Genomic DNA, 262,143 nt, shown 5'->3' with positions numbered 1-262,143 from the left:
CCACCCACACATTTCTTCTGCAGATTCTGAGTGACACCACTCTCACCCAGTGAAACAGTAGATAAAAACCTATCCAGAACAATTTTCATTGGCTGCTTAGTGCTCTTGATGGCAGGACCCTCTTACATAGCAAATACTGAAAGCTGACTAAACCACTCATGGGCATCATTCTCCTTCCCAATTCTCTGCATTGGCAAGTCTCAGTAAACAAATTCAAATCAGACAGTATAGCTTTTCTTCCCCTGCTTAAGAGAATACTGCCCACTGCTCTATAGGTGAGGGGAAAAATGTAGGGAGCCCTCATCTCCCTATGCAACCAACAAAATATCATCCCTAGGGTACAAAGAAATGGCCTCAGCTAATACGCCAAATAATTTGTCCCTAAGGCACTCTCTGCAGGGTAAAGGGGTTGTCTAGGCTGGCTGTCAGTCAGCTGCTGAATATGTTGACAGCATCTGCACAATGTGCTAGCAGGCAACAGCAGGAAAAGGCATACTCCTTCTCATCTGGGGAACTTAAATAGCACATAAAAGTGCATTGCAACCTTTCACTTTCAGCCATCATGCCCTGTAGTGATGGGGTTATAGGACCTCTTCCGCTGTCCTCACACCATGTGAGGTTGCTTGAAGTAAGGGCAGGATTTTGGCCTTAGTCTATTTAACAAACAAAACTAGATGATTCCACTGTTTCTTCCTGTTGTGATGCTTTGCATGCTATGGCCACAAACCAACTTCACTGTGTCTGATCTGTGCCAGTTCAGGACACTTTAAATCTTTTCATGTTCCAAGCAGTCTTTTCAAAGCCATTCTTCCTCTTATCTATCTATATCTAGCTATGTGTGTGCTTGTCTGTCTTGCTGGTAATTCCATCACAGTAATATCTAAACTCTTCTACAATGTCCATAGTTCCTGCATAAAAGACAAATTTTCCCCAGAGGCTGAATTTATTGTTGTTATCAACTCATCCTGATCAGTCATTTATTCTCCTGTCATAACCTCAAACTCACATGCAAAAGACAAGTCCTTTAGATTTGCAATAGATTTGGACAGCTTTTCACACAGGTTCAAGGAACTGTACCTTTCATCTAGGAGTTTTTACTTAGGTGGGAAAAAAATGGAGAATTGAGAACATGAAGTTACTTTGTTACTTTGTTCTTTCTGTTGCTGCAGCATCCTTTAGCAAGCAAAGACAACTTGCATAAGTAATTCATGCTTCAGTTTCCTCACTTGAAAAATGGAAATAATAATGGTTTTCACCTTTGTGATCTTCAAATGAAAAGTTCCATGTGCTATTATTATACTTTACACTAGGATTTAATAATAGAAACCCCAGAACATGTGCAAAGGGAAGGTGATCAGAACTAGGGTGCTACCATGCATGTGTGTTTTGGAGTTCCCTCAAGTTTCTTTTAGTTCGCTGAAATAGCTCTTGCCAAAGATTCAAGAGGAGCAGGCTGAGTCTCAATTTTGCACAGCGTCAAACCAGAACCAGAAAACATACCAGATCTGATTCTAAACTTCTCTGTATTTTGAAGTTTTTCAGATCTGAGGTTTGGTTTGACCCATTATAAAGACCAGGCCTAGACGCTGCATTTGAATCTGGAACTGAACTATTTTAACATTCAGGGATGTTCAGACCTTAGGTTTTGGTTCAGGCTCAACTCTAGTTTTCCACCTCTGGTACAGAAGTAAAGACAGCTTGGAATAGATTGAGTTGCTGTTCCTATATCTGTTGCCTATTCTGTTTCTGATGGCAGAAGCACTCTCTTTAGTGCAAAATATTTCTCAATACAGGTTCACACAACGTTGGGATCACACAACACTAAGCAATGTGACACATTAGTCAGGAAATAAAGCAATATAATAGAAGGTGCTGCCATTTTTTCCTATAACTCTAGTTGCTCATACATAACCTTCTGTATTGGTCCACACACTCTGAAGCAGAATTGTAACATGGGGCACAGCTCAGGCTACCACTCCCTCTCTCACCCCTCCTTCCCAACTCAGAGCTGTGGTGCATCCTCCCTTCCCCTAGCCATGTGTACTTGGGGAAAGAATCTGCAGGGAGAACCTGCCAGAGACTGAAGCTGGCATGGCAGAGCAGTTGCAGGAGCTTCCTATGGCACAGAAACTGTGGAACCTGACCAGCAGGCACAGAACGCCTGGCATTGCTGCTTGTCCCTTCCCCCTCAGTGCCCTAGGGGGGCATGGAGGAATGTTGGGGGGGCAGCCAGGTGTTCTCTGCTAGCAGGTCAGTTTCCTCCTCATGGTTTGTGTAAGGGGAGGGCAGGAAAGCAGCAAACCAGGAGAGCCAGGCAGCTGAGCTGCTTCTTAAGCATCTGTGCAGTGTACAGCCCAGGTGAGTGACAGAGTGAATTACTCCTAGGGGAATTAGAATCCTGCACCTGGCTCAACTGCTGGGGGTGGGGAGAATGGGATTTTCTCTTCCCCTGGAGCAGTTGGAGCCCCATCAGACCCACCCCCAGGAACCTTCCTGGCTGCAGGAAGCTCCTCACCCACATAGGCGCCTACTCCATGGGCATTCCAAGGATGGAGCACCCAGGGAAAAAAATAGTGGGTGCTCAGCACCCACCGGCAGCCCTGCCAATCAGCTCCTCCCCCTCCCTCTCAGTGCCTCCTGCTCGCCACGATCAGCTGTTCAGTGGTGGCGCTGGGGAGGAGGGGGCAGAGCGAGGGCAGGGCATACTCAGGAGAGGGGGTGGAATGGGGCAGGAATAGGCGAGATGGGGGCAGAGCAGGGGCGGGAAGAGATGGGGTGGAGGTGGGGCCTTGGGGAAAAGGGTGGATTGGGAGCAGGGTTGAGAAGCCCCAGGGAAATGAGGAAGCCAGCACCTATGTTTGCTCCTCTCTCCTGCTTCCTGCCACCATCATTGCTCAGCCACAGGGAGGAAGCGTCACTGTATGGGGAGCTCCACCCCGTCCATCCAACCCTCTTGCATTTGGACCCCTCCACACACCCCAAGAACCTCCCACACTGAGTCACCCCCCCCGTCAACCCCTCCCTGCACTTGAATCCCTACCCTGCAGACTCTTACTCTGCATTCAGAACCCTCACAACGAGCCCCACCCCTCCACCCCCGGATCCCCTGCTGAGCCTCATCTCCCCAACCCCTTGATCCCGTCCCCAGAATATAGAAGTCAAACTATGCCTATTAGTGTCATGGACTTGAACTATAGCTGGACAGCATAAAGGCACCCAATATTACAGGACAGGTGGTGACAATACCTGTTACTGGTCCAGGTGAGCCCCAAAACATCACAAACATCCCTGCCCACAGGAGTATGGCTGTAGGCTAATGCTTTTATTTTTGTAACAATGAATTCCTAGGGAATATGATAACACAAGGAGGGATCAAACCCAAACTTCCTGCATAACAATGCAGAGTATTCCCACAAGGCTACCAGGCAAGACATCAAACATGACATGTAAGGCCTTTCAAAATAAAATCTCATTAAAAGTATATCTAAACGTTAACATTAGCCATTGCGCTAAGACAAAAGAAACAAGCTCAGAACAAGGAGTATTTTAAGGTGGCCACCCAGCCAAGTTCTGACCAGACAAACAGCTGACTTGTTAAAGCCAATACCTCCCGCTTCCAACCATTCAGCCACTCCCCTTTCAGTTGCAACTGCCATTATTTATCCATCTCAGAGTGCACTTATAAATCTTGGCTTGGTTTGTTTTCTTTTCAACATTTTGTCAAAATTTGATTGTAGCAATAAAACACATTAGTGCAATGATGAAAGAAGGGAGCAATGAAGTTTGCGGTCATTGAAAACTTCAACCCACTAAGAATACTCTTGCTGACACTTTTATAGGGCAGCAACTTGGAAGTTGAGAGACCTAGATTCTAGTCTGACTCTGCCACTGCGTCACTGTAACTTGGGTAAGTCATGCAGCTTCTCTATTCTCTGACACTTACCTCCTTGGTGAGTTGCTTGTGATCTGCAGCTGAAAAGAGCAATATTAGTGCTAATGTTCGAGCTGCTCACAGAAATTTGAAGTATTGATGATTTTATGATGTTGATATTTTGAATTATGACCAAAAAAAAAAAAGGAGTCACTTTCATGAAAATGCCATCCCACTTTTCAACCAGCTTTAGAGCAGTGACATTTTTCTTTTAAGCTTTTAATTCCCAAGAAAAATAGGGGTGGAATGTTCATGCCCATTGCATCTTCTATTTTCAAACAACTCTTTTAAGTATTCATATATATTCAATATATGAATCGTATACCTTTGATTAGAGAGATTTTTCACAATATTTTCTTAGTTTCTTACATTAGCTTCAATTTTTTAATTTACATTTTAATACTCCTAGACCAATATAAGTCTATGTCTGATTCACATTGAGAGGATCTCTGACTTTCTCTAGAAGGCTAATAAAAAAGAGAAACAGGAAAAGAGATGCTAGTCTATACATTAAAGATTATAGTTACAAATAACTGGAGAGTGATAAAAAATTTATAATAAAATATACCCTAAATATTATTGCATACTCATAAATTGCATTACTTCCAATTTAAATAGAGACAGCAGCACAACTGGTGCATTTTTAGGACAGCCTGCTTCCAGACAGAATGATAAAGAAAAAAGAAAGCAAGCTGTATGTAATAATTGTTACTTTAATTCTGAGCATCATCATCTAGGGCTTGACCCTGAACCACTGATGTAAATGGAATTTTTGCCGGTGATTTCAATGGGCACATTTTAGAAAAATTCAATATTAGAGAAAAAAAGTTTGCACCCAAAATCTTGTTCATAAAAATATTGTTCATGCAGAGCTACATTTTTCACAGTTTCAGATAAAAACCCAAACCAAATCACCCTGTGGGTGAAGGTCACGCCTGGCAAAGAGCTTGATCCCAAGCTCATTGAAGTCAATGGAAAACTCTGAATCAGGCCCCGAAGCTCTATTTTGAGGCTTTAAAATAGAGTTCAGTGGTGCATCGATCTTGTATTGGCCCTCTTCACAGGGGTAAATTTTACCCATTAAAAAGAACCAGAAACAGTTCTGAATTTGGGGGAAGTTTGGATCTCAACCAAGATCCAAACTTTCCAGCTTGGACCTATCTTTTGTAAACATTAAAGATTTGATTCCACATGTGTACAGACATTTCCTTGAATTTACTTTTAGAGAGAATCTAGGCTTTGCCCAGCAATGCTAAGCACTTTTGCTTTTCTTTCCCCTTTTGCCTGGCTGTTTTGCTACTGGGAGAATCTGCTGAGCTGCAGTCCTAGAGTCAAACCACATCCTGCTCTTTTCTGCCTAAAAATGTTTTGGGGCTATTTGCCTACCTTTACAACAAGCTCTGGTGAGTGTGTTAGTGAGCAGAGATTGGCACTCAATGGCTTGACATTGGCACTCAATGGCTTGACCTTTTTAGCACTGTGGTGGTGGACTGGAGACTTAGATGGCTAAGATAGCTAAGTCAAACAGCATTAGGACTGAGCAGCTGGAGGGACTGGCTTATGAGGGAAGAGTCAAAGAACTAAATAGCTTAGCCAGAAAACAGCGGATGATGGAAGAGGAATAAGAGCCATTTAAAAGTATTTGAAGGATATGAACACCAAATAAGGAGAGGAATTATTTTGGATGTGCCAAGGGCGAAAAACCCTAGCTGGCTTCAAGACTGAGCTTCACGAGTTTGTGAAGAGGATGGTATGTTGGGACTGTCTACAATGGCATGTGGCCCATCCACAACTGCCAGTAGCAAAAATCCCCAGTTGCTGGAGACAAGGACACTAGATGAGGAGGGTGTGACGTTCCCCTCTGGTGTTATTTGGACGGGTGATCTTCTAGGTCATTCCAACCCTTGACTCTGGGAGCCAGGCTTACTCTGCTATGCTGGGAGAACCCCCACTCCTGGGCTGTTCACACACAGCCTCTGGCATGTAAGCTGTTCCTTGGTTTGTGCAACCAGATGACACTAGCCAATATCTCTGGTCCCAGACACGACCCTAGGAACCTCCATCTTGCAGTGTCCAGTTATGCCCACTGGAAGCTGCAAGCTTATATGAGTTCATCAATTTAACAAAGAAATTGATATGCACCAGGCTTGTTATATCAAGGGGAGTCTCTGTTACACTTCAAACCAAACACACTGCTTCAGGCAGAACAAACAAATAGATTTATTAACTATAAAGATAGATTTTAAGTGATTATAAGTCAAAACATAAGTCATATTTGGTCAAATAAAATTAAAGCAAAATGCATTCTAAGCTGATCTTAATCCTTTCAGTGCCCTTACAAGCTTAGATGCTTCTCACCACAGGCTGGCTGGTTGCTTTTCAGCCAGGCTCTCCCCTTTGATCAGTGCTTCAGTAGCTTGGTGTGGTGTCTGTATATATAGGCGGAAGAGAGACAAAGAACATGGCAAATGTCTCTCCCTTTCTTCCCTCTTGGCTCCCCCCCCTTCAAAGTCAGGTGAGCATTACCTCATCATAGTCCCAATCTGACCAAGGGAAGGGGGGTGACTCCCTTGAGAGTCTTACAGATTCTTTTGTTGCTGCCTAGGCCAGTTTCCTTTGTTCCTGTGAGGCTGGGCTGGGTTTGTTCCATACCTGCCCTTATGAGGTGTGAACTGCCCCTCTGCTCTTGAACAGTTTTGCCTGAGCTTGCTTTAAGCCATGAGGATACATTTTCAGCCTCATAACTATATACATGAAATTATAACCTATAACACTACTATAACAACCATGCTCAGTGAATCGTGAGCCTTCCATAGACACCCAACATGACAAACTTTGCATTAGATACCACACAACCATTTTATAAAGATGAACAGGAGAGTGTAGGGTGTTCCCCCAAGGTACAGAGCATCATAGAGGGCTCTGAGTTACTACAAATAATTCCTTATAAGAACATAAGAACGGCTGTACCGGGTCAGACCAAAGGTCCATCTAGCCCAGTATCTGTCTACCGACAGTGGCCAATGCCAGGTGCACCAGAGGGAGTGAAGCTAACAGGCAATGATCAAGTGATCTCTCTCCTGCCATCCATCTCCATCCTCTGATGAACAGAGGCTAGGGACACCATTCCTTACCCATCCTGGCTAATAGCCATTTATGGACTTAACCACCATGAATTTATCCAGTTCCCTTTTAAACACTGTTATAGTCCTAGCCTTCACAACCTCCTCAGGTAAGGAGTTCCACAAGTTGACTGTGCGCTGCGTGAAGAACTTCCTTTTATTTGTTTTAAACCTGCTGCCTGTTAATGTCATTTGGTGACCCCTAGTTCTTGTATTATGGGAATAAGTAAATAACTTTTCCTTATCCACTTTCTCTACATCACTCATGATTTTATACACCTCTATCATATCCCCCCTGAGTCTCCTCTTTTCCAAGCTGAAGAGGCCTAGCCTCTTTAATCTTTCCTCATATGGGACCCTCTCCAAACCCCTAATCATTTTAGTTGCCCTTTTCTGAATCTTTTCTAGTGCTAGAATATCTTTTTTAAGGTGAGGAGATCACATCTGTACACAGTATTCAAGATGCGGGCGTACCATGGATTTATATAAGGGCAATAATATATTCTCAGTCTTATTCTCTATCCCCTTTTTAATGATTTCTAACATCTTGTTTGCTTTTTTGACCGCCTCTGCACACTGCATGGACATCTTCAGAGAACTGTCCACGATGACTCCAAGATCTTTTTCCTGACTCGTTGTAGCTAAATTAGCCCCCATCATATTGTATGTATAGTTGGGGTTATTTTTTCCAGTGTGCATCATTTTACATTTATCCACATTAAATTTCATTTGCCATTTTGTTGCCCAATCACTTAGTTTTGTGAGATCTTTTTGAAGTTCTTCACAATCTGCTTTGGTCTTAACTATCTTGAGTAGTTCAGTATCATCTGCAAACTTTGCCACCTCACTGTTTACCCCTTTCTCCAGATCATTTAGAATAAGTTGAATAGGATTGGTCCTAGGACTGACACCTGGGGAACACCTCTCCATTCTGAGAATTTACCATTAATTTCTACCCTTTGTTCCCTGTCTTTTAGCCAGTTCTCAATCCATGAAAGGACCTTCCCTTTTATCCCATGACAGCTTAATTTACATAAGAGCCTTTGGTGAGGGACCTTGTCAAAGGCTTTCTGGAAATCTAAGTACACTATGTCTACTGGATCCCCCTTGTCCACATGTTTGTTGACCCCTTCAAAGAACTCTAATAGATTAGTAAGACACGATTTCCCTTTACAGAAACCATGTTGACTATTGCTCAACAGTTTATATTTCTCTATGTGTCTGACAATTTTATTCTTAACTATTGTTTCAACTAATTTGCCCAGTACCGACGTTAGACTTACTGGTCTGTAATTGCCGGGATCACCTCTACAGCCCTTTTTAAATATTGGCGTTACATTAGCTAACTTCCAGTCACTGGGTACCGAAGCCGATTTAAAGGACAGGTTACAAACCTTAGTTAATAGATCTGCAATTTCATATTTGAGTTCTTTCAGAACTCTTGGGTGAATGCCATCTGGTCCTGGTGACTTGTTAATGTTGAGTTTATCAATTAATTCCAAAACCTCCTCTAGTGACACTTCAATCTGTGACAGTTCCTCAGATTTGTCACCTACAAAAGCCAGTTCAGGTTTGGGAATCTCCCTAACATCCTCAGCCGTGAAGACGGAAGCAAAGAATCCATTTAGTTTCTCCACAATGACTTTATTGTTTTTAAGAGCACCTTTTGTATTTTGATCGTCAAGGGGCCCCACTGGTTGTTTAGCAGGCTTCCTGCTTCTGATGTACTTAAAAAACATTTTGTTATTACCTTTGGAGTTTTTGGCTAGCCGTTCTTCAAACTCCTCTTTGGCTTTTCTTATTACACTCTTGCACTTAAGCTGGCAGTGTTTGTGCTTCTTTCTATTTGCCTCACTGGGATTTGACTTCCACTTTTTAAAGGAAGTCTTTTTATCTCTCACTGCTTCTTTTACATGGTTGTTAAGCCACGGTGCCTCTTTTTTAGTTCTTTTACCGTGTTTCTTAATTTGGGGTATACATTGAAGTTGGGCCTCTATTATGGCGTCTTTAAAAAGCCCCCATGCAACTTGCAGGGATTTCACTTTCGTCACTGTACCTTTTAACTTTTGTTTAACTAACCCCTTCATTTTTGTATAGTTCCCCCTTTTTGAAATTAAATGCCACAGTGTTGGGCTGTTGAGGTGTTCTTCCCACCACAGGGATGTTGAATGTTATTGTATTATGGTCACTATTTCCAAGCAGTCCTGCTATAGTTATCTCTTGGACCAGCTCCTGCACTCCACTCAGGATTAAATCTAGAGTTGCCTCTCCCCTTGTGGGTTCCTGTACCAGCTGCTCCATAAAGCAGTCATTTAAAGTGTCGAGAAATTTCATCTCTGCATTTCATCCTAAAGTGAAATGTTCCCAGTCAATGTGGGGATAATTGAAATCCCCCACTATTATTGGGTTCTTAATTTTGATAGCCTCTCTAATTTCCCTTAGCATTTCATCATCACTGTCATAAACAGATAAGTAAGAGTTAATAAAACAAAAGTGCTTCATATCTCTTTTGCCTGGAAAGGGTTAACAAGAACAGTGAGCCTGGCTGTCACCTGACCAGAGGACCAATCAGAGGACAGGATACTTTCAAATCTTGAGGGAGGGAAGTTTTGTGTGTGCTGTTAGTTTTTTGGTTGTTGTTCACTCTGCGGGCTCAGAGGGATCAGATGTGCAACCAGGTTTTTCTCCAATCTCTCCGATACAGGCTCTTATAAGTTCAGAATAGTAAGTACTAGGTAGATAAAGCGAGTTAGGCATATGGTTGTTTTCTTTATTTGCAAATGTGTATTTCGTTGGAAGGAGTTCAAATGTGCATTTGACTGAAAGGAGTTCAAATTGGTATTTTGCTGAAAAGATTTTAATTTGTACTTGTATACTTAGGCTGGGAGGGTATTCCCAGTGTCTATAGCTGAAAGACCCTGTACCTATTCCATTTTAAATTTACAAAAATAATTTTTACTGTTTTTCCTTCTTTAATTAAAAGCTTTTCTTGTTTAAGAACCTAATTGTTTTTTTATTCTGGTGAGACCCCAGGGGACTGGGTCTGGATTCACCAGGGAATTGGTGGGGAGAAAGGAGGGAAGGGGGAGAGAGAAGCTAAATTCTCTCTGTGTTAGGATTACTGTCTCTCTCAGGGAGAATCTGGGAGGGGAAGAGAGAAGAACGGGGGAAGGTAAATTTTCCTCTCTGGTTTAAGATTCAAGGAGTCTGAATCACAGTGATCTTCCAGGGTAACTCAGGGAGGGGAAGCCTGGGAGAGGCAACGGTGAGGGAAAGGGTTTACTTTCCTTGTGTTAAGATCCAGAGGGTCTGGGTCTTTGGGGTCCCCAGGCAAGGTTTTGGGGGGACCAGAGTGTACCAGGCACTGGAATTCCTGGTTGGTGGCAGTGCTACAGGTTCTAAGCTGGTAATTAAGCTTAAAGGAATTCATGCTGATACCCCATCTTTTGGACGATAAGGTTCAGAGTGGGAAATTATACCATGACAATCACTATTACTGTCCTGGTCAGGTGGTCGATAATAGATCCCTAATGTTGTATTTTTATTAGAGCATGAAATTTCCATCCATAACGATTCTATGGAACATGTGGATTCACTTAAGATTTTTACTTCATTTTAATCTACATTTTCTTTCACATATAGTGCCACTTCTCCCCCTGCATGACTTGTTCTGTCCTTCCGATATATTTTGTACCCGAGAATGATTGTGTCCCATTGATTGCTTTCAGTCCACCAGGTTTCTGTCATGCCTATTATATCAATATCCTCCTTTATCACGAGGCACTCTAGTTCACCCATCTTATTATTTAGACTTCTCGCATTTGAGTACAAGCACTTTAAAAACTTGTCCTTGTTTATTTGTCTGCCCTTTTCTGATGTGTCAGATTCTTTTTTATGTGACTGTTAATCATCTGATCCAGCCCTTACATTATCCTCTTCCGTCCTTTGTTCCTGACTATAACCTGGAGATTCTCTGTCATCAGACTGTTCCCTAAGAGAAGTCTGTGTCCAAGCCACATGCTCCTCTGCAGCAGTCGGCTTTCCCCCATCTCCCCCATCCCCCATCTCCTAGTTTAAAAACTGGTCTACAATCTTCCCAGGTGTCTGCCTGGTGGATCTTGCCATTATGCTCAGGGTCTAACTAATCGCCATATTTGGGGTTGGGAAGTAATTTTCTCCTGGGTCAGATTGGCAGAGACCCTGGAGGGGTTTCACCTTCCTCTGCAGCATGGGTCACTTGCAGATTTAAACTACTATAAATGGTGGATTCTCTGTAACTTGAAATCTTAAACTATGATTTGAGGACTTCAGTAAGTCAGCCAGAGATTGGGGTCTATTATAGGAGTCAGGATGTGAGATTCTGTGGTCTGCAATGTGCAGGAGGTCAGACTAGATGATCACGATGGTCCCTTCTGACCTTAAAGTCTATGAGACTAACAAGGAGTAATGGAATGAAAGTAGGCAAAGGAAAATGTAAGGTCTCCATCGAGAATATTTTCTACTATTAAGACTGGTTGGCTTGTGGACTAATTTTCCCAATGGAGGTGGTGGTAGCCCCATCTCTCATCTGATTGTCTAAGAGTCTTGGAGTTTATTCTTGGTTCTGTCACTGGTTAGCTATGTAAACTTGGGTAAGTCATTTCACTCCTCTGTGCCTCCATTACCTCCATATTGTTATTTGACAATACCCCATGGGCTTAACTGATTTGTGACTGGTGCTGACTTTTTGTATAACTTCTAACTTTAACATCTTTTGATTGAAGGTAAACGTTTCAAAACTACATATGTGATTTAGACTCCTAAATCACACTGAAAGTCACTAGAACGTAGGTCCCTAAGTACCTAAGTCATTTTGAAAATAGGACTTAGGACTCAAAGTCATTCAAGCACTTATGAAAATGTTACCCTAATGCAATAGAGATGGCAGGTCAGCATAGGACTCAAAGTCATTCAAGCACTTATGAAAATGTTACCCTAATGCAATAGAGATGGCAGGTCAGCATGAGCTCTGAATATGGAAAACATAGGTTCTTTTAAAAATGACAAAGAAAATAATGTTCTGAACACATGGCCATTTAGGTATGATCTGCAATGGAAAAATAAAAGGGATAGCAATTTAGGGCAAGAAACTGAATTGCTAGGTCTGAATCCTGCTGTTGTTGAGATCCCACAATAGGCTTACAACATGTGAATGGATCAGAGCTCATTGTCACTCTTCCTTTTCACCACAGATCTTACTAGGTGAAATTCACCCTATGCAGAGGGCCAGCACGATGCCTATGCATCACTTGTGTCCTCAAACTAGGGCTTAAAATAGGTCTGTGCTGACCTGGTGCACAGGAGTGAATTTCACCCTTGGTGAGACAGACCCTATTGACCTCCTTTTTGAGAGCCATATATGAATATGAAGGGATTTAGTACTAAGTAAGCAGTAAGGTGCAAATCAGAGCACAAATAAATATAAATTTCTTAGGTATGAGCAATGGAAGCCATTAGTGAAACTGGAAAGGAGTTGTGCATCTGTAATAATCATGCCCTTAGGCATCAAATTGTTCACCAGGCTACCATCATATTTCCAAAATGTTCAAGGAGAAATAACTGTGCTTTGATCAAGGCCTCCACTGCTCATTAACATATGGGTACATCTCTTCCCATGTGAGTCATTGTTTGTACTGTGTAAATAGTTAGTAACAGCTTCTTTTCACTTTCATTCAAACACAGAGTAGCTGCAGTAACCAGATAGAAAATTAGCAGCAGGCAAAAGCTGATTTTTACTGATGTCAAGGGAGAAATGTTAATTACCTTAAAATAGCAGAGCGGGCACTTGGTGGTACCTGCTAGAGGTTAAGATTGCAGAACAGTTTCTGCTCATAACTTCCTGAAACTTTCACCTATGGTGCTGAAATCATTCCTCTCTGCCACACGAAATGCACTGTGTGAGAGACCCAAAATGAGGGACACCCAAAAAGTGATTCACACAGGAAACTTACAATGCTGTGGGATTTCTTCTTTTAGGGTGCATAACTCTTTCTGTGGCTTCATTTCCATCTTTATTGCTGATGTAAATAACTTTCAACAACAAAAATGAAGGGGCACTACATTTGTGTGGAACACAGACAATTCTGAAATTAAAATGAGGAATAAGTGATAGGCAGGATTGAAAATCTGGGGTCTGACCTTCCAAGGGATTGATCACCCACACCTCACTTTGGGCTCTGGGTCTCTGCCAAAAGTGGAATTATTTTACAAAGTTTGAACAAAATCCCTTCAGCTACTTTGAGTAATGGAAGCGGGGAAAAAAATCAGAGGACTAAAAATCTAACCACATTCATTTCAATGGAGCTTCAGAAAAAAACTAAGAAGGCTGAAGCTTGAAAATTAGCATGAACTGAATTGTCACTGAGGACTAATTTCTTTATTTAGATGTGGCAGAGAGGTAATTTTTTAGAAGGTATGAATGATTGGAAAATTCTTTCTGATCATGCTCAGTGGGCATCCAGATACCAAGCATCAGATATAGCTAGCTCTATTGATGATAGTAGCTAGTTAGATAGATTGTAAGGGTGAAATCTTGACCAAACTGAAGTCAATGGGAATTTTGCCACTGATTTCAACAGAGACAGGATTTTACCCTAAGATTTTAACAGAGTGTAGTGAAACCTTGCCCTTTTATGACATCACTTCCCAGTGGTGGAGTGCACACTCTCTAAGAGGCTCTGGTACACTTGGCCTGTGGGATGCCATATGGCTGTGTTTACACTAGTGAAAATTTCCCACCAGAGCGAACTACTAGCTCAGCTGAGCTAATAGTGGCATTGTAGGAAGGCATAGTGTTTTTACCACTATATTAGTTAAACCTTTAGATGAACTGGTTCAGTTAACATAGTGCTAAAAATGGCAGAAGCTGCTGGAGCCTTGTCTACACTTGCAGTGCCGGATTAACTCTCCTGTGGTCCCAGGGCTATTAGATTTTGTGAGGCCCCTGTATACAAGTCTTTTTCCTGGGAGGGAGTTTGGTGCAGGAGAGGGCTGGGGCAGGGGAGTAGGGTGCAGGAGGGGGTGCAGGGTCTGGGAGTGTGTTTGGTGCTGGAGAGGGCTCCGGGCTAGTGCAGAGTGTTGGGGTGCAGGAGAGGGTGAGGTGTGTGGGCTCTGGGAAGGAGTTTGGTGCAGGAGGGAGCTCTGGGCTGGAGCAGCAGATTGGGGTGCAGGAGGGGGTACAGGGTTTTGGAGGGAGTTTGGTGCAGGAGAGGGCTTCGTTTTGAGGCGGGGAGTTGGAGTGCAGGGGGGGTCTGGGAAGGAGTTTGGGTGTGGGGGGGGATTCTGACCTGGGGCAAGGGGTTGGGGTCTGGAAGGGGGTGCAGACTCCAGCCAAGAGGAGCTTACCACAGGTGGCTCCCAACTGGCAGCTGTCATAGCATTCCTTCTCAGATCTGAACCTTAGAGTTCAGAAAATGAGATACTAGCACCTGAATCCTCTAAGCTTAATTACCAGCTTAGATCTGATAGCACTGGTACCACCCAAAAATATAGTGTTTTGGGGCACTCTGACCTCCCCAGCCTTCCCTGGGGACCCCAAGAACCCAGATCCCTTGGATTCTTAAAACAAGGAGAAATAAACCATTCCCCCACCTTTCCCCCTCCCAGAATTTCCCTCCCTGGGCTATCCTGAGAGATACTGATCCAACCTCTTAAATCACCATACAGAGAAGCATCTCCCTTCCCTACCACAAAGAGGCAAACAGATTCATGGAAAACAGAGAGAGATTCTCTCTCTCCCCCCTCCCGTCTCCCCCATCCGTCCTAGTGAGTTATCCCAATCCCCTGGAATAAAACAAGGGAGACAAGAAAAAAAATCAATCAGGTTCTCTAAAAAGAAACCTTTTAATAAAAGAAAGGAAAAAGTAAAGAATATCTCTGTTACTTCAAGATGTAAATATTACAGGGTCCTATAGCTTACAGACACCAGAAAGAGATTTTCCCCCTAGTACCAATACAAATCAAAATATTCCCAGCAACTACACATATAAAAGTTAACCAGCCAGATCCCAATTGCAAATAGAGTAAAACAATCAAAAAGCCTAAACCACCTATTTTTACTTACTATTTGAAAAGAAACTTACAAAGCCTGTAGTAATGTCTGGTCTCTTTCAGAACCTCCGAGAGAAGAACACACAACGGACAAAGAACACACACAAAAACTTCCCTCCACCCAAATTTAAAAGTATCTTGACTTCTGATTGGTCTTCTGGTCAGGTGTCCAGTTCCCTGCTTGTAACCCTTTACAGGTACAAGAGACATTAACCCTTAACAATCTGTTTATGACAGCAGCGTAGCAGGGCTCAGGCAGGCTGCCTGCCCTGGCCCCATGGGCTGGCTGCTGGCACATCTCTGTGTGCCCTGCGGGGAGGGGGACAGCGTGTCTCTGTGCGCTGCCTGCACCTGCATGTACTACCCCCGCAGCTCCCATTGGCCAATTCCCGGCCAATGGGAGCTGTGGGGATGATGCTGGGGGCGGGGGCAGCATGCAGAGCTGCTTCCTCTCCCCCCTCACTCCCAGGGACCACGGAGAAGTGCCAGCAGTCAGCTGTTTCTGGGAGCGGTGTGGGGCCAGAGCAGGAAGCTTGAGTGCCCCGGAGATCACTGCTTGTGATTTATTTTTGCGGGGTCCCCCTTGAGCCGGGGCCCTGGGCTGCAGCCCCTAAAGCCCCTGCCCTAATCAAGTCCTGTACACTTGGGCTCCTGCCAGTGCTATTCCTGGCATAGCTTAACCAGTAGTAGCATCAGTGAGGTTTTTACTAAATTCATCTGTGAAGTCCCAACCAAGGACTATAGCCTGCAGCATTATGGCTACATTCTTTGCAGGTACACAAGGTGATGGAAAAGCAGCTCCCTGTGTCCTCTCTCAGCTCTTGCACATCTGTACTGGGGCAGACAGACTGTTAAATTCCCAGGTCAGGCAATGCAAAATTAGTGCCCAAAGCTACATCAGTTCAGCCATATGTGGTATTTTCTATCCTTGTTTTGTTAATTAAATATGCAGCCTGGTATATTATTGTTTATATCCTAAAAATCTATATGATGAAACATAAAAGATGAGCATTGTGGCAGAGTTCCCATTGCTAAACTGCTCCATTTTCAGATGATTTGGGATTTTAACTACAACCTGCATGTTGCATTAATGCCATTTTTCCATTCATTAATAACCATTTTATCCATTTCCTTTCCTAACTGCTGCTGGAGATTAATTTTAATTTGTTTCTTAAATCTGAGGAACCGGGCCTGCTCCTACTAAATCAATGGAGATTTTGTCACTTGCTTCATTGATAGCAGGATCCATCCCATAATAATGAAATACTTCGTTGTCCACTGAAAGAGTTACAAACATAAACCCTAGTTCAGCAAGCTGCTCCACTCAGGCAGATTACTGCACTTGGGCAGAGTCTCATTTACTCCTATGAGGTTCTATGCATCCACCTGCATAGAGCAATTTATGGGATTGAGCCATAGCTGTAACCACTGGAGGGAAAAGGGAACACATTCCCCCAATTTATTATCCTGTTCACATCACTTTCAATGTGGCTGTAGCACTGAAGCGACCTAGTCTCTCTAACCTTTTGTCTATACATCCTATTAGTAGGACAAAAACAATCTCCCTCCTCTCTCTCTCTTTTAATTTGCTAAGCATGACGATCCCTATGATATTGGTAGGATTTATATTGGCAGATTTAGCAGACACTTCATATTTATGTAGCCTGGAGGATAGAGAGAAATCCCAAATTCAGATTCTATCAGTAAGCTATTTGTTATCTAAATAAATATTTGTGACTAGTGGATCTGACATAGATAAGGCATGTTTATTGTTATAGTTATGCTTATTGGGCATGATTTACTTTGGTCTATGTTGTTTCAGACTGTTTTCATTCTTTTATAGTTAATTTGTGCTGTTTTATTGTTTGTATATGTTTTGTCATGGTTCGTTGTGTTTTGCCTCTTTTTGTGTGTGTGCTGAGTGCTGTAAAAATGCAGCGCACAGAAAATTTACAAAAACAAAGAATGTTTCCAGAGTCATTTCAAAATCCAAGCCATCCTCCAGTCATTTGTGTATGAAGTGGAGTACAAAGCAGTGCAGACAGGGAGTTTTTAAATAAATCATAACTACTGACACATACAAATGCCACGGCTGCAATAGATGCCTGATCCAAAGCCTATCGAATGGGCATTGGGACCAGGCCCACTGCAGGTTCACAACTGGTTACCTATGCAGTTGAATCTCTGAACAGATGATTTTCATTCTCCTGCCCCAAGACTTGCCAAGTTGGTATTAGCCTCTCACTTAGGTGTGCAGTGCTTTCTTTGTTCGTCAGTGCCACGGGCTGAAAATGTTTAATGTGTACAGATGTGAATTTGCGTGCACAATTTCCCAGGTCACATGGGCAAGATGGCCTATATATTTGGTAAAAAATTGCCTGCAGAGCTTTTCCTATGGTTCTGGAAGAAGATTTTAGAGTTGAAAAATGGATCAAATTCTGCTCTCCTTACTCATGGAAGTGTTCTCATTGATTTAAGTGGGATAATTTGCATGAATAAAGTGACTGAATTTGGACAATGACTAACTCGGAGAGCTTGAGCCTGGAAGATGCTGAAGTACCTCCTACAATGTGCCTAGTTGTCTCCATTGCTTGGAAGCACTCAACACTCTGCAGGATTGGGACCTTCACATTCCATTTTTAGTAGGCTTATTTAAAAGAACTTTTTGTTGTATTATTTGTAATTAATTACTGCTGCAATAGTCCTCCATGGTCCCTGTTTCGCTCAAATACTCTCTTGCACCTTGCCATGAAAACCATATTGTGCTTTTCTTTTCTTGCCTTCCTGCTTCCTTTTTGGTTTAGTGGTGTGCATATCCCCTTTTAAATACCCAGGAAACATCAAAGATAGCATTGGAGGATGCTCAGAAGATGTGGATACTCATATACCAGTGGTCGCTATTACTCAGTGGCTCAGCTATAGGCCCTGGCCCTGCAACTGGAGCTTCTTGGATGGACTTCTGTCCTGAGCAGAGCCCCACTGAAATCAATCATTAGAAACTAGAGCCTACTGTAAGCTGCAGCCTGTCACTGTCTGATCTGGCCCTGTAGTCTAGAGCCCTGCCTTCCAAAAATGAAGGATAATTCTTTGGTCTCTGCAGCTATACCCCACATCCATAATGATAGCAGCAGCTCCACCCATCGGGATCTGCACAGATAGAGGTACCTGCGTGGTTGCAGGCTCTGGCCCACAGTTACTTCTTGAATCAACTTGTGTATATTACTCAAGAGAAAGTCAAGAACCACTTTTTTGCTTCACACTGTTTTTGCTTCATAGTCAGTTAAATGAAACTTTCTATACAGGAGAATAAGGAATAAAGAATGAAAAATAAAGAATAGTGAGCCTTGGTCACACACAAATATAGATATTCATAGGAAAGCAAACATTAATCTGAGCAACAACCTGATCCGATGAATGCTCATAAATGGTGAACCATGAGGGGTAAGAATATGATGGAGCACCACAGCAGTTCAAAATTAGAATGAATGTTCACAAACAGCCTGTTTGCAGAGTGGCCAGCTCTAATAATGACTGAGCCTTGGATTCGAAATCTTCTCTTTTGTTGAGGCAACTTCCAAGAGCCACAAAAATGATTTTGAGGGCGGGAAAATGGCCTTACAGTGAGAGACTTAAAGAGCAAAACCTGTTTAGTTTATCAGGTTGAGATAAACTAAAGAAGATCAAGAGGTGGCTTGATCATGGTGTTAACTACTTTCCTGGGGAAAAAATACTAGGTATTAATGAGCTCTTTAACCTAGCCGAAAAAGATATAACAAGGACCAATGGCTGGAAGCCAGACAGATTCCAGCAGAAAAGAAGACACAATTTTTTTTTTAAACAATGAGAGTGATTAACCACTGGAACAAATCAAGACTGGGCACCTTTCTGGCAGATATGCTTTAGTCAAACAAAAGTTATGCTTAGTCAAAAACAAGTTATTGGATTCAATACAGGGGTAACTGGGTGAAATTTAATGGCCAGTGATGTACAGGAAGCCAGACTAGATGATCTAGTGGCCCTTTATGACCTTAACCACCAGGAAAAGTCAGTATCTGCTTATGCCATTTTAAAGATGGGTAAACTGAAGCAGAGAATAAGGGTATGTCTACAGTGCAATAAAATACCTGCGACACCAGAGCATGGGTCAAGTGAACTGGGCTTGCAGAGTTTGGGCTATGGGGCTAAAAATAGCAGAGCAGATGTTCAGGCTCAGGCTGGAGGGCTCAGGCTCCTGAAACCCCAGGAAGAGGGAAAGTCTCAGAGCCCAGGCTCCAGCCTGTGCCCAAACATCTACACTGCTATTTTTAGCCCTGCAGTCCAAGCTCTGAGACTTGGTGCCTGTTGTGTGGCACTAGGCTGAAAGGGGAGAGAAGGGAGAACTCACCCTTGCTTACAGGGCCATGAGGCCTAGCGGCCAGAGTCAGTAAAGCTGGGCTGTGCCACCAGTGTCTACTGTCTCAGATAATAGCAACCAATATTAGGCCATGGCATCTAGGCCCTTGGGCAGTCACTGCTCCCTGTAGTGGGTGCGGGAAGGGATAGGGGCACCCAGGCCCATCCTACACCACCAGGTCCCAATCCAAGGCCCTGTGGAACAAGTAGTCCCAATTTCAGGTTCTGATTCCTATTTCATTAAATATGTTCCCTGGGCCACTTCCTACACAGGATTCCAGCTCCGGTGGTTACTCTCAGGGCAGCGGCCGCTTGCCTCCCTCTGTCTCCGTGGTTGCCTGGGGTCCCATAGTAGATTTGATGGGTTTGGCTTCCTCTGTTTAGAGCACCAGCAGCTTCTTAGCAGGAGCTTGTAGCCTGCAACCACTCTCCTTCTCAGTCAACCCAGCCTGAGCTAAGCTGCTTCCTTTTATACCCTGTCTCCAGCTGGAGCATGCCCAACAGGAGAAAGGGGCATGGCCTCTTGGGCCCACAGGGAGGGGCTAACCCTTGCTGGGTTGATACACCTTGTCACAATGCTGCAGTTTTTTTTTTATTGCAGTGTGGACATATCATATGTGATTTGTCCAAGGTCACACAACAAATCATTGTGGGTCTATATCCAAAACCTACTGAAGTCAGTGTAAACACTCCCATTGACTCCAGTGGGTTTTGAAACAGATGCTAATAGGGCTAGGAACCATCCCCATGGATCCCATTCCCCTACTTTAACCATTCAGCAGTGTGAAAGTAGAATGAATTATATAGTAAGAATAGAAAGGATTAAAGAAATGCTGTCTGTACCTTTAAGCAAAACTGTTGGAATGCTGCAATCCAGGTGTCAGGAATACAGACATTAACATAGAACAATTGCACCGTTTGAGGGCAATTGGTGAAGTATTAGCCTTAAATCGATAACAGTTAGTAAGGAAATAGGGTATGCATGCTGTGTCCCAGGTGAATTTTCCTATTTTGCTTTCTTTGTCCCTTTGTCTAATTCCCGCTCTTTTATCTGTATAAATAAGACTGTTTGGGCCTTGCATGGCCACTCACATATTCTGAATGTTATTGGCGGAGCGCTGCGCTAATAAACAGAGTGGTCTAGCAAATTGTGAGTCCTGATTCTAACTTTGACAGCAGCATACTCAGGAATCTTACCTACAGTCTTTAAACAGAAAGCTGCAGTGAGGTGGACGCATGCCTGACAGGACTGTTTAATTGTTAATTCATACTGATATCCCAAAATCAAAAGCAAGGGGAAATGATTTTGTTTTATAAATCAGACATAAGGATCTGAGCTGTGTTAAGCACACAAATTTTAGTTTTTTTATAATACTTTTTTTTGTTCAATCAGCTAAGCTGATATATAAATATTTTAAAACATCTACTCATCAGGAAAAGTACAAATTCCATATTGTATAATTAGATGAGATGTGTACTTTTCGCTTTTTAAAAAATTCTTGACTGTATTTGATCTCTGCTATTGAAACCTTGCAATATTTACAGCAAATTAAAAGGCAGCAAGGTCCCTCTTTAGAATGTACTTTTCCTTTTAATGTCACAAAATGTTACCTTGTCTCCTGCCTCTTTCACTGGAATAAAGCTGTGCTCACTTAATCAATTAATTCCACATAGCAAAAGCCACTCAGAGACATTTTCTTCAGAGGAGCTAGTCAGCCTCTTTGTTTGGAGATGACAGTTGTGCGATTTTTGTGACAATAGTGATAAAAATAAAAAAGCAGACCATGGGTCTAATCCTTCAAATCTTATTCAGCCAAGTAGCCCCAATGAATTCAGTGATGATATTCAGATGAGTAAGGGTTGTGGGATCCCATTCTATATGAACATGATGCATGAAAATAAAAATATATGAGGAACTAACGGGGTTTTTATCAGGCCCTAAGTGAACAATTCTGAGTGAAAGAATACTTCATTAGATGTACTCATGCATAATTCATAGGGTATTGTGATTTTTCTGGAATATCTGTCTGATATTTGAGTAGCTATTTGAAATTATTCATCTAATTCCTGCAAATAATTTTTGGTGTATAAGCTGTTTGCAAGCAATTTATTGTGAGTAGCTGTTAAAGCAGCTGCTAACTTGCAATGGGGGATGACTCAGCCCCTGGCTGCCCCCAAAGAGTATGGATGGGAGATGGAAATGTTGCATAATGCCCCCTGCCAAACAGCATTCTGGTAAACCTGAGGAGCCAGCCATTTGTAACTATTTACATAATTAGTGCTATCGTCCCTTATACATCCATCCTGTGCACTGAATCAAGTAGGTCCTGTGGGCGTGGGGGGGGGAAATAGTATGCGATCATGTAGTTAAAGACCCCTCCAAAGGCAGAAGGAGGAGGCTGAATTAAGGGTGCACAGACAACTGCAAAGCTAGCATGGAATCAAAATAACATTCTTTTAATGTAGAGTTTTTGTATGTTATTTCCTAAGATGTACGTTGTGTGGTTCCATTTTGTTTAGGAAAAAGGTAAAAACAAATCCCATTTTGTCCAGCTGTAACAACTTCCCCATTATGCATTATTAGCCATGTTTGAACTGCAGCACAGACTGTAACCACCTGAGCTACCATAACTCGCAGCAGGAAAAAAGCTGTTATCCTGTGGGGGAGAAATGGGCTACTGGATCATGGGAGGTTGAGGGGATCCTAGCCTGGCTTTCTTTCATCCTTCTCCTCAGGAGTTGGGGAGCTCCTGTCCTATGTGGCACTCCCAGAAGGGAAGATGGGTTGCTAGGACCATATGCTGGGCCTGGGTAGTGACCAGAGGGAACGTAACCCTGGTTCTCTTCATATATATATATACGTATACACACATACCCGCTATAGCTGCAAGGGCACCTTGGAGGTACTGAAACTGGATTACATTCCCCAGAATGCCCTTGTTCAGGACTGAACCAGAACAGAGGTGGTACTGGATCAGTAAGCTTCCTTAAAGGACCCAGGATATCTTGTACAGTTAGCAATATGGCTCCTTGACACCCCCTACCAAACTTAACTAGCTTTTACAATTTCACCTTTCCCTACTTATCACCTTGTGTCTTGCATCACATTTCCTCACACCCAATCCCCCTGCTTTGCCAAGGATGCTACCCCAATACACCATGGGCCTGCTTCTCCCACAACCCTCTTTGTACATTGTTCTGCACAAGGAGGATTTATGAATTTGAGGGCTTATATGGCACAAACTAGCATGTCCTATTTAATTGTCACCACCTCCTTGCAAGGGAGGTAGCTATTATTCCCAGTTTACTGATGTGGAAACTAATATGTAGAGAAGGTAAGTTCAATATTGCCAAATGTGGGTGTAAAAATTCAGCATCTAAAGCCATATTGAGGCACCTAAATAAAATTGGCTTGTTTATTTCTTTTTTTAAGACAATGGGATCTGCACAAGCTCAGGATCTCTGGATTTAGGTACTCATTTTAGGTATCCAAATTTTCAAATTTGGATGCTTACCAGTATACAGCATGACAAAGGCCATAGAGGTAGTCAGTGTGAGAGCTAGGATTAACGCTTTGCTCTCAGTCCCTTGTTTAGGTCCTGATCCAATGCCCCAGGGAGTCAAAAAGAGTCTTAATACTGACTTAAGTGGTCATTAAATCAGGCCATTAGTCCACTAGACAATGCTGTCTCTCAAGTTATTGAACTGCCCCACCTTGTGGCGAGAGATCTTCTTGGTTTGGCTCAACTATCACAGGTATTTGGATAGTAGGGAGCTTGTGATATCCCTACTGCCATTCGTGGTAGGCTGGGTGGCCTTGTTCTTAACTGCTATGAACTAATCTGGGGTCTTCCCAAAAATAAAGGCGCCCATGGTTGTGGATTTTTGGACTCCAAAAGCCATCCCTAACTGACTGTGAGAGGACTGACTTAAAGGAATTGGTGACAAGTTCCTTTCCAGGTGATCTGCTTGCATCAGTTTACATTTTCAAGGCTATCTGCACAAGGTTCATCCTTGATCATAACTGAAACTGAGATTTTTCTTTACATCTCTAGGTTGCCCAATAAAGGAGGCCATGGACATGGGCCTGCAAAGCTAGCTAGATGCCGTTCAACTCTGAAATGTGACTATAAAATGGTTCTTTTTAATTCTGCATGTCTACATCCTGTGTTTGTTTACTCATATCTACTAATGTGAGTGAGTGAAATAAGATTTTACTGCTTTTTACTCCTGTTAGCTTTGCAGATCCAAAATAGTGACGAGAGAGGAAACTGAATTCTTTTCCTTCTTGTGTATCAAGAGAATTGTTTATGGGGTCACACAGGTGTCACTGAGGATAGAATTTGGTCAGCACATCCTTTATTACTGGTGACGATGTTAAAGCATAAGAATGAAAGAGCCCAGCTTGTGTCTCAGATCCCAGGTGGAGTTTGTAGGCTATAGTCAGAGAAAAAAAAAAGTTATTTCTTGTGAAATGAACACATTTGATATGGAAATTGATAGCCAGTAAGCAGGGAGCCCCCATGACATTATTTTTACAGAGGTTTTATTTACTGGCGTAGAACTGAACTTTCTGTCCCATTTTATTCTGAAATAGAAAAGGGAGAGGAAATATTCGGGGGAACCACTGACTCCTAAGGAAGAATTCCTTCTACCATCTACTCTCCTTGATCATTCCTCTCCCAGGTGCATGTTGAGTCCTGCCTCCTGCATGTTAACAGGGGAAGTAAAAAGCCAGAGTGTTATCAGCAGGACCAGACAAACCCTGCCAAAAGTATTCTAGTCTCTTTTTAGAAAGAAAGGGAGGGGGGGACCCTGGTCATTATGGAAGAAAGCATCATCATCTAGAAATGCCACTCAAGAAGGGTGGGAAAAACTGTGATGAGGACACCCAGAGAGCAGGCCCTGACCCAGGGGTGGGGTGTTTGGGTGCTGTGAGATAACCCCCCCCTTGGTTTGGGCCCTGACTTTATCACCTGGAGAAGGAAGTGATCTGAGTTGCAAAATAACTTTCTCTGATGCCATTTAATGGCAGGCTGGAGCATCTCGGAGAACCCCCCCCTCCCCCGGGGCAGCTAACTCAGCGAGGGGCGGGCAAGGGGAGCCATGGGGGAGGGGGACTTTCCCTTCCCTCCCTTCTCCAGCCCACACCCCTCTTCTCCCTTCCCTAGCCACTCCCCTCCCCTCCCACCCGCCTCTCTCCAGCCCCTTCCCCAGCTCTCCCGTCGCTTCCCCCCCGCCCCCTCGCTCCCGGCTACCGGCGCGGCGCTCGCAGGGGGCTGTCGCTCTAGTAGCAGGGGGCGGGCCCTCCCGAGGAGACCTGCCCCCGCCGCCTCTCTCAGCCCTTGCCTGACGCGAGGGGTAGAGGCTGGCGCCAGCCGGCTTGCTGGGAGCGGGTGTGTGCGCGCGGCGGGCGGCGGGGCCCGGGCCCGGGGCATGGAGAGCCTGCTGGAGAACCCGGTGCGCGCCGTGCTCTACCTGAAGGAGCTCACCGCTATCGTGCAGAACCAGCAGAGCCTCATCCACACCCAGCGCCAGCGCATCGACGAGCTGGAGCGGCGCCTGGACGAGCTCAGCGCCGAGAACCGCAGCCTCCGCCAGCAGCACCCGGCTCCCGCCGCCGAGCTCCAGCCGCGCCCGCCGGCTCCCCCCGCGCCCGCCCCCGAGCCGCTTCAGCACCCCCAACAGCTCCCGGCGCCGCAGCCGCTCCAGGGCAGGCAGGCTCAGCAGGGCCCCAGCGGCGGCAGTAGCAGCAGCCGGGCTCCCGCTCACCAGCACCCCCCGCTCCAGCCCCATCAGCACCCCCCGGAGAAAGACAGCAGGGAGAGGGGCTGCTGCACCACCCTCCTCCAGCACAAACCCGCCCCGGCCATCGGCAAAGGCGCCCTGAGCAGGAGACCAGAGTAAGTGTGTGTGGGGGGGCGGAGGGGGTGACAAATGGCTTTTTCCAGGCCGAGCGCCAAGAGGTAACTGAGATCTAACCCCCCGGCTCCCTGCCACGGAGAATGCGGGGGTGGGTGGGGAATCCCTCCCTGGCTGTGCTCTCCAGCTGGAGCGTGCGGGGCGCAAAGAGCCGCGCGGCTGCAGCTTCCAAGGGGCATCAGCCGCCTTCCTCCCGCTTGGTTCGTTGGTTGTGTGTGTGTGTGTCTGTCTGGCCCTGCTAGAATCCTGCCCGCTCGGGGCACGCACGCCAGCCCCGAGATCGGGCTGTTCTCTGTCATAAACAAGTCTCGGATCAAAGCTGATCTCCGTGCAGGGAAGGAGGCTTTGCAAAGGACAGCGGCGGCCGTGTGGCAGGATCTGTTTTCATCAGGGCTGTGCGGCTGGTCGCTGGAAAAAAAAATCATCCCTGTCTGACAGAGAGGGGATTTGTCACCTGTGGAGGTACCTTAGTATATTACATATCAGGACTATGTATATACATAAACATAGATGTTATACAGTTACAGCATTTAGGGTGCCCATCTCAGTTTTCTGGGTTTATAGCTTTCTTTTCAAAGAGGTGTCTGACACCTGTCCAGCTTTTTAAAGGGAGAAAGTATTTTTTGCTGGCCTTTGTTCTCTACCAGATAGCGTAAATACTAATACCGAATGCTAATAATGATACATGTGTGTGCGGATACTATACAAGGACTTGCAGTCCAAAACTGAAATAGAATAATACCGGAGAGTTACATTTTCCTGCTTTATGCATCCAGTAAGTCCCATCAGCTCACCAGCTTGCAATTACAACTGAGCTAGATATCTGATCCGTCTTTACTTAGGTGGTTTGGAAACAGTAGGGTATTTTTTGGTCAAAAGTCGGAGTAAGTAAAGTTAGGGACAGACTAAAGAGCATGTAGATTGCTTAAATGACTATGGCATATAACAAAGAAGCTCACACTAATGGTAAAACCAGAACTATTTCTCATCTAGATTAAAGTGTATGCCTTTCTTCCTGATGTTGTTGAAGCAAATAAGATCCTCCTCAATGCAGTTCTCAGTCTAGATCATGGTTTGTTTATTTGCTCTTTCCAGAAAAGGAACCCTTCCTTGCTGTGTTTGTTTTGAATACTGAGGGGCAGTTAGAAACATGAGGCTATATTCTCAGTGATTTACACTGCTGAGGGTCTGGCATATGACTAAGTAAGAAGCAATGCAGAAATGACAATTAAAGTAATTTATACCTGACCTTATATGTACAATATACTTTCCACACCAAAAACCCCTAAAAACTTATAATTTTCAGGCTCACTCCTGCAAACCCAACTTACTGAGATCAGTGGCAATACTTATGGTAGTAAACGCTATGCTGGATAGTAAAGAACGGGCCCTTATTCACTATGCATTGTAAGAAGCTTTAAAAACATACAGGAACTGATTCTGTTCTCTTGTATACTGCTGTAAATTCAGAATAAATTCAGTGGAGTTACACCACTGGGAAACCCATGTAAGCGAGTGCAGAATCAAGCTCATTGTTTTTAAACAGTAAATCCCTGCAGTGAAGCCAGTATTAGGTACATAACAACATTGGCAAGGTTTTCCTTTCGTCTGAATATAGTTTCTCACATACGTCATTAGATAGATTGAAGAGTCAGTTTCAATGCACAAGTCTCAATATCTCCTTTGTAAGCTTTTCATTTTTGCAGAGGGGTTTGCTTGGGGAAAAAAATCCTGTGAATTTATTACTATTTCATATCAAAATGCACAAGCAGAGGAGCATTAAGGACACTGCTGATCTCTGATACATACACAGTGATTTGTGGAAAATCAGGACTGCTGCCAGGGATAACACAGCAATCCCTGAAGCTCTCTTCACTCAAGAGGATTAAAATAGCCTGCTTCTATTTCCTCCTATAGCTCAGGCAAACAAAAATCTTTGTGTAAAAATAAATTTATGAGATTGAAAAAGGTCTAAACTCCTCACTTTAGCCGGTTCATTGTCTTTTATTGATTAGGTACACTGGGTTTCATCCTCTCTCATCTGGAAATGATGGAGGGAAATCAAAGAGACAACAAAATCTAATCTAAAGGCATCTTGAATGTGGAGGATCTTTCACCTCCTTTGACAGCGTGCCTAGTATTCACTAAGATCCAATCGGCCAACTTCAGAGTTGCATTTGGGCTTTTATGCAACAATTGCAGAAATTTGATACAGAAGACATGGTGTGTGGAGAGGACCTTAGATAGTGAAGATTTTTCCACCTCCTTCCTTCCCCAATGCTCCCAGTCATGATATTGCTGAATTATAAATGCTAAAATCCAATGTTCTCTTACATTTCATTTCCTCTCCCTCCCCCGTCTTTCTGACCAGGACTGTAAGAACAGAATAATAATCAGGAGAGAAAATGGCCACTCTAAATGGAACAGAAATGAGATCTTGTAGGAATGTGATGGATGGAAGTGGGGCTTAAAGTGATTTAAAAGAAGTACCAAGTCTGTTATTGCCTAGCAATGGAACTTCATCAGTTTGTCACAAAACTGAAGGGCCCAGACAGCTTGTTTAAATATATTTGCAATGCTCCCTCCCACCTCAGGCATAACTCAGAGGTGTCTCTTATTTTGGGCCAGGGTTGAGATCCCTCATGAGCCAGCTCACCATAAACCTTAGATAGAAGTGAACAGCTAAGCTTTTAGACAAGTGACTATCCATGTTGACCTCAAGAGGCCTGCAGAAAAACACAGGCCCTTCATTTTTAATAAGGTTTGGGATCATTCATTTTTTATTTTTCTTCTCAGCAGTAAAATAAATAAGTAAATAAAAATCTACATTTTAAATAAATAAAGTCTGTGCTTTCCAAACTTTTCTCTGGAAAAGGGGGAATTCAGCAGGTATGTAGAGGATAGTTAATTGCTGCTGCATGCCAGTGAGGACGGCAATGCAGAGCTCACCTATGAAAGGAGAGGTAGGAGAAAAGATTTACATAGATTTCAGCAGGAATTAGTCTGATTATTATTCTGTGGCATATATCTCTTTCTGCCTAGAAATCTATTGCATAAGTGCCTCAATTACTGCTTTAAAAACAAAAAATAAGGTCAGTCATTCTGGAATGTGTTGCCGCAGAAATACAGGTTCCCAAATTAGCATGCCTCAGATCACCCTTATTAGGCAACCTCTTGTCTTAAGAGGCCATTCTAAAGTATCCCCAAATGTACTGGGTATAATTCTCTCCCCTTAACTTTATCAGAAGAACTCCCTTGAGATGCTTCATTGTATGTACTAGAGAATTCCAGCAGAGATTAATTTGGCCTCTTGACTCTAAATGGGTCAAATCCTGCAGTTCTTACACAAATGAAATTCCCTGAGTGAGAGCTGTGCCTGAGAAAGGACTGCAGAATTTGCTCTTACGTGGGTGGGTGGCAAAGCCCTTTGTCATATAAAGAATAATGATAAATTGTGATACTAATACTTTGAACATCTATAGAATCTTCCATCCAAAGATCTCACTGAAGTTTACGTACATTAATTTGAGGCAGAGATTATTATCCCTGTTTTACGTATGGTGAAGCAACATTAAGTGAGTTACCCAGCATCACACTCGATGCCTGTGACACAGCCCAGAACAGAACCTAATTCAGTTGAATCTCAGCTCTGTGTTTGGACCACAAGACCATCTCTCCTGCAAAAAGGATCCCGTGGTGTAAGTTTTACAAAACCACATTTTCCAAGGGTTTATAAACTATTTGGATTTGCACTGGTCTGAAACCAGTTTTATTTTATTTTTTGTTGGTATGTATCAGATGGGTAGTTTTCTCTTACCCTGTAATAAAGAAGTCATGGTTTGAGAGAGCTAGATGTTACATCCACTTAGTCTTTGCTATGGACTGAGGCCATTTGCTCCATTTTTTGTTTAATTTAAAAAACCGAATTATGTAACTTTAAAATGAAGCTACTGCATATGCAGAGGTGCTGCTTTCCATAATTTCTCTTTTAAACTATGCATTAATGTTCTATTCTATGGATTATCTCCAGGGTAAATGCATTAGACAAAATCCCACTGATTTCAATTAATTACTGTAAATATTGTGGGTTTACTATTACTATTAACATATTTTACCGTATTTGGGCATTGCACCAGTAAAAATAATAAAAATACTGCAGTAATCCTGCATTCCTTGCACACCACAAATCCCCATGCATTTCATTTTGGGTACAGCAGAAATGCACTAATTGTCTCATAGATTGATCATATTGGGGTTTGAGCCACTACTTTAGCTGCACTGGTATTGCCCCAACGCAAACTGTATTGTAGAAGTGACTTGCAGCAATGTGGCTTACCCTAGTTTCAGATGATAGAGATTTGCATCAGCGCAGCTACATTGATGGCTAAAGCCCCAATGTAGACAAGCTCACAGACATTTTAACAACAACATTTAATTTGACTAAATAGCTCAACAGGGGGAAAAATGAAAATAGCCTCAAATAGTTTATCTATATTCCATTTTAAGGTATATCCGTAATGGTTCCAAAACTCCACAGTACGAAATGAATAGAATGATTATGTAAAATCTGCATCAGTGCCTGGTAATGACACCCATTGTAAAATTCCAGACAAAGGGATAGAAGTGAATGTTTGTTAACAATTCCATGAGAAATACAAGCTAGAGGGACAAAGACTCCTTGTCCAGAAACAATACCATATGAAATCCTAGCTGCAAGAATAGAGTTTGAATGATTAGCAGTGATGCAATGAGCAATCCGAGTCACAGAGACAGCACCTGCATTTGTGGAATTGATACCAAACGAAACCCATGCCAGAGCAACAGAGTGCCATTCCCTGGAAAGAAATCCCAGAGGCAGGGCTGGGCTGGCATTAGTGCTTTAGTAATGCTAGCACATGAAATTATCTGTGCCTAATAATGAAATCATGGGAAGTGTCAACCAGGGACTCAGGGGGTATGTCTACACTGCAATTAAATACTTGTGGCTGGCCCATGCGAGCTGACATGGACTTGCGGGGCTTGGGCTAAGTAAGGGGTTATTTAACTGCAGTGTAGACATCAGGGCTCAGGCAGCAGCCTGAGTTCTGGGACCCTCCCACTTTGCAGGGTCCTAGAGCCTGCTCCCCAGCCTGAGCCTAAATGACTACACAACAATTAAACAGCCCCAGCCCAAGCCCTGTGAGCCGGAGTCAGTTGGCATGGGCCAGCCACAGGTTTTTAATTGCATCGTAGACGTACCCAGGGAAGCAACTGCAAGTAATGACTCTATATGAAATCCTGGCCAGGGGGACAGACAATCAGTGCCTAGAAATGATGTCAAAGGAAATCCCAATAAGAAGGACAATGTGCCAATGCCTGTGGCAATGATGTACTGACCTATGGACAGGAGAGGCCATGGCCTAAGGTACAGTACATACCAGGCAACATCCAGTGGTCAAATGAAGAGGGGCAAGGGACGCAAACATGCTTCTTCTATTTTGGTTTGGATTTCACTCAGTTTTGTTTTGTTACAGCTAGTTGGATACTCTCTGATCACTTTGATTATGTGCTCAGTGCATTCTTGCACAGAATTGAACTTTTTGTTGGTTTGGCTCATTTGGTATCACTTTCCCATGCAGTTGCAGGGTTAGGACACAATTTTACTTCCCATCTTTAGGAGGAGTGGGCTCATGGGGCAACATTTTCATTGCCATCCAACCACAATCAAGTTAATCCATTATTGTTTGGGAATTGTGTAAAATAAAATCTTGTCCAAAGTGAAAGGGTGAGCATATCTGTTCAATAAACCATTGGGAATTCCCGCTAGAAGGACAGGATCTCAATGGCCAGTAATGAGGCCACACAAAATACCAGCCAGAAGATCATGATATCAATTCATGCTAATGGCAAGACAGGAAGTACTGGCCAGAAGCTGGCAGAACCATGGGTAATCTTGGCCAGAGGCACATTGCATCAATGACTGTTAATGGTACTCTGTACATTTTAGCAAGAAACAATACATCAATGCCAGGTAATGGTACCATTTGGGGACCCACTCCATTCATATAACCCTCTTTGCTGTGCCTGTGGTTTGCAGCAAATGTGGTATGGAAGGTCACTCACTGTGCTGAGATTCCTACTATATTCAGTGGCACACTGACTGATATTCCAGTGTCCTGGAATAATAAATAATTTAATTTGTATAACGTTAATCCTTGTTTTAATAACCTAGAGATACAGTCTGTGGATGCATGTGAGCTGGCATTTACATTATGCAAAGATTATACATGTTTGTGCACTGTGTGCAAAGTTATCTGAGGTATGGGTCAGAGTTAGTCAGAGCCCAGAAATGTACACCTAGACCTAGCAGCATGCCAGATCATGAGATTATCATCTATGCAGGATTGCTCTTTTATTAATTTCAGTTTCTCACTAGTGGTTCAAAAATACATGCCCATACACATGCACACACATAGCAGGCTGCAATGACACTTTGCCTATCCATATCCTGCTCTGTTGATTGTTTTTGCCTGCCATGAAATCCTAGTGCAAGAGAGAGTCTGACGAGTTCTACTGTCTATCTTAATCTTTCTGCTTCTTGTTTGGTTTGCTTCCTCTGTTTTAATTTGTCTCACTGTTTTGCCTGTTATTTTCTTTGTATCTCCCTAGCCATGTTGCTCTCTCTCTCTCTCTCTCTCTGTTTCTGAGTTCAGCTATGGTTTATTTCTCTCTTTATCTGTGGTAAGAAACCTTCTGTGATTTCCCCCTCAGGAAAAACACTATAGAAAGCCAGAAATGTATTCTGTGCAACAGATAGAAAAATATTTCATTTGTTATAAAATTACCAGTGGCCTGTGATCTGCGGCCATAGAAGAATACAAAAAATAAATAAGCAAAAGAGGAAGGAATCATTTATGAGATCAGATTAAAATGAGCTTGCACTGTGGCTTATTTCCTCCAATTTCTCTCTTGTAAACTCTGGAAAATATGTATTTTTTCCCCAAAAAGATCCTTATCCTAACACAAACTAAGTTAATAGCATTCTAGCATTCCCTCTAGCTGTGGTGGTTGTGTTCAGTGAAACCTTGGATAGGAAGATGTGAATCTTGGTTATTGGCTTTATTCTGCAGTGTGGCTCAGTTTGGAGGCAATATCCAGTAGGGCAGTGTTTCTCAAACTGGGGGTCCTGACTCAAAAGGGGGTCACAGGACTATTGTGGGGGGGATCACAGTATTGCCACCCTTACTTCTGCACTACCTTCAGAGCTGGGCACCTTGCCAGTAGCCACTGCTCTCTAGCCACCCAACTTTGAAGGCAGTGCCAGCAGCAGCGCAGAAGTAAGGGTGGCATGGTATTGGGGTGGGGCTCATCACAACCTGAAATATTTTCAAAAACAGTTTGAGAACTCCTGCGCTAAGGTACTAGACCTGGAATCAAGAGATGTAGCTTCATTCCCAGTTCTGCCAATGACCTACTTTGGACAAATCACTTCATCTATTTATGGGTATAATTATACTTATTTTCCACTGTAAAGCATTTGGAGACAGAGATGAAAAACACTAGGTAAGAGCTAAGTATTCTTAAAAGCTCCAGTAAAGGAAGCAGCATAAATTTGTCATTAATTAGTAAGGTTACTGTGTGTGTGTGTGTGTGAGAGTGAGTGGGCATGTATACACATGTGCGTGAGAATGTGTTTGAATGTAGGTTAGTGTTCATTTATGACCAAGATCAAAGTGACAGTATTTAGTTTCTATTTTTATACACAGAAAAGCAGGTCCATAGCTGGTATAAAACAGCACGGCTGCATTGACTTGAATGGAACTATGTCAGTTTACACCACCTGAGGATCTGCCCCAGATTGTGTGTGCATGTGTGTGTGTTCACATACACACACATACACACATGCTGGTTTAAATTACATTTTCTCTTGAGTGCTGACAATAGCAATAGATAGCAGCGCATCACAGGAATAACAGTGAACAATGAAAAAGCCATTAAGCAACATTGTGCAGATTCTTCATGTAATAGATTTGTAACTTTTTTTATGGTATTATAATTTAGGGCTGTAGGAGGTTTGTTTCTGTAGGGTCATAAAGACATATTTTTGAACATTTGGTAATACCGTTATGTTCTTTACCTAGTGCATGTGAACCATCATCCTGTTGCATATTCAGGAATTGTTGTTATAGCTTTTGCTGGGAGAAAAAGCTAAGATTATGTTCATTGCTTACCTGCTGGTTTCGCATGCTCTTAAGTTATAACTTTCTTAGGTGAGACTGAAACATTCCATGATTGGTCTCATCTGACACAGAGGTATGAAAGCTTGAGGAAAAAAAACCCTTCAGCTGATTGTGAGTAGAAAAAGTGACAACACCCACCACCCCACACACAATTTTCTATTTGAGAAAAAAAAGTAGATTTTTTTGTTGTTTCACTTGCTCATCAATAACTCAAAATGGCTGAATAACACCTCCAAATCTGAAGACCTGTCATGAGGCTGGTTCTCTGTAAGAAATAGTCTCCTAGCCATGTCTTGAAAACAGTAAGTTATAAACAATTGGAAAATTGCTTCTCAGGCCACTGGGCATCTAAGGAAGAATTTAACAGCCAAATGGAGCCCCCTCTTTCCCATGGCTTCACTTAGGAGGCTGGGGAAGTGTCTTTTTCCTTGTTGACAAGGGACCTAGCAGAGGGATAGGCTGTTGCTATAATCTTCCTGAGGGAGATTATAAATCTATCTAATTGAAACAGAACAAAAAACTGCTTTACTTTCAAGGACAAGAGAAAACTCTAGGCATGAAAACATTGCAGATCTTAGGTACTCTTGCAGTATTAGGGTCTTGACTCATTTCAGGATTAATAATAATTATTATTATTTTTCAAATTCTGAGTTTTCCTTTAGAAAAGATGTTTCTATCTAGTTCTGCTGCTTTCTAGTTCTAGTCCATTAGGAAGTGCATCTTCAAAATGTCTCACACTATCCTGCTCAAATGAGATAGTCCTCATAGTACCTTCTCAGATGAGCTTTATGGGTAAATGTATGTTAGGTCATGGGAGGCAAGTGGAACCCATTCCCATTACATTACTTTTCATCTTGGAAGAGAGATGACTAAGGAGGGATATGATAGGGGTCTATAAAATCATGACTGGTGTGGTGAAAGTAAATAAGGAAGTGTTATTTACTCCTCATAACACAAGAACTAGGGGTCACCCAATGAAATTAATAGATAGCAGGTTTAAAACAAACAAAAGGAAGTATTTCTTCACACAACACACAGTCAACCTGTGGAACTCTTTGCCAGAGGATGTTGTGAAGGCCAAGACTATAAAAGAGTTAAAAAAAGAACAAGATAAGTTCATGGAGGATAGGTCCATCAATGGTTATTAGCTAGGATAGGCAGGTCCCTAGCCTCTGTTTGCCAGAAGCTGGGAATAGGCAACGAGGTAGATCACTTGATGATTGCCTATTCTGTTCATTACCTCTGAAGCACCTGGCATGGCCACTGTAAGAAGACAGGATACTGGGCTAGATAGACCATTGTTCTGACCCAGTATGGCCATTCTTATGTACATTTAGTCAAATATAGGGACCATCTCCATTATTCTCTCCCCCACCTCCAATTTCTCCTCCTCTCTCTTGTAATTATGGAACTAAACCTGGTCTACCCAGTTCACATTCACAGCTGTCCCCAGACCACATATCAAAGGCTTCTCCCATAACCTTGCCTATCCTGAGAGGTTTTGCACTAGTGTAGCTACTCCAATGCAACTCCTTAGTGTAGACCTTCTGCACTGGAGTAAAGCATAGTTTGTACCAATCTAATAACTCTGAGAGCAAGATTCTGATTTCACTCCAGTATACATCTGGAATGACTTCAGTGAAGTTACTCCAGATTTGCACAGGAATTTCTGAGATCAGACTGTGGACTTGTGTTCTTTCTGGAACTAAAATCTGCAGCACCATCAGAGCAAGTTAATTCAAGTTGTTGCTAATTTACCAACCTCTTTGTACATCGGCTCACTCAGTCACTTAAGATGTCAGAGTCAATTGTTTTCAAGATTCTCCTGAGAATTCTTCTGTTACTCAAGCAGGAAGGGTTTGATCTTTCCCTCTGAGCCCCCTACAGAGCTGCATTGTCATGGGCTGCTGGCCCTTCATTTCCGCCAAGATAAGAGCTCTTTGTATAAGCTGGATGCAGAGATATCTTCCCCATTACACTTGCTCACTTTGGAACTATTATCCCGCCTTTATATCCCTAGTTGTCATGGCTTCCACATGGCTAGGAAGTTCGGGAATCCTGGTTATTTCCTGCATTATTATTATTTATTATTTGCATTGTAGTAGCACCTAGGAGCCTCAGTCATGGATCAGAATCCTGTTGTGCTAGGAGCTGGAAATGAGTTGACTCAGTATCCTAATCTAATGTATTGATAAGCATATGATGTTTGAACAGGGATGTGCATAAGCTCTTTAGGGCAAGGATCATCTTTTTGTTGTATGGATGTACAGTGCCTTGCACACACTCAGTGATGATCACAAACTGCAGCTTATAACTCATCAGCATAGCACACCAACAGTCCTGAAAAATCTGCATGCTTCATCCGGACAGCTTTTCTGTAACTGCTTCTGTTAAATAGTGTGAAAGCTCCCAGTCTAAAGCCAGCTTTTCCCCATTTAAAGATGTTTTTGCAACAGTAAAAGGAAGCCAACATCAGTTCAGGAAGCAGCTGCACTCTCTTACACACCACTGCATTACTTCAATTTTATACCAGTTTAATTCCATCAACAGCATAAAACTGGAGTATCGTAGTGGTGAATCAGGCCTACGAGCTCTAAAGTCTTGTCTAGACTAGGACAAAAGATTTATATTTGAAACATGTTCTAAGCCACTAGGGAAGACAGGAAAAGTTGTATTTTTATAGAATCATAGGACTGGAAGGGACCTCAAGAGATCATCTAGTCCAGTTCCCTGCACTCATGGCAGGACTAAGTATTATCTTAACATGTGTTAACTGGGCAAGGTGAACCCTCGGCTGTACATTTCATTGCTTCTGTAGGCTGAGCTCATAACACACATCAGGGGCTGTTTGTATCCTTCCATTACCCTCCTCAAGCTCCCATCCCCCTCTATTTCAGGAACTCTCTGCGAACCCCTACCCACTCCCTCATGCCAGGGGCTCTATGTATCCCCCATTCATCATTTCCTCCCCTGCCCTCCTCATTTCTCCCTTCCCCCCATACAAGAGTCCCTCATTCTCCTCCTGGGGCAGGGGATCTATGTGCCTCCCTCTCCCCCCAACCCAGCATGTATTGTTGACAGCCCAACAAGTAAAAAGACTTCTATTGTCCTTAACAGTCCACTCAGCTTGTGACCCTGTTGAGATCAGGTTCTCAAAAGTAAGGGGACATGGCCTTCCTGTTTAAAAAGGAGGAAGGTGCTCAATGGCCCTTTGCACACGCAGATACCCCCAGCCCCCATATCCATCACCAGTGATGACATATCTCTGTCTGGATGTAACGCAATAACTTTTGAATGCCACATTTGATCAGTTGCAAGATTTCAGGGTATGTGGAATCTAGGCATCAATAGACTGAAACCTATTGATTTTTGTGAAATTGGAAAAACCAAAAGGGAAAAAAGGGGGACACATGGAGCTCCTGGCATTTGGTTAGCAGACCCAGCAGCTTCAACCCCCTCTGTAATTGTCAACCTTGGCCTATAGACATAGGGAAGCCATTTGTCCCGTTTAAAGCTGGACAGTCTTAGTTTTGTGGAGTACTGTCCTTGCCCGGTAGGGACTTGGGAGTGATCATGGGTTTGTCTGATGAAAATGAGAGGAGGAGACTGTGGACACATGAGGACACTAGTGAGGATGATGCCTCCATACGGAGTCATACAGGCTGGGATGGGCTCACGGAGGTGAGCTCATGCAGGTGAGGGCAGAGAGATCTTGTATTCTGGGGATGCACCAGTAGCCACCTTAGGTTGATATTACCCATTAACACCCTCCTGCATGACAACCACCCCTATCATTCTCATCCTTGCCCAGCCTCCAATTGAATTTACTGTGTTGACATCCTGAAGGGCTTCTCCCCAAGACAGAAGGAGACGTAATGATGGCAGGGGCATGGGGTGGGGGAGGGGGAAATGTGGATGAGGAATATGTGGTACACAGAACCTCTGGCATGGGGAAAGGTGCAATGGGGGGATTCACTTAGGGACTGGAAGGTCATGGCTCAACAGTCCCCAACCTTCTTGGATGTCCTTGCTGGGCAATTTGTGGGCCTAGCAGTCAAATTATGGTTTGTTGTTCCCAGTACTCCCTGGCTTCTCCCAGCCAGCTGCAGCGTGAGGAAGGTAGGGGTATCCAGGCCCTCCCTCTCCATCAGCTTCCAGCTGGGGACCAAGGTGGAAGGAGTGAGAAGTGTCTCAGTCCCCTCTTGCTCATAGACCAGACCAGCTTTTCTTGGGCCACCTCCTACCTCCCCGCTAACTCTTCAATATGGGGCATGGTCACAGCACTCTGCCCCTCCCTAGCAGAGAGTTCCCAATTAGCCTCAGCAGTTTAAGTAGTCAAATGGATACTTCCCGGCTCGCTTCTCAGTGTCCAGTTATTCTCCCTTGTCTTGGAGCAGGGAAGGGCAAAGGGTCAGGCCCCTGGCCGCCCAGTTGGGTTTTACCCACAGTCCAGACCCTTCTCCTGTTGATTACTCTGTCCCAGAAGCTGCAAACTGAGTTCTTCCCAGCAGACAGCTTCTCCCTCACTCTCCTTGTTTGACTGACAGAGTCCCCTTTTAAGCAGGTCCTCCATTTGGAGCATGCTCCACAGCTACTATGGGGAAGTGGCCTCCTGACGCAGTACTGCTCCATCACTCCCTTAGCCTTAGTGTGGTGTCTATAAACCCCATCAAAGGGACAGACACAGACACAGCCCTTGGCATGGAACGGGTGGGTAGAATAGGGAGCCCTGCTACAGGAGGAGAATGGGGGATGCACAGAGCCCATTCCAAGAGGGTGATGGGGAGGGAATGCAGGGCTGTAGTATGAGGTGGATTGAGGGACAAGGGGGGAGAATGAGAAACCCCCGTAAGGGGGGAATGGAAGGACATACACAGCCTGTCATGTAGCAGAGGGGAGAATGGAGGGGCACACAGAGCTCCTTGGAATGGGTGAAATGGGGGATGTACAGAGCCCCAGGCATGAGGGAGGAAGGGGAGTTGAAGGGAGTCCCCAGAACAGAGGGGCATGGGAGGGTAGCATATAGGGAGCTTGTGGGAAGTAATGGAAGGATGCTTGCAGCCCCTGGTGTGTACAGTGAACTTGGCCTACAGAAGCAATGAAATGTGCAACTCTTTAGTTCATTTACATTTGTAACCTTCATGATACATTGATATAGTTGCTGAGTTTTCTTCTTTTTCTTAATTTTCACAGTGCCTGAGAAACCTCTGTAAAAGTTAGATAATTGACAACACACACATTTAACATTACCACTTAACTGGTACTGGCTCTACCTCTAACTACTTCCACTAACCGCCAAAGCCCCCTGTAAAGGGAGGAGCACACTAGTATATGCCTGGTGTATTTCAGTAGATCATACCACCTCAGGCTGGGAACTTGTCAGATCTCATAAGCTGATCCATTTTGGCTTGGTCAGAATATGTCTGGGAGAGGTCCAAGAAAAACCCAGAGTGCTGGGGGAGTGACGATTCTGTAGCTGACATTCCCTTCTGAATCAGTACTGAACCAGTGACCCAGCATGGTGTCAGGGGCAGCATCTGGAGATGCTGCCTTTCAGATGTGACATAAAACAGAGATCCTAAGCAATTGCAGCCCTTCCCATGACACTTATTTGGGGAACAGGAGTGTTAGCTCTGGTGCCCTGTTCAAGTTCCAGTGCGGGTAGGCACAGTTAGCCTACTGTCATTATGTTCCCTTTACAGTTTGAATTTGGTACAATGAGTCTGATTCTCCACTGCCTTGCCTCACACTTATACGTGTGTGAAATGAGTACAAAATGGGTGTGAAATGCTATCAAATCAGCAGAAAAGCATTTTACACTGTCTTTGCACAGGGGTAAATGACTAAACAAGGTACAAGGTAGTGAAGAATCAGGCCATTGTTCTTCACTTCCTGTCTTAAATTGTAACTTCGCTGTGGGTTGTTACCAGTTGTCGTGTTTCACACCAGAGGTGGCTGTATATGCACTATATTATCTTTTATATAGAGCTTTAGGATTTTTCAGGAGTAAAAGCCCTAGACAAATTCAGTCATTAGGAATAAGGTGTAAAGTATTAACAGTGAAGGTAATTAACCATTGGAACAATTTACAAAGGGCATGGTGGATGCTCGGTCACTGTCAATTTTAAAATCAAGATTTAATGTTTTTCTAAAAGATACACCCTAAGAATCATTTTGGGGAAGTTCTATGGCCTGTGTTTTACAGGAGGTCAAACTAAATTATCACAATGGTCCCTTGTGGCCCTGAAGTCTACAAATCAATTAGAACATACATGTATTCATATTTAAATATACTGGCAAGTATTTGAACTTTTCCTCCAGCATCTCTCAACATGCCAAGGGCCATGAGATGAGAGAAAGACCTAAATGAGGGGAACACACAAAAAAAGTACAAAAAGCTTCAAATGGTATGTGATTCATTTCTATAGTATGAAAAATATTGGGCCAAATCCTGAAGTCCTGGCTCACTGCCTGAGTGGATTAAAGTTAGGATTTTTGCCTAAATAAGGACCTTAGAACTTGGCCCAAAGATCATAGCATCAGTTCATGATTGAACATTTCTTATGTCAATCAGGTACAATTAAGAAAAGGATTGGTGTTGAGTGGATGTAAATTTGGGTGTAAAAGGAGGGTATAAAAGTTTGAGTATAAAAGAAGCGTATTCTTATGTACTTAAGTCTACGAATGCATGTTACACATATGTCCAGCAGAATTTACTGATTGCAGCCAGTGCTTGTGCTAAATAGCATGGAATGTCACTGAATAAGAGTTGGTAATAATATATATGTATTAATGATGGCCTAATTTGTTACCTAGCACAGTGAGCCAAGAGGTGGTCACAGAGGATGATGGGTAGCAGAAGGAGAGTAGCTTAAAACCACATCAGTTTTGCTGTTTCAATCTGGCCTGACTGAAGATAGCCTGGCTAGGGCATGCCACACACTGAAATCATTTTTCTTGCACGAGCTAAAGGGAAAGCCTCCCACTGAGTTAGACACTGCAAGTGAGTTACAGAAGCAGAAAGTAATTATCACAGCTGAGCATGTGAACAAGCTGACAGTCTGTATTCTCCAGTAGCCACAGCTTGATGAGCTTTAGTTTCTCCTTGCCACAGGGAGGCACCCAAAAATCATATGCAAAGCCATGCAATGGACGACTGCATCCGTCCCCGTCCTTCCCCGGTACAGGCACGCCAACGCATGCAGCACTGAGTCACGCTCACAATATCAAAGATGGATTGTCGCATCTTTCCCTGCCTTAGCCAAGGAGAGATCTTGCATGACTGAAATGCATGGCTTAACAGATTCTGGATTGCGGTTTGCATTTCCAGTAATAAGTAGAACACGCAACCTCTTGCCCCTCCTGTTTGTGATTATAGCATTGATGCCACAAACACATTTTATTAGCTCAGTCTGATTAATAGTGAGCTGTTATTAACCTCTTGGACTGAGGTCTTCTTGTAACCTGCCATTCTTATAGGGCTAGTGCCATCCCTGCCAGGCTGTTCATTAAGTGCTGGGTTCATGGGCAGGTCCCATGGCTCTTATGTAAACCTGTGCTGTACTCTCTCACATGGGAGAGGGTTGTGTTATGGAGATTGCTTTACCACTTTAATTAAAAGCCTTTTCACACAGATGTGTTCATTCAGTGGGGATTTCCTTGCCCTAGCATGGTCTCGGTAATAGCAAAGGTGGCAAGGAGGAGTTCCAGAATGGGAGCCATGAGTCATTTATATTCATTTTGAGCTGTAAAGCATGCCTTGGACTTTGCTTGGGTCTTTTTCTGTCTCTCAGCATTGATCCTGTGAAGTACTGCAAGCCCTCAACTCTCCCATAGCAGAAGGAGGCCTCACAGGTTTGGGCCCTCACCTCTATCCTTCATTAGCTAGTGTAATTATTAAGGCTTTCTTTCATTTACTGTTGTTTTGGAATCTCTTGGGTGGACAGTAGCTTGAGAAGCAGCTGGCATTGCTGGTGTCATCTGACAGACAACCAACGGAAACGGGGGCAGTTTCCCCAAGATTTCACCATTCTTAGTTGCCCTTTTATTTAAGAAGGCACTGGTAAAAATCAGGAAGCTTGTAAGCCTTCCAGTGGCAGACAGAGTTGCAAAGAGACTGTTCAGAGGCATAAGTGAAATGTGCTGACCACAGTGTCTTGGTGGCAGAAGTGAGCTTGGTGGCAGTAGCATGGACAATATCCTGGATCTATTGTGAGGTCCTTGCAGCACAATTTAGGACAATATATTCATTTTTCATAAAGAATTGCATCACCAGAGCCCAGATGGATTCCTGTGGTAGGGCTGGGAGTATGAAGGGGAGAACATGAATGTGTACAGTTGAGCAGGAATATGGATGTGTGTCTGTGTAAAATCATGGATACCTGTGTATGGGACATCAGTCACATATGAGTGTATATTAATGTGTGTACACGGGGTGTGTGTTGGGGTAAAGTCCTCTGAGTGTATATGGAAAGTATACAGTCTTGTGTGTATAATGCATATGAAAATGCACACACACCCACATATGTATATCTGTGTGAGTTAGCAGATTTAGGTATTTCGGCCTGATGTGCTTCACATCAGATACCTGAGCTTCACATCAGAATGACCACAAAATTTAGAAACACATTGAATTAACAAGCGAACAACAGTAAGAAAAGGCAGAGGGGGAAAACCCACCACCTCACAACATGGGTTTTAAAAGGGCTAACATTTCACTGACTTGTTAATATAGGTTGTTACGAATCCATCCAAATCAACACCCTGCCCTGCTTACAGATCTTTGCTACAAAAATTACCAGACTTAGGAATCACTATTGAAAGACCTTCTCAGAGAGGCTCAGAAGAAGCTTGAATATAAAAAAGGGCACCTTGTTGTGGCACGGACTCTCCTTTTAAACAAACAACTTATGACAGAAGGAGAGGATTGATTTTTAGCTTTCAAGCCCAAGGAAGCGTATATTAAGAGCTTCTGACAAGGTGAGATGGTCATGGGCAGGGGATGGCACAGAGAGTAAAATACTGACTAGAGTGTACATGAACTACTTCTCTCTACTGGATGGAATCAGAACTGTGCAACTGCATGTGACAGACCTATACTGCTAACAGCTAGTGGAGATTCTTCTTTAGTTTCAATGATAGGCCCTCTGGAGCAAGAGAATCTAGGTCCCATTCCATGCCATTCCAGTGACGTTCTAGTGTACGATATAGTGACAAATGTGATATCCTAGGCAGCCACATATTTGTTTCCGTATAAGCCTTAAAGAAACTTTCAAATCATGCATTGAAGATGGTGCTACCACAGTAACCCGGGTGGAGGCAGGGGGAGGAGGGGAGAGGAGGATATTTAAAATGAAACTGAGGCATGCTTTGTCTACCTCCAGCAGGCATTCCACTGCTCCCTCTACCCTCTGATTGCTGGAGAGAGCTTTGGGGTACAGTAAGTTCATGCATTAGCTGTTCACTTCTGCAGGCCTCATTGAGCATCTGTCTTGTGTTTGAACCAAAGAGACTTTGATGGTCTCAATCCGTTCCCTGGTAAGTATTTCTGTACGCTGCAACAAACCACACTCTAGTAGGACTGGAAATCTGTGCTCCAAAGAAGTCCAGAATTGGCATAGCAAGATAATATTGCAGGACAGCTGTGAAATGAACTTAGAGTTTGGAGGGTGCTTCAAAAAAATATTTCAGGGTGGGGAGGCACTCACAGCTGGAAGAGAAGACACTGAAGATCAGGACTGAGATGCATTGTGGAGAACCAAGACTGGAGTGGCAGGGAATGGCACAGGCCAGGATTCTCGTATGTTGTCAGAATTGAGTGGGTGGGTGACTAGAATGGGGCTAGCACAGAATGGTGCATTGACAGATTTCTGGTGCATTGGCAGATCTGCGTGATAGCTCAGGATTAGATTATCTGGAGTGCTGCAAGTAGAAGTTGACAGAACTGTGTATGAGAAGCCTGCTTGTCCTCTGCCCGGCTCTAGCCAGTGCTATTAATCTTTCACTTTCCTAAGCACTGAAATTCATATAAATAATTAAAAAAAGTTTCCCAAATGCATCAGAAAAGGCTTTTCAGTTTCATATATATGAACTTGGATAAAAGAGAACTTGGTATGAATCTGGAAAAGTGACAGCTCAGTTTTATCCTGCCCTATAAGATGAGGAGTGTGGGCTGATTACTAGTTACTGACCCTTCCCCTCCCCCCACCCTGTTTTTAAAGTTTGCTTGTCCAGGGAACTACTTTCCATCTAGCAGTACAGTCTGTCCTTTGTCATTTTAGCCTGATGGTTTCCAGTACCACCAAGTTAGAATAGTTTCATCCTTTAGATAATCTAGTTAATGCCAAATTCATCTACCAAGGATATTTCTAGCCTGTTTTACAAGATTGGAATGCTGCTTAATGGCACTGTGCCCATTCACCTGCGATATTTCTAGTTCCTATTCATGTACTTTAAACTGACCCAGAATCTACTCACCTCTGTAATTTCTGGCCAGTGCTCTGTCAGTCCACAGCTCATGATTACAATGGTGGAGGAATCCTAGCAATTCCACAAGTAACTGAACATAGGCCAGAAATATTTTTGGTAGTAAGACTGATTGTCACTCTGCAACACCGGATTGTTAAGTGTAAATTCATTTCTCTATAGGGTGTTGTGCTTTGAAGAATCCACTTAGATTTTCTTAGCCAGACTTAATTAGTAAGGGTTAATTAATTGAATACAGATACACTTGAGCTGATTCTCATCTGACTTACCCCTAGCAGAAATCAGGAGTAACTCCACTGAAGTTAATGCATCTGATTCAGTGGGCAACAGGCACAGGTCTAAACAAACTTTTAGCTGTTGGATGAGCAGCTAACAACAAGGGACACTTCAGCTTTGGTAGCAAACAGTCTGTATTGCTGATCATTGGCAAGGGCCCAAAGTACTACTCTCAGGGTTCCTTCCCCAGTCTGAACTCTGGGGTACAGATGAGGGGACCTGCATGAAAGACCCTCTAAGCTTATTTTTACCAGCTTAGGTTAAAAACTTCCCCAAGGCACAAATTCCTTTCTAGTTTTAGTATCGCTGCCACCGCCAAGTGATTTAAACAAACAATTAGGAAGGGCCACTTGGAGCCCTACCTTCTCCAAATATCCCCCCAAACCTCTACACCCCCTTTCCTGGGGAGGCTTGAGAATAATATCCTCACCAATTGGTACAGGTGAACACAGACCCAAACCCTTGGATCTTAAGAACAATGAAAAATCAATCAGGATTCTTAAAATAAGAATTTTAATTAAAGAAAAGGTAAAAGAATCACCTCTGTAAAATCAGGATGGTAAGTAATAACAAAAAACTCAAGAACACAGAGGATTTCCCCTCTAGGCAAAACCTTTAAGTTACAAAAACAGGGATAAACCTCCCTCTTAGCATAGGGAGATTCACAAGTTAAAACAAAAGGTAATCTAACACATTTCTTTTCTGCTATTACTTACTATTTCTGCAAGACTAGATGCTTAGTTCATATATACTTAAGAAGATGGAATTTCCCTGTCTGGTTTCTTGACTGGCTCCGAGAGACACAGACCAAAACCTTCCGCCACAGATTTGAAAGTATCTTCTCTCCTTATTGGTCCTTTTGGTCAGGTGTCACCCAGGTTATCTGAGCTTCTTATCCCTTTACAGGATAAAGAGGAATTAGTCCTTTACAGGGTAACGAGGGATTTTATGGTATCCTTAGCTGTATGTTTATGACAACTACCAAATATTTCCCTGTCAGAGCCTACCATCCCTCCAGGGAGGCTTGATCAGCGTCAATCCGAGACCAGTTCCAGGCTCCAATCCAGCTTCTCTCAGACCTGTCCTCCTTCAACCAGCCCCCCAACCTATCTCAGCCCTCCTCTTTCTAGCCCCTGTGGTGAATGGGGATGAATGGGCTCACAGCAGCATATTAACCCTTGCAGGTCCCTGTGGGGTTTGTAAACCCCAATGCAGTGGCACAGTTGTCATCCGTCAGCAGTGTTTTGGCAGTACTAGTGAGCTGGCACAGTAGCGGGTTCTACCAAGTGGTTGCAGATTCTGCTGCCATATGGGCTGTTCTGTCCATTTATACATTCAGCTCCATTCCAATTTTCATTATGAAGAAGCTCAAAGTGAATCAAGAAGCACCTTTAAAAAAGCTTTGCCGTTTGGTGCTCCTTTCTGATGTGAAAATACTTCTGCTCCTCCTTCTCTCCCAGCCCCAATGGGTTTTTATTTTCTGCTGCTTGTTTTCTGCATTACAAAGGTCAAGTCCTCACTTCCCCCAGTTTTCTGGAGCAATCTGATGAGAGCATTGGAGAATCTGATTAGTGATGTCACACCTGAGGTGCGGCTCCCCCACTGAAGGGATGAGATTATTTTACACGGCAGGGGGTGACTCGCAGCGGGTGATAACATTATTTGGAGCCTCTAAAAATAAAAACCTGTCAGGACCCTCCAGCAAAGGGGGTAATGAGGAGCTGATATTTCTAATTTAAAAACAAGCAGCTGGTGGTAGAGGGAGAGACCATTTTTAAGAGAAAACACTGAGCCAGTCTGTATACATCCTAAATAAGCAAAAGGGAAAACAGTTATTTTGCTATATGTTTTGCCTTAAAGGTTAGACTGTGATACCTTTACTCATGTTAGTGCCTTATGCTGTAAGTATTCCTATTTAAATCGATAGGAATATTCACAGAGGAAGATACTACAATCTGGATTTGCAATGGAAAGCAGGGGAGAGAGTGAGAAAGAGAAAGACGCGCAGAAAGACAACGTGAGAGTACTTGTGCACTAGTGCATGGGACTTTTTTAGTATGCTTAATCAGTTCTCTTCATTCTGCCCTCTTCTTTAACAGACTGAGTGTCTGGAAAGAGCTTGCAAGCCTTTCTAAGATGAGATAATAAAGAGAACATTGACGCAAGAACTTGTTAAGACAAATGAGTTTCTGCAGAATGATTTATGTTAGTGAATTCATGTAAAGGATCCAATAATCACTCCAGCCCTGGCACTGTCCATTAGCAATTTCTTCCATGAAGGAAGTTAAATAGAAGGCTGTCTGGGCTCAGCTCTCTCCCTCAGAAGGTTGGGTTAATTGAAAACAAAAACAACAACAGAAAATGGGAGCTGAGATACCAAGCTGGTAATTAAGCTCTAGTCACTGATCAGATGTACTGCATCTCAGAGGTGAGCAGCTGTCAGGAGACACAAAGCTTCCTGCAGACAAAGCTCAGCACTCGCATGATGCCATTGGGGTATTGAAACTTGCCATTCTTGGGCCAGAGGGTATTATGGCATTACCTTCCGAGTGTGTTTAGTTCTGAGTTCTCAGATGCCAGCAGCATTGTTTTCTGGGGATCCTGGGGTGATGTGGTGAGTTTCGTGTTCTCAGGTATGCTAGATATTTGGTCTCAGAGGTTCACAACTACCCAGTGGCCTATTCTATTTTTATACCTTGACCATCACTGGAGTAGCAGGCAGAGGACCTTTTGGAATCAGAATCCAGACAGGTTCTAATTTGAAATCTGATATGCCAGAGGTAGGCAACCTATGGCACGGGAGCCGAAGGCGGCACGCGAGCTGATTTTCAGTGGCACTCACACTGCCTGGGTCCTGGCCACCAGTCCGGGGGGCTCTGCTTTTTAATTTAATTTTAAATGAAGCTTCTTAAACATTTTAAAAGCCTTATTTACTTTACATATAACAATAGTTTAGTTATATATTATAGACTTATAGAAAGAGACCTTCTAAAAATGTTAAAATGTATTACTGGCACCCGAAACCTTAAATTAGAGTGAATAAATGAAGATTCGGCGCACCACCTCTGAAAGGTTGCCGATCCCTGTAATATACATTCATATTCTGAATACATTCCTGTTTCCTTTTATCTTTCATCTGTCCTCTATCCTTTCCATTATTAGCAATTCCCTTGTTACCTTTTCTCTGTCACAGGGGTGTTTCTTGGCTGATTCTTGGGATGGTGCAAAGGCATCCTCAGTTTATTCAGCCACTGGGACAGAATATTCAACATCCAGAACACATGAAAATCCTTTATTTCTTTCTGTTGGGAACTCTCCCTTTCATTCTTTCACTCCCCTCATCCTCTGTCCCTTTCTCTTTATTCCCTTGTAGGATGACCAGACAGCAAGTGTGAAAAATCGGGACAGGGTGTGTGTGTGTAGTGGGCGGGGGGTAATAGGAGCTTGTATAAGAAAAAGACCCAAAAATTGGGACTGTCCCTATAAGATTGGGACATCTGGTCACCCTATTCCCTTGGCTCCCCTGCCAGTCTGTCTTCCAAATCCCCTTTTTCCTATCACTTAGCACAGTGCATGGCCAGCAAGGCAGAAGGTTTTTAATTTGTATAAGGCCAACCACCCCCTGAAGGGTAAATGAGAAAGCAGTTCCTATTCTGGTCCCAGTGCTATGCCAAAGCTGCTATGGATTCCAGAGCTACTGCAGGCTAGAGGCGGATTGAGCAGATGGAATGGAGTGGAGCTATCTGCCAGTTCTGTCCTGGTACATGGAAATCCAAATAGCTCCCCCAGCTGTTATAAAGACATAGAAGATTGGAATCATGGGATGAAAAAATATCAACTGCTTTAGCTTGTAAGACCTTCAGGGAAGAGACAATGGCAAACGTTTTCAAAAAGAGGTGCCTGCAGTTAGGTTCCTAGACATGTCTTGGGTGCACAGTGCTTGCTAGTTATGTAGAGACCAAAATGTGGACATAGAGACCCATTCTGAGAACCTTGGCTTGGAAGGTCTTCTTTGCCTGCACAGTAGTTGACGCACTTCGGGTCACTCTGGTTGTTCTTCTTCTTCTTTGCTTTGAGTGCTTCGTTTAGCCCTCAAACACCCATAGCTCCTTCTCTGCTTGCCAGCTTCTCAGTGGTACCTTCTGCCCAGAATTGTGTTTTAGTTGCCAGAAGCTGGGAAGGAGTTTTTCTAGTTATCGAAATCCTTCCACAAGCTTTGGATATCAGATCTTGGTTATTGGGGAAAGTGGGGACCAAACTATTAACTTCTTCTTTGAAGGGGAAAGAAGGTACAAATCAATCCTCTGACTATTAGGGCTGCGCATGGGAATGCCAAATATAAGAAAACCACTGCCCAAGTCATAGAATTTTACCCATTCTTTCTGATCAGAGCTGGATTTTATCTCAGAACCAGTTGGCATAGCCTGGCACTGTACATGTGATACAAATTTAGCTGTTTCCTCTGTGTCTCAATGGTGCTGTTATTTAATTTCCGAAGAAACAGAGCAATAAATCCTTCCTGTTCATCTCACAAAGACCTCTTGATTGGTAGGTTTGTTTTCTGGGAGTGTGTGCTGTCTTCTGCAAAGTTGGTCTGTATCCTCCCTCCAGTTCCATTCTATCAAAACCAACTGCTCCTGGATATTAATTACACAGCTACAAATAAAATCCTTGTTCTGTGGCCCTTTTCCTTGTGTGCATTACCCTCTGCGATGCCCATCTCCATGGATCAGCCTCCAAAGATTCTATAAAACACAGTGAAGTACATTCTGTTCCAAATGTATATCACTGCTGCCAGGTGCTATTCCTTGTTCTGTAAGACCCTGGCTCCCCCAGCCTGTTGGTAGGTTTAGATCTGCCGAGCCTGGGAGCTGATACAGTGCAGTGCAGTTCTGTTCCCACTAGTCACCACTACTAGTGCCTTAATGTTTATCAGAGGGGCCAAGAGCACCTAACATTCATACCCTGTACTAAAACAGTAGTACAGGTGGCTAAAAATATATATGTATTCATCCACATCTTTAATTCATGCTTACGAAAGACATTTTCCCTCAGAATCATACATCTTTGAGAGAGTCACAATGAGAGTTTAGAGGATGTTGAATTGGAAACAGTTTGTTTAAGCCTACAAACTATGGGGGGACTAATTTTCCCCAATTTGTTTTATTATTATTATGTATCACTATTAAAAGATGTTCTCATGGGTTAACAATAGGCCATCCAAACACTGGATAAAACTCAAACAAAACTGGAGCCCAAATATAGCTATTCATAATAATTGTTGGGTTAAAAAGAAATGTAGGTTACCAAAAACAAAAAATCCCCCATTCAACCAGACCAGTTTTAGAATTTTTTTTTTTAATTCTTGTCACTGAGGCCCTCTTCCATAGCTACTTTCGTTAATAATCAGGAATTTATCCCTAGGAAAAATCGAAGTGACAGTGCCTGTAGGGAAGAGCTGAAATTACTCAATTTGGCCAGCTGTTGCTAAGTCCTAATTTGAAATCATACCAATAAATATGTGACACTGGAAATAACATAAAGATAACATATTTTCAATATTTACAAGACAAACACTTTATTGTGAAATCTGGACAGAAAACGGCTCTATCTATCTATTTGAGGAGTTGACCCAGAAGCAAGCTGGAACAAAAAGTTTAATTCCTAAGATATATACAATTCTGAGTTAAAAAGATGTTGCTAAGAAAACAATCCCGCTGAAAAGAAGGAAGACAGATTTGGACAAAGAAATTAATCTTGCTGAGTGGGTCTCTATATGGGAATGAGGGCATATATATCACCCATTTGTGCAGCTCAGAAAGAAAATTTTTAAAAATTACTTATGGCATTTGACTCCAATTGAGATCCATAGTATTATTGTTATTAGGGAGGTGCTCTGATGGAGGGGTTCCAGGAAAAGGGAACATCCGGGGCACAACCATTACATGTGCAAGTAATTAGGCGGTTTTGGGAGGAAATTATTAGAGAGAGTGATTTATTTTGTGTGTTCTTTGGCTGTTCTGTGTGCTTGCCGGAGACAGATCAAGAAAGCAAGTAATCTAAATCCATTAGGATTAGTAAGTACTAGCAAGGGAATGCATTAGCTTACTTCTGTTTTGGCTTGTGATTTTCTCTGTGCTGAAAGGGAGGTGTATTCCTGGTTTTCTTTTTGTAACTTTAAAGTTTTGCCCAGAGGGAAATCCTCTGTATTTTGAATATGACTGCCCTGTGACATTATCTTCCATTCTAATTTTACAGAGGTGCTTCTTTTAACTTTTTTCTTTCTAATAAAGTTCTGTTTTTTTTTTAAATCTGATTAGTTTTTTTTTAGTGATCTAAACAAAACCTAAGGTTGGTTTGTGCTCATCTTGTTTATTCTCAAGCTTCCCCAGGAAAGAGAGTGTAGGATTTGGGGGAATATTAGGGGAAAGTAGGAACTCCAAGTGGTCCTTTCCCTGAGTTTTGTCTAATCACTTGGTGATGGCAGCGTTACCTAATCCAAAGTACAAGGGAGGATTTGTGCCTTGGGGAGTTTTTAACCTAAGCTGGTAGAAATAAGATTAGGGGGTCTTTCATGCGGGTCCCCACTTCTGTACCCTAGAGTTCAGAGTGCAAAGGGAACCCTGACACACACTACTGGAAAAATGTGACTTCTCCTATGGAATTATGGTACAGTAAAATGTCAACAGTCCTTGTAATGGAAAAACCTTCACATTAAGTATGTACTCAAAAGAAGCACCAAAAAGAGGACAGTCGTTTGAAATTTGGTCACCCTTTTTAGCATACTCAAAGGAGGACGTCTCCCTAGCTAGCAAGCTAGAATCATTAACCAGGTTCTTTGAATAGTAACCTGGTCCTGATTAAGTAATAGTAATGTACAATGTAGGTTGTTAACATTTTATTGTCACTTTGCCTTAATAAAAAGCTAAAGAAAAGAGAGGAAATAATGGCCATGGAGATGGAATTCCTCTTGCATACTGGATGGGGATAGTACTTTGTTCCCAGGACAAATTATTAATAATTACATTTATAAAATCCCTTTTCAGCTGAAGGATCCCCAAAGTGCTTTTCAGTGACTGTGATCGCTCACCAACCACTGAAATGGTTACCTGTAGGTAGAGCACTGAAGCTTTTCTGGGCCAGCAGTACTACACAACAGTAAGTTGGGGAACCGCAGACTAAATTCTTCCCATTGAAACTGAAGTGTAAGTGTTAGATACATAGAATGGAGGCTGATCCTCAGCTGGGTACGTTGACTTCCATTGAGCTAGGCAGAATTACACCAACTGGGATCTGGCTTAATATAATTATCCAGGATGGAATTTGACTAAAACAATCAGTCTTGCAAAACAATAAAATAAATGCCATGGGGTCTTTAATGGCTGCAAATGGTTAGTTCCTTGGCTTTACATCTTGTCTGAAAGACAGCACCTCCAGCAGCATAGTGACTGCTAGCACCATTTCAGGGCACTGGTTCAATACCGACTCAGAGGGAAGAGTGCTACCTTCTGAATCATCAACTTAGCTTTTCCTTAGAGGCTTCCCATCTAAGCACTGACCAGTGCTGACCCACATAGCTAATAAGATGTGACATGATCACAGCCTGAGGTGGCATAGCTGCAGGCCATTGCACACTGATAATGTTTCATCTCAGTGAAGTAAATCTAGTGACTGTAATGAAAACCTGTCACAGTCTGTTTGCATTGGAGTCACCCTGAATTTGACAGTGTCATAGATCTCTTCCCCCTAGATACAAAGTGCTGTGTTTAGAAGGGGAACGGCAGTACCTCACTATTACAGGCAGGGATACACTGCAGACCCAGCATATGTTCATGCATGCACCCACCTGTTTCTAAAATAATATTTCCACCTGTCTGAAGCAGACTGGATGAGCCTGAATTTGCACCAGCTCTTCTCAGATTTTCCTATTCTATTTTGTAGTGGCCTTGATTTTTCTGTTGCATGCAGGATCAAACCTGAGCTTCCCCACAAAGGACTCCCAGTGCTCAAGCTGTCCCCTGGTCACACACCAGAAGATGAAGCTGTGAAAAGCCAGGCGAATGAACAGTTTTCCCTTCAGATTCTGTATCCAGATAAACTGAAGCAACTAAACGTGAAGAACATACACATACATTCCCTCAAAAAAACAGGCTAAAGGAATCAAGAGCTCCTATCCATAAGCAGACTTATCAGGTATTAAATGAATGGGAATGAGTTTCCATCAAATAGGTCTCTTGAGACTGAAAGAATCAGGACTGTCTGTCCATCACCACCTGCTAAGGGAGTTGTTCTGTGACAGCAGAATCAGTCAAGCATCAAGGATAGCTGTTTTCTCACTCTCATATCTCTGCAGTCATGAGGAATCTCCTAGTGTGATCTTGAGCGAATCTTATGCCTGTGTCCCAGAAGTAAGGTTGGTGTGAGTCTTCAATTCCTACCCACTGGAAGGGATAAGTTTGTGGTTTAAGCAGGGCCACCCAGAGGATTCAGGGGGCCTGGGGTCTTTGGCGGCGGGGGGGCCCTGCTTCAGCGGCAATTCCGTGGCGGAGGGTCCTTTCGCTCTGGGACCCACCGTCGAAGTGCCCCGAAGACCCGTGGCGGGGGGGGTCCCCTCCGCCAAATTGCTGCCAAAGTCCTGGCACTTCGGTGGTGGGTCCCGGAGCAGAGGGAGCCACCGCTGCCGAATTCCTGGAGTGGAAGAAGCTCCGGGGGCCCGGGCCCCACAAGAGTTTTCCGGGGCCCCCGGAGCGAGTGAAGGACTTGGCTCCAGGGGCCCCAAAAAACTCTTGTGGGGGCCCAGGGGCAAATTGCCCCACTTGCTCCCCCCTCTGGGCGGCCCTGGGTTTAAGCATCTGATTTCAAACCTTTATATTCCCTTGGGCACAAGAACAAGGCATGCTTCCAGGGCAGAAAGAGGGAGTCCTTGGCAGTTTACTGAGGTGGGTGGGGGTGTCTCTCAGCTGAACCTTAAGGCCTGATCTCCTGTCTGCACTGAATAGACATTAAGACTGAGATTTCCAAAGCTGCTTAAGTGATTCAGCTGCCTGATTCCCATTAAAATTAATACGTAGTGGGCATTCAGATTCTTCTAGGAAGATCTGACAATCTCAGCCTAAATGATCCTATAGCCTATTTTATAAGAGCAGGGGTTTGCCTAGACATTCCTAGCCTAAAATTTCTTCTCCTGCCACAGCTGTGCAGTGTGTTGACTACCAACCTCCCATCCCAGAAGTGGCTGTATTTCAGTGGTAGGAAAATATGTATCACACAATACATGAAGCACTCTGGTATTAAATGAATTGTAAGAAATGTAATTTATTATTCCTATTATAAACAGCTACCCTGCCCTTCTCAGCACATTAATTAGCAGTAAGCCCCACATAGAGCCAAGATCTCCAGCATTCCTCCCTGGGTGCTGTCCAGCTAAGCTCCTTACAAAGAATGGGAGATAACAAGAATTTAGCTCCAGAGTTTATTTTGATCCTTCTTACATCTCCAGCAATCAGGCTTTTGACACTTCTTTGGTGTGAAAGCAATTGCATAGGTGACCGTTGTCACTGCTGCCTTGTGGGAAAAGAAATGTCACGTTCCTGCTCTGTGGGTCTGAAGTCATCACCAAGTCATCTTCTTCACAGCTGCAGTGTTACTGGAGAGAGAATCTCACTAGCTTGTGTGGGGCCATGTGGCACATCCTCACTGCTTCCCTTGGATTGTATTAAGTCATTTTGCAAAAGGGTTGTGTTATTTCTAGTTATTTCCAGTCACATTAGATCAAGCTGGGCCACATGATCAGATGAGAGTGAGAGACACTGCATTAAAGTCGCTCAAATGGAGTTACATCACCAGGATGAATTTGGCCACTGGGTTGAGTAGAAGTGGATTGTGTTGAATTAGATTTTGTTGCTGTCAGTCAAGCAGAGGTTTAGGGGAGAAGCCACTCATACAGTTGGCTTCAAAGGATTTCTCCAAACAGTAAAAGCACAAGGGCTTCTCATAAGCCCTGTTTCTCATTGTCCCAGAATGAAAGTGGTTCCCATAAGCATTCGAACTAGAGCTGGTTGAAAAATGATGATTATTTATTTTGCAGGCAGTTTAAAGGCTGTAAAACAATTCTCATGAAAATTTGTTTTTCAACAAAAACTGAATCTTAATTTATTTATTTATTTTTTGGTTTATGCAACATTTTTGGTTTCTGGAAAAGTTTGACCCAAATGAAACTTTTCTGTGAAAGCTTTCATTTTGGTTAGAAAGCCATTTTTTGTTTAAAAAAAGTTTCGATTTTTTTTTATTACCAGCTGCAATTAAACACAGAGCTGAGGTTGCTCTGAACCCCTTGGGATCAAGCTATCAACTAGAGAGTGACTCAGAAAACTCTTCCTATGAGCCCCACCTCACAGCCTACTGAGGGATCTTCCTGATCATTATAGCTGCTCCACAAATGATGGTAATTTTCCATGAAAAAGAATAATTGACCTTTCAAGTTTATAGAAATAAAGACCAGCTTCCCCGTGAATCCCAGGCAGCATAACCAATCTGCAGTGGGAGAGAATGTTAACCTTCCTGTAACTGTCCGGTGTTGGGGCTCGGCCCTCTCAGGCGCAGCTGGGAGTCAGGGCGCCTCACTACACGTGGCAAAGAGTTCCGGGTTCCGGCCCTTCCGCTGGGGTTAAACAAACAAATAATCGATAAGCCCAGGCCCTGAGTCAGGGCGTGGCAATAAGCAGTTCAGAGCTCAGGCCCTTCAGCAGGGGCTGAGCCAACAAATAGTCTCTAAGCCCAAGCCCTGGGTCGGGGCAGGGCAATCAGCAGTTCAGGGCTCAGGCCCTTCAGCAGGGGCTGAGCAAACAAATAGTCCCTTAGTCTATGAGAACGGCCTCCTCAGGCCAGTGAGAGGGGGAGTCTGCCACCCTTGGACGGGTGGTAGGGGGAACGCAGGGCCTCCCACTCCACTGCGTTCTGTCCTGGGGCCCTAGCAGCAGCCAAGAGTCACTGCTGTCAGTGGGGATCCTGGCCGCAACATACTGACATTGGTTCAGGCTCTTCGGGAGCCAAACCAGGGTCGGCTACCCCTGGGCCACTTCCAACCTCCCCCTCTCTGGGTACCTGTGTCTCGCCGGCGTCTTCCGGTGGGTCCCAGACCATGGGTTCCTCAGGATACCGGGCACAGGGAAGCTCAGGCAGCTCCTCAGGATACCGGGCACGGAGCAGGCTCGGCCAGTCCTCCTCAGGATACCGGGCACGGGGAAGCTCAGGCAGCTCCTCAGGATACTGGGCACGGGGCAGGCTCGGCCAATCCTCCTCAGGATAGCGGGCACGGGGAAGCTCAGGCCAGGCGGGAGCTCGGCCACCCGCGTCTGGTCTCTTCGGCGGCCGGCTTCCAAGTGAGCGCCGGGGCTGTGCTTTTATACTTCCTGTCCCGCCCCTTGACTTCCGGGGGGTGGGAACGGGTGGTGGTGACTCCGCCCACGTTGGAGGCTGCAGGGGCTTGGCCCTCTCAGGCGCAGCTGGGAGCCAGGGCGCCTCACTACACTTCCCCTTTTCAATCACTGCAAAGGTTCTATTCAGTAGTACTGTGACTAGTGCCTCCCAACCACCGCCAAAAGGTTTCTACACCCGTTTCACTGTGTAGAACCCCTTTCTGCTTATGTTACATATAGTTGTGTTATAGTTCACATCTGCCAAAGTGATGGGAGAGTCCATCATAAATAATAATTATATTCTGATTAGTTCATATTGAACAAAATAAAATACATAACTGGAACTAGTTGGCTTTTCTGTTGGCAGTCTCAGCAGAGAAGCCCAGGTCTGTCTGACCCTTGGAAGATAACTCCCCTCTCACCCCTACAAACCAAGGTTGAGGCATGTTGGCAGGGCAGTGCAGAGGAAAAGCATGCACAACTGCTATCCATGTCATATTTGTTCTGTGTACAGAGGACTTCAGCTTCCAGGACTTCCACTTTACAGCAATGATACTCAATTACAGGGAGGAAGAAGTCACACGATGTAGAGCTGTGTTTTGGTTGCTGGTACTATTTGATATGGGGAGAGTGTCTCTCAAGTGCTTGTCTGAGGCTTTGCTGATAGGATTAATTGTTCCTGCAGGCTGGCTGTTTTAGGTTTCCATTTAGTCAGGTGAGGTCTCCGTTTTATGTTCCCATATCTGCTGTAGATATTAGTGACAATGAGTTAGTGAAAGGTATAATTTTCTTGCCTGTCTGGGGTATGTTGTGACAGGCAGTTTAAAAAAAAAAAATCCAAACCCAATGGAATCTCTTCTCTTTCTTGCTGCACTTCCTACCTCCTGAAATGCCTTTGGCATACAGATTCAATGGAAACAGATGACTCATGGGAATTTTACTGGACCGTTAAAGTGTGCTTTGGATGAAAAGAGTATTAAGAGAAAGGGCAGCCTTTTTAATCTTTCCTTGAAGTAGTCCTGAGCGTGCAGTATTCCCCTTGTCTCTGATTTCTTTGTCCTTATGTGGTTGTGTCCCCTTTTTTCTCTGTACGTTCACACCAATATGTTCATCCTTCTTTGCTGCGTGTTCCAGAGCTTGTAAATCTCCAGTGACAGCTAATGGTGATTTCTCCTTCAGTTCAAGTGGGAGAGGCTTCATCAGAATGCCCAGGTTCCACTTCCCACACCACGTGTGTACTGTTTAACTAAGGACTCCTGTGTCCATATGTACACTGCTGCAGTACTGTCACATGCTGTGGCATCAATTTTAATAAAGGGTATTGATTATTTAGTATGCTGACAAATAAAGGGAAACTCCCTTTATATCAGTGTGTCCTGATGTCTAAAATGATGCCGTGGAAAGAGAGGAAGAGGCAGGTTTAGACTATTGTAACGTTACAGGTATTCACTTGATGGAGAAGTGCAGGTGTCAAGGCTGATACCCCACTCTGACACTGAGTGCAGAAGGTGGGGGCCTGCAAGGATTCTAAAAATTAATACTGGCCACTCCAGGCTTGTATTAAACTCCCAAGGTTACAGCTTTTCTCTGACCTTGGATGGGTAGATGCTGCCACCACCCAAATGCGAAAAACCTCTTTGAGAACCCAGGAAGGCGCACTTGGGAATTCCTTCCTGTAGGGTACCCTCAAGCCCTTTCACCTCCCCACTTCAGGGAAGAGCTGAGAAAGAAAACAAAGGAAATCAGCTGTTGCCACTAGCTAATTAAACAACATGTGCACAAACCTCTTAGGGACACACACATCCAATCCTGTTCTTAAAAAAAGGTAAGTTTTATTAAAAACAAAAAGAAATAAAATACATTTGGAACTTAGGCTTTTTGCTAGATGTAAAAAAAAACAAAACCAATTAAGCATCAGGAATAGCTTTCTTGAGGTCCAGCTTAAAGGTTACAAGCAAAACAAAAGCACCTGGGGTTAGCACAAAGGAGTCCACAAGCCATAAAAAAAGAAAAAAGAAAAAAGAGAGAAACTAATCACATCTTCCTAGACATTTCCTGATCTACTTACATATCTGGGTTTTAAAAAAAGAGTAGTTTCTAAGTATGATCTGAAGATTTTTATACCTGGCCCAAAGCTTTTTACAGCATAGTTCCTGCCTGCTCCCTTCCTTTTACCTACGCAGGGAGACTTTTTAACCCTTTACAGGTAAAGCAAGTAGAGAACAACTACTAAGAGAAATTTTATAGCTAACTGGCTGGCTGGGTGTCCATAAAAGGGAGCTCTCCCCCCCCATTCCCCCTTTCATTTATCACAGCAGGTCAGATCAATTCTTGTTACTTTAGTTTGTCAGTGACATGGTCCTTTTCTCTCCAGTTCATTGTGTGTTGAGTTCAGTACTTGTAACTGTAGGACTTCGTTGCTCAGCCTACTCACTACATACTTTTTGTGCAGAGAGACTCTGTCCTATGGCTCTCATTTCCTATTCCAAGGAAAAGACATATAAAGTCTGTAGCAGGGGCTAAGCAAGCACGTGTGCATTTTATTGGATTTTGACGGCCAGTATGTCAGACGTGCTCCAGTGTCTAGCACCGTCTAGTGGCTGCAGCCTATGAATGATATAAATCCTGACACTACTGCAGCACCTTACAATTTTTTTCCTTTAGCTTAGTGGTTCTCAGCCTATTTATCGTTGTGGATCACATATGCAGTTCTCTATGTGTCATGTGGGCCATATATATACACTACCTGTATGGGGGAGGATGTCACAAGGGCCGCAGCTGCATGCTGATTTGGCTGCAAGCAGTCCACGAGCCACAGGTTCAGAACCACTGCTTTAGCTTAGGAGATAAAGGCCTGTCTTTTCAGAGCTAAAGCTCCTGGGTCCAATCCCCACTGTGTGCAGGAGCAGCTGTTGACTATGGGATGTGTAGAATGTTAATAGACTCTGCTCTCTTCTCCTGAGTGGTGGTCGCTGTCCTTTGCTGAGTGAGGGAGGAGTAGAATTGGTGTGGGAGGGATCTGTGCTTCTAACCTTGTGCTTTTGGGGGGAGATTAAAAGTTTGTGCTCCTTGAGTCTGCTAATCTGACAAGAATTAATCCTGGGGGTCTGAACATGTTAAGGAAAATACTGTCTCTTCTTTCTCAGATTCCTCCATTTAAACGGACAACTATTTCTTTCTTCTCAAGTCTATCAGGAGTTTGTGGTGGGGGGGGCGAGGAGGTGTGCGGGAGATATGCAGAGCTGGAGTTGACAGCTGCACACAGTAGTAACATATATTGACAGAAAGGAACGTCTTTCCTCCCCACTTATTGGATTCTCTGTGCTGGTTTCTTCCTCCCATGTGAAAGTGATCCTTTTGGCTCCCGTTCAATATGGTGTGGTATATCCATTTAATCCTCAGCAGCAATTTGAGCTCAGGAAGAGGCAGGAAGTTTGTTCTAATGCTTAGAGAATGGGACTGAGGAGTAAGGAGTCCAGAACTCCATGTTATAGACTTGCTCATTGTGTGACCTCGGACAAGTTGTATAATTTCTGTTGACCTCAGTTTCCCTAGCTGTAATTGGAGGATATCACTATTTACCTCCTTCCCAGGGGATGGCATGAGGCTTCGTTCATTAATGTTCATAAAGAGCTTGGAGACTGCTGCATTTGAAAGGCTTGTGGCTTTGCTGCAGGGGCACTTGGATAACTGGACAAGTTTGACAACACGTCATGGAATGGAGAAAATAAGGGATTGATTTTTCTTTGTGGTCTTCACTGTAGGGTATAGTTTCATATGGAGATCTCTAATAGTGTAAACCTTTAATGTATTGTTAGTATTTATTGCAATTGTATTTGCATTTATAGCATATTCACACACACAAAAGGAAAAAAACCCAGCAACTGTGAGATCTAATGCTGAGCCTGAACTGCTGCATTGGAGCATTCCTGAACTCTGGGCAAGATCAGATCCAGATCTGAACTTTATGACTTGGAACCCCGACTTGAGAGCCTCAGGTGAAAGGATTGATAATAATAATCCAAGTCTTTTGGCTAGTATTCACCCTCTGGCTGGCTTGGCTATGAATGGTTTGAGATGTGAGTGCCATTTGTTGCTTAATAAAGGGCAAGCAAAAAGATAATTGAGAAAAAATAATATAAGAGGACAGGCTGAGGAGCTCAAGAGCTGAATCCTATCAACAGTAACAACCGGGCCTAGGGATTACTTCCTTGATCAGTTCCGTTGGTGGCAACAGGACTCCCCACAGCAACAAGCATTGCACTGGGTAGAAAGAATGTTTGCAGGAATTAGGCCTTTGATTTATTTAGCCTAGAAAAGCTCCAGAGAGGCACAACAGCTGTCCAGAAGTGACTGAGGAGAATAACAGTGATGACAGTTAGGGTGTGTTGTGTTGGACATGGGCAGAAGATCTAATAGGTCAAGGGAGGCTAAGCCTCCCCTCACCCAGGCGATAGCCCCACCCACACTTCACCCCGAGGCCCTGCCCTTGCTCCCCCAAAGCCAGCAGGGGCTCCACTCAGGCTGGCAGCCTGGAGCTCGGGGTTCAGCTGGTGGCTCAGGCCAGTTGGAGGCCTGGGAGTCTCAGGCTGGCCTGGGGGTCAGGACAGTGCTCAGGCCATCTGACAGCCTGGGGCTTGGGCTGGTGCTCAGGCCAGCTGGTGGCTTGGGCCAGTGCTCAGGCTGGCCAATGGCCTGAGTCTTGGGCTGGTGCTCGGGCTGGCTGGCAGCCAGGGGCAGCTCGGTCTAGGGGTCGGACCAATGCTCAGGCCAGCCAGCGGCTTGGAGATTGGGCTGGTTATTGGGCTGGCTGGCAGCCCAGGAGTTGAGGTGGCTGGCACAGCTAGGATAGGCTGGCAGGCAGCCTGGGGCAGGTGCTTGGGGCATTTCATCCTGAGCTCCTCCGGCCGTGGGATGGAGGGGAGCGAGGCAGAGGGTGGGGAGGGGCAGAAGGGATGGAGCAGGCGCAAGCCTTGGGCAGAAGAGGCTGGGCTGGGGGGCTAGCCTCCATGAAGAGTGGGGTTCATGTGCCATCCATGGCATGGAGTAAGACTAAAGTTGAAAAGTGATAGATTTACATGTAGCTTGCTTGCGAGGAAAACATGTTGAGAGTGAGGAATTCCTGATGAGGAATTTATTCAGGGAGAAGATAAGGAGGAGCAGAGGCCCCTCTCATGTAGCTGGAAAAGGCATAACAAGATCCAATGGCTGGTAGGGGCAGTTAGAAAAATCTGAACTAGAAATAAGATGAATGTTTTTAAGCACTGAGGGTAATTAACCATTGGAAATGGCTTACTGAGGGATGTGGTAAATGCATCATCAGGTGGATGTCTTTCTAGGAGATATGCTCCAGCTCAGCCGCAAGTTATTAAGGTGAATGGTGGACTCAATAGGTGAAATTCTATGGCCTGTGTCATGCAGGAGATCAGAGTAGATGCTCAGACCTTAAAGTCTATGGCACACTCAGGAGAGACTTTTCAAGGCAAGGTGTAAGATAACTAAACACAGAGATCCTTTCTGCTTTTTCCCCTTGCAAAGGAATTTAATGCTACTGAAAAATTCAGAATGGACAGCAAAGGAGACTGAAGTTCACTGTTTATCCCCAAAAGGATCTAGTACAGGAAGAGACAGTGCAGACTTCCACAGACTGCCTCTCCAAATCAGCTTCAACCTTAACCTAACGGGAGTATCTCTGGAGGTGGTAAGATAGTTCATTGCAGCACTACCACCGCTTTGCAGTTCTGTAGCATCTTCCACCTGAGGATCCCAAGATGCTTTAAAAATATTAATAGATTAAGCCTCATGGCAACCGTGCAAGATTCACTCATTGACCTATCTCCGTGGCGAGAAGTGGCCATATTAGAAAACTCCACACACAACTCAGGGCAGGTCTACACTACAGATTTACAGTGGCGCAACTGCACCAATGCAGCTGTGGTGCTGTAGTGCATCTAGTGAAAACATTCTATGCTGATGGGAGAAACTCTCTCTTTGGCTTAATCACTCCACCTCTGCGAGAGGCAGTAGCTATGTCGGTGGGAGAAGCTCTCCTGCTGACATAGCACTGTCTACATGTTGGGGTTAGGGTGGTGAAACTACATTGCTCAGGAGTGTGAAAATCCAGACCCTTGAGTGACATAGTTATACCGAAGAATATGTAGAGTAGGCCAAGTCTCAGGCTCCGCTTGCTCACAATATCTGAATAAGATGATGGGGCAATAGATTGTTCAGAGCTTCACAGTATGGTCATGCAGACTTAACACCCCATTGAGATTAGTGGAGAAGTTCACACCTCTTGCTATTGATTCAGGCTTCCTGCAGACATCATCATTTTTGGATTACATTCAGTTCACATTTTGAAGATTATTTTTGCAACCAAAAGGGCTAGAAACTTTGGTCAAAATCTTTGGAAGTGGATGCCTAGAAACAAGTATTTAAATCCATATTTAGATACCTGATAATGTGGATCAGGTGGTCAGCATCTCTGAAGATCAGACCATTGACTTGGTGCCTAAAGATAGGCACCTGCTTTTGAAAGATTTGGTCACAATTAACAAAAACCTTTAGATTCAGGATCACAAGATAGGAACCATCAGGGAAAGTACTGGCATGATGAACCACTGAGAACTGGCCCAATTCTACCCCTGCAAGTAGATCTGTAAACAGAGTGCCAATAAAATGTGATTTTCCAAGATGTGGAAACCAGATTGAGACTAATTAGTTTCACAAGGACTCTTCCTACTTGATGCAGATGATTAGAAATGATCCAAGATAGCCTTCCAAAACTCAAGGGGATTAACTCAATGGGCATTGAATCAAGCCCCAGATGAAGTTCATGGACAGCTGGAGAAGGCCTCTGCTGAATATTATCCAGGTTCCATTTTAACCCTTTACTCTTAGCCCTCTGACTGTTTTATTTGTGCAGGGTAAGGTGTCAAAGTTTATGATATAGTATTGTGGCAGTCTGTCATACTTTCTGGCATTCTCTGGCTTCCTCATGGTACTGGGAGATTCTAGATGTCATTAACACAGGTAGTCTTATGAGTTGTTTTCTTGGTTGTATAGGAATTAGATCTTGGACATGTGCATATTCTCAATTATAATGCAGTTTGTTTTGATTAAGCTTATTTTGCCTTAATCATTGTTTGTCACTGCAAAAGTTTTCTTAAGTGCAGAACTGCCACCTACAGGTGAGACCCACACAAGCAAAGAAAACGTTATGTCATTCAAAACATTACTGGCTTCATATACCTTTTTCTGCCTGGTATTTTGGTTGTGGTTGTGGTGAATTTTCACTTTCATGAGACTGAGGTGTGGATATCACTCGATAGGCCTCTTTCGTTCCTTACAAGAATGGAACAGAAGGGGGTCAGTGTTCCCATACATTGCTTTGAGAATCCTATTGCACAGGTTTTCCATAAATCAGTGAATATCTCAATTTTCTCCAGTACATTTTTAGTCATGGTCTATTTTTTTTTGAATCTTCTAGTGAAATTACCTTTTGCTAGAATCCCTGATTTAGCTTTTTAAAAGTTGAATAGTGGATTTCTGGCGCCATTACCATGGCATCTGGGAAACTCTCTAATTAATAGAGTCAGGAAAATAGTTTAAAACATTCTAGAATAATTTGAGAAATATTGTAAAATTCATTGAATGTTATTAATGAGAACATTCATGGAAGGCACTCTGTAGCTGAGTGAACAAAAACACATTATGAAAATACTTCAATAGATTAGTCAATTAATGTTATTTGTCTAGCTCTACTACATAAGGGAAAGTTTCAGAGTAGCAGCCGTGTTAGTATCCACAAAAAGAACAGGAGTACTTGTGCACCTTTAGAGACTAACACATTTATTTGAGCATAAGCTTTTGTGGGCTACAGCCCACTTCATCGGATGCATCATCATCATCCAATGAAGTGGGCTGTAGCCCACAAAAGCTTATGCTCAAATAAATTTGTCAGTCTCTAAGGTGCCACAAGTACTCCTGTTATTTTTACATAAGGAAAGAATCCCACTCCCAAGTCAACGCTAAAGTCCCCATTAACATCAGTGATAGAAGATGAGCTACTAAATCCCTAAGGCAGACTGCAACTTGGACAGAAACTGGGCAAACTCCATTGAAGTCAGTAGGTTTAAATTGCTGCTGTATTTAGCCCTAGATGTCGATTCAAAACAGTCCCTTCTTAGAACCCCAGTGCTACACGGGTGCATTGTCCTTAACAGTAATGCAAGGAAGCTTGTGTTAAACAAGTGAGTTTTTATCTTTGACTGTACATCCACCTAAACGCATATATACCAAAACCTGCAACAGGCAGATGTCTGTTCTGAGAGGTATTCTAAGTCTTGCATTCGATGTCAAGGTAACTCTTTGAACTCTCCAGCTATCACCCACATGCCTTCGTAATAGCAACTACATCTGGTACATCTGTCTTCAGCAGTCTCCACCATTGGTCGAAGCAGCAGATGCCCTCACCTTGACCTTCAGCCCTCTTCTCTAGCTGACCATTACACAATACATTGCCATTTGACAAAGACCATTTAGATGCACAAGAAAGTAATTAGGAAATCTCTGTTATGGTCTTTGAAAAGATCATTTTATTATATTATTATTATAAGTGCAACCTAACCATCAGGCTCCAGTCTTTAAAATGCTGATTGTTCAGTGCTTGAACTGAGTTAACTGGCACCTGAAACTACTACACAACAATATTTTTGCCACCACAGAACCTGAAATGAAGAGTCTCTCCCTACCCAGTCTTTAAAACTTGGGTTGGGAAGAGTATTGTTGTTTTGAAGAGGGGGTCAGCAAAGATACTATAATGTCCTGTGAATATCCCTTGCAGATTCCTGACTGAGACTTTGGAGCATCCAAAGAAGACACTTTCCCCAGAGAATCCATCATAGGTTTTACAGTGATCCTAGTCTGTGCTGGGACAGAACTTTGGGAGATTAGTCAGTACTGCATGAATACTCATAAAGTGCAGACATGACCAGTAATGCTTTTAGTTAAGGCCCCAATAGTTGACGCTGAGGTACATGAGTTAAGGAGCTCCCAGTAACTGGAACAGAACAGATACCAGGAGTGAAGTTGAGAGGGACTTAAAGGAACTGGGCTCATTTACTCTGGATAAAAGAAAAGGGACTTTGAGGTGACTGATAGAGGTTTTCACCATGCTGAGAAGAGTTGAATAAGCTGATCAGATACATTTTGCACACTGGTTGAGGTTTAGATATAGAAACAGAATCTATAAAGGGAGGGTAGAAGGGGAAAAAAAAAGTCAGGTATTTGGCAGAACTACTCCATACAAGCGAAGTAAGACAAATGACCAAAATGCTGCCTATCAGCCAGTTATTGTACCATGTTTTAGACAGCGATCACAGATAGCTGATGAGTCAATTAGAGAGAGAGAGAGAGAACCATTAAATGCAGGAGTGGGAGCAGGAAGTGGCACATACTTTCTGGGCTGGCTCCAGGCACCAGCCGAGCAAGCTGGTGCTTGGGGTGGCAAATTCCAAGGGGCAGCACTCCGCCCAATCTTTTTTTTTTTTTTTGCTTTGCCGCTTCCGGCTGCCCCGGCAGGTTTTTCTCTTTTTGGTTCGCTGCTCCAGCTGCCCTGTAGGGGGCAGCAGCTCAGAGGAGGGGAGTGCTCTGCTGGGAGCGGTACTGGGTTTGTAGCAAGCCTGGCAGGGCAGCCTGCATCCTTCCTTGTCCACTGACAGGAGCGGCTTGGAGCCCTCCGGGCAGGCGACACGGCGAGCGCCCCTGTCATGGTATAATTCCCCACTCTGAACCTTAGCGTCCAAAAGATGGGGTACCAGCATGAATTCCTCTAAGCTTAATTACTAGCTTAGTACTTGTAGCGCTGCCACCAACCAGGAATTCCAGTGCCTGGTACACTCTGGTCCCCTCAAAACCTTGCCCGGGGACCCCCAAGACCCAGTCCCTCTGGATCTTAACACAAGAAAAGTAAACCCTTTCCCCCACCGTTGCCTCTCCCAGGCTTCCCCTCCCTGGGTTACCCTGGAAGATCACTGTGATTCAAACTCCTTGAATCTTAAAACAGAGAGGAAAATTCACCTTCCCCCCTTCTTCTCCCTCCCAGACTCTCCCTGAGAGAGAAAGTGATCCTAACACAGAAAGAAATTTAACCTCTCTCTCCCCCTTCCCTCCTTTCTCCCCACCAATTCCCTGGTGCATCCAGACCCACTCCCCTGGGGTGTCACCAGAATAAAAAAACAATCAGGTTCTTAAACAGGAAAAGCTTTTAATTAAAGAAAGAAAAAACAGTAAAAATTATCTTTGTAAATTTAAGATGGAATATGTTACAGGGTCTTTCAGCTATAGACACTGGGAATACCCTCCCAGCCTAAGTATACAAGTACAAATTAAAATCCTTTCAGCAAAATACAAATTTGAACTCCTTCCAGCCAAATACACATTTGAAAATAAAGAAAAACAAACATAAGCCTAACTTGCCTTATCTACCTAGTATTTACTATTTTGAATCTATAAGAACCTGTATCAGGGAGACTGGAGAGAAACCTGGTTGCACGTCTGGTCACTCTCAGAACCCAGAGAGAACAACCACCAAAAACTAACAGCACACACAAAAACTTCCCTCCCTCAAGATTTGAAAGTATCCTGTCCCCTGATTGGTCCTCTGGTCAGGTGACAGCCTGGCTCACTGATCTTGTTAACCCTTTACAGGCAAAAGAGATATGAAGTACTTCTGTTCCATTAACTCTTAACTATCCGTTTATGACAGCCCCACTGAAGGAAGTCCTGGCCGCCCCCCTTCTCTCTCTCTCCCAGGAGTCCCCCTGCACCCACGCTCTGTCCGCCCCGCAGGTTTTGTTTTTGTTTCCCCTCCGTTGCTCCCTCCGGCCCACAGGTTTGTTTGTGTCCCCCCCTCCCGCTGCTCCAGGCAGCCACAGGTTTGTTTTTGTCCCCCCCTCCCACTGCTCCAGCCAGCCGCAGGTTTGTTTGTGTCTTCCCCCCCCCCCCGCTGCTCCAGCCAGCCTCAGGTTTGTTTTTTTCCTCCCCTCCCACTGCTCCAGCCAGCCGCAGGTTTGTTTGTGTGTCCCCCCGCTGCTCTGGCCGGCAGCAGGTTTGTTTCCCCCTCCCCCCTGCGGCTCCAGTTGGCCCACAGATGTTTTTTTATGCTTGGGGCGGCAAAAAAGCCAGAGCCGGTCCTGCATACTTTTCCATGGAAACCCCTCCCTGCCTTCTCCTGCAAGTTCTCTGAATGGGAATCCTGGAGTCTTTCCCTCCTCAAAGGCTATTCCTGCAAAGAAGGAGGGGAGAAGGCTCTGCAACCTGCCATCTTCATAAAGGCCACTCTTGGATGGGAGGAGAGAATGCTTCTTTCCTGCACCCTCCTCATCCAAATAGGAAAGGGGCCCCAGGCGCTTCCCTGAGCCAGAACGCTTGGCAGCTGCACAGGGGGATTCCACAGCCACACAAATACCAACTGTCACTAATGGAAAATAATTTTTCATCTCGTAAAAATAACTCCTTCATCTGTGCATGCTGCCTTCGTCATTCAGCTTCACACAATGTGCCATCACCTCAGGAACTACTCTTACCAACCCCCTCCCTCGCCCCCAGGGCAACATATTGGGCTTCCCCCTCATCCTCAGAGTCATGTCTGCTGTGACTACTAAAACACCCCCAACCTCTGACCTGCTTTAAAATAGGTTGCTTTTTTTTTTTAACATGTCAGAGATCACAGGAAAATCCCTACAGTGCCCCTCCTGCTGGCACCCCCAAAGCAGTTCCTAGGCTGCTCATAAGCTACATCAGGGGCAGCTTCAGCCCCCAGCACTCCAGGATTGGAGAGAGGTAAAGAGGTGGGTTCCAGTGAATACAAGTTAGACACAGTTGAAGATCTGACCCATTATTACTAAATTTGTCTCTCAAAGATCTCTACACAGTAACTAAAGCAACTTGGCGTTACAGACAGAGGGATTTAAAAACAAAGAGCACCAACAGAGGAATTTAAAATTCTAAAACCCACTCAGATAATTTCTCTTTCAAATAGGCAGCACAAACAAAACACCCAGTGGTGTGCTATGGTATAAAGCTTTTACTAACATCTCTTCAGGTGATGTGCAGAACTCACTCAAGACTTCCTCAGTGGGGAAGGCTGTGATCCTTCCAAACTTGTGCTAATAAAACCTTATCACAGCACAGCATCATATATGCTGTATATGTACGATGTGCATTTTAGAATCTACTTCTTGCAAGAATCCCATTTTTTATATAGGACCTACTCTATTCGCTCTAATGCTGCAGAACCAGTAACTCCCAAATCCTATTTTAGATGCTGTGTGGGAATAATTGCAGATACACAAACAAGTGCTCAAAGACAGATCTGTTCATTTCAAGCTTAATTTGTAAAAATAGTGGGTGGAAAAAGGAATGACAAAAAGAACTAGAGAGAAAGAGAGCAAGCACAAGCCTGGTCACATGATGACTACAGTGGTGATGGAAATGATAAATATTCAACAGGTGTAAACAGTGAGAAAAGGGCTGGAATTAATCAAAAGTAAATTTAGGCTGAACAACAGCATAAATCCAGCATACAGTGGAGTGATCTCTTAAGGAAAGTGAGCTAAATAAGTCCTTTATACAGAACAGCAGGTATGAGTAGAGTGGAAATCCCTCATGGCTTTAGGTTAGTCCAGGCTCTAGTGCCAAATACATCGTTTCACATCTCCAAAAATCAAGGTATCAACAACTAATGTGAAAGCCAACTGCAGCCAACTGCTGCCACCTCCTCCTAAGAAGGGAAGTGTCCTCATGTGCCAGCTCAGAAGGTTTGGAGCCATCATTGAAGTGGCTGCACAGCTGAAGTGTGAAAGCAGAAAAGACACTGCCAGCTTGGGTTGGAGCCACGTGGTGTCAGCTGACATCTCAGTCCTGTCAGCTCTAGAGTGGGGAATCACTGCGAATGGAATGGGTCAGATAGCACAGGTGTATGTACCAGTGGTGCAGGGTATGCTAGTCATGCTGTTTCAGGAGCAAAAATGTTTCAGTTTTGTCCTGCGTGTTGTAGTTAACTCCTGTGCTGGACTACACTACTGCAGCTGCACTACTTTCTGAATATCAATCCCATAGTTCCTGGGGCAGCTCCCTGAATTAGTGGATTATAGGAAACCAAAAGCCTTCTGGGATATTTCAGGGGGCTAAGATGAGTTGCATAACAAGTCAAACTTCCATAATTCCCAAGTAAACTTCCATTAAGACGTGGTCGGTGCCATTTCTTACTCATTTTCCCAAATATAGGCCAGGTGAGTGATTAGCTTGTGCTCCCTGCTCCGAAGGAAATGTATAACATGCTGGCCAAGTGGGTCTTGGTCTTTCTTTCGTGGCTGGAACACAAAGAAAAGGTTTTGCAAGTCTACTACTATCTCCCATGTAATAGGTCTGATGCTTTAGCTTAAGCACTAGTGTCTTCCTTTTAGATCCAGATGTCTCAGGTTCAATCCTTAGAGATAATTGAAGCCTGAGGCAGAACTTTAGAAGAGTCAGCGGGGGCATATGAGTTAACTCTGAGAAGGTAGTAAAGGTATTCCAGCAGTACCTCACAGAGACCTAGATAGGCCGCTCCCCTAATTCATCACACAGCTGTCACCACCACCCAAGTAGGCAGCTTTCTACTGTACTTGCAGATGATCCTCAGTAAGTGACATGCTGCTTTTAGGCCTAGAACATGGCTGCAGACTAGGGTGGGGAACCACATTGTATTGGAAACCCAAGATGTTCTGCAGCCATTGCTTGTCATCAGCACAAGGAAAGTAGCTTTTCTGTATCTTTGGGGTGAGCTGGCCCCAAAGCCGCAGCACCAGCCCATCAAGATAAGACCAGCCAGTCCTCACAGAAGTGAGTGTTCATCATCCCAGATGTCACCAGTCAGCTGGACATTGGTTTGGGGTTGGGAAGTCCCCTGGGGGGTACTGTCACGGTGAAAATTTGCAGGGCAATGTGTAGTGTGTTGCTCAGGTATGTGATCAAGGGTGGCCAATGTGCAAGAAATCACAGAGGGCTTCCCAAAATGTGTCAGAGCCTATGACTCAACTTTTCAACCCAGTCTGTTCCTCCTTTACCCTGCCAAGCCCAGGAGTACATATAGAAAGGGGTGTTACTCCAGAGTAATGCAAGCCATAGTGGATTGCTCTGGGAGGATCATGGATGAATACATAGGATGGCTAGGCAAAGTGTATGATACAAGGATTTTCAATAACTGGACTTTTCAGGAGCAGGCCAAGGAACTATTGAATTCTCACTGGTTCCTTTGGACCAGTGGTTCTCAACCTTTTTTCATTTGTGGACCCCTAAAAAGTTTCCAATGGAGGTATAGACCCCTTTGGAAATCTTAGACATAGTCTGTGGGCCCCCAGGTGTCCATGGATCACAGGTTGAAAACCACTGCTTTAGACAGTGTTGAATCACTGTACGCAGAGTTATGTCTTGCCAGGTTATGTTCAGCCCTAAGCGCTGACTCTGTGGGTGCTGCGGGGTTGCTGCACCCACAGGGAAAAATTAGCAGGTGCTCTGCACCCACCGGCAGCAAAGCTCCCCCAGTCCCACCCCCTCCACCCCCCCCGAGCGTGCTGCATTCCCGCTCCTCCAGCTCCCAGCACTTCCCACCGACTGCCTAATGGTGGTTTGGTGGTGCTTAGAACTTTCTGGGAGGGAGGGGGAGAAGTGGGGACGCAGCAAGCTCGGGAGAAGAGGCAGTAAAGAGGCAGGGCAGGGGCGTGTGGAATTGGGGCGGGGCGAGGGTGGTGCAGGGGTGGGCAGAGGGGATCGAGCACCCACGGAGCAGAGGGGAAGTCAGTGCCTATGTGTTCAGCCACTCTGGGTTGCGTTTTATTGAACCACACTCTAAGACCAGTGCAGGCATAACATAAACACCTCCCCCATACGTGATACAACAGACATTCAAAATATGAACTAACTAATTCTTGGTGAGAAAGACCCAAATTTCATTTCTATCTCACAGTCCCAGTAGTTATGAAAAGGCTGCCAATTCCACCAATATAAATCTTAGCCCTTTCATGGGGTTTCATCATACATCTTAGACAGAAGTGGGAAGAGAAGATGGTATTTTTCACTATACTATCCCCAATATCCAGGCAGAGGCTTAGTTTTGGATCTTTTTAGGAGGACCAAGTACTCGGAGGTATAAGACTGACAAACTGTAATTAATATATGATGAAATAAAGGGGATTTGGGGGATGTTCATCAGCATAATTAAAAATGAGGGTTTTTTTTCTGTTACTAATTTTCTGCCTAGTTACAAAGCTATTTGATCAAAGAAGAAAAGGAACTTTAGATGCAGTTTATCTAATGAAAGACAGCACCAGTAGGAAGAGGAGTTTATTTCATTGAAAAAAGGTGCCTTGATCAGCATGGAATTGAAACAAATGAATGTTCCCTATACTTTCTGAAAGTCAGGTGACTAAGTATGATTGAAATTTTTCTACTGAGTAGTTTAATGACGTTCTGGGGGAAAAAGTGATGTATGTATACACAAAACTATTTTACATTGTTTTATTATTATACCTTTCTGTTTACAGAAAATCTGGCTTTCAGTTAAAGAATTTCAGTAACTGTTTTGACAAAAATCTTTTTAAAAAATGAAAAAAATGGGTCTTTTCAAACCCTCAAAATTGGAAGCTACTTTGCAAAATTAAGACGTTGTGATTAATTTTTTGTTAAATTTTCATAAAGAAACAATAAAAGATACAAAAAGGTAAATAACTGACATCTTGCAACTAAGATTATTTTACACGTGTGTTTTTATCCCTGGTAGGTGATATGTTATGTGCCATTGTGGGTGAAATATAGGGGCAATAATATGCAAGGCCCCAAACTGTTAACCTAGAACACTAATCACTGAGTTACATGAGAAGGGGACATGTAGATTAGGCCTACAAGACCATTTGTCTTCAAACTTTCCACTATCCACTGCCATTGATGTGGTCTCATTGGTGTTTGCACTAGTTTAACACCTGCTTTGAGATGGATTAGATGACACTGTGATTATAACTGCCATGATTGGTCTACCAAGTACGCCCACTGCTGCTATATCTGATGCGAAATCTAAACAAAATTGGTTAGTACACACACAGCTGGTGTGTGGAAAGCTGAAAAATGGGATTCCCTCACATTACATAAATGAGACAACACAGCGCATGTGGTCTGACAAGAAACGAGGAGCATAACCAATTAGCAGAACCCCACCCGCTCCATATTTTGTGTTCATTAACAAGATGGATGGTGAAAATCTGATCCAAATTTCATGCTTAGACTCTGTGCCAAAGAGTGTGACACAAGACAATTCAGTACAGGGGAGACAGGATCTCAGCAAGCCCTTTAGAGGGGAGCCATGGTGCTTTGTGGTGTCACTCCCAGTTTATTCTGCCGCCTCCTCATTCCCCACACGCTGGCCCAATCTCTCATTCCTTCTGCGCCTTTCCTTCTCCATCTCCTTTCTCCCTTCCTCTTTTTTTGTGTCTCCCTTCATGCCAGTAGGAACATTGTCCTTTCCCTCATTAGTGCTGCAAGTCAGTGAGGCCATTGAAATCTGACCTGCACGCACAGACAGTCTGATGCCATGATTAGTCTACCAAGTACGCCCACTGCTGCTATATCTGATGCGAAATCTAAACAAAATTGGTTAGTACACACACAGCTGGTGTGTGGAAAGCTGAAAAATGGGATTCCCTCACATTACATAAATGAGACAACACAGCGCATGTGGTCTGACAAGAAACGAGGAGCATAACCAATTAGCAGAACCCCACCCGCTCCATATTTTGTGTTCATTAACAAGATGGATGGTGAAAATCTGATCCAAATTTCATGCTTAGACTCTGTGCCAAAGAGTGTGACACAAGACAATTCAGTACAGGGGAGACAGGATCTCAGCATGCCCTTTAGAGGGGAGCCATGGTGCTTTGTGGTGTCACTCCCAGTTTATTCTGGCGCCTCCTCATTCCCCACACGCTGGCCCAATCTCTCATTCCTTCTGCGCCTTTCCTTCTCCATCTCCTTTCTCCCTTCCTCTTTTTTTGTGTCTCCCTTCATGCCAGTAGGAACATTGTCCTTTCCCTCATTAGTGCTGCAAGTCAGTGAGGCCATTGAAATCTGACCTGCACGCACAAAGTGTCATCTCATGACCAAGAATTCAGTCACCCAGCTGGTTATATACACCTCGCCACTGCCTGAAACTTGCTAAGTGAACAACACAATCTTGATACTAGCATGTTCCTGCAGTTCTTGCTGTGCTCTGGAAGGGAGTCTCAGAAGCAGAAGAGAAGGTCATAGAGAATGACTGCCACTGGATAAATACATCTCTACATTGGAGAACCAGTGAGCTTGGGGAGCAGCAGAATTCAGCAGGAGTTCCCCCTAAAACTAAAGTCCTTTTATCAATTGAAGAGGTTTTATCACTGCAAAATTCTCTCACCCATGTGCCCCAAGTCTGACTTAGGCTGGAACTCTGAGGGTGACAATAGAGTTCCTTCTCCAAGTCTATTGAATTCTGCTCACTGACAACAGTCATAGAAACTTTTGTAGTATGGATGCTTGTCCACAAGTAAGTGGTGTGAGACATAGGTACCAACTCCGTGCGTGCTCTGGGGCTGAAGCACCCGTGGGAAGAAAAAAGGGTGCTCAGCACCCACCAGCAATCTGCCGCTCAGCAGTTCGGTGGTGGACAGGCAGGAGGCGCTGGGCGGAGCGGGGGCAGAACGCACTTGGGGAAGTGGCGGAGTGAAGGCAGTGCACACTCAGAGGGGGCAGAGCGGGGGGTGGGAAGAGGAAGAGTGGGGATGGAGCCTCCGAGCAGAGTGAGGGTGGAGCATCCCCACCTGTGGTCTGAGATCACCACTTCTTGGCACATAGGCCTAACTCCAATTGTCGCATGATGTGGATCAACCCAGGCCTACCCCTACTATTTTGCTCCCTGTTGCTGTGGTGCATTATGAGACATGTAGTACAGCTGGGGGCTAGAGGGACCTGAAACTACAACTCTTATAAAGCATGGCACCAAGTCAGGCATTCATGTGACCTCAACCTTAATTGTTTAGTTTGATATATCAGGAAAATCAGATTTTGGTGGAACTCTCTTTTCCCACAGCAGGGATTTTGGAGAAACCTGTTTCTGATGGGACCTGTTTTTCTTGAAGATTTTCAGCCAGCTTTATTGAGAATCAAAGGCCTGGTCCACACTACGCTGTTAAACCGATTTTAACAGCGTTAAATCGATTTAACGCTGCGCCCGTCCACACTACACTGCTCTTTATATCGATTTAAAGGGCTCTTTAAATCGATTTCTGTACTCCTACAAAACGAGAGGAGTAACGCTAAAATCAATATTACTATATCGATTTAGGGTTAGTGTGGACGCAAATCGACGTTATTGGCGTCATTCTTTTACAGTAGCTACCCACAGTGCACAGCTCCAGAAATCGACGCTAGCCTCGGACCACGGACGCACACCACCGAATTAATGTGCCTAGTGTGGACGCGCACAATCGACTTTATAATATCTGTTTTATAAAATTGGTTTAAGCTAATTCAAATTTATCCTATAGTGTAGACGTACCCAAAGAGTTGGAAAGAGATTAACCCTGGGTCCACTGAAAACTGGGAGCCCACAGATTCTTTCTCCTCTCCACTCTCCCCATCTGTCTTGAAGGAAACCCCCAGAGTCCTCACTGCCCTCTGTCAATGGTTTCCTTGATCTCCTCTCCTCCCAGCCACAGACTTTTCAGACCACCACACCAGGATTGAGTCTGGTTCAACTCACCACTGAGATTTTGAGCCCTGATTGAGGGGAGATTAGGCTCCCCTCTTCTAATGGTATGAGCAGGTATGCCCATCAGGGCTAGAACTACCTCCTGGGTTTGCAGAGGCAGCTCTCCTGCTACCATTCTGATGCCAGTAGGTGACTTTACTCTCCCTCCAACTCCCCATCCTCCCAGGCACCTACAAGAATGCTAGTTGTTTCTCCCATTCTCTCTCCCTACCCCCACTATTTCCAACAGGTAGGAAGGATCTTGGCAGTCAGTCTGGCCTCTCTTTAAAGGACACCTAATCTCTTTGTTAATCCTACAAGTTCCAGAAGCACCAACAAAAATAGTTCCAGATTATGGAATATACTCTATTTTCAGTTTTTGGTGGGCAGGCAAAGATTCAAAGCACTGAGGAGTGTTGTTCCTCCTGATTTTCTTCTTCTCTGCCTCTTTTCTTTGGGGGAATAAACCTAGGAAGTGCCGTAGAGAGATGTCAAAAAGAACTTTAAGCATTCAAGTGAGCAAATGTAAGAGTTATAGTTACATGCAGAACATTTCCTGCATCCTCTTGAACATATGCATTGTTATTATTTGTATGACAGTAACATCTAAAAGCTGTAATCAGGAAGCCATTGCTGTAAGTGCTATACAAACAGACTGCGATCCTGCAAAACCTCATGCATGTGCTCAACTTCACATAAAAGTTAACCACACATGCAAGTCTTTGCAGGATTGGGCCCATTGTGAGAGATGGTCCCTGCCGTAGAATAAATAGTCTAAATCCCCATATAGTCTTTACATAATCAAATAATGTTTAAACTAATACTTTGTAAGAGTCAAACACATTTCAAAACCCCTAGATATGTATATCATCTTGTAGTAAGGCATACTACTGTGAACATCAGAACAAAGTCCAGGAAAGTAATTTATAATGAGTATGTACTACAGTACCGAGACATCCGACATAGGATAAACACAACACAAAATAATAGTGAGCGGGTACTGGTTTTTATAGGAGTTTAGAATTAAGTGATAGTACTAATTCTTTAAATACATGAAGAATGCAGGGAGAAAGTAGCTCATGCCACTTAAAGTGACTGCTCCTGATGCAGAAGGAAAGGCAGTCTTCTTAGCATATGCGCCATGTGCCTCAGGTGGCATGTGACCAGGATTCATCATTGAATTTGGTCTGCTGGTTGGATCATTAGCCTGCCCGGGCTGGGTACTGACAGGAAGCAGGACATGAATGCTGATCCGTGCTCCCCAAGAGAGGCAGTGATTGGTTATGACACTTTCAGAGCCTGTTTGTAGCTGTAAGAACAATAGAGATGAAATGGGGCATCAGGTGAGGCTGGGGGTTATCAGGGCTCCAATAAGGATTTGCTTTACCCTCCTCCTGGAGGAAAATATGTGGGAGTTGAAGAGTCTTCCCATTATCCTGTGCTGAATCCCTGTCTTTGACTCTGCATAGCTCTGTCGTCAGCCATCTGTTGGTGCAAATCTGTGCAGCAGTTTGTAGTCAGGAATAATATAAGTCTCGTGCTTTTTAGGGAATTAATATCTAGACATTTCTGAACCAATGCCAAAGTCCTTTGATGATTTATAGAGAAGATTAAAAAAAATAATCTCAGCCCACTCCTATCAGGTAAGCATTTTTGTTGCCGACATGAGATGCCCATCTTGGGAGTGGATTTTATTCTGAAGGATCAGTTTGGGAGGATTCCTGTAAATAAACAATAAGAGGGTTTATTTTTAAGCTTCATCTGCAGTGGTAAGCAGCCATTGACCACCTAGGTTTTTAGACACAGCAAGACTGGAACCATGAAGACCCACTGCATAAGCCATTAAGTGAGGTGGGGGAAGGGTTCTTAGTGAGCAGCCCCCAGAGGATGTAGTATGAGAAGGAGAAGACTACTCAGAGGAAGCTTGGTTAAGAGATGGACGGGGAGACTCAGAGAGAGAGAGAGAGAAAACGTAAACTTATTAAGGCCTTGGTCCCCCAGCAAAAGTGATGTTTTAAAATCTAAACGGGATCAGACAGTTAATAGGACTTAGAAAAAAACAGCGGCAGTTGATCTAGCCAAGGCAGTGTAACCCACACACCTCCTGGATGTGGTGCTCTGTCCCATGTAGTGACACTGAGAACACTTAGAGATTAAGGAGTCTGCTACAGCCTTAGCTAACAGCCATGTGGCTTTTAGTTCATGCAGTACAGGCTCATGCATTTAACTCCTGAGGTCCCAGATTCAGTCCCGCCTATCGACGATCGGGGTGTGTTGGTGTTATATCAGCAGTGACAATGGTTTTAAATTCTTATGCTTCAAGGCATAAACTGAGCATCAGCTGGGGTCAGGAAGGAATTCTCCTCCATTATATTATTACTGTTAGGTGCATTATGAGGGTGCAGGCATCTGTATTCCTTTGAAACGTCTTTCTTCGGCAAGTGTTGGCAGAGTACTAGATTGGCTATTTGTTTCTTCTGATACAGAGGCTCCTATTTCTACTGCTGACTTTGCGAGTCTATTCTACACATTCATTCCTTTCTGCCTAAGAGGGTTTATTCTGCACTCACACACTGATGATATTCACTCCTGCAGAGAGGGCCAGTGTAAGTACCATGTGAGTTCTACTTATCTCCTGTTTTGAAGGACTAAGTGGGACATAGATGATCATAGGCCTTCTGCTGGTGCTCTGAAGAGGGCTTTCTTCCTTTCTCAGCACGTGTTACCTGCTTCTGTGCACTGACTGCCCCAGAGACTGGAGCCCTCTAGCCACAGAAACAGGTACTACACAATTAGCAGCTCCAGTTTCTTCCATTTTGCTCTGCCAATGTAGCTCAAGTACCACCCCAATTGGCACTAATTTGTCCCCTTATTGAAAGAGAGGCCGAAAACTGAATGGACCCTGGAGATTGAACTGCTTTCTTACTCAGGAAGGTGGCCCCTCTCAGTCATGAATGAGGAACATTGCAGGGCAGGACAGAGAGAGGAAGCAGTCACTGTGGTTAGAGAAAGGATTTTTGTTTCCAAGCTGGTCAGTGCAGCTTTTCATCAACGTAAGTAGCTTTCACAATAACTCCCTCTGGCAGAACTTCTAGGCAGTTTGTGCTAGCCTCACTGTGACCCTCCTCGTAGCCCTTCTCTCTCTAGGGCAGGGTTACAATCTACTGAGCCTTTTTCATCATAGGCCAGCAAGGAGTTTGATGAGAGAACTCCCACAGTTTAGCCTCCTGTCCTGACATGGGCCTGACTTTCCCTCCCAGGAGATGTTCCTGTAGTGGTGGGTTGTGGGGAACCCAGGCCTGCCCTCTACTCCGGGTTCCAGCCCAGGGACCCTAATGATAGCAGTTATTGGCAGCCAACCTTTCACTGCCAGAGTTGCTACATTTCCCTGGGCCACTTCCCCACAGCTCTCCTGCTTCTCCCTTCTTCACCCTTACCCCAGGGCTCCCTTTCCGATGTTTTGAGGATGTCTTCATTAACCAGCCCTTCAGCCACACCTCTTCTCTGGCTCCCTGGCTCTCCTCTGCCTGACTGGAGTGAGTCCTGTTTATAGTATCAGCGGAGCCTTAATTAGAGTCAGGTGGTCACATTAGCTTAATGGCCTCACCTGACTCTTTGCAGGCAGGGCTGGCTCCAGGGGCTTTGCCGCCCCAAGCAGCCAAAAAAAAAAAAAAAGCCACGATCGCAATCTGCGGCAATTCAGCGGGAGGTCCTTCACTCCGAACTGGAGCGAGGGACCCTCCGCTGAATTGCCTGCCGTGCCACCTCTCTCCGGAGTGGCCACCCCAAGCACCGGCTTGCTAAGATGGTGCCTGGAGCCAGCCCTGTTTGCAAGTTAATTAGAGTCAGGTGTTCTCATTATCCTGGAGCAGCCCCTTCTCTGGTCAGTCAGGGAACAGAAAACTTAATCCAGTGGCCAGTATATCTGCCTTTTGCTATTCTGCTGTACCCAACTGGCCCCGTCTATCACACTCCCCATTGCATAAGTCTGGAGATACAAAGTTAAGATTGTATTAAAAAAACTCGAAGATTTAGAAAGAGTTCAGAAATGCGTTGTCAAGGCTGATTCCCCACTCTGGCACTCCGAGTGCAGAAGGTGGCGGTCTGCAAGGATTTAAAAAATGTATACTGGCACTCCAGGCTTGTATTACACTCCCAAGGTTACAGCTTTTCTCTGATCTTGGCTTGGTAAACACTGCCACCACCCAAGTGAAAAACTGTCTCTTGCAAATCCTGGAAAAACTCACTTGGGAAGTTTTCCCTGAGGCCCCTTGGCTTTCTACCCCTCCCTCGGGGAAGCTGAGAAAGAAAACAATCAAAAGGGAAAACCAGCTGTTGTCACCAGCTAATTGAAAAAGATATGCACTAACCTCTTTGGACACCAAAAATCCAATTCTGTTCTTAAAAAAGGTAAATTTTATTAAAAACAAAAGAAAGAAAATACATCTGGAACTTAGATTTTTTCTAGATTTTATAGAGCAACTGAAAAGGGTTAAACACCAGGAATGGCTCCCAGGGGTCCAGCTTAATGTTACAAAAGAAAACAAAAATATCTGAGCTTAGCACAGAGGAATCCACAAGCCAAAATTAAGAAATAAACCTGATCATATCTATCTAAACATTTCCTGTCCCAATGAATCATTCTAGGTATGGAAGATGATCTTTCATACCTGGTCCAAACCTTTACAGCATTCCTGCTGCTCCATCTCTTCAGCCAAGAGAGAACAACAGACAAAGGAAAAGCTTTTTCCCCTAACTTTAAAAGTCCCATGTGAGGGACTCTCCCCTACTTCTCCTAGAATGGTCCACTACCTTCCCGTCCACTCCAACTCCCAGTGGGTTCCTGCCTCTAAGTAGATTGACCCTTTGCATAGTACCAAACACCTCCAAGGTATTTATGGAGGTATCCACACAACCACGTTTTGACGTAGAGAAGTATTATCCCTATTCTACAGAGGCAGAGAAAGGTCAAGCAATGTACCCAGGATCACATAAGACATCTTCATCAAAATCAGAAGTTCCACTCAAGTGAGTTTACCATCAAACCATGCTCCTTCCCTTGACACCTTCCCATAGCAATTGCCATACTGTATCAGATCCAACAACAGAATACAAGAGGTGGTTAGAGTCAAAAAGGCCTCCTTTAAAAGATGGAAGTCAAATCCTACTGAGGAAAATAGAAAAGAGCATAACTCTGGCAAGTCAAGTATAAAAGTATAATTAGGCAGGCCAATAAAGAATTTGAAGAGCAACTAGCAAAAGACACAAAAACTAAATATCAAAAAAATGTAAGTATCTCAGAAGCAGAAAGCCTGCTAAACAATCAGTGGACAATCAGGTGCTAAAAGTGCACTCAAGGAAGATGAGGCTGTTGCAGAGAAGCTAAATGGATTCTTTGAATCGGTCTTCACTGCAGAGAATGTGAGGGAGATTCCAACACCTGAGCCATTTGTTTAGGTGATAAAACTGAGGAATTGTCCCACACTGAAGTGTCATTAGAGGAGATTTTAGAACAAATTGATAAAGTAAACTGTAATAAGTCATCAGGACAAGATGATATTCACCCAAGAGTTCTGAAAGAACTCAATATGAAATTGAAGAACTGTGGTATGTAACCTATTGCTTAAATCAGCCTCTGTACCAGATGATAAGAAGACAGTTAATGTAACACTGATTTTTTAAAAAGGCTCCAGAGGCAATCCTGGCAATTACAGGCCAGTAAGCCTCACTTCAATACTAGACAAACTGGTTGAAACTACAGTAAAGAACAGAATTATGAGACACAGAGATGAACATGATTTGTTGGGGAAGAGTCAACATGGTTTTTGTAAAGGGAAATCATCTCACCAATCTCTTAGAATTCTTTGAGGGAGTCATCAAGCATGGACAAGGGTGATCCAGTGGATATAGTGTACTTGGACTTTCAGAGAGCCTTTGACAAGGTCCCTCACCAAAGGTGCTTAAGCAAAGTAAGCTGTCATGGGGTAAAAGGGAAGGTCCCCTCATGGATCAGTAACAGGTTAAAAGACAAGAAACAAAGGATAGAAATAAATCATTAGTTTTCACAGTGAAGGGAGGTTAATAGTGGGGTCCCCCAGGAATCTGTGCAAGAACCAGTGCTGTTCAACATATTCATAAATGATCTGGAAAAAGGGGTAAACAATGAGGTGGCAAAGTTTGCAGATGATTCAAAATTACTCAGCATAGTTAAGTCTAAAGCAGACTGCGAAGAGTTACAAAAGGGACCTCACAAAACTGGGTGACTGGGAAACAAAATAGCAAATAAAATTCAGTGTTGATAACTGCAAAGTAATGCACACTGGAAAACCTAAGCCCAACTATACCTACAAAATGATGGTGTGTAAATTAGCTGGGCCCACTCAAAAAAGAGATCTTAGGGTCATTGTGGATAGTTCTTAGAAAATGTATGCCCAGTGTGCAGCATCAGCCAAAAAAATTAAACAGAATGTTGGGAACCATTAGGAAAGGGCTAGATCATAAGACAGTAAATATGATAATGCCTCTATGTAAATCCATGGTACTCCCACACCTTGAATACTGTGTGCAGTTCTGGTCGCCCCATCTCAAAAAAAGATATATTAGAAATGGAAAAGGTTCAGAGAAGGGCAACAAAAATGATTAGGCGTATGGAACAGCATCCATCTGAGGAAAGATTAAAAAGACTGAGACTGTTTGGCTTGGAAAAGAGACAACTAAAGGGGAATATAATAGAGGTCTATAGAATCATGAATGATGTGGAGAAAGTGTTATTTACCCCTTCACATAACATAAGACTTAGGAGACAACTAAAGAAATTAATAGGCAGCAAGTTTAAAAGAAACATAAGGAAGTGCTTCTTCACACAATGCACAGTCAACCTGCAGAACTCGTTGCCAGGTGATGTTGTGAAGGCCAAAAATATAACTGGGTTCAAAAAAGAATTAGATAAGTTGATGGAGGATAGGTCCATCAATAGCTACTAGCCAAGATGGTCAGGGATGCAACCCCATGCTCCAGGTGTTCCTAAGCCTCTCACTGGGACTTGATGACAAAGGTTGGATCACTCGATAATTGCCATGTCCTGTCCATTCCTTCTGAAGCACCTGGCATTGGCCAGTGTCAGAAGACAGCATACTGAGCTAGATGGACCATTGGTCTGACTCAGTATGACCGTTCTTATGGGTTATCTAGTCTAGTATCGCATCCCCCAACAGGGGCTAACATGAGATATTTCAGAGCAAGATGCAAGAAACTCCCCCAATAGGGAGATGTGGGATAATCTGACCCCTGTGAGGGTTTTACCTTAAGCCCTCAGAGATTTACCTTAAGCCCTCAGGTTTTCAACCGTGAACAATGATGTTTTGTATCCCTTCCAAAATCTTCACCTCCTACTGTTTTCAGCAAGATTGAAGCCGTGCCCACAGGGAAGATGACTGCCACTTAATGGATCAGGAGGCTAGACGTAACACAGGGATTATGAGGAGCAGCAAAGATGCTGAAAGATGGAGGGGGAGCAGGCACCGGGCGGGGGCAGGAAACAGATTTATGCAGGGGAATGGGGTGCAGGGTGATGTGAGGGTTGGAGGGAGGGTGAGGGGGGCACAGAGGACAGTGATGAGGGTGGGAGATGGAGGGGATAGAATAGCAGCTCCCCCACTATGGGTGAGACAGTGTCAGGGCAGCATTGGGAAACCATGTGTTGACACTGCCCATGGAGTGCTGTACAGAGGCTTTCAATTTCCAGGGCTCCTTCTACCAACACTAAATTAGAAAACGAGAAATTAATTTGGGAACTGTAGTGTGAGGCCACCCTCTCTGATATAAGATTGGGCTAGTGGCTCCTGAAGGCCTTTTGCAACCCAGCCCAATCTTCCATGATTCTAGAAAGCTGGAAAGGGGCAAGGGCCTTACTAGCCAGCTCCCAAGCTGGCTAAACAGTTTCATACTGGCCAAAAGAGACTGTGGGGATTTAAAGAAGCTTATACTAATCAGGTGGGATTTGCTTATGGCTGGACAGTTCATTTGCAGATTCCATTAGCGAGGCTGCCAGGGCTGCTTGAGGGATGCTTCATTCTTGTGAGAAGTGATACTGAAGTCATTCCATCTGAAGTCAGTTTCTTAAAGAGAAATGAGATGCTGATTTGTTGTAGCGACATGTACATTGTGGCTGGGCAGAATATGGCTTGCCCCTCACACAGGCCACATCTATCCTTGGAGCTAGGGGTGTCATTTTCAACTCACATACAAATACCCCCACTAGCTCAAGCCCCACTTACGTAGCTAGAGGGTCTGGGTGGGTCCACCCTCAGGATGACTAGCCCAAGTTTCCACCAGTACTACCTCAGATACACTGCTCAAGCTGGCACAGGTACATCTCTGCGAGCTGGTAATCACATTCCCAGTTCCAAGCATAGATGTAGCCTTAGATGAGCCCAGATTGCCAAATCCTTGCCTCTGATAGGTGTCAGTCCCCAGAGCATGTGCCCTGGCTGGGCAGGGAGCAGTATTGCTCATATTCTGATAGACCCTGACTGTTTCTGGTTCTCCAGAATCTGCTCTTGCCGGCATGCCTGCCCTTGTCTTCTACTGCCCCCCGCCCCACATGCCTGTCAGTCACTCTGATACCTGCACATGCCTTGATAGTCTCTTTGACTCCCCACCACCTTTAGTACACAGCCCCTATGCCTGGGGCAGCCTCTCTCCTCCTGTATTCACCACCCACCTTCCTTTAAATCCATCCAGAACTCATTTCCTTCTGGCTTGAGCTCCTTTGCTACTCTAACCCAGGTGCTGGCCAGGAAGCCTATGTATTTAAAACAAAAAACAAAACGAACAAAAGCAAACATTTGAAATAGGACAATTCAATAGTAGGAACACACTGATAAGAGAACAGAGTTCACATCTCCCTTCCCCAGTGTCTGGGCTCTCTTCTGCCCTTCCTTCCTCCCCTTTGGTTTTACTCAGGTGCTCTATCTTAGATTATAAACCTGTGCAAGGCTAGTTTCAGGTTTCAGAATAAGAAAGAATTAAAAACAAAAAAGTCACAGATTTAAAGGAAAGCTACAGACCCATCCCTTTAATATAACACAATTGCTAACCCCAAATATTCAAAAATTGTGAGTCAGGCCCCTATGTCATGAGATTGGCTTCAGAGTCCTGAGGTGGTTGTTTTTGTTTCTAGGAGATGGGGATGGGAAGAGGTAAGGATTTTTATTATTATTATTATTATTGTTATTATTTATTTTATTTTATTTTATTTTATTTTGGTCCTCTGGTTTTTGAACTTGTATGGTTCTCATTTCCCAGCTTTCCTCCACAAGTATGAAGGCTACAAAAACTCTTTCTTTTTTCTTTTTTGAGAGGGGTGGGGGAGAAGCTTTGATTTTCACATAACTTCAGGAGCTGGAACTTTGAGATAGACACAAAATATCACAAAACTCACACTAAAGTCACAAAAGTTAGGAACACTAAGGGGGAAAGGACCAGGTGGCCCTCAGCCCTTGGTCACTGCTGCAAGTCCCCTACCACAACCTGACAGGCTCCTCTCCATCTTTACAACAAGGAAACCAAACAAGGCAGTAGGCAGGCTTACCGACTGGCTCCAATCAGTCAAGAGACAGTTCATTCCTCAGGGTTTCCTGGTTCTAGTTGTCTCTCAAATCTGCTCCACCGTAGGTTGGGAACAGAGGAAAGAAAGCCTTTGCCACTGAAACCCTCCTCCACTTCGTGTTCAAATACTCACCCTCTTAGCCCTAAGCCAAATTTTCCTTGCCCCAAATGGCAGGTAACACAAGTCCTGCAGGCCCATTACCTGGCTTGCCCTGCAGGGCATAACTCCTTTGTCCAGTGAGGGCTATGCACACTCCGCCACAAAGCCCCTCAGGCAGGGACCTTTTCTTTGCATATGTTCGGAAAGCACCAGTCACCTGGATAGGGTAATATAAATGAGAATAAAAATCAATTTCCAATAGTGATTCCATTCCCCCTGGCATAAGCCCTGATTGGGGAAAAATATTTATTAATGGAAATATTTAATTCGACTGAGGACTCCAGCTGCTCCATGGTATTTAAGAAGTTCAGAGGTGTATCAAGATTCATATAGGCCCCCAAGCACAAATTTAAGTTGGGACCCAACACATAATTCTGAAATAACCCCTTACCAACACCTGCCCATTAAAAGCATTCCTCCTAATGTACACCAGTCTCTCCTTCCCATCCCCACTTTGCCTTCTCTCCCTGCCACTTGAGGCCCTTGGACTCAAGATTCCCAAGTGCTGCTGGGATAAGATTTCTGGCTATGGATATGGGCTACACTTGCTTGTTGCTGTATGAGAGGGGCAACAGCAGATTGTGATTGCAGAGGGGCTAATGCTGTGCACGACTGTCCCCAAGGGCCTCTGCTGTTCAGAGCTCTAGGACAAAAGTTTCAAAAGTGGACATTGATTTTGGGTGGCCCATGTTGGGCACACAAAGATGTGGCACCCAAAACCTGTGGTGACTTTGGAAACTCTGGCTGCTAGTCTCTGGGCACACAGATTCATTTCTGGGGTGTTTCTAGCTCCTTGCTATATTCACAGCAGACTGAGGTCTCAGCTGCAGTGATTATCCAATGTTCTATCTTCCTCCCGTGTCTGTGCCTCATCTCTTCAGCCTGCTCTTCCTCCGGTTCCTGTGCTTCTCCTCACACTTTCCTTTCTTGGTGCTTAGATAACATGGCGATAGCAGCCCTATAAATATGTATGATTCTCTTTGGCTGCCTTTTTGATTATCTTCTTTCCTTCCTCTCTTCCCCTTAGCACTATAGCTCCCTTTTCTGGCTCCCCTTTTCTTCTCTTCATTATTAGTATTATCTGAATGGTGCAGCTAATGTTGGAGTAGGTGCAGCACACACGAGAGTACACTAGAGAGTGTTCATATTTCCCGAAACTGAAAACCGGATGCACGGGGCTGGCCAGAGCTACCTGGCATCATCACTTGCCCTCCTGAAAGTCCCTCTGCAACCCCAATTGAACCAGGTAGCAGAAATAGGGGCAGGGGGAGAGGAATGGGTGTGGGCTGGGATCTGGGCAGCAAAGCAGGGTGTGAGTGTGCGAGAGTATATGGGTACTTTTGGTCTCAGAGCCAGAAGGTGAAGTTCCTGGACTATGATCCAGCTAGCCGAGCAGTGCCCCTTTGGGGGCTGGGATAGCAGAGGGGCAGGGAGGAGGCTCCAGATAGCAGCCCTGAGGGTGGGAGGAGACTGGGATGTGGCAGAAGCAGGTGACTGGAGGTGAACTGGGGAGAAAAAGAGGCTGGTTGGGGTGGGTGGGGACTGGAGAGGGCTCCGGGGACCAGCCCCAAAGGATGGGGAGGGGAGTTCAGTAGCTCAGGGTGGGGGCTCCGGGGACCACTCGGGGACAGGGGGCATGAGGCAGAGGTGGGAGCTGCTGGGCGGGGGAGGATACGCTGCACTTGATGCCCTGGCACAAATGGATGCTGCAAGACCCATTGAGCACTTAGTGGCTGGGTTGCCCAGTAGGGCCCAGGGCCCCGCTGTCTCCATGGAAACCGGGCAATACACAAGGTGAGGCAGAGACCAAAGAAGGGTTTGTATGAGGGCCCCTGTCAGCTCTGCCCTCTGATTGGGCTGCAGAGTGAGCACAGGACACCCTATCGCTCCCTGATTGAAGGGGGGGTGCAGTGCAGACACATCAGCCAGGCTCCTGCAGGGCTCCAAGCACAGCACCTGCACAGCCTCCTGGTGTGGGATGGGGCACAGGCCTTAGGTTGCCCATACGGGGGTGTGGAGATATCCCCCACCCCAAATGTCGCCACGCCCCCACAAATGTTCCTCCATGTCCCCCACTTTGAAAACTTGGCATTTGTCCTGTCTGCTCCTGCCAACTGTTTATCATCAGTTGGCAAGAGCAAATGGGACAAATGCCCAGTTTTGCCAAAAAAAGCCAGGATGTCCAGAACAGGGCTTAAAAAGGGGTCTGTCCCGGCCAAAATGGGACATATGATCACTCTAATACTAGAGGGCATTTAGGGAAGGAGCCAAGGTGAGAGTAACAAGACGGAGGAGCTCTGGCATTTATGTGAGTTTGCTTGAATCTAGAATCCAGTATAATCTTGAGACTGCTCACCTACACCTGTCAAAAGACAGCACAGGTATTTTACAGATAAGCCAGACTGACAGGTACCTGCCACCTGAAAAGCTTGAATTAGACACAGCCTTGCAAGGACCAACAATAAATAAGGGTCACAGAGGAAATGGAATGGGAGGGGGAGGTGTTAAAGCAATGGGAGTTAAATTTAGTGTGGCACAAAACCACATCATGTTAACTCCTTTTACAGTGAGTATGTTACAATGTGGGGACAGAGCTGGGACAGAGGATATGGGGAGAGTTCAGTGAGGTAATGCAAACTCTCTCTTTCCCCATCTATCTTCTGGGTATGTTGTTTTTAAACAGCCATCACTTCTGAAACAATTTTGAGACTTAACATCGGAAGTAAATAAAGGAAGCAACAGAGCTGAAAGGGCTTGTTACATAAAGCTAGCTGGGCAGGCCTGGTAATGGGTAATGGGGAGCAGAAAGTAGAAATGTTGCTGTCTCTGTGGATTGGATTGGCCATCCTCATGGCTGCAACTGTCAACATTTCACAGAGAAAAGGAGGGTGAACTTGTCTCCTCTCACAGGGAGGAGTGGTGTCTCAGGGCCTGAGGAGAACATTTCAGATCCACTCCTCATCCAAAGCTCAAGAATCTTTTCAGTTTTGTTGTTGTTGCTGGGCTAGAATCAGGTCACACCATTAAATCACAGAGTCAACAGATTCTTGGCTGGTGTAAATCGATTTAGCTCCACTGACTTGGAGCTAGGACCATTTACATCAGGTAAGTATTTATCTCCCTTGTTTTATGACCCTTGCTTTCCATTTTCTTTTTCTTTTCTCCACTTTTTCTTGCCTCTCTCTCAATTTGTCCTTTGTTCACTTTTTTGGTGCCTTTGGGCAAAAATTTTAAATGTGGCCATGGATTTTGAATACCGCTGTTTTCTTGGAGGTCAATCCTGAGTCATCTGAAAGGGGTCTGATTTTCAGAGGTGTGGGGTAGGTGCAGTTCCTACTGCATTCAGATGGAGTTTTGTGAGTGTTCCACTCTTCAGAGAACCAGACCCTTGAAAATGCCTACAGATGGGGCCCAAAAAATAGAAGCACCCAAAATCAGTGGCCGCTTTTGATACTCAAACCCCATGTATTCTTCCTGTAGACAAATTCTTCCTTCATTTCCATGTTTTAAATCTGTCTTTGAATACTTCACTCTTTTTTCAAGCTGTTTTTCTTTTTGGATTTATTCTCTGTTTTTATCTTCTTTGTTTCATTCTCTTCCTCTCCTCCATTCCCCTCTCTCCTTTCCTCCTCCACTCCAGTCTGCTCATGTTGGGCTTCCCCAAAGCAGGCTCTGAGGATGGTTTGGAAGGAGAGTAGGAGGCAGAAGCAAGTTAGAGGGGCGCTCTCTTCAAGTGCCAGTGAGGTGACAGTCCTGCACGACATCTGGTTGAAATAGAAAACAACATGTGATGGGGAGGGACGATTTCAGTGTTGTTTCCATTTTGCAGGATTCAGAAAAAAAATCCCTCCCAAAATGCTAGACTTTTTACTAATTAAATGAGTGTTGAAACAGCAACCAAGCAAACAAAGCATTTGCTCCACATTCAGCAAAACGAACATTTAAAAAAACAGAAAAAAGTCAATTGTATTTAATTACACTTTTTTTTTAATTAAAAGGCCTTTTTTGACAAAGAAAACTTTTCCTATGAAACATTTTGCCTCACTCTATGCAGCATGATGCTAGTGGCAAGGCATGGGAGGGAGGGGAGATGACTACTCCCTCCTATCATGCTCCATTCCCCACCTGCTGGTCTGAAGGATTCATGTCATCATCTGATTTCTCCTCAGCTGTAAAAAGCCACCATCACTGAACAGCTACAATGCCCAGGAATAGACTTGGACAGGACAGTGTCCCATGAGCTTGCCAAAGACTGAGATGAACTCTTACATGCCACCATTTGTCTTCTCTTACAGGAATGAAACTGTTTTACACCAGTTCTGCTGCCCAGCAGCTGATGCAGAGCAGAAGCCTTCATCTCTGGACTCCTCACCAAGGTGGGAGATTGTTGTAACCATAGGCTTCTCCTTTCCACCCCTCTCCTCTGCTCAGTACTCATCACTCTCCTCCTTGTCCCAAATACACACCCCATACGCTGCTGTCATTCACCCCCATCCCTCCTATAAACGTGTCCCCACCACTGCCCTTCCTCACACACCCCTTGCTCTTCTCTCCCAAACATACCACCCAGTATGTTTAAATCACACATACACACACATACACACACCTCAGCCTCCACACATAAGCACACCCTCGGTCTCACTCTCTCTCTCTTATACCCACCCACACCTTCTACCAGGGCTTTGGGCTGGTCTCACAGAAGTGCCAACAATGTAATGTCATAATAAGTGGTACAGCTTGTTTAAATACTATTTAAGCTATTGCAGTGTGGGTTGCCAGGTGAAATGGTCTGAATTTTCCAGGGGAGGGTAATTGTAATGGCACCAGACTGTGTACAAGTTAGCATGGCATGGGCCCACATTGACCACACAACTGAGACTGATGCAACCCTCTCTGATTGGCAGCGGGCATCAGAACCGAACCCCAAAATGAGAAGGCAAATCAAAAACAACCCGGGAGATCCATTTCCAGTCAGCAGTGCACAAACAGAACCTGCCCCCCATGGCTGGGCTACTTGCTACAGTTCCATTGCTAGGAATGCCATGTCCTGAAAACAGTAGGCAGTGTGCTCAGAAAAGCCTGAACCTGGGGCTGGTCAATGCAACACTCCCAGTTTGCCACTGGAAAGTGCAGCTTTTGACATGACTGTTTCACTCTCTCCCTTGTCCTTTGTCAGGATCCACCTGGGAGATGTATGACCTTTTTAGCTGAATCTGAAAGTCTGGGTGGTACTAGTCCACTTTAAGCCTTGTTCTCCCAGCACTTAGATACCATGTTGACAGGCATCTCAGAAATACTTGGAATAGACAAGATGCCGATATAGATGCGGCCTCCACTCTCCATTTTCTGTCTCATCCTAGCCCTCTCCCAGCTCCCTCTCACCCATACCCTCCCATCCTTCTCTGTCTCACATGGACACATTCTCCTTCTTCCCTCACCCTCTCATGCTCTTGCTTTTTGCAGTTAGGGGGTTTGTTTTTAGAGATATATATCCCATTGATAGAGTCTTTCATCTGACCTTTGACATTAACATTGGAAGTCAGCATTCCTGGGAATGGCTTGAGGCGGTGTGGGGCAGGTAAGTTGCAGAGACAGGGCAGTGGTTTGTCCTGATTTGTCCTGATTTGTCTTGGTTTGTCCTGCTCTCTGGAACAGCCTCTGCATTCTGATCACCGTGCAGTGAAAAGTTTGAGAACAGACTGCTGTGAAGAGAACAAATGGGCACGTGGGTTCGAGGGAAGTGTGGGGTCCTGCTGTACTCAGGGAGGGGCAGGGAGAGTGGGCTCTCTCCTACTCTTTAGTAGCCAAGACTGAATGTGGAAGGAAGGCAGGGAAACTTCAATGAATGTGATAGAGGGATGCAAGTCCTATGAGGAAATTTAGTCTGTGGAGATTGCTGTGCTAGAGACAGTTTGGCCTCTCACCTGCAGCTTTGGAAAGATAAAACTATGGGTCATATGCCTTGTTTGGCCTGACTGTGACCCCTTTTATCCTGGTTTTTCAGTGTCCACAACCCTGGCCTTTGGGCCCTGCCCTTTCCCTACTCTACCTCATTTAAAATGTGTCTGTGGCTTTTTCTGGCTTAGTTTTTACTGTTATGTCTACACTGCAAAAAAAGACCCGCAGCAGAGCCGCAACTGGCCCAAGTCTGGCTGTGGGGCTATAAAATTGCCATTTAGATATTTGGGCTTGGGCTGGAGCCCAGGCTGTGGGACCCTCCCACCTCACAGGATCTCAGAGCCTGGGCTCCAGTCTGACCCCGAATATCTACACTGCAATGTTATAACATTTTTATATAATATATATCTATATATATAACAATGTTATAAAATGTTATAACAGGGCTCTACTGTCCAGGCCCCAGGAACCTGACTCAGCTGACCCAGGCCAGCCATGGGTCTTTTATTGCCGTGTAGACCTTGTGTGTCCCTGGCTTACATGGCTTAGTCACTCCCAGGAGGTCTTAAACTCTATGGTTACTTGCTGTGTGCCTAACCCCACAGCCCTTCTCATTAACCCAACAACTTCCTACAATGCAGGCAAAGACATTGCAAGCCACTGATGCCCAGAATGTTCTGGACTCTCTTGCTGTTTGTAGTAATGCTGGGAAAACATAGAATTCCTGCCTCCGGATCTGCCAGGTGAATGGAGGCAGAAGAAATTATTCCATAATCAGTTGTTTGAAAGCGTCTCAGCATTTGTCATGTTGAAGCCTGCACTTGAGCTCTACTCACGGAGCTTGGATCTAGGTCAGCGTCCAAACTTCCCCAACGAACTTCACAGTTTGGGCTGCTGATTAAGCACTTTTATACAGCTTTCTGCCTGCCTCATGCCATTGACCTTGCCTGTCTTAGCTTATCATGGTCTACCTGGTACTCAGTTTCCCTCTTTCCTTCTCATAAAGCCAGTCTCCCTCTCAGCTCTGGTGCTACAACCCACTGCAACTTCCTCATGGCTTGGCCATCATGCTGAGGAAGTATATTCCCTGGAAAGATAATGAAGTTCTGGAAAGTTCCTAGGCATACTATGGCATCACTAAGCCAGTGATACAAAGGCCAGCTGGGTGTGAGGAATGACTCTCCCCTATGGGCAATTCACATTTGGGTCCTGCGCTCAGTGTCTGACCCCTCCCCAGCACTTGCCTTCAAGCTGCCGGTAACGTTGATGCAATATGCTTATCCAGCCCATGGGGATAAGAAGCACCTCATGTCACTGTCATCAAGGGCTCTCCTCCCATAGCTGACCCCTGGAGCAGCATTGATGGGCTGCAGAGCTCCATGGCTAGAAGGAAGGTGGGTTTCCATGACTTCAGAACCTTGAGGATGATGGAAAGGAAGTAAATGGAAAGGAAAATGGGTTGTGGGACCTTATAGAGACCCCTCTTCCCTGCCTCAAAATAATAAGGCATGGCCCCACACCTGTCCCTCTGTGAGAGAAGCTTGTGCATGGAGAATAAAGATGGTTTGAACCACTCCAGCTTTATGGGGCCAGAAACAGATACAGACGTGTCCGCTTTTCAATTAGCAATCCTTAAATGTAGGCTGTGTCTCAGTGTCTGTATCATGTGAGAGTGGGTGATCTCAACAGTGTGGTGCTGTTGTCTATTAGATAACCTAGGTTGTTTTTTTTTCTTTTTGTCCAAAATCAGACATTTCCCTAAATGAGATCAATCCTGTCAGAATTGATGCTGCTAATAACCATCAGCCGTCTAGTTTTAATTAGAGTTTGCTTCATTAATGCCTTGACTCCTCTCTGCGCAGCAGATTAAATAATGTACTTTCAGCTCATTTACACAAGTTCCCAAACTGCAGGGCTGAGCTGGAATCCTTTAATTAAACAGCCCAGCTGATCCCTGCTGCTGCCTCAGCTCATCAGTCTAAGCCGATTAAAGAGAACAGGGACTAATAACAAGCATAAACCGGGAAGTGACTCGTGTCTCTTCAAGAGACTTTGGAGACTCCAGCGGCGATTGGGCCATTGACTTCTCTCCTGTAGGGAACCTAGGCTCAGTCCTAACTACCACATGGCAGGACCTACAGAAGTGGCAAGGTTCTTATTCCAGTGGGAAAGGTTACAAGCCAAAGAGGCTGTGAAAACTGTCCTGCTCTCCTGGGACAGTAGGAAGGAAATACCAGATGGGTTGCTGGGGATAGGGCAGTGGGAGGGTAATGCTAGACAGTGAGCAAAGGAGATGAAGGTAAGACTTGGCACCTAGAACACAGGGAGGCATGGCACCAAGCCATCAGAGCAGAGACAGGGTGGCAGGAGGGTACCAGCAAGCATTCAGCACAGGGATGGGGCAGCTGGAGGGTGACTTTGGGACCCCAGAACAGGTGGAGGGTGGCAAGAGAGGAACACTGGGCAATAAGCAGTGGGACAAAACAGCAGGAGGGCAACACCTGTCAGTAGCAAGGGGCCAGGAAGCAGCTGTCTCTGTGTGTTTTGTGGTGATGTTTGTTGTCTGTTGTCATGGTGTGGTTTCCCTTCTCCTCTCTTCTGGAAACTTGACCCTGTCTTTGTTGCCCATCCATCAGGAAAGGCTTTGAAATACCGGTGGGTGGGAACTGATTGAGAGAAAGTCAGTGTCTAACTTCTCAACAGAGACCAACTCAATGAGGCACTTTCAGTTGCTCCTGCTCTTCCTCATCTGATTCAGTGCACTGTCAGCCACAAGCAAAATGGAGTCTCTGGACGGCTATGGCTCCCAGCACTTCTAGATGCAACAGCTCACCTTGCTTTCTGACAGGGGTCTGTGCTAGGGATCACCAGGACCGGCTTTGAAGACCAAAGAAGCTCTCACAGAGCTGGCACTGGCAGACAGATCTGTTCTCTGAAGTTGTATCTGGGATACCCAGGTCCAGTGTGTAGAGTCAGAGTCCTGGAAGTGGCACTAGCAGCCAGCCTCACACTGTGGGGCTGTGCTAAGGATACCCAGATACAGGTTACAGAGGAAAGATTAGGTTGTAGCTGAGATTATAGAGCAGGGACCATCTTTTGTTCTGGGTCTGCGCAGTGCCTAGCTCAAAGGGGTCCTAGTCCATGCCTGGGGCTGCTAGGCACTATTGCAAGGCAAATAATAAATACTAATGATGATAAAGGAAACTTCATGGGGAAGATATGAGGTCCCAGGACTAGCCAAGGTCAGGCCGCGGAGCACAGGAGACTTCATGGAGAAGGCACTGACAACTTGCCCTGCTCTTTTTCTGAGTGCTGCTTAGACTCTGATTTGACCAAACCCCATAGTTTCATGAGGTGACTGCTCTTTTCATGCTGCCTTCTGTTGTTAACAGCAGAGCTTCATTCTCAGGATTTGAATAGCCCAGTAATTGCGTCCCCGCTTATCCCAGTCTCACACAGTGATGTCTGGCGTCCCAGAACAATGACCTTAAAATGTGTCCAGCAGCAACCCATCTCTAATGGGATTACACACCATTTACCTTTGTGAGAGGTAATGGGACTAAGATGAGAAAGATTTGTTTCTATTAGAGTAATGAGAGGAAATGCTGGAATCACAATTGGAGGGAACAGCATGTTCATTCACTTGCCTTTCCTGGGCTTTTTGGTGGCTGCCTCAGGCTCCCCCCGCAGAGCTGCAGAGCAAATCAGCAGAAAAATCAACTGTATCAGTGATGGGAAAAGTTCTACAGAGTATGTTAAGAAGCTCAAGTGGAATTGCTGTGGGTTTGTGCTGGGATAGGTGCAACCCTGTCCTGTCCCTAAGCGGCATGAGTGGGATCCCACGTATCTTTGTGTGGGCAGGAGGGGATGGGATCTCAGCTGGGTTTATGGGCAAGGAAGGTGATTTCCAACTCTCTGTGGTGTTGAGGGGAGAGGGGATGGGATCTGAGTTGGTTTTGGAAGGGAGAGAGGTAGTGGGATGTGAGCTGTCTCTGGTGGGACAAAAAGGGGCTGGGATCTGAACTGTCTATGGGGAGGGTAAGGAAGCTGTGCCTATGGGATCTGCATGTACTAGTTTCCTTCTGAGATTTAATTTTCCCTCTATAAAGTGCTCCTTAGAGCAGGATTTAAACGTGAGCAGTGCAACTGGCAAGTGCTTACTTCACAATTACAGAGCAATTAAATCCTAACTCAATACAGTTGAGATTTCAAACAGCTGCATACTCATTCCTAAAGTGCCTGCTGGATTAGTCACTGCCACAGCCTGGCCACTGCCTGGAATCTCAGCACCAATTACCAGTGAGGAAATGAGCCTTTGGTCTCATCTCCAGGTCAGCCTCTCCTGTAGCCACGGTGAAATTCCCTCTTGCCACATCTCTGAACTGCTAAGTGTTTAACACACATTAATGGAAAATGGAAGCAATCCCATGTGCATGGCACCCTGTGGCTATGTGCGGAGGGGTAACAAGCAAATGGATAGATTCTGGACAATGTCCTTTCAAATACCTCAAAGTCTCAGGCCAGCAGAAACATGGCCTCTCATGCAGCAATGCACTCCTCCAGGCTGCCTGAGCAGATGTGGCAATGAGCAGGTGTCTTGGGCAGCAGTGGGAAGAGGGTGAAAGCCACTTTATTTCTGGTTTCTTAATTCTGATTCCCCTTTATCCTGGAAAGTTATTTGCCCTCACCTCTTTCTGTGTCTTCACCTGCCCTATTTCTGTCGTGCTTGTATTGTACTTCTCTTCATGGGAAGAAACATACCTCTGTAAACGTTGACAGGCATTAACACAAGAGAACTGTAAATGCTCACTGTTGAGTTGTCTCAGCAGCATGCCCCTGACCTGCGATAACACTGTTGTATCCCAGAGCCCTTCTCATTAGTCCGTCATACTTTGCTTTGTAAAATCCACTCACCACTTTGCCCTGGGCCATCTTAGGTTTTGCCCCAGTCACTCGAAATTGCCTCCCAGAATTCCACAGGACTCTAGCAGCACCTCTGGTTTGGACTGGATGTGTGACAGTGATGCTCTCTAAGGCTGGAGCCATTGAAGTCAATGGGAATTGAATCATTCCCTGGTCCAGGCATCCTCCACTCTACGCCGCACTGAGACACCTTTCTACAAGACTTGGAGCCAGGAAGGGAATGATGAAGATTTTGAATATTTTTTTAATTGTCCCAAATCCATCCCAGATGTAACTCCACTAAGTTACAGAAGGGTTGATTTTGGTCCATTATGTTTATATTTGTGAAAGGCCAGCTGATGCCTTACAGAAAACACTGTAACAGTATTGTATGTAGAAAGAATTCTGCCAGCTTTTTGGCTGACGAGATTGATAATAGGGTATGGAGCCTGGCGCCTTGAGGTCACTGATTCCATCCAGCTTGGGTTTGCTGTGAATGGTGGCTGTTATCCTCTGGCGGTTGTTCTCTAGCTTATGCGATGGTGGTTCCAGTCTGTAATCTAGGGAATCTATTGCCCGCCCACAAATCAGCATCACAGCTGTCAATTGGCCCCCTTGCTGGCCATGGCAACAGGGAGCTCAGAGATTGCATGGATCATGGAGACTGAACATCCACCTAATTCGTAGAGTTTGGCCCCTCCAGGTCAGGGTGGAAGCAGCGTGGAGAAAGCTTGCACTACCACTGTCCATGTTATACTGGTCCTGAGGACTGGGAACGTCAGCATCTGAGGCTTTTAACCTGGCTCATTTCCCCGCAACTAAATTTATACACAACATTATTTTAAAAAAGAAATGAGAAGTTTCAGCAACAATTCTGCTTCACTAGCATATCTTGTTTGCACTCTTTTCTCCTCATTTCTTTCTTTTATTGAGGTCACCAGCATGAAGAGAGGATTTTTGTTTCTGAGCAGCTCATCTATTTCTTATTTTTTCCTCCCTGTAGACCTAATAATCTTCTGTTTGAGGCATAGCAATTGCTGCTATGGGGATGCCACAAACAGAGCGGGATGGGTCTGCGGAGTTCGGCTATAGAGCAAAACATCTCCCAATTCAGTGATGCCTGGGGTTTGGTTGCAGCCCATTGCAGAGATATGGGCCAGGTGTGCTGTTTGGCTCCAGCTTTGAAGTCACCCAGAATTTGGGGATGTTAAAATACTGGTTTTTGAATTTGCTTAGCAGTGATAGAGACAGAGGTTGGCTATAATATTCTGAGCATATCAGGATCCAGATCTGGACCATTCCAAAACTGCAGGCTTGCTTTAACCTAGGATTTGGGCCCATCTCTACAAACACAGGATGATAATGTTTATACCAGAGGGTGAAAGGCAGCAGGAGCAAGTAGACTCCTAAGGAACAGAGACCCTGCTTTACCACTGATGTTCTTAATAAAAAAGGGCTTGAACCAGGTAGCTGATGAGCATCTGTAATGCCCATTGAGATCAACGGGAGTGACAGGCATTCTGTAGCTCACAGATTCAGGCCCAAAGATAAAGGAGGGGAGAGGGAAGAAGTGGAGATTTAAAGGCAAGTATGGAAACATGTGGGATTATTAAACATAGGAGGGATTATTTCTATAAAGAATAATTTTAATGTCATTTTCCACCAGACACCAGCAGCTCCTTGGGGTTTCTTATAGGGGATTATTGTCATTCATTAAGAAATTATTCTGAATATAGGACCTGCTCACTTTGAAGGCAGCAACAGAAAGAGCAGGGGTGCTCTAAGCACAAAACCACAGTAGCTCTGTTTGTTCATGGGGATTTGGGGGGACTGAAAGGTTGACTCACGGCCATAAAGTGGGCAGCTTCCTGTTCCTGCCTCCCAGCAGCAGGCACAGCCATTTCCCTCCAGCTTGCCTCAAGAATCAGCTCCCGACCTTCAAGTGCGGGGAAGGAACTGCAGAACTGCTGAGCATTTGAGCAGAAGAGAATAATCTCTGGCAGCAGCTGGAGTTCTACTTGTCACGTCCTCCTGTAGGTTTGCCCTCCATCCACTTCTTCCAGTGGGAAGAAGGCAGGAGACAGGGTCCAAAGGAAACCAGACTAAGACTCACTCTGTAGATTCTGAAAAATACACATCAGACCGAGCATGCGTTTTGTGGCCAGCTCACTCTGAGGGTACATCTACACTATGGGATTATTCCGATTTTACAGTCGACTGCACACGGCCACACTAAGCACATTAATTCGGCGGTGTGCGTCCATGTACCGAGGCTAACGTCGATTTCTGGAGCGTTGTACTATGGGTAGCTATCCCGTAGCTATCCCATATTTCCCGCAGTCTCCCCCGCCCATTGGAATTCTGGGTTGAGATCCCAATGCATGATGGGGCAAAAACAGTGTCGTGGGTGATTCTGGGTAAGTGTCATCACTCAATCTTTCCTCCGTGAAAGCAATGGCAGACAATCATTTTGCGCCCTTTTTCCCTGGATTGTCCTGGCAGATGCCATAGAATGGCAACCATGGAGCCTGTTTTGCCTTTTGTCACTGTCACTGTACGTATACTGGATGCTGCTGACAGAGGCGGTACTGTAATGCTACACAGCAGCATTCATTTGCCTTTGCAAGGTAGCAGAGACGGTTACCATCCCTATTGCACTGTCTGCCATTGTAAACTGGTGATGAGATGATGGTTATCAGTCATTTTGCTCCGTTTGCAACTGGAAATTGGCGATGACGGTTATCAATTCTTTTGTACCGTCTGCTGCTGTCATGAGTGCTCCCAGCTGTCCTCGCTGAGGTTGGCCGGGGGCAGATGGACAAAAATGGGAATGACTCCCTAGGTATTCCCTTCTTTATGTGTTGTCTAAAAATAGAGTCAGTCCTGCCTAGAATATGGGGCAAGGGTACTAGAGAACCAGAGAGCACAGCTGCTCTGAGTCAGAGCCCCAGAGATCCCGCAGAAATGATGAGCTGCATGCCATTCTAGGGGGTGCCCCTGCAACAACCCCACCCGTTGCTTCCCTTCTTCCCAACCCTGCTGGGCTACCGTGGCAGTGTCCCCCCATTTGTGTGATGAAGTAATAAAGAAAGCAGGAATAGGAAACACTGAGTGTTTAGTGAGATAAAATGAGGGGGAGGCAGCCTCCAGCTGCTATGATAGTCCAGGCAGGACATTAAAGGGGGGGGGACAGGAGCGCAGCATCCCACTGCTATGATAGTCCAGGGAGTACAGAATCTTTTCTTTAGACATGAAAGGGGGGGCATCGGGGGGCTGATGGAGCTCAGCCTCCAGCTGCTATGATGAGGATGGTTACCAAGCATTTTGTACTGTCTGCCCGGAATGACCGGGAGTCATTCCCATCTTTACCCAGGCACCCCCGGCCGACCTCACCAAGGCCAGCCAGGAGCACTCACAGGCTGATGATGACGATGGATACCAGTGCACCATCTGCCACCGGGAAGGGGATGCTGGTGTTCAGTGCTGCAGCACCCCGTCTACCAGCAGCATGTAGTAGACATAGGGTGACATTGAAAAAAGGCGAGAAACGATTTTTTTCCATTTTTTTTCGGGAGGGGGAAGGGTGTAAATTGACGACATATACCCTGAAACACCCAGGAAAATGTTTTTGACCTTTCAGGCACTGGGAGCTCAGCCAAGAATGCAAATGATTTTCGGAGACTGCGAGGACTGTGGGATAGCTGGAATCCTCAGTAGCCCCTCCCTCCCTCCATGAGCGTCCATTTGATTCTTTGTCTTTCCGTTACGCTTGTCACACAGCACTGTGCTGAATCCCTGCTGTGGCCTCTGTCTATCATAGCCTGGAGATTTTTTCAAATGCGTTGTCATTTCATCTTCTGTAACGGAGCTCAGATAGAACAGATTTGTCTCCCCATACAGCTCTCAGATCCAGTATCTCCCATACGGTCCATGCTGGAGCTCTTTTTGGATTTGGGACTGCATCGCCACCTGTACTGATCAGAGCTCCACGCTGGGCAAACAGGAAATGAAATTCAAAAGTTCACGGGGCTTTTCCTGTCTACTTGGCCAGTGCATCTGAGTTCAGATTGCTTTCCAGAGCGGTCACAATGGTGGTCAATACCGTTGAATTGTGGCCACACTAACCCTAATCCGAGATAGCAATACTGATTTCAGCGCTACTCCCCTTGTTGGGGAGGAGTTCAGAAATCGGTTTAAAGAGCCCTTTATATCTATATAAAGGTCTTCGTTGTGTGGACTGGTGCAGGGTTAATTCGGTTTATTGCTGCTAAATTTGGTTTAAATGCATAGTGTAGACCAGGCCTGAGAACCTGAGGCTGGTAGAGTCACAAAGAACTCCACGGCTTGGCATTTCACCCGAGTTAATCTTTCCTGCTCTTCTTTCTCTGTGTTTACTCCATTGCATATTCAGGTCCTGCCATAAAGAAACCCAGACATGGGGCGAGGAGCACCCTGATAATCTCCTCTCACATGGAACAGAGTTTGGTGTTTGTTGTGTTCATGATGGTGGCAGTGACACTGGGAGAGGATCAGTCATAGCTGATCTCCGGTTTGGTTTAACTTCCACAGGCTGCAGGTTCATGGTTATAACATTCGAAGAGGATGCTGGGCAGCTCAGACCTGGTTTGAGGGTGACCTTGGTGTTCTTCGTTGTATGCAGCTGATTCCCTTGAGCACAAAAAGTGGTACAGAGGGCAAGGAGACAGAGAGGAACAGAACGAAAGGCAGAAGATAGAATGGCATGAAAGAAAAAAAGAATCAGAGAGAGAGCGTAAGAGAGAAAGCATGTTTGAGAGAGAATGGAGTAGGACCTTTGGGCCAGGATATCTCCATTTATACTGTAAATCTGGAGTAACTGCAGTGAATGAGCTTTTATTAGCAGATTTGCATGCAGTAAAATATCAGCACAAGCACCGGAATGGCCCTTTATCCTTCCCCGTGAAGCAGTGCATGCTTTCCTCACCAGCAGAAGAGGATGTATTAGTGGGGCCATATTTCCGCTCGTCCCTCTGTGAAGCATGCCTTGTGTTCAAACTGCAATAAGCTGAAATGAAAAAATGGTTCTGTGAGCCAAAGCCCCTTCTCCCCCTCCTTTTTCAACCCAGCAGGTGGCCCTGACAGACTCTCAGATCCTGTAGGAAGAAATAAAAAACTCAGGCCTGACAGTCTAAAAGGGGGGCACACCAAAGGGCAACTACGAGCTGTCTCTTCAAACAGCCGGCAAAGAGTGGGAGGCTTTGCCCGTCAGAACTGTCTGTCTGTCAGAACTGTCTGTCTGTGAGCAGCAGGTGAGAATGGAGCCACCCTCTTCTCTGTGGCAATGAACACCCTGACCAGAGGAGATTTGCAAAGGCACAAATGGGAGTTCAAATTCAGTGGGATATGGGCACCCAACTCCCTTTGAAAAGTCCCCGCCATAGTGGCAAAACAATCCTCACTGTGAAACCTACTGCTGGAGTGGAGGGAGCTGGTGATGATGGGATAAAGATGGCAGCGAGCAGGGTCTTGTGGGCAGCATGGAAAGGAGGAGGATGGAGATCTCACAGGCAATGACCATAACAAGATACTGAGAGGAGCACATGCTGCTAGGACCCCTTCTCAACTCAAATCATCACGCTCACTGGAATCTAAGGGCATATAAGCTTTACACATGCTTGCCACTCCTCTGCTCTTTCCTGGCCACTGTACACATTTGTTTTGCATTATGCTGCCTGGAGAGAACATTGGGGAGTGGCAGAGAGGTGATTAAGAGGAGAAGGACTGGGGTAACTTTGATCAAGCTGGGAATGACTGGAGATACCAAGACCATAGGTAAAGATGAAGCTGATGAGGTTTCTAGTGGGGATAATGAGATGAGGTGGAGGAGATGGTGTTTAAATGGAGGCCAGTGAGATAATATTTTACATTTATATAGCATGTTTCATCCCAAAGCACTTTACAAACCAGCCTATAGATGCATGTGGTAATACTGAAATGCAGGTCCCTCTGGTGTGGTGCACAAGAGCCAGTAGCATGCTTGCTGCACAAGAGTGAGGCGACATTTAGGTCAGATACGGGGGTAAACTGTTAGGCTCCGTCTACCCTATGGCCAAATTTTCAAACCTGGAGGTATAAAATTAGGCTACTACATCCACATTTCGGCATCTAAATAAAAAATGGCCCTGATTTTCAGAAATGGAGAGCACCCACAAGTCTCACTGAAGTCTGTGGGTGCTAGAGTTGGTCTGCGCTTCTGTGCATATGGCCACATTTACTTAGGTGCTTACATTGGGCATCAGGTTGGAAAATGCTTGTCGGTAACTTTTAACTGACCTTGTCTCAAGCTAGTGAGGTGGTTGTGTATAAATAAGGACTGTGTCCATATGCCACATGGACAGCTGTGTTAGTCACTGTGGCAGCAGCCATGTGTCACCTTTTCCAGTTGCCTAGGATGGCACACTGTGACCTTCCTGTGAACATACTTATGTTATGAGTTTATTTTGCTGTGTAGATGGCACACCCACAACTGTGTCTGCCTGTGTCACTGGGTTGACTGGTCCTCCTCCCTCCCATCTCTCTGTAGGGTTGGACACCCTGGAGAGCATTGCACCATGCATTGCTGGTGCTTCTTTGTGTACATGTCCTCTGGGCACTGTGGCCATATGGGGCAGCTGCCCGGGATTTCCCAGAAGGCACTAATATCACAGTATGCACAAAAATGGTTGGCACATTACTCTATTGAGAAAAATGCTGGTATGGGGACACAGCTCAACAGGATTGGATGAGCATGTTATGAGGTGGTTTCAAAAACATAGTTGTACTTACAGGGCCAGATTCTCCCCTGGTAAAAATCAGCAAAACTCCAGTGAGCTGTGCCAATTTACATTGGCTGTGGATCTGACCCTTAGTATAGAAGTGTCACTAGATCTTTGCTGTCAGTATAAAATCCTGTCTTTTTATGATCTCATCTGTAAGATCCCTATACAACAAATTGCAGAATGAGATTAGTTTATTTGCCTCAGAAAGATGAAAGACTGAGGGTACATTGAATCTGTAGGCCCTGCATGTCTAGATATGACAAACTAGAGGTGTAGGCTACTGAGCCATCTCGTTCACCATTCTAGTGAAGAGAGCTGGAAGAAGGAATAAAGACTCGGTGAAGGGTAGTGACCTAAAAAGGATAAAAGTGTGTGTAAGGCAAAGATGGTGAAGCTGGATTGGAAGTTGCCGTGACACATATGATTGTGAGGAAGAGGAACAGAGCATTGCTCCCCCTGCCTGGGCTGGTGATGGTGACAGTGATGGAGAAGCTGAGGTGGGGAAGTTCTAATCTGACAGCCTCTATCTTGGTCTCTTTGTATAACGGGCCAACCAAAATGCTGGATCTGACCTCTCTGGAACTTTGGGTAAATCCAACTCTGGATCTGAACTTCATCTCTCAGGCATGATGCTGGTAACTGGGATACATTTGTTGGGGAAATCACATTGCTGCTGCTGTTGAGGGTATTTGAGCTTCTTTCTCCTGAGGTTAACACGAAGGACAGTTAATCACTGGGGATTGCTGTCATAACTGCATGGACAGTACTGCATTGACTACAGGATGAAATATGTGAGGCCAGAAACAAAGCCAATGTATATTACTATCTGTGAAACTTGAGGCATTCTGTGAGGTAGGATCCTTCATTGCTTTCAGTGCTAATTTATGGGTGTTTTCTAAGAGAGAAACCATAATCTCTGGGAGGCCATAGTCAATATCATAGATTAGCCCAACAGGCTGAAAAGGATACAGTCCACAAGATTACTCCTACTGTGCTATACCATCCACCTGGCAGTGACCAGCTCCGCAGAATCCAAGAGTTGTGCAAGTCTTTCTGATTCACTTTGTGGGAGATGAAATTTGGGGGAACTCAGGTGTTCCTTCTCCAAGCAGGCCCCACTTTGTCCCAGCCCTGAACTCATCTTTCCTTAACAGTGAAATTCTATCTTCTGCTTGACTGCATAGGCAGGCTTCTGTCAGCAAATTCAGTGATGTTCAAACCTGCCTTAGGGACAAGGAGCCAAGAGATCTGAGTTGAAGTGGCAGAAAGCCTGCTTGTGAGAAGCCAAATTTCCCTTTCCTGGAGCGCTGAGCGGACAGTTACACTAATGCAGGCTGCCATCTGTTTTTTCCTCCTCTAAAAGGTCATGTTTACCAAACATTGCAGAGGCAAGAGGGTCTGGGGTTAAAGTAAAAGTAATTAAACCCTAAAGAGAATAAGACTCCCTCCTCCTCAGTGTCCACTTGGCGTTTTTCACACCTCATTGGTATGTGCAGGTGGCGTGCGAGATGTAGCCACATATAATCTATTCTTCATTGACAAACTGCAGGATCTCCTCCTGTGTCTAACCCACAAAGACAGGGTGGAAATGCAGAGACTGGCATCCAGGGCATAAACACAGTGGGCGGCTGAAAGAGAGGCTGCAGTTCCACCGGCTGAGCTCCATGTTCCAGAGACTGGTGAAATAGGAGTCACTGATGGAAGAAGGAAAGAGGAGAGAAAAACTATCCAGCTGGGATCCAGAAATACCACTGAACAGACATAAGAACCGCAATGAAAATTCCTGAGTAATGACACGTGACATATTGCCACCCATGTGTGACATATTCCCACATGCTAACATTCAGATACACATGTGACCTACTCCCACCATCCCTTTACTTACTAGGGGAGAGCCACCTCTCCGAGGCTGGTGGTTTTGCAAATCTTTTGAACTGTTCATTGGGTTTATAAATCCAGCCTCAGCTGTGAACTTTTTACATGTCATTTTTCATGGGCAATTCAATTCTTTTTGAAAAAAGGAAAGCACGTGTCCTGTATATGGGAGAGAAGAAATGCACAGAACTTAGGCTGGCACAAGGGAGTGTACTCTACAGCGGACTGATACTGGACTAAATTTAGAGGTGAGTCTAAGGGAGTCTAGAAGGAGTATAAAGCCTAGTCTGTACTGGGGTTTCAGTGAGAGATGTGGCAGCACTGGTACACAGCCTAGTGTAAAGATATTATGGTGATAGACAGTAGTATAAAACCCTAAGATAAACAGATAGGTGATTTACACTAGTGCAGTGTTATTTGCACTGGTGGTTTTCCCCTAGTTTTTGTTATGTTCACAGCATACACAGAGAGACGCTAGATAAAAATATAAACACCCTTGCTGGAAGGTTGCAACGTAACACTACTTTATTACTTAAAATTCAGAACAATAACACGCAAGAACCCAAAAACAGAGAGAGAGAAAACAGGCTAGTCCCTAAAACAGAGAGACACAACTCACCCCACCTTGCTTGAAGCTGGCTCTTTACAGATTGCCTGTCTGCTGACTGACTCAGATGACCCAGACCACATGGCTTCCCTTAGAGCCCGATAGTCTGCAAGCAGGACCAGGAAATCCCTCACATCTGAAGTGATAGCTTGTCATTTTTAACTGGTTTCCAATACACCACAGTTTTAAGACAGGATAAGTTGCAGCAATGGAACAGTGGCTTTGTCTGACTATGCTAAGAATTTGCATTGATTCAGCTACACAAATGGCTGAAATCCCATTGTAGACGAAGGCTAAGTTGCTGTCACTTAAACCTACTTTCAGCCCCCTCCACCTTTTCTCACATCAATTCCCTCTAAATGTAAAGCTGGCATGAAAAGTGCCAACTTCAGGGTGAGTGTAAGTAACATTTTGGTTAAGTGGCTGTGAGATCAGAATCAGAGAGTTCTGTTTCTCTGATTTAACCGCTGGCTGCTGAATGATTTTAAAGCAATGTGGACAAGACTCAGCAAAAAAGAAAAAGAACAACCCTGCCCAGTGTTAGTGGAAACCTGAAGAAAAAAATCTGGGCCAAACTCAGCAGAGACATAGGCAGTGGTATACGTTTCTCATCCAAGTGGTCAGAAAATGGGAGTAACTGGTAATGCGATGTAATGTGCATTAATTAAACATTCTGCAGAAGTGCAAAAGACATGGCTTACATGCCAAGAGGACAAAATGAGGTAGAGCAGGAAAAGCAATTAACAGAAGAAAGTGGGTCTAAGAAACCATCACCTTAACTTACATCCCCATCCCCATTACTGCATCATCCCCAGCACCCTGGGATAAAATACAGCCTTGGCATAAGCAAATGCAACTCCCATTGGACCAAATGTATGAGTGGGTGCAGCTCCCATTAACTTCAGCTCAGACTTGGTTCACGCACCCATTGTGTGCGTGTGATGCAGGTTTCACCACTTTGCCACTTATACTCGTTTTATGACCATCTTACACCCAACATATAACCATTTACCTCACCATTTAAGTCTCCCCTGAATTTGGCCCTGTACTTGTTTCCACCAAGTGTGCCAAAGCCCATCCATCTGTCCCTCCTAACAGCAAGAGATAGGCCCCAATCTGAATGGACTAGAAAATTATGGGTGAGAGTATTCAGAAGCTGTGCCTGGATCCAGGAACTGAATTTAAATTTTGGCAATAGTCTCTCTCCTTAGAACAGATCAAAGCCAAACCCTGGACACACTTCATACTTGGCTGTGCTTAGGGTGACTGTATTTCCCAAAGTAAAAGTGGGACACCTCGCTGAGCCACCTGGATATTGTCGCTCACCGGAGGCTGACAGCCCAAGTCCCAGGTTGCCTGAGGCTGACTGCCCAAGCCCCGCCACTTGGTGCCTTATGTCACCACTTGCACTCCCGAATGTTCCTGTAGGCATAGGTACTGGAACTAGGGTGCTGCCACACCCCCTGGCTTGAAATGGTTTCCATATATACAGGGTTTAGAGTTTGGTTCAATGACTCTCAGCACCCCCACTATACAAACTGTTCCAGCACCACTGCGCCTAGGGGGGCACACCCCACTTTTTTTGCAAAACTGGGCATTTGTTGCATTTGCTCTTACCAGCTGATGATCAGTTGGCAAGAGCAAATGGGACAAATGCCCAGTTTTGCCAAAAAAGTCGGGACATCTGGGACAGGGTTTAAAAAGGGGTCTGTCTTGGCCAGAACGGGATGTATGGTCACCCTATACTTGAAATCAGATCCATATACAAATGTTGTTACTTGGAGGCCTGGTTCTCCACTGCCTTTCATGTCATTCACACTAGTGAAAAATGGGTGTGAATCATTACCATTCTGACCAATGAGCATTTTACACCTACTTTGAAATGGTGTAAATCCCTGCATGAGGTGCAGGGCAATAGAGAATTAGGTCTGGAACTTCTACTAAAAGCTGCTGTGTAATGTTCCCAATGCAGAGTGGCAGCGGCTGTGTTTCACCTGACTGGTGGCTGTATTTTGGATTGACAAGTGATTCTGACATACATACTGTATGGAGATCTGGGTGTTAGCACTGAAGCATATAAGGAAGGGTATCTAATTTAGCATTTGGGTGCTCAGTCAGGCAGTTAGCATAGGTTCACATTTGGAGGATTATCTTTGCAACCATAAGGACTAGAAACTTGCTTTAAAAAATAATAAAAGCTTAGATTCTGGAGCACCGTTCCATAGCAATGGGATGGATTATGTGACAGCTTCAGAGTTCTATAGCACATGGTGCCCCGTTTAAGACCAATTTCAATACCAAACTATGGAACCTGAGTGCCCTAATTTGGGCAAACAGGGATCCCATGGGATAAGAGGCACCACATACGTTATGATATTCTCTAGCTATATCACAAAGCCCCCTTCTGATAATGTTTAAGTGATGCTGTCCCATTAAATCTATTAGAAAGGATGTGAAATGTAATTAATTTCAAAAAGATTTGCTGTATCGTTAAATATATTTTACAAGTATGTGCTATAGATTATTGTAAAATATATGAACAAATAAGGAGAGGTTCTGATCTCAGTTACCTTCCTGTAAACCAGGAGTGATGCCGCTGGTGTAAAACTAGTGTGAGAAGAGAATTAGATTCCGTTGACTTGAAGAGGGTTATGTAGATGTAAATGAGATCAGAATTTGGCTTCTATTTTTGTCTCTGTTGGAGGATAATATCTAAGAAAGCTAAAAATCTGTTGGCATGGGAAATAATACTAGCCTGCCAAGAGGAGGAATCCTTGCCTAACTAACTGGCACGTTGTCCTACATCATTGTCAGTATGCTCTGGGAGAAGTGTGCTGCAGAGTCACCCCCAAACCCCAGCTTACAAACTTCTTAGCAGTAATTCTCCTGAGCTCAGACACCCAATACTCCATCTCAGCACATCAAGAGTCCCTGAGCCCTGAAAAAAAATCTCATAATATGTCACCAATCCTGCCTGAGCCATTTTTCACTGAGTTTTGATCGTCACATTCACCATATGCCAGGGATGTCCTCAGGGAAGACTGAGATGGAGGAAACTGAAAAAGCATTTTGGACCGTGCTCAACTCAGCAGTTGTTTTCAGGGAGGAAAGAGGAGGCAGGGAAAAGTGCTAACGTGTCTTTAGAGAGAAGCTATATTCTTGCAGATATAGGGTCCATGTTTCCTGCTCCTGGCTCTTGCTACAAACATTTTTTATAGTTCTGCATATGGCACTTTCTAAGGGTTTTGATTCTGTAGCCTTTGAAGGCTTTGAAATCTTACCCACACCTCAGACTGTAATAATACTGAATACTTACAAGTATTTCAAAACTTTGTATAAACAGTAACTAATCGATCCTCATCTTGACTAGTCTTGGCCTGAGCACAGAGCATAAATCTAAGTTACTGAGCTTTAATACCTTGAAGGAAGGTTTGTGAGTCACCCACCCAAAACAGCCATCCGGAGTCATTAGTGGGGTGACATGAAGCCACAAAAAGAAAAAGAGTTCCGACTGTTTCTCCAGTACTCCATCCTCCCCACCCAACTATGTAGTGTGTATCCATCTCTATCACTCTCTCTGGCCGTAGCCATTTGTTTGCTATAATTTATTGTAGGAAAGCTAAGGCAAAGAAATGAGTCTTGCACTTTGACCTGCAGTTAGTTATGTAGCCATAGGATTCCGGTGGCTGAGGAAGCTTAGTCGCCAATTCTAACAAGCCTTACTCTTGTGGAGAGCTGCATGGTTCCAGAGACGGGTAGGTCTCATGGAAAAGTCCTGGCCCTGGAGCAGTGGTGATCACCACGTACCTTGTAATTAATTCTTTGAGAGCTTTGAAGATTAGCACCATTATCTTAAACAGGATCTGGTTTTCAACAAGGAGCCAGTGTAGTTATCTGGAGTGCCCAGGTGATGTGTTCCCACTTACTGGTGTAGCTTATCTGCATTTGAATATATTTCAGGGTTTGCCTGTTCCTTCTCAAGTAACAGGACATCACAGTGCTCATATCTGGTGGTCCTGAAAACATAGATCACCATGGCCAGGTCTGTAGCTGTCAGTATTTGGCACAGTCTTGTGCCTAACTGCAAATGGAAGAAGATATTTCTATCAGCAGTGGCTATTTGAGCCTCTAGTATCAGTGTGGAGTACAAGAGGACCCTGAGGCAGCATGCCATTTTAACAATCCGAGAACTAAACAGAAATGGAGGTTGCTCCAGCACACAGACAACACAGTGCACTCCAGAACTCTGGCATGGGAATTTCATACAAACCTGAAAGGCAAGAGCCACCTGTGATGTGTCTGGTACTCATGGCCATTTCAAGAGTTTGGGAGTCACTAACCTGCAGTTATCATTTCACAATTCATAGACTGTTAGTAGCAAGAGAGAAAAGGAAGCCTTAAAAAAATACATGAGCAGTCCTGCTTTTCCTCTGTCACCTCCCTCCAGCCCTCCCTCTGTTTTTCCCCTTCACAGAAATTCAGAAAATCTTCAAGGAAATGCCCAGGAAAGCACAGGTATTTCTCCGCATACAGAAGCTAAAGTCTGGAGACCTCATTTGTTTATGCAGCACACTGACAGGAAAGTTTATTAGTGCATCAAAGGGGTAGATCCAAATGAGGTTGTAGCACCATCCTCCCCTCTCCAAGCAGACACCCACATTCAATTCTAGAACACTGGTTCCTGCTTAGCAACATGCGTCATGCTAGACCAGCAATAGTATTTAATCTAAATGACCAGAGACCTGTTTTCTATATCCATCAACTTCATCAGCAATCTTAATTTTAGAACATCTTTAGCAACTGACTTCTGTCAACAACGGTGGATACATGGTTAGCAGCATAATAGCAGGCAGGAACTACCTGAAACATTAAGCAGGTGTCTTCTCTACAACAACTAAATTCTATTAGTAACCAACAGAGCTAGTGTTTTTAGATCATAAATGTCACATAGGAGAATCCAGAAATAACGAAACAGCTGAATTGGTTGAGTCCGTTTTATACCTGAATGCAAGTGATCATGCATCTATCAAATGGCTCCCAAAGCGCTTTACAAAGTATTCTTAGGTGATTGTACAAACCACATATAATCCCTCTGCCCATCATGCAGAAATAGCATGGGGTAAAATACAGATCTCATTAACAGTACATAACAATTTTACCCAGCACTTCAGAACAGCAAGTAAAGAATTCTGATTACAAGATGCAGAACATAATTAACATAGTTGGAATTTGGCCAGGGCACTGGGGTTTGCACTTAGCCGCTACATGGAATTTTTTATGATTACAAGCAATTAGAAAAATTGTATTTTTGTCTCATCCAAGAAACAGCACATTCAAGAGCTCTGTACCCCTGTAGCAGGTCTAGAGGTCTCCCAGGTCTATCTTCCTACGCCCTGTTTAGCTTAGGAAGATAGAAGATCATATCTTGAGATAGCATGTCTTTAGGTGAGAGCACCCTAAAACTCTCCGGAAAGCACTCTTCTTTTTCACAGGCTTCAAACACTTTCTGGTTGAAACTCCAATCTGTACCCAGCCAGATCTCCAGGATAGGGGCTAAGGATCAGGAACAACATAGAAGGCATTAGTTTATTTTTGATTTCAATATCTGTTTGAATTGTAAGAAGTTAGGTTTCTCATGTGGGGACTTAATCTGTTTCCACCGAGAAAGGACTGGGAATAGTCCCCCATCCTCCTGTAATTACTTTACAAGGGATTCTCTTACATGGGAGCAAACTGAAAGAAAAGAACATTGTAGCAGGAGCAGCTGCGACTGAAATGCTGCAGGTGAGGTTGCATAACAAGCGCCATTCCAGCCCCATTTTCTATTGCTCCTACCTCTCTGAAGCTGACACAATGAGCTGAAATTCCCCAGCCGTGGTCTCTTGCCTAAAGGTGGAGTATGTTTGTTGGTTTGTTTTTTACATCTGAGCAAACACAGTTCAGCCTTTTCCCTATAAAAGGAACATAGAAAAAGATACGACTCCTACTGTAGAAGGAATGTTTGCAACCATTTTCTGAACAGCGTGACAGCCAGCACAGCAGGGGGTTTCAAAGTTTATATTTAGCATGGAAATAGCTCTCACTGAGAAATGCCTTTGAGTGCTCCATTGAAATTTGGTTTTAATTTGACCAAATTACGACCCTTAGAAAATTTCATGCTGCACATGCACTGTACATCTTGTATGGGAGTTTTCACTGAGCTCAGAAAGTGTGTCACTAAAGGCAATATTGCATGGGCAGGTGTGGCTAGGTGAGGTCTTGATCCTGCAAAGACGTAGCATGTGCTTAACTTGATGCATAGTAAGTAGTACTATGGTGCTTCTCACATATGTCAAGTTAAGCATGTGCATGAGTTTTTGCAGGCACAGGCCCTTAATTATGCAGTGAGAAGTGTATCGAAAGCATAATGATGTTAAAGAGGGATGCTGAACACTTTGGGTCGGATCCAACACTCACTTGCTTAGCAGGAATCCTTCCATTGAGTTTGAGATCAGGTCCTTTTTAAGCTTGGCAAGTGGGAGCCTCAAACCTGATTCATTGTAGCCCTTGTGCAGCTCCAGGAGAAAACTCTCTCCTCCAGCCCTCCTATGGGGGAAGGACAGGGTGTTCTTCTGGTGTCTAGTCACTGCTGCCAATTAGTAGCATTTCAGCAGAGCTGCAAAGGCCTGGAAAGTGATGCTCTCTCTGTTTCTCTCTCTTCGTTGTCTTTTAACCAACCAACAAACAAAAAACATCTTTAGGAAATTCCATACAGATAAGTTACATTACCAGACCAACAACGTTCAAGTTGTTTGGGTAAGCACTCCAAGTCAGGTCAAGTCACACGCACAGTCTTAACTCTGCCCATTTGTAACATAGCTAATTTTTTAAATTTAGATTTATACAAACAAGCACCTCTCCATGACAATTTTGACTTTAAAAAAAGATTTATAATGTCCTACTCCCTCAACTACCGCCCTAACAAATAATAGCTCGGCCAAATGTGGCATCTCGGTAGCTCTGTGTGTTGCGCTCTCACACAGATTCCAGACTCTGCCAGACAAACAGAGACCATGAGAGCCATTCATTTGAAAAGTGCCCAGTAAACCAAATTTATGCAACATACTACAGATTAAGTATAACCCCATAAAGTAATGGCCCTGATCCTGCAAACACTTACACACATTCTTAACTCTACTACATGGATAGTCCTGTTGAAATCAGTGGGGCTGCTCATGGTAGTAAAGGGCAGCACATGCTTAATGTTTGCAGGATTAGGGCTGTCATGAATATTTTCAGGCACCTAGAGGCCAGCTATGCTCTCCAGGAAGTCAGTGTTCTAGTCAATTGCCCAGGCTCTGACCTTGATTCAGCAAAGCGCTTAGGTAAGCGCTTCAGTGACTTGCTGAATTGGTGCCTAGTTGCACAGCTAAGTGAGCTTTGTAGAACCCGGTCCTGCTCCCATTGAAGTAAATGGGAAATTAAACTGATGGTTACCTGATGATCCCTAGGCTACACTGCTGGATCAAAAGAAAATGGATTGTACATGGCTGCTGATAAAATTATTAAAATATACACCAGAAGGGAAGAGAAGTTACGATATAACAAGTCTGATATTAAAGATACCCTGGACCTACAGGAGGATTCAAATACCAGAGGTACTCAAGGATCAGGTCAAATAATATAATATAGTACATATGCATATCTCTGAGAGTTGAGAAAATGGCATTCAAGGACCAGATTCTGATTGCAATTAAATCAGAATAATTCCATTGCAGTCAATGGAGTTACAACATATTTACATCAGTGCAACAGAGATCAGAATGTAAATTCATGTAAATCATGAGTAACTCCATTGTGGTCAGTGGAATGACACCGGTGTAGTGCTGAAGAGGAGAATCAGATTCAGTCATTCAGAAAGTTCCCCTGAGGATGAAAGTCTCTGTTTGATTTCAGAAAACACTTAGCAAGCGAGGTTAGCAACTGAACATTTCCAGAGGACCAGACACACACAGACCCCATACTGTCCAACAGCACCTTTCAGCTGCCTTAGAATGCACTATTAATGGGCACTGGTTTTATACTATTATCCCTTTGCCTAGAAGATGTAGCTGTAAGGGAAGAAGCTGTAAGGTGAGCCTCTCGCCACTGGGAACCGTCAGTGCAGGATTCTGCTCTGAGGGCCAGGGCAGGATGGTTTCCTTTTTGGAAGCCCTGGAGGTCACTTGCTAATGTTTTGTTCTAGAGGTTTATTTTAGTGTTTCTGGATCCCAGGGCTGCTAGAGTGCCTTGTTGCCTCTTTATGGGCTCTGGCTCTGGCTGTGAAGCCAATGGCTGCTCCATGAGATTCAGCCATCCGTGTTTCATTTCCTTGTGCCTGTAAAAACTCCAGGGGGAAGTTAAAGCAAGTTCCTTGGATCCTTGGGATCCAGTCTCCATAATGAAATGGGACCCCAAACATAGCAGTTAGTCAGTTAGTAAGCAGTAGGCACATAAGTGATGTCTGTTGGCTAACCACTTGTAGCTAGGACAAGATCCAGGAAAGAGGCGATGCATCCTTCTCCCAGGACACTCTCCTCAGCCCCTGAGGTTATATCCCAGCATGATCTGGAGAGGCAGACAGGCTGCAGCTGGGAGTCACCTGATTCTGGCTAGGCTGGGGTGTGTGTTGCACCCTACTGGCTCTCTGGGTGGGAGGGGCCAGTGTTTTTACTGGGTCAAAGTATGGTCTTGATCCACTCCCTGCTCCCACCCTGTGGCCCAGGCTCCCTGGACATTTGACATGAAGATCAGTTAATGAGGGTAGAGAATCCAAAAACCAAATAAAAAAAGCGAAACGTTGCATTTTGTTCACAGTGACGATTCCTGCGGTTCCACCAGCAAGAAATCCGGGTGTGAAACAGAGGATCCGAAGGAGTCCGGCAGACACAGTGGCCAGGAAGGCAGGTCCGACACCCTGATGCTAAAAGCCCAGCATGCAGAGCGGCAGGAGGAGCAGGCAGCGGGGTGCTCCCCTCTGGTGCAGAAGCCCAGCCTCCACCACACGGGTTCCCCAGTGAGAGTGCAGCGCAGCAAAGGGACGGCCACGTGTTCCCATGCAGCTGCCTCCGATTATGAGCTCTCTCTTGACCTAAAGAATAAACAGGTACAGCAGCTTCCTCCTCAGGCTACGGGAGAGGGGCATGGTGCGGGCGGGGCCACATTCACACGACGGGGGGCCATTTCTCTGAACGTGCTAGCCTAGTTTCCGTAACCATACTGTGCTCTCCTCATAGAGCATGCCTAGCCCCTACATTGTGCAGGGACTATAGAGGAAGGAGCATGTGAGGGCCTCATCTAGATTCCTCTGGCCTGGCCAGGACATCACCTCACCTAAACCCCTTGGGCTCTGCTGCACCCCTCCCCCTTCCACAGTTCAAAATGGACCCAGCTACTCAAACCTGATTTTAGCTTTAGAGAGGGCTTCCAGGCAGTGGAGGGCTGCCGAGCCCCCCAGGAAATGTTGCGAGCACATGCTGCTATAGGCATCCCAGAAGATCAGGGTCTCTCATTGTTCTGAGGGAGAAGCACGCCCTGGGGAATTCTGAGAACAAGGGGTACCTTTTATCCAGAGGAGCTTCCACAGCTCTGTTCTGCCTTCACACAGAACCTTTAGACTGTCAGTTCTTTGGGGCAGGGACTGTCTTTATTTGTTCCGGTAAGCGCCAAGCACATTGTCAGTGTATCACTAATAGCAGCAGCAATATGGTGATGGATGCACTCAAGATAGGCAGACTTACTAGACTGAGAGAAGACAACTGTCACAAATCAGCAGGTTTTTGTCTATGCCCCTGTCTCTAGCTTAGCTCCAGAGTTCAGCCCAGTCACATCTACCTGGATCTCCGCATCTTCCTCTCAGCAGGGGATGCTGAGGTCCCACCTCATAGCCGGTGAGAAGAAATGTCGCCCCTCACATGCATGGTGTCGCTACTGATTAAAACACAGCAGATTTGCTATTAAAAAAGCCCCACTCTAAGAGGAACGTTTCTGTCCTTTTCGTGGAATGCAGCTCTACTGGAGGCTGCTTCGTGCACAGGCCCTGCAGACCAGGAGACTGGACAAGCGTCAGTGACACACTCTGCCTGGATTATGCTCAGTGGTAGAAGGATGATTTTTAAGCTGTAATGGGCACTTTATTTCGGCTTCAGAAGCAGTTGCAGAGGGATCTTTCTCCTTCTCCTCCCAGGAGCTGTTTAGAAAATGAAAGTTGAATCTGACCAGGTTCACACCCAAGGAGCTGCTGCAGGGAGTTCTTTCTTCCATTTCACACAAGCTGCTTCTGGCACCCCCAAGCAGAAAGGTCCAATTCATGACCCACCCAAATACTGAGCAACAAAAAGGACTTGGGTCTCTGGGTGTTTATGGAGAGCTGTATTACAATTCTAGCTGGTCAGATATCTTGTTTCACAGTGGGCAAGGGAAGGAGAGATGATAACTAACAAGCTTCACCAACAAACATGGAATATACTTACGGTGGTCCTCTGCTTGTATAGATTGGCATATTCCTGTTCAACTCATGAAACTTCATTGATTTATACCAGTTGAGGATCTGGCCCATGATCTCTTAATTCTAAATCCATTTTACCATGGGCTCCCAAACACTGCTTTTTGAGCATAGTCCAAACCAGCCCTGGAGGATCTGGGACAGGGAGAGTCTATCCCCATGTTCATTCAATTCTGGTTCCTCTCAGCACTGACCTTCTGAGGACCTTGAGCCTGCCATAGGCAGAGCCAGCTTTCCCATGGTGAAGGAGATTGCAGTATCCATGTTCATTCTCTTTTTGGCTTTCCTTGGTGGACCCTAGACCTGCCCAGGAGGAGGCGCCTTTCCTGGAATAAGGAAGATATGAATTCAGGCCAGATTTGGCCACTCTCACTCACCCTGAGTAGTGCCTTACTCCATGAGTCATCCCACTGATTTAAATGAGACTTCCTGTCTGGTAAGGTACTACTCAGTGCAAGTACATGTGGCAGAGCTGGGCCCTCAGAGTTCGATTTTCTCTCACTGCCACAATAATCCACCTAATCATAGCACCTTCAAGCTCTACTTTAGTTTTGTTAAAAATATTTATTTCAAAATGATGGAGAAGGACGCCCCACAGTGCCTCAAGCCCTGTTTAGCTTTCAGGAGATGATTGCGTATATGTTACAAAGGAAAATATCTACTGGCAGTGTAACCCCCCATGTTGGAGAAGTAGGTGGTGCATGTCCAGGATATGAAGGAGAGCACCTGCGGCAGCACAGTGCCTCCTAACACCATGCTGGTGTGTTGATGGATGGATCGTTGACCAGAGATGAAGGCTGGCTGCCTGCCTCTGAGAGCACAGCTTTCTGTGCCATGAGATGGAGCATGTCGGGTTACTGGGGGCAGCAGCAAGTCCCTTAAGACCACAGTGTGACGTTCAATGATGTAGTTAACTCAGGTGCTGAAGCACGGTATGGCATCAGCTGACTTTGCACTGTGCTGGGAAATGGAGCCTGTCCCAAGTATGAAGGGCAGCATCTCCACTAGCACATCACCCCCTCTAATGCCTTACAGGGTGATGGGAGATGGAGCATGCCCTGTGGCATCACCACAGGGCTCCTTAATTCAGTGTTGCTCCATTCATTGTGAGGGGCTGTGGGTGCTTAGTAGAAAAGGGTCTGGGAGTGGGGGATGCAGGCAGAACATTAAGAAAGGCACTTTAGGTGTTCTCAGCTTTTGTTTCTTTTTTTTACATCAGACGTATTAGCCTGTCCTGGGCAGTTCAGATGCAGTCACTGGGCCTGATTCTCCTTTCACTACCACTGTTGTAAATAGGGAGTAACTCCTTGGACAGCAGTGGGGAAAACTGATATAAGTGATATCAGCATCAGGCCCATTGCTTCTGGAGAAGTGGTGTATTTGTGTTTGCCTGAATATGCTGCAGGCAATGCTGCCACAGGGATTGTATCTCCAATACATTGTCATCCAGGCTGGGCACTGGGGTTTGCCTGGTACTGGGCTTGTAAAAGCTTCTCATCTCTGCCAATCCCTCCTAACTAGGGAGATTTCCCAGTTGTTTCTGATTTAGCCACAGGGCCTGAATTGCCAGGACTGGGTGCTTGCCTTGAGGGCCAGAAATGTATTAAGCTAATTATTCTTTTTAATTCCTCCCTCCTGCTTTTCAATTCCTTTAATAGAATATCAAGGTTGGAAGGGACCTGAGGAGGTCATCTAGTCCAACCCCCTGCTCAAAGCAGGCCCAATCCCCAGACAGATTTTTGCCCCAGAGCCCTAAATGACCCTCTCAAAGATTGAACTCACAACTGTAGGTTTAGCAGGTCAATGCTCAAACCACCAAGCTATTCCTCCCCCCTGCCCACTTGCTGCAGGATCACTCCCCAGAGAAGAATAGTTCTAAGTAGGCAATTACTTGTGATTCACGGGGCTTACAAGAAGTGAGAGAAGGCCAATCATGTCTGCCCTTTCTCACCTCCCAAGTGGAAAGAGAAGGTTCCTGCAACAAGCCAGACATACATCTCCATAAGGTCCTGCTGCCGTGGAGTGCTAATGGATGCCCTTTGCCCTTGCTAGAGGAGGGGAATGGGCCAGTGGCTGTGTCAAATCATTAAATCGGTCCAGTGGCAAATGTGAATACCGTAGACTTCAGGAAATCACTGAGCTGCATGCTCCTGAAAGGGAGAGAGCGAGAAAGAGATTTAGTCCTATTGAAGTGGAGTGGCAGCATGGCCCAGTGGGCAGAGTGCAGAACTGGGAGTCAGGAGACCTGGGGTATATTCCTGGCTTTGCTACATAACTCCTATGACTGTCTCAATTTCCCCATCTGCAAAATGGGGCTCATGATACTGATCCTCCCTTGTAAAGCTCTTTGGGTAGAAAGTTCTGTCAAAGTGCTCAGTATTTAGATAGCTTGGCCTGTGTTTGAGAGCTCTTAGCAGGGCCTTTAGGAAGCAGCGTAGATTGGGAATACCCTCTGCTGTTAATTTCCCTAATAGCTTGTAGGGGTTTATAGAGTGCCAGGCATTGCAGTAAGAGGGGTGCCAATGGCTTTGGCCAATTCTTTTGAACTCTTAGACAGCTCCCGCCTCTCCCACTGAGAACCAATGCCATCAAACTCTGCTATTCAGAAACTGGCCTCTGCTTTGGAGGAATCTGCCTTTTATTTCAGATCAGCAATTACATCTCATCCTGGCCTCTAATAAGAATGGAGCATATGAGATTTACGCTTCCTAAATGGCTGTCACCTCTTTGGAAAACTACCAGGCTGCTGCTTCCCCTGGTCCTGCTGGGTTTTGTACCTTATTATTATCCCTTCTTTCAAATGGCTGCTTCCCCACACCCCTCCCTTCCAATAGGACTAGCCTCCTTGTTGATATGCCAGGCTATGGTACCCAGGACTCTGTCAGTTCCCAGTCACAGCTGGTTGGGTTGTGCCTGCACAAGTTAGGGTTTAATGGGCATATATTTAAATGAGCCTTGCTTACAAAGGAAGGTGGGGAAGGGATAGGTCCTAATTGCTCACGGAGGTGAGGGGGGGCTGTATGAGGAGACTGTTCTGCACCCCTTCCCATGCTTTAAAGATGTGGAAAGGGAAAGTCCTGATTGTATGCTGAAATGTAAGTTGGGTGGGGGTGGGGGGCAAGCTCAGGGTGTGATAAGTCTTGGAGAGCATCTCCTACTTGCGCCCAACCATCTGCTTTCCCCTGCACCCCAGGGCCAGCCCAAAATACCCCAGGGGCAAACAGAGGCCTAGTTCCTCTGCTAAGACCATTGACAAATTCTATTGTCAGTACAGCTAGCTCCACAATTTCTTTGTAGGGATAAATGGTCTGAAGGCACTTTGACCTTGATTCGGCAGGTGCGTACTTACCTGGCGAGCAGCAGGATGTGCAAAGCTGATGTGTTCCGGGACAAGTCTGAGCAAGGGCTCAGGGCTAGACCTGCCACTGCACTTCAGCTGGGGCCCGTGCTAAGCAAGTGCAAATGGTTCCCATTCTGATCTGGCAGGATTTGGCACCCACATTGCACTGGTATAAATGATTGTCCAAGGCAATGGAGAATCTGGCGCTGTGGGTGGGCATTAGGTGTCGTTCTCTGCATTACGGGCTGCGTAAGACAATCCAGGGCCCCAGGCACACTACAATACAGGCTCTGCCCCTGCACTATGGCCCCACCTCCCATTTGGAGTGGCACAGGCTCTCTTCTCCTGTCCAGGAGCAGCAGCAGGGCCCTACCCTGGAGTCCAGTAGGGACCGCGTGCTTTCTCCCGCCTAGAGAGGTGAGGGGTGGCAGTAGTCGGTACCTTAGTACTTAAACCAGCAGCTGGGGTGTATCTGTAGGGGTGGAGGACTGGGCCCGTAGCATTCTTCACTTGCCCACACAGTCATCTCTTGAGGTGGCATCTGCAAAAGCCTCTCTCACTCCCACAGTGGCAGATCTTGTAGTTAATAGCTTACTGAGACGCATGGAACAATTCTTAAAGCTATTGTTCCAGGCTCTCTGCAGACGCAGGCAGGTACTCAGTTCACTTTCTGAAGGTTAGCTTTGCAGCTCTGAGGTCCAGAAACCTACCGAAAAGAAAAGAAAGCTGAGATTCTGATGCAATCACGTGACTCCAGGAGCTGGGATCCTAGAAACCGCCATAGTCTGCCTATGCTTGAATCTGGTCCTGTCCACAGTGAGCATGTAATAAACCTCAAGGTCTTTGCACACCCACTCTTGAAACCGTGGGACCAGAAAGGCGTGCAATGCAGGCGGACACGGCGTGTCTGAGAATGGGCCTGTCCTCTGTACATAAGGCAATTAACCATGTGCTCCCCTTTTTACCCTTGATCCTGTCAATAAGCAGAAATAACTTGGTGGTCATGCAACAGTTCACTTTTTCATGCAGGATTGAGCCTGCCTATGCTCCCTGTCCTGTGCCTCATTTCTGCCGGACATTCTCACTCTCTCTCACCCCCCCACTCTGTACATGCGCTGTGCAGAATAAAGTCCTTTATCAGACACGGGAGGGACCTGTCAGGCTCAGCATTTTAGTCACATCTCAATGGGGATAATTAGGGTTTGTCCTTTCTGCTTCCCTCAGCATCATCATCCCTCATCTTCATCCCCACCCCCCATTGTCCTCTACTGATCACTCACCAGGACTGAGGCTGGGGCGATGTATGAAGCAGACAGACAGCATCCTCCTCTGGCACATGTCTTGGGCTTCACTTGCAGAGCAAAAATGAAGGACTGGGAAAAGGAAACAGCATGTGGGTTCATGTGAGCAACTGGCCAGACTGGGACAGAAGCAACCATAATCAAGTGCCCAGGGTAGGCCTCATGGCTAGTTTGCTCTAAAGTTGTCATGTCTCCTAGCTCTGTATGTGTGTGTGCTTGTGTCCTATGTCTCCTAGCTCTCGCTCTGTGTGTGTGTGTCCGTCCTAGCTGTGTGTGTATGTGTGTATGTGTGTCCATCTAACTGTGTGTGTGTGTGAGAGAGAGAGAAAGAGAGATATTAGCAGCTCAGGAGGTATTGCATAGTCTAGAGTCTGCTGGCATTTATTCTTAATAACTTTTCTTATCCTTTAAAAAGAAAGTTTCTCATCTTTTAGACCAGTTTTCTTTTTCTCCCTGAGTTGTTTTCGTTTGGTTGGTTGGTACCTAAAAAACACAAAGTGCACTGGGCAAAAGAGTGGAGAGGGGTGTGACCCAGAGAAATGTGGAGCACTTCTGTCACATACTGAGCAACCTCAACGTCCACTGACTTCCATGGAAGTTGAGGACACTCGTTCACAGGATTGGGTCCATAGTTTTTTAATCCAAGCCCTAGTTTAACAGTTAAAATTCCTTAGTGTTTTTCTTCTTCTTGGTGATTTCCCCTTTCTCTAGAGGCACTTTGCTGAGGTAGCTGAGGGATGTAGAAGTGTTAATGGAGATTTGGGAGGGTCGCAATGCAGGAGTACGTCACTGCTAACTAATCAGTGTATAAATTGGGGTCATGGACAGTTTTCAAAAGTCAATTAAAAATCTTGTTTGTGTGTGTGTTTCAGATCGAAATGCTAGAGCACAAATACGGAGGGCACCTGGTCTCTCGCAGGGCAGCCTGCACCATCCAGACTGCCTTCCGCCAGTACCAACTCAGCAAAAACTTTGAGAAGATCCGGAACTCCCTGCTGGAGAGCCGCATGCCCCGCCGAATCTCATTAAGAAAAGTCCGGGTCCAGAACTCTGAAAGTTTCTCTGCTGATAAAGCCCTGATGGAAGGGTACAACTTTGTGGGCATCCCCTTGGTGAGGTCTCCATCTTTGCCAGTCACCATCAGTGGGGCCCTAACTGAACTGGAGGACTCTTTCACGGAGCAGGTTCAGTCCCTGGCCAAATCTATTGATGACGCCCTCAGTACATGGAGCCTGAAGACCATGTGTTCCCTTCAAGATGGCAGCTCATACCAGATCAGAGAAACCTTCAGCGCCAGCTCAATGCAGCCAAACCAGGACTTGGAAACTGAACTGAAGGAGCAAGAGAAGGAGGAGGGACTGCTGCCAGATACTTTGCCCAAGAGCAGCAGCACCCTCATGATGGCCTTCCGGGATGTCACAGTCCAGATTGACAACAAGAATATCTCAGTCTCATCTTCTACCTCGGTGTCTATGGCTAACTGTCTTGGCAGCAGTGCCCAGACTGGGCTCTCTCAAGCTGCCAGAATTGAAGAAAGCCCAGGGGATGGGGAAAAGGAAGACAAAAAGGCCCAGGCTGCCCTGGAAGGGCTGCCGGACTCCAGGGTCCTCCAGAACAGTCACACCTTCACCGAGGTGAACGTTAACACCAACGGTTTAGGGGGACGCGGGATGGAGCAAGGACAAATGGTGGTGCAGAAACTCCAGTTTGACTCAAGCAATGAGACTGGGCAGGGCAAGGGCTCTGAATCTGAAAATGCAGACAACTCAGAGCAGCTGAGCAGCAGCAGTACCTCCACGTCAGCCAAGTCGGCATCTGAGGTATCTTCTAAGGAAGCGCTGCAGGCCATGATTCTGAGCCTCCCACGGTACCACTGTGAGAATCCAGCCAGCTGCAAATCTCCCACGCTTTCCACAGACACCATGAGGAAGCGGCTCTACCGCATTGGGCTGAACCTCTTTAACATGTAAGTGGCTAATGGGACTAAATCCTTTCATCTCACATGGCTTTCTCCATTGATGACAATAAGAAGGTATAAAAGGTATTGAGCTAGATTCATCCCTAGTTGTAACTCATTTATGTTCCAGGGTGCAACCTCCTGGGGACTGAACTCAGGTCCCCAGTCTACAGTGCAGGGGCTTTGCCCTGAAAGTAGTGAACTTAGGTTCTCTGGTTGCTGTCCTGATACTCCACCATAGCTGGGGAGTGAACCCAAAACCCCAATGGTTACTGTCCAGAGTGCGGAAGCTTGAATCCCAGCCATTGTCCAGATGAGGGGATTGTCCAGCTGGGGATAGGACACAGGCCCCCGCTCATTAGTGACAACAGGGCACTCTTGGGGTGGGGTTGTCCCCAAGCTCTGGTTACTCACTGTGGGGCTTTTCTGAATGAGAACAGAACCCAGGCCTTGTGATTAGAGTGCCGAGAGCTTAACTAGGTTGGGGGCGGGGTGCTTCAGCTGCTGCTTTCCTTCAGTATTTTGGGGAGAATTTTTCACCTGACAGATCCAATTTAGTCATCACAATCTATCGCATAGCTCAGAACAATGCCCTGTGAAAACAGCTGTCGATGTGAAAGCAAAGGCAGAGCAGCCTGGAGATTTGAGTCAGAAGAGGTAATGTGGAAGGTCACGTACCTTGGATTTGCGGAAGGCGACTGAGGCTCTATGAGGAACTTTGGGTTTGCTCATTGCCTGTAGATGAGACTCTCTTGACTGCAGTGAACTGGGAAATACAGTTCTTTGCCCTTTCACGATCTGATCATATCACTCTTCACTTTGGTATTCATTCCAATCCCTGGATGGTGACGTTAGCAGAATGATTTCTGAGGAGAGCCCAGGCTGCATACTAGGGAGAAATTTTGCACACACACATTAAGATGGGCCTTTTTATGGGGTACACACAGTCCTGGATAGGAGACGAGTGAGTGATGCACATGGATTGGATATGTGAATTATGAAGTCAGTGATTTGAGGACAAAGGGGTCTGGATGGTGCTTTATAGAGATGATCTCAGAGTACACGCACATCTTTTGGGTGTTTACCAGATAGGTTTGGGCCTGGTTCTGGATGGACGTTTTACCCTGAGACAGATTTAGGGGCACACAGAGATGTGGGTGGACATTTTGCCTGAGATGGGAATGGAACATGAACAAGTCGGAACATGTTCTATCAGAAAGAGGCTTGGGGTGTCCTTAGGTCTGGCTGGCAGTTGTGTGAAGACTGGAGCATAGAGAGGATGGACACCGGAGGTGGGTTTGTGGCACACACGTCTGGTTACATAGGAGACAGGCTCAGGTCTGCCCAATTGTTTTACAGAGACAGGCCTCAGGCCTGTTTGGGTCTGAATGGGTGTTTTATTGAAGATGGACTCAGTACTCAGCTTTTTGCAAGCTAAATGTTTATATATTTGCAGACATACCTGGCAACTGTGCCTGCACCAATCTGTCTTCGTCTGGCTCGAATTGTGTATATAGCTGACATGAGCTGATGGTAAAGCAGGGGTGTTAATGTTTTTTCCCTGCGACTCCTGCAGTCACTTTGGCTTATGCACACACGATGAACCAGCAGCTTGTTGACTGCTTTGGTCTTCTTCCACTCGCTGACCCGCCTCACCACATCTTAGCTCTCTGTGTGACTGGAGTCGTGTCAAATATGCATTGTTCAGAACCACATTCTCCTGGCCATGCCTTCCACCTGGTTGTGAAAAGTCATGCCTGTCACCTGTCAGAGTCAGTTTTTTTGGAAAGACATTTAGTTGGGAAGAGAGAAGGTGTCAGCTTGTCAGTCTGGGAGAGTGAAGTCTTCTGTTTATGCACTTGTGCAGAAAGGGCAGCAGTAGGACAGGCTTCTTCTGCGAAGACACACCAGTGAACCCCAAAGGGGACTGTCTCTGGGCTGAGAAAGCAGTTCAGTTCATATAGCCCATGCATTCCTTAGCCTCCCTACTGAGACTTCCAGCAAAGAGGCTACTCGATTGGTACTTACAGTGCTGTGGACGCTGCCCACTAGCAACTAGTCTGAGCCCAGAAAACCCATTTCATATCGTGCCATCAAACAGTCACCACTGGCCTGGCTGAAAAGTGACAGGCTCCACTGTCTATTAGCAATCTCACTGTGCTATTTAGTCCCCATCTGAGTTTTTAGCAAGTGATACTCTAGATTGGACCTGGCCCTTGGGAACGTAGTGATTGCCTTTATGCTGTGGCACCTTACCCAGTCCGCACTCCACAGCGAGGGGGTGGAATTCCTGGGCTGGAGCATTCCTTATGATGCAGTGTTGCTCTAATAACTGTGTTTGTGTGTGGGCAGCTAGCTGTGTAGGTGGAGGGAAAGCCAGTAGGACTGTAAGAATCCGACAGCACGTACTGGCCAGGCTTAGTGTCTCAGGGACAGAGGAGAACGCCAGGGGCCAAATTCAGAAGTGATGTAAGCGGAGAGGTAAGATACATAATGTGGATAAAATAAATGAAGGTAACTGGCACAGAGCACAGTGTGGCATTCAGTCACTGTGCTGCTTGAGAGTGCATCACACCTATTGGTATTTTCTGGGGAACAAATTCTGTCTCTGGCAAACGCAGGGGGAAAACTCCTTTTTAGTCAATGGGAGTTTCGAGTGTGTACATCATGTTATCTTCTAGTTGCAGCCAAGGGAATGTGTGACTGATGAAATATAAATTAAAGGGAGATGCGGGGTGGGACCTGCTTTTTTTTACATCTTCCTGTTTGTTACTTCTCCTGCACCATCCTCCCCCCTTTTCCCCAACCCGTACATCCACCCACATGGTATGACAGTTCCATTTGCAGGCCACATTCAGCTCTTAGGTACATTGGGGTAAATCCAGAGTAAACCCACTGGCTTCAGTGGAATTACTCTGGATTCGCACCTGTAGCTGAGATCAGCCCCTGGCATTTGGGCATCTGCTGAGGTGCCCCAGAGGTGCATTTGCAGATGCACTTTCCAGACCCTTTCACTGCTGAATTTTAATTCAACACAACACAACACAACCCTTTGTGATACTTGTGTTTGGAAGTGTTCTTTACACTGACTCTTCAGAGGTGACACATGAGCCTTGTGGGGTAGCATTGCAAGTGCATTTTGCCCGATGTACATGATGTGTTAAGTAACAGTTAATGGGCTAAGTGAGCCTGGGTTTTTCAGTGAGGATTTGACCAAACTCCCATGTGCATACTGAATGGGATGACTTGCTATTTTTCCACTAGGATTATCACTTCATCAATTGTCAGTTCATTCTGTTCATGTAATTCCATGGTATTGTCTGCCCCAGGGGGTTCCCCTTCAGGGGACAATGCACTCTCTGGCATGCTGTTCCATCCTGGGTACGGATGAGTTGTTTGCATAGTCCCTAATCACCCGGTAGATCTGAGCAGTGAAAGTCACGGAGGAATCAAGCACTCATGTGCTACTGTGCTGTTTCCCCCAAGAAGCTGCTTGTGCAAATTCATTCATTAAGCCTTTGCAAAATTCCCCAGCGCCAGGGCTAACGACAGAAACGGGACATTCCTGCCTCCCTCACGAGGAAGCACCAACCACCCTGGATTGAAGAACCATGAGGAATTTGGAAATCATCTCAGCGTTCACCAATTTCCCTGTGCATCTGACTGACAGCCAGAGTGCTGTCTGCTAGAGTGCATCACAAGTGACAGCCTGCCGGAGGGGCAGGAGAATAGGGACAAAAGAGATTCATGCAAACCTTCAGTACGCCCCTGTGTGCCATACACAGACACGTGCACTCACACATACATGCTCACACACACACAGGGCCACATAGATACACCTGCACCCAGAAGCACACACATAAACACACATGGGTTACACACGCATGGTGTATATTTGTGCACAGAAACACACATGATCTCAGAGATGCTCATGCACATGAAGACATGCAGAGGCGCACACAAACAACACACACTCAGGCGCAGACACTTGCAGAACCACACCTACTTGCAGAGTCACACACGTGCAACTCTCAGAGAGCTCCATAAGCAGACAGAGAGGGACAAACATACTGACACAACACACAGAGCTGCTCTGGGGTTGGGGCTGCGGGGAAGGTTATGGCCTATTTAGGCTGTGTCCTCACCACTAGGTTCTCATTGCACGCACAGTCCCTGTAGAGGCCCCACTCTGAGTGGTCAAGGCTGCCCCACAGAGTGACACACCAGCTGGACAGGGACCATGGATGCTTCTGTCCTTGTAATCAGAACCATTTTTACCCCCTTAACCTGTGACATGGTAGGACCCAGGTGAGGCTTCCCCCCTGCAGGCTGGATGGATCCCCTAGGCCACACTAGCATGCACGTTAATGGGAGGAATGTGAGAGAGGACTCCCCAAGGGGACTCCTTCCAGAGACCATGGTGCCCCAAAGGGAGTGTCTGGCTCACCGTCCCTGTCCTTCTCTTCCAGAAATCCAGACAAAGGGATCCAGTTCCTGATCTCTCGGGGTTTCATCCCAGACACGCCCATTGGGGTGGCACATTTCCTGCTCCAGCGCAAGGGCCTCAGCCGCCAGATGATCGGGGAGTTCCTGGGCAACAGCAAGAAACAGTTCAACAGGGACGTCCTGGAGTAAGTGCGGAGACCCGTCCCCTCTCCCCGCAACTGCTCTCCCCTTCTGAGTGAGTGTGCTCTGTCCCCTTCCTAACTCCCTTTGCAAGTGTGTGTGCTCCCCACTCCGTCTCTGTCCTCCCCTGCCCCTTCTGAGAGTGCCCTGCCCCCCCTACTCTGAGTGAACATGCCTGCCCCTCCTCACATCTCCCCCAGCCGCATGGGTTAGCGTGCTCCACCTTCTCCTTGTCCTGTCCCCCTACACACACTTTTCTGCATCCTGAGGGGCTGCTGCGGCTCTGCTTTCTTTGGTGCTGCTGCAACCGCTGTTCTGGCCTTTCAGCATCTCTTTCCCCGGAGCTCCTTCAGCCAGCTAAGATTAATGTAATAGTCCCTGGCCTGACTGAGAGATCACACTGGTATGAGTCAGCAGCCAGAACCACCGGAGTCACTGGATTTATAGGCATGGAAAACTGGGGTGAGCAAGATGGAGACCAGGCCCCATGGCTTCCTCAGGTGTTAAAGATCCCGTGGCACACTGTGGAAGGTGATTGGGGTAACAAGGGGAAGAGAGGCGCTGCCTTGTGGTTATGGGACAGGTTGAGGAGTCGGGAGAGTTGGTTCCATTCCCAGCTCTGTCACTGCTCTGTGTCCATCTGTAAAATGGGGATAATAAATATGGGGGCCAAAGCTGTGGGTATGTGTGAAGTGCTCAGAGAGCCTTGGCTCGAAGACACTCAAGTAATGGGTTATTACCTTTGCAATCCCCAAGGGCTGGCCAACAGTGCCATTTCATCCGCTTCCATGGGCAGAGGGTCTCTCGCCACACAGCTGCCTCCAGCACCATTTCTGTTGGGTTCCCCTGCCTGATCGGCCTGTCTCAGGCTCCCTTCTGATCCTGTTCAGCGGCTACCCTTGGTGGGTCGTTCCACTAGGCATCGCTGACCCTGGTTCTCTCCTGGTCCTGCAAGTCAGAGCCCCTTCCATCAGCCCTGCACTTCAGGCTGGAGACTGCTAGTGGCTTTTTGAGACCCATATGTGCTTCCCCAGCACCTGCCTTCAGCCAGTCCCGGCCTCCTCCCCACCATGGTCTGCAGGCCCATCACTCACCTGCTGCCTCCTGACTTTGGGACAGTGAATGGGGACAGGAGGAGTCATACCTGGTCTTCTGGCCCCTGTCTGAGATGGCAGGCTTTCCTCCAAGACTGGCTTCTCTGTGGGTACCAGGCTGTGTGCTGGTCTCCCTCCCTTTACTTCCTTTACTGCCCAGCCCTGAAGGATCTATTCCCCTTCAGGTCACTCATGTAGGGGAGGGTCCTCTGTAGGGGCCTCTCCACCAGCAGAAGAAGTGGAACAGCCACTGCTTGCGTGCTGGCTCAGCACTGCTCTTGGACCATGACAAACAATGCTGCCAGGGACAGAGCCAGAGCCAAATGTGATGGGTTGGATCACAGAACCCCCTTGGAAACTGCCACCTGATGTGCCAGGACTATCTCTGTCCCTGCGTTCCTGCCCTGGCAGCTTAGGACTTCAGTGCACTGCCTGGTTTGAGCCAGACCCGCTAGCCTGCTGCAAACCCAGACCCAGGGACTGAATCACGTCCCCTAACAGCTGTAGGCTTAACTGAAAGAAACTTACAGAAGTGTTCCTGTCTTTAACTCTCAGATGTCCAACTCCCAAAGGGGGCTAAACACAAATAAATCCGTTTTACCTTGTATAAAGCTTATCCAGGGTAAACTCATAAATTGTTCACCCTCTATAACACTAATAGAGAAATATGCACAGCTGTTTGCCCCCACAGGTATTAATACATACTCTGGGTTAATTAATAAGTAAAAAGTGATTTTATTAAATAGGATCTAAGTGGTTCCAAGTAGTAACAGACAGAACAAAGTGAATTACCAAGTGAAATAAACTAAAACACGCAAATCTAAGCCTAATACAGTAATGCTACTGAGAACAGATAAAATCGCATCCTGAGAGATGTTTCAATAAGTTTCTATCACAGACTGGACACCTTCTTAGTCTGGGCACAGTCCTTTCCCCTGGCACAGCCTTTGTTCCAGCTGAGGTGGTAGCTAGAGAATTCTTCATGATGGCTGCCCCATTTGTTCTGTTCCACCCATTTATATATCTTTTGTATACGGTGGGAATCCTTTGTCCCTCTCTGGGTTCCCACCCCTCCTTCTCAATAGAAAAGCACTAGGTTAAAGATGGATTCCAGTTCACATGTCACTGTAAGACTTCATTACCCACTTGCCAGCACACATGTCTACAGGGAGACTTACAAGTAAAACAGAGCCATCTGCAGACAATTGTCCTGGTTAATGGGAGTCGTCAAGATTCCAAACCACACAAATGGCTCATACTTTGCATAATTACAATAGGCCCTCAGAGTTATAGTTTATATTTCTAGTTTCAGATACAAAAGTGGTACTTTTATACAAATAGGATGACCACACTCCGTAGATTATAAACTTTGTAATGATACCTTACAAGAGACCATTTGCATGAAGCATATTCCAATTACATTATATTTAAACTCATTAGCATATTTTCATAAAATCATATAGAGTGCAACATCACACCAAACTCTCCTGAAAATCAAGGCAGTGAAAGCAGGAAGGGTTTGAGGCAGTGTATCTGCTCAGTCCTGCTCCTCAGCAACTGCCACCTCCAGGAGTACAAAAGCGACCTGCCTTTCTTCTCTCTCGAGGTCTGATCCTGTGAGGTCGTCCCTAAAGTCAGTGAGAGACAAGATTACCCACCGCTGACTCTCCAGAGAAGCTCAGCATGGGCCCTTAGCCATCTATGCGTCCGCACGTATCATAGCTCTCTGCTAGAGCTTTCTTTCCATAGGGATGGAAGGTTTGCACTAAATATCGTTATAAATCAGAGATGGGCCTGAACCTGGAATGTGCCCCCTCTCCCATTCTCCCAAATATTGACACTCAAATTCCACAATTAGGACCTGTGATGAATAGAACTGAACTGGAAACCCAGATTCCCCCCTTCTCCCCCCCATAACTGGGGGGAAGGAAGAGATGTCAAATCAGGAGCCAAACTTGGGTTCAAATTTCAAGGCCCATCACTGCCATAAATGCCATGCTATATCAGGGTTATTTTATTGCCACAGGTGCCTGACCATGTATCCTGCCTTTCTGTCTCATATGCTGCGTGTATATTGATCCCGCCGTAATTGAGAAACATGGTCTCTCAAATCATTTCATGCTGAGCGCCACAATTAAAAGTAATTGCCTTTTTCCCCATCAGGCAATGTGTGGACTGCATCTCCAGACAGAGCCTCTTTAAATTCAAGCCCATCTTCAGTGCAGAGAGAGGGGTCGTTGCGATAGCAGTAGGTAGATAATTCCTCCCAGCCCTAGGTTGTGCATCAGCCCCCACTGACAATGTTCTTATCTGTCTCTCGGATAAACAAATGAGTGAGAGAGGTTCCTACAACAGAGCCTGTGCCGTGCATCCCCCTGTAAATATGATGTAGATGCCATGTCATTATTACTGCGCATATCAGTATTGCTGTGAGTGCTTGTGTGTCCTGGTGTGTTAATGTACCTGAGCACCATCCTCATCACACGTGGCACCTCCAAAGAACTTTTCAGCCATAGGTCTCAAAGCATTTAACAAAGGTGAAGGAGAATCATTGGGTCCATTTTACAGATGGACAGAGAAGTTCTGTGACTTGCTATCGTGGGGCAAATGCATCCCGTTCCCCTTTGGCCCCATAGTTAAGTCCACCCAGCTACCCTTATCCTCAGGGCCGTAAGCCCTAATGGCTAAAGCCTCTACGGTGGCCCTTCTTCACAGGGTCATGTGACCTAGTGGCCAGAGTCACTGAGGCTTCCCTCTCCCTCAGGGTGATCTGGCCCAATGGCCAGAGTAAATAAGGCTTCCCTCCTCCACAGGGCTGTGTGGCCTAGTGGCTGGTCAGGGGAGTGGGCTGCCACCCAAGAGTGAGTGCTGGCTAAGGTAAGGTAACTTGAGCCCTTCCTGCTCCACCGGGTCCCAGCCCAGTGCCCTGACAATGGCAAATGTTCTCACCACTGAGTCAGCGGGGATCCAACCGCAATACGCTGATGTCCCCTCCAACAACTAGTCCCACTGGGCTACTTCCTACCCTGTCCCTGATACCATGCTCTGGGCATCTCCAGGGTCTCCGGGCTTCTCGGCCTGTGTGGCTCTAACCTCTTTGGGGCATCCTTCAGTACCTGGGTATCTGTTTGGGTCTCGGCACCTCTGGCTTCTGTAGTCTGGGGCTTCAGAAGCTCCCAGGCTGGAGCCTGCAAAGTGCATCCTTCCTCCTCAGTGGTCAGCCCTGACGGAGCTGAGTTGCTCCCTTTTATACTAGTGCTTCAGTTGGAGTATGTCCAGCAGGGGTGAGGGGGCGGGGCTTCCTCTGCCCATAGTGTGTGTTTAGCCTCTCCTTGGCCAGTTTGGGGCAAGTGCACCCTGTCACACTTGCCCAAGATCACTCAGTGGCCTGATCGCCCTTTTACCAGCATAAGTCGGAAGCATTTCCTTTCAAGTTAATAGTTACACTGGCATGAATTAGCAAAGAACTGGCCCACTGAATCTATGGCAGAACCCATCTCCGATGGCTTAGTCCCATGCCCTAGCCACACTTAGTGTGTTAACACAACACCAGAGCACCAGTGTCTCCTGTCCCATCAGCAGAGTAGTGTCCTCGTATGTTATTGTATCAGCCTATGTGCATTGATTGGTGTGTTTAATGTCTACAGCCTGCCCAGATATGCTCTTTCTGCGATGTACTGTGCTGCCAGCAGCACTAGTGCCCTCCCTCCTCCTCTCAGCTGCACAAGTAGCCACATTATCACAAGTGCTTGGGTGGCAGCACTGGGTCCCCCTGACAGAGCATAGCTGGGTGGGCGATAGACCCATGCAGTGAGCATGACTGAGAGCACGGGGGTACAAATTACACACGTGAGTCTGAGAATCCTGCCCTTCATTGTTGCAAAGTCATTTCAATTATTTATGAGATTTACTGTGTTAATTTAGCTGTAGTTTCATATGAAAAGCAACAAAACACTCGGTTGGAAAAGTGAGCTGTAAGCATTCTTCTTATCACAGCCAGATTAAATTAACCAAACCAAATTAATAAATAATAGGACAGCCTTTAAAACAGCTGTGAAAGTCTCCAGCCTCCCTCCTGCACTCAAGTGCTGAGCAGCATGGCCCAGGTCACAAACTACTGGTATCTTTACTCCTTTTAAAGCAGCAAAGAATCCTGTGGCACCTTATAGACTAACACGTTTTGGAGCATGAGCTTTCGTGGGTGAATACCCACTTTGTCAGATGCATGTCTGCGGGCGTGCTGCTCTCCTCACTGTCAGACACATGTTGCCTACTCCTGTTGGCTTCCAAGGACATTTTGGGCTATTAAAGACCGTCAGTCAGGCAGATGGGCAGGTGATTTGCCATCTGTTTCTTTTGTCATTTAACAGAGTTAATAATTGCACGAATATTTTTGCATCGTCCTTTAAAAATGTGACCTCTGTAATTCATGCTTAGTGAGTGTATTTGAATGCAGACAAGAGGAATGTTCTGTGCAGATCACAATGCGTGTTAAATATCCAGGGATGTAAAGATCTTTAACTAGCACAAGATTTGGCCAGTTAAATTGTTCCCTACTACCCGCAAATCAGGACTTCCAAGCCCCTACAGCCCTTAAATAATACTCTCCTTTCCACCCACCTACCCCTCCCTCTCTCTCTCTCATCTAATTTCATCTCACTCAATGAAATCTACAATCATCAGCATGGTAGCTAGGTACTTTATGGTATTTGAACACATTATGGATTGCATTTTCAAAAGTGCCTAATGACAGAAGAGCACAAGTTCCTTTGAAAGTCAATAGAACTGCACTCCTAAGGGCTTGTCTATACAGGGGAGTTTACCAGCATCTTGTGCACTTTTGAAAATCCCATCCTATTCCTTCATTCTCTGTTCACCCAATAAGACTTTCTAGTGCAAGAACCCACCCTCAGACTGAAGAGCACCAGCACATCTCCCACTGGATTCTATTCCCACTGCTCCTGCAGTCAGCCAAGCAGACTCAGTAGACCACCAGATATGACACATTCTCTGCCACCCTCATGGACTGCACAGAGCCAGCCCAGAGTATGAGGATCTAAAGCTCCAGCTCATGTATCCACTAGACCACTGATCTGATTTCAAAGTGGTTTTTAAGATGTCTGCATATGACGTATTCCACACACACTGTCAGACAGGTCACATTGCTGTGTGGGACGGGACCCAGTAAAAAAACATCAGCATTCACAGTATTGAGCAACGTTCTCATTCTTGCCTTTATCTCTTTCTCCAGCCATTCTTTCTTCTGTGCTTTTTTAGTTTGATGCTTGCTTGCTTTTGTTCTCATTCCTTTATTCATTCTTTCATGCTCGCGCTCTCTTTTGCCTTTGTTGACATTCATCCTTTCATCCTGTCTTTTTGCTTCATTCTTTCATGCCCTCTTTCTTCCATCCCCCCTGTTTTTGTATCGGGAATTTCATACGTTCCTGGTTCGTTCTTGAGTCAGTTCTTCTGACCTGTGCCATGAATGAAGCTGGCAGCGCCACTGGGGCTGGATTGCTTGAGCTCTGGGTCACGGGATCCTGGGAAGGTCAGAGCGGCTGTCCTGATTCGTCTGCAAAGGAGGAACGTGGGAGACATTGCGGTGAATAGGGGCAGGTCACCGTTAGAATGCAAGCGCTCAGTTTGTTCTGACGCATTCTCCTTGCAGGCGTGCTGCTCTCCTCACTGTCAGACACATGTTGCCTTCCCTTTCTCTATTGGGCAGTGAGGCAGAGAGGAGCTCCTCTTGGGAGAGGGAAATTCACAGCCAGAAGCACGAGGAGGCAGCTCTCAGTGAAGGAAGCCAGTTTGCTATTTCACCCATTAAACTGTCCTTGGATTGGCACAGGAGACTTCCTGGCTACCCCCAAAACAACCACACTCACCAAGGAGTTAGCGTCCCCTGTTGAGGGACCCTGGGATATTTGCATTACAAGAGGATTTGAGCTGGGGCTGTGCAAAAGCTTCTGCACCAGAGGCGAGACCGTGGATTTAGTTTATCTACAGATTGATAATGGGGGGATAGGGAGAGACGTTTGCCTAGTGCTGCCAACTGTGTGCAATTTCCTGGGTAAAATCTGAGTTATGCAGGAGGGAGCTGTGCATGCCACTGCCTCCCTAGTGCAAGGAGAGCCAGGTGTGCGGTACACCTTTGGGACAGGGAGGAGACATGTACACAATGCAGATCGCATGTGACAAGTACTTGTGCACAGCCCAGCTTCTGCTCCTGCACAGACACTCTCATGTCATTAGGTCTATAGGCCTGGCAGAGCACCCCTCAGATAGGAAGAGCCAGGCATGTATTTGCAGTCCCCCTTGTGTGAAGAGAGCGGTCTGCACTGGGGAGTTTGTACTGTGCAAAAAGGACTGTATACACAATGCAGCTTCTCATTTGGGAAATGGGTTGTGAGGTAGAAAAGCTGGCAGGCTGTGCCATGAACTTCCCATACCAGGAGGGCTGGTGTGTATGAAGTAGTGTCTCCTTACCAAGTGAGTTGGCATGCACACTGCAGCCACTTGAGCCCTGGGAGGGCTAGCGTGCATGGCACAGCCTCCCTCGTGCAAGGAGAGCTGTGCGTGCAGTGCCTTGTTCCCGCGTGGAGCCGCTGGCATGCGCAGTGCAGCCGGCCTCATGTGAGTTGAGCTCTTCTCTTCCAGTTTGCCCTGAAGTTCTATTTCTTTTTGAGGGGAGAGGAATGTTATTTATTAATATCTTTGAGTCTTATGGTTTTAAGAGTTTCCACCTGGCTGCCTCTCCTCAGCTCCCTGCCTGAGCCTGGGCTGTGAGTTCATTGCAGACGCTTTTAGTTGCAGCCCAGCTCCCGCTGCATTGTCACCTGAGCGGAAAAGCTTGAAAATAGGTCATTGTGCTTGGTTGAGCTGATGCAAGCCCCACACGGTACAGCTGCTTCTTGCCTTCTCAGAACTCTTTCACCATGAGTCTCCATTGCCACGATTAATCCTCTGCTAAATGCCTTGCGGCACAATCATCACTGGCACGATGCCTCTACATACGTTTTGCTATCAGTGGGTGATGTGCCTCTGGGCATACTACCTGTGGGCATGAGGCCCAAGGAGCAGCAGCTAGGAATGTAATAACAGTGAAAAATGATCCCACTGGGCGCCAGATCCATCCCCAGGGAAAGCTAGGCATCTGGACTCTGACCCCCAGGGGATGCCAGGTGCCTGCGTTTTGTGCTCTCTTACGTCTCAGGTTGTTGGGGGTGTCTTGAATCAAAATACCAAACCTCATTTTTGAGGTGTGCAGCTATCAACTTAAATGCGCATGTCTGCGCTCAGCAGTGACCAGACTCCCAAAGTCCTGTCTCAGTGTGCACTGCAGAGCTGGATGGACTCTGAGAACAGTCTTTCATCACTTGTTCCACAGTCAGGGCCGGCTCCAGGCACCAGCGTAGGAAGCAGCTTCTTGGGACGGCCAATTCAAAGGGGCGGCACTCCGTCTGGTATCGGGTACAGCACTTCCGGGTCCTCAGCGGCAATTGGGCAGCGGGTCCCTCATTCTCTCTCTTCCTCTTTGATCTGCCACCAAACTGCTGTCAAAGAGGAAGAGCAGGAGGACCCGCCGTCAAACTGACACCAAAGAAGCGTCGCGACTGAACTGCCGCCGAAGTGCCGCTGCTCTTTTATTTTATTTATTTATTTATTTTTGCTGCTTGGGGTGGCAGAAAAGCTGGAACCGGACCTGTCCACAGTGCTGGCTGGTCAGGAATCTGGCGGGGACGTGCTCAGGCAGTTACACTGCCCTCTGCTTCCCTGCCTCTTAGTCCATCTGGTTGCATGGTCGTAGCCATCTCTGAGGCACAGTGGTGCTTGTGTGGAAAAATGAGCAGGCCTTCTTCGGTTATGGCACATGGAAGAGCTGTGTGATCCTTGACATGGATGCAGGAACCCACTCTCATAGAGCCTCACCCCCATCTTACTTCTGTTAGTGCAGCCAGCTCTGGGGAGAGGCAGTTTCATCGAGTTGGATGCTGAGCTGCCTTTGCACCAAGGACCTGGAGGCTGAGGAGATTCTGTCACTCTTGCAGAGCTTGTGGCTACTGGCTACTGGCCAAGGCAGTCCAAGCTCAGCTTCCACAATCCCTGCCTCTTTTGCTGGAATCCCATGAGAAGTACTATAGAGTTGAGTGTCAGTGAACAAGCACCTAAATGCTACAGTTTGTACTTTATAAAGGCCTTAGAGAACCTTTAAAATGCTGCTGGAACCTAAGGAAATCTGCCAGACAAACGGAGTGTCAAGCCCAGCGGAACTGGCTAAACCAGATTTTGTCACTCCTTTGCCATTTCTACTAGCTCTGCATTTCCCAAAGTGCTGGGCATGATCCTCTGGGCGGGAGACAAAAGACTATACGGTGGCAGCACAGATGGGCCTCTCAGCTGCCCTCCAGGGTCTCAGCTTTAATTTTACAGAGAAAAAAGCAAGTCTGCAGCTGTTACATCTGGGAAGAAAACCTTCAAAACAAGAAGTGAGTGCAAGAAAGGAGAGGAAGTGTCACATGCTGAAGTGTGTAAAGCAGCCTTTCTCAAAGTGTGTGAAGAAGCAGTGTGAAGGAATAGCCAGTAGGGAGCAGGAGACGTACAAATTATGATGTGCAGACTTTAACCCCAACATGGCAGAGTTGCAAGGGGCAGGAAGAGGGGGAGGTGCAGTTGGTCTCACTTGCCTGAAGGGGAGCTCAGCTTTCATCAATTCAGAGCCAAAGGAGAAAGGATGTAGGCATAGGGGGGTGTTTCTTTCCACAGTGTCCTAGACTCTGGCAACAAGAGTTATCACTGGGGCTCAGTCAGGGCTTAATTTGTGCAAGAGCTGAACCCCGGCACCTCTGGGCTTGGCAGTTCATAGCCCCGGCACCTTGGGGCTTGGCAGTTCATAGCCCCGGCACCTCGGGGCTTGCTGTGTCAGTTATGAAAGTAAAAAAATTGCTTGAGCCCCAGCACCTGTTTCATTACAAATTAAGCACTGGGCTCAGTGCAGGGAAACAATGCACTGGAAGAGCTTTCTATTTTTAAATGTTACATCTGCAGAGGTGGCTGCTGCCATGAACCTGCTAATGATTATCCAGAGGAAAACTTCTCCAGCTCAGGGCCTGAGGGAGGTGGTGTGAGGAAGGTACGGATGGTAAGGGGGATGGGTGTATAAATGAATGGTGATAGATGTGCATGCAGAGGCAACGGCATGAATTGCTGGTGTGTAAGAGAGGGATGGATGAGTGGACAGATTGTGGATGGATTGGAGGGGATGAGTAGTAGTAGGAGTGGCAGTGAGTAAATGTATTGGGTCACTGCATGGGTCAGTGTGTGAGCAATGGACAGACGACAGGAAATAGATGAAGAAATAAATACATGGCTATCCATAGGAATTGCTCACATGCTGTATAATCTGTAGGAAGTTCTGCTGGCATCACTGTCTGCCTTGGTAGGTTGCTTAATGAGCCCACCCTGTGTCTCTTCAGAGAGTGTTATTGTGGGCTTAGCGCTGAAGGAGTTTGTGTTCCTCTCCCCTTAGCTGTGTGGTGGACGAGATGGACTTCTCGGTCATGGAGCTGGATGAAGCTTTGCGGAAATTCCAGGCCCACATCCGTGTGCAGGGAGAGGCTCAGAAGGTGGAACGGCTAATTGAGGCCTTCAGGTAGGAGAGCCGTCGCTGCAATGTGCCTGTGGCCCTGCTGACTGTGAGACACCGACTGTTTACACTGAGGAAAATAAGAGCTGGGATGTGGGGGTGGCAGGAAATAGGTAGAGTAAAAGATTGACTGCAGTGAGAGTGTTGTTTACAGTGTTGTAGCTGTGCTGGTCCCAGGATACTAGAGAGAGGAGGTAGGTGAGGTAATATCGTCTATTGGACCAGCTGCTGTTGGTGAGAGAGACAAGCTATTGAGCTATATAGAGCTCTTCTTCAGGTCTGGGAAAGGTATGCAGTGTGTCACAGCTAAATACATGGTGGAACAGATTGTTTAGCACAAGGATTTAATCGGTGATGCAAGAGACCATTCAAGGTGAAATGGGTGGTTAACACTTCTGCAGCTGTAGGACAAAGGAGAGGGAGTGACAGAGCTAAACCTCCCTTTGAAGGAAGGGTAATTCCTGAGGCAGGCTAATGAGTAAATCCCATCTGTCCTGCAGGCACAGAGATGTCTGTCTCACAGGAACTCAGAGGTATTCATGGTGCAGAGCGGGAAATCCCTTGGAGGACTGAGGCAGTTGCAGGTTTCTAGGACTGCACAGTGTCCTGGGGCCAGAGTGAGATGGACCCTTACATGGGCTGTGCAGCGGGGAGAGTGCACAACGATCCTCCCTACCCCTGCGTGTGCGACCCACACACAAGGAGCAGCCATAATGGCACTGGGACCACTCTTTCAGCACATGCCTGTGGGTACTGTGCCCTGAAACAGGAAAGTAGTAGGTGGGCCCAAGGCTTCACCCCCACCCCCACACCAGCCACGCTTAGGGGAGCAGGGTACACTAGCCTGTGGAGCCCCCTCGGACACAGTTGCACCCTGAGCTCCCTGTGGGGCAGTAGAGCTGATGCTTAGATGGCACAATTTGCCCTTGGCGCATAAGTTGTGCCTTGGGAGAACAGCCAGATACTCCCAGTTTGTGTGAGATGAAGGCAAGTGTGGTTGTAAAGGAGTGATTTGCTCCATCATACTGAGGTCCAGTTGAGGGGGAGCAGTCTGGGCCCTGCCACATGTACATCTGGGGTAGACTGGCCTTTGATTTCCACTCTGGGGTCTCCATAGTATGTCTTGGCATCCCTCCCACTACAGCCAGCGGTACTGTATGTGTAACCCGGATGTGGTCCAGCAGTTCCATAACCCGGACACCATTTTCATCCTGGCCTTCGCAATCATCCTCCTCAACACAGACATGTACAGCCCCAACATCAAACCCGACAGGAAGATGATGCTGGAGGACTTCATCCGGAACCTGAGAGGTGAGGGTGTTGCCTCAGGTAGGCATAACGCCTGCTGCTCCAGATTCTTTGCACTAGGGCTGAAGCCAAAGACAAACTGAGGCGTTTGTAACGGGGGCTGCTGCTCTCTGTGAATCTGAGTGGGAGAAGCTTGAGTTGGAAAAGACCTGTTAGGTCTTAGCTAGTCCATCACCCAGTGGATCAGTGCAGAATTGTCCTCTACAGTATATTCTCCAGCAATATGTCCAGTCCACTTTTAAAAGACTCAAAGGGTGGGGTTTCCACCATTTTCTTGAGAGACAGTTTAATAGATGTCACAGTTCAGAAGTTTTCTTTGATATTGAAATTTTCCTTTGCTTGATTGCATCCTAGTTACGTCCTCTTGGGTCTCCTGGAACACCTCCTTTCCCATCTTGGTACTTCAAATATTTGGACAAGATTTCCGGATAGCCTAAATCTCCCCTCTCTTAATTGCATGCTATTCCCTCTAACTGTCTATCCTCAGCCCTCTCCTCCTTGCTATCCACACCTGCCTTCTCTTATCTTGGGTCTCACTTTAGTTGTCATCTAACCACGATCCACATACACATCATCTCTTAATCTTGAATGGAAGTGGTTGAAGCCCCGCTACTGGGGACACTTACAACTAGACCAGACCAAGCAACTAGTAAAGATACAATTGAGCTACGATCCTGCATTGGCAGGGGAATGGGCTGGATCTCCTAATAGGTCTCTTCCATCTCTAAAGTCAATGGTTATATGAAATCAATGCAGGTTTTATTGCTGAGTGGCCCAAGCTCTATAAATATGAAAGTGTGACTATAAAATTGCAGGGAACACGTGGAAAGAAGCCAGCATGCAAAGAGGTGGAATAATGGAATCCTTTGCATTCTCCAGATTATATCATTATATCAGCAGAGAAGGCAGTATATTATACCAAGAGATTATTGCTTCCTCCCCATCTCCCCATACTGCCTAGACACACTGTTTAAAAGAGGCAACTGGTGCATGCTGAGGACTGTCGGCTCTTTTCTTGCTCTCTGCCTAGCCTGCTCTACCTTATCTGTGCTTTGCAGGGGTGGACGACGGCGCTGACATTCCCCGGGAGCTAGTAGTGGGGATCTATGAGAGGATCCAACAGAAAGAGCTCAAATCCAATGAGGATCATGTGACCTATGTCACCAAGGTGGAGAAATCCATAGTAGGGATGAAAACAGTAAGTTCTTAACCTCTGCTCTGTTCTTCTCATGTCTACTTCCCTTGCTTCTGTTATCTCCTCTCGTCTCCTCCTCTACCCCGCCTTCTGTTGCAGTTGCATCCTTCCTTCTCCATTCAGCTCTTTCCCATAGTCCCCTCTTTCTCCCCTTCCACTCCCTTCTGTCCTTTAACATTTGTTCCCTTTTCCTGGATTCCCTTCTTTCTTGCAATCTCATTCTTTCTTATGCTTTTGGAGCTCCCTTAGCCAGAATTTGTCTTAGCTGGTGCACTCATCCTCTAGCTAAGAGTCTTATCACGGGCCCTGCCTGCTGACATCTCCAAGATACACTGCAGTGCTTCAGACTCTCTTTCAGGTTTTGTGAGGATATAGGAAAGGAAAAATCTGATAGAAAGTGATCTCAGCCAGCTCTCCCAGGAGCTCCCTGAGGAGTGCCAGGGTTAAGAGAACACCAATGGTTTCCTTGGCAGGGTCTAATGAGTAACCCAAAAACACACCATTGACCTGAACTGTGTGAAATAATCTCGAGAGGGCCAGAAAGTTACAAACCCGCAGCTGGGGTGATGGCAGGATGCTGAAGAGGGTAAGCAGCCACCCATGATCCATGTAAGTCAGACGTGTGGTGATCTGATTCAGTAACATGAGGGCTTCCAGTGACTGCCTGCCCCACCACTCCATCAGGTTCCTCAGAGTCAAAGGGTGTGAGCCAGTTCTTGTGGGGAAAGTGATGATGAGGAGAAGGATGCAGGTGTGCGGAGCTGGTGCCACTGCATGAAGGTTTGAGTAGCTAGAGGTGACACTGAATCATTTGGGTTGGGAGAACAGTGAGAACATTTCCCACTTAACTTCTCTCTTGGGCCTTGCAGGTTCTGTCTGTGCCACATCGCCGGCTGGTCTGCTGTAGCCGCCTTTATGAGGTGACAGATGTGAATAAAATGCAGAAGCAGGCTGCTCACCAGAGGGAAGTGTTCCTCTTCAATGACCTGCTGGTGGTGAGCGTGCTATGGGATGTTAGGCAGGAGTGGCTCCAAAGGAGGAGCTGGAGATGTTGTGAACGTCAAAAGTTTAACTGGGTTCAAAAAAGAACTAGATAAATTGATGGATGATAGGCCCATCAAGGGCAATTAGCCATGATGGTCAGGGATGCAACTCCATGCTCTGGGTGTCCCTAAACCTCTGATCACCAGAAGCTGGGACTGGACAGCATGGGATGGATCACTCAATAATTGTCCTGTTCTGTTTATTCCCTTTTGAAGTATCTGGCACTGGCCACTATTGAGAGAAAGGATACTGGGCTAGATGGACTATTGGGAGAAAGGATCCTGGGCTAGATTGGTCTGACCCAGCATGGCCGTTCTTATGTCAAAGGAGCTTCTGAATTCTTTGGGACACACTGTCAAAATGGTAGAGCAGGAAGGGACACAGGCTACTGGCAACACTAGACCATGACAGCCCCCAACCTCACATCATAAGAAGAGGCCACAGAATCCCACCTCTCACTGTTAGAAGATGCCATGGCATCCCCCATGGTAAAACGGGGCAATAGTACCTACAGGAATCTCCGGCCCTTCAATAAGCCATGTCCTATGGTGGTTCTGTGTCACGCTAACAAAGCAAGGCCAGTACTTTCCACAGTAACTCCATTCCTCTCAGTGAAGCTCAGTTCTTTATCTGTCAGTGCCGAGGCAGGCAGAGCTCCCCTGCTGTCTAAATCCTTCATGATGGACACTGCCAAACCACTGCCGCATTCAGTGTAGATTATTCATTATTCACGTAGAGACACAGATGTCCATGGCACTTTAAAAACACATTCCCTACCCCAGAGCTTGCAGTCTAATTTAGGCAAACACCAGGCAAACACTGAACAATCAGGAGCAAGACTGGGAGCAGACAGGGTGGGAGAAAAGTGCAGCACTAGAAGCCTAATGGTAAGAAATGAGTTTTTGGAAGTGATTTAAAGGTGGATTGGGAAGATGGTTGTTCTAGTATCGGCTCAGGCTGTGCCTGTTCCTTGCATATGCAGTAAGGGGGGAAGACTTCTTGTATGCTCACCCCACATTATACTCCCCATACAGGAGCTTGAGGGTAGGGACTGCTCCCTGCTAGTGTCCCCCAGGGCACTAGCCAACTGAAAGGGGGCAGAGAGGAGATGCAAGACAATGGCTAGATGAGCAGGGAGAACATGCTACATCTTCTAAGAGGCAGTGCAGCATGCACACTTACCCTGTACTCCTGGCTTTCTGGAAGGCATGTTGTGGATGGCTCCGTAATACCCTCAATGCTAGCCCATGCCTTCAATGGCATGCTCTGGCCCTCAAGGATCTGCTTGCAAAGTTGCAATTGGGAGAGTGTCAAAGAGAGGCCATCTAAGGAGCAAGGATGGTGGGATCCAGAGCTTTGTGTACATAGACATTCTGAAGGACTGCTGTAAGTTCAGCATGCAGAGTGGCATGGCAGGGAAATCACTAAAAACAGAGCCTATGGGTTACCATTCATCACGCTGATGCTGGAGTGCATTCAAAGTAGTTTGCATTTTTCGTGCCTCATTCTTTCCCAGTGTCCTTAGCTGCTGATTCTCCTTTGACAGATCCTCAAGCTTTGCCCCAAGAAGAAAAGCTCCTCGACCTACACATTTTGCAAGTCAGTTGGCCTGTTGGGGATGCAGTTCCATCTTTTTGAGAATGAATGTAAGTCTGCTGAGGGCTGGCTCCCTGGAGGGGATAGGCAGGTGGAGCTGGAGGGAAGGTCCCTGCATCTGGAACCTCCAGCTGGAAAGGTTTCCATCAGCAGGGATGTGAGCATGCTGCCCAAACTGGGGACTGAATTATTGCTGTATGGGGGCAGTGGGTTGGGGAGAAGTTGCTCCTACCCGCTATCCCTCTCATTGCACCTGCACAGAAGGCAGCTAGAATGTGTCTGCTTGCTCCCCCTGAGCATAAGAGAGGTACGGCTCACTCTGCAGCAGACAGAGGTGCAGCTGGCTGGACTTGCGGTAAGGCCAGGACCACACACATGGCCAGCACCCGATGGAGACCATACCAGATGGAGTGCACTCTTAGGAAGTGAGGCTGCAGAGCTTGTCCCCCCCACAGGTATCACGTGTCTGGCTCTGCCTTCCACACCACTGTTTTTCAGGTGCTGCGCCTCCTCCCACCATCTCACAGGCGCCAAGAGACAAAACAGCTGCTGGAACGGCACCCACAAAAGCGTGGCACAAGGCCAAACCTCATCGGCTTGACCTTGATGGTCTGGGAATGGAGCCATTATTTGTCATTATTTAGACTGGTTCTGTGGAGGAGGAGTGCCAGAAATACTCAGCGTAACTGATGGTGCCGGGTTCAGAGGGGGAGGAGATGGCAGCATTTGCACAAGCTGCTGCTGTTGCTAATTGATACTTATGGGCACCTGTGTGGAGTATGCCATGGAGAAGGGAGATGATAATAATACTTAGCTCATCCTCGGCGCTCTTTGCAGACGCTATTTCACCCTCACAGCACCCCTGCAAGATTGATACAGGCATTATGACTTACATCCCCCTTGTACACATAGGGTGGTTGAGGCTGAGAGGGTAAGTGGCCCAAGGTCACAGAGGGGTGTCATTGTCAGAGCTGGGGTTAGAATTTAGGAGCGTTGTTGTTATTAATGTTAGTTACCTTAGTGCCTAAGGACCAACCATGAATGGGTCCCCAGCATGCTAGACTGGGCAAACACAGAGCAGATGGTTCCTGCCCCAAAGAACTTACAATCTCAATAGACAAGACAGACATAGGGAGGAGGAAGGGGTAGAACACACAGGCTGAGTGAACAATGGGATGGCGGCAAAGGGCACGTTAGTGCCACAATTGTTTGTTTATTTGGGTGGGTTTCGTTAAGAGGGGAATCCGCTAAATGGAAAGAAAAGGAAAGGGGGGGCAGGGTGGAGCAAACAGCCACTCAGCACAGAGCAGAAAAAGTCTAATCAAAACTATAGAAAATTCTCTGAATGTCTGGAGGTCTCTGCTTTGGCTGCTTTTGCAGCTGTCCTGCTGGCTGGAGACTGGAGTCTCTGTCTGGTTCCTTCCTGCATCCACTTTCGTTCTCAGAACACTGGCCCTCATCTCTCTATGCTCTTTCTCCTCCCTTTGCATCTCCCCATCACATTCCCTACAACTTTCCACTGAGTGGGAAAGAAATGAGTCTATCCGGGTTAGGGTGGCCACTCACGCATTCCCAGAATACTGACCAGGAGTGGTGTGACTCCAACCTGGCCAGCAATACCTTGCACACGCCATGCATGCAAGTACACACCAGCAGATGCAGAGTGTGCTCTTCAAAATGGCATCCCTTGTCCAGTACTGTCCACATCCAGTTTTGTCTCAGTACTGGATGGAGGACAAAGCACTGAAAAATAGGCCTGTCTGTTTAAAGCTGGATGAAAGGAGTATGTCTCCCTGTGTCCCACTTCCTCTGCCTGCACAGTGTAGGTGGTGCCCCTTGCTAGCTGGGACAGAAAGCAAGCTAGGGCCCTTGTAAACCCTTCCCTGCCATGCCCCCTGCTGGCTAGGACAGAGACCTAGAGTGAATTCCTGGCCCCACTGGAATCAATGGGAGTTTTGCAATTGACTTCAATGGTGCCAGATTTGTTCTGTCCCCTGCTGGGTGAGAGAAAGATTTGTTGCCTGAATGTAAGTTCTTTGCTCCTATTCAACCCAAGTGCTCTACTGTCATGTCTCAGTCCTGAAGGTTCCCAGAACACATGGAACATATCAGAAGCGTTACAGTTATTATTCTGAGTGCTGGAGTTTCCTGCATGCTGAGCTGGTATTTAATGGGGTTATTGCAGTGCTAGGTCAGTGCTGGAGGTTGCTGGCCTCTGCACTGTACTGTAGTATTTGTGTTTTCACCATATTGTGCAAAGTCCTTTTTTGCCATGCTGTAACCTACAGAGGAAATGCAATCACGTGGTGGTGGTGGCAAATACCAGTTACATAGTACTGTCAGTGACTGCAAGGGAGATGCGGCAGTTGTTTCTTGGCACTGCAGGAGACAGGTCCTGTGCTGCACTATGAGACAATCCCCTGTAGAGTCACAGCACCTATGCTATAGGACAGCATAGGATCTGTGACCCGAACAGTGCAGGTTCCCAGATGCTGCACTATGACAATGCACTGCATCTTTGCATCCATGCTAGAAAGTCTTGAATGTTGTGCTGTAGTGGGAGTGATACAGCCACATCTCAAGCAAGGGCTGGTGCTGTGAGGTCTGGATTTTTCATTCTGTCAATCTCTATTCATGTCTTGTTCTCAGATTACCCCCATGGCATCACCCTGGTGACTCCAGTTTCAGGCTCAGACAAGAAACAGGTACTACACTTCTGTGCTCTGGGTTCAGAGGAAATGCAGAAATTTGTGGAAGATCTAAAAGAGTCAATAGCAGAGGTGATGGAGCTAGAACAGATACGAATTGAATGTAAGGCTTCCAGCATGATCCAGACTCCATGCAGTTATCCTTTATGTATGTCCATGCGTGTTGGGGGGTTGAAGATCCCTTCCATGCGGGTGAATGTTGGAATATGCATGTAATTGTCCCTATGTATGTTCATACACAGAAATGATCTGTGAGTACCTGTGAAGGTTCTGTATATATGAACTGGTATAAGCCACAACTGCTGATAACCTTCATCATGTTCATTATTTTACTCCACAAGAAACAGCATGACCCCATAGACAGGGTACTGGGCTGGGAGTTAGGAGACCTGGGTTCTGGTCACAGCTTGCTGGTGACCTTGAGCCAGTCACTTCACCGCCGTCTGTGTTTTGCTGGGTGAAATTCTGTGGCCTGTGCTCTGCAGGTTAGGCTAGATCAGGAGAGTTCCTGCTGGCCTTAATATCTCTGAGTGGATGAGTATTCCCATTGGAGTCAGCTGTATCACTCATGGAGTAAGGTGCTACTCCCCGTGAATGTGGGTGTCAGAGTCTGTCCCTCTGGGGGGTTTACAGGCATGTGCATACACAACATCTCTAATTCCTATTTCTCTCCTGTCTTCCTTTGCCTCTCGGTCTCTCCCTTCTTGTTTGTACATCTGCTCTTCTGGGTGACGCTCTCTTCTGTTTCTTTGTCTCACCTTCACTCTTGTCCCGGTCTCTCCCCATTCACTGTTATCTGTCCGACTCTCAGGGGAGCTGGAGAAGCAGCAGGGGGCAAAGACTCTTACGTTAAAGACCAACGGGGCTCAGATGGAACCACAGTCCAAGCAAGCATCTCCGACAGGTTAGAGGTCACTCTCCTTTGGGGACCGACTGTGCAGCTGTTACTCAGACACTCACACAGGTACTCGCGTTGACTTCAGTGGGCGCAAGTGCTCAGCACTCTGAGTAAGGGCTGGGCCCTCAGCAAATAGTGGAAGTGAGTTGGGCATAAGTGCTCAGCAGGTACCTAAGAAAATTCTTTAAAAGCCTCTCTGAGGGCCACCTCAACTGCAAAATAGCCATAGAGAACCCATTGGAGGGGAAAGGCGACAGACCAAAGCCAGGAATGGATAATTGCACTGTAAGCTCTTCTCACACCCTCCTACCGACCTGCCACGTCTAGGTAGCACAGGCTTCATGTTCATTCCTGGCTTGGCTTTGCTGCCACGACTGCCAATTAAGGCCAGACACAGTGATGATTTGGGTACCAGTCCACAAGAAACTGAGCTGGGATCAGCAGCTCGTTTCATCTACCCCACCAAGCGGTTATCACATGATAACAACAATCAGTTGCCATCGGTCTGGGCTGGAGTTGAACCTAGAGGCTCCATAGCCCCTCCCCTGTCCCCTGAGCTGCCACAGCCTCATGCTATGCTCCTTCTGATGTCATGAACCGTAGGTTTTCTCACTGATGGGTCTGTTTTGTTTCAAAGGCAAGAAGGAGCTGGGGGAGAAGGTCTCAGATAGCACAGTGGAGGTAAGTAGAGCACAGAGCAGCTGAGGTAAGTAATTCTCTCTCACTTCAGCTCTTCTCACATTCTCTGTTGTTTCTTTTCTCAGGTTTTAATCAATGCCTCCCCAGCCAGACTGACAATTTTACCAATTTCCAGAGATACAATTAAAAGTTACTGCTAGGACGGGTAATACAACTTTCAAATCCAAACTAAACTTCAAAGCATTTTCAATCCGTCTTTATAACTGCAACATCCCTCATGGACTGAGCTCCCAAATGCCATAGACTAACCCGCGCTGCTACTTAAGGGAAGACTGAGAACCCAGCTAAAAACTTGCCTGGACAGGCCACTGACATTGCTAACGCCATGCAGCCACCAGTGCGAACTTACTGCAGTAACCTTCCCTGCAAACCTTGCCCCAGTGAGTCACCTTCCTATGCAGGGAGCTCCACTGTCCAGTTTGCACACATTTCTGCAGGGACCGCCAGTTCCTAGCAGATACGCTTTCCTACGCAGAGACCCCCATTCCCTCCCTGCTGTCTGTTCTCCCAACATAGCTGTATCACCGAAGAGATCTCCTCTAAGTGGCTTAGCTGCCCTCAATTTGGCCTTTCCCAGGGCAGTTCTATCCTCCGGCAGATGCCTGTTGCCATAGTGCACTCCAGCCCTCTGCAGCTCTCAGTCCCCTTAGAGGGAAGAGCAGGGGTGGCTCCAGGCACCAGCACGCGAAGCGCGTGCCTGGGATGGCAAGCTGCAGGGGACGCTCTGCTGGTCGCCATGAGGGCGTCAGGCAGGTTGCCTTTGGCGGCTTGCCTGCGAAGGGTCCGGTGGTCCCGCGGCTTCGGCGGACATCCCTCAGGCGTGCCGCCGAATCTGCGGGACCAGAGACCTCCCTCAGGCAAGCCGCCGAAGGCAGCCTGCCTGCCGTGCTTGGGGTGGCAAAATACTTAGAGACGCCCCTGTGGAAGAGGAAGCTGCATTTCCCTTCAGACAACCATTTCCTGAGATAGGTGCTTTCAGTCCTCAGCTTCCAGTTTCCTCTGAGACTGATGTTTCCCTGCAGCTCATTGCCTCAGTCAGTTGGGGTGCTGCTCGCACTTCGCTCTTTCCTAGGGGAGACTCCATCACCTCAAAGATACCCATTCCTGAGGGAAGCTCAGTTACCCTGCAGCTTCCCACAAGAGCCCCATTCCTCATAGTTCCTAGTGGGCCGTGCCATCTGCCAGCAGACGTACATTCTGCCACCGTCCTCCACACACCTACTCTTGTGGGGAAGCACCAGCAACCTGCAAACACTTTTTCCCATGTCAGAATTCTGTCCCCCCACCAAAGTGGTCCAGTTCTGGAGACAGCGTCACTTCCTTACAGCCAGTCAGTGCCCTGGGGAAGCCCAGCAGCCACCCATCCCCCCATGGGAAGCGCCGATACCTGCACCCATCCATTGGCAGGGGGAGTTGTACTATCACCAGGTCCCCATGAGGGAGTCTTGTTTCCTCCCTGCTGCCAGCCAACCCCCTTCCTCCCTACCCATCCCCCGGGGATCTCCATCACCTGGCAGATACCCATGGGCAGGGAGAGCTCCGCCATCAGTCAGTCCTCCCAGGAAGCCCCACTTACTTCATTGCCCTGCAGCCAACCGCTTCTGGGAGCCAGCCTGTTGCTCTGCTGACCCCTGTGCCCTGGGGGAGTTCCATTACATTTGAGCTCCTGCCCCATTTTCACTCTGGAATCAGTGGGTGCCCATACATGGGGGACTCTCTTCAGGTCCATGGAGACCCCTAAAGCCTCTCTTCCTTTCCCCTCTTCCTTCTGATTGCCCAGTAATTCGCATCAGCAGAAGAGCATCTCCATTTTCTCTGAGATTATCTAATCTGCTGCCATTTCATCATGCCTTTCTTTTATCATTGTACTAGCTAGATGGGTAATTTCTTTTAACTCATTTCCTTTCACTTACAAACCATCAAACGGATCAGTGGGAGCCGCAGTTTGCTGGAATATGTCAGTTTTCTGCTTTTTTCTCTTTGTAAACAGCTTAGCAAATCATCTTGTGCACCTTCCCGCTCAGAGAGATGGGGCACTGGGACGGGTGCAAGTCTCGCTCTGAGCCTCAGCCAATGTCATTTTGCAGAACTGTACAACCTTGATTATCTGAAACGCTGCTCACCAACCCGCCTGCCCTGCTGCCTGGAGCCAGGGCCTGGCCCCCAGGTCAATTCATTACAATGAGAATTCTCAGAGGCTTCCACTATCAGAACTGATTCACACGCCCCAGGAGGTTTGGATAATCAACGTGTGCATTGCATTTGGAAAGGCTGACCCTGCTTTTCATGTGATGGCAACAAGAGGGCACCTTAGTTCTAGCTGGGGCATGGGAGGGCAGATAACTATTTTGGGGGAAGATGGAGCTGTGGCTGGGGCTCATGCTTTGGGTGGGTTATAGTTGATGCAAATGAGATATTATGGGGTTCAGGGCAGCCAGTAGTAGCAGATGGGAAAATGTCTTGTAACATTTAATGCTTCTTTGACTGTTTCTAAACTAGGTGTCAATTCACAACAGGCTTCAAACGTACCAGCACAACTCCGTCCTGGGGCCCGAGAATGGAACGCAGGCCAGCACATGTCCTAACATGCCACGGGAGAGGCTGGAGACAGCATTGGTACCCTCCTATCCCGCCTCGGCGGGGACACTTGTACAGTGCCAGCAGATTGTCAAAGTCATTGTCTTGGACAAGCCGTGCCTCGCTCGTATGGAGCCGGCCCTCAACCAGACTCTGACCCGCTACGTCTCCTCCGACTCCTGCAGCTCCACCCCCTTGCGCAGTGCAGGCAGCGGGCTCCAAGGGACCCCAGTGAAAATCATCCATCAGCCCCCACTTCCGCCTCCACCACCACCCTACAACCACCCACACCAGTACTGCCCCCCCAGCTCCCTGCTTTATAGGCGTAGGTACTCCAGTGGATCACGCAGTCTAGTGTAGCCATACCACCAAACAGCACAGATTTTCCCTGGGACCCTTTCTGTTTACAAAGAGATCTAGTTTGGGATTTATTTTTTAGTAAAAGAGAAGAAAAACCAAACCTGAACAGACCTAACTCCTCCCCATCGGCCCTGAGATGATCGTAATTGTGAAGAGCCCTTTATAGACACTGCCAGTCCTGGAGCTCACACTTCCACCCGCGCCTCCCACCTAGCCGCTCACTCCAACCCACTCCATGGACCCCACCATAGTTCTTTGCCACTCCACTCCCAGTGAGCTTGTTGATTCTCTGCTTTGTTTGCTCTGTGTCTTCTGTTTGCTATTTTGGCCCTTCTTTCTCCTCCTCACCTCTCTCCTCCACCTCGCCTGTTCCCCGCCACAGATTTTATCACGTGAAACTTTGACGGGTTCTGACGGGAACAGACTCACCTTCCAGGGCACCAACTTTGGGTAGAGCATGGGTGGGGTCGGGGGAGGAGCTACTGTCCCCAACATTGCTGCCGCCATTGCTGCCTGCTAAGCTGGAGCTGAGAACTTGTGAGACTCATCGCATGCTTCCACCTCACCGCTCTTTGGTATCTTCTCCTCTCACAGCAGCCGGTTCCACAAGAGAACAAGCAGGAGAAGGGGAGACTGTCCCAAGCTGTGATAGAACACGATGGCCTCACTTTGGACACCAAAACTCTTGCTGTTGTTCAACTGGGACACTGTGTCACGAGAGCTTTGCTGAGACCCAGCAGAACTCATCACATGGAAATACACCTGTGTGGTAGAGTATGCTCAGCAAATGCTTAGGAAAGGAAACACCAAGTTGTTTTGGAGGTGCAGAAGAGAGAGATTAGACCCCCAAAAAGCTTTCTAGGGTGGCTCCTTTCTCAAAGAGCTAGTGCTGTCTGGATCTGGGGTACACACGCACAGACACTTTTCTGGCATAAAGGAGTATACTCCCATACCTGGAGGACTCCATCAGCCCCAACTGTACCCATATCCTCTCCCAGCTTATTTTGTATCCCCTTCTCACTGGAATTTGTGCTCTTTAGAAAAAGTCAAATGTTAAGTTCACCTTCTGGGATGGAAAATCCCTTCATTTGATCCTTTCTGTTCAGTGTTGCATGGAGGGGGATGTTTGGAGTCCACCTTCCAGACCGCCTTGTGGACCCATGCTTTAAACATGGCCTCCTGCTTGGCTAGTCTGTTGCCCCCGCTTAAAGCTCCCTTATGAGAATTTGGTCCTGTCCTCACACTCCCACCCTTTGCACACACGAGGCTCCCTCTCCGTCCCCCTAAGCCAACTTTCATTCCTCGAGAGGGAAATGACAGCTCAACTCCTTTCGCTTATTGGTCACACTGACATGCAGAAAGCTGGCATTAAAATGGGCTAGAGCTGTATTTTTAGAAAAAAAATCTCCCCACGCAGCGGGGAGGAGCAGGTATTAATTAGCTTAAAGGCTTTGGTCTCGCTCGCTCAATCTCCCTGTGAGGCTTAAGCAGAGCAACTTTAGAATTTGAAAATAGGGCAGAACAAGTTTTAGGTCCTTATTTTAGATTTTTAAAAAGCGTGCAAGAGAGAGACGATTTTTCCTTGCCACGTGCGGCTGAGCCACGGAAGCCCGGTGCTTGCTGGTGACACAGCAGTTTTCTTGTCAGTCACCTGGAGGTGGGGGATTGTGGAGGACAGTGCTTGATTCATCAGGGAACGTAGGGTTGAGTCAGATACAGCAGGCCTTTTACTCCAGTTGGTGCCATCCCCTTGAGTTTAGTGGGGCTATTTGCAGAAGCAAAGGCTGTGATGTGTCAGGCTCTGCATGTTGGGCTGTCCCACATCCTTTCACATGTCAGTGGGCTCTGCCAGGACACTCAGCTTGAAGGGCTTGTGATCAACCAGGGTTTGACTGGGATGAGGATGAAAAAGTTTCTGGATCCGGGCCATGAAAGCCATGCGCTGTGGGATGTCAGCCTGACTCCCAGGCAGGGTTTAGGGGGAGACGCTGTATTTCGCTGGGGCACCCAGGACAGTGCCTAGGTATTGGCAAAAAGCCTGGTAAGAAGCCCAGCACTTGCTGCTCTATCCCCACCTTTGGAACACACATACACCCCGTTTCAGTGAGTGTCTCGTGTACACGCACATGCCGATGCTGCTTTCTTGGCTTTGTTTTTCTGTCCGAAGCAGAATGTAATGCCTCTGCTTTTATACTTAATGCCAAATGCAGATTAAAGGGAACCAAGTAGGCACCACACAGGGGAAGCTTATGATGAGCCCTCTCAGTCTGTGGGCAAGGCAGGGGCCTGGACGCTGGTAAGGGCCCAAGAGTAGGAAGCTGTCCTGAGAAACTCCCCCCCACACCCGCTTTAGTGGGGCCAGTTTTAAGGCCGCCTCCTTTGCAGTGCTGAGCTCTCACTGTGGCCAATGTTACAAGCCTGACTTTCAGCTACCCTCTCCTGCAGCAGGTTCTGAAATGCAGAGTGGCTCCCATGCCATCTGGCTTTGTAGTGAGGAATGGGTGAGTCCTTCCAGACTAGCTATGGCAGGATTTCGTTTGACTGGGCCTTAGCTTACTGGGAAATCCTACAGGTAGAATTTGTCATCTCGCTGCCAGCTAGCAGTTGGTAGCATTTTATTTTTACCCACTGCTGATGTGAAGATGACAGTGTCTAAACATCTCTGGCAGTTTTCTTCCTTCTCCAGGCTTACTCTCTCAGCCTTGAAGGAAGGCTGATTTTTCCCAGAGTTCATTAAGCCAGTGAAAGTTTGTGTGCGTTTAAATAAATTGGATTTTATTTGACACTTAACGCAAAGTGACAACGAAACACCTTAAAGTGTTTGATGAAATAATTATTTTAGATAAAATATTCTTAACAATGTGAAGTTCCTAGAAGAGAGATTTGCATTATTAATAATTAATTGGTGTAGTTAAGACAACATAAGAAGCAGGAATCTTTTCTGAGTCTGAGTCCTTCCCTCCACCCCCTTAACCCTGGATAAAGGACTCCTCAGTTCATAGGCTTTAAGGTCAGAAGGGACCGTCATGATCATCTAGTCTGGCCTGCACGTGACAGGCTCAGACCCTCACCCACCCATTCCTGCACTAGGCCTGTAACCTCAGGCTGAGTTATAGAACTCTTCAAATCTTGATTGAAAGACTTCAGGTTACAGAGAATCCAGAAGCAAGCTAACAGCAGTGCTAGGATTTACCAATACATGGGGTGAAGGGGTGTAGTAGGGTGAGAGAGCTCCACTTCCCTGACCTACCAAAGACTGCTTCTGGCATGGAGATTTGGTCAGGGAAGCAATGACATACCATACCACCTCCTCTGCTTGGCTTCTACACTGCTGGACATGTAGCTTGTTTCCGTGATGGTTAATTGGCAAGGGTTATTTGGTTTATTCCAGGATTTTCCTTTAGTAGAAGGGGTTGCTCTAAAATCCATTGTGTAGTTGAGCCCTCTGGGACTGTGACCAGAGACCCTCTGCTGATTTTCCCTTGGGTTCATCTAAGAGAGTTACAAGCACTTTAAAGTGTGTATACATACCATCTGGCCTATTGTACTCCTGTGCCCCACTACTCCCCATCCACAGATGGACAGACACACACACACACACACGCAGTATACTTATAATTCTGCAAGTAGACACCACTGTACATAACCTGATCACTGGCAGGGTGTTGTTAGACAAAGAGATTGAACAAACATTGTAGCGAAAGGCCTGGGGAAAAGCAAGAAACAATCCACCCCTTGCTGTGAGAAACGTGGCCCAAAGAAAATCACCAACCCACACACAATGGTTTTTCTGACTGTGAGACTGGCAGGAGATTTTGGAGTGTGAGATCAGGCGGGCGCCTGCTGCAGAAATTAGATAAGCCAAACTGAATTGACATTCAGATCATCGCTTATTAAACAAACAACACGGCATTGTACAGTAATGGTCCAGCGCACAAGGAGCAAAATCCTCCTCTGGGGTAAAACAAAGTGGAAGGCACTCTGTCCCTTTACATTAGCCCAGAAGAAGTCTCTCTGGTCCTGATTCTTTTACACCTGTGTAACTTATCAGTAACTTTGGAGGTTCCCCCAGGGCAACACTGGTATGAAAGATAGAGAGGGGAGAATCAGGCCAGCAGATACAAGAGTATTTGGGCTGTGGCTGTACAATACGACAGTATTTTTTAATATGGGTTTTCATAAATCCCAGAAGGAATTCCACAGCATCCATTGTTACCCTTTATGTGTTTGGTCGTAAAGCGGAATCTGACTCCAAATCCCCTTCTTCAAAAACTCAACCACGTTCTGCAGTGTTTTGGAGCTATTGGTCTATAATATTTGAGTATTTTTTAGAAGGCTTAATCTGGAATTATTGTCATATGTTTGTGGGGCTTCTAAAACACAGTTCAGTCCAGGATGCCATGAGCTGCTACTTGGGAGAATCTCTGCTTTGCAATGGGGAATGCAAATCAGACTTTGCTGACTTAGCTTATGCCTCTCCCGCTGCTCTAGCAGCCTATGCTAAGGCCCAGAGCCTGAAGCTGCCAGAAATGTTTCTTGGGATCTATTTGTAATTTTCTAAAGGCTCTAGCCCATTTTCTCTGGAATGCTTTTCAGCAGCCTTGCCTGGGACAGCGGCTTTTACGGCATCAGGATCTCACACCTTCACCACACAGCACATCCCATCTGAATGTTTCTTTTTTAAAACACAAATGTTACCTATGTGTAAGCGTTTGAGAGCACCTGTCTGTCTGTATCTGTTTCCTGCTGTAAATATCCTTCCAAGCAGCTTCCTTTGGGAACAGCGGTGTGGTCACACATAGCAAAGAATCCAAATGGCTAATATTTTGTAACAAAAATAGACCAGAAGTATTTTATCTGTCCAATTCATAGAGTTTTAGAAATTATATTGAGATATGTCACTTGTGCACTAATGTCTTCTTTGCCTCAGCTAATTCATTGTGTCCTTAGACCCCTCTGTGCGCACGGGCTGGATGAGCTAGGCACCAAAGACCTGATTTTGGGAGGGGTTGAGCAGCTTGAGCTCCCACTGACGTCAATAGGAGCTGGCTATGCTCAGCCTCTCTGAGAATCAGGCCCAAAGGCAGCCGGGAAGAAATGGTTCTCATCAGAGAGAAGCCAATTCAATGCAGGTTTGCCCCCACGGTTTGGTAGAGTGGACAGGAATGCAAAGCCTCCCTCCTGTTCCACTGGAGCATCACACAGCCAGTGGGAGTTCATCTACACATTTATGTACTTATGCACCTTTGGGGAGGAGACCTGCACACACATGCAAATGTGTGAACACAGCAGATAACACCCTGTTCATATGCTGCATTTGCAAACACATTTCATGTACATGCAGGCTGCAGATAAACTCACACACATAGACATATGCACATGCTGTACATAAACACAGCACATGCAAACAGGCTGTATATGCAAGGACACAGTGCAGCTAATGTATTTGCACATATGCTGAACATACAAATATATACGGTACAAAAACAAACACTGCATATACAGTCATACAGTGTCCAAACATTGCAGCCATACATCTGTGGGTGTGATCTTACCACATCTCTTAAGCTAAGCAGACTCAGGGTTGGTTAATATTTGGATTGGAGACATATAAGAGAAAACTGCTCTTCCCATGCCAAACAGAGATAAACACATATTTCTGTAACCCTTCTTGCTCCTCTGAGTTGGCAGCAACAAGGGCCGGGTTCAGTATCCAGGGGTTCCGTTTCAATAACGCAATGCAAAACCAGCTTGAGACCCCACCCAATGACCTGGGACAATTACATATCAACCCCCCCCCGGGCATCTCTGGGAGGCAATACTTCCCCTCAGAAGCGCAGAGTCTGAGTGTAGCAAAATCCTTTTAATAAAGGAGGGAAACAATGTGGCATCATATTGGGGAAACACCACAAACAGGATTCATAACATAAACCATGAGCAAAAGACCCACCAAGTAAGTTTGGCAATGCCCTTTTCCCCTTAGGGTCCTAAGTCCCATCACCCCAAAGTCCAACAACCCATAAGTCTCTGTCTCTGGTCAGTGCCGCCCCAGAGTTCAAAAGTTTATCTGCAGAGTTTTACCCCCCCAGCCTGGATGGAAATGAGGGGGCACACCGGGTGTTAAGGGGCACCTTACCTGGGCCGAGGCCGACTGCCCCGCCTCTCTGTGGAGTTCTCCTGCAGCCTTCACCACAACTGGCTCCACTCCACCAGCTGCACCGCTCCTCCAGCCGACTTGTGAGCTGCTCCAGCCATCCCAGCAAACTGCTCCACTCACTCGCTGTCCCATGGGCCGCTCCAACCATCCCACAAACCGCTCAGCTCTGCTCCACTAACTGTTCTGTGGGCCGCTCCAACCGTCCCACAAACTGTTCAGCTCTGCTCCACTCCACTCACTGTTCCATGGGCTGCTCCAAGCGTGCTGCAAACCGCTCCACTCTGCCAGCCACTTAGCGATAGATCTTCAGGCCCCCCCACTGGTTAACACAGCACTCAACTCAGTAAGTTTAGCTCTTTTAGTGATTTCAGCTTGTAGTAGGGGAGCCCCATTGCTGGTGCACCATTGACCCAAAGTGATTTCAGCTCAGCAGCCTCTAGATAGACTCCTAATGGAATCAAAATTAGCTCTGCTCTTCAACACTGGAGAGAGGAGACGGTGCAATTGGTGCTCCAGGCCCTCAAAGGGGGCATATACCATCAGGTACACATACCAGTCCCCAACCTCTCTCCATTCACTGAGCGTTAAAATCCACATCCCTTGTCTACCAAGTGCTACATAGGTGATGGTAAGATCCTCTGCCATAAAACAGTTTCATAGTCCTTTATTCACATAATCAGGGCCTGCCCCAGTAACAGAGAAATTGGGGATCCCACAGCTGTCAAAGTGACCATTTTGGGCTGCTGTGGACTCATGCTAGGTGGAGTGGGTGTGCCTATGCAAACAAGAGCCCCTGAAATTCTTTTCCACACTCGCCATAATTCACCAGCAGATGTCAGGGTAGAGCTCATTCTGACTGCTTACATGTGTATGAAAGCATAAAACTAAAGTCAATGAAACTGACCTATGTAAAACTCTGCACAGCCATGGGAGAACAGACCTCCTCATATATGTAGAAAAACAGGTACACACTGCATGAGATCTCCTCCTTGATGGATGCATGTAGCACCTCCATATCCTTACGGAAGACAGTCTAACCCATGCCAGGGCAGGTATTGATTGCACCATGGTGCAAATCCTTTACTGACTTCAATGCATTCCACAGACACCCACATCCCCTGGCAAAGAGCTTGTGCAGTTTAAGTTTCAGTTTAAGACAGGGAATTTCCCAGGGCCTGGAGGGTCACATTCATGATCATGTGTGCAAAATCTGTATTACCTGGAGATAATGATACATATCAGACCATTCCATGCTAATTCATTTTCTATGATGTTCTTAAACAGGAGCTTGTCTGAAGAAGCCCTTTCTGCCTGACGTTTAAATCACACAAATGGCTGTAAAGAGGAAAGCAATAGAAAAGATTCTCCGTATGCGATATGCTCACGCCCTACTTCCACCCTGCTCTTACTCACAGATATTCATTATTATTAACTACTGCAGACCCCAAAGGCTGCACTGTACCCACACAGAATCAATCCCTGCCTGAAGCACTTACATGCTAAAAGACACCCCCAATGCTATCTACAGATATACAGGGCTGACATTCTCAGAGAGTATTTCCCAGAGCCCCCCCATGGGAGGCACTAGAGCTCAGGGCTTTAGCCCCTCAGGGTACACCAGGGCTCGGGGCTTCTGCCTCATGGGTTTGAAAATATTTACTTGAATTTAAGCCCTGGGGATACATATTATATAATGCTCTCATTAGAACAGGTCAAAAATGCCAATTAATTTTCACAGGAAATTTTGAAACACATTAATTAATTTAGAAACTTTGAGAAAGTGCTTAAAGTTAAGCAAGCGCCGACATACTTTGCTGAACTGGGGCTATTGTGCACCGCCCTCAATGAATGAGACATGTTAGTCTGAACTCCGAGACTGGTTAGTTTCCCCCCTTCTGTTCATGGTGTTTCTGGAGAAAAGCTTTCATCCAAAGCCCAAAACAAATGAGGGAGCTGCAGTGGTTCAGTGTAGACCCTGCCTACTCCAATAGGTTCTCCTGTCAGCAGAGGTAATGCACCTCCCTGAGAGGCGGTAACTGGGGCAATGGAAGAATTCTTCTGTTGCACTAGGTCAGCATAGTTACATCTCTCAGTGTGTGGATTGTTCACACCTCTGAGAGATGTAGCTATGCCGATGTAATTTCCCACTGCAGACCAGCCCAGAGAGGGCTAACATCTGGGTCCGAGGAGAGCTACACAGCTGTGCAGCTCTCACTCCATTAATGGGAGGGTCCCAAGGAACAAAAGCTAACATATCCCATTCTATTGTCAATGAACTTCATCAGGCAGATACCGACTAAACAATCTGTCTGTGAAACAATTGTCCCTGAGGTTGCAGGAGTGGTCTCCCTTGAAGGCTACTGTGGGCCCAATTCTCTTCTCAATAGTAACATCAGTGTTAAGCCAGAGTTACTCTGCTGAAAATCCATTGAATTACCCTGATGTAAGTGAGACTAGAAGCAGGCGCTGTCTTGTCCTGGAGATTCAAGTACGACACCCTTTCAAATTGCCCCAGAATAGAGCCTCATCAGAAGTCACAATGGCAGTCCATGGCCCAGATCCTTTAGCAATGCCAGGAAGACTCACTGAAGTCAAGTGGACTGCTCATAAGTGAGAATTACCCAGCGAGTAAGGGCTGCAAATTTGTTTGTGGGCTGGACTCTGATCTCAGTTGCACTGGTGTAAATCCAGAGCAACTCGACTGTGGTCAACAGAGCGACTGGTGTAACTGAGATCAGCATCTGGTCTAGTGTCTGCACTGTCTTTATAAATCTGCACACCCTCATACCTGTGCAGTGTACGACTGCATCTCCCTGAAAGAGTCTAGTGACAACACAAATGATCAGGTTAACAGAAATGCCCCTCCCCATATCCCCCCTGGCCAGAAATACAGCCTGAGAATAGGAACAGACTGGGTATATCCTATTGTTGCTTAGCACAGATCATAGTGGCAGCACTTCCTGTCTCTCAATAGACCCCATTTCCACTTTTTTTTTTTTTTGGCCTTTTTTTTAATTCAGCTTGCAGGATTTAGGTACAGACTGTTACTTCCATTCAAATCAGCAAATCATTCCAACCAATGTGAGTCATTCAGGACAATAGTGAGGCTAAATTTGTATGCAGCTCTTTGAAAATATTGGTGCTAAAGTTTCACAGTGAGATTATTTCAAACAACACTGTAATATAGCGTTACAGCCTGACAGTGTCGCACACTGCTATGGCTGCAAACACGCTTCAGTCATTCAGCTCTGTCTGACATGTTCCTACACAAACAGTCCTGACCTTTTAAAACTCTAGCTCTGCACGTGTGAAAGTCAATGAGTAACACTGAGCTCCTGTTAAAAAAAAATAATAATAATTTTAAAAAACCACACACATTTGGACTGTAGCTATGACAGTGATTGGGCATTCTATCAGTGGATGGATAGATAGATAGATAGATAGATAGAACCATATTGATATACAATTCATACTTTTCTACCTCTGGTGCTATGCTGGTCTTTATTTCTCAATATCTTTCACCTCTTCATCTCTAATCTTCAGCTGACAAAGCTTCAAACTCAGTAGCCAAAGACATTCTGACAACCCAAGACTCACCCAGCACCAGAGACAGGAATGATTCTCATCCCTTTGGGAAATCTTTAGCACCCAGAGGGCTTCTCATCCACACTTCTGTGCATTCACAGTACAGAAGTTTCTATGTGCCACTTGGCTGGGTGGGCTCTTAACATAATTATTTCATGGATAACACAAGCATTCACCTGCCATTTGTGAAAAATGTAACAGGATTTAAAATATTCCATTCCCCATAGTTCCAGTCCTTTGCTTTCTCAATAGCTCTCTTAGGCCACGTCCAGACTAGATATTAAAATCGATTTTAGATACGCAACTTCAGCTACGGGAATAACGTAGCTGAAGTCGAATTTCTAAAATCGAGGTACTCACCCATCTGGACGGCGCTGCATCGATGTCCGCGGCTCTCCGTGTCGATTCCGGAACTCCGTTCGGGTTGATGGAGTTCCGGAATCGATGTAAGCGCGCTCGGGGATCGATACATCGTGTCCAGACTAGACGTGATATATCGATCCCCGAGCAATCGATTTTAACCCGCCGATGCTGCGGGTTAGTCTGGAAGTGGGCTTGGATAAGTAGCGTCAGTTCAGCAGGCCTCAGAGACTTTAAGGTCAGAAGGGCCCCTTATGATCATCTAGTCTGACCTCCTGCACATTGCAGGCCACAGAACCTCATCTACCCACTCCTGCAGTAGACCCACAACCTCTGGCTGAGTTACTGGACGATGAGTGCAGAATGGTGGGCATTGGATAGATCATAGCTGCCAAAATCTGGTCATTAAATTACACCCAGCTGCATAAGGCGCTTCCTGATTGTTCAGGGGCATCCAGCACCAACTAATTAAATCTGCATGCGCCTCCAGCCCCATATCAGTTAATTTTGCATCCCCCATCCCCATATCTATCCTTTGTTCCTGAGCACATCTCTGCCCCTCCTGCACTCTGGGAGGCTCTTCATCATCACCCCGGTTCCAAGCCCAGGCTGGAGCTCCACCAGGGACTTCTTGGTCTCTCACTCCCCAGACCTGTGAGTACAGGGATAAAGAGGAGGAGAGGGAGGATGGTCCACTGGTTAGGAAGACCTGGGTTCAATTCCTGCTCTACCACAGACTTCCTGTGTGACCTCAGGCAAGTTACTTAGCTTCGCTGGCCTAGAGCCTCAGAGGTATGTAGGCTTCTAGCTTCCATTGATTTCAGGCACTTAAATCCCTTTGAGGGTCTGGGACCCCGAGCCTGAGTTCCTCTTCTGTAAAATGGGGATGTACAGGCAGATCCAGGAAAAGGTTTGTGTTACTGCACCTCCATCTCCTGCCAGTGGGACGAGGTATTCTTTGGGACAATCGTTCGCTCTTGTGTCTATCAAGTCTGCTCCGATGTTGGACTCTCGGGCTGTCAAGCCCTGGTGGCTGCACAGGACCGGCTCAAATGGCGAACGATAGCTATGGCTGACCATTCGGCTAAGCGTTGAAGAAGAAGGTGCTCAAGTACCACAGCAATGAGGCCCATAACTACTGTAGATGGGGAGGGAGGAGAAGAGAGGAGTGGACATATTATTCATAAGAGGAGAGGCGTGAGCAGGTTGGTTTCTGCCCTGAGGGGTTGGGTTCTTTCTGCTCTCTCCTCCTCTCCCCTCTGGTGAAAATGGTGTCTGGTCCTCTCACCTTCCGTACTCAAAAACTTCTGCTGCTCTTGCAGGGAGCGATACAGCTCTGATTGGCTGCCCCTTCTGAGGAGGTGGAAGGATGGGGAAGGGCAACCAGTCAGAGGGAGGCTTTACCCACAGACTAATAGGCTCTCCCTGTAGACCCATAGTAGGGTCTTAAAACCTGTAAGCTCCTCCAGAGTTGGCAGGTGTGGTAGATGGTGATTTATGCTGGCTGATCTCTGCTAGGACAGTTCCAGGTTTCATTCAAAATTGATTGGCAGCTGCAGTGCCTCTAGCAGGAGCGATGCCAGAGCTTCGCCGTAGGCAGAATTCGGGGGGTGGCATTTTGTGCGCTCCTCACGGGGCGCGTGGGAGCTTCTGGTTCCGCTCCCGTTGTGCCGCTGAAGAAGGACCCTCCACCAAAATGTCGCAGGCGACAGTGGCAGTCATTGAGCTGCTCAATTGCCTGCCTCTGTTTTCCGCGGCACGTCGGCAGAGGGTCCTTCTTCTGCGGCGCGACAGGAGCGGAACTGGAAGCTCCCGTGCACCCCGTGGGGAGCGCACAAAATACCACCCCCTGAATCCTGGCGCCCTAGGCAACCGCCTAGGGTTGCCTAATGGAAGCGCTGGCCCTGGCCTCTGGTGACCCTCTTTCTTTCCTCACCCCTGGAAGGAAGCATTATCACAGAGGGCAGCCAGTATGACAGCTAGAAATGAGTGTGTTTAATAACATGTGAAACTGACAGCATTTTTGTCCAAAGCACTCTGTAAATGAAGAAAAAGTACCACTATCCTCATTTTACAAATAGGCTAACTGAGTCACAGAAGCGTTAAATGATTTGTCCTATGTCTGGGCAGAGCCTGAACTAGAACCCAGGTCCTCTGATCCCTGGACAATGCGGTGTCCATATCTATGTATAAGGGCTTATCTTACACTGTATGGAGCGTCTACATGTGTATATGGATGCACAGATTTATATAGGCAGTCTAATCTGCAGATCTACCTACCTGCAAATATTGAGAATAAACTAAACTTGACTGCATGACATGAGGATGTATTTTCCTCCAAGTTTTCTGGTGATGGGAAATGTGATCTGTGTATACATGTCACACATACATCCTGGGATCCAAACAGTCTGCAGGCTGGGGATAATAAATTGTTTTCATTACACCCTGGCATCAGCAAGGAAGATGGACACCAACTGTGACTTTAATAGTTGTATCACTTCATTTCACAACAGATGGGTATTCATTTGGTTTTCTAGACATTTCTTTTCTTGGGCCTGTTCCAAAGCCCATTTAAGTCACTGGGTGTTTTTCCATCAACTTTAATGAGTTGAGGATCAGGCCTTTAGAAGAGAACTGGAATTCTTTTCAGATATTTCAAGTGCGGTGTGTGACAACTCTTTTTATAGCAGTACAGTACACCAGGCACCACACTAATAGATAAGGTGCAAGAGCTGCTTTGAAGAGGAAGAGTCCAGCTGGTTGACGAAGGCTTTCAATGTACACACACCCAGTTCAATCACGTGATGGAACTCAGGAGCCACCCAGTGAAAACATACATTGAACTGTTTATTAAAGCAATAATGCTTCTCAACAATAGGACGAACCATAAACTCACTTCCCGGGCCGAGTCATCCTGAGAGCTACTAAGCATCTGAAATTCCCACAGGGCCAAATCCTGCAAGATGATGAGCACTGCCTACGAGCACCACACAGAGATTTCTTAAACATCATTGGCGTCAATGGGAGATACGGGTCCTTAGGCCTCCACTGTCAGACTTGTTGACATCAAGTGAGAGTAGCAATGGCGCAGCACGTGCTCAGCACCCCTCAGGATTTGGCTCGTAGTGAATATTCACACTGCCTGGGTGGCTCTCCCTATATCCACACCAATGGGATGTTTGTACTCTTGCACACTGCCTGGGTGCGTCTACCTATGCACGTAGCTTGGGCTGGTATGTGCTGCTCGTTGGTTTGAGAACACTGGGCCTTTTGCCTCATTCTTTTCAGCACACCATCGGGTCCTGATGTGTTCAGATGATGTTGAAAAAATGCATTTAGCCAATGGCTGGGTTCTGAAATACGAAGAAATACAAAACAGTTTCCCTGCTACTCCTATATTCTTACCTTTGTAACTTTCTGACATATTCCCCTTTGACGTGAAAAATGACCAAATTCGGAAGCTTCTTAAAAGTTAAGTTTTTAAAAAAAGTTTGAGTAAAATCATTTTGAATGATAGGTAAGTGGGAAAATATTTTCCCAATGTATATTAATAATAAATGAAATAATAAAATAAAAATAATAATAGTAATTTAATATACGGCCAAACCAGCTGAAGCCTGAAACTTGAAATATAACAGGGGCATAATATAAAATGAGGCCCAGCACCTGGTGCGGGGGGTGGGGGGGAAGTGGAGTAACAAAAAAAATGATAAACAAGTGAAAAATGGACTGCTGAGCATGCTCAGTGGGCATCTGCTACTATTTTTAAAGACCCTAATAAAGTTCTGATCATTCTGTGATTTTGTGCCTCTCTTTTCTGGCCAGGCCAAAAGGCTCTGGCAGGATAGGAACTGCTGTTGGGACAGTAGCTTGTAAACATGTGAGTGAAAGACACATGACAAGAGTCCTCCAAAAAATTGCCTAATATTCAGGCAAGAAGGAAAACACAAGCGTGTGGAAAACAAAAAAACCCCACAGATCCTTCCACTTTAGGGGCTCTCCACAATTTTTGCTACATTCTACATTGTTCTGCACATTCTCAACTCTTCATTTTAAAAAGGTGCCATTGTTTTCCTTTCTGAAGACAGAGCCATCACAATGAAAGCGGGGCTGCGGCTGCCCTGTTAACTTTGGCTTGCAGAAAACTAACTCCAGCCAAACAACAGCACTAGCCAAGATGGGAATTTGTTCCCAGCCTCAGTCCAATACTCACACTTGGTTGGGGACATCACAGCCTAGTTAGGACCAGTCAAGTGCCAACAAGATCAAATCCAAGGAATTTGTATCTTATAAACAAACAACTAAAAATGCCCCCTAGGAAACAAAATACAAAGCAGAGTGTTAACATGATGTTAAAAATAATGAGTAGAAAGAGCCAGGAAGTGCAAGGTTCCATCCCGGGTGGTGATCTGGCCAACCTGTACCTATGGGACTGGATCCTCAGTTAATAGAGTCAATACAGCTGGGCCAATTCACACTGGCTGAGGATCTGGCCACTCAATGTAGAATTTGCTGTTCTTGTTTTTCAGCTTCACTGACCTCAATAGAACAACAACAAATTTGCACCACCTGAGGACCTGGTCAGTAGCTTGTCAATTGCGTACAATAAAACATCTCCAATGTGCAACACAGTTGAGTGAAGATACCTTTTGGTGCCTTAACCTTTTATAGGTCCTGAATCATTAATACAGTGCATTGCAACAGGAGGGATTATTTACATTTAATGGGCTTCTGTCTCCTCTTACTTATATGGTTTTACACCAGTGTAACTTCATAGACTCCAGTGGAGTTGCTGCTGGTTTACACCAGTGTCAGGAAGAGGAGAATCAAACTTAATAAATATACTGGACTTGTCTGCTTTCATGTACATTGGTTTGATATTGGTGTCACTCCACTTAGTTCCACTGAACCAGCTAATATATCCCATTGTAGACAAGATCAGAACTATGCGCATGGTGTCAGTAAACTTCGAGGGCCAGATCCTCAGGTAGTGTAAACCAGCTTAGCACTGATTTTAATGCAGCTGTGTCAGATTTACAAGAGCTGAGGATCTGGCCCATTGGGTCCTGCATTTGGCAATGTACTTTTCATCTCAAACATTGCTGCTGCTGCTGCTGCTGCTGCTTCATCCCCTTTTTTTGGTTTTGCCCTACGAAGGGCCATGTGATTCTGAAAAAAATGATATTCCCTTCCATAAGGAGACAAGCCTGGATCTGAAACTCACCCACCTGACTCTGTGCACAGAAACCTGTCCTCTGGCAAGCACCGTGAAAAGAACAACTCACCCAGCAGCTTGAGACATGTGACCAGGAAGGACACATGCAAGCGAAAACAAGGCAGGGCCAAGAGCCCTTAATAAATAGATTGTTCAGAGAGAAAACCCAGGCCATCTGTCAACTTGCCCAAGTAACAAGTGCTGGCACAATAATTAGCAGAGGGAAATATAGAAGAGATGCCAGTTAAAAATAGCAGTTTTTACTTTTCATACCGGTTTGTTATGCACCCGGTGAAAAATTCTGAACACAAGAGGATACAGTTCTCTCTCCCTGTGAATGCTGAAGTGACATTACTTCCTTTTCAAAAAGCAGTTGACACAGTCATGTCTCATCATATCATTCATTGCTCCAAGACCTTCATCCCCTGTTATAGCCAGGCCCAATGGTAAAGCTTAAAATGTGCTAGGTTGCACAGGGCTGCAGACCTGGCCAATCAAAGACAGCAAAGGTGGGTCTGGACAAGTTAGTTGCTGGTGAGAGGATAGCATATATGAGAAAACTAAGAGATATAACCAATATTCAGATTTTAAAAACAAAGCTGCTTTCGAGCTCTGCACAGAAAACCTCAGTGCTGATGTTCTCACAGGACAGCAATGACTTTCTAGCAGCGACAGAGATGTTGTAATAGCTACAACAGTATTCCGTCATTAGTGTCCTAGAAGTGACTTTCTGGCAGTGACAGAGACCGTGTAGCAATGACAGAGGCAATGTAGCAGTAACTTTCTGGCAGTGATGGAGGTGGTGTGGCAGTGACGGAGGCAGTGTGGCAGCGACATACCAGCAGTGACCCAGGCAGTGTAGCAATCTTGGAGGCGGGGTAGCAGTAATGTTCTGGCAGTGATGGAGGTGGTGAGGCAGAGACAGAGGCGGTGTAGCAGTAACGTACTGGCAGTGATGGAGGTGGTGAGGGAGTGACAGAGGTGGGGTAGCAGTAACATTCTGGCAGTGACGGAGGTGGTGAGGGAGCGACAGAGGTGGGGTAGCAGTAACGTTCTGGCAGTGATGGAGGTGGTGTGGCAGCGACGGAGGCGGGGTAGCAGTAACATTCTGGCAGTGATGGAGGTGGTGTGGCAGCGACGGAGGCGAGGTGGCAGTAACGTTCTGGCAGTGTTGGAAGTGGTGAGGCAGTGATGGAGGTGGTGTAGCAGTAACGTTCTGGCAGTGATGGAGGTGGTGTGGCAGCGACGGAGGCGAGGTGGCAGTAACGTTCTGGCAGTGATGGAGGTGGTGTGGCAGCGACGGAGGCGAGGTAGCAGTAACGTTCTGGCAGTGATGGAGGTGGTGTGGCAGCGACGGAGGCGAGGTAGCAGTAACGTTCTGGCAGTGATGGAGGTGGTGTGGCAGCGACGGAGGCGAGGTAGCGGTAACGTTCTGGCAGTGATGGAGGTGGTGTGGCAGCGACGGAGGCGGGGTAGCAGTAACGTTCTGGCAGTGATGGAGGTGGTGTGGCAGCGACGGAGGCGGGGTAGCAGTAACGTTCTGGCAGTGATGGAGGTGGTGTGGCAGCGACGGAGGCGGGGTAGCAGTAACATTCTGGCAGTGATGGAGGTGGTGAGGCAGCGACAGAGGTGGTGTAGCAGTAACGTTCTGGCAGTGATGGAGGTGGTGTGGCAGCAACAGAGGCGGTGTAGCAGTAACGTTCTGGCAGTGATGGAGGTGGTGAGGCAGCGACGGAGGCGGTGTAGCAGTAACGTGGCAGTGTTGGAGGTGGTGTGGCAGTGATGGAGGCGGTGTAGCAGTAACGTTCTGGCAGTGATGGAGGCGGTGTGGCAGTGATGGAGGCAGTGTAGCAGCGACATGCCAGCAGTGACCCAGGCAGTGTAGTAATGATGGAGGCGATGTAGCAGTAATGTTCTGGCAATGATGGAGGCAGTGTAGCAGTAATGTTCTGGCAGTCATGGAGGCGGTGTGGCAGCGATGGAGGCGATGTGGCAGTGATGGAGGCGATGTGGCAGCAACAGAGGCAGTGTAGCACTGATGTTCCAGCTGTGGTAGGGTAGCAATGACATTCCATCAGCAACATTCCAGCAATAATGAAGATGTCTGAGACAAGCAGCAATTGTCTCAACTCACAATAGTCTATTTTTGCCTAACCTTTCTGTAAGGTCCCTCCCTCTTCCTTCCAAACCAGGACTTTGGAACAAACAAAAGAGAAATGATGCGCCCGAGGGAATCCATCACAAGTTTCACACTGAGCACAGGTACATATTCAGGCAGCGCAGACATGATGAAAGAAAAAGCACTTAGTTAGGTACCTCATTGTCAAATCTCGGTGCCTTGATTTAAGGGCTCTCAGTAACATAGGAGATAACACAGTCCAAACCCTACAATGTTGTCTCAGACTAATGAAGTTCCATTGTGGATAATGGTAGACCCCGGTAGAACGTCAGTGATACCACACTAGAGGTACTGGCTGTAGGAGTGACATTCCTGTCTAGCCTGTCAGGTTCAGTAAGGCCCTTAACATTACCTGAAAGTTTATCTTTGTGCCTTTTGTTTCCTTGTTTCATTTTTCAATGGTTATCATCACTGTGAAAAGAGGGGAAGAGAATGAATATGTCTCACCTCTCAAGAGGCTGAAGGACCCATTCAGTCCAAACTATGCTCATAATGCACTAAAATAAAGAGGTACTTGGGGTTGTATTCTTAATGAACTATCCCCACATAATCAGTCAGAGTCAATATATCAGCTGGTTGCGTGTGAGCTGTGGTGGCTACCCACATACAGCTCTTAGTAGTGTGCTACATACCACACACCTGTCTGTTAGAGTGTGAATTGCAAACCTCACATATTCCCCTACCCAGGTGAATCCCAAGTACCCAAGTGTTGGGGAGTGAGCTGTGAACCCTACATATCGCAGGTAAGGTATGCTGCAAGGAGCACATATGCAGCTCTGAGGGTGCAAGTCATGAAGGGCACATGCACAGTGGTTAGGGGCTGAGCAAAACTACATCTCCAGAGGCGTTTGGCTGTGAACATCGCATGTACAGATGGGGGGGGGGGGGCACAGCCTGTGACTGATGCTGCTGCTCCTAAGAAGCCGCTTTCACTGCGAGAACATCATTGTCACTGTTGTAATGGGGCTGCTATGACACTGCTGATGGTGTCTACTGGGATATCACTGTACTGGCTGGGCTGGGCAAAGCAGGAATGTTATCATTTGAGCAGCTTCATTGCTGTGGGAATTTCACAGACGGAACATCTCTGCTTTGCTGCCTCCGTCACTGCCAGTCTGCCACTGCCAGGCCAGTTTTGCTAATCCACCGCCATCCCTGAAATGATGGAACGTTGTTGTAGCTGTTAGAATATCTTTGGCACTGCTAGAAAGTCCCGGTGTGCCAGGGAGCACAGAGCTTTTCTAGGCAGAGCTCAAAAGCAGCTTTGTTTTAAAATACAAATCTCAGATATCAACCCTAATCTCCTTGCTGAGGTGCAGGCAGGGCACAGATATGGTGACAGACATGGCTTCTCTCTGTGTGATTGTCTGTCACACGCACACAGAAATACATTTCTAAAACAAACCAAGCTATTTCCCCTACAGGCTGAGAAGGAAGCAACCCCAAGCAGCTGTTACTGCAGTTTCTGTTGCTGAATGCTCGGGAGGGCTCAAATACTCAGGTGATGGGGGCCATAGAAACACTTCAATAGGCAGAGAGAGGATTTCCTCCCAACCCCGCACTATAGGCAGAGATGAATCCCTGAGTACAGGCCAGGGACATACATGAAGATTTTGCCTCCTACTCCACGAGGTGAAGAGGATTTCATAGGCTGAAATTAGAGACACAGAGCCAGTTATATCGTCTAGTGCTCACCCCACACATCCCTTTCCCAGCCTCTCCCGAGGGAGGATTAGTCCTTACTTGTGCTTGTAAAGTGTCCAATTCAGTTTTAAATAAGGAATAGGGCTTCAACCACTTCCCTTGGGAAACTGCTCCCCAGCCTAACAGCACTCTCTGTCAGCAAACGTCTCCTTTCCCACCTCCGGCCCATTGATTCTTGCCAGAGCTTTTGCACCAACCTACAGAATTCCCATCCCGCATAGGGTAAAACCCTCTGCACTGGTCTGCAGATTGTTATTGTGCCCAGTCTGAATTGTTGCTAAGTCAAACTCTGCATGCCCCGATTCCTGGGTCCAGCTAAGATGCACTTAGCCCCAGCTCGATGTGGGGGATGCCAAAGATAGTTTTTATAGACTTATCGATTTTAAGGCCAGAAAGCACCATCAAGATCTGCTAGTCTGACCTCCTGCAAAATGCAGGCCACAAAACCTCACCCACCCACTCCTGAAATAGACCCCTAACCTCTGGCTGAGTTACTGGCATCTTCAAGTCATAGTAAAGACTTCATGTTACAGAGAATCTATCATTTACACTAGTTTAAACCTGCAAGTGACTCGTGCCCCATGCTGCAGAGAAAGGTGAACGCCTGCCCCATGGTCTCTGCCAATCTGACCCAGGGGAAAATTCCTTCCCAACCCCAAATATGGAGATCAGTCAGACCCTGAGCATGTGGGCAAGACCCATCAGGCAGACAGCTAGGAAAGAATTCTCTGTAGTAACTCAGAGCCCTCCCCATCTAGTGTCCAATTACAGACCATTGGAGATATTTGCTTCTAGCAGTCACAGAGCGACTATGACACCTTTTCACTTCCTCAGTGCTGGAGTGTAACTGATGGTAGCAATGGGGGGATATTTTTGCAAATCTTCTCTCTGTCTTCCCTTTCCAAGGCCTAGGATCGAACAGGTTCTGTCCACAAGAGGCCTTTTCCCATGTGAGGTGGTTGTGCTAATGGCTACATTACAACCATCAGCTCTTCTGGGGACTTTGACCCCTCTGCTCACAGGCCAGGCAGGGCTGGGCCTTTACCTGTAGCCACTCAGTTCAGGCAGGGGCCAGTTAAACTGAATGATTTGAAGGTGGAAATCTCTCTCACTTCTCCTGCCAGCATCCTCTGTTGCTAAAACAGAACGAGAGGCAGAAGCAGTGATTTGCATGGCCATGCAATGTGCCTGCCTGATAAACTCTCACAGGCATCTCCTGCCGTCAGGAGCCACTCTGCTCCTGGCCCCCCATCATGCCCCTTGCCTCCTCTCTCATTCACTGCGATGTTGCTGCTGAAATAAATATTCATGGAGTGGAAACCAGAGAAGAAAAATCCTGGGCGATGCTGCTGCTGCTGACACCGCTCGGCCAAGCCATGGAGAAGGAGATGCCATTCGTGCACTGGCACACTGACGGGGGGGAGACAGGGTGCATGACAACAGCGCTCTGTGTGCGTAAGCATATGTATCTGCAGGGCTTTTCTTCTAATTGCGCTGGAGTTGGAGCTGGCTTTAGTTCAGCCTCTGTGAGAATCTCCAGCTCCTTTGAGCTGCAAATGCGTCCGAGTTATTTTTAAAGGCATGTCAGCTTCTGCGTGTGCAGCAAGAGGGAGGCACAAATGAAAGCGGCAGCAGCAGTTTGGAAGGACTATGCTGGCACGGAGCCCAGGTTGTGCTAAATGCTGACTGTGAAGTGCAGGAGAGAGCTATGAAGGAGAAAGCACACTCCCTCCCGGGCTGGTCTTCTGAGTCCAGGAACCTGAGTAAGGACAGAGAACAAAGTGGCCTGGAGAGGAGGAATTGCTGCTGTGGCCCTAGGCAGAAGGCTGGGGTGTGGGACAGGCCAGGACAGTTACTGCCCGGCCTGTCCTGCCAATGCCCCTCACTAGAGTTAGGCAACATATTTTCACCAAAACTTTTTCTCTGCTAAAAATGCAGACTCGGCAACACAGCGGATGAGCCTTTCAGCCAAAAGCAGTTAAATAATAATAATAATCATCACAACGAAACATTTTGAATTTTTGATTCAAAATGACATTGGTTAGAAATCACCTTTAATTTTATTTTCAAAAGTAAAATCATTTTAAAAAAGCACAAAAGCAAAACAAAGAGTCTCATTTCAGGCAGAACAAAATGTTCAGTTCAAACCACACTTAATTTGTTTTTCGCTTTGCCAAGAATTTTGAATAGTTTTGCTTCCAATTAGATATCCGGAGAGAGCTCATTCAGACCCTGCTTACATGAGGAGTCATGATATGTAATAGGATTGTTAAGACCCATTTATGTTAACGTCACAGCTGTCAGGTAGCTACACAGCATGTACTAAACTCAACAGGGGACTCTCCAGCCATGGGCAGTTCTTGGCTCGCAGGATACCATGGATGATGGATGGAGGGTGGGTGCTTAGCAGAACTCTTGGTTTCCTTCTTCAGTTCTGGTTCCATCTTGACTCTTGTGACTAGGTCCAGCTCTTCTGCTACAGACAATCAGCTGCTTACTACGAACGGGTCATCATGGCAGATATGGTCATGTGCTTATCTACACAGATCCATGCACCAGGGAAATCTAGTCTCTGGCCTTTGTAAATCACTGGGCAGGACCCATCTGTCTGGGATGTTTTTATAAATCCTTTTTGGCTCAAGTCAGTTTCCCCTTAAACAAGGTTACTTAATATGTAACCCGTCTGCCAGGTGGTTAATGGCAGCAAAAAGGGCCAGGTTCAAAATATGTAGGGTCATTCTTGCTAAATAATTAAACTAGCTCAAGTCCCCACCCAGAAGCCTTGGAAAATTAAACATATCCTCCCTGGGTGCTCTTAGCACGTAAAACTTCCCCACTCACAAGCCCTCGAAGATTGTGCACAAACAAGGGAATCTTTATTTTGGGAAAGGGAACACAATCAAACTTGGGGAAAACATAGCAACATAATAGAAATGCAAATAAAGAGTAAAACACACACCCTGCCACCACCTTCAAAGTAACTTTGGCAGTAGTCTACCTAATTCCCTTCCCATCCACCAGTGAGAATGTTCCACATTCAGTGTTTCTTGCCTGCACCACTCCACCCACTCACAAAACACTACTCACCATTTAGGTCAGCAAACAGCAGTACTCCAAGTATCTCTTTGCAGATCTATCACTCATCTGAAGGGAGATGCTTGCTTGCTCCTGCTTGGAGATACTACCCCCAAACCCAGCTTAGTGGTTCAGCTGTATTAAAGTGCTAGGAAGGTGAGGCCTCACCAAAATCTCTACAGCTTGTCTGCACTGTTTCTCACATTAGCCTGCAGGATGAACCAAGAGCACATAGGTTCCTTAAGTATAATTCTGCTACCTGAGACACCAGCTTTTTGACACAGAGTGAGAACCCTTTTGATCATTGAACCTGTCTGGGAGCCCAGTATCCCCCAGGAATCCAAGTTCATGTACAGTTATGGTAACTCCCTGAGTATCACCAGAGGATTGTGGGAAGGTAGCACGTGCAAATGATGCTCTCTCTGGCAGCACTTTTTCCTTTTCACCAACAGGGGGAGTAGAGAGTTCTTTCCCCTTGGGAGCTTCTGGCCACAGGGCTCACAAATAGCTCCCCTTCAGTGAATTACCACAATAACAATTCCAGCCTCTCTTAGGAAAACATCTTAAGTCTCCCATCTCAACCAGAACTGCTCTTTTGGACTCGCAGACAGAGGTGGGACATATGTTCTCTTCAGGGTCCGGATCATCCCCCCCACCTACACAGAACCTGGGGAAGCAGAGGTATGTAAGCCACACAAATGTGGCTCCAAAATCGAGCAGTTGGAACACTCAGACATTACAGTATCATCCCCCCCGGGCACCGAGGCACATGCTTTGCTTCCCACTGCTGCTGGGCACTGGTGGTGCTGGCAGGCTCTGGATTTAGGGGGAGGGGCATATCACTGTCTCGAGGGTGCTGCACATCCCCATAAGGCAGGTGTGTCAGCCAAGTGCAGTCTAAGTCAGCTTGGGAGCAGGGTTCAATTGCCACCTCATTCTGCATTCCTGCAGCACCTACACGCGGAGTCTGACATCAGATCTCTGGCTCAGTGCCAGCATAACCAAAAGGGCTGGTCTGACTCAATTCACCATGTTCTTTGTACTACTTGCCCACAGTATTGTGTGAGTATGGAGGTGAGCAGCCCAGATTGTGCCTCCTCAACACAAGGCTGAGATGGAGGTGCTGCAGAGCCACCCTGGCCCAATGGAGGAGTACGGTGCTTCCTCTACCTCCTGGGGAGAAGAGCCAACATTGCACACCCCTTGGGAAGGAGCAGTGTATGCTCCTGTGCATGGCTAGCCAGCAAAAGAAGGTAGGCCATGGCCTTCCCCCTTTGGAATTGACTTGTGCCCTTGGCAACACTAGCAAGGAGCAATCCCTGTATAACTGAGCATGTAGTGTGCCTCTCAATCAGTCAAATTGCTCTTCCATTGCACATCATTCAGAGGGAAAGGAGTCACTTGGGAGCATCACTACTGATTCTGCCCACTGCTTATTTGACCCATGGTGGTGTGCAGTTACCAATTGCCATATGCAATGTCAGTATGTACGAGCACAGATCAGACACACAGCTCCACGTGGATATAATTTCAAAATCTGTCTGGAGGGCAGGACACCCATGGCAAGGAGGCTGGATCTGGCCTCCAGCCCCAGCATTTGCTACCACAGAACTAGGACTAAGATTAACACTACTACCAGCTGAGCAAAATAACAGCAGCACCCACGGTACCATCACCATAATGAAGACAGACAGGCCAGGATACTATGGTACAAACACAGGCCACAATAGACTGGCCTCCTTCACAGTGCAGAGAGCCACCCTCCTTAACTGCCAGTATGACATGCTGTGACTGGTGCTGTTGGGTCTTAAGGCCTGGTCTCAAAATAGCAGCCATTTAAATCTGATTGGAACTGGAGAGTGGGGGAAAGGCAAGAAGGGAATCTGGCTGATGTGATTTTTGAGGTTCAATAGTTTGTTAATCACCAAGGCTATGTGAAATTGGAATACCAGCTTTCCAATGCATTCATTACTTTATGTTCCTATTGGTTCATGAGGGATCATAATTTCAAATGGCCCTCGGCTCCCAGGGACAGACAAAAATATAGGCCATTTACCAGACAAACTAGGATGCATTCAGCACTCAGACAAGTGGAGCCAGTCCACTTCTGACCAGATTTCATCCTTCAAGCCTCTGATGGCTGCAAGATTGACACACAAGTGCACTAGCACCAGGAATAATTCTCTCTGCCTCTCAGTGCTATAAGGTCCACTTAGAGCCCCAATTCCCAGATTCACATCCCCAGCCTCTGAATGCTAGAGGTGTCACATACCAGTAAGATAACAACAGAGTTCACACTCCTGCCACTCCGTAGTGTAGGATCCAGTGCCAAGGAGTAAGGAATGAATTCTGAAGTGCTGTGGATGTTGTCCAAACTCACACCATCTCAGAGATGGCTCCTCAAACTCTCTCACATGGAGGCCTGGAGGAACCATATACAGTAATTTTCTCTCTCTTGGTACATATATCATTCCTCCGAATACCTTGTACATTGATATGAAATACCTCTGGCATACACAATATGCATGGCTATGATTTCACAACACACACATGTTGCACGGTGAGACCTTTCCAAACACATCTTTTAATATAGATTTCAAGTACTACAGACTACATCACAATCCTGTAATAGTCTAGCCGAAGTCTACAGCGTCTAGGTTCATGCCATACAGCTTTTGTACCTTGTAAATGTTACATATATTTTACACAATCAGTGCCATCTGTTGGAATGAATAGATGAGAATAGACTTGTGGGAGACCTTTCCACTCCTTGGGGGCTGTGCCCATTTCTTCAGAAAGCTGTAATTGTGCAGCTGTCTGCTCATCCCTAACTCTGCATGCTGCTGCTGAGAGCCGGGCTGCAATGGAATTTTTTTTTTTTTTGCAGTCCTCAGGAAAAATGAGGATTTCAGAGAAGATTTGCCCACACCTGTCTAAATAGCATCTTAGAATTAAGAGGTTTCATGGAGGTTTATTTTAACGAAGTGCCAGGGGGGAGCTGGCAGGTGCTGTGGAGCACCGAGATCAGAGAAAACTCATTAGCTTGTAGGTAAAGCTAGCACTTAGCGAGGAAGTACAGCCTGCTTGTGTGACATGCTCTGGGGAATAAGGGAGGAGGTCCCACAACTTTCACCATAGACGTGTCCTCTCCTGTGGCTCAGAGGTTCGGAGGGGCATGATCACTGGGAACAGTCCATCGAAGGAAGAGAGTTTCAGCCAAAAGCAAGTCCTAAAGATGATCACAACTACAACCAAACTCCACCAATGCCTATTTCACTGGTGCCAGAAGCTTGAAAGCAAAAAGGGTCCAAACTAGGACAAGAGCAGCATATGAGTGGTATTACCAAGATGTAGCGGGACAAGAGTAATCATTGGGGTGACACAACTCCTGGCTCTAAACTAGACAGGAAACCTACATTAGGGGGAGGTAGGGAGTAGCGCTATATGCAATATAAAAGACTATATAGATTGTTGAAAAGGAAATTCTGGATAAGGAAGTCCATCTATAAACCAGACCTGTAGAAGGTATAAATTCCAGCTTGTAAGACTACAACTGCAGAGTAAAACAGTATTGGTAAATGCTGAAAGGCACAAGATCAGGAAGGGCAATCAAAGCTTCCAGAACAGTGATAGCGAGTGACTCCAACAACCCTAAGAGAAACTGATGCAACGTGGTTTGGAGAAACAATTTTTTTAATACCATCAAAAATGATTGTTTGGAGCAGCTCATTCTGGGGCAGGCAAGAGGAGAAGCTATTTTTGAGTTACTTCTGAGTTGGACGCTGAGCAATTTCACAGGGGTGCTGAGCACATGCAACTTCCACTGGGAGTTGAGGTGCTCTCTGCAACTCTCAGAAGTGCTCAGTGCCCTTTCAGAATTGGACCCTCCACTTGGATGAGCCACTAATTAACAGAGAGTGTGGGAAGAAAGGAAACAAGGGGGTGGGCTGGGAGGAGGGGAAGTGGAATGATCACAACTGCAACTAACCTCCACAGATGCCTATTGCTCTGGCACCAGAAGCCTGAAAGCAAAAGTAAATGATCAGAAAGTGCCAAGACTAAGAAAAGAGCTGCACATGAATGGTATTTCTGGGACATGGTAGAAAGTGGAAGTGAAAGAACAGGAGAGGAGAATGAGATAGAGAAATCAAGAGAAGAAAGAGAAAGAGAGAGTTCAGATTTTGCAGTGATGAGGCCACAAAAGAGGGAGGAAGGAAAGAGGGAGAGAAGAGAATATGAGGAAAAGGAAGAGGAAGAGAAGGCAAGAGTAAAAGAGAAGAGAAGGAAGAAACAAGGAGGAAAGAAGGGAAGTGAACAAGTGATTAATTCTCACTCAATATATTTTATTAAGTGCCTGTATGCAGAAACTCACTGGCTGGCCCAGTGCTGCTGCATTTGAAATGATGTTATGTGCATTCCACATGCAATACTGCAAACCAGAGAAGTGTCACAACATGCTTGTGTTACCAGAACAAGACAAATAGAAGTGGAGATATACACATCTCCTGAGTTCTCAGGGACTTTTGTCCTTTTGAATTCCTCCTTCTACCTCAGACTTCAGAGGGTCAACATTTGTAATTACAACCCGTCAAAAGCAATTCTCATGACAAATGCTGAAATTCACTCCTGTTGAAGAGGGCCAAGAAGTATGCCCTTTGTCCAAGATTTTTGGGAATAATTAATGATGTTGGGTGCCTCCATTTGTGACTTGACGCACCTTAAAGTAGCCTGATTTCCAGAGCTTGGGTGCTCAGCACTTCCTGAAAAATAAGGTCTTAAGTTGGCCACTGAAGAATTGAGGTACTCATAATCACTAGAAACTCTTGAGAATCTTGGCCTTTATTTTGAGGACTTAAGTGGGTCTTAAGTGATGCACAGGTCCAAGTGCTGGGCCTCTGCACAGACATCATTTTCACACAAGCATAAGCAAGTTTTAGATTTATGGGACTCAAAAAAAAAACAACCACCTTGCAAACTGTGTCATAAAGGTAGGACAAGATGGAAGCCCTGACAAAGGAAGGAAGTGTAGGTGGGGTGATCCCTGGACCAAGTGTTGGGGTTACTGACTAAAAATATTGCAGGACATAAGAGCTACTCTTCCATCAGACCTTGGCATGGTTATCCAAAAAGTTCTTGGAATGTATTGGAGACAATGTTTTATTTCAGAAGGTGGAGAAAGTTACTAGGGGAGAGGCTGTTCTAGATTTGATTTTGACAAATAAGGAGGAACAAGTTGAGAATTTGAAAGTGGAAGGCAGCCTGGGTGAAAGTGATCATGAAATGGTAGAGTTCATGATTCTAAGGAATCGCAGGAGGGAAAACAGCACAAAAGAAGATAATGGATTTCAAGAATGCAGACTTCAGCAAACTCATACAGTTAGTAAGTAAGATCCCATGGGAAGCAAGCCTAAGGGGAATAATAGTTAAGAGAGTTGGCAAATTTTCAAGGATATATTAAGGGCACAAAAGCAAACTATGCCATTGCGCAGGAAAGATAGGAAGTACAGCAAGAGACCACCCTGGGTTAACCAGGAGATCTTCAATGATCAGAAACACAAAAAAAGAGTCCTACAAAAAGTGGAAACTAGGTCAAATTACAAAGGATGAATATAAACAAACAACACAAGCATTCAGGGATTAAATTAGAAAAGCAAAGGCACAAAATGAGATTAAACTAGTTAGAGACATAAAGGGTAACAAGAAAACATTCTACAAATACATTAGAAGCAAGAGGAAGACCAAGGACAAGGTAAGCGCGTTACTCAATGTTGGGGGGAAAAGATAACATAAAATGTGGAAATGGCAGAAGTGTAAAATGACACTTTTGTTTCAGTTTTCACCAAAAAGTTTAGTAGTGATTGGATGTCTAACGTGCCAGTGAAAATGAGGTAGGATCTGAGGTTGAAATAGGAAAAGAAAAAGTTAAAAATTACTTTGAAAAGTTAGATGTCTTCAAGTCACCAGGGCCTGATGTAATACATCCTAGAATACTCAAGGAGCTAACTGAGGAGATATCTGAGCCATTAGCTAATATCTTCAAAAAGTCAAGGAAGATGGAAGAGATTCCAGAGGACTGGAAAAAGGCAAATATAGTGCCAGTCTACAAAAAGGGAAATAAGGACAACCCAGTGAATTACAGACCAGTTAGCTTAACTTCAGTACCCGGAAGGATAATGCAGCAAATAATTAAGCAATCAATTTGCAAACACCTAGAAGATAATAAGGTGATAAGTAACAGTCGGTATGGATTTGTCAAGAACAAATCATATCAAACCAACCTAATAGCTTTCTTTGACAGCGTAACAAGCTTTGTGGATGGGGGGAAACAGTAGATGTACTATATCTTGACTTTAGTAAGGCTTTTGATACTGTCTCACTTGACCTTCTCATATACAAACTAGGGAGTAGATAGTGGATATGGCACATACAGCATCATAGGACACAGGGGTGGCTCCAGGCCCCAGCATGCCAAGCAGGTGCTTGGGGCGGTATGCCACGGGGGGCGCTCTGCCAGTCTCCGGGAGGGCGGCAGGCGGCTCCGGTGGACCTCCCGCAGGCATGTCTACAGAGGGTCTGCTGGTCCCACGGCTCCAGTGGTCCACCAAAGTCACGGAACCAGCGGACCCTCTGCAGGCACACCTGCGGGAGGTCCACTGGAGCTGCCTGCCAACCTCCCGGCGACCGGCAGAGCGCCCCCCGCGGCATGCCACCCTGCTTGGGGCAGCAAAATGTCTAGAGCGGCCCCTGATAGGACACCATGTAACACCATGCCAGAGTGTGCTGGGATGAAGCATATCCACATTATAAACAATGTCTCCTCCACCAGTACAAGGGAATCTTATATCTATGGCTCTGTATAAATGACTGCTAATAATAATAATAATAAAGCTGTGTTCATGGCTGAAGGACAGCAGCTTCAACAGCACAGCACCCCTCATGCCTGTCCAGATTGCTGAGGGGTATCCAGTAGCCACCAATATTCTGTATTCCTGGTTGGTGCATCCATCGTATAGCATTTAGGACTATTTATTCATTAAAGGTCCTTTATGCTGTATTAATTGATAATCATCTGGAATTTGAATCCATAGCCAAAATACAGCTATTTTATGCTGTGACAGCTTTGTTGTTCATTAGAGGGTGCATGGTGGACTTTGGTATAGAAGAGGGCCTGAAGAACACAACGAAAAAGGAGACGTTATTGTACTCTAGAAAATACCACCTCTGGTCAGCAGGAAACTAGGGCCTGGGACATTCCTTTCTGGCAGTATGGATTGGGATCATAAATTACAAAGACAGTCACTGCACATTGTCCTTATGGAATTTAAAACAGAGTCTTGATCAGCTGGGCTAAGGGGCAGTGCCATGAAAGGGCTCCTCTGTTAGATCCTTCCCACGCTGACTGAAACCAACTGTGGAGTTGGGGACACACAAGCAGCATCAGAGGAAGTCAAAGGGCAGTGGTGGGAGCAGCTACAGAGTAGGATGAAGAGGTTCTGCCCTCTGCCTAGACAGCAGCATCGGAGACTCTCCCATTCAGTGAGGTCTTCGCTTTTAGTCCATTGTTCTGAACATTCACCTCTTGCATGGGTTGAGTCATCTGCTGAAAACGCTGTCCAGGAACAAAGAAAGATTACAGAAAGGACACAGGTAACCAGGGGAAACTGAGGAGACCCTTTTACTACCACCACCTCCACACGTGGCATGTGGCTGAAGCTGAAGGTCATAACCCTTCTTTCCAAATTGAAGAGACATTCCTAGTTACAGCAAGAGGTCTACCAAGGGGATAGTGAACACTGAAGGTGATTAGGACAATTGCTCCAGATACCACACACCTCCATTTGACAATGTAATCACTTCTCCTTTGCTCCTCTAGTATACACAGTTCTCTCTTCTGAATGACAGAAATCACCATTACAAAGTAAGCCAGTAGCTACCGCACAGTTGTAGCAGCACCTAGATGCTTAAGCTAGTCAAAAAAATTTTTTCAATGAATAAAAATGTCAAGGTACTTCCCATTTCACAGGATTCAAAACGGACCCATTTTTCATTTTCTATTCCATTTTTCATTAAGTTCCCATAAAAAATGGTATCCAATGGTTACAGAACACCAAGGAATTTACAGTTTATGGCTCTGATCCTGCATGGCCCTTTATGCCAGCATGAGTTCCCAATTATATTAACCTGATAGGATCAAAGTCTAAATAAAACTGAGGTCCATTGGTAGAGCTGTGTCCGGAAGACAGCCAGGGAGAATGAATGTGGGAGAGTACAGTCCCTCAGGCAAGGGGGCATTCACTGTCTGAGCAGTATGGGTTGAAGCCTAGGGTTGAATGGACATGGAGGTTAAATACAAGGAGGGAAAGTGGTGCTTTAAATTATGGAACATGAGTTAGAGGGGAAGGGGGCCTGAAGTGAATGGACATCACTGAGCTGGAGAAGAGCTTCTTCAGAAAAGGGAAGAGCCCCTGGACTCAGACATATCTGAAGTGTTTCTTGCTGGGTGAAGCCCCTGAAATGTTTAGTGAGGCTCTCCTGCCATTCATGTGCTTTTTTCTTACATTTATGCTCAGTAGGATTAAAATGGCTTATAATCTTTCCTGTCTGTCAAAACCCCTTTATTCTATACTGACATCTGATTTCCCTCCAGCCTCAGCTCTGTTACAAGCTAATCCTCTCTCTCACACACACACATTCTCTCTCTTTCTCTCTCTCTATCTCCCTACTGCCACCTGCTGTTTGCTGCTAGTGCAATGGATCATGGAGGCCAGGGGCCTGGGTGTGTGCCTCCGAAAAAAGTGACATTCCACTGAACTGGCAGAACAGTCAGTGTACTCAGGGATATCGAGTCTGATAGAGTGAGTAAAGGGAGGGGAAGGTAAATAGAAGCCAATCACACTGTTGTTATTTCTAATTCCCATTGACTGACATTGTCAGTATGCACCAGATGCTGAGAGAGCTCCTGGAGCAACAGAATATAACTGCACTCCATGGGCCTGCAAAACAGGGATTCAGTGGAAACGTGGATAATCGCGTGGTCACCAGGTGGGATCTCAAGTTACAGATGGATTCAGAGGCACAACTACAAGGATTCAGCTCAGTTACGGGCAGATTGTGATATCCTTAATCACTTGGTATAGTACAAGTAGCCCTGCTGAAGGCAGCGGAACTACTTGAGGATTTCGATGCTACTCAGTGTGTCAGGACATCACAATCTGGCCCTCTCAGCCTGCTTCTGGTCCCAGTGAAGTCAGGAGAATACTGTCCCCAGCTTCCAGGGGTGGCTCTAGACATTTTGCCGCCCCAAGCATGGTGGCATGCCACGGGGAGCGCTCTGCCGGTTGCTGGTCCTGTGGCTCCAGTGGACCTCCCCCAGGCATGCCTGCGGAGGGTCCGCTCGTCCCGTGGCTCCACTGAAGCCGCAGGACCAGCGGACCCTCCGCAAGCACGCCTGCGGGAGGTCCACTGGAGCCGCAGGACCAGCAGACCCTCCGCAGGCATGCCACCGAAGGCTCCCTGCCTTCCGCCCTCCCGGCGACAGGCAGAGCGCCCCCTGCGGCATGCTGCCCCAAGCACGCGCTTGCATGCTGGGGCCTGGAGACGCCCCTGCCAGCTTCAATGGGAATAGAATTGGAACCAAACACAGAGAGGAACTGATGCCCCAGTTAAGAGACAAGAAGGGATTTCCCCTCATGGCACATTACCAGTGAGTGACAGGGAGGGGTGGTGGGTGTTCATACCATCCTATGGAGTTCTGAGCAAGGATCATCTGTAAGGATCAGACATGGGTCGGAGTGGGGATTGTTCGCTTTAATTCTCAACACGATTCACAGCCTATTGCTATCAGTAGAGAGAAGGGTAATACTCTGTGACTGCCTTTGACTGAATCTCTTCTTCTGGCCCAAAAGAAAATGACATTATATACTGGTGCAGCGCTGGGGCCTCTCTCTGTCCTTTCATTTTTAAAGTGAATTGAATGCTGGTGAAAGATTGGAGACTGACAGGCCTTTTTATCCATGAGACAGCCAGTTCCACTGCAAACCTCCCTCACCAATAGATCCTGGCTCTGAGCTAGTTCAGGCTTCATGCTCATTCAGAACGCGGCATCTTTGCTGAGATTGTGACATTCATAGCTACAACTGGGCCGGAACTGGAATTTCCACCTTTTCAAACATTTGCTTTCGTTCCAAGTCAGAACAAAAAAGAATTTAGAAATTTCCCATGAAAAGGTTTCGTCCCAGGACGGTCAAAAACCATTTCCTTTTGATTTTAACTTTTTTTGAAGAAAAAAAAAAGTATAACATAAAATAAATTTCAAAATGAAAAGTCATTCTGAAATGAAAAAAATCAAAATGTTCCATTTTTGAAATTGTCCAGACAGAATGTTCTGACCTTCGCAAAACACATCATTTCAATTCCTTTTTTCAAAACAATTTTTTTTCAGAATCAACATGTCCCCTGGGAAAGTTGTGTTTCTGACAGAACAGCATTTTCCAATGGGAAAACATTCTGGTGGAAGATTTTCAGACATCTCTCTATGTAACAGTGATATGCTGATGTGGACAGCAGTCTGCTAGGAATGGGACCAAGAGTCCCTTGACTTGTTTCACATAAGACACCGAACAGGAATGAAAAGGTAACAATTTTTGGTCACTACTGACCTGTGAGGGATTGTAGCCAAGAGGTAAAGGCACATATCTCCTTACCCCAGTCCCCTAAGGCATTCATTTGCCTCAGTGAGGAAGGGCTTTCTATTGGCTTACATGGAATGTGTCGTGCAGGAGGTAGTAGAAAGCATAAGGAGCAGAGCAGAAGAGTGTAGAGGGTATTGGGTGATGAGAAGGAAGTATTTGGGAAGTCTTGGCTTACAAAGACCCCAGGAATCAATGCCATGACACAGGGGCTGCATGAAGTTTATAGTGGGTTGCTGGTGGGAAATTCCCTCTGGACAGATAATTGAGCAGAGGCAGAAGTTGGAAAGTTGCTTTTACCTGTCTGATGGTCCCCTTGGAGGTGAAGAAGTAGTACAGCATATAGCTTGGAATCAGCACCATGGAAGACAGAGCCATGAGCCAGCCGATGCCCTGCCCCCATGAGGGATAGACATATTTCCCCAGAGTCAGAGGGGTCATTTCAACCACACTGAAGAAGAAAACACCCTGAAGAAACAGGATTAGCAGTCACATCATAGTATGGCACAAGCAGAAATATTCACTGACTTTGTCCTTTTGAGAGTTCCCTAAATTCTCACTATGAGTTATAGTCAATAATCATGCACCATTCCCAACAGACCCCTGAGCCAGGGCTCCTGCACCGTTCCCAACAGCTCCCAGTCCTCCCAGCCAGGACTCCTATACCATTCTCAAGAGCTGTCCCCCAAGATCCAGGGCTCCTAGACCAGTCCCAACAGGTCCTCCTACAGCCAGAGTTCCTGCAGCAACTGCACCTTTCTCTCTAATCTTCTCATTCCACAAGAGATTGTTTCTACCTCATTTCCTACAGCAATTCTGGCTGAGACAGGCCGAGAATGCACGGTAATGTTTTCCCCATGGTCAGTGCCCCTAAACTCCCCTGCCCCAGCCAGGGCACTTACACCCCCTCCCTACTTGGGCTTCTGCTGCACACCACACTCCCAAACCATTTCCTAAACAGCATCCTCTTAGCTGATTCTCAGGAGCTAGGAGCGCCCCACACCCAGCATTCCAGCAGCAATCCCGATAGCACCTCCTGCTGGGAGAGGAAAGGTTGGAGGGTGGACGGAGGAGCTGAGAGATCATCAGTGCCAATTCTATTATATCTGAGAATGCCTCCTGCCGAGAAAGGCTTGGGAAGGTCTGAGGCTGGAGCTAGAGTGACTGAAAGTTTTCTCCACAGCCAACAATGATTTTTAAAGCCATAAATCACTGGTTCAGCTTCTGAAATATCAAACACAGGAGCAACTTATTACTAACTGCATGTTCTAGGCCAAGCTCCCCCCTCTCTTCTGAGAATCAGTTGCAGGGATTCAGGTGGGAGAATAAAAGAAGCTCTGCATATTTATTTTCCTGCCAGTCACTTTGACTCTTCTTAGGACCAACTTGAGTTTAATGCCAGATCTGGATTTGGATCAGAGTTACCTAGATTAAAATTTTAGTGTTTCCCTCACCCACAGAATGATCCCAGTGAGGAGGCCCTTCTAGATGAACCTCCCCAAAGACAGTTGCTTTGTTCTCACCACACAAACGAGGGGAGTGAAGAAGGCCCAGCAGAGCTTCCACCAGCTGCAAGGTTGGTAGCCAATCATTTCTTCAATGTTCCTGTAAAATCTGTTCACTCCTACAGTGAGAAATGTGTGTTAACAGCAGCAATGATATCTCAGCACCATTCTCATCACCTCTCTCCAGTGACCCAACACACAACAGGAGAAGGTGGATATGTGAGATCAGAGAGAAGAGCAGACATTTAAGGTGAACGTGGAGAAGTGTAACGCTCACTCCCCAGATAAAACATAGAGGCCATTGATACAAACACTGAACTGAGATCTTAACAGGTACCTGGATAATTTTATGACCACTAAAAACATCTACAGCTTCCCAAGCTAAGACAGTGATAGTAATCAACTAGGAAAGGTCTAGATTGTAAGATAGACTAGGTGATAGATTGACCTTGGAAGGGTCAAGAAGGAATTCCCCGATACCCCAGCACTGCACAATTGGATGGGCAAGTTACTGAAGGGGAGGGACTCTGGTCTCCCTCTGAAGCATCAGGCATTGGACACTGCCAGGATACCAGGGCAGATGGCTCAGCAGTCAGATTTGGCCTAACAAATTCTCTATTCATATCATACCCTTGAGAAATCCAAATCTAGAGGCTTGTGCACATTTCCATTTATGTGGGAATCTCTGTGAACATGTGCTCAGCTGAGTGGCTGTCTGAGGGCGCAAGACGAGTGTCTCCCCGGGGTTTTTCAAAAACTTTCGGCTTTGGCCCAAAACTATAGTCAATTGTCAATCTCCCACCAACTTAAATGGTTAGTGTTGAGGACTTTTGAAAATGGCACCTTCTGTGCCTGTGGATAAGCAGCAAAGGAACAAGGTGAGTTGCACTTACCATAACACCACGAAATTGAGATGGTCTCAAAGAAGACGAGGAAGAGAAGACACATGCCGCTGGCTGAATAATAATCAAACAGCTTGAAGACATAAATGCCACCCTGAGGAGACAAAGGAAAGGGGAGGTGGTCTGATTATGCAGTACAGCCTGGGTGGGGAGCTGAGAATTAATATCATCAGTACTTTTCTAATCATTTTCCCTTTGTGTGTTAATTTCTTTGGCCTATGGAAGCCAACAAAGATGCATCATTTTGTCATAATCTAATTCCTGCCATTTTAACAGACGTACTCTGGAATGTGGTCAAGAAGTCAGTGTTGAGGCCTGGCTGAGGGTGGGGAGAGAAGCAGGACTCTCGAGTGGCTGCCTTCCCCCTCTAGTGTGAGGTGAAGCCAATTTGTAAAATGAATCCATTCTGTCCCTCATGCTGCACTTCAGATGTCTCTGCAGATGTTCCATGTTCTGTGACTCATCCAGCATGAAGTCACAAAGTGAGAAACCCAAACCCTGGCCTCCATATCACTGAGCCAGGTCCCAAAGTCCACACACAGAGCCTGGGCCTCACTGCCGTACACCCAGTATAAGGATCTCTGCATTAGGTCACTCACTAGGGCATGTAAACATGGAGCTGGGCCTTAGTGTCACTGCCTCGAAGTCCCACCAGACCTGCTCTCTTTTGGTTTATCTCAATCTTCTGCATAGAGAATGTGTCACCCTCCAGGGCATAGGCTCATCCTGGAAGAGACAGGAGTCCCAGCTAGACTGACCACAAGCATGATGGTAACTTACTGAGATTTAATGTGGAGACTGCAGCTTGCTGGACAGATGATTGTGCTGAGCAAAGCCCAGACCAGCAGTGGCCCTAGTGCCTTTCATGGACAATAGCCCTTCCCCCAGGCTTCCTTTGCTGCTGTTATACAAGGAGGTGGATGGAAGAGCACCAGGAACAGGTGCTGGAGTGAGCACAGGGAGAGGTACCTGGGTGATGTTGGAGAATCCGACAATGTAGGAGATAAGACAGACCACAGCAATGAAGATCTTCTTCCTGGCCCTGAGGAGATAGGGATACTCATCTATCAGGGCTGTGACAAACCCCTCCACGGTGCAGAACTGCAGGAGGAAAGACACACACATACATAAATTCATCGCCACCTTCTGCATTCCCTTGAAACACTCCTCCTCCTCCTTCCTCCACTCCCCTGGCGTGGTGCCACCTCCCTCCCCTCTGGAGAATGCACCACGTCTCAGCCTGGATTTGTGTCACTTCTTCTATCTCTGTGTCCAACTGACCACTGCTTCTCTGCTGCCTGGAGGAGGTGGATGACCTCTCCTACACCTCATTTCTTTTAAGAGCTCCAGACTGTAGTGATGGTGCTGAAAGGCCACCACGCTGAAGTGTGTGTGTGTGTGTGTGTGTGTGTGTGTGTGTGTGTGTGAGAAAATCCGTTCCTTCCACTTGACTGCAGGAGTTACCACAGGTAGTTGGATGATGGTTGGTGTTGTGGAGAAGGAAAGGGGCTGGTGTGGAAGTGAAGGGAGGGTGGCTATGAGGGAGGACTGGATATGCCAAGTCACGGGGAGAAGGTAGGGGAAATAGAGATGGGCATGGATATGGGAGACCATCAAGTGGGGGGAAGATATGGGTGTGGAAAGCTATGGGCAAGAGGGTAAATGGCAAGGGAACTGGAAGTCACTTCAGATTAAGATTGGTGTATGGGAGGAGAGGGAAGTGGGCACAGGAAGTCACTGGAGCAGTTGTGCCTGGGGAAGTCCTAGGGGAGTTGTGTGAGGAGTAGTGGAGGGAGAGAGGAAGGCTGAAGCAGTAAATACAAATGGGATACACACCTCTCCATGTCCTAACTAGACCACATGGAACACACAGGAAGAGAAGGCCAAACTGTGCGATGCTCCTAGTGCAATCCACGTAACATGGTATCTTGTTTCATGATGATTACTGACACATAGTGGATCTAAATTCCAGAGCAGAAGCATGGTCTAGCAGCTTGTGCACCTGGCTAGGGGCTTGGAGGCCCCAAGGCTAAGCCTGACAGTGATGTGCTACATTGCCTTAGACAAGTCATTAAGGCGAAAGGTTTCAAACCTGGATGCCTAAAGTTAGACACTCAAATAGAACATTTAGGCACCTAAATAAAAGTGGCCTGATTTATAGCCGTGCTGAGCTCCTGTGGTTCTCACTGACATCAGCTGGAGTTGCAAGTGCTCTGTACCTCTGAAGAGCAGGCCATTGTGGTGTTTCCTGTTTGACATTGCTTAGGTTTCTGGCATGCTGAGTCCACTGCCTATCGTGCTGACCAATAGTGTCTCATTGTTTCCTTGTCCTCACCCCTCACCTCCCATCAGGCTGTCTGTCTCCATCTATTATCTCTTGCTGTATGCCCAGAGTATAAGATCTTTGGGGCAGGGACAGTCTTCTGTTTTGTGTTTGTGCAGCACCTAGCACAATGGGACTCTGAGGTCCACGACTGGGGCTCCCAGGCGCTAGCGTAATACAAATAATAAATAATTGTTATTACTCTGTGTACTCTCTTCCTTCTTTCTCTTTACAGTGGCTTTGATGTGTTTTCTGAAATGTTTCCCTTTCCTCAGTATATTGTCGTCTCTTCATTGTTCCTGTCACTTTTCTATTATAGGCGTCTGCCCCCATCCCCAAACCTGAGTTGGTGATCCTGTTATTTCCTGTTTCTTATTTCCATTCCTGATTCTCCCCAACTCTTCCCCCCATCCCCCAGCCAGGATCTGGTCACTCCATCAATGGTGGGGAAGGAGACTCAGTAGAATATTGAGTCACTGACAGGTTGGCACCTCACATCAATTAGCAGACAAGAGAGTTTTCCCACAGCCCAGAGGGCATTCAGCCCCCACCACAGGATACAAAGAACTCGCACTGGCTTCCGGGAGAGCTCCTTGTATCATGCAGGAGAAGACGACGGCCCAAAAGGAGTTTAACTACAGAAAAACAGGTGTGCAGTGGATAGACTTGTGAGTGGATGTTTCTGCTCCGTAGGACTCTGATTCCATCAGCAAGAAATGCTCATGAATAACCTGTAAGAGATGGCATCACATGGGACACACACAGGCTTGGAATCACACGGCACCACTAACTCCCCTGGTGGAGCAAATGCCTGATCTGGAAACTGTTAGTTAAAAGGAATCATTAGCATGTTATGCAAGAGGGTCTAGATGCAAGAGAACTAAACCCACAAGTGAAAACGTGTGCGTGTGTCTGGGCATATCAACGTATGCCACTGCGGCTGTGAGTAAGAATTTGTGATGTCCCTCAAGGCTTAATAAATACACAAAGGATTCTTTACTGATGCTACTGGACACAGATAGAGCCTGTTATTCCCCTTGACTCTCCAGCAAGCTGTGCTGCCTACTGTCACCGAAAGCAGTTCTCCTTAAGCCCAGGTGTGACCAGGCTGAGTCCCGACTCTGTCCTCCTCAGAGCACACAGACACGGAGTTAGGCCCCGATTCAGCAAAGTGCTTAAACACTTTCTTCACTTTAAGCACATGCTTAAGGGCTTTGTTGAACTGGAACGGACTTAAGCGCATGTTGAAAGTTAAACATGTGCCTAAGTGCTTCCCTGAAATGGGCCCTTAAGCACCGTTTTAAAAAGGTATTTAGGTGTTGCACCGCTTAGCATTGCAATGCCTAGTCTAAATCACCTTGAGAGTCGATAGAATTTAGAGTTCTAAGTGCCTAAAGCCCTTTGGAAATGAGATTTAGGCTCCTAAATCAGTTAGGTGTTCAACACTGAGTGCAGCAACACCTTACTGACCAAAGAAACCCCACTTTCATGGGGCTTGGTTTTATTGGTAGTTCATAATCATTACCAGAACATAAACTTCAGTCTTAGCTTCCCTCCCAAACTTGGGTGTCCCTCCAGGACCAACTCTGCCCTCTCTCCAGGGAACCACTCCCACCTCCCTTATAGCCCAGTGTCACGGAGTGTGGGGGAGTCCAGCCCTGCACCCCTCTTCCTGGGACCCATAGTGACTCTCAGCCAGCCAGTAAAACAGAAGGTTTATTGGACAACAGGAACACAGGCTACAGCAGAGCTTGCAGGCACAGTCAGGACCCCTCCACCGAGTCCTTCTGGGCTTTCAGGGTGCTTGGATCCTAGCTAGGATACCCTGAATTCCGCCCACACAGCCCCAAGCCCAAACTCAAACTGCGTCCCTCCTGCCACTCCCTTCCTTTGTTCCCCTTCCCGGGCAAAGGTGTTGACCTTTCCCCTCCCTTACCTAGCTCAGGTTACAGGCCCTGGCATCTTCCATCCCCTAAAGTCCTCCCCTGCTCTCCCACTCCCCACACAGACAGTCCCTACTGAATCACATCTCTCCACCCTTCGAGACTGAACTGAGCGGGGTCACTCTGCCCAGTGACCTGGGGAAGTTCAGGGTCCCCTCTCCGGGACAACACATCCGCTGTCAGGTTGGCACTTCCCTTCACATGGACCACATCCATGTCATAGTCCTGCAGGAGCAGGCTCCACCTCAGGAGCTTGGCATTGGCTCCTTTCATCTGGTGCAGCCAGGTCAGGGGAGAGTGGTCGGTGCACACGGTGAAGTGTCGCCCAAAGAGATATGGCTCTAGTTTCTTAAGGGCCCACACCATGGCCAGGCATTCCTTCTCGATGGCCGCGTAGCTTTGTTCCCGGGGTAGCAGCTTCTTACTCAGGTACACGATGGGGTGTCTCTCCCCCTTTTCATCCTCCTGCATTAACACTGCCCCCAGTCCCGTGTCTGAGGCATCAGTGAACACCATAAAGGGTTTGTCAAAATCTGGGTTTGCCAGAACTGGGCCACTAACCAGAGCCTCCTTCAGCGCCCGGAAAGACTCCTGGCACTGCTCAGTCCAGATCACCTTGTCTGGCTTCCCCTTTTTGCACAGTTCAGTGATGGGGCCGGCTATGGCACTAAAGTGGGGCACGAACCTTCGATAGTACCCCGCCATCCCAATAAAGGCCTGGACGTGCTTTTTGGTTTGGGGAGCAGGCCAGTCTCTGATCACCTCCACCTTGGCTGGTTCCGGCTTCAGGCAGCCGCTCCCCACCCGATGGCCCAGGTAAGGCCATGTCTACATCTAAAATTTTGCAGCGCTGGTAGTTACAGCTGTATTAGTACAGCTGTATAGGGCCAGCGCTGCAGAGTGGCCACACTTACAGCAACCAGCGCTGCAAGTGGTGTTAGATGTGGCCACACTGCAGCGCTGTTGGGCGGCTTCAAGGGGGGGTTCGGGGAACGGGAGAGCAAACCGGGAAAGGAGACCAGCTTCGCCGCGGTTTGCTCTCGCGTTCCCGAACCCCCTGCAAACCGCAGGGAAGGAGACCTGCTTGCTCGGGGTTCCGGGAACGAGAGAGCAAACCGGGAAAGGAGACCAGCTTCGCCGCGGTTTGCTCTCGCGTTCCCGAACCCCCTGCAAACCGCAGGGAAGGAGACCTGCTTGCTCGGGGAACGGGAGAGCAAACCACGGCGAAGCTGGTCTCCTTTCCCGGTTTGCTCTCGCGTTCCCGGAGCCACCCAGCAAACCGCAGGGAAGGAGACCTGCTTGCTCGGGGCTCCGGGAACTAGAGAGCAAACCGGGAAAGGAGACTCGCTTCGCCGCGGTTTGCTCTCGCGTTCCCGGAGCCACCCAGCAAACCGCAGGGAAGGAGACCTGCTTGCTCGGGGTTCCGGGAACGAGAGAGCAAACCGGGAAAGGAGACCAGCTTCGCCGCGGTTTGCTCTCGCGTTCCCGAACCTCCTGCAAACCGCAGGGAAGGAGACCTGCTTGCTCGGGGAACAGGAGAGCAAACCGCGGCGAAGCTGGTCTCCTTTCCCGGTTTGCTCTCGCGTTCCCGAACCCCCCTGCAAACCGCAGGGAAGGAGACCTGCTTGCTCGGGGTTCCGGGAACGCGAGAGCAAGCTGGGGAAGGAGACCAGCTTGATTACCAGAGGCTTCCTCCTTCCACGGAGGTCAAGAAAAGCGCTGGTAAGTGTTTACATTGGATTACCAGCGCTGGATCACCAGCGCTGGATCCTCTACACCCGAGACAAAACGGGAGTACGGCCAGCGCTGCAAACAGGGAGTTGCAGCGCTGGTGGTGCCCTGCAGATGTGTACACCTTCAAAGTTGCAGCGCTGTAACTCCCTCACCAGCGCTGCAACTTTCTGATGTAGACAAGCCCTAAGATACTTCAGCCATCCCCACCTTGCACTTCTCAGCCTTTACTATTAACCCAGCCTTTCGGAGTCGGTCTAGGACTTGTTTAACCTGGGACATGTGGTCCTCCCAGGTCTGGCTGAAGACGCAGATGTCGTCAATATATGCCACGGCAAAACTCTCCATCCCCCTCAGTAGCTGATCCACCAGGCGCTGGAAGGTGGCCGGCGCTCCCTTGAGGCCGAAGGGCAGGGTCAGAAACTCATAGAGCCCCAGAGGGGTGATAAAGGCCGATTTCAGCCTGGCATCTGCGTCCAGCGGCACTTGCCAGTAGCCTTTCGTAAGATCCATAGTGGTGAGGTACCGAGCACCTCCCAGCTTGTCTAGGAGCTCGTCAGGCCTGGGCATAGGGTAGGCATCAGATACGGTGATGGCATTGAGCTTTCGATAGTCCACACAGAACCGGATTGACCCATTCTTCTTGGGGACTAGCACCACTGGCGAGGCCCAAGGGCTGGAGGACGGCTGGATCACCCCCAAAGCCAGCATGTCCCTGACCTCTCTTTCAAGATCCTGGGCAGTTTTCCCACTGACCTGAAAAGGGGAGCATCTTATAGGGGGATGTGACCCGGTCTCCACCCTGTGGACAGTCAAATTAGTGCGTCCAGGCTGGTTGGAAAACAGCTGTCGTACAGATGCAGCACCCCTCTCATCTCAGCGTGCTGGCCCGGGGTCAGTTGCTCAGAGAGGGGAATCGCCTCCAGGGGGGAACCAGCTTTTGTCTCAGGGAACAGATCCACTAAGGGGTCATCTCCCTGCCCCTCCCAATGTCCACACACGGCCAACACCACATTCCCCCTGTCATAGTATGGTTTCATCATGTTCACATGGTACACCCGACGGTGATGTGCCCGGTTTGACAGCTCCACCACATAGTTTACCTCATTCAGTTGCTTGATAACCTTGAAGGGCCCTTCCCAGGCGGCCTGGAGTTTGTTTCTCCTCACGGGGATAAGAACCATCACCTGATTCCCGGTGGCGAAGGCACGGGCTCGTGCTGTGCGGTCATACCAGACCTTCTGCCTCCTCTGGGCTCGGGCCAGATTCTCCCTGGCCAGGCCCATGAGCTCGGCCAGTCTTTCCCAGAAGGCCAGGACATACTCCACCACTGACTCTCCCTCGGGAGCGGCCTTCCCCTCCCATTCGTCCCTCATCAGGTCTAGGGGCAAATATTGGTGTACCCCCACATCCTTGGGGCCCTCCTTGGCCCCCCATTTCAGGTGTACCCTTGCCACGGGTACCTTGAATGGGGTCCCGCTCACGCCCATCAGGGTCAGGTAGGTGTCGGGCACCATCCGATCTGAGGCCACCACCTCGGGCCGGGCCAGCGTCACCTCTGCGCCCGTGTCCCAGTACCCAGTGACCTTCCTCCCATCCACTTCCAGGGAAACAATGCACTCTTTCCGGAGGGGCAGCCCTGCGCCCACCCGGTAAACCAAAAACCCGGAACCTGGAGCATCCACAGGTGGTATGTTGCCAACCCCCCTTTCCTGGGAATGTAGCCCCTCCTCCGATTGGGTTTTTACCCAGTCCACCCTCTGCGGGTTGGGTCTGCTTGGTCTGTCCCTGAGCTTGGGGCACTGGGCCCGTATGTGACCTCGTTGGCCACAGCGATAGCAGCCCATATCTCGTGGGTCCCCTTGAGTGGGTTGGAGGGACCTGCCGCTGGATGTTCCCCTTTTGGGGGGGTTCTCCATAGGCCCCCTTTGGGAGGTCCCATGATGACTCTCTCTCTGCGTTGAGGCAGGCCTGCTCCTTCGACACTCCTCCCTGCCATCCCCTGCCCGACTGTCCACAAATTGGTCGGCCAGCTGGCCTGCATGCTGCGGGTTCTCCGGCTTCTGGTCCATCAACCACAGCCTCAAGTCGGACGGGCACTGCTCGTACAGGTGCTCCAGTATGAATAGGTCAAGCAGGTCCTCTTTAGTTTGGGCCCCAGCTGTCCACTTGCGGGCATACCCCTGCGCCCGGTTGACCAGTTGTAGGTATGTGACCTCACGGGTTTTACGCTGGCTCCGGAACTTTTTCCGATACATCTCAGGAGTCAGCCCAAACTCGCGGAGCAGGGCCTGTTTGAACAGTTCGTAGTCCCCTGCCTCCGCCCCTTTCAGTCGGCTGTACACCTCCACGGCTGTGGAGTCCAGTAAGGGGGTGAGAACTGCGATCCTGTCTGCAGGGTCAACCCTGTGCAGCTCGCAGGCATTCTCAAAGGCCGTCAGGAAGGTATCTATGTCCTCCCCCTCCTTACGCCGGGGCAGCAAGTGCTTATCAAAGCTCTTTGTAGGCTTGGGTCCCCCCTCACTCACCGCAGCCGGAGCCTCACTGCTCCTCAGCTGGGCCAAGTCCAGCTCATGTTTACGCTGGTTCTCCTTCTCCTCCCACTCACGCTGACGCTGGTTCTCCTCATGTTTACACTGGTTCTCCTCATGTTCACGCTGTTTCGCCTTCTCCTCCAGCTCTCGCCTCTTTAACTCGAGCTCTTCCCGTCTCAGCTCCCTTTCATATTCCAGCCGCCTCCGCTCCACGGATGCCGAGCGTTGCCGGGAGGATCCCCTGCTGGGGGGTGGGCTTCGCTGTGAGGCTCCCCTGCAGGCCGGGGGTGTCACGGTGCCCTCGGTATACACTGGGCTCCTCCCCGCCCTTCCCCTACGCCTAGGAAGGGGGGGTCTCGGGAAGCCCTCGTCTGCCGGCTGACCACTCTCAGCAGGGACAGACACTGGTGCCTGCGCTGCATCTGCTCGGCTGCTTCCCTCAGAGACAGGGCTCCGTTCATTCAACCGATCTTCCTCCTCCAGCCGAGCAATCAGCTGGTCCTTGCTGATCCTCCCTGGGTGCAGCCCCCTCTGCTTGCACAGCTCCACCAGGTCACACTTGCGCCGCTTGGCATACATCTTCCTGCTGGCCACTCACAGGCCGGGGCGCTCGCTGCTCCCCACGGTTTCCAGGGGGACCCCTAGTGCACCAGCCCTTCGTGAGGTCACCACCTCTCTGCCAGGGTCGAGCTGCCGACTCCTTCGCCCCTGGGACCGCTCGCTGCAATCCCCCGGGGGACCCTGTTACTGCAAAGTCCTTCTCACTGGGCACACACTCCCAGGGGTTAGTCACCCCTTCGTTTTACTGCTCCCCAGTCACTTACTGCAGGAAGCGCCATCCACGGGGTGCAGTATGTCCCGCCGCTGCCACCAGTTGTCACGGAGTGTGGGGGAGTCCGGCCCTGCACCCCTCTTCCTGGGACCCACAGTGACTCTCAGCCAGCCAGTAAAACAGAAGGTTTATTGGACAACAGGAACACAAGCTACAGCAGAGCTTGCAGGCACAGTCAGGACCCCTCCACCGAGTCCTTCTGGGCTTTCAGGGTGCTTGGATCCTAGCTAGGATACCCTGAATTCCGCCCACACAGCCCCAAGCCCAAACTCAAACTGCTTCCCTCCTGCCACTCCCTTCCTTTGTTCCCCTTCCCGGGCAAAGGTGTTGACCTTTCCCCTCCCTTACCTAGCTCAGGTTACAGGCCCTGGCATCTTCCATCCCCTAAAGTCCTCCCCTGCTCTCCCACTCCCCACACAGACAGTCCCTACTGCATCACACCCAGCAAGCAGCACCTGCTACAATGAGCCAGCAGAACTTCAGCAGCCTTCTGAAGGGCTCTAGCACCTGTTAAGGGTGTGGTTTGACACGAGAGCCTTATAGGGTGACTAGACAGCAAATGTGAAAAATCGGGACAGGGGTTGGGGGAGGTAATAGGAGCTTATATAAGAAAAAGACCCCAAAATTGGGATTGTCCCTATAAAATCGGGACATCTGGTCACCCGAGAGCCTTACCACCTTGCTGCCCCTGGCCTGGACTAAGCAGTCATGGACTGGGCTGCTGACCATCCTGTAGAATGTGTTCCTGTGCACAACCAAGGCTTTTTGAGAACATGTGGGGCCTAATTGTCAAAAATCTCAGCCTGAAGTACTTGTACAATTGCACACTTGCATTTGTGTGCTCAATTATTGCAACACATGCAAATCAGTAGCCTGTGTGTACTAATGACTAGCTAGGCACCTACCTATCTATTTGCATGCACAGTTGTTACTGCATGAGCAAATATAGGCATTTTTTTTGCATGCAGAAGCCGGCATCAAGGGTTCCACACTCTATGTGTAAATCATACACTGAAAGAGGAAATCTCCAGTACACAGATAGAAACCCTCAACATCTATTTATCTGTTTTTCTAAATGCTTGTTCTGCTTTTGAGGCCTCATGCACCGCCCTCCTTCCCCCCCGCCATCCCCCAGGACTAACAGCCCGCTAAAAGCTCCATGCCCTGTGAGACTGACAGTCATTTGGGACTTTAAGACTTTCAGGTGATATTTGAGAAGCAAAGGCATCAATAATTCCACACAGTGCTTAGGAGACTTATTGTCATGTATCGAACTATTTACGAGAGCCCAGTGAATGATCCACAGAGAATAGTTCTTCCAGTGAACTTAGCTACTTTGGGAACATTTACTCATTATTTGAAATTATTTGCCAAATAATATCTGCAATAAGTCCCAGTCTGAGCTGTTCGGTGGGAGCATTCAGCATGTGAAACTCCAGCTGGGTTGATTAGATTTGATTGGACAGTAGGTGTGACAGTTTGAGGAATATGTCCACATCCATTTATGAATTTCATGTGGTTTTATGAATGCAATCTGTAATTGCAACCAGTTTGTAATTGTAGATCAGATCATCCATTTTGCAGCATTTTGTAGTAGAGAGACTATGTAGAGGTGAGGGGAGGGAGGGAGGAAGGAAGATGTGACAGAGCAATCAAGGGCCATACACACTGAGCAAATTTCCCCTGCTCAAACAATAGGGTTTCTGTCAGCAGGGCCTGTGGCTTTGAATGGACTCTTTTCACAGAAATTTGTCTGGGGAGGAGGGGAGCTGGAATCCCACCCCTCCCCCATCTAATCCAATCTTTTTGACAAGGTAGCCGCTTTCGAAGCCAAGGAAGCCATTTCATTGCCAGGAACAGAAGACAAGCTGGAGTGAGTGGAGGAAGGAAGAACTTTACCTCCCCTAAGGTCTGGAACCAAACCCAGGACTCACAAACAAAACTCTCTTGTACTTTTTAAGAGTAAAGGATGTGTGTTTATGTTTAAGAAATCCCTTTGCTAAGCCTGTGTTTCCTTGTTTTACTGACACATTGCCCTGAAGGTATTAACTAGAAACCAGAGCTCCCACCACCAGGTGGGCTCTGCAAAGAACTTGTCAAAGTCTTGGTTTACACTTAAAATTTTGATCAATATAGCTACAGTGCTCAGGGGTGTGAAAAATCCACACCTCTGAGCATCATAGCTAAGCCAACCTAACCCCCGCTGTAGACGCAACAAGGTTGACAGAAGAATTCTTTCATCAACCTATTTACTGCTGCTCGGGGAGGTGGATTACCTACAGCAACAAAAAAAAACCCCTTCCATTGCCGTAGGAAGCACCTACTCTATGGCTATTATGTCACTACCAGGACCCAGGGGGTAGGAAGCATGTAGGATTCAGCAGTCAGATCCCATCACAACAGGCTGGTGTCCCTCCAGATTGGGGGACAAGACCAGGCCACGGCACAAGGTTTCCTATAAGGTGTGGGTTTTCTCCTGCACTGCCCCATATGCACAGAATGCCCTCCCAGAATTAACTGGGAAGGGCACTACTATCTTCCCCTTCCAAACCCACTGCTTCTGTAAGCCTTTCCAGGAATCAGCCAGTGTCTGGAGATTTGGACATGTCACTCGGGAATAGCTGATATTTCCTTTGATAAAGTAAGCTAACTTGCCTGTGTCTGTGCTACACCCAGTACAACAGGCAAGGAGCTACTGCAGTACAATGAAATCCTGGTGCCTGTGTTCTCTGACTCTGAGTGGTATCTCTTGGAATCAAGTCTCCCAGGTGAATACTCACAATTACTATTGCCAAATTCACCTTCTATAAATATTCTCTAGTATTTGCTTAAAATTTCCCTTGTACGTGAACATTCCTGCCAGCAAACTCGTTCAGCAGAAATGAATACTTGCAGAGCCCAGACAAATAAGGGGCATCAGAGAGGCAGCATGAGCCAGTGGACGGGGAACTGGCCCAGGGCTGAGGAGACCTGGCATTTATTCCCAGCTCTGCCACTCACCTGCTGGGTGACCCTGGGCAACACTTCACCTCCCTGTGCCTCCATTTCCCCTCACACTTTTTTTCTGTTTTGTCTATTTGGATAGTAAGATTTTCAGAGCAGGGACTGTCTCCTATTATGAATTTGTACCTGCCTAGCACAAGGAGGGCCTGATCTTAGCTGAGTTCTCTAGATGCTACCTTAATGCTAATAACAATGAAAAACAAAGCAGGAAAGGATTCAAGTCTTTATGCAGGTGAACATTCATAGATTTGAGGTATCAACCAAGCTCTGCTGTTTACCCAGAAATGTTTTTTTCAGGCACCTGAGCCTGCCTAATGCTGCATTCCCATCCCAGCTCAGTGTGCTCTCGATGGGCTGAAGAGTACACAAGCCCTCCACAGACCCCAACCAAAAGACAGCTTTTACAGGTTTAATTAGTTGACTACCTGGCTATTTTGATGCTCCCGTTATCAAAAAATATGTAAGTTATCCTGTGCAAAATACATAAGTACCATCTAGTCCCTTCTTTTTTGGTGTGTGTGGGTTGGGAGCTTCTGGTACACCCTGATATTGCCCCCTCCAGTGTCCTCACAGGATATTTTTGTAGAGCCACAATTCACGTTCCTCTGGCAGGAAAGAGGTCTGGCTGTAGCTCCTCTGGAATCTCACTGACAGTACTAACCAGAGCACCAGCCAGATGCTGTGCCTGCTCCCTCCATGACATTGCCAGCCGCTTTTACCCTGGGTGCTTGAGAAACTGAGAACACTTTCACTGCCACTAGGGTTGTCTCTTTTTACTAGAGATGGGGCTGAGGCGAAACACTGAACACCCCCAAATTCTGGAAGAGTTCAGAGCCAAAGCCTAGCTCTCTACCTCTGCCCTGTCACTACTTTTTGAAATGTGGCTCCTTAGCATTGCGCCAGCACGTTGTGATGCAACTGACTCTTGGAACATTGCATGGACATGCTTTTTCCCAGGCTCAAGACTAGAGCTGTTCCAAAAAATGGAATTTACATTCCAAATTGAGGACGACAAACTGAAATAGCAAAACTTTTCACAGAATAGGAGACCATGGTGCATCATGGGAGATGTAGTCTGCCCAAGGAGCTGAGCCCATATAGAAGGACAATGAGGGCATAAGATACCTAAATTACAACTCCCATAAGGCATCTTGGCAGATCAGGTGTATGCAAATTAACATCTGAATTTTTCATTTGAATGAAAAAGAGCTTTCAAAAGAGACTAATGGGAAAATGGTGGTCACTTTTTAAGACTGCCTTTTTTTGCTGGTACACAGAATATTGATCATTACTATTACCATTATTGCTTTATACTGTGGCCCTGACTGGAGGTCCCAGGCAGTGATCAGGCCCCATCATGCTAGGCACTGTGCACAGACAGAATAAAAAGATGGTTCCTGCCCACTACAGTTTACAGGGCCAGAGCTCAGCAGCAAATGGGAGATTACCCCACAAATAACTAATTATATGGATGGGACAGACTGAAGTCTATAGGACATTGGCCACAAAAGATTTATGATAGGAAAGGGGCTTATTAAGGCAGGACAGGAGGTCACCTCATATACAACTGGTTATGTGGACAGGGCTCATCAGGAGTACAGGAGATCGCTCCATTGAATATCTGTCCAGAATGGAGGATCTCACTGCTGAGTGAGAGAAATCACTCTACACTGGACATACATTCCCTGTAAGCTGTGCGGCTGGGAAGTCACTCAGCAGGCTATCAAGTGCCACACAGTTCAGGTTTCCCTCCCCCCACTGCCGTGTGCTGGCCCTGCCCTGGAGCTGCTCCCAGGAGCCTCCTGCTTGCTGTGCAGAGCAAGGGAGTGGAGTGCTGATCTCAGGTGTCCCCCTGCCCTGTACACCCTTTCCACAGAGCTGGGGGAGAGGGGGCCGAGATGCACAACAAGGCTCAGGTTGGAGGGAGCTTGCTGGCAGCTGCTGCTGTGTCTGAACTTGCTGATCTACTTAAAAGGTAGCATACTTAAAGGGGCATCTGTAACACACACATACTGTCTTTCACACTCGCCTCCCAACACATACTTATATTGTTGTTACTTCTTGGTACTTCTTTGAAAGTGTGTTATTTTAGTATTTTAGTATTTTGACTGGTCTATGCATTTCATACTTTTTATTTCTCTCTTACATTTAAATTTAATTCTTTGAGTAGTGAGTTCTAAAATGCCTAACCTGTCCTGGATGGAGTAATTATCCCTATGGTAACTTTTTAAAAATGTATATTATATCTAGGTTTTTAGTTTCTATTGGTGGCACACATCCGCACATTACCTCAATATGGTGCACATAACAAAATTCATTCTGCACATGGATAGAAAAAATTAGATGGAACACTGTACAGGACTGACAGAGGAGGATAGACAACTGTCATCCAGGATGGTTCTCATCTAACCACAACTTTACTTCCTACCCCAACTTTCCCCAGTGTGTTGTCTCACCTGGCTGTCAAGGCCTAACATCATTAACATGGAGAAGAAGAGAATCGACCAGAGAGGGGACATGGGCAGCTGCGTGACAACCTGCGGGTAGGCGAGGAAAGCCAGTCCTGGACCTACCAGAATGAAAATATATTGAAAAGTTTATATTTCTAAAGTGCTTTAACAATGAGGCATGTAGGAGCTCAGTACAATTATTAAATCGAGAGATGGCAACAGCAAAAACTTGCCAATATTTTAATATGGGCTCCATGAAAATCTGCCCCCTTGGCCTGTGCTGCACAAAGGAGAGGTGAGGGAATTGAAAATGGTTGAAAATGGACCCTCTTTGATAAGGTTGAAAATGGAATTCAGAATAAAAATGTCAGAATTTCCCACAAAAAGTAAACATTGAGTTTCAGCCAGCTCCAGGGTGACCAGATGTCCCTATTTTATAGGGACAGTCCTGATTTTGGGGTCTTTTTCTTATATAGGTTCTTATTACCCCCCACCCCCATCTCGATTTTTCACACTAGCTGTCTGGTCACCCTAGCCAGCTCTTGTGAGAATACTGATCGAATCAGAGCTTAGCTACTCGGTGGGAAAGCTCTAACAAAGGGCTAGGCCCATAAAGAGCCTCCTTAAGTGCAACAATCCCAAGTAACAGACAATCCAGGTGCAGAACAACAACAAACCTCAGAATTTCCTGTGTTGGGAACTTGAGTGGAAAGAGCACCTGAGGGTATGTCTACACTATGGGATTATTCCGATTTTACATAAACGGTTTTTTAAAAACAGATTGTATAAAGTCGAGTGCACGTGGCCACACTAAGCACATTAATTCTGCGGTGTGCATCCATGTACCGAGGCTAGCGTCGATTTCCGGAGTGTTGCACTGTGGGTAGCTATCCCGTAGCTATCCCATAGTTCCCGCAGTTTCCCCAGCCCATTGGAATTCTGGGTTGAGATCCCAGTGCATGATGGGGCCAAAACAGTGTCGCGGGTGATTCTGGGTAAATGTCATCACTCATTCCTTCCTCCGTGAAAGCAATGGCAGACAATCATTTTGCGCCCTTTTTCCCTGGATTGCCCTGGCAGACGCCATAGCATGGCAACCATGGAGCCTGTTTTGCCTTTTGTCACTATCACCGTATGTGTACTGGATGCTGCTGACAGAAGCGGTACTGCAGTGCTACACAGCAGCATTCATTTGCCTTTGCAAGATAACAGAGACGTTTACCATCCCTATTGCACCGTCTGCCATTGTAAATTGGTGATGAGATGATGGTTATCAGTCATTTTGCATCATTTGCATTTGGAAATTGGTGATGACGGTTATCAATCCTTTTGTATCGTCTGCTGCTGTCATGGGTGCTCCTGGCTGGCCTTGCTGAGGTTGGCAGTAGATGCATGGACAAAAATGGGAATGACTCCCTGGGTCATTCCTTTCTTTATGTTGTATCTAAAAATAGAGTCAGTCCTACCTAGAATATGGGGCAAGGATACTAGAGAACCAGAGAGCACAGCTGCTCCGAGTCAGAGTCCCAGAGATCCCGCAGAAATGATGAGCTGCATGCCATTCTAGGGGGTGCCCCTGCAACAACCCCACCCGTTGCTTCCCTCCTCCCCCAACCCTCCTGGGCTACTGTGGCAGTGTCCCCCCCCTCATTTGTGTGATGAAGTAATAAAGAATGCAGGAATAAGAAACACTGAGTTTTTAGTGAGATAAAGTGAGGGGGAGGCAGCCTCCAGCTGCTATGATAGTCCAGGCAGGACATTAAAGGGTGGGGGGAGAGGAGCGCCGCCTCCAGCTGCTATGATGGTCCAGGCAGTACAGAATCTTCTTTAGAAATGAAAAGGGGGGCGGGGGGGCTGATGGAGCTTAGCCTCCAGCTGCTATGATGAGGACGGTTACCAAGTCTTCTGTACTGTCTGCCGGGAATGACCGGGAGTCATTGCCGTTTTCACCCAGGCGCCCCCAGCCAACCTCACCAAGACCAGCCAGGAGCACTCACAGGCTGATGATGACGATGGATACCAGTCATTTTGCACCGTCTGCCACCGGGAAGGGGATGCTGGTGTTCAGCGCTGCAGCACCCCATCTACCAGCAGCATGCAGTAGACATAGGGTGACACTGAAAAAAGGTGAGAAACGATTTTTTTCCCTTTTCATTCGGGGGGGGAGGGAGGGTATAAATTGAATACATACACTCTGAAACACCCGGGAAAATGTTTTTGACCCTTCAGGCATTGGGAGCTTAGCCAAGAATGCAAATAAATGCTTTTCAGGGACTGTGGGATAGCTGGAGTCCTCAATACCCCCCCCTCCCTCCATGAGCATCCATTTGATTCTTTGGCTTTCCGTTACGCTTGTCACACAGCACTGTGCTGAGTCCCTGCTGTGGCCTCTGTCTATCATAGCCTGGAGATTTTTTCAAATGCTTTGTCATTTCATCTTCTGTAACGGAGCTCAGATGGAACAGATTTGTCTCCCCATACAGCTCTCAAATCCAGTATCTCCAGTACGGTCCATGCTGGAGCTCTTTTTGGATTTGGGACTGCATTGCCACCAGTGCTGATCAGAGGTCCACGCTGGGCAAACAGGAAATGAAATTCAAAAGTTCGCGGGGCTTTTCCTGTCTACCTGGCCAGTGCATCCGAGTTCAGATTGCTTTCCAGAGCGGTCACAATGGTGCACTGTGGGATACCTCCCGGAGGTCAATACCATCTAATTGCGGCCACACTAACCCTAATCTGACATGGCAATACCAATTTCAGCGCTATTCCCCTTGTCAGGGAGGAGTTCAGAAATCGATTTAAAGAGCCTTTTATATCGATATAAAGGTCTTCGTTGTGTGGACGGGTGCAGTGTTAAATCGGTTTAACGCTGCTAAATTCGGTTTAAACGCATAGTGTAGACCAGGCCTGAGTCTATCAGGAATAGGCTTCCCAAATTCCTCTGGGACCCAGGCCATTCCTCACATCTTTTCAACTTGACAAAGAATTTGCGAAATGGCTCATTCCCAATCTCCTGAGCCATCCAGTCCTACAACTCTGTATCATCTCAGGAAATTGAATTACACACTTGCGCCCCAGTCGGGAAGGCTCCGTGAGAACACCACACTGATTGACAAAATGCTATTCACTATGATCACATCCTGAACATTTGGAACCTGTTTTCTTTTTTAGGGGTCATTTTCACTCACTTCGTGGGCCAGATCTTCAGTCGTGAAAATTGGCATTGCTGCATTGAAGGTAGTGGGGGCTCTGGTCTCGTAAGTTTAATAGAACTAGTTGTGCACGATTTATAAAAATTCTCCTCTAAAACTGGCCTTATTCTCTTCTCATTTATACCTCTGTAACTCCATTGAGCTTCAATGGCATTACAAAAGGTATGAGTTTGCAGCGTTGTTAGGGCAGGGGGAAAACAGAGGCTAGAGAGGTGAGCTGACTTGTCCAAGGTGACATAATAGGTCAGTAGTGGAGCTGCAAATAAAACCCAGCTTTCCTGACCCTCATGCCAGTGCCCCACCCACTGGATCACACTGCTAGTCTGAACACTACACATGCAATGTCTGTTTACCTGAAGATGCCAGCTCAGCGATTGACTTCTTGGTGATGTGACCCATGAATCCAACAATGGAGAAAATGACAAATCCTGCAAATATGCTGGTGGTGGAATTTATACAGCAGACGATGATTGAGTCTCTGGAAAAGCAAACACAAATGTGAGAAAACCTTCTGCATTTCTGGTCCAGTCAGCGAATCAGAACAGAATCAGAGTTAGGGGATGAGGAGAGGGTGAAAATGAGGCCTGAGTGTAACACCAACAGACCCTGGTCGTCAGCAGGCAGAACTGAACCTGGGACCTCTGGAGCTTAGTACATGAGCCTCTACTGCGTGAGCTAAGAGCCAGCTGGCTGTTAGTTAAGGCTGTAGAGCAGACTCCTTTTATCTCTCTCTCTAAGTAGTTTCAGTGCCACTAGATGTGACTGAACACCACACCCAGGAGGTGTGTGAGTTACATGAGCAGGCATGTTACTGTGCTGTGGACAGGTGACAGTGAGAGGTGAAGGTCAGAGGTGGGGTGGGTAACTTGGTGATGTCCTGTGGCCAGAAGACATTCAGATATGAGGATCAGTGGTGAGGCCTGGGTTGCATGCTGGTGAATTACAGACCGTGCAGCATCAGGTACTATGGGCCAGATTATGAGCCCCTTACACTGGTGAGTAGTTACTCACAGGAGTAGTCTCGGTGACTGCAATGGGAATACCCCTGTGACTAAACGCTTACCAATGTCACACAGGGGTTCACAGTTTGCCTCTGTGTGTCTTTCTGATTGTAGAAGTATTTGAAGAATACTGACTTGTATACATTGTTATGGAAGGAGTTATAGCTTCCCAGGGCAATCAGAGATCCCAACCCCAGTCCATAGGAGAAAAAGATCTGTGTGGCTGCATCCATCCAGACCTGCAAAGGAAGAACAAGCCATGACTCAGTATTCCGTAGCACTGTCGGAACATTCTGCATAATCCAATCTGCGATGGGCAAACTTTTTGGCCTGAGGGCCGAATCGGGGTTCCAAAACTGTATGGAGGGCCAGGTAGGGCAGGCTGTGCCTCCGCAAACAGGCTGGCGCCCACCCCCTATCTGCCCCTCCCACATCCTACCCCTGACTGTTCCCCTCAGAACCTTCGACCCACCCAACCCCCTGGGCTCCTTGTCCTCTGATCGCCCCCTTCCAGGACCCCCCCCAACCAGCCTCCCTGGGACCCCACTCCCTATCCAACCCACCCTACTCCCTGTCCCCTGACTGCCCCAACCCCTATCCACATCCCCGTCCCCTGACAGGCCCCCCAGGACTCTCAATGCCTATCCAAACCCCCCGTCCCCTGACCGCCTGCCCAGAAGCTCTGCCCCATCCAACCGCCCCCTGCTCCCTGTCACCTGACTTCCCCCAAGACCCACAGCCCCTTATCCAACCCCCCCACTCCCTGCCCCCTTACCATGCTGTTCAGAGCACCAGGACTGGTGTAGTGTATTCAATTAAAGTTTTTACAACAGCAGTTTCTTCCAGTCTACACATATCAATAACTGCTACAGATAGCACATTTCTACATGGAGCAATTTCACACACATTATCATGCAAGAAACTGCTACCTGTAGGCATTTGCTACATCAGGTAGCAGTTTTATACAATAGCAGTTTCTTACAATCTTATGTATCAGTAAAGGCTACCAGTAGCACAGTCCTAGGAGGAGCAGTTTAATACATTACACCTGCAGCTGTTCCCCTCCCCTGGCCCCGGCCACAGCCAGCCATGTTGCCGTGCAGTCTCACAGCTGCGCTGTCCAACAGGAGCTCACAGTCCTGCCACCCAGAATGCTGGCGGCAGGGTGAACTGAGGATGTGGGGGAGGGGCCGGGCGCTAGCCTCCTTGGCCAAGAGCTCAAGGGCTGGGCAGGATGGTCCCACAGGCCAGATGTGGTCCATGGGCTGTAGTTTGCCCACCTCTGGACTGCACTGACATACTTCAGAGATGAATGTTAATGTCCATCAACAGAATCCCTTCAGGCTGTGCAGTATTGACTCCTATGCTGTTTAGCTGGGACAGAAGAGCCTGCTGCAGTGAGATTCCCAGGTTGCTTGCACAGCAACTAACAGGAATAAAAATCAGTGCTGGAGATGGGCCCTGATTAGCATGTTCCTCCTACCTTTCATCTCGCTCTCAGCACTAAACTCTGATCCAAACCCAGATCTAAACTCTGCAACTCAGGCTCTGCTCTTGTCTGGCACTACTGACGAGAGAACCTCAAATGATTTCAAATTTGGGTTCCTTTCACATAAACACCTAAAAAGTTGGCTGCTTATCCAACCTAACCAGAGCTTCTGGGGCCAGCAAGGCAGGACTGGAAATCTCAAGAGAACACGCTTTCCCACTTCATTTCCACTACTTCCCACTTCCAGAAATGCCAGGAGAACAACTTTTCTCCCCCTACTTCAGCACTTCCAGAGTCAGCCTGAACTCAGGAGCACAGAGACAAGTGGAGATGAACAGTAATGGAAGAAAATTGTGAAGGGACAGATTGTGCTTTAAGACAGTAGCCTGTGTGGTATGGAGGTGGGGGTCCCAAGTGGAGACATGTTACCTCATGGAAGTGTAACCCACCCACCTCCTGGCACTGAGACGTGGGGGGGGGGGGCTCGGGATGTGCTTCCTCAGCTAGGGGAAGTATTTAACCCACACACCTTCTGGGTGTGGTGTTCTGTCCCATCTAATGGCACTGAGACCACCTAGAGAGAGATTAATAAATTTGCTCTACAGCCTTAGCTAAGAGCCATGCGCCTTTTAGCTCATGTGGTAGAGACTCATGCACTCAGCTCCAAGGGCCCAGGTTTGATCCTGCTCACCGACAACCAGCGTCTGTCAGTGTTACAGAAGCATAATTTCTCTTGTACTCAGGGGGATGCACATGCTGCACCTCCATATGGGAGGATGAAACAAGCACACCCCTCCAAATCAAACCAGCAATACAGGTTAGGGAGGAGGTGGGGGGGTACAGCCTTTGCTTCTCCTTTCTCTTCTTGGGGTTGCTAATGTCCCAGAGGGTTCTAGCAGAGAACAGCCCCTGTGCTTGGGAGATGCATAATAATAATACCTAGCTCTTATACAACGCTTTTCATCAGCCACAAGAAGGGGAGATCTCCTTCCGCCTTCCCCAACTTGCAGACACACCGAGAGCCAGCTGCAACCTGGCTCTAAATGAACATCCCAGAATCTTTACAATACTTTGGTTCAGGCTTTGGTTCCAGAAATGGGCAGAGACTGGGGGTGAGGCTGAGATTGTGTCTTAATTATTCTGAACCATTTTCTCCACTTCACAATGCAAGGGGAAGGGAAGGGGTCTGCTGCAGATCTGTACTTGGAGCAAGAGTGCCAACACTAGTGTTTTATCACAAGTGTCACCATAGCTGGTGTGTTTTCTTAAAGCCCCAGCCCCGGGAGTTAGCTGATCACATGAGAATCTCAGCCTTCATTGTTTAACAGTTATAGTTTCTAGCTTGCAGAGTTGCAGAGAAAAGCTGGAAAATGTGGCCCCTGTGTAACTTAAAGGCCCCAAACCCCGTGGGCTAATAAAAAGACTACAGAAGGTGTTTTTGTTATATATATGGCATGATGTTTAAACCAATCTTGTAATTTTTTTGCAGGGAGCCTTACTCATGGATTGGCAATACTGTTACAGTGCAGTGGTTCCTACAAAGAGGGACCATTGGGAGCTCTAGACAATCAGAACTATTCAGTTGTCATCACGTGTGCATGACGAGTGACCTCACAGACCTCTAAGGAATTGTTACTCTATAACAGAGAGAAACTTGCCTTCTCAAGCATCTCTACTGCACTGGGCTTCCCACTGAGGCAGGCAAACAGTATATGGCTATCACTTGCCATTTAAACACTTCCACCTAAAATAACAGCTATGTCTAACGCTGAACTCATACCTACATCTAGCACTGCAGGTATGGGCAATGTAGGGTTCCATTGCCTCCTCCATGTAGGATTGCACTATCCAACCCAAATAGCTACCCCTAGGGTACGTCCAGACTACCTGCCATATCGGCGGGTTAAAATCGATTGCTCGGGGATCGATATATCGCGTCTAATCTAGACGCGATATATCGATCCCCGAGCGCGCTTATATCAATTCCGGAACTCCATCAACCCGAATGGAGTTCCGGAATCGACACGGAGAGCCGCGGACATCGATCCTGCGCCGTCTGGACGGGTGAGTAATCCGATCTTAGATATTCGACTTCAGCTACGTTATTCACCTAGCTGAAGTTGCGTATCTAAGATCGATTTCCCCCCCCTAGTCTGGACCAGCCCCTAGACTAATCAGTGTAATGGAGCATCTGCCTGTCAGAGGGGCACGTCTGCAGTTGTGTAAATCAGCATCGCTCTAGTGATAATACTACAGGATTTCCATGGAGCGCCACTGATCTTCACCAGTTGTGGATCTGGCTCAGTTTTGTCTCTGACTGTGAAGACTGTGGCTACTGGGATTCTAAGACTCTAAGAGTGGGAGGGTTTTTTGGTTATGAGAGAAACTTGAAATGTTCAAAGTGCCAAGGAACTTGAATACAGCAGTGTAAGAGCTTTAAACATTGCAGGACCCACCTCAGACTTGGAGAGTTTGCTGAAGTCTGGTGTGATATAAAAGAGAATTCCCTCCTTGGCTCCTGGCAGAGTGACTCCACGGAAGAAAAGAATAATTAACATGAAGTAAGGGTAGGTGGCTGAGAAATACACAACCTGAGAGAGACAAAGGGAGATGTTAGTTGCGTAGTGAGGCACTCACATTCAGAGCTACAGCAGTGACTGATTCTCCTAGCTTCAGTGGGTTTACTCCTGATTTGCACTGGTGTAAGCGAGAAGTGAACTGGACTCTAGGGGCAGGTCTACACTACAGGGTTAAGTCGACCTAAGTTATGCAACTCCGGCTACATGAAGAATGTAGCTGTAGTTGACGTAGTTTAGGTCGACTTATTGCGATGTTTACACCGTGCTGGGTTGACAGGAGAAACTGTCCAGTCAACTTTTCTTATGTTTCTTGTTCTGGTGGAGTAATGGAGTCGATGGGAGAGCGATTTGTGGTTGATTTAGCGAGTCTTCACTAGACCCGCTAACTCAACCCCCGATGGATCGATCACCGCAGTGTCACTCCACGGTAAGTATAGACATGCCCTAAGTGTGTTAGTTCTTCCTGCCAAGACTGATAATTTGGGAAGGACATGGACTCCATGAAGTTTACATGGAGGGCTAATGGCTCTTTTGTAAGAAACTGGTTGAGACTTTTCTTGCATATTCTGTGTTATGTTTCTCTTCAAGTAATATTTCTGAATATTGGGGGTTTCTTCTACTAACGACAAAAGGCTTTACTGATCACATAAATTAGAGCCTGGTGTAACTGCAGCGAAAGGAGTGGAATTGCACAAGTGATGAATTTGGGCCAAAGAAGTCAGAGATGTAACCAATTTAAGTAATCTAGCCCTTATTTTCTAGTGATTTGCCTTGTCTTTCTTTATTTAAATGATTCAAGTAATGTTAGTTTGCCTGAAGGTGCTTCCCCCATGATTCTTGGGAGACTAATTCACAACCTAAGAAAGTTTACTGTGAAGAATTTTTTTCTGACATTCAGTCACTTTACTCTTTTCTTAATGTCATCCCATTACTCCAAGTTACGTCCTACATAACATATCCCAGTAGCACCATTTTCCCAAACTAAGCAATTTCTCAGGTGTTTCTTTTTTCTGGTACTGGTCTGTAATGTTATACATTAGGAAATAGCAATATGTTTCTGTTTCGAGGATCATCCTCAAAACTCAAAGTATGAGGTGATTCTGGATGCTCAATTTCTGATCCCCTAAAATAACCTGAGTTTCAGAGAGCGGGTGCTCAGGGAGGGGCAAAGGCCCCTTTACGGTGTTTCAAGTTGGGCTTTGAATGTAATTTTTTAAAAGCTTGGCTTAAATCTTTCCAAAAGTCTGAAAGTTCAATACTCAGTCCGGATATGCTATGGTTAAGAAGTATTCTCTATGCTTAGAATACCGCAACTCCTGTGGCAATTTTTACCACTGTGAAAGGTAAAGAATTTAATGGCACACACTCCAATTCTTCCTTGCAACACAGTAAACTCTAATTACAGGTACTCAAAATTGAATCTGGAGGACATTTCACCATGAGAGAGGAGTACAGTAATAAAAGGCAACACTGTATCGCTAGATTATTACAAAGTACCTTTCCAGTCCACTCTACTCCTTTCCAGATGGAGAAATAGACCAGAACCCATGCTAAAGCGAGAGTGCCTGCTAGGGGCCAGCGGATGTTACCTGGCTCCCCCAGGCCACCAGAAATCTGGTGCATGTTCCTCCTGCAGACAAAACACATGGAATTAGAAAAAGGTATAATCTACATGAATGATTTGAGATTCCAGACACAGGCAGAAGGAATGAAGGATGGGGGTGAGCCCAGATGCGGGCAGAGGGCACAAAAGGTGGGTCGAAGCCCAAACATTGGCAAAAGACATGAAGGTCAGAAAGAAAATGAGATATAGTGTGATGGACTGAAGGAAGAAGGATGGATGATGGGAGGTGTTTTGACCCTCATTGCTCTGTCTGAACATTTAACTACACGTGAACTGGACATTTAGCAGGAATGCCCCCTCTGGAGACAGAAAGCACCCATTCAGCATGGTCTGGTAAACAACTTCATGCCTCCAACAGAGACTTTCAAAGCTACTTTCAAACGGATGAGCAAGAAGCCCCCATGAATTGATGAGATGGTCCCTGCAGTGGTGAAACCTGACTTAGGCTGGAGACGTACTCCCAGAACTCGGTCACAGCGCTGGTCAGGTTGGTGGTATCATTGAGGGAGTAGTTGGAAAAGCATCTCTCTGTGTTCCAGGCATTGCCACAGCTTTGCCATGGCAGATCCTAATGGGAAGAGGAAGGGGAAGATACAGTTAGGGAAGCATGGCTCAGTTCTGTTCTCGACATGATCTCTTCTGTCAGTCATGTTTCCCTGCTTCATTGCCCTGTTATGATTTAGAACATACTTGTTTGTTAAGCTGCTCCCGTCTCCATTTGAATTAAAAAGTCACATTCTAACAACAGGATATTCTGTGGGTTGTGGTGAGGGAATGTGAGGACTTCCTCGAGGGTAGGAGGTGTTCAGGGGGTGTGGAAACATGAGGCAAGTTGAGGGGCAGGGTAGGAACAGCTAAGTCTGAACATCTACAGTGCAATTTTATAGCCGGAGCCTGAGGCAACTGACCATATTCATCTCTGGTCTATTCACTTCAGTGGCGCAATCCCAGGGAGGAATATCTCCAGGTAGGACTATGATTAAGGAGTTTTTGATGTGGCAGGGGTAGGGGATTGTGTGGTATTTATTTATTTTTGTCCCACTTTATCTTACTCTAGAGGTGGGCCTGAGCGGCAAAATTCAGACAGGGTTTGATTTAACACCCCCTTGATCCAAATTTTTGGGATGCTCCAGTCTGAGATTTTGATTCAGACCCATCTCCACTTAATTTAAAAAAAACTGATGGTGTAGCTCTGATACCTGTGAGCTCCTTGAATCAAATCACCGATCTTCTACTTTGAGGCACATAATGATCTGCTTTATTGGTCATGTCTGTACTGCTTGGGTGCATAGGCAGCACTGACAGAACTCCCAAAGTCCTGCTCCAAGGTGTAGTGGGCTCAGGATGAAAGCTGGGACACAGACTCTTCTTTTGTGGTTGTAAAGCAGGGGTGGGCAAACTTTTTGGCCCAAGGGCCTCATCTGGGTGGCAAAATTGTATACAGGACCACGAAAGTAGGGCTGGGGCAGGGAGGGGGTGCGATATGCAGGAAGGGGCTCAGGGCAAGAGGTTGGGGTGTACGAGGGGTGTAGAAGGGGACTCAGGGCAGGGGGTTGGAGTACAGGAGGGGTGTGGCAAGGATTAGGGGGTTCATGGCAGGGGGCTGGGGTGCAGGAGGGGTTCAGAGTGCAGGCTCCAGCCCGACGCCTCTTACCTCGAGCGGCTCTGGGGTGACAGCAGTGTGCAGCAGAGCTAAGGCAGGCTCCCAGCATGCCCTGGCCCCGTGCTGCTCCCAGAAGTGACCAGCATGTCTGATAGTGGCTCCTGGGGGTGGGGCAGGCAGTTCCACCACACGCTGCCCTTGCCTGTGGGTACCATCCCTGAAGTTCCCATTGGCTGCGGTTCCCCGTTCCCGGCCAATAGGATCTGCGAGAGGCAGTGCCTGCAGGCGAGGGCAGCACTCGGAGCCCACTGGCAACTCCCCTCCCTCAGGGGCTGTAGGGATGTGGTTTCCGCCAGTTCCAGAAGTGGCATGGGGCCAGGGCAGGCAGGGACCCTGCCTTAGCCCTGCTGCACCACGGGGCTGGCAATCCCACAGGCCAGACTGAAAGCCCTAATGGGCTGGATCTGGCCCATGGGCCGTAGTTTGCCCTCCCATGTTGTAAAGTCTTGTTCAGGAATATGTAGGGGATCTACCTGGACCACAACAGCTGACACTTCTACACAGGGCCGGCTTTAGACCTATTCCACCAATTCTCCTGAATCGGGCCCCGGGCCTAAGAGGGCCCTGCACCCAGTGAGAATTCTTTACCTAGCTAGAGGCGCCTTTTTAATTTTTACTCACCTGGCAGTGCTCTGGGTCTTCAGCAGCATTTCAGCGGCCGGTCCTTCACTCTCTCCGGGTCTTCGGCAGTACTTCAGCGGCGGGTCCTTCGCTTATTCTGGGTCTTCGGAGACACTTCAGCAGCGGGTCCTTCAGTGCCACTGAAGAACTGGAGTGAGTGAAGGACCCACTGCAGAAGTGTCGCCAACGACTCAGAGCACCGCCTGGTGAATACAAGCCCCGTGTGTTTTTCTACATTTTTTTTTTAAGTCATCCCTGCCAGGGCCTCATAGAAATTGTTTGAATTGGGCCCCGCACTTCCTAAAGCCGGCCCTGCTTGTACAAATTGCTAATGTAGGGTTAAGAGAGAACAACAAATACTGCAGGCGTTCAGAAGGCACTGGAGACTACACCCATAAGAACATTTTGACAAATGGCTTCACAGATGCTGGAAAACATAATCAAATAAAAACTGAAGCAGGACTAAACTATGGTACATGTACAGCATTTTAATAGGTGGTTCTAAACAAAATAGAATCCCACAGGACCCATGGAATTAGAAATCTTTATGTCTATGGATTGCTAAGGGAGCTCTTCTCAGCCATTAGATTGATAAGAATGGTTCAGTTGTGAAGAAATGTACTTCAGACTTGAGGCTCCATTCTGATCTCTTATACACTGGCACAATTTCCCGATTTAGGACAGCATCCCGCTGCAGTCAGTGGGACTTAAGCCTATGCTAGAAGTCATTTGCTTAAATGCTGTCCTGTTTAGGGGATAGATGTAAGCACGTGCTTAAGTGCTTTTCCACTGGAATCAATGGAATGGGAGCAGTGTAAATAGGGTCTAATTAAGTTCACAACCAAACCCATGGTAATGAGACAATCTCATGAAGAATCCATTTTAGAAACATATCACTATTACCATGACTGCTGCTCTCTGACTATGATAGACAGAAACGAGAATGTGAAAGGCTGTGGGGCAGAGGGACAGATTTCTAAGATTTATAAAGGGAACATATTCCCTAAAAGAACACAGCACACAGTAATGCAGAACAGGTGTACTTGTGGCACCTTAGAGAGTAACAAATTTATTTCAGCATAAGCTTTCATGGGCTACAGTTCACTTCTTCGGATGCATAGAACGGAACACACAGACAGGAGATATTTATACATACAGAGAACATGAAAAGGTGGAAGTATGCATACCAACTGGAAGAGTCCAATCAATTGAGATGAGCTATCAGCAGCAGGAGAAAAAAAACCTTTGAAGTGATAATTGAGATGACCCATAGAAGGTGTGAGGTGAACTTAACATAGGGAAATAGATTCAATTAGTGTAATGACCCAACCATTCCCAGTCTCTGTTTAAACCTAAGTTAATTGTATCTAATTTGCATATTAATTCGATTTCAGCAGTCTCTCTTTGGAGCCTGTTTTTGACCTTTTTTTGTTGCAAAATTGCCACTTTCAAGCCTGTCACTGAGTGGTTAGAGAGGCTGAAGTGTTCTCCCACTGGTTTTTGAATGTTATTATTCCTGATGTCAGATTTGTGTCCATTTATTCTTTTGCGTAGAGACTGTCCGGTTTGGCCAATGTACATGGAAGAGGGGCATTGCTGGCACATGATGGCATATATCACATTGGTAGATGTGCAGGTGAATGACCCCTGATTGCGTGGCTGATGTGATTAGGTCCTATGATGGTGTCACTTGAATAGATATGTGGACAGAGCTGGCATCGGGCTTTGTTGCAAGGATAGGTTCCTGGGTTAGTGTTAATGTTGTATGGTGTGCGGTTGCTGGTGAGTATTTGCTTCAGGTTGGGAGGTTGTCTGTAAGCGAGGACTGGTCTGTCTCCCAAGATCTGTGAGAGTGAGGGATCATCTTTAAGGACAGGTTGTAGATCTTTGATGATGCGCTGGAGAGGTTTTAGTTGAGGGCTGAAGGTGATGGCTAGTGGCGCTCTGTTATTTTCTTTTTTGGGCCTGTCCTGTAGTAGGTTGCTTCTGGGTACTCTTCTGGCTCTGTCAATCTGTTTTTTCACTTCAGCAGGTGGGTACTGTAGTTTTAAGAATGCTTGATAGAGATCTTGTAGGTGTTTATCTCTGTCTGAGGGAGATTCCTGTTGATGATAGCTCATCTCAATAGATTGGCCTCTTACAGTTGGTATGCGTGCTTCCACCTTTTCATGTTCTCTGTATGTATAAATATCTCCTGTTTGTGTGTTCATTTTATGCATTCAAAGAAGTGAGCTGTAGCCCATGAAAACTTATGCTGAAATAAATTTGTTAGTCTCTAAGGTGCCGCAAGTACTCCTGTTCTTTTTGCAGATACAGACTAATACTGCTGCTACTCTGAAATCTGTCATAATGCAGAACAGTTGATGTCATAGGATGTCTCAGCAACAGATCCAGTAGCTACATTAAGCGAGCCCCTTTGCATAATCTGTAAACTGTATGTTGTATATTTCATGGTAGAGACAGCAAGTAATATGTTAAACTCCACATTTCACGAGAGAAACAGAAATTGTCAAAATTACACAGAGCCATTTAAGGTTTATAGAAATGGCTGAAACTCACCGCAGTGAAAGAGTTGAAGAGATAGTACAGTGCCCAGGCAATGATGACAATGTAATAGATATTCAGCCAGAACGAGAGAACCACAGCAGCCAGGCCCACTCCTAGGAGAGAAGAAACAGAGCATGCTCAGCACAAGCCATCCAAAGTCTGTGGAGTTGTATTGAGCAGATGGATACAAGCCTCCTGTGATGAAGTGGGGTTGGCAAGCCAAGAAGTGACTGCACGGAGGAGAGGTGAAGGTTTGTACACCTAGGAAATGTGAATCATCTCACAGAGATCACTAAGTGACAGTGCACGGTGCCTCAAGTTCACTGATCAGCCAATGAAGGCTTGTTCGAGTGTTATGCCTCTCTCCCATGTTTCAAAGATTGAATGATAGTGTCTTTCAGTATGCTGTTAGCAGAGTTGTATGTGTGGAGCTCTCTGAAAATCAAAGAGGGGGAACCAGCTGTGTCTTGCCTGCTCCTGTAGTTGAATTAGTCTCTCTTAATAAAAACACTTATTCTAATTCACCACTAGCCTCTTGTATGTTGTTACTGTGAACATAACAACAACAGGTTTACTCCCAACTGGGAGAGAGCCAACCTTCTAGTGTACAGTAAACAGGGTTCTGCTGGTACACAGTAGTACTGTCCTCCCTATCAACTTACTGCATCTCATGTTAAGTACAATCCTGCTATGCCAGGTGGCTCCGTTCAGTCATTTGCCTCCATCAAGGCAGTGTTGTCTGCCTGAGTGTTTTGTCACTATCAGAGGTCATTCAAACAGAGAGCTGGGGTGTTACTGATGCCTAGACATCATGGTGAAGGGGATCCTACAAACACCATAGATCAGCTATAACAGTCTGCAGGGACCCACTACCATTTCCCCAAGGGCTTATGTCCCAGTCCCTGAGGTGCTGCTTCCCATTCCAGTAAATGGTTTCGGCTCTAAAGCTAGATATATGGCATCAGCATCATGGACTTACAGCACAGTACCTTTGAACATGGGCGCTAATTTCCAGACCCCCAATCCGCCAACAGAGGTATACTGGCCGAGAGCTGTCTCCAGCAGAAAGAGAGGAATCCCAGCAAACACTAGCGTCAGAAAATAGGGAATCAAGAAAGCCCCTGGAAGAACAAACAGCTGTTAGCAGCAGGTTCTGCAAGGTCTCATCACCACAAGACTTTTGGGGCCCTGGCCACCTCTTCTTCCCAAGAAATGTAAAGCTCAGCTCACAGTCACTGCACAAATCCCCGGGTTCACACTGCAGTCCCAATGCTCTGTTCAAGCTCCAGTTCTCAAGCAACTATGCCACCCCCAGCTTTCATCCCCCTGTTCAATAGTGGCACAAGTATGTTCCGTGGTGGACTGTATCTTTCTCTATCACTTCTTTCTTCTCACATCCCCATCACCCTCTACCCAAGCACCCATGTGCCAATCTGATTTCATCATTCTAGATATTCATACCACACTCATCAATGTGATATCTGAGACCCAGGCAAGAAAATAGAAACAGGAACTGGTAGTTCATGGGCAATTTGTTCTCTCTCTCCCCATCAGCCCAACAGCAGACAGGAGTCTTTGGCATTAGCCATTAGTTCATTTGTTAGCTATTGTGTTATTGTCACAGAAAAGCTAGGGAAAACCAGCTGGGTCTTGCAGCTGGACCCGCCGGCAGCGAGATTTGAGGTCAGTTGGATTTCTTGAGGAAGGCAGTTCTGCAGCCATAGGATGGCTGTTGAGAAAGCTCAGACTCCAGCTTTCGCGGGTCTAACACAGGTTGTAGAGAGGTCTATTGCCCTTAGGATGGATGCTGTCACAGAGGGTCCTGATTGTGGAGAGAGTGGTGGTTGCTCAGCTACCTCAGACCCAACCCCCTGAGCTCTGAAGATTTGCACCATGACTTTGAACGGGCACTCTGTTCAGGGCCGCCCAAAGGGGGGGGGCAAGAGGGGCAATTTGCCCCGGGCCCCGGGCTCGCTCAGGGGCCCCAGAAAACTCTTGCGGGGCTGGGCCCCGGAGCTTCTTCCGCTCCTGGTCTTCGCTGGCAGGGGATTCCTTCCACTCTGGGGCGGAAGGACCCCCCGCCATAGCACTACCACTGAAGCGGGACCTGCCACCGAAGTGCAACCCAGTCTTCGGCGGCAGGGGGCCCTTCCATTCAGGGACCCGCCGCCGAAGTGCCCCGAAGACCCGGGATGGGGGCCCCCCGCCACCGAATTACCGCCGAAGAGCTAGCTGCACTTTGGCGGCGGGTCCCGCTTCGGCGGTAATTCGCCGGCGGGGGGCCCCCACCGCGGGTCTTCGGGGCACTTCAGCGGCGGGTCCCAGAACAGAAGGGCCCCCCACTGCCAAACAGGGCCGGCTCTAGACATTTCGCCGGGTGGGGGGTCCCCTGCCGCTTGCCGGTCCCACGGCTCCAGTGAACCTCCCGCAGGCATGGCTGCGGAGGGTACGCTGGTCCCGCAGCTCCGGTGGACCTCCCGCAGGCGTGCCTGCGGATGCTCCACCGGAGCCATGGGACCAGTGGACCCTCCGCAGGCACGCCTGCGGGAGGTCCACCGGAGCCACCTGCCGCCGATGGCCCCAGGCCCCCAGAATCCTCTGGGTGGCCCTGACTCTGTTTAACGAGGAGGGAGTGATATGACTGGAGCGCTGCAGTGAAACACTCTTGCCTCCCAGGGTCACACAGCAGAGGGCTGCTGCACTCTGGATTAGCTGGGTCCCTCCCATCCTCTCAGAATTTGCATCTTCAGTCTCAGGTATAGGGGTTTGCAATAATCAAGCCTGTACAACCTAAAATCATGGATCACTGTGGCTGGGTCCATCTCTGACAGTATTGGGCTCCATCAAACCACTAGGGATGGCTCTGCAGAGACACATCACATCATTCAGGACTGCTGACTCAGCGGGTAAACAGCTGAAGCCCAATGGGAGCTGGATAGACAGCTGAGCCTCACAGGGGGAAGTTGGCTTCAAGCCCCTTTACATGCATCTAGGGCAGTGATTCAGGAACATAAGTTGGCAGCAGGTGGCAGGGGGACACGGTCAGTGTGCTGCGGGCAAGCAGCTTGACGGCCGTGAGCTTGAACTCCCAGCTGGCAAAAAGTGCTGGCTTATATTCAACTTCTTGACTTAAAAAAACCTCTCCAACACTGTCATAGAAACATGCCAATCAGCACCCCTTGCTGCATTCTAGCTAGCGATGCATGCCCGCAAGCCAGAAATCAGAGTCAAGCCTTCTAAGAACTTTGGGAAAGGTCAGATCCAATCTCTGAGGCTATTAGTATTCAGTCATATTGTGGTCGATCCTAGACATGGACAAACCGTGATCGGGGCCTTGCATCATTGGTCACTCTATTATAACCTTCTGGGAGGAAAATTACACCCTGGGCTGAAATGACATGGAGAAATGTTAGTAGAACTAAAAATGAGCACACTGAATTTTGAGTGCAAAAACAAGGGTGGGACTCAGGAGATCTGGGTTCTGTTCCAGTGTGATCAGGGGCAAGTCAGTCTCTTGGAATGAAAATAATTTTTCCTTATTCTCCTCGCCTTGTTTCCCTTCTCTATTTAGATTTAGCTTTTTGGAACAGGGACTGGGTTTGTACTGCACCTGGCACAATGCAGCCCCAGTCTTGGTTGGAGCCTCTAGGCACTAATGTGATACAAACCAATACTGCTAATAATTAGTAAAGAAAATGGCCACCACTGCCCACTGATTAATTGTTTGTAGACTTAATCAAGGTCAAATGCCAGTCATAAGCAGTTAAAGAAACATTCACTATCAGGTATGCACAGTCTAAATTTCTCATCAGACAATTGTTAGGACCTACTGAGCTACATTCAGTGCTAAGGGTATGTCTACCTGGGATGAATCTCACCCTCACTGTATCCCTGATTACAATACAGATCAAATCGACTGAGAGTTGAGCTGATGTGACAGCAGTAAGTGAAACGACAATATTGTCATTCCATTCAATTTGCCTGTGCGTAATGGAAGCACAACTTTGCTTTCAACATTGCATGTGCTGATATATAATTGGAGTTCCACCCACTGTCTGCTCAGCAGTGGAGGTGCCTCAGCCTCGGCACAGAAGGCATTGCCTACCCGGTTCTGAGTCAGATGCTGACTGATCCTTCCTCTCTGCTTTCAATTGGCTCTGAGCAGTGCTTTGTGTGTCCCTTTGCCAGCTTATTTTCAGACATCAGCAGCCTCCACTGCTGCTCACTGTGGCAGGCTGCAGAAACAGTTGCTTGATGGAAGCCAGACTGGAAGAGGACCAGAGGAGTGACTGATGGAGACAGCAATGGAATACGCTGCATGGACCAGCAGCATGGGGCCTTGAAACTATGCAGGCACAGAGCACGACTCTACATTTCCTGAGAGCAACGTTTCTTATAGCAACTGACAAATTTGCCAGGCTCATCCAGCATTTTCTGAACATCCTGATGGATTGCTCTGCATCCCTGCCTCTGCTGTGTTGGAGATCATATAGTGCTGGATTTGTAACACTAACAATAACACTTGGCACTTCCCTCCTCGGGGCTCAGCATGTTTTGCAGAGAAGAATTATTTTAGCCTCATAACACCCCTGAGATACCTATTATTATCTCCAATTTAGTTATGAAGAAACAGCCTCGCTGAGGTGCTGTGACTTGTCTGAGATCATGCACCCACAGAGTGGCACACCCAGCAATAAAAGCCACCTCTCCCATAACTCAGTACTGCCCCATAAAATCATTATTCCTTATGAATTGACATAAGAAAATAGGAACAGAAGGGAGAGACACCCGGGCCACCTCACCTGGTCACCAACAGTAGTCGGTGCCTGATACTTCAGAGGAAGCTGTAAAAACTCATAGCACACCTAATTGTGTTAGATTAGCTATTAGGAAGAACTTTCTAACTATAAGGATAGTTGAGCACTGGAATAGACTTCCAGGGGAGGTTGTGGAATCCCCATCTTTGGAGTTTTTTTAAGAACAGATTAGACAAAGCTCTGTCAGGGGTGGTCTAGGTTTACTTGGTCCTGCCTTGGTGCAAGGGGTTGCACTAGACCATTGGTTCTCAACCAGAGGTCCAGGGCCACAGACAGGTTTCAGGGAGTCTGCCAAGCATGGCCGGTGGTAGGCTTCTTAGGGTCCAGGGCAGAAAGCCAAAGCCCTGCTGCGCAGAACTGCAGCCAGGGACCCCGAAGCCCATCACCCGGGGCTGAAGCCAAAGCCTGAGCATCTCAGCTCTGTGGTATGGGATCTCGGGCAATTGCCCTGCTTGCTATCCCTTGACGCCAGCCCTGGATTTTATATGCAGAAAAACAGTTGTGGCACAGCTGGACCAGGGAATTTTCATAGCATATTAGGAGGGGCCTCAGAAAGAAAAAGGTTGAGAACCCCTGCACTAGATGACCTCTTGAGAGTCCCTTCCAGCCCTACATTTCTATGATTCGATAATGTGCTGTGATAGAATTTTATGGGCAGAGTATTGTCTAGTGGTTAGTGTAGGGGACAGGGAGTCAGGACACCTGTGATCAGTTGGAGGGGTCTCTTTCCCCAACATGCAAACTAGATGAAACACAAAGGCAATGTCAGACATGGGACAACAGTACAGTGAGGAAGGGGTGGGAGAGAGAGCTCACAAGAAGGACAAGCAGGTCAGAGAGGAAGTGAGTTTTTAGGAGGAATTTAAAGGAGAGGAAAAAGAAGACTGGTGGCCTAGGAGGGAAGATTTTTCAAGCACAGAGAGCAGCATGACTGGAGGGGGAAAAACCAAGACTGGGAAAAGATGGAGTGGGGGAAGTGAAGAGGATGGGGAAGGAAGTAAGAGGAAATGTGAACCTAGTGACAACTGGAGCTGAGATTATTGGTAGTGTTGGAGGCAAGGAGTAGTTTGAGCTGGACATGGTAAGGGATGGAAAGCCAGTGAGACAAGTGGAGAAAGTGAGTGACATGGATGACGCAGTGAGAGAGGAAGGTGACGTTAGCAGCAGAGCTTTGACAAAATGGTGGAGAGGGAGAAGAGGACTACAGAAAATCGAGGCCATCTGGGTACTTCTATGACCACCATCACTGGAGTATCTTAGTGCCTCAATCACTGGTGGATTTTATCCCCGTGAGCCAGGCTAGTACAAATAGCCCCATTTTCTAGAGGCAGAATGGAGACACAGGATAGATTATGTGACTTGCCAAAGGCACAGGAGTCTGTGGCTGAGCGGGAAATTCAATCCAGTTCCCTTGATTCCTAGTCGAGTGCCCTGCTTCTATGAGACCATCACTCTCACACACTTTAAGAGATGACCAAGGTGAGGCCAAGGGATTTAGCCAAGGGGGCAGTAAGGAAAAGAGGGATTTTAATGGAATTTGAAGAGTAAGAGGTGATAGCACTTAGCAAGACACTGGATACATGAAGAGAACGGATCTATTTCCAGCTGTGCCACAGAATTCCTCGGTGACCATTGTTAAGTCACTTTAACCTCTCTGTACCTCAGTTTCTTCACCTGTAAAATGGGGATAGTAATACTAACTTCTCTCACAGCTGTGTTGTGAGGCTTAACTCATTCATGCCCCTACGATCCATCTGTGGGTGAAAGGCACTGCTGTATGGAAATGCAAAGCATTACTATGATTTCTTCCTGATCTCAACTGGCAATTGGTTTATGCTGCCTCAGTATATCTGATGTGGTGAATCATGGGTACACTGAAGGCAGGACAGGAGGGAAAAGGATCAGTCAGTGTGCAGATAAATTTCAAAGCACTAACTACATCCTGGGTGGAGGCAGATATAAAGGAAAACATGTGTTTAGCATTCTATGCTCACCTCCTCCATTCTTGCCACAGAGATATGGAAACCGCCAGACATTGCCCAGCCCAATGGCATAGCCAACACAGGACAGCAGGAAGTCAAATTTGCCCTTCCAAGAACCTCTGTCTGGGAGCTCCTTCATCTTCTTGGTGCTTCCATCTCCTTGGGCGATTGGCTCAAATTCCTCAATGGCTGCCTGCTTCACCTCGGAGGGCGAATTTAGCTCCACAGACGTGTTGTCAATCTTCCCCATCGCTGCTCACAGTTACTGCATGAGTTGGAGGGGCGTGAATGACACTCTCAGTCCCAGCTGATCTCAGATTAAATAGGACTGGTGGGTTGGACAAAGCTCCTGCTGGTGCTTCTGAGGAGACAGTAGAGGGAGAAGTTGCTCTTTGCCCGAAACAGTGGGATAGGGACATAGGACTATGAGCCACATCCTCCTGAATGCTTGTGACTCTTTGTATAGCCTTCAGCAAGTCATGCAAACTTTTCCGCACCTGTTCCCCAGCTGCCCCATATTACAAACCCAACACAAAGAGCTCCTCTGGAAAGGTGCAGGGCCGGGGGGCAGGTGGGAGGTGCAGAGGGTGTTGGGGGCCAGGCAGGGGGTGAGGGTTGGGGATGGGGTGTGCAGGGGGCAGGGCTGGGGGTGCAGGCTAGGATGGTGCAGAGGGCTGGGCGGGGAAAGACCAGGTCCTGCTGTAGTTGAGCTGAGCAGCTCCAGGGGAAAAGTTGCAGGGAGCTGGAAGGTTCTGGCCCCAGGGGCTGGAGGAGGCCAGGGGAGAGTTGCAGGGGGCAGATGGGGAATGAATTTCTGCTGCAAACTTCTAAGAAGGTAGGAGGGGGACAGCACAATGAAGTTTTGCTTAGGGTGGCAGATTAGCGGGAGTGGCCTCTGGGGATAAGGGGCTGTGTGTAAGAGAAGCAGGACACTGTCTCCTCTTTGGCTCTTCCTCTGCTCATGGAAATAGGATTTTGTAAATAAACAGGACTGCATCAAAGAAATACCTGACTATCACCAATTTCTACTGCTAACTGGAACAACCTGCAACACGCTGCGTTTGGCTAACTGCTCGGATCAAAGGGGGTCACAACATGAAGATGGCTTCCTGTGCCATGGCATACCCTCCTGCATTTTGTTGTGACGTTTGAGTCTCTTTTGTTGCGCAATATTGCTGTGCAAATGTATCTAATCATCATTTTCTACTGGCAATCTCTCCAGATGAAATTCACCCCTGTGCTGAGGGCCAGCATGGGCCACTCAAGTCCCTTTGAAGCCCTCAACATAAGGCAGAAGAGCCTGATTCAAAGCCCACTGAAGATTCTCATTGACCTGAGGCCCTAAGTAGAGGACATAAGCCATGCGCTGGCCTTGTGTTGGCACCCTGCACCAGGTAAATTTAACCTCCACTAAGCGGAGCCTGTATTATACTCAACAGAACCATCCTCACAATCCTCCAGAGAGATTTGTTGGGGCAACAAAATTTGCAAATTCAAAAAATAATAGAGCAAGTATTAGAATATAAAATAATGCAGTGAAGAGACAGCAGTGTCTAGTGGCTAAGGCTAGCCTGAGGCAAGTCATTTAACCTCTCAGTCTCAGTTTATAGAGATAATAATATACATTTGCCTCACTGTGAGTACTCATTAGCGAATGATTCCAAAGGGCTTTGAACATAATGTAACTACCACAAACATGCTAAGTGGTATTATCAGGTCCTAGCAACTACAGTGATTGGCATCCTATTAAATACAATAAATTTTCTTCTGCCGTATAATCTGACAAGGAAGGTAGAAAAAGTATGGGTGATGATAAAAGGGAATGGGAGGGACAAGAAAATAACTGTAGTTCTTATACTATAAACGAGGAGCCACAAAAGCTTCTGCTTCCCACCCACCCTACACAGAATAGAGACTCAAACCACTTTCCTGCGCGCTACAAGGCCAGTTTTGATAAATGTAACTCCTTTCTCCAACAAATTGTTAACTATCACTTCAGAACTAGGGCTCGGCCGATACTTTGAGACACAAGAAATGAGACACTTTTCAATAGCCCATGACACAAATGCCAGAATAGCCCATTTCCTGACATTTGAAATGAAAGCTTGAATGATCAGCTCAGCTCTCTGTCCTACTCAATCTGCTAACCTGATCCAAACCAGCAACCCACCCAATCCTGGTATTTAAATTACTCATTTTGTAGAGCAAAAAGATTGTAGAAAATGTGTCAGGAAATAAAAGGGAATAAAGGACTATTTACAAAACAACACAGAAGAGGCAGCACCAAAAACCCTATGGGTAGACTCAGTGGTGGACTGTCCATACAATTACCTTTGTCTGGGGATATAACAAATTAGAGTAACCAGGGATCTGCCAAAGCCATTTTGACTCTTTTGCTCAGAGACAGAAGCTTATGTAGCTGATGTCTAAAAAAGTAACACCCATTCTCCCTTTGCTCCTTTCCCAAGCTTCTACAGTCAGACCGCTTAAAGAAATGACGATATGTCACACTTTCTATATTTAGGGTGGGGATGGAGAGGAATTGGACTGTACTGGAGGTTTCTTCTTTGCTTGCAGTGAGGAAATTGTTTTATCTCCTCCTGGAGGTGGCTAAACTTTTGAACCCTGCCAAAACTGATTTTTAGGAAACTCAACCCAACCAAGAGGCCAAGGAGAGGAAGAATCAGTGAGGCATCACAGCGACCCTCGGACTACTGCTATAGACACTCACATCATAGTGGCCTCATGTACCCCACTTTTTTCACACATCACTAGCGTTGTAGGATGATTGTGCAACAGAAACTGAAGGTGGAAGAAAATGGGCATCAGTGGCGGAAAAATGCAGTCTATTGGGAAAGGCTACATGGGCTGAAATGCGAGTAGCCTGCAGGTGACACCCAGCTCTATATCAGATGTGAACAGCACCCACTCCCAACTTTCTCAGTGACTAGCCAAAATCAGCGGCTGGTTAAAACTGAACCTAGGCAAATCTGAGGCGGTGCTGCTTAGAAGAGAGGAGCACTTTCAACAACAATTACTCCACAAAATCCATCACTTTTCAAGGCATCTGCCCTCAGACACTTGTGCAGATCGGCAGCCTTGGGGATTTTTCAGGCTCCTCAATATCCAAATAGCTTTGGCAGCAAAAACCACACCCTCCCTTCTGTGACTGGCCAGGAGATTGTACCCCTTCCTATCAGACACTGTTCAGGCCAGAGTGACCCATGCATTAGTTGCTTCCCATTTTGATTTCTGCAGTCCTGTCTAGGAATGTAACTGCACACCATGCAAAAGGTCCGACTGGTACAAAATGCAACAGCTCTTCTACCGCAGAAACACAGGTCTTCATAAAGACCAACTCCTGGGCTCCAGGCCCTACATTGGCTCCCTGGTGAGAGCAGAGTACTTTTCAGCTTCTCCGTCATGTCATGTTAATTGTCCTGTAAAGTTCCTAGCACACTTTGGGGCACTGTAAACCACGTAGAATCATAATTAATGAGAGCAGAGCTACAAGCAGGAGTTAGGCTGTGCTCTGCAGAACCTTGAAAACAAGGCCAGAAAGCTTAAATGTGATGCAGTGGTGGGTTTCTGCATGCAGCCTGCTTTGCACACATTGTAAACTCAAGCTAAGATTTTCAAAAGCACTTGGCAAAAGTTAGTGTCCTAAATCTATGGCAGATAAATAAGTGACCTGAATTTCAAAAGTGCTAAGCACTGAGCCATTAGGGGCCTACCTTTTGGTACCTGCTGAGGCGTGACCCAGGGCCCACATTCCCATGCACTCCAATGAGTGTTGGATCAAGCCTCTATTTCTGAAAGCCTTAATTTTGGGATAATTCCACTTCAAATCCCCTGAAATTGCACCACCTCTGCTTCAAATGTGGCAAGCTGAAATTGAGATCAGCAGTGATCTTTTGTGTATTCACATCCTTCAATGTGAAATATTAACCAACTCCTTAAATTTCACAGAAAAACATAATTTCAAGGGTACCAAATTGCTTGAAACGAAACAGCAAAAATACTCCCAGCAATGTTTGTGAAAGATATTTTCACACCCATCCTCATTTGGCAGAGCTCTGCTAACCACACAAATGAATGTCACAGGTAGAGTCGCAATTAATTTAATTACATGGTCCAGGCTGTTGTTCAGTCAATTAGCCTGCTCCTTTCAGCCACACTATTTTAATGACAGCCAAGCAGCCTTGCTCCTCCCCCATGCAGTTACTTCTTGTTTAGAACTGTGACCAGCTGATCAGGCCACAATAGATTCTGTGCTGATTTTCTGCTCTTTGCAGAAGCAGCATATGTTTAAGTAGTTTGCATCTGTGATCATTAATGTTACTGGCACCCATAGCAGAGCACTGAGGCTGCAAATAGGGCTGCTCAAAAATTTCCCCTCAAAATGTTTTTCCAAAGGAAAGCTGGGTTTTCACAACAAAGTTTTCACAGAAAGTGCCCTCTTGCCTTGGAAATTTTGGGGCTTTTTGCTGAGAAACTAGAAACTGGATTTTTTGTTTCCAGCAGTTTTCAGGTGAAAATTACTGTGTTTCAGGTGGGTGACTGCTTTGATGGAAAAGCAAAAATTTCCTCTCAATTTTTTTTGACAAAAACAAAGGGGAGGAATCCATTAGTCACAATTTTCTGCCAGAATTGCCCCTCCCCTTCCCCCAACCAGCTCAAGCCTGCAACACAGCCAACAGGAAGGAGAGAGAGGAAGGTTCTGACTCTGTCCCCTGTCCTGATCTCCTTAGAGTTAAAGGGAGGACCTTCCTGATGTTGAAAGGAGGGAACAGTGAAAATATTCTTCATTTCTCTCACAACAGGAACCAATAAGATTTCCCTGCCGACAGCACCAATTTGGCCAGGCCTGGCCCAGGTTTTACAACTCCTCACTTGTAGGGGTGACCCTAGCCAATGCCATGGGAGCTGCTGGCTTCCACAGCCTGAGGTTTGGGGTTTTTCTCATGCTGGCCTCCCAGAACTGGGTGGTTCTGGGCACAGCAGACAGGAAACTGATGGTTGACTGCTCCCCACTCACTACAAACCTAGGCTGTCTCTGGGAAAGTCTCTGCCCTGGGTGCTGGTGGAGCACTGGAAGGTGTGGAGGGGCCATGCTGCTGACTAACTCAGACAGAGTATCCTCTGGTGTTCCTTAGGTGCACTTGCTGGAGCAGGACCCCACAACCCATAAAGAGGGTGCCAGCTACTCCTCATTCCATGCTGGTCAGTGCTGGGGAAGGAGTTAAGACCAAAGCCTGAGTCTCACCATACCTCTCCCTCAATGCCTTAAAGGCAGTTAGTGCTCACAGGTGGTGCTAGCAGGAAACAGGTGTTGTGCTCCTCAGTGGGGCCCTGGGTGACCCTTTCACAAGGGTGCAAAGACAGAGAAGTTTCTTGCATTCTTCACCCCAGTGCAGAATCTGGCCCTCTGAGAATACAGGGGAAAGGGATTCCTGTGCTCGATAGCTCCGAACATGAAATCTGACAGCCTATTACCTTAGCATGCAGAGCGTCAAAGGTTATTAACACTAGCCCCCTTTGTGCTCTAGCTCCAAAAGCAGCTCTCCGATACCTTTTGCACTGTGGACTGCTTCAGGCCAGGAGACTCTCACAAGATGCACTGCACTGAGTGACTGGCACTATATAAATAACTAAAGGGATGGCTGGCTACATCAGACAGCTCCTGAGAAGTGTTCCACGTTGTGAAAAAGGCTGAGATTGATTCCCTCCTAAACCTGATTCCGTGCTTTCCCTGAAGCAACTTCAGTGCTCGGTTACATGAGAAATTAACGTTAGCACAGTATTAAGGAGACAAGATGTAAATAAACTTGCTTTAATCTGACAGGTGCAGCTGTTTTGTTTCTCTTCATCTCCTCCTCCCATTCCCTCCTTCCCCATTTTGCATCTGCACAGTTTATTCTCTCTCTCTCTGGGTGTATGTCTACATCTACAATTTTGCAGCGCTGGTTGTTACAGCTGTATTAGTACAGCTGTATAGGGCCAGCGCTGCAGAGTGGCCACACTTACAGCAACCAGCGCTGCAAGTGGTGTTAGATGTGGCCACACTGCAGCGCTGTTGGGCGGCTTCAAGGGGGGTTCGGGGAACGCGAGAGCAAACCGCGGAGAAGCAGGTCTCCTTCCCCGGGTTGCTCCAGTGTTCCCCGAACCCCCGTGCAAGCAGGTCTCCTTCCCCGCGGTTTGCTCTTGCGTTCCCCGAACCCCCCTGCAAACCGCGGGGAAGGAGACCTGCTTGCACGGTGGTTCGGGGAATGCGAGAGCAAACCGTGGGGAAGGAGACCTGCTTGCACGGGGGTTCGGGGAACGCGAGAGCAAACCGCGGGGAAGGAGACCTGCTTCCCCGCGGTTTGCTCTCGCGTTCCCCGAACCCCCCTGCAAACTGCGGGGAAGGAGACCCGCTTGGGGGGGGATTCGGAGAACATCGGAGCAAACCGCGGGGAAGGAGACCTGCTTGATTACCAGAGAGGTATCCTCAGGTATGCTGGGATACCTGCTTATTCCACGGAGGTCAAGAAAAGCGCTGGTAAGTGTCTACACTTGATTACCAGCGCTGGATCACCAGCGCTGGATCCTCTACACCCGAGACAAAACGGGAGTACGGCCAGCGCTGCAAACAGGGAGTTGCAGCGCTGGTGATGCCCTGCAGATGTGTACACTTCCTAAGTTGCAGCGCTGTAACCCCCTCACCAGCGCTGCAACTTTGTGATGTAGACAAGCCCTGGGTCTCGGTCCTGACATTACTTATTACCCAGTCTCCTTCTGTTGTTTGCAGCCCCAACTGCTCTAATCTCTCTAGTCACTTTGCTATTTAGCTCCACCTTCAGGTTGGTTTGCTGACCCTCCAATGTTAGTGTCATCCTCACATTCGATACTGGTCAAATTTATTCCAAAGAAAACACCAGGCTAAGAAAGAGAGGGAGGATGCAGAGAAGTGCTGATGGTTTAAGTTTACTCAGGCAAACAAATCATCAAGAAATTCTAAGAGAAGCCTGGACTGGGGTACCCCCCAGCTAGCAGGAAGTGTCCTTGCTGTAGGACTGACTGATGCTTCACCATTCTAATGGAAGCAGATCTGGGTACATGTGCAACCCAATGCCACAACTCACCTGAGACAGCTGACTCAGGCTTTCAGGGCTTGGGCTGCAGGGCTAAAAATTGCAGTTTAGATGTTTGGGCTCAGGCTCACGCCCCTCACTTGTGGGGTGTGTCTTAGAGCCCAGGCTCTGGCCTGAGCTAGAACAACTACAGTGCTACTTTTTAGATCTGTAGCCCGAGCCCCATGAACTCAAGTCAATTGACCCAGCTCTGAGACTTGGTACTGCGGGGTTTTCTATTGCTGTGTAGATGTAACCTACCTGGAAGTGCTACTGGGGCTGCCAGTGGCCCAGAGAAGACAGCCCAAGAACCACTGAACTATCATTCTTGACTCCAGGATGTCCTGTGGGAGTTTCAGAATTCCACAGGATGATGTACTATAGGAGGAACTAACCCTTAATCCTTTGTTCTAAGGTCATTGCCCAGTAACTGCATAAAGCGATTCCCTAATTCTCATATTATGTAAAAAGAAGGAACATCTCTTTAGACCCTCCATATTTTTGCACATCACTTAAATCCCCACAAACTCTTCTCCTTTCAGGGGAAAGCAAGGCCAAAGCCTGTTCCCTGCTAGGCCAGAAGAAAGGAGGTGTTTGGAAAACAGACACTGGAAATGGATCCCATGTGCATGAGATCCTGCTCTCACTTATACTATCAGAAGTGCCTCTGCCAAAATCAATGGACTTACTCAGGGCTGACACTGCTATGCCTGAAAGCAGAATCAAATACCAACACCGACACTGGTCGGCCTAGTCCAGTCCCCAGGCGCTGTCAGTTGCTGGTCTCAGATACTTCAGAGGAAAGTGATCCCCCTCTGTAACCTCCAGAACTTTAATTTGTAATATTCTACCCAGGGGAAGGGGACATTTGTTTCTCACCCCCACGTCAGTGTTTCCTGACAGCCTCTGTTCTTATTCTTGGCAGTCTCTCACCTGTTCATACATCTCATTAAAATAACAGCTTGAAGCTGTGAGTTCCAGAGGATACCTCTGTGCGTTGGTCCAAACCCTTGGCCTTGCTGAGTTCTCTTAGCACCCCCAGCATAGTGCAAAGGGGCCTTAAACCTGACGGTAAAGGGCAGATTAAGATTGCTTTAGTGGGGGAATCCTCAGCTGTTGTAAAGCTGTCATGGACAGCTCTACGTCTGCTTCTCCTGGCCCCTCTGGCCGCACCCCTTCAGTGTAGGAGGCAAGAACAGAATACACGGCACCCCAGCCAGCCATGCCTCTAGGCAGCCATTACAAGCCGACATACGTTAGAGCTGCTCTTGCACTACTCTAACTTACACTGGGGTTGTTTCAACCTACAGCTGGTTCCAGGACTGGAAGAGGCTTAAGGGTGGCAGCCTCCCTCCTTCTCAGCAGTGCTATTGTATTAAAAAATGGTATAACTTCATTCATTTTACATTTGCTTTTTAAATTTAATCCAATGCTCCCTTATTCTTATACAATGCACCTAGGTACACAGAAATGCTCAGAAGATCGTCTTAATGACAATATTTTACACACCCCTGTCATACTCTTCACTTTGCCAGGCTAAATTAGCCCTGTCATATTTCTTCTCTCCAAGTACAGAAGCTTCTCTTTCGCCCATACCACATCTCTTTCTCACACACACTGTTGTGTACTAATGTCCATTGCTCATCAATGGGCTTTTTCTGTTCTTACTTAGTCCTCTATAAAAAATAATGGTTTATCCTGCTCCCAAAGAACTTTATGCCAAAACTCCCAGTGACTTCAGTAGAAACATAATTAGGACAGAGGCATCTGAAAATGGACACAAGCCGCATTTCAGCTGAGCTTCTACACTAGAATGCTGCATTCACATTACATTTTCTATATTCTTTTTAGTGCACTCAACGCACCCTGTTCACCCTGGGTAGACACCTTCATTGATCCATGACGATTTCTCCATCTTTTTCCTTCAGAGAATCCTGAGATTCAGAATCCAGTGGCATACAGGAAATGTGGAGGCTACTACCATTTCCAAGGGTGTCACCTTGCCTTTCTATAGGGGATTGCACCAGAGGAGTTGGTAAATGTACACCTTATTACTCAAGCATCAGGGTTCAGGAGTGTCACTGGCAGGGCATGGTCGTTCTCAGGGAAGGATCACTCACCGCGTATTTGCAAAGACTCCCAATGGCAACAATAGTATGTGGTAGGCAGAGCTGCACTAGGAATATAAAAGACCTTTCGGGGAATGTAAGAAACATTGATACCAGTCAGCTCTGTGTTCTTGAGGAATTAGAGTGCAGTATCTAGCCTGTCTGACTCATGAATGACACCCCTCCTCCCCAGCCTCTGCTTGAACCAAAACCGATCAGAGAAAAGGCTTACAGAGAGCAGTGAGGGGTGCTGAGAGACACACCTAGACCCCTCCTGACAAGGGTGACAAGATTAAGACATCTCCATTAGCATACAGAATGGAGAACAGAGACAACTCCCCTAGCCTCATCTGCATGAAAGATGGGACAGGGAGACATCTCCATTAGCATACAGCAGTGTTTCCCAAACTGTGTTCCACGCAAGTCTGGTGTTCCACACGATGTGAATAGGTGTTCCATGAAAGATCCTTGCACTTGATTTTGTACTACTTTATATGTGCTTACCAGTTAGAAATTGTTAGTTCAAGTTATTTTAAATTTGTATTTTTGCTTTGTTTTATAAAATAAAATATATTTGAGCATAAATAATGCAATATTTTACTTCAAAACCAAACGACTACAAAATAATATTACAAGTGTTCTGTAATAGGCTAAAAAGTGTTCTGTGGCCAAAAAAGTTTGGGAAACGCTGGCATACAGAATGGAGAACAGACAACCGCACTGAACTCTGGGACCAGAAAAGCAGGTAAGCACTGCATCATGGGGGATCTCTGCTCCAGATGTTAATGAACCTACACCTGCACACACCCAGCTCAGCAGTTATCAGACCAATTCTAGTAATGAATCCTTGAGTGACATCCAAAATACTGAAGCAGCCTAATTTCATTGTGAGCTCCCTGGAAGAAAACACCATCCATAGCCAAGAGTGATCAGCTCCTATTGCCTAGCCTAAAGAAAACCCTTGAGTCACAGTTTACCCATAAACAAATCTAGTGTTCTCCCTTCAATCACTGTATTTTCTCTACAGAAACCCCTACCTATGCCCAAGTAAGTGTTCTGATGCATAGATCCAAACTCTGCATCAGGTCCACTGGGACTCCATCTCCTGACTGATCGTGCTGGGGGCTCTGCCTGCCTCCAGCACTCAGGACCCTGAGCTACCACCATCACCTGGGAACCCTGACCAGTTCAAGCCTCATGGAGTGAGTGAGATCCCTCCCTCTCTCTGTTTTCTTTTCTACCTCAGGCATTAATCTTTAATAATGTAACTGTTATGTTTATTTAGCCCTCCTTGTATAGATACACTATTATTCAATAAATAACTTTTATGGTTAAGCTGGTTGCTTCTCTCTCTCTCTGAACTTTACTCTGTGTTTCTAGCTTCCCCAATTACTCTGCAGCAATGCTTGTTTTACCGAAGCTAAAGATCCCTGCAGTGCCCAAAAATACTGTGGGCTTTGCTCATCAAGTGGGTTACTGCCAGTACAATTGTAATGTGAAAGTGGGGATAGGGACGTGCTGAACCTGTGGCATATAAGAGTGGCAGCTAAAAGTGCTGCTTGACGCATCCCATTGAGTACAAGGACATATAAGGGGGTCAGCTTGAGAGTGCTGATTGACCTGGTCCACTCAGACTTGCTCTGCTAGAGAGCGAGAGAGAGAGCGCGTATGTGTGTGTTTGTGTGTGTCAGGATAGCTCCATCCAAACACTGATGCAATCTGAGCAAGGACCCTTTCATCTCCAGAAGACAACCACCTGGTCTTTAGAGCAACTATTAGTGGCCAAAGAAAGGCAGCAGAGAAATCTAGTGATGGAACTGTCCTCATTCATACCCCACTCTGAGGGGAGGGTGGGGGGTGGGGAAGGGGTGAGAAGGAGGAGCAAGAAACTAAAGAACTTTACCTGTAGAGTGATAAATCTCCTGGGGAAATGGCTCTCTCTCAGACGGGCTGTGGGACGAGGTGGAACGAGGGTGGATTTGTACATTTGGCCGAGACAACCCCTCAAAGTGCACAACCAGCAAACCCAGTGGCTGAGGCAGAGACTGTCAGAGCCACGGAAAGTTTGTGGAGGCTTCTCTGCCCTCACCGAAAGGTCTTGAGAGGCAGGGAAAGGCCACAGTGCAGCATCTCACCGGGAGTCCAAAGAAGGACAGCCAACTTTGTTTCTGCTCCCTCTCTCCTCTACCCCTTTTCCTCTCACTCTCTCTGTATTATAATGATCAAGTTCCTGAGGGGAACAGCAGTAACTCAGTTACTGGGCACAGGAGGGCAGGGATCCGGGACCCCACATGCCCACCAGCCATCGATACTGCAGCACTGGCAGGAAGTGATAGACCATGGCCTGAGCCCCCTGCTGAGTGAGTTCCTGGGACAAGACATCCCAAGGACGGGTTCTGAGTGTGTCATGGGCTTTCTCAAAGGGCAGAACATAGCCAAGGCCCAAAGAGAAATGCTACAGCTGAGAAACAGTTGAGGAAAGGCCTGGACCCTAATCCCTGAATAAGAACCCTAGATCTCCCACCAAACCTTTCCAAATATTTTCCCCTGTTTTCTGCCCAGCTCCCCCCTCCCAATCCTTCTGCTGTATTATCCCACTTCTTCCCAGGTATCCATTTCTTTATAGTTCTTCACTACAGCAGGGATTTTTTTCCTCACTGCCTTCAGCTGCCGTTTGCCAAGGACGATTGGGGCGACGAGGTGATATCAATTTGGGAGAGTGCTTTCTTTCCAGTGAGACCAGCTGGCTGCCTCCTTCCTTTCTCCAGGGAACACTCACAGTCAGAATGGCAAATGGGTGAGGAAAAATCAGCTGAACACTGTTGGAGACCAGAGTCCGTCCCTTCCTTCCTGGTCCCATGGGTGCAGAGCGTTTTCAGCTCCCATCAAGTTCAACAAGAGTTAAGGCTGCTCAGTACCTGGCAGCTTTGGGGCCCACAGAGCCTCAGGCCAGATTTGTTTTACTGCTCTTTAGCTCATCTTGGGCAGACAGCTGTTCCCTCTTCTCTGCTAAAATGCCCTCTTTGCTGCCGGATCCCAGAGGTTTGCACCTCTGCTATAGGAGGTCGCTGGGACTCACACTCACATACCAGAAGAGAAACCTACCTCATGGAGCTTCTTGCTCAAGGTCCTTAATGATGGCTGCGACCCTCGGAGCAGCTCAAGGGAACTCCGGGCCAGAGAAGCACATACTGGAAAGCCCCAGCACTGACAGGAGAGCTTTGAGCCCCTCTTGCCACATGCCCTCCTCCCTATGACTTGCCCCGCACAGTTTCTCATTACCAATATTGACAAATGGCTAATGAGCTTTGAGCTCACGTCTGATCTAATCAACGCTCTGCATGTCGGGGGGCTTGGATGTCACTGAAAAAACGCATGTTCCTATGGAAGTAGCCTGGAGAAAAAAGGATTCAAGGACATGGACACATGGGATGGAGGTGGGGAGGGAGAGCAAGCCAGGGCTCATCGTTCTAACAGGCAGGGAACAGGTAGGTCCATGATAAGAAGGGGGGTGGGTGAATGGGATGCAAAGGGTTCCCCAAAGACACTAGGGCTGGGATAGTCCAGTTGGGCTGGCTGTAGCATAGCCAGAGAGGAGGTGAGGGGGAGGTCAACAATGCAAGCACTGTAGCTAATGCTGGCTCTAGGCACTTGCATGCCCCGTGGTTGGAGTGGTGCTCTCCAGATCCCAGGGGCCCTCAGAGGATGTGGCACCCAAGGTGGGTGTAGTTCTCGTGGTCTTGTGGACGATGCAATGCCCAGCACGGAGCACACAAGAGGGCAGTTCTCTACTCAATAGCCTTGCCCTGCTCCGGATTGTCACTCCTGTTTTGTGACAGTGGACACATCTTGGGCTTTGGGACATAAACTTACCACTGCAGGGGTTGAGAAGGAGTGTGCCCCAACGTGCAACATTGCAGGTAGTCAATGGCATTGTTGGCTGTTGGTTTGATTTTGTATTGGGGGAGGAGAGGGAGAGAATTGCTTTTCGCTGAAGCATCATGTATTGGCCACGGCCAGAGGTAGGACTGGAGGATGTAAAGGACCAGGTGTCTGATATTATAAATCCAATGTTTCTCCCAGAGAGGACAGCCAGAAGTCCTGGTTTTTCCTTTTTCAGGACCTGCAACAATTGGCATCTGCTGGGAATGCTGGGACGTCTCTCAAAGGAATTGTAAGCAAGTGTCTCCTCCTCATTAGGGATGGTATTTTCAGAGAGACAGATGCACTCAAGAGAGTTAACATATGATTCTACTCAGAAAATGCCTGAAAAATAACACCTTCTTACTTAACAGAACTGCTCCTTGTGTGAATGCAGAGCTGTATTGGGCTCAAATTAGTGACAAAAATACACTTAACAGCTCTTGCCCTGCAATAAACACGCCCAAAATTGACCTGGATTCGATTCTTTCTGGTGCATCGTCAACAGAAATGTTGGCTTAGTTCCAATCAGTTACACCTGTGCAAACCCACTGGAGGCAATGGGGCTGCACTGGTGCTGCTGAGGGCATACCAGGGCTTTGAGACGCTTTATAACTGTTGATGATACCTGAGAAGGAAAGAACCTGAGATCTTAGTGTGAAGCCCAGTTGAGTTTGCAGAGCTGATAACTAGGGGGAAAAATCTTTCCCCAGGTGAGCGCAGCACCTCTGATCTGGAGTCACTGAGACACAAACATGGAGCCCCAGGAGGCCGTTTTAAGTGCTATTTTCAGAGCCAAACCACACTTGAACCCACACCGCTACATAACTGAGAGGAGAATGTCAAAGGCTATGAGAACCCTCCTTAGCACCTCCTTCTTTAAAGGAAAGCTGTGCTAACCCCTTTCCACTGAGCTATGTTGAATAACAGTTCTTGCCCAGAAGGGCTCATCCATATAAATAAGTGTTTCATTAAATCATACCAGAGACTAAGTGGGGTGAGGGGAGGGCAGGGGAGACAACAGGCCATTCTCGGCCACTGAGCAAAGGAGACAGATTCCAGTGCCAGAGCTGATATAAGGAGCTGGTCAGGCTGAAGATAGGGAACCCTCTGCCTGCCTGTGCGGAGAATGGGAAAGGGGAGAATAGCCCACAGATGTGCTGGTAAGGCCCGGCATCTGCCAGCCAAATGCTAAACCTTAATGTGCAGCATTTGCTGTTGACGCCGAAGGCTGGATCTGAGGCTCTGGTTCCCCCGTAGGACATCCTGAGGGAACGGCCCTTGATTAGAGCTCAGCTAGGCCCTGAGAGGGTGAGACTCCAAGCTATGCAGCCTGTCAGAGACTCACTGGCATCACTCCTCTGGCTCTCTCACCACACACTCACAAACCAGCAGGAGTTCTCCAGGGCTTCCTGCCGGGATCAGGCAGGTGAGCGTCATGTCTCTGCTCTCCAGCCTGGCCTCCCTTAGGGCACTGCCTGGTTCTGTCCCAGGATGCTGATCATCTCCTTTCCCTGCCCAGGATCAGCATGATGCCTCCTTACCAGCTCCTCTCCTACCACCAGCCTCACACGTAAGGAGAGAGGTGGAGTGGGTATGAGAGCAAACTGCTTCTGCTTACAGGCTCCTGCAAATCAGTCCATCCCAGGTTATTCAGAGGATTAGATACCATCTCCCTGGTTTGAGCGGCTCTAATACCAGTTGCCTAACCGGTCGTCCTCATCCTTCCCTCATCGGCTCTTCTTGCCTTGCCTAAACAATTCCCTCAAACTACCTGTTCCGGCTTCCCCAGACACACAGCCCCTCTCCCTCTGGCATGGAGTCTCTGCATCAGTCACTCGTCCACCCTTCTGGCCTCTTTATAGGGATAGGGGGAGTCAAGAAACATTTTTTTTACCTTGTGCAGGGTGTCCCAGTCGAGCAGCAGGGATACTGTCTGCTCTGTCCTGCTGGTGGTGTGATCAGAGGAGTGACACCAACTCTTTCTTTCAACCAGAAAATGGAGATGGACCAGCATGGCAGAAAGCCAATCTCAAATTTAAATAGTTATTTCAGAGAGGACGCTTTAAAACACATGCACACAGACACACGTGCACTTAAGAGTTTGCTCTACAAGACCTGCCAATAGTGGCTATGCTGGTTTGAGATGGGACATACCTACCCCTTAATTAGATTGGCACTTGATAAGATTAAAGGAAAAGAATACTACACATAATGCCCTGGAGATTTCTCCTCTGTACTCCAACCAGGACTTTGAAACCACCAAGAAGTCTGTGTTTCCTACTGTCAAAGGAATCCATCTCAAGTTTTAGAGTGAGCCCAGTGCAGGCTGGCTCTGAACTGTGGGCATTTAGTTAGTACAATGTGGGTACAAGCAGAGCAGAAAAGGGGAATAGTTCTTTTCTTACACTGGGATAACTGCACTGAAATTATTCCTAGTTTGTATTGGTATAGGGGAGTTCGGAATTTGGCCCCAGTAGGCTGGGACTCAGGATACCTGTGTTCTAGTCCCAGCTCTGCTGAGTGACTTTGAGCAAGTCACATCCCTCCCTTTACCTCGATTTCCCCATCTGTAAAATGGTGATAATAAGGCTAACCCCATTTGTAAAGTGCCTGGGGACTCTAATGGTGCCTCACTCTCCTGGTCAGAGGGAGGCCACTCAGACTCGTCCTGTTGGGTCGGGGCCAGAGTCTGTCAGATCAGCAAGAGCCTCCCAGTAGGGCTGTGCAATTAACAGTCCCTACTAGGCTTTAGCTTGGGCTTAAGTAGCTCAAGTAGGCAGGCCTGAAACACAGTCTCTAAGGGGCTGTCTTTGGCCTGGGCGGAGCTCAGGCAGCCAGCAGACAATTAGTCTTAAAGGTGAGTGGTAAGGGAGCTCCGGTCCTGGGCTAGAGCCTCCTTGCACCGTGTAGGGGGTCAGACACCCAGGGTGGGGTGGCAGGGGGACACGGGTCCACCCTACTCCACTACGTCCCAGCCCAGGGCCCTGGCAGGGGCAGGATTGGCTGACCCTGTGTCAGCAGGGATCCAGCTGCAATACGCCAACTGAGCCACACCGGGCTCCACCGCCGGCTGCTCCAGGGCTGCCCTGGGCTACTTCCTGCCTCCCTGGGGTTTGGTACCTGTGGCCTCCAGGCCTATTCCGGCTCTTCAGGGTAAACCGCAGCAGGTACCCAGGGACAGTCATCGTCCACGTCTGGGGATCGGGGACAGCCAGGCACATGTTCCTCTCGGGGCCTCTGGAGAACAGTCCTCCGTAGCAGGCTCTCCCCCAACTGAGCTGTAGGGCTGGTTTTTTATACTTCCGGCCCCGTCCTGGTCCTTCTGGCAAGGGGAGCAGGGTGATCTAGGCCCCGCCCTCCAAGGGGCGTGTAATGGTGCGCCGCTTTCCTGCTTGGAGGGAGGCCACTCAGCCTCACTACAGGGACCTATGGCTGAAAAGCTTGATGTGAGAGCTAGGTGCTGTTATTATCTTTGAATCTCATCACACAGGGTATGGCTACACTTGTACTTCAAAACTCTGCCACAGCAGCGCCTTGAAGTTTTGAGTGTGGTCGCAGTGCCAGCGCTGGGAGAGAGCTCTCCCAGCACTGCATGTACTCCACATCCTCTATGGGTGTAGCTTGCAGGGCTGGGAGCCTCGCTGCCAGCGCTGCGGCACTGATTACACTAAGGCTTTACAGCGCTGTATCTTGCAGCGCTCAGGGGGGTGTTTTTTTCACACCCCTGAGCACAAAAGTTGCAGCGCTGTAAAGTGCCAGTGTAGCCGTGGCCTTATACACCTTTCTGTCGAGTCTCAGTGTCTTGATTTAAGGAGATCACTAGTCGCCTTGGAGGTGATACTGTGTTAGGTAGGCAAGGTTTACTTCCATGGGCAAAACCAAGTGGGAAGAGAAGTGGCCAATGGTGGCAGTTCACAGTGCGTGTAAATAGCATGTTTGGTGGGAAGCCTGTACCCAGCCCCTAGTCCTCCAACTCTCAAATAAAAAAATTAACATACAGCCAGTTCTGCAGCGAGGCTTCAGGCTCACTGAATTTATGAATACTCCAGTCCTTGGAAGTTCATTGCAGTTCCCTCTGGGTCTTCAGATCCCCCCTCAAGACCCAGCTCTGACATGACCCCTACAACAATGAAATCAGATAGTCAGTGGTGGCTGTTGTGAGGGGCAGATGAGAATCGCCTCCATTGACTTTATCTAGTTATAACAATGTCCAGAAAGCAAATGTTTCCAGGCATATATAAACTGTATATATTTATTGGCCCCCTCTCTCCTGACCCATGTCACTTGACCCAGCTCCGTACACTTCCCCAAGACCTCCCTCCTCCTCCCCAAGCACCTCCCACCCGCTGCTCACTCCTTCTGCCCCATCCTGCCTTAAGGGCAGTGAGGGAAGGCGGGGCTGTTATAAACAGATAGCTAAGGGTTAATGTCTCTTTCACCTGAAGCACCTGACCAGAGGACCAATCAGGAAACCGGATTTTTTCAACTTTGGGTGGAGGGAATTTTGTGTCTGAGGTCTTTGTTTTCTGTCTGCCTGCTTTCTCTGAGCTTTGGAGAAGTAGTTTCTGCTTTCTAATCTTCTGTTTCTAAGTGTAAGGACAAAGAGATCAGATAGTAAGTTATATGGTTTCTTTTCTTTGGTATTTGCATGAATATAAGTGCTGGAGTGCTTTGATTTGTATTCTTTTTGAATAAGGCTGTTTATTCATATTTCTTTTAAGCAATTAACCCTGTATTTTGTCACCTTAATACAGAGAGACCATTTGTATGTATTTTTCTTTCTTCTTTATATAAAGCTTTCTTTTAAGACCTGGTGGAGTTTTTCTTTACTTCAGGGAAATTGAGTCTGCACTCACCAGGGAATTGGTGGGAGGAAGAAATCAGGGGGAGATCTGTGTGTGTTGAATTTGCTAGCCTGATTTTACATTCCCTCTGGGTGAAGAGGAAAGTGCTTTTGTTTCCAGGACTGGGAACGGGGAGGGGGGGGGGGAGTCACTCTGTTTGGATTCCCAGAGCTTGTATCTGTGTATCTCTCCAGGAGCACCTGGAGGGGGGGCGGGGGGGGGGAAGGGAAAAAGGATTATTTCCCTTTGTTGTGAGACTCAAGGGATTTGGGTCTTGGGGTCCCCAGGAAAGGTTTTCCAGGGGGACCAGAGTGCCCCAAAACACTCTAACTTTTTGGGTGGTGGCAGCAAGTACCAGGTCCAAGCTGGTAGCTAAGCTTGGAGGTTTTCATGCTAACCCCCATATTTTGGACTCTAAGGTCCAAATCTGGGACTACAGGTTTGACAGGGGCAGAGAGGAGCGAGTAGCAGGGTGGCCCTGCACAACACCTGATGGGTGGGGCAGCCACAGAAGAGCTGATGGGGGCGCAGGGCCAGCTTCTGAACAACTGATTGGTGGCCAGCTCCAGGGCCGCTAGATTAGCACCTCCATAGAGCCCTATGGTTGCTGAGCACCCCTATTTTTTCTCTGTGGGTGCCTGAGCCCCTGAGTACCCACAGAATCCACATCTATATGCGGTAGCAATGTCAATGGAAAACTTCTTCCCTCAACCTAGCAGTGTCTAAACTGGGGGTTAGGTCACCTTAACTGCATCTCTCAGAAGGGGATTTTTCACACCTGAGTGACATAGCTAAAGCAACCTTAGGTTTAGGTGTAAACTAGGCTTCAGCTTCTTACGCCTCCTTGCCTCTGCTCTCCTGAGCTGTGCTGTGCAGTCGTTGGCAGTCAACAGGAATCTGGCTCAGCCCTACTAACACTTGGTGCTTATTTTCTCCATAGATCTTAAAGTACTTCACAAAGGTAGACAAGCATCATTAATACCAGTTTACAGACAGGAACATTTAGGCACAGAGACAGTCTTGCCTGAAGTCACACAGTAAGCTACTATCAGGGTAAGGCTACACTTGCAGTCGTACAGCGCTGCTGCAGCAGTGCTTTGAAGTGTGAGTGTGGTCGCGGCGCCAGCGCTGGGAGAGAGCTCTCCTAGCGCTGCAGGTACTCCACCTCACCCATGGGGATTAGCTTACAGCGCTGGGAGCCGCGATCCTAGCGCTGGGGCAGTGTTTACACTGGCGCTTTGCAGCACTGTAACTTGCTGTGTTCAGGGGTGTGTTTTTTCACACTCCTAAGCGAGAAAGTTGCAGCGCTGTAAAGCACCAGTGTAGCCAAGGCCTCAGGCTCCTAGTTTCCACTGGACCCTGCTGCCCTTTTCTCTTTTCAGAGACTCTCAGAGTCTGGGTTCCTTCCTATCCCAACCACAGGACATCTGTAAGCTTCACCTATGTACTTGGCCTCAGGGGTTATTATAGCACATGGCCAGGTTCTGCCCTCTCATTTTCAGTCACTCACAAATGCCCAACGACACTGCAAGGCCCCACACAGAGCTTTCAAACAAAAGCCTGTCAAAAAGATCAGCAGCCAGCGATTTTATCTTCAGTCACCCACTACTCTCAACACACAATTGATGCTATTTGCCCAGGAAGCTTCTCTGAGCCCTGGGGAACAATTCTCCCAGGAAATTATCTGTGTCAAAGAGTGAGCGCTCTTAAGCACTTTCACACCACTGTCAGCAGCACAAACAGAGCAGAGCAAAGTAAGAGGCAAGGAAAGAAAAGACAGGCCAATAACAAAAGAGAGACAGACTTAAGAACACGTGGGCCAGAGAAGCTTCCAACCTGGATCAAGGCTAAATGTGACCCACAAAAGAAAAAAGATAGAGCTGGTGCCCTTTGATTGCTCCTTTTGTGCTATATAAAGGAAGTCTGAAAGGTTTTTACTCAATTAAAGTTTTTTCCCTGCTTGTTTTTTACATTAGAAATTCAGGGCTTGTCTACTCTATTTATCCTGAAAGACTCTAGCGGTGACTGGAGAACCAGTGAGTTAATTACATCAGAGACATTGTGCAAGTGAAATTTCATCAGCTGAAATAAGGTCAGACTGTTTAAAACTCGGTGGATTTTTTGATGTTTTCTCTTTGCTTCTTTTTCATTAACATCAATTTAACTCGTGTGCCTGAGAAGCACTTGAGAGAAGAGATTTTTGCTGAAGATTCAATATCTTTCCCCTTTAGGTAAAGACTGAGAATGTTCCTAAGCCACATCTGAGACCTCTAAGACTTCTCCAGCAAAACTAGAGAAGAAAACTAGATTTGACATTCCTGATGTTTCTAAATGCAGGGAGAGGGGAGACTGTTTTTTCCTGTTCTTTGCACAACTCTATCTTTCTTTTCTTTGAATGAAAGCCCCATCCCCATCCTTTGGCATGATACTTCTGGATATGAGATGAGTTCTTCTACTCTTACTCATTGCTGTTGAAAATATGGGTGGGACAGTCTGAAAGGAGGAAAACAGACATCGATACATGATCATTGCTGCAAAAGTAACAACTTGCAGCCTATGGACTCTATTAACTGTTGATGAAGGAGGAAAACGTGGAGGACCGAGACAGTGTCCTTTTGCTAACGGGAGCATAACCTGGCAGAGTTGCATATGAGGATGGCACTAAAGTAAGGATGTCCCAAGCTATTGGTACAATGTAGTTAGTGACCGAGAGGCTACTTGCCCAGTTTGACATAAGAGCGCTGTCAGATGCACTGGTTTCATGCCGACTGAGGAAGGACCCATGTTGCATTTCAAAGGCAGCAAAGCCAAATAGCTGCCACCAGCAAAGTGTGAGATTTAATTATCAATGCCTGCCCTCCATGAGCTGCCAGAAAGCTTTATAACTGTGACTTGGTTAATCCCAAGTAGAAGCTGGCAGCTGCAGGCCACCTGAGTGTGAGAATTTAACTTGTGCCAAGAAGGCTGTTTGTTAATGCAGCAGCCACAAGAGTATGTGAGTCTGGGATACAGAGAGGTTTTAATATCCCCATGGAGAATACTGCACTTGCGCATCCTATTACCTAGAGTACAGGGAGCCTGCAGATAGGCTTTCTGTTTAAACCCTGGATATTCCCCACCTCTCCCCGCCGTCCGTCCCTAGAACCTGTCACAGCTGTGCATGACTTGGGACATCGGAGTATTGGGTATCTCTAATTGTACTACTGTGATGGCTGCCATCTTGGCTGAATCACCGGGGATTGAATCAGATGCCTCCAGAGCTAAAAGCACAAACTGCTACAAGGTTCACTAGTAGAGGCTATAACAGACTCACATCCTCTGTGGACTGGGCACAGAGGAGGACCTGTAACACACACTCACCAGTGGATTACATTACTCACAATCTTGTGTTAAACCAGATTAGTTAACACAGTACAAACCCCTGGTGTAGACACTCTTATTCTGCTTTAAGACTATTTCAGGGATGGTCTACACACCATCTGTGCATTGATTTATAGCAATATAATTAAATCAGTGCAATCCCTAGCATGGGTGCAGTTATATCAATATAAAGAAATTCCTATCAGAATGGCTTGTTGTTCCAAATCTTTAACTAAATTTACCACATCTGTTTATCGATATTAACTTTAACTAACTCTTTTTTTTAAAGAAGTGTCCCTCTGAAAAATTCCTTGGTGGGACAGGTTTTTGTTCAGTCAAGAATGTCCCAGAGAAACCCAGCATCCTATTGCAAACCATGCTGTCTGTAACGCCATGGACCAATGGAAGCTGTGATACCTTTAGTGGGATACAATAGAGGTTGTGCCAACTGAACTGTATCACTTTTAATTCATGTAAAAACTGTCTGTAAACCAGCCCGAAATTCAGTTTAGCTTAAATCTGATCCTGATCAACCTAAATTAAACTGAAATTAGCTTGGTTTAAACCAAAATAAGAGTGACCACATACCTTTCTACAGCTGCTTAACTAGACCTCTTTAAAATTACACTTAGGGCTTGACTACACTTGCAAGTTAGAGAGTGTTAAAGCACCTTAACTTCCGATGCGTCCATACTGGCAAGGCATGTAGAGCGACCAGATTCTGCAGCTGGAGCGCTCCTGGTAATCCATCTCCATGAGAAGCATAATGCTTACTGTGCCCTGGCTGAAACGTCCAGGCATCAGTGTGAACAAGGTGTTGCATTACTGCATTGTGATTGGCCTCTGGAAATGTCCCATAATCCCCTGAAGTCAAGTGGCCACTCTTGTCATTGTTTTGGAATTGGCTGTAGGAATGCGGATATCCCCTTTCAAAGCTCCATTTCTGACAGCCGGCAAGTTTATCTGCTCCAGGACAAAGCAAACCATTACTGTGGAATGCTGTTGCTGTGAGTGTGTCTGAGAGAGACAGGCATGGGGGAGGGGGGTCTGCTGCTGTCTGAACTTACAAGACAGCATGCTGACATACTATCAGCTCTCCAACACACACTGTCTCTCCCCTCACATACACACAACACATTCCTTGTCACACTTCACCCTCCCCCATTTGAAAAGCATGTTGCAACCACTTGCACACTGGAATAGCTACCACAATGCATTTCTCTCTGTGGCATTGCAAGAGCTGCTAATGTGGCCATGCCATTGCGCTTGAATCTGACAGTGTAAACACACAGAAGTGTTTTCCCTGCTGCGGTCTCCAAAGGCTGGTTTAACTCCCAGCGTTCTACCTGTGCAAGTGTAGCCTTGCCCTTAATGTTAACCCAGTGTAATGCTCTGGTTAGATTAAACCCTTAGGCTTTGTTGTAGCGAGGCGGTCTGGCTCTCTGCCGCCCCGGAGGGGGACGAGCCTCCCTGAACACCAAAGTTCACTGTAGGGCAGGCAAGGACCATGCTAATGCTGACTTCCTGTCCTGCTTGGGAGGTATAGAAGAGTCTGGCCCCGACGAGCAGGAGACAGACTTAAGAGTGTGTGTGAGTAGTAAGTTGGTCTGGCTCCCTGCTGCCCCGGAGGGGGACGAGCCTCCCTGGACACCAAAGTAGGCAGATCCAGCAAACCCCGTGCCTGCCCCTCAGAGGTCAAGGCGCAAGACAGGAAGTATAAAAGCCCAGAGCTCACTTGAAGCTCAGACACCTGCGGTGTAGCTCCCAGTGGGGAGACCACGGCATTCGGCGGCCAAATGAGCACTGGCCAGACCAGCCAATGCCTGATGCTAGCCTGACCCCGAGATGCTACCAAGCCTACCGCTGGCCCCTTACTCTGAGGAACTGCCAGACCTACTGTGTGCCAGTTACCCCAAGGAGCTGCCAAACCAACCGCTCACCAGCTACCCCGAGGAGCCCATGGTGTGTGACCCCGTGGAGGACGCATCCGGACCCAGATACCTCTAGAGGGGGAGGTAGGAAGTAGCCCAGGGGCAGCCAACTCAAGTCTGGCTGCAGCATTGCCAGAGCCAATGTCAGTGTGTTGCGGTCAGGATCCCCACTGACGCGGCAGAGGATCTTCTGCCGCTGCTAGGGCCCCGGGCTGGTACGCAGTGGAGTGGGTAGGCCTGCGTCCCCCCTGCCACCCACTGTGTGGGTGGCAGTCTCCCCCTCTCCCCAGCTGCTTACAGGCAGAAGCCTGGGGTTTGCTCTTGAACCTGTTTGCTCAGCCCCTGCGTGAGGGCCTGAGCTACTGACTGTTTGTCGCCTTGCCTTGATCTAGGGCTGGGGCTTGGTACTATTGAACTTGTTGCTCAGCCCCTGCCTGAGAGCCAGAGCTGCTCACTGTTTGCAGCACAGCCAAGCTAATTCACTGACACACCTGACCCAAATAGCAAGGCGGCCTGGCTCCCCGCCGCTCCAGAGGGGGACGAGCCCCAGTCCAAACCACCCTACACTTGTCTACACTTAAAAGTTTTGCCATCGCAGTTATGCCAGGATGGGATGTGATTTTTGTTACCAATGTAACTATGCTGATAAAAGCTCTAGTGAAGATGCAGTTTTACTGGTATGTCATCAAGGATGGAAGGGACCTCAGGAGGTCATCTAATCCAACCCCTGCTCAAAGCAGGACCAATTCCCACCTAAATCCCCCAATTGTCCCCTCCAGGACTGAACTCACAACCCTGGGTTTAGCAGGCCAATGCTAAAACCACTGAGTTATCATGGTTATATTGGTATAATTCAGGGGTTCTCAATCTGTGGGTCAGGACCCCTCAGGGGTCACAAGGTTATTAATGGGAGTGGCGAGCTGTCAGCCTACACCCTAAATCCTACTTTGCCTCCAGCATTTATAATGGTATTAAATAGATAAAGTATTTTCAACTAACAAGGGAGGTTGCACTCAGAGGCTTGCTATGTGAAAGGGGTCACCAGTACACAAGTTTGAGAACTACTAGTATAACTTGTGTTGGTTCCCTGGGTATAACCACACTGGCAAAACCCTCCTAGTGTGGAGAAGGCCTGAATGCGAAACACTGGCTGTTGGAATCTAATCTCGCGAGCACTTGGGTGTGGGAAAAGAGGATGGGAGTAGTGGGGAGGGGAAAAGAATAGCAGATTTGAGGAGGAAACATGAGGAGGACAATGGCCATGCAACGTGGAGAGGAGAGACATTACAGGAGGAATAATAATCCATCTGAGCTTCCATAGTGGTGATGATGGTATCAGAACCTGAAGAACAAAGAAGAGACAGAGACACAACAAAGGAGATAAAAATGTAACACATTGGACACATGATGCCTGTCAATCACAGATCAGACACACTGCCTCCTCCTGAGGGAAGAGCGACAAGGAAGATCCAACCCTTTTGATGTAAAGGAGGGAAAATAGTGCAGCGTGACCCTCATTTTTAATTTTTTGAACCTTACTTTTTGTTATTGGGAGAGCACTCTCCCACTGGCACACATTTATGGCTGTTTTTACACCGAGTGACTGTGGCAAAAAGTCTAGTTCCCCAGAAAAATTATATCCTTGAAAGCATGATATTACTTCTGCTGCTACTACTACTAATATTGCCTTTGAGAGGCTGGTATCTTCAGCTAAAGGTTTCCTAAGGGCGTGGCCTTTTGGAGATGCCTCTTAGTGCAAGTTGTGAGTGAGCGAGTGAGAAAAGAAGAAAACCAGAGCTACCTCAGAACCTGGGAAGGACAAAGACCCGCATCTGCTTTCAAATCCACATTCAGTTGGACAGTGCCAGGCAGATGCATCTTTCCAGTTTAATGCTTGGACACTGCAGTAGTGGGATGGATGGATGGATAGATTTGTTTGTGTCTGTGCATGAGAGAAAGACAAACTGTGTGTGAGAGAGAAAATGTGTCCTGCTACTGTTTGCTCATGTGACATGCTGGCAGGAAATGAGCTCCTGGTTTCATTAATAGGGTTTCGTCCCCAGTGGGGGAGTTGCTGTTGTCAATAGAATTGAATAGTTTGAAATTGTTTTACAGTCGTTCGATGGGCCGTACGTCAGCCCGTTGGCAGAACTCTTGCCAGCATGACCTGAAAGTGCTGCTGACAAGTCTGCCCAGGGTAAATGTGGCACAAACAGCCTCCCGCTCCTCCAAACAGGGAGGGAGACTTCAGAAAGTTTTGCCAAGGTTATAAACCACCTCTATTTATAGCTGTAAGCCAGTCTCACATAATAGAATCCCAGCAGTGATGTATTTATTCAACAGGATTCTGTCAGTACACGTACATCAGATTGGTGCAATTAAAAAATTTGAAAATACAAGAGCATAATCTTCTCTCAGGCTATCTGACTTACAGACACACAGACACACACCAGCGAAAGCTAAAACTCACCACAGAGTTGGATTCTGAACAGAATTCTGAACACACATACTTAACTAAATAGGTGTTAATTCTGCATGCTTAATAACCCATCAGTGAAAGAGAGAGGCACAAAAATCCTGGGGAAAAGCAAGAGACAATTCTGTTACAAACAACGCATGTCTGGAAGCTGAAGCTAGATGAATTCAGATTAGAGTTAATGTCCTAATTTTTAACAGTGAAGGCAGTAAACCATCAGAACAACTTACTAAGAGTGGTGGATTCTCCATCACTGACCATTTTTAAAGCCAGTTTGGATGTGTTTTGGATGTGTGAATTATGCCATAATTCATTGGCTCTCAACCATTCCAGACTACTGTACCCCTTTCAGGAGTCTGACTTGTCTTGCATACCCCCAAATTTCACCTCACTTAAAAACTACTTGTTTGTGAAATTAGACATGAAAATACAAGAATCACAGCACACTCTTATGAAAAATTGCTTATGTTCTCATTTTTACCATATAATTATAAAATAAATCAATTGGAATATAAATGTTGTACTTACTTTTCAGTGTATAGTACGTAGAGCAGTATAAACAAGTCATTGTGTATATGAAGTTTTAGTTTGTACTGACTTCGCTAGTGCTTTTTATGTAGCCTGTTGTACACCTAGGTAAATATCTATGAGTTGACGTACCCCATGGCAGACCTCTACTCTAGTTCAGCCACAGCTATTAGACTTGAAGCAGAAATTAATTCAGGGATATCCTGTGGCCTGTGTTATCCAGCGGATCAGACAAAACAATTAAAATGGTCCCTTCTGGCCTTAAAAATCTGTGAACAGGAGCCCCACTAGTGGAGGCTGCCCAGGTGCTGTGCTGAATGAGCTTATCACTTATCCACACTCCCTCCTTGGACAGCATCACCCTCTGTTTTTGGTCTGCTCTGGAGTCGTATGCCCAGACTCACAATTGAAAGGGAGGTTGCAGTCAGAATGTCCTGCCCCACGCCCCTGGAAACTTTGCATCAGATTTAAACACTGAAGATGCTCAGAGGTGCCTAATGGAACTTTTAAAAGTACCTGACGTGCTTTTGAAAATCTTTAGGCACCTAAATACCTTTTAATATCTGGCCCTTTCTGCCACCGTACAGGCTCCCTGGGCCTCAGCATATAGCAGTGAAAGCCTGCCTCGACAGGGTTGCCACCTCTTGTGATTTTGTTGTGTCTCATGATATTTGGAGTTATTACTGATGCCCAGCTGTATGAATCAAGAGATAGCATGAAATCTCAGCTTCCATTTAAAAAAAAAATAGAGCAAGACTCTAACTCTCCTGGTTGCAGAGAAAAGCTTGAAAATGTTCAGAGGTTGCACCCCAAAGACTCACAAACCAGAAACAAAGAAAAAGAATCTCAATTTTTTTTTTCAATCATGCTTTTGGGGGGAGGAATACATGACTTTTGTAATGGCAATGCTGTAAATGCAGGTTCAATTTAGTTCCCAGCCTATCAATCACCCATGTGTGAAAAGGCCTAGTGCCTATTAAAAGGGTCATTTTTGTAGACCCCTACTGAGTAGGCTTTGGAGGTTGTCAGCACAGAAATGTTAGAAGTAACCATTTTAAAATCGTTTCCCTCTCATCTATGAAATCTTCTTACTTTCTGATCTGCTAAAGGTATCCCAGCATCATTCCGTGACATTACAAAAAACATGGTTTGTAATGGGATTTCTGGGGATATCTGTAATGATCCGAAAACTATGATACACACCGTGTTTTCAAAGGGAGACTTGTATTTTTAAAAATATAATAATAGGCTTGTTAAAGTGTATTTGTGTGTTGAAAGAACAGGGGTACTTGTGGCACCTTAGAGGATAACAAATGTATTTGAGCATAAGCTTTCATGGGCTACAGCCCACTTCATTGGATGCATAGACTGGAACATACATCAAGAAGATATTTATACATACAGAGAACATGAAAAGGTGGAAGTAGCCATACCAACTGTAAGAGGCCAATCAATTGAGATGAGCTATCATCAACAGGAGAAAAAAAAAAACTTTTGAAGTGATAATTGAGATGACCCATAGAAGGTGTGAGGATACTTAACATGGGGAATAGATTCAATTAGTGTAATGGCACAACCATTCCCAGTTTCTGTTCAAACCTAAGGCCTGGTCTACACTAGCCTGTTATTTTGAAATTAGCCGAGTATTTAAAAAAAAACAAAAAACATTCTGTCCACATGACCAAAGGGCTCTTTAATTTGATTTCTGTACTCCACCTCGGCAAGTGAAGTAGCGCTTAAATCGAGATCACAATTGTGGGTTAAAGGTATCGTGGACAGAAATCGACATTACTGGCCTCCGGGAGCTCTGGTCAACACTCTCAACTCCAGTGCACTAGCCAGGTGGGCAGGAAAAGCTCCGGGAACTTTTGAATTTCATTTCCTGTTTGGTGACCAGCAGGACAGGTGACCATCAGCACAGTCCACCATCACAGGAGATCACTCAGTCCCGGATTTGCAGACAAGCACCAGCATGGTCTGAACGGGAGGTACTGGATCTTATCGCATGCTGGGGAGTTGAGTCTGTTATGGCAGAACTACATTCCAAAAAAAGGAATGCAAATACCTACGCTAAAGTCTCCAGGACCATGATGGAAAGAGGCTACTCCAGGGACACAGATCAGTGTCATACAAAAACCAAGGAGCTCAGGCAAGTGTACCAAAAAGCCAGGGAGGCAAACAGGCACTCTGGGTCACAGCCCCATACATTCCGCTTTCACCATGAACTCCATGCAATTATGGGGGGTGATGTCACCACTACCCCACCACTGTCCATGGACACCTGCAAGGAGGGAGTTGCACAGAGAGAGGAGGAAGAGACATTGGAGGATGAAGAGGAGGAGGAGGAGGAGGACAGTGCACAGGTGGCAAGGGGGGAATCCTCCTTCCCCCCTAGCCAGAAACTAATTTTAATGCTGGATCCAATAGCCTCCCCTCACTCCCAAGGCAGGCTCCTGTTCCATGACCCTGGAGAAGGTACTTCTGGTGAGTGAGAGCCTGATCGGAGCCGGGTGGGGGAGGGAGGGGGGGGACCCAGCCATGCTAGGTTGTTCGCATTTACAGTAAATGGCTCATTCCTGCTCTGAGCCTGATCGGAGCCACGTGGTGGGGGACGGGGGGTGGTGGTTGTGTGCAGTGATCATCCCAGAGAGCCCGCAGGCCCTCCTTTTATATGGCAAACCCACCAGGCATTGCTTGCTGTGGGAAAGGGGGCCCAGCAGTTTGAAAGCATCGAAATAAATGTAGAAAAAGCAGAACCCCACCATGTATTTTTTAAAATACTACCCTTCCTTTTCTCCTCCTGCAGGTGCAAATATTTCAGTGCAGTCCTTATCTACTCTGTCCCAGAGGCTGGTCCAGATTAGAAGGCGGAAAAAACGAACTCAGGAGGACATGTTTGCCGAGCTCATGCAGTCCTCCCACACTGATAGGGCCCAGCTGCGTGCATGGAGGCAAACAATTGAGGAGTCTTGTAAAGCATTACAGGAACAGGAAGAGAGGAAGGAGAGGTGCGATGAGAGCAGGCAGGACGCTATGGTCAAGCTCATGGGGGAGGAAACTGACATGCTCCGCTGTATGGTGGATCTAATGCGGGAAAGACAGCAAGACCACAGACTTCCGCTGCAGCCCCTTTATAATCAAACACCCTCCTCCCCAAGTTCCATAGCCTCCTCACGCAGATGCCCAAGAACATAAGGGAGGAGGCTATGGGGACCCACACGCTCAACCCCAGAGGATCGCCCAAGCACCAGAAAGCTGGGATATGCGAACTTTTGATTTGGTTTCCGGACGTGTCCTTCCCTCCTCCTCCTCCTCCACCCCCACCCCCACCCCCCAACACTCCACCCCCCTCAGTCTACCTTATAATTGCTCTCAAAGCGTTGTGCATCAAATAATAAAGAACAGTTTTTAAACAATTTTGGCTTTATTTCCTTTCATATATATAGGGTGCGGGTAAGTTCAAGAGAAACAAACACAACTGTCACACCGTACCCTGGCCAGTCATGAAACTGGCTTTCAAAGCTTCTCTGATACACAGCGCGCCCTGTTGCGCTCTTCTAATCACCCTGTTGTCTGGCTGTGTGAAATTGGCAGCCAGGCAAGTTGCCTCAACCTCCCACCCTGCCATAAAAGTCTCCCCCCTTTACTCTCACAGATATTGTGCAGCACACAACAAGCAGCAATTGCAATTGGAATATTGGTTGTGCTGAGATCTAACCGAGTCAGTAAACTGCGCCAGTGCCCTTTCAAACTTCCAAAAGCACACTCCGCCACCATTCTGCACTTGCTCAGCCTATAGCTGAACTGCTCCTTACTACTGTCCAGGGTGCCTGTGTACGGCTTCATAACCCATGGCATTAATGGGTAGGCTGGGTCCCCAAGGATAACTATAGGCATCTCAACATCCCCAACATAATTTTCTGGTTTGGGAAGTAAGTCCCTTCCTGCAGCTGTTCAAACAGACCAGAGCTCCTGAAGATGTGAGTGTCATGCACCTTTCCCAGCCATCCCATGTTGATGGCGATGAAACGTCCCTTGTGATCCACCAGTGCTTGCAGCACCATGGAAAAGTACCCCTGGTAGTCTATGTACTGACCGCCATGGCATGCCGGGGCCAAGATGGGGATATGCGTTCTGTCTCTCGCCTCACCGCAGTTAGGGAACCCCAGATCATTAAAGCCATTCACAGTGGTCTGCACATTTCCTAAAGTCACTACCCTTGATAGCAGCTGCTCAATGATTGTGTTGGCTACTTTGTGAACAAGGGCTGCTAACAGGGAGTTTCGCAAGGGAGTTTGGAAGGGGAGTCGGAAGAGAGCGGGGTCCCTTACTGGTTCTGTTTCCCTTTATTCCCCATAAAACCTACAAACCAAACTATATTCAAAACTTCTTGCTTTAAACAACCCTTTCATTAACTAGGAGACAATGCAGGCAGAAGCCCAGCTGCTGAGTAGGGGCTATCCAGTTTATTGCGCTGAGTGCAGCATTTATGATTACCTGCCCTGTGGGCTGGTGGCGTATGTGTGCATTCGGTGCAAGGAGCTCCTGGCCCTCAGAGACCACGTACGGACTTTGGAGACCAGGGTAGTGGAACTGGAGGAGCTAAGGGAGGCAGAGAGGTACATTGACGAGGCTTTCTGGGACACTGTAGAATTGCCCCACCTCTGCTCAGACAGCCCTTGTGCTGTTAAGGAGGATGAAAGGCCCAGGGAAGCAGAGCAGTCAATGGGAGCAGAGGGAAACTTTCTCATAGTTGGGACCCTCCTTCCAGATGCTGCTGGGGTTGCCTCTTGCACTGAGGTTACCTCTCCAGGGAAGGGAACTCCAGTTGCTAGGAAAAGGCAGGTGTTAGTAGTGGGAGATTCGATCATTAGAAACATAGATAGCTGGGTTTCTGATGACTGGGAGAACCGTATGGTGACTTGCCTGCCTGGTGTGAAGGTAGCGGATCTCTCGAGGCATCTAGACAGACTTATTTGTAGTGCTGGGGAGGAGTGGGTGGTTGTGGTACATGTGGCTACCAATGACATAGGGAAGGGTAGGAGAGATGTCCTAGGGGCCAAATTTAGGCTTCTCAGAAATGCTCCCAGTTCCATGCACAGGGCCAGGTAGGCAGGCAGAGCTTCAGAGTCTCAATGCATGGATGAGACAATGATGTAGAGAGGAGGGGGTTACATTAATTAGGAACTGTGGAAACTTTTGGGATGTGGGGAGCCTATATAGAAGAGATGGGCTCCACCTAAACCAAAGTGGAACCAAACTGCTGGCACAAACATTAAAAAGGTTGTAGAGCAGTTTTTAAACTAGGAGATGGGGGAAAGTCAACTGCTGCAGAGGAGCATGTGGATCAGACAGAGACTTCTCTTAGGGGAGAGTCTAATGATAGAGAATCTCCAGGTTATTGCAGGGAGCAGAGGATGGAAGAGGATAATGTAAGGGCTAGATCAGATGAGAAACATTCACATAAAAAAGATTCTGACACATCAGAAAAGGGCAGACAAATAAACAATGACAAGTTTTTAAAGTGCTTGTACGCAAATGCTAGAAGTCTAAATAATAAGATGGGTGAACTAAAGGAGGATATTGGAGGAGATTGATATAATAGGCATCACAGAAACCTGGTGGACTGAGAGCAATCAATGGGACGCAATCATTCTGGGGTACAAAATATATCGGAAGGACAGAACAGGTTGTGCGGGGGAGGGGGAAGGGAGAGTGGCACTATATGTGAAAGAAAATGTAGATTCAAATGAAGTAAAAAACTTATGTAACCCTTCTGCCCCTCTGAGTTGGCAGCAACAAGGGCCGGGTTCAGTATCCAGGGGTTCTATTTCAATAACCCAATTCCAAACCAGCTCGAGCCCCCACCCAGTGACCTGGGAAAATCTTACACACACCCCTAGGCGCCTCAAAGAGGCAATGCTTCCCCTCTCGCAAGTACAGAGTCTAGGTGTAGCAGAAAAGATTTAATACATGAGATAAACAACAAACACTAAATTGGGAAAAACACCTCTACTAGAGTTCATAGACCAAACCGTGAGCAAAGACCCACCCCAGGAAATTGGGCTGTGTCCTCTTTCCTGGGCTCTTGAGTCCAGCAACCCCCAAATCACCCACAGTCCCAAAAGTCTCTGTCCTGGGTCAGTGCAGCCCCAAAGTTCGAGAGTCTATCTGCAGAGGTCTCCCCCCCCAGCCTGGTAGAAAGGGGCACCTTATGTGGTCCGGGGCCAACTGCCCTGCCTCTCCGTGGGTTCTGCTCCCGCCTTCTCCACGAACTGCTGTGCTTTACCAGCCGCTCCACTCTGCTCCTCCAGCCATTCTCAGAAACTGCTCCGCTCCGCCAGCTGCTCTGCTCCACCAGCTGCCCTGTGAGCTGCTCCAGTTGTCCCTGCAAACTGCTCAGCTCTGCTCGCTCCGTGGGCCGCTCCACCCGTCTCACAGCTACTCCGCTCTGCCAGCCGCTCCGCTGCCACCAGCTGTCCCGTGATCCGCTCCAGCCGTCCCCACAAACTGCTCCACTCCGCCAACAGCTCTGTTCCACAGTATAGCTTTGGGCTCCCCACTAGTTAGCACTGTACTCAGTGCTCTCAGCTCAGTGATTTTAGCTTTTTAGTGATTTTCAGCTCTTAGTGGTTCCAGCTCATAGTAGGGGAGCCCCAGTGCTAGTGCACCATTAGCCCAAAGTGATTTCAGCTCAGTAACCTGTATTTAAATTCTTAAGGAAATAAAAAAATCAACTCTGACATTCCACTGTGGAGAGAGGAGGAGGTGCAACTGGTGCTTCTGGCTCCACAAGGCAACTGCACCACCAGGCATAGATACTTGTCCCCAACCTCTCTCAATTCTCTAGGTTTTGGAACCCATGTCCCATGTCTAGCCAGTACCACCCAACTGAGGGTGAGCAATTTGTCACCAAGCAGTCCCACAGCTCAGCAGTCTGGGATAGGGTGGGCGTGCCTATGCAAATACACTCTCTGCTTACACTTAAGTGAATCCACATGTTCCATAGAATCTCTATGGATAGAAATTTCATACTCTAATAAGAATATAACATTAGGGATCTATTATCGACCACCTGACCAGGACAGTGATAGTGATGATGAAATGCTAAGGGAAATTAGAGAGGCTATCAAAATTAAGAACTCAATAATAGTGGGGGATTTCAGTTATCCCCATATTGACTGGGAACATGTCACCTAGGGATGATATGCAGTGACAAAATTTCTCAATATTTTAAATGACTGCTTCTTGGAGCAGCTGGTATGGGAACCCACAAGGGGAGAGGCAACTCTAGATTTAGTCCTGAGTGGAGAGCAGGAGCTGGTCCAAGAGGTAACTATAACAGGACCGCTTGGAAATAGTGACCATAATACAATAACATTCAACATCCTTGTGGTGGGAAGAACATCTCAACAGCCCAACTGTGTGGTATTTAATTTCAAAAAGGGGGAACTATGCAAAAATGAGGGGGTTAGTTAAACAGAAGTTAAAAAGTACAGTGACTAAAGTGAAATCCCTACAAGCTGCATGGGCGCTTTTTAAAGACACCATAATAGAGGCCCAACTTCAATGTATACCCCAATTTAAGAAACATAGTAAAAGAACTAAAAAAGAGCCACCGTGGCTTAACAACCATGTAAAAGAAGCAGTGAGAGATAAAAAGACTTCCTTTAAAAAGTGGAAGTCAAATCCTAGTGAGGTAAATAGAAAGGAGCATAAACACTGCCAAATTAAGTGCAAGAATATAATAAGAAAAGCCAAAGAGGAGTCTGAAGAACGGCTAGCCAAAAACTCCAAAGGTAATAACAAAATGTTTTTTATTACATCAGAAGCAGGAAGCCTGCTAAACAACCAGTGGGACCCCTTGATGATCGAGAAACAAAAGGAGATCTTAAGACGATAAAGTCATTGCAGAGAAACTAAATGGATTCTTTGCTTCAGTCTTCACGGCTGTGGATGTTTGGGAGAATCCCAAACCTGAGCCGGCTTTTGTAGGTGACAAATCTGAGGAACTGTCACAGATTGAAGTGTCACTAGAGGAGATTTTGGAATTAATTGATAAACTTAACATTAAAAAGTCATCGAGACTGGATGGCATTCGCCCAAGAGTTCTGAAAGAACTCAAAAGTGAAGTTGCGGAACTATTAACTAGGGTTTGTAACCTGTCCTTTAAATCGGCTTCTGTACCCAATGACTGGAAGTTAGCTAATGTAACACCAATATTTAAAAAAGGATCTAGAGGTGATCCCGGCAATTACAGCCAGTAAGTCTAACGTCGGTACCGGGCAAATTAGTCGAAATAATAGTTAAAAATAAAATTGTCAGACACATAGAAAAACATAAACTGTTGAGCAATAGTCAACATGGTTTCTGTAAAGGGAAATCATGTCTTACTAATCTTTTAGAGTTCTTTGAAGGGGTAAACAAACACGTGGACAAGGGGGATCCAGTGGACATAGTGTACTTAGATTTCCAGAAAGCCTTTGACAAGGTCCCTCACCAAAGGCTCTTATATAAATTAAGTTGTCATGGGATAAGAGGGAAGGCCCTTTCATGGACTGAGAACTAGTTAAAAGACAGGGAACAAAGGGTAGGAATTAATGGTAAATTCTCAGAATGGAGAGGGGTAACTCGTGGTGTTCCCCAAGGGTCAGTCCTTGGACCAATCCTATTCAACTTATTCATAAATAATCTGGAGAAAGGGGTGAAAAGTGAGGTGGCAAAGTTTGCAGACAATACTAAACTGCTCAAGATAGTTAAGACCAAAGCAGAATGTGACGAACTTCAAAAAGATCTCACAAAACAAAGTGATTGGGAAACAAAATGGCAAATGAAATTTAATGTGGATAAATCTAAAGTAATGCACATTGGAAAAAATAACCCCAACTATACATACAATATGATGGGGGCTAATTTAGCTACAACAAATCAGGAAAAAGATCTTGGCATCATTGTGGATAGTTCTCTGAAGATATCCATGCAGTGTGCAGAGGTGGTTAAAAAAGCAAACAGGATGTTTGGAATAATTAAAAAGGAGACAGAGAATAAGACTGAAAATATATTATTGCCCTTATATAAATTGATGGTACGTCCACATCTTGAATACTGCGTACAGATGTGGTCTCATCTCAAAAAAGATATACTGGCACTAGAAAAGGTTCAGAAAAGGGCAACTAAAATGATTAGTGATTTGGAACGGGTCCCATATGAGGAGAGATTAAAGAGGCTAGGACTCTTCAGCTTGGAAAAGAGGAGACTAAAGGGGATATGATAGAGGTATATAAAATCATGAGTGATGTGGAGAAAGTGGATAAGGAAAAGTTATTTACTTATTTCCATAATACAAGAACTAGGGGTCACCAAATAAAATTAATAGGCAGCAGGTTTAAAACAAATACAAGGAAGTTCTTCATGCAGCACACAGTCAACTTGTGGAACTCCTTACCTGAGGAGGTTGTGAAGGCTAGGACTATAACAGCGTTTAAAAGAGAACTGGGTAAATTCACGGTGGATAAGTCCATTAATGGCTATTAGCCGAGATGGGTAAGGAGTGGCGTCCCTAGCCTCTGTTTGTCAGAGGATGGAGATTGATGGCAGGAGAAAGATCACTTGATCATTGCCTGTTAGGTCCACTCCCTCTGGGGCACCTGGCATTGGCCACTGTCGGTAAACAGGATACTGGGCTAGATGGATCTTTGGTCTGACCCGGTACGGCTGTTCTTATGTTCTTATGTACTTGCAGCACAGCAGCTCCTACAGTAGATTTGCACACTCCAAACTGATTCCCGACTGACCAGTAGCTGTTGGGCGTTGCAAGCTTCCACAGTGCTATGGCCACTTGCTCCTCAACGGTCAAGGCTGCTCTCATTCTGGTATCTCTGCACTTCAGGGCAGGGGACAGCAAGTCACAAAGTTCCATGAAAGTGGCCCTACACATACGAAAGTTTCGCAGCCACTGGGAATCATCCCAGACCTGCAACACTATGCCATCCCACCAGTCTGTGCTTGTTTCCCGGGCCCAGAATTGGTATTCCACATCATGAACCTGGCCCAATGCCACCATGATCTCCCAGTCGCCACATGCCATAGGAATGTCTCTGTCCATGTCCTCATCAGTATAGTAATCGCACTGTCGTTGCTTCTTCGTCCAGTTTTGCAGGTACTGAACATACTGCTGGATAATGCGTGAGGTATTTACAATGGTCAAAACTGCAGCAGAGATCTGAGTGGGCTCCCTGTTTGCCATGCAATGGCACCTGCACGGGTTATCCTTGAAAAAGGACGCAAAATGAGCTGTTCAGTTCAAGATGGCCGATAAAAGGTAGTAAATGGTTGTCTTCTGTAGCTTCCACAGGAGCCCAGCACAGCTTCTGCTGCTTTCTCCAGATTGTCTATGTGACTCTGTTCACGATGACCAAGAAACAGGAGGGAATTGTTGCCTTCTGTAGCTTCAACTGGAGCCCAGGAGCAACAACATGGAAAAAGTGGTGATAGCAGATTTTGTGGCAGAAGCTGTGCGGCTCTGTTCATGATGTCCAAGAAACAGAGGGGAATTGTTGCCTTCTGTAGTTTCAGTGGAAGCCCAGGACTGACAACATGGAAAAAGCAGCGAGAGCAGAGTTTGCGGCAGAATTGTGATCAGAGTTTGCGGTGAAAGCTGAGATTGATTAATTGCCAAAATTAGGCTAAGATCAATTGCCAAATTATCAGCAGGTAAGTATGCCCAGTGGTCTGGGATGGGATCTGAGTTACTACAGAGAATTCTTTCCTGGGTGCTGGCTGGTGAGTCTTGCCCACATGCTCAGGGTTTAACTGATCCAGATATTTGGGGTCGGGAAGGAATTTTCCTCCAGGGCAGATTGGCAGAGGCCCTGGAGGTTTTTCACCTTCCTCTGCAGCATGGGCACAGGTCACTTGCTGGAGGATTCTCTGCAGTTTGAGGTCTTCAAACCACAATTTGAGGACTTCAATAACTCAGACATAGGGTAGGGGTTTGTTATAGAAGTGGATGGGTGAGATTGTATGGCCTGCATTGTGCAGGAGGTAAGACTAGATGATCATAATGGTCCCTTCTGACCTTAAAGTCTACTAGTCTGTGCGGCTCTGTTAACGATGGCTGAGAAACGGCGGGGAATTGTTGCCTTCTATAGCTTCCATGGAATCCCAGCACATACAATCTGGAGAAAGCAGAGGAAGCTGTGCAGCTCTGTTAACGATGGCCGAGAAATGGTGAGAAATGGTTAGATGAAAGAATAGATAGAAAGAGGAGAGGACATTGGAAGTGGATTCAACATACCAGGAGACAGGCGGTGCACCGTGCTGCACCGTCTGCTGGCAGAATGACATCTACCGTAGCTTTCACGGAGGGAGGAGTGAGTGATGGCACACCCCCAGAAAAACCCGCAAGAATGTAGAAAACCATGATTAAATTGAGTTTTCCTGACTAGTGATTTAAATCATTATTAAAATCAATTTGATTTCAATCTAATCCACCCTGCTAAGAATTAATTAACAAAAGTAAAGAATAGAGTTATATATGGTTAAAAGATCATATACTCACCAATGTTTGGGAAGTCCTTGAATCAGGTTTGTAGCAGTGAAGGAATAGTCCACTGGTTTGCAAAAGTCCCGCTGGTAACTTCCAAAAGATTGGAAGGTCCTCAATCCATAGTTCAAAACACTCCTTTCAGTTGTCAATCCAGTCCAGAGAACTGTAGCAGGAAAAAGGCAAAATGTAGATGTCTCAGGTGTCTTTTATATTCTCTGCCATGTGCATGGAAATTTACCTATATCAAACAAAGCCCATAGCCCCTGTGTATGGAAAATTACTGACAAAGAGGGAGTCTGAAGTCACTTGTCCTCATCAAATGCCCCAGTATGTTTTGTTAAATCACAGGGGTGGCCACTGGCTCCTTGTCATCTGAGACATCCTCAGGAAGAGCTATCTGAAGAATTAATTCTTCTTAGTGGCCCATCAAGCTTGACTAGTCCATTCACAATGGACTGGAGAGACTGGATATAAACTACCCTGTGGGTGTCACCCCAAGAACACATACATTTGCGATACAAATACATCACCAATAGTCAGAATGTCAGATACTGTGATGATACATGGATTTACCCAGGATAATTATACTTGACAGACTAACTTTTCCATTGATACCTTAAATGATGTACTTTGTACAAGATTTATTGCAATTATGTAATAATGGGATCAATAATATGATAAATGGTCACCCATCTTTTATAAAATGTCACAATAGTCCCATGGTTATAGCTGCCTATTGTGTCCTGCATAATATCTGGGAGGCAAAGAGGGGGAAGTTGCTGCCTGTGGGGAGGTGAGAAGGCTGACTCTGAACAGCCTGGCGCGATGGCCATTACAAGAGCCCAACATGAAGCTATGCAACTAAGGGAGGCTTTCAATGAGCACTTTAAGGTCATTCACAGCAGTGTTCTTTCTTGGAGTGTTCTCTGGTCTGAATATTAGGGTGCTGTTAGAAACGGTCTGGTGTGTGCTGTACTTTTATAAATAGGACTGGGTATTTTAGTGATCCTATGAATTGCGTCAAGTATCAGGGGATAGCAGTGTTAGTCTGTATCCACAAAAACAACAAGGAGTCTGGTGGCACCTTAAAGACTAACAGATTTATTTGGGCATAAGCTTGCGTGGGTAAAAAACCTCACTTCTTCAGATGCACCTTCAGATGAATTGTGTGGTGCTTGCTGTACGTTTACAAGTACTCTTTGCTTCCTCAAAGGAAATCTGCGCAACACCCTCAAAAGGCTAGCCTGGGAATTAAATTCATAACTTTGCTAGACACTTAAAACCATGGACTCAATGGGGACACCAGTTTTATGGCTCATTACAACAATTTGTAACACTTCACTGCTTGCTAACCTTTAATTGCTTACTTCAAACCCCTTATGCATAACAATGTAACCCTCAATTGCCTACTTCTTTTCAAGTGGCCTCCTACAACTTGCGTTACCCCTTTTACTTAACAATCTGTTCCAACTTGTATTTAGCTCAGGCATTCTAATTTCCTTCCCTGAAGACCCGAAGAACACCTCTGTGTAGCTTGAATGCTTGTATTTTCCATCAACAGATGATGGTCCAATGAAAAATATTACCTCACCTACCTTGTGTCTCCAATAACTGTGTTTTGTTAACTTGTGGATGAGCTGGGTGCCATCATTAAGTGTAAAGTCTGTAAGGGAAAATGCATGTACACACACACCCCCCTCCCCAAATTCTCTTCTCCATTCTCAGACTCATTTGTGTTTACCTGGCAGGACAGTCTTCTGTGATGGAATCTTGAACAGATCCTGGCTCACAGGCTCACTGCACTTCCTTGCTAAGTCTCTCCACTTCTTCTCCTCACTTGTCATGGCCGGGGTCTCTAGCTCAGGCTCCTCCAAGGTATCCACAGTGGCCTATGGGTTTCTGGTGGAGTCTATTACAAGTATGACAGGCAGTTCAATAAAAAAAAGTAGCAGATCTGCAGGGTTCCACCAGATCTATTAGAGGCCTCCCTGGCCTTTTGATATTCCTGGCAAAGTTCCTTTGTTCTCATGTGCCACTGATGCTGATCCCTGTCATACACCTTCATCCTCTGTGCTATCTGCTTGTAGATGTCCATGGTGCTATGGCTGTGATTGCACAGCCTCTTCTTCCTACAGGCCCAGGAGATCCACCATCTCTTGTTTACTCCAGGCAGGATTGCGTCTAGTGTCTGCAGCCAGCATGGTTGGCTGTACCATTGCACACAACCGGGGGGAGCTGTTAGGTGTGTTCACCAAGGTGGGGAAGCAGGAAAAGGCATTTCAAAAACACATAGGGGACTTTCAGGTGGGGAGCATTGGAGTTTAAAATTGTGATCAGAATGGCCACTGTCATAGTGGAGCATTGTGGGACAGTTCCTGGAGGACTGTTAGGGTTGACAGAGATCACACAGTGTTTACACTTGCACCACATTGACCTCAGGTCAACCATGGCTGCACGCTGTTAGGGGAGGTGGTTGTACTGCATCACCATCAGGAATCATTTACATCGACCAGAGACAAATTTGAGCATAGATACATGTACAAAGAGGTCAGTGCAAGACAACTTACATCGACCCATGTTTGTAATACAGACCAGGCCTGGGACACAGAAAGGGGAGGTAGCCTCAGAGGAGACCAACAAGAGTGTAACTGGCACCTTCAAGAAAGCACAGGAGTTAGGATTTTTGGACATTTCATTGCGAGAGCTAAAACTTTGTGCCAGCTGCTAATAAAGCTTGAGCTTGTGAACATGACCAAACTCAGTAGCTTGCTGACCCATTTCAGCCAGTGGCACTGAGGGGTGTGCCACACTCTCACGTACTGCAATATGTCTTCTCTGTAGCATCTAGTGCTGGTCACTGGCAGAGACTGGCACATGGAATAGATGGACCACTGTTCTGCTCCAGCCTGGCAATTTCTCTCTTCCTAAAAGGGAGTAGCCCCCCTGACCGGGATGCAACCAAGCCCTATAGTGGAAACTACTGTAGTTATGAGAGTCTGCAGAAGGGAAAAGTACAGTGACTGCATTTCATAAGCACACTCATAGCTTCTACAGCAGCGGTCACCAATGCTATTAACTGGTCGATCCTGGAGCCTCTGACAGTCGATTGCAATCTCCGACCACTAAAAGTCCAGCAGTGCAGCTAGGCTAAGGCAGCCCCAGCTCCATCCGCTCCACTAAGTGGTCATCATGTCCCTGTGGCCCCTGGG

General features: G+C 46.7%; 3 protein-coding genes across 8 annotated transcripts; 2 read left to right on the top strand and 1 right to left on the bottom strand.

The window, feature by feature from the left end:
- The first annotated feature begins 24,956 nt into the window (after positions 1 to 24,956).
- Positions 24,957 to 25,440, top strand: LOC115644660 (IQ motif and SEC7 domain-containing protein 3). Its single transcript, XM_030549261.1, has one exon. It carries the CDS (start codon positions 24,970 to 24,972, stop codon positions 25,438 to 25,440), a length of 471 nt encoding a protein of 156 aa, XP_030405121.1. The 5' UTR covers positions 24,957 to 24,969.
- On the top strand, positions 25,365 to 154,289 carry IQSEC3 (IQ motif and Sec7 domain 3). 6 transcript variants are annotated; one of them, XM_030543232.1, is made up of 15 exons: positions 25,371 to 25,436; positions 88,731 to 88,811; positions 113,350 to 113,638; positions 120,550 to 121,643; positions 126,104 to 126,265; positions 136,881 to 137,003; positions 138,142 to 138,308; positions 139,364 to 139,503; positions 140,370 to 140,495; positions 142,091 to 142,190; positions 144,790 to 144,951; positions 145,660 to 145,752; positions 146,384 to 146,427; positions 146,511 to 146,590; positions 148,962 to 149,043. In XM_030543232.1, exons 3-14 carry the CDS (start codon positions 113,453 to 113,455, stop codon positions 146,583 to 146,585), a joined length of 2,472 nt encoding a protein of 823 aa, XP_030399092.1. In that variant the 5' UTR covers positions 25,371 to 25,436; positions 88,731 to 88,811; positions 113,350 to 113,452; the 3' UTR covers positions 146,586 to 146,590; positions 148,962 to 149,043. The 6 variants fall into 6 exon arrangements, with proteins under 6 accessions (XP_030399055.1, XP_030399092.1, XP_030399082.1 ...); XM_030543222.1 differs by having other exon boundaries at positions 148,945 to 149,030; XM_030543213.1 differs by lacking the exon at positions 146,511 to 146,590 and having other exon boundaries at positions 148,945 to 154,289.
- A 24,872-nt stretch (positions 154,290 to 179,161) lies between these two features.
- Positions 179,162 to 221,353, bottom strand: LOC115644644 (sodium- and chloride-dependent GABA transporter 1-like). The gene is made up of 14 exons (XM_030549259.1): positions 221,116 to 221,353; positions 215,294 to 215,425; positions 214,317 to 214,417; positions 209,932 to 210,041; positions 209,347 to 209,479; positions 207,727 to 207,861; positions 203,917 to 204,020; positions 203,134 to 203,258; positions 199,575 to 199,687; positions 185,722 to 185,853; positions 184,744 to 184,846; positions 183,869 to 183,969; positions 182,646 to 182,813; positions 179,162 to 179,266 (listed from the first exon to the last, which is right to left on the bottom strand). Exons 1-14 carry the CDS (start codon positions 221,351 to 221,353, stop codon positions 179,162 to 179,164), a joined length of 1,800 nt encoding a protein of 599 aa, XP_030405119.1.
- Between the last annotated feature and the right edge of the window lie 40,790 nt (positions 221,354 to 262,143).

The sequence above is a fragment of the Gopherus evgoodei genome, chromosome 1, assembly GCF_007399415.2.
Source record: "Gopherus evgoodei ecotype Sinaloan lineage chromosome 1, rGopEvg1_v1.p, whole genome shotgun sequence".
In the NCBI taxonomy this organism is placed as follows: Eukaryota; Metazoa; Chordata; order Testudines; family Testudinidae; genus Gopherus; species Gopherus evgoodei.
The sequence above is the reverse complement of the archived record's forward strand: the minus strand, read 5'-3'. Positions and strand labels throughout refer to the sequence as shown.

Bases quoted from the DNA above. Each gene is read 5' to 3' on its own strand.
- LOC115644660 (XM_030549261.1), top strand. From the start codon at position 24,970: ATGGAGAGCCTGCTGGAGAACCCGGTGCGCGCCGTGCTCTACCTGAAG.
- IQSEC3 (XM_030543213.1), top strand. From the start codon at position 113,453: ATGCTAAAAGCCCAGCATGCAGAGCGGCAGGAGGAGCAGGCAGCGGGG. The intron at 142,191-144,789 runs GTAAGTCTGCTG...TCTTGTTCTCAG, and splicing joins CCATCTTTTTGAGAATGAAT to ATTACCCCCATGGCATCACC. The intron at 144,952-145,659 runs GTAAGGCTTCCA...TCCGACTCTCAG, and splicing joins AGAACAGATACGAATTGAAT to GGGAGCTGGAGAAGCAGCAG.
- LOC115644644 (XM_030549259.1), bottom strand. From the start codon at position 221,353: ATGGGGAAGATTGACAACACGTCTGTGGAGCTAAATTCGCCCTCCGAG. The intron at 209,480-209,931 runs GTACGTCTCCAG...TTTTGTCTGCAG, and splicing joins GCTGTGACCGAGTTCTGGGA to GAGGAACATGCACCAGATTT. The intron at 183,970-184,743 runs GTAAGTGCAACT...TTCTCACTGTAG, and splicing joins CTCAATTTCGTGGTGTTATG to GAGTGAACAGATTTTACAGG.